Source organism: Anomaloglossus baeobatrachus, chromosome 10, assembly GCF_048569485.1.
Source record: "Anomaloglossus baeobatrachus isolate aAnoBae1 chromosome 10, aAnoBae1.hap1, whole genome shotgun sequence".
NCBI classification, from domain to species: domain Eukaryota; kingdom Metazoa; phylum Chordata; class Amphibia; order Anura; family Aromobatidae; genus Anomaloglossus; species Anomaloglossus baeobatrachus.
In genome coordinates, this window is record NC_134362.1 from 186,208,595 (window position 1) to 186,496,952 (window position 288,358).

The 288,358-nt window shown below is 47.5% G+C and overlaps 2 protein-coding genes across 3 annotated transcripts in view; one reads left to right on the plus strand and one right to left on the minus strand.

Annotated features, from left to right (window-relative positions):
• Positions 1-6,897, plus strand: part of CPNE7 (copine 7) — a 123,868-nt gene extending 116,971 nt beyond the window's left edge. For both annotated transcript variants that reach the window (XM_075325957.1, XM_075325958.1), the window contains 4 exons: positions 201-252; positions 2,613-2,746; positions 2,827-3,063; positions 4,218-6,897. In XM_075325957.1, the coding sequence (XP_075182072.1) occupies positions 201-252; positions 2,613-2,746; positions 2,827-3,063; positions 4,218-4,355 (561 nt within the window). In that variant the 3' untranslated portion in view covers positions 4,356-6,897. The remainder of the gene's footprint in view (positions 1-200; positions 253-2,612; positions 2,747-2,826; positions 3,064-4,217) is intronic.
• A 19,269-nt stretch (positions 6,898-26,166) lies between these two features.
• Positions 26,167-242,553, minus strand: LOC142254391 (serine/threonine-protein kinase Nek11-like). Its single transcript, XM_075325433.1, has 15 exons — positions 242,519-242,553; positions 242,279-242,444; positions 239,823-239,941; positions 230,936-231,000; positions 217,077-217,200; positions 175,230-175,379; positions 136,642-136,720; positions 134,177-134,262; positions 109,010-109,129; positions 88,051-88,126; positions 83,125-83,161; positions 60,590-60,666; positions 59,867-59,927; positions 58,039-58,114; positions 26,167-26,521 (listed from the first exon to the last, which is right to left on the minus strand). Exons 1-15 carry the CDS (start codon positions 242,551-242,553, stop codon positions 26,293-26,295), a joined length of 1,500 nt encoding a protein of 499 aa, XP_075181548.1. The 3' UTR covers positions 26,167-26,292.
• Between the last annotated feature and the right edge of the window lie 45,805 nt (positions 242,554-288,358).

The window sequence follows — 288,358 nt, forward strand, 5'->3', positions numbered from 1 at the left end:
AGATCCCATGGGGAGCGTGAGGTCCTGAGTACTTGGAAGGATTAGGGAAGGGGCGCCACATACACTCATTAAATTCCATGAAGGACACTGGTAGATGGACAAGACATGGGAGAACCTTCTACGTGATTGTTCCCAGCCAATGACGAATGTCCTCACAACATCTTTTGATCTCTGTTCTCATGACGTCTGTTCCTTTACAGGTTTCGCATGATTTCGCTATCAATTTTAACCCTGATGATGATGAATGTGAAGGTAAGGGACATGAAAATTTGTCACAAGTGATCCAATGCCACCATTCTAGCCATGCATCATTAGTTCATTTACAATTTTGCAAAATTAATGATTCAAATACTAATCCATGACCTCTTGAAAAGATTTTGGGAAGGCTTTATATTATGTGTACTTGGTAAATAACATAAAATAAGGTCTTACTTAAACTACTACAGCTGACCCGCCCAATTCTTGTACAGACTAGAAGTCCCCACTGCACAGTCCATAAAGGTCCCTGCGCAGACTGAAACAACCCTCTGTGTGTGACTCTATATAATATATAGGAATAGATCCCTCTGTGTGTAATGACTCTATATAATATATAGGAATAGATCCCTCTGTGTGTAATGACTCTATAGAATATATAGGAATAGATCCCTCTGTGTGTAATGACTCTATATAATGTATAGGAATAGATCCCTCTGTGTGTAATGACTCTATATAATATATAGGAATAGATACGTCTGTGTGTAATGACTCTATAATATATAGAAATAGATCCCTCTGTGTGTAATGACTCTATAAAATATGTAGGAATAGATCCCTCTGTGTGTAATGACTGTATATAATATATGTGTTTCCCTTTTTGTATTGAATTACTGAAATAAATTAGCTTTTTGATGATATTCTAATTTATTGAGATACACTTGTATTATGGGTAATGTCATGTTGACTTTCAGGACTATGAGAAAGAGTTGTAATGTCCCTGGTGGCATATTTATATCTGGATTCAGATAGGAATAGACTTATCCTTGAAAGACAAACAACCGCAAGGTCTATAAAAAATCCTTAAATAGCCTATTCCTGAGCCTCTAAGTAATAGAACTTCAGATCTGACTGGTTTCTTTGTAACCTATGATAACACTTAACTATCACGCACAGGGGCATGGATTGTTGTCATAGGGGTACACTTTGAAAAGTTCTATTTTTACAAAGGGCTTCGTTGTCCACTAGTCTGGGCTGATGCACACATCATATGGAGAATAGCCAGCTATGGGCCCATTTTGTGCCTCCACCTGTCTAGCACTGGCCTTAGGATGATTGGTGTCTTCCAGCTATGGGTCCATTCTGTGCCTCCACCTATCCAGCACTGGCCTTAGGTTGATTTGTGTCTTCCAGCTATGGGCCCATTCTGTACCTCCACCTGTCCAGCACTGGACTTGGGTTCATTGGTGTCTTTCAGCTCTGGTCCCATTCTGTACCTCTACCTGTCCAGCACTGGACTTGGGTTCATTGGTGTCTTCCAGCTCTGGTCCCATTCTGTACCTCCAACTGACCAGCACTGGAATTTCCACCTGTCCAGCACTGGCCTTAGGTTGATTGGTGTCTTCCAGCTATGGGCATATTCTGTGCCTCCACCTGTCCAGCTCTGGCCTTAGGTTGATTGGTGTCTTCCAGCTATGGATCCATTCTGTACCTCCACCTGTCCAGCACTGGCCTTAGGTTGATTGGTGTCTTCCAGCTATGGGTTCATTCTGTGCCTCCACCTATCCAGCTCTGGCCTTAGGTTGATTGGTGTCTTCCAGCTATGGGTTCATTCTGTGCCTCCACCTATCCAGCTCTGGCCTTAGGTTGATTGGTGTCTTCCAGCTATGGGCATATTCTGTACCTCCACCTGTCCAGCTCTGGCCTTAGGTTGATTGGTGTCTTCCAGCTATGGGCATATCTGTGCCTCCACCTGTCCAGCTCTGGCCTTAGGTTGATTGGTGTCTTCCAGCTATGGGCATATTCTGTGCCTCCACCTCTTCCAGCACTAGCCTTGGGTTCATTGATGTCTTCCAGTTATGGGCCCATTCTGTGCCTCCACCTCTTCCAGCACTGGCCTTGGTTTCATTGGTGTCTTCCAGTTATGGGCCCATTCTGTGCCTCCACCTCTTCCAGCACTGGCCTTGGTTTCATTGGTGTCTTCCAGTTTTGGGCCCATTCTGTACCTCCACCTGTCCAGCACTAGCCTTGGGTTCATTGATGTCTTCCAGTTATGGGCCCATTCTGTAACTCCACCTCTCCAGCACTGGATTTAGGTTGATTGGTGTCCATTATTGGTGGGTTCCCATGTAGTACCCAAATAATACAATTTTACAGCACTCAAATAACATTTCCATAGGTCACCACTGCCAGATTATCGCCTAAACCACATTTTCCAATAGTTTTCATTAGTTTTTGGCACAATATGTGGGTTTGCTCGGGTGCGTTAGCCATCTGGGTGAATTGTGACCACTTTCGGTAATCACATGTGATACACCCCTAGGATCTGCCCGGCATGTGCCTCATAACCTTATTGTTTGACATGCATTTTTCATAATGATAAATTTATTAATAATTTTTTATCCCATTATCTATAGGTATTCAAGGCATAGTGGAATCATACCAGAGTTGCCTCCCCAAAATCCAGCTGTATGGCCCAACAAACGTTGCACCAATCATATCCCGGGTGGCACGGTTGGCAGCGGACGAGGAGAGGACTAAGGAGGCCTCGGTGGGTTATAAGTCCTAAATTGTGTGGAACTGATAAGTGAATCCCCTGTGCCATCACCGCTCATCTGTCTCTTGTTTCAGAAATACTATATTCTGCTCATCCTCACTGATGGAGTGGTAACCGATATGGCAGATACTAGAGAGGCTATCGTGCGGGCGTCCTACTTGCCTATGTCCATCATTATCGTGGGTGTTGGAAATGCAGACTTCACTGACATGCAGATTCTTGATGGAGATGATGGGATCCTGAGGGCACCCAAAGGGGAGCCAGTTCTCCGAGATATTGTCCAATTTGTGCCATTCAGAGAATTCAAAAATGTGAGTTTCTCCTATTCTGTAGGATCATTTACACCTTCATCCAATGTCCTTGTTGTCTTCTTTGATGTAGGCATTTGTTTCTGGAGCTCCACTGGAATGCTAGTGATGATTCCCCCTATGATCACATTGGACCTGTTGCCCGTCTGTAACACTTGCCGCCAGAGGTGGTACTGCAGCGAGCACCCCAGGACAACCCCGGGCTTACCCTTTAGTGGTAGGGGCTTGACTAAACACCCACCGCGAGGCAGACGCTAGGTGCTACTCCCAGGGCAGTGACCGGGACTGTGGCAGTTGACCCCCAGGGCAAGGGGAGATACAGAAGTAGACAATTTGAGACTGGTGGCATGGCCGGGGTGGACAGGCACAGTCTCAGGTATAGCAAAGACTCCCTGGGTAGTTGAGGCTGGAGGCATGGCCGGTTTGGACAGGCACAGTCTCTGGTATAGCAAGGACTACCGGGGTAGCTGAGGCAATAGGCCCAGCTGAGGTGGACAGGCACAGTCTCTGTTAAGGCAAGGATCAATGGGGTAGCTGAGGCTGGAGGCACAGTCAGGTTAGACAGATACAGTCTCTGGTATAGCAGAGGCCACCGGGGTAGCTGAGGCTGGGGGCACAGCCAGGTTAGACAGGCACAGTCTCTGGTATAGCAAGAACTACCAGGGTAGCTGAGGCTGAAGGCCCAGCCGGGTTGGACAAGCACAGTATCTGGTATAGCAAGGACTACCACTACCGGGCTAGCTGTGTCTGGAGGCCCAGCCAGGTTGGACAAGAACAGTCTCTGGTATAGCAAGGACTACCAGGGTAGCTAAGGCTGGAGGCTCGGCCAGGTTGGACAGGTACACTCCCGGAGGACCTGTGCACAAGTCCAGGGAGGAGGAAGCAGGGAGCGCACACGTTGAGGAGTGCGAAGATGCCGGGACACATGGTGAGAGACGGCCACAGCGGTGAGTCAGCACGCATCCCTGTGGAGGGGAGAGCGGGGAGCGCAGGGTCAAGGTTGTCAGTGTCATGGTAAGGGGTAATTTTTACATTGACTCAGCACCAATCTGCTATCCATAGTCATCTCCATCATTCCCTGTGTTATTGTAACTAAAACAAAAAAAACTGCCAGGAAATGGTAGCAAAAAATGCCATTTGTTTCTTGTGTATTTTAGGCTTCACCGGCTGCCTTGGCAAAATGTGTCCTGGCTGAAGTGCCGAAACAAGTAGTAGAGTACTACAGCTACAAAGTGTTTCCTCCACGCTGCCCAAAAGTGGATTCCCCAGACTCTGCTCTGAATTCTCCTGAATGAGCCCAGTCCCTTGTTTTCGTAACCAACGTCCCCTCATCCTTCTTTGAAAAGACCATAAAGCTTATATCGCCCAACTTTCCAGCCATTGTCCAATACCAGCCGATGGACCAGCCGGACCGTCAACCATCCAGAAGTCCTCTTTACTTCAGTTCTTGATGGAGTCACCATAGTTTTCCACTTTTTCAACCAGTGCAGGACAATTATTAGTATGGACACAATGCATTGATTGACGTATCTACTGGAGGAACTCGCATCTACCGTCAGATCCTGATTATATTTTGCCAGTGGTCGGCCATTCTCATCATATCTAGTGAAGCTCTGAATGTAAAATACGTTTTAAGGACTAGTGGGAACAGTTCATCATTCTCGGGCTTATAGTCTCTTCACACATTGTATATTTCCATATGTTGTGGTTGTAAGGTCATTCTGTAATGTTTGGTTTTGTGATTGGATCCTCTATTATCCAGAACATATTCTATAGGGACAGAAGTATTGTGTCCCCTCCAGACAGCTCCATGTGGCCGGTCATTTTCTTCCTACCAAACTCCCCCAAACATGTTTTTATGGACCTTGTGTACTAGACAGATTAATAGGGAGCAGAAAAGGGTGTTCCCAAAAAGTTAGAAGCTACAATTGTCCACAATGTCGTCTGCTAAACTATTAATATTTCCCTTAACTGCGGGTAATGTTCTGGAATCACCAAACCCAGACTCGTCCATCAGACGCAGATAGAGCAGTTTGATCAGTCATTGCACAGAAAACATCTCCTCCAGAGTCTAAAACATCTCCTCCAGAGTCTAGTGGTCCTCACTCCTTCCGACGCTCGGCATTGTGCTTGGTGATGTACGGCTCAGCATTGTGCTTGGTGATGTACAGCTCGGCATTGTGCTTGGTGATGTACGGCTCGGCATTGTGCTTGGTGATGTGCGGTTCGGCATTGTGCTTGGTGATGTACAGCTCGGCATTGTGCTTGGTCATGCACGGCTCGGCATTGTGCTTGGTGATGTATGGCTCGGCATTGTGCTTGGGGATGTACGGCTCGGCATTGTGCTTGGGGATGTATGGCTCGGCATTGTGCGTGGTGATTCACTGCTCGGCATTGTGTTTGCTAATAAATGGCTCGGCATTGTGCTTGGTGATGTACAGCTCGGCATTGTGCTTGGTCATGTACGGCTCGGCATTGTGCTTGGTGATGTATGGCTCGGCATTGTGCTTGGGGATGTACGGCTCGGCATTGTGCTTGGGGATGTATGGCTCGGCATTGTGCTTGGTGATTCACTGCTCGGCATTGTGCTTGCTAATATATGGCTCGGCATTGTGCTTGGTGATGTATGGCTCGGCATTGTGCTTGGTAATGTATGGCTCGGCATTGTGCTTGGGGATGTATGGCTCGGCATTGTGCTTGGTGATTCACTGCTCGGCATTGTGCTTGCTAATATATGGCTCGGCATTGTGCTTGGTGATGTACGGCTCGGCATTGTGCTTGGTGATGTACGGCTCGGCATTGTGCTTGGTGATGTACGGCTGCAGATGCTCGGCCATGAAGCTCCCGGCGGGTGCAATGCTTGTGCTGATGTTACTGGAGGAGGTCTGGACTCTGCAGTTATGGGGTCAACAAAGCGGTGGTGACATTTCTGTCCTCTTCTCCTCAGCACTCGGCCCCTGCTCTGTAACGTTAAGGGGTCCCCACTTTGTGGCTGAGTTGCTGCTTTTCCTTCCACTTCTCAGTAATATCAGTCACAGGTGATGGGGAAGATTTAGGAGGAAGAAATGTCATGAATGGACGTGTTACCCCGGTGGCTCCTATTACAGGATGCGCTCCTTACCACCAGCCATTCTGTCAGGTTAATAAAGGCAGAGAGCATGGCGAGGGGACGGATGTTACACACCACGGGCAAGGGGCTGATTATAACACACCAAGGGAGAGGGGCCGGATGTTATACACTGGGGGGTGAAGGGCCGGATGTTATACACTGGAGGCGAGGGGCCGGATGTTATACACCGGGGACGAGGGGCTGGATGTTATACACTGAGGGGTGAGGGGCTGGATGTTATACACCGGGGAGGCAAGGGCCGGATTTTATACACTGGGGGCGTGGGGCTGGATATGATACACCACATGCGAGATGTTATACACCGAGGGAGAGGCCAAATCTTATTCACCAGTGGCGAGGGGCCGGATATAACACACCAAGGGCAAGGGGCCAGATGTGATACACTGGGGGAGAGAGGCCGGTTGTGATACACCGGGAGCAAGGGGCCGAATCTTATACACTGGGGGGTGAGGGGACAGATGTTATAAACTGGGTTTGAGGCATCGGATGTTATACACTGGGGGCGACGGGTCAGATTTTAAACATCGGGGATAATTGGGTGGGATGTTATACACTGGGGTGAGGAGTCAGATGTTATACACCGGGGATAATTGGGTAGGATGTTATACACTGGGGGTGAGGAGCTGGATGTTATACACTGGGGGTGAGGAGCTGGATGTTTTACACTGGGGGAGACGAGCCGGATGTTATACATTGGGGGGTGAGGAGCCGGATGTTATACATTGGGGGGTGGGGGCCGGATGTTATACACTGGGTGTGAGAGGCAGGATGTTATACACTGGGGGTGAGGGGCTGGATGTTATACACCGGGGATAATAGGGTCGGATGTTATACACCGGGGCCGAGGGGTCGGAGGTTACACGCTGGGGGGGGGGCAATGCGACTAAATGGAGACCCGGAATTCAATAATTAAGACTTATGTCCAATACTTCTGTCTATATAGTGTATGTCATTACTGTTCCATCACTTTACTGGATTTGAGGTCAAGCAGTGACTGTTCTCGCTAAATGGTGTTTTTCTTTGGTGGTGAGGCTTTTCTGAGGCACAAATCACAGTGGGATTCTGTTCATCCGGCAAATTTCAATTTTCTTCTTTCCTTCTTATCGGGACAGATCTGATGTAGCCGGCGTATTCCTTTTGAAACCGCAAGTCTTTTATAAGTTCCAGTTAACACTTCATTAGGGCTTCTTTTTTGCTATCGGTGGAGTCCGGGATTGAAGGCCTCGTGGAAATCTGAGTTATCAGCCACATACTTGCTCATTAAAATTATCTACAAAGGGGTCTCTTGGGGTCTCGGCGGCGTGCATGAGCACACAAGTCTGTGTGACTTTACTTTTGATATCTGGAAGATTAACACATCTAATAGCAAAGTCAGAGAAGGAACTGGGGAATCGCGAGGATCTCTGAAGCCATTTGCCGAAGACTCCTCAAGAACATGATGTGAGGTCTGCGAGTGACGAGGAGGCCTCGCTCTGCGCTCCTCACCCACCTTCAGCCTTGACATTTCCGAGGGTCGATGTTAATGACGAGTGAATCTTACTTAACGTTTGGCCAAATCATTTCATTTCCGGTAAATCTGATGGTAACGAGCGAGGAATATCCTATCTACAGAGTGGAACACGTTGTAAAAATGACTTTATAACATTCAGTCCCCTGTTTTATAATGAACCCAACAGAAGATTTGACGTTGCTTTATAATCTGCTGTAAAATCTAAAAATATCTAAAGGCAAGACATGAAAGATCCGAAAGTTATAGCCCAATATATGTGTATTAATGGACATACAGTTAGGTCCAGAAATCTTTGGACAGTGACACAATTTTGGCGAGTTGGGCTCTGCATGCCACCACATTGGATTTGAAATGAAATCTCTACAACAGAATTCAAGTGCAGATTGTAACGTTTAATTTGAAGGTTTGAACAAAAATATCTGATAGAAATTGTAGGAATTGTACACATTTCTTTACAAACACTCCACATTTTAGGAGGTCAAAAGTAATTGGACAAATAAACCAAATCCAAACAAAATATTTTTATTTTCAATATTTTGTTGCGAATCCTTTGGAGGCAATCACTGCCTTAAGTCTGGAACCCATGGACATCACCAAACGCTGGGTTTCCTCCTTCTTAATGCTTTGCCAGGCCTTTACAGCCGCAGCCTTCAGGTCTTGCTTGTTTGTGGGTCTTTCCGTCTTAAGTCTGGATTTGAGCAAGTGAAATGCATGCTCAATTGGGTTAAGATCTGGTGATTGACTTGGCCATTGCAGAATGTTCCACTTTTTAGCACTCATGAACTCCTGGGTAGCTTTGGCTGTATGCTTGGGGTCATTGTCCATCTGTACTATGAAGCGCCGTCCGATCAACTTTGCGGCATTTGGCTGAATATGGGCTGAAAGTATATCCCGGTACACTTCAGAATTCATCCGGCTACTCTTGTCTGCTGTTATGTCATCAATAAACACAAGTGACCCAGTGCCATTGAAAGCCATGCATGCCCATGCCATCACGTTGCCTCCACCATGTTTTACAGAGGATGTGGTGTGCCTTGGATCATGTGCCGTTCCCTTTCTTCTCCAAACTTTTTTCTTCCCATCATTCTGGTACAGGTTGATCTTGGTCTCATCTGTCCATAGAATACTTTTCCAGAACTGAGCTGGCTTCATGAGGGGTTTTTCAGCAAATTTAACTCTGGCCTGTCTATTTTTGGAATTGATGAATGGTTTGCATCTAGATGTGAACCCTTTGTATTTACTTTCATGGAGTCTTTTCTTTACTGTTGACTTAGAGACAGATACACCTACTTCACTGAGAGTGTTCTGGACTTCAGTTGATGTTGTGAACGGGTTCTTCTTCACCAAAGAAAGTATGCGGCGATCATCCACCACTGTTGTCATCCGTGGACGCCCAGGCCTTTTTGACTTCCCAAGCTCACCAGTCAATTCCTTTTTTCTCAGAATGTACCTGACTGTTGATTTTGCTACTCCAAGCATGTCTGCTATCTCTCTGATGGATTTTTTCTTTTTTTTTCAGCCTCAGGATGTTCTGCTTCACCTCAATTGAGAGTTCCTTAGACCGCATGTTGTCTGGTCACAGCAACAGCTTCCAAATGCAAAACCACACACCTGTAATCAACCCCAGACCTTTTAACTACTTCATTGATTACAGGTTAACGAGGGAGACGCCTTCAGAGTTAATTGCAGCCCTTAGAGTCCCTTGTCCAATTACTTTTGGTCCCTTGAAAAAGAGGAGGCTATGCATTACAGAGCTATGATTCCTAAACCCTTTCTCCGATTTGGATGTGAAAACTCTCATATTGCAGCTGGGAGTGTGCACTTTCTGCCCATATTATATATATAATTGTATTTCTGAACATGTTTTTGTAAACAGCTAAAATAACAAAACTTGTGTCACTGTCCAAATATTTCTGGCCCTGACTGTATATGTCTACAGAAATATCTATGTAACCTTTAATTTATATACAAGGCAATTAAAGGGCAATTAAAGGGTTAATCCCATCTCCAAGATCCTAGTAAGTATAATAATAATATTAGCAAATAGCTCCAATCAGAAATGTAGTATAGTTTTCCTGATAGAGCAATGTCTCTTACCTCATGTGCAGGGCATTTCAGGACCTTAGGTATTCATGGTAGTGAAAGTTAGTCGGTTTCATAGAAATGTAGTACAGTTCTCCTGATACAGCAATGTCTGTAACCTCATGTGTAGGGCATTGCAGGACCTTAGGTATCCATGGTTACTTCCACTCATAAAGGGAAAGTTAGTTTCACAGAAATGTAATACAGTTCTCCTGATACAGAAATGTCTCTTACCTCATGTCCAGGGCATTGCAGTACCTTATGTATTCATGGTTATGTCTACTCATATAGTGAAAGTTAAATAGTTTCACAGAAATGTAGTATAGTTCTGATGCAGCAATGTCTCTTACCTCATGTGCAGGGCATTGCAGGACCTTAGGTATCCATAGGTATTTCCCCTCATAGTGGATTTTAGTTTGTCAGTTTCATAGAAATGTAGTACAGTTCTCCTGACACAGAAATGTCTCTTACCTCATCTGCAGGGCATTGCCGGACCATAGGTATCCATGGTTATATCCACTCATATAGTGAAAGTTAGTCAGTTAGTTTCATAGAAGTGTAGTACAGTTCCCCTGAAACAGCAATGTCTCTTACCTCATGTGCAGGGCATTGCAGGAGCTTACGTATCCATGGTTACGTTCACTGATAGTGAAAGTTGGTTAGTTTCTTGTGGTTATAACCATGGATACCTAAGCTGCAATGCCCTGAACTTAAAGTAAAATATATGGCTAATCATACCTAAGGTCCTGCAATGCCCTGTACATGAGGTAAGAGACATTGCTGTATCAGGAGAACTATACTACATTTCTAATTAAAGGTATTTGCTAATATTATTATTATTACACCTACTACATAATGGGATAGGACCTTCCCCTTTAAGGTAGCAGGACTGTCTCTGGCGCTGACTCTTAATACTCATACATATTTTATGTTTTCAATGCATGTACAATGGTCAGATCTCCTGCTCGTGTTGTAGCTGTTAGAAAGGCCCCAATGTACACCGCTATACTACATGTTGGCGCTTTTGTGAGGTCTGCATGCTTCTCGTATTTCTATCCTGGAAGGAAAATGCCCCCAATAAATTCTCTGTTCTACTCTCTTTTACTATTTATATTTTTTGTTGTTGTTTGTATTGTTCTCTAGTTTTGCTGCTTGTAATGGGTTAATATAATTATTTTAAATGGAATGGTCAATAAATGGGTCTTCTGTTTTCGGCAAACCCCCTCTTACTGCCTTACTCCCCCTCCCCAGGTCCAGCTGTGAGTCTCTCACTGTTATGGTCTGCAGCGATGACGTCACAGCAGAGCAGCCAATCAGTGAGCTCTGATCACATTTTGTTGTGTACTTGGGGTGGAGCCACCGAGCTCACTGATTGGCTGCAGCGCTGTCCATGTGATGTCAGAGATTCAAATTGGAACAAGCTGTGAGAGTAGGGAAGAAGATTGAGCTGTGAACCTGGGAAGGGTGAGTAAAGCACAATTTGTTTAGGGATTGTTTGCAGGTGCCCCTTTTCCCACTCATGCCTAGGGGCAAGTCCGCATGCACAAGGCTGCAAGATTCACAGCCCCCATTGCAGACTACCCTGTCTTCCTGTACCAATATATACCAATCATCTTGGACCCTTAGTGTCGTGTGTTCTTTGGGCTTTTAGAATATAGTAACGTTGCTTCAATGGCCACCTGCCATCAATATTATGCACATGTCCTATTAAAGTGAATTTTTCAATTAGTTTTTGCTATGTAATCTGAAAGCAGCATAATGTAGGGGCTGAGACCCTGAATCCAGTGATGTGTCACTTGCTGGACATTTGATAAAATCCCTGTTTTCTCTTCTGCAGAATACTGAGCTGTGTCTGACCCCGCCCACACCACTGATTGGCAGCTTTCTCCGTACACTGTATATTGACAAGCTGCAAATCATTGGTAGGGGCATTGTCCAACCAACAGGCACCAGACACCTAGTCCTGTAGTGATAACCTCCTGCTGGTAAAACGCTGATTTTATTGAAACAACATGCAACCTAGTGAGTGACACCTCGCTGGAATCAGGGTCTCTGCCCCTATACTTCACAGTGCTGACAGATTACATAGGAAAAACCTGCTGACAGATCTTCTGTAATTAAAATTAGAGTGGTTACGATACCTTCCTGCACCTACGAGGGAAAGGCACTGGATAACCCCATCGTGTAATTGCATTGCTCATATAAAGCAGAGGTATGTTCCCTTTCTTAATTCTGCTCATACCAATACACCCCACCATGCAAAGGTAGGAGAGCAGAGATATCTGACCCCCACGTGCACAAGTCTGGATTGCATTTGTTCTGCCATATGTGCCTTCTACTGTACCGCCATATACCACCAATTTGATATGGTGGCATTGGATTTGTATGGAATGAATGGTGGCATGCTCCATTATTGTTCAAATGGCTACTTGCACAGAACATCTCCATAAACCTCTTGTAACGCCAGCTCTCCTAGTATGTCGGCGCTCTTTTGTGTTCTCGCGCAGTGCCCCTGGTCTCCCTCCTTTTCTCCACCCACCTGTGGTGCAGTCCCTGGCTCATCCCCCCAGTGGATGCCCATGTGATTTTCGGTTCTGCTCCCGCCTGGGCCGCAGGGCCCACACATGTTGTGTGGGGTTTCCTGCTCTCCAGCCTAGGGGGCGGGCGCGCGCACACTTCCTATTCTTTTATAGGGAGGTGTGCACACCTTGCTAAGGTGTCCCCAGCCTATCACTGGGAGGCACCAGCTATTTAAGGCTCCCCCCCTGATTGGAGGTGCCAGAGCATCGCCTAACTTTTTTCTTGTGGTTGATCTGTGTGTTTGTGCAGTCTGTGCTGCCGTAACCCGGTGTACTTCCTGAGTCCAATCACCTGACTGAGCCTGCTTACCCAGGGGCTGGCTGGCACATTTTGGCCTGGGGGCAATCATAAGGCAGTGGCCCTCAAGTTGCAGTGGCCCATCTTTGGTCTGTTTATTTCTGGCCGCTGCATTAAAACAGCAGTGATAACAGACTTTATGAACAGACTGGTACATATATATTGGAACAGAACCGCGCTTACTGCTTACATAGATACTGCAACAGAGCCAATATGACTACATAGATATGGGAACTGCAAGGAGCTTACTACAGAGATATGGGAACAGAACCGAGCTTACTACAGAGATAAGGGAGCAAAACCAAGCTTACTACAGAGATAAGGGTGCAGAACCGAGCTTACTACAGAGATAAGGGAGCAGAACCGAGCTTACTACAGAGATATAGGAACAGAACCGAGCTTACTGCAGAGATAAGGGAGCAGAACCAAGCTTACTGCAGAGATAAGGGTGCAAAACCAAGCTTACTACAGAGATATGGGAGCAGAGCCAAGCTTACTACAGAGATATAGAAGCAGAACCAAGCTTACTACAGAGATAAGGGTGCAGAACTGAGCTTACTACAGAGATATGGGAGCAGAACCAAGCTTACTACAGAGATACGAAAGCAGAACCGAGCTTACTACAGAGATACAGGAGCAGAACCGAGCTTACTGTATCCATACAGGAACAAAATTGTACTTGGTTTACAACATAGAAACCGCTACAGAACCAAGCCTCCTCCATTGCTAGGGGAAAAGAACATGCTAACTGCATATACATAGTAACAGAACTAAGCTTACTGTTTAACTATGGTACCATAACTGAGCTTACTGTATTGATATAGGAGCAAAACCACGCTTACTACATAGATACAGTACCATAACCCAGCTAACTACATGTACAACAATACAAAGCTTCTCCTATATTTTCAATGTTAAACTCGTACGGAACACGGAACCACAATACACTATAAGATTGTGCCCACGGTCTGGACATGGTTTGTCCTTGACACATGTCCTCTCCTGCAGGGCTGTGAGTGCTCTCCGCAGGGCCTGTGCCCACAGTCAGGGTTCGGGCCACTGTGGTCTCTCTTCTATTCTTTCTGTGGAGACACATCAATAAATTAACATACCAGGGCTCAGGAAGCCGCAGCACAGGTCAGTTTTCGCTGTGAGCTGTACCGCAGTGGGCAGAGGATTTTTAGAAATCCCATCCACTGTGCTTGTACTGTACAACGCAGCGAAAAGACTCTGAATCCACAATGCTGTGAACCCTGATGGTGGGCACGCAGCCCCACATACAGGCATCTTACACACATACACAACCCCAGAAACACGGACATGTAAACATACAGTACAGAGATGTGAACACATATACACACACATGTACTCCCACACGTCATAGACGTGAACACACAGTATACAGACATATACACATACATATACAGACACCTATACACAGCGTACAGCCATATACACATACATATATATATGCACACGTACACACAGCCGTATACACCTACACACAGCCATATACACATACATATACGCAGACACGTACACACAGCCGTATACATCTACACACAGCGTACAGCCATACACACACGCACAGCCGTATACACACATGCACAGCGTACAGCCATATACACACACGCACAGCCGTATACACACACACAGCCGAATACACACACGCACAGCGTACAGCCGTATACACATACGCACAGCATACAGCTGTATACACACACGCACAGCGTACAGCTATATATACATACATATACAGACACATATACAGATATAGTCACATAGAAGCGTACACATATTTGAAAACATTCACATACAAATAATCAGACACATAGACAGACACAATCCTATACACTCAGACACACATACTGGGGGGCTTTTACTTTTGATGATTGGGGGACACTTCTCTCCTCTTCTTGCCTCCCGTGCGGTCCACAGACTTGTTTGATGGTAAATCCCATGGGCTAAAAGACCTGTGGTGAAGTCTTGCCCATGTGATCAGAAGGGGCGGGGCTTCAGCAACACAGCTGATCCCAGAAAGAAACTCCAGGTGGTCCTGGAGTTGTTTATAATAGAAGCGAGGGTCTGAGGTAAGATCCTCAAATGGGGGCGGGGGCCGCAGAGGGAGAGGGGGATGGGAAGCCTGCATGATTACAGTTTACGGGAGGAAGCATGGCCACGCCCACTAACCAAGCTGGTCACGCCCACTACCCAGGCAGCTCCTTCTAGCCACTGGGATGTAGCCGCAACACTTGTCTGATGCTCTTCAGCTGGACGGAGGCAGCGCGCGCTGCAGGAAGCCATTATAACACACATGGCAGCGCACTGTGAACTGCGCGTGGCCCTGTCTCCTGTACTATGCGGCCGGTCAGCACTGTGTGCACCTGTAATGTCAGTGTGCCCGGCCGCATCACAGTACAGGAGACACGGCCGCGCGCAATTCACTGTGTTATAATGACATTATGCAGCAGGTGGCCAGCCCTCTACAATAGCTGGGAGAGCAGCCCAGACGGCAATTGCCCCCCGGCCCAGCCCAGCCCGCCCCTGTGGTTACCTGTCTGTAGTCCTTTTAACCATGGATATGGCGTATTAAGTCTTAAAGTACCTACCATTGCTGACGACCGGTGCCACCTGATGACCTGTACCAGCTGATGACCCATGCCTGGCGACCGGGGTCACCTGATGGTCTGTGCCAGTTGATGACCCGTGCATGGCGACCAGGGCCGCCTGATGACCTGTGCCAGCCGATGACCTGTGCCTGACGTCCTGGTGTCTTGTGTCTGGAGCCCTCTGTCTGCTGGTGCCTATCCTGCCCGTTCCTCTTCAGGCCTGTGCCCCTTGTGCTGCTCTGAGTAGCTGTTCACCCTGCACCGCTCAGCTGCCACAGTTCCGGTCGCTGCCCTGGGAGCTGCACCTGGCGCTCTACCTCACGGCGGGTGCTTCGTCAAGCCCCTTCCATTAAAAGGTAAGTCTGGGTTCCCCCTGTGGTTCAGTAGGTCCACTCTTAAACCCTTACTCGCCGCCTTTAACCCCGGCGGTGAGCGCGTAACACCTATTCTCTGCTATGTGCCTGATTCCCTGGGGAGAGGGAATTTTCCATCATCCATAGACAATTATTACATACAGGGAAGGGGGTACTCGGTCCCGGGCGGTTGCAAATGGGAATGTCACTCTGGTGGCCGATGCCCGGTCCTGTGCCCTGGGGCTTCTCTTGTAAAAGGGGAATTATTTAAAGTAGGGATAAAAGTTAGTGTACGTGACGCCACCTGCGGGTTGCGGTTAAGGGTGTAGAACCGCCGCTGCTGAATGTGGGTACTCCCAGGGCTGGTGGTAGTTGCAGCAATGATGTTGGGCCCTCCGCAGGTAGAGCCGTGCCTGGGAGATGTGAAGGTCAATAATAAGCAAGGTCAGTCCGTAGATGGTATTAAACAGTCCTTACTCACTGTGAAACCTCGGGCTCTGGTTCCGGTCCAGTATTGCTTGTGCCAGTTGGTGACCTAGGTGCTTTGTCCCCAGCACTCTCAGTGAAGTTGAGACCCCAAGCCTGGAACTTTGGGTGTCTCCCAGCTGTGATACAGCGGTCTGTCCGTTCGGCTGGCAGTGCGGACCCTGTGGGGAGGTAAGTGTCTGAACCCCGATCCTAGTTTACAGCTGATGCCCCCAGGTCTGTAAGGTCAGTGAGGCCCCTGGAGAGCCCTCACCATGCAGGTAATTACCAGGCCGCATGAAACTGACGCCTGACCTAGGGCCCTGTGCCCTGTGCGTGCCCAGGTTCCAGTGGTGCTCCCTCGTACCGTCCCTGGGGTCTTGACTCCGGCCCAGAGGTACTCATTTGCCCTATGCTGGTGTAGCATCCTGGAAAACCAGGTAGTTGAACATGTAGGCCCCCGCATAACACCAATCCCATGAAGGGTTAAATCAGCTGACCTGAAACCCTAGTCACCCCCCCTCAGGGAAGGACGGACACACCAGTGGGCGGGACCATGCAGTTGGGACACGCCCACCTAGGGGTCTGGAGAACCCGGGGCGGAAAAACAGTCAGATAAGGCTAGAGTCAAGTTCAGAGTGGGGTGGACGAGGCAAGCTCAGGCAGTCAAGGCCTGAACTGCAAGCTGACAGGTGCCAGGGTCGGAGCCCTGACACCTTGGCTAGGTGTCAGACTGTAGCTAGAGTCTGCAGGAGATGGGAAGACGGCTGCCGGAGATCCGAGGTGGACCAGGACAGGGTTGGAGCCTGCCGGTACTGACACCGGAGAACCGACCCGGAAACCGTGTGCACAGAGGGGGTACTTGGACCCTGAAGCCAGGACCGGCACCGACGGCCTAGCTAATTAACCAATTGAGAGCAGGATTTTAGGTCCTGTCCCAACCTAAGTCCCGAAAAGTAGACAACCACCCACAGAGAGGGATAGGGCCACCGCCAGGGCCTGTAGATCCCAAGGGTCAGCGTCAGACGGGCACTGCTCCCAACCAAAGGACCGGGAGCGGACTCCTGTGTTTCACACCGGGAAGTCCTACCTACAAAACACTCAGTGCAGAGGAGAGAGACTTTGACTACCAACCTGGGTGTGGGATCAGATACACCCGTCTGCGGCAGCCGGCCACCATCACCTTGGTTTACCACAGGACTTGTGTGCTTTCTTCGACCGTGAGTAACATCTCCGGCCTGGCCGGGTGCGCCGGCCCCTGCACTCACCATCCTCAACATAGAGACACTGGGCCCCGGGACATCCATCCCTACCCACGAAGGGGTTAACATCCAACTGCCATCCCAATGTCCCCGGGAGCCCCGCAACGGCAGTGGTGGTGCTGCATCTCACCATACACCGTGGGTGGCATCACAGACATCTTATAAACAATCCCGTATAAATACGTCCCCCTTTTATTCGGAGTGTCCGCGCGACCCCCAGGTCCGAAGAACCCCTCGAGCCGCACCGTAGATCCGGATCCAAGCAGCACCGGCTACTGGCACGCACGGGGGCGGCACATCGGCAACCTGACTCCCGTGTCCCCGGGTCACCGTTACACAGACCCAGCTAGAGGCATGTCTGCTCCCTTCACTACATTTCTGCAGACTCCATTTCTTCCCTCCCACCAGGCTGCTTAGTTCCTGGTCAGGCTCTGCCCACTGGGTGGCCCTCCCCTTATTTGAATAGCAGTGCCCCCTGGTGTGGTGTGGGAACTGGGAATTTAGGTGTGTGTTGCTGTTGCTGGCACTGGTGTTACAGGACCGAAGGGGTAGGTCCTGCATCCCCGGGAGGATGCAGTTCCCTGTAGTGCCCTGAGTGGCTCAGGGGCGCTACATATATCTATGTGGAGAACACAGAAGCTGGATCTATTGAACTTTGCAATCTTAGAAATTAATATTGACCCTTGCCACATGACTTAAGACATGACACCAAACCGCAATCATCTCCAAAGCTCAAAAAACCCTCCATTTGTAGGCAGCTGTTTCGGGGGTTCTCATCAGGAGATGTTGGCTTCATCCCAAGGCTCCAGTCTATATTGCTGCTATTCATAGCACTGTTAGTCCAAATGGGCTCCTCTCAGGTCATTAGTCGTGTTCATCTTCCCGTTAAATGACCAGTAAACATATGGCTGCCGTTCGGGGGCTGCGTGCGATCCCTACACTGTAACATGTGCAGTTCTGATGAGCACGAAAATCACCATCTCTTTAATGTCCACCCTTCTGGGGCTTAGCATCTGGCAAAATATGACATGCCTAAACTAAATCCCACCATACGTCGTCAACAATCCTGTGTTCTTGCAGTTACTGTCTTAACTAAGCGAAGGTGTCAGCAAATCCAAAGCCTTAACGCAATTTTTTCACCCCCTCCCCAACATGTTGGCGCCGACATGTGGTGTTGTGGACGTCTTCGCCCCGCAGCTAGACTAGTCTACGAGAGATGAATCTGTTTCGCAGTTTGACTGGGTTTGTTTTTCATGCCAAGTTCTTGTCAGCAGTTTCCCTGGGCTCAGATTTCCCCATCGTAGACATCCTGCGCTCCGGTGTCCCTCCTCCTCCTCCTCCATCCACAACCAACAGGGATGTGATTGGGATTCTCCTCCTAGACAGTGGCAGACTTCATACATTAGACTCCTGTGTTTAGACACCTATGCTGTATATTTTATCTACCAAATGTGCAGATCTAAAAATATACCTGTCTGCGCATTGCAACGCGGTAACACCTTACAATCTCCATAGAAGACCAAGCTTTATCATATGCAGAAAGTGCAACGTGAGCAGCGGCACTTCGGTTCTTGCTCTTCATGGTACCCAAATGTCCCACTACCACATAAAACGACTCTAGTGCTGTACATTGCACCAGGATTCTCTTCACCCAAATTGAGGTTCCTACCCCCTAGCCCTTTATCTAAAAACATTGGCCAGGGCAAAAGGGCTTTCCTGGGTCCCCCCAAACTCCCTGGTAGCTCCTTCTAGCTATACCTCACACAGTTGGTGAGGCATCTTGTTCCAGATTTCTGCATTGAGACCCAGATGTTATTTCCTAACATGGCAATAAAAATATATTCCCATAGTTATTCAACAAAACTACACGCCACTGAAGAAGCCAAAATTGTGAGCGAAACCCTGGATTGAAGGAAATCAACCAACACTTGGTGCCAACATAGAACGATCCACTGGTGTTTCCATATCAAGCTCATTTTCCCTGAACCATAAAGCAGTGGTGAGTGGGACACATTCCTAGTTCTAAGGTGTTGAAGGACGGTGGTTGCTGTTGGGACTGAAGAACGTGTCCCTTACATACACCAAACCTTTATTTTTGGAAAGAGATGACAACATGTAATTTATATAATATCATGACGAGAAATATGCTACTCACGTTTTTTTTGGCACTGCCATTTGGAAGATGATATCGTGCTCGCCAGGCCCGACACTGAACAGAAGCTGTAATTTAAAGGGGGGGGGGGATCATCTTGGTGACAGCACAATAGATTGATGTAAGCCAAATCTGACAACTTTTGTAGAAGCGGCATACCTTGTGTGGAGTTGTCCTGACAGCGAATGTCAAGAAAAAGAAGCATAAGGTTGTTGGACTTTAGTGTGTCTCAAGGAAGAAGTGTCTGGCTATGATTTACACCCTTTGTTAATTTTAGAATAGTGCACTCTCAGAAAAAATGAGCATGCATGTGTATGGGGGATCAGAAGGAACAGCTGTGAACAGTATATGGCCAGACTAGCGGTATCCAACAGCTAAAATGGTCCACTTCCATTCAAGGTGATGTGCAGTAATTTGTCACGTGTAAAGACAAGCTCCAGATTAGAGTTCTCTATTAACATCTAAGACCATGCACATTTAAACTCTGTCGCTCTGTTCCTTTGGGCATTTTAGGGTTAACATCTTTTCTGGTGCTTCAGCAGACTTACTCAGCTGCCGGCAGTTGCTAATTTCCGGCCTGTATATAAGCCCTCTGCTTCCTGGAGAGGTTGCTGGATATTCAATTCAGTTTGGAGCTAGCCCAGGAACAGAGAGGCTGTGTCTGTTAATATCTGCTTTGATTGTAGTAAGTCATTTCTAATACCCCCTTTTCTTTGTACCCTTACCTGTGCACCTTTTGTTATCCCCTGGTGCAAGTTTGCGGTGTGTGTAAGTTTTGGTTTACCCTGTCCATTTTGTCCTGTCCATTGGTGGGTTTTTGGGATCTCCGTCTCAATCAGTCCCCTGTGTGGGGAGGACTTAGTCATCAGGGCCAGCATAGGAGACTGGGCCACATTGGAGGCTCCGACCATGACTACCTTCAAGTCTTCTGTGGACGGCACAGGGTCCCCGGGCCTTACGGTCAGCTGTGTCATCCCTGTCTCCCCGTCACATAATTGACCAAAATGGATGTAAAATTGGAGGGGGCAGGAAAATTGGAAAAACCCTTTGTACTGAAACGGGTCCTAGTGTATAGAGCGGCTTTCTAAGTTTTGCTTGGGTGAAAGGTTTTTTTTAACCCTAGCTGATCACCAAAAAGTAATGCAGGAGCGGTCAATGACGCTGGGAAACCTAAGTTCAGCTCCAGTCAACTAAATGAGGTTAAGTTGCCATATCACACAAGGCCAGTAGATTAGTGTAGCTCTGTTTTCGGAGGTAGACATTTTCTAATCCTGACTAACCCCTTTAATTAATATCTTACATTTCCGAGGCTCGTTGGGAGATTTCTGAGTTATCTCGGCTGCTGCCAGCTCAGGTCACATCTTACATTTCTATTCACCTCTTTACTCGATGCTAAAATTTAGTTGTCCCCGAGAGTCTCTTCAGTCGGAGGTCTCCATAACCTCCATTGTGATGATTACATTGCTCGTCTGGGTGAAGCGGGGAGATGATATTGTATTAGCAGATTAGGTTTTTTTATTACTGTGTTGTACGTTCCCGGTCTCTGGCCTCAAAACATTCAGAAGAACCTTAGATTTAATTTAGATCGTGGTACTCGAGCAGTGACGGGAAGTATGTAGCGCGTGGCTGCTTGGAATAGAGCGGGATTAACGGACTTGGGCTCCATAAACCTCGTAATGAGAGGATCTGGCTAAAGACCAGAACACAAGTGATGTGTTGATCTAAGGACCTGAAGACCAGAACAAGAATGTAAAAGAAAAGTGGCAAACAAGTGCCATTCACAGGGGTGTAAGAGTCTACGGGGAAAAGGGCGATTTAGGGCAGTTTATGTAATACAATTTAATGTCTATATTGAGTCCAAGGACTTGGTTCAGACAAATTCCAGTAAATAAGTGGATGAAAATTAGTTTTAAAATGGCTCAGACTGGTATAAACAAAAATTAATACCTACCCTTACCTAGTTGCTGCTCATATCTACTATATATTAAATGCCCCCTGACAAACTTTGGCGAAACAAGCGTTGGGGCACACATTTGGTGGGTAGTATATTATGTGAGTAGTTAGTTACTTGTTCATTTTTTTTCTCTTTGTATCCAGTCTGTGACTACTTGTAATGCCTGATTGGAGCCACAGACTCAGACTGTCTGTTAGGGGAGTCTAGAGAAAAGCCGCTCACAAAGCAGGACCCCAAGAACTCTGCAACCCTTTAACCCCTATACAGGGATTTGGAATTACACAGAGCTCCAGAGATCACTACCTGTGGGAGGCAGTAGTGGGAGAGAAGCTCCGCGTCACTGATGAGTAGGTGCTCAAGGGTAAAAAATATACATATAGAAAAGACAACCCCGGCACACTACAACTCCCAAGAAAAGGCAAAATGCGGTAATAAAGTATGCAAATTTTTATTGATCAGGTTCTTAATGTCTTATAGCGTATATGCATCTGGTCCAAAAAATACTTGACGTTTCGGCCTCCGGCCTTCGTCACAATGGACTATTATCATGCAATATCAAATGTACGTGGACACTCGGTCAAGAGGCTGATAATTACAAAAATGGATGCAGTCTCATATGTGCTTCACTGTGATAGCTTGCATACCATAAGGTAATACGGTATAGTGCATCAAGGGCACTGGTGCAGGCTCAAGGGCTCTATGTTGGATATTATAGTCAAATGCGCTATGGAAACCAGACCCTTGTGTACGGTGCCATATAAGGCCAGCGTATACTCGGTCACATTACCATAAAGAAATAACCATAGGATGGCGCTTATTTTTGGGTCCTAGTTTCACACATAGAAGGAACTGCTGGACGGTGGTGGGATATGTGAGCTGAAACAGCTGGTGAGCAATCCAGCATAAGCTAAGGCAGTAAGGCTATTCTGTGATGTCAGGCACCAGAGGAGGGATGAAGCCGGTATAACCGGAGGGGAATCCTGCCGGGACCAAACCGCCGCTGGACGAGTGTGCTGTGTAAGGTTTCCTGCCTTACTGCCTTAGCTTATGCTGGATTGCTCACCAGCTGTTTCAGCTCACATATCCCACCACCGTCCAGCAGTTCCTTCTATGTGTGAAACTAGGACCCAAAATTAAGCGCCATCCTATGGTTATTTCTTTATGGTAATGTGACCGAGTATACGCTGGCCTTATATGGCACCGTACACAAGGGTCTGGTTTCCATAGCGCATTTGACTATAATATCCAACATAGAGCCCTTGAGCCTGCACCAGTGCCCTTGATGCACTATACCGTATTACCTTATGGTATGCAAGCTATCACAGTGAAGCACATATGAGACTGCATCCATTTTTGTAATTATCAGCCTCTTAACCGAGTGTCCACGTACATTTGATATTGCATGATAATAGTCCATTGTGACGAAGGCCGGAGGCCGAAACGTCAAGTATTTTTTGGACCAGATGCATATACGCTATAAGACATTAAGAACCTGATCAATAAAAATTTGCATACTTTATTACCGCATTTTGCCTTTTCTTGGGAGTTGTAGTGTGCCGGGGTTGTCTTTTCTATATGTGGTAGGCTGTAGTCCGTGGTCGTCAGGCAGGGTCAAAAACCAGGAGATGCAAAACAGGAACCGAATCGGCAGGCAAGGGCGTAGTGAGGAGACAAAGCAGAGGTCAAATCCGGAACTGGCAGCAAGGTACAAAAACGACAGGCAGGAGGGTAGTCAAACAACAAGCAAGGTCAGCGCACAGGAATCAACATACAAACAGCACATGAGCCAGGAGAACAGAACTATCTCTGGCAGTGGTCATGTGACAGGAGGGGGAATAAGAAGGGTGTGGTGTCACATCATTGGCTGCAGGTGAATGTTGGCAACTTCAGCTGGAAGACACACACGCCACCTACAGTCAGCCAGTGGTACTGCAGGTTCCAGGGAAACCCAGCCTTGTGGATGAGCGGAGCCTGTGCTCCGCAGAGCCACGGGCACGACTCCTCTCCCATCACCAGCACTATCCATGGTGGGAACATGGTGTCGTCTGGCGATCGGAGCAGAGATCGCAGGAGCGGGCTCCGGTGGGGACGTGACACTACTAAGTCATATGATAAAATATCCCATGTTACATATAAGCAAAAACCGACTGCATGCCAAGAGTACTTATAGTTATTATTTCTTACATTAAGGAAGGAAGAAAAAGTTCAGCTCACCCAGTCTGATGGAGACCCAATTGGAGGACAGGTGCACGGGAAAGAAAAGCCGGCCAGGCTGTGGATTCCAAGGAGGGAAGAAGGATTCCAGCATCCACATCCAATAGTTATGTAAAAAAATGTTCTTTATTGAAAAAACATTAAAATGAAGATGGAGAATCACATCCTGGGAAATAAAATCCCTATGAGGACAAGGATATGGAGATGGTATGCTCGAAACGCGTACCATCTCCATATCCTTGTCCTCATAGGGATTTTATTTCCCAGGATGTGATTCTCCATCTTCATTTTAATGTTTTTTCAATAAAGAAATTTTTTTTACATAACTATTGGATGTGGATGCTGGAATCCTTCTTCCCTCCTTATTATTTCTGACACTATGAATTGGGTTGTCCGCACAGCTGTGTTTTTAGTTCCCTTTTTAGTGTAACTGTTTTGTATGTATTTTTAATTATGTTTTAATAAAGGTTGTATTATTAAGAGACATTTAGCTCCTTACTTGCCACGCAGTGACTACCATGGTTCCGCCATGTACACGGGAGCCCCCGGTGAGCGCCGCATCACACAGGGTGCACGATACAACAGTGGGCCCTGGCGCTAGGAAAACGGGAGCAGGGTCAACTCCTAAACTCCCCTGAGACTGATCCCTGCACTCCCTAATGTCTTTAAATGGGTTCTTTGACCTCGTTGCCGATCACGTGCCTATCCCTGTCTTTCCCTGGACTCAGCCCTGTTTAGTGCGCAGGGCAGTGGGAATGCTAGTCCCGCTCTAGGTTAAAGACACAGAGAGGGTAAGATAAACAACAATCTTACAAAGCACTCCAAATAACAAGAGGTAATAATGAGGAATGGACCAGAGGGGAAAAACCAAAAAGGGCAAAAGGAAGGGAAAAACTCAACACAGCTTTCAGACAGCAAATGTTCTCTGAATGGCTTCCAGGTCCCCAGCTCACAGGTTCCCTCAAGAGGCAAGCAAAGCAGAAACTATCACCAGCGGTTACCTGGCCTAGGAGCAAAGTCTTTATAGCAGAGCTAATTAGCAATAGAGAACAGCTGGCTATAGCATTCATTCAGAGTTCAGGAGACCATAGGATCTACTTAACCTTAGCAGAGATGGAAAAAGGAGAATCTGCACAGCCTGCAGTATTAACCTGAACAAGTGTGTATGAAGACCTGCACTGTGATCTCCTGACACCAGAAATAGGAGGGACCACTCTTTGTCGTTCGCTGCTTACTCAGCTTCTGCTGGTGTCATCTTGTTTTGCCAGAATTGGATATGAATGCCCTTTCAATCAATCACTGGCTAAGGTGGATCACCTCTGCAGGCAATGATTGGCTGAAAGGGTATTTCCTATTTGTGGAGAAGAGACCAGAAAGTATAAACCAGTAGCGACTTGGTAGGTGTCAGAAAGAGAACTGTGGGCGATTGGTAAGGATGAGAATTGATTTTTTTTATACCAGTCTGAGCCATTTAAAATTGTTTTTCTTCCTTTTGAATGATCTTTTTAATACTGTGATTGGAACATTATAACGTAGGCTCAGCAGGGTCCCAACTATAGCAACAGCAGGGTCCCATCTATAGCAACAGCAGGCTCAGCAAAGTCACAACTATAGCAACAGCAGGCTCAGCAAAGTCACAACTATAGCACCAGCAGGCTCAGCAAGGTAACAACTATAGCACCAGCAGGCTCAGCAGAGTCCCAACTATAGCACCAGCAGGCTCAGCAGAGTCCCAACTATAGCACCAGCAGGCTCAGCAGGGTCACAACTATAGCACCAGCAGGCTCTGCAGGGTCACAACTATAGCACCAGCAGGCTCAGCAGGGTCACAACTATAGCAACAGCAGGCTCAGCAGGGTCACAACTATAGCAACAGCAGGCTCAGCAGGGTCACAACTATAGCAACAGCAGGCTCAGCAGGGTGACAACTATAGCAACAGCAGGCACAGCAGGGTCACAACTAGAGCAACAGCAGGCTCAGCAGGGTCACAACTATAGCCTCAGCAGGGTCACAACTATAGCAACAGTAGTCTCAGCAGGGTCACAACTATAGCAACAGTAGTCTCAGCAGGGTCTCAACTATAGCAACAGTAGTCTCAGCAGGGTCTCAACTATAGCAACAGTAGGCTCAGCAGGGTCTCAACTATAGCAACAGTAGGCTCAGCAGGGTCTCAACTATAGCAACAGCAGGCTCAGCAGGGTCTCAACTATAGCAACAGCAGGCTCAGCAGGGTCCCAACTATAGCAACAGCAGGCTCAGCAGGGTCCCAACTATAGCAACAGCAGGCTCAGCAGGGTCCCAGCTATAGCAACAGTAGTAACAACTATAGCAACAGCAGGCTCAGCAGGGTCACTATATAAGATAATAAATATCATTATTATTATAATAAAATACATGTAATTGTACATGCTAGTACAATATTCATAGTGCCATGGACTCCATAGATGTGAATATGGTGCCAATTATATTATAATGCAGTCTGACATACAGGAGGCATATTAGTAAATCCATCCATGGCCCTTTAATAGCCATTTGGGCAATATTTTATCAGACGGTGGGGCTCTACCACTCCACGGACTGATGAATTCAGGACGGCGGATCCTTTTATGTATTTCTGTCCCCATTACAACCAGGTAAAGGAGGGCTCCGAAGACTCCACTTCTATCCGTTCCTCCAAGAACAGGAGCTGCTGGACTTTGTCGCAGAGCGGAGGATGCAGCTTCATGGCTTCAGGTTCACACAGAGTCCGCTCTTCTATCTCCGCGGTGTCCGGATACTGCTGGTTATAGACTTGTTTCCAATAATTATAAACCTCCATGAATGCATCTTGTCCCAGGAGCCGGACACATTCCCTATATACACAGAAAAGAAAAGTCATTGTTAACATTTACAACAAGAGTCAAACAGGTAGAGACGTAAAAATGGGCTCAATTACTGGACCCCAGGCCAAGATCAATGCCCTTCTTCAGCATGAATGGATGATGTGCCCTGTGTCCTTCTTGATAACCATCAGTCAGTAGTAGGCGGCAAAGTCATAGTTTCGGTTTATAAAGCTGCATATACACACCAGTACAAGGGCATAACTACCGAGGTCGCAGAGGTCGCCATTGCAACCGGGCCCGGCAGGTTAGGGGCCCGCGGTCGCCCTGCATATCAGCAGCCAGCTCCTTTCTGTGAGAGAGTAGCTGCGCTGATCTGTTACAGATCATGCGGCTTCTATGTGACCCGGTGCCGCCGCCACTGACACCGGGCCTCCTCCACCATCATCGCGCACAGCAATGATAAAGAATATAGCAGCCTGTGCTACTTCATGCTTCATCAGCCTCCCCCTGTACCTGCATTGTGACGCCACTCCTGTGCGACTGCTGTACTTAGGCATGCAGAGCGCAGGGTGGGACGACGCTGCGGTGAAACGAGGAGAGGTGAGGACAGAGCAGCGGGGGATGGAGGAGAGAGGTGAGTACTTGTTGTTTTTTTATATAAATTAGTGAGTACACGATGGCCAGAGGCCTGGGGGGGCTGCATTATTATACATGGAGGCCTGGGGGGGCTGCATTATTATACATGGAGGCCTGGGGGGGCTGCATTATTATACATGGAGGTCTGGGGGGGCTGCATTATTATACATGGAGGCCTGGGGAGGCTGGCTGCATAATTATACATGGAGGCCTGGGGAGGCTGGCTGCATTATTATACATATTATACATGGAGGCCTGGGGAAGCTGGCTGCATTATTATACATGGAGGCCTGGGGAGGCTGGCTGCATTATTATACATGGAGGCCTGGGGAGGCTGGCTGCATTATTATACATGGAGGCCTAGGGAGGCTGGCTACATTATTATACATGGAGGCCTGGGGAGGCTGGCTGCATTATTATACATAGAGGCCTGGGAAGGCTAGCTGCATTATTATACATGGAGGCTGGCTGCATTATTATACATGGAGGCCTGCGGAGGCTGGCTGCATTATTATAAATGAAGGCCTGGGGAGGCTGGCTGCATTATTATACATGGAGGCCTGGGGAGGCTGGCTGCATTATACATGGAGGCCTGGGGATGCTGCATTATAAATAGAGGTCTAGGGGGCTGCATTATACATGGAGGTCTATGAGGCTGCATAATAAACATGAAGGACATCTTATACATGGACTATAGGGGTGCATTATACATGGAGGAGTATGGGGCTGCATAATACAATATGGGGTTGCATTATAATACATATAGGACTATGGGGGCTACATTATAATATATGGAGGACTATGGAACCTACCTTATACATGGACTATGGGGGTGCATTATAAAACATGGAGGCCTATGTGGTGCTGTATAATATATGGAGTACAATGGGGTGAATTATAATACATGGAGAACTATGAGAAATTCATTATAATAATTGGGGGGCTGTGAGGGCTACTTTATACATGGAGGATTATGGGGGTGCATTATAATATATGGAGGACTGTGTGGTGCAGTATAATATATGGAGTACTGTGAAGTGAATTACAGTATAATATATGGAGGACTGTGAGAAATGCATTATAATACATGGAGGACTATGGAGGTGCATTATAGTATATGAAGGGTTATGTGGGACCCTTTATACTATATGGATGGCTATGTGGGGCCATTATAGTATTTGGAGAACTATATACAAGGGGGGACAAAGATACAAGCAGGGCATGGGAACGTTTTGTGCTGAGGGAAAAATGCTCTTTCCCTCAGCACCCAGCTTTCCCATGCTCTGCTATACATCTTCTCACAGCACCCAGCTTTCCCATGCTCTGCTATACATCTTCTCTCAGCACCCAGCTTTCCCATGCTCTGCTATACATCTTCTCTCAGCACCCAGCTTTCTCATGCTCTGATATGGGAAAGCTGGGTGCCGAGGGAAAGATGTATAGCAGAGCATGGGGAAGCTGGGTGCCGAGGACAAGATGGATATCAGAACATAGGAAAGCTGGGTGCTGATAGAGGGATTTCAGATCATGGGAAATCTGGGTGCTGTGGGTAAAAGCCAAGTGTTAGCATCATTATCTTGTACGCCGAGTGTCAGTGTCATTATCCTGTACCCCAAGTGTCGGTGTACGTGAAGAGGGGGGGGCAGGTCTGAACTTTGCACCGGGGCCCATCAAACTCTAGTTATGTCACTGAAGACATCCCTAATCACAACTTTTTGCAAAGTTGCTGAGTTGTCTTTACAGCCGAGTACTCTATCATTGCATTTGTGCTTTTTTCTCTCTAGTTTTTCCACTTATTTATTTTTGCATTTGTGCTTTTTTCCTCTAGTTTTTCAACTTATCTATTTTTATATTTGTGCTTTTTTCTCTCTAGTTTTTCACTTATTTATTTTTGTATTTGTGCTTTTTTCTCTCTAGTTTTTCCACTTATTTATTTTTGTATATGTGCTTTTTTCTCTCTAGTTTTTCCACTTATTTATTTTTGTATTTGTGCTTTTTTTCTCTCTAGTTTTTCCACTTATTTATTTTTGTATTTGTGCTCTTTTCTCTCTAGTTTTTCCACTTATTTATTTTTGTATATGTGCTTTTTTCCTGTAGTTTTTCCACTTATACATTTTTGCATTTGTGCTTTTTTCTTTCTAGTTTTTCACTTACCGTATTTATTTTTGCATTTGTGCTTTTTTCTCTCTAGTTTTTCACTTATTTATTTTTGTATTTGTGCTTTTTTCTCTCTAGTTTTTCACTTATTTATTTTTGTATTTGTGCTTTTTTCTCTCTAGTTTTTCACTTATTTATTTTTGCATTTGTGCTTTTTTCTGTCTAGTTTTTCACTTATTTATTTTTGTATTTGTGCTTTTTTTCCCCTCCAGTTTTTAACTTATTTTTGCATTTTATTGCTTTTTTCCTCTTTAGTTTTTCACTTATTTTTGCATTTTTTTTTTTGCACTTTTTTCTCTCTAGTTTTATTGCTTTCACTTATTCAGCGATCAGCTGAGCTGTCACTGTTGGAGGATCCAGCGGTGGCCGCGATTAACCTCAGTGACAGCTCAGCTGATCGCGCTACTCACCTCAGTTGCTGCTTGGAGGTGACCGGAGCGGCGGTGTCTGCTGCAGCTCCTGTCACCTTCATGCTGGAAGCGACGCTGGAGGTCCGTGGATTACGCCGGACATGGAGGGCTTTTTGGGGCTTATTAAATTGGTAATGAGGGAATGTGTTTGTGTTTTTTATTTCTAATAAAGGATTTTTTCATGTGTGTGTGTGTTTATTTACTGTCACTTACAGATTAATCATGGAGGGTGTCTCATAGACGCCTGACATGATTAATCTAGGATTTAGTGGCAGCTATGGGCTGCCATTAACTCCTTATTACCCCTATTTGCCAACGCACCAGGGCAAATTGGGAAGAGCCGGGTACAGTCCCAGAACTGTCGCATATAATGTATGCGGCAATTCTGGGCGGCTGCTGGCTGATATTGTTAGGCTGGGGGGCTCCCCATAACGTGGAGCTCCCCATCCTGAGAATACCAGCCTTCAGCCGTATGGCTTTATCTGGCTGGTATTAAAATTGGGGGGGACCGCACGCCATTTTTTTTAATTATTTATTTCACTGCACAGTATAGACCCGCCCACCGGCTGCTGTGATTGGGTGCAGTGAGACACCTGTCACTCAGCGTGGGGGCGTGTCTCACTGCAACCAATCATAGGCGCCTGTGGGCGGGGAAAGCAGGGAATACGAGATTGTTTAATGAGCGGCCGGCTTTTTCAAAATAGTAAAAGCCGCCGCAGCAGTGAGAAAGCCGTGCAGCGCCGCGCCGGAGATCGGGGAACGGTGAGTATGAGAGAGGAGGGGAAAATGACCGACAGACTGTGAGAGAGGGACAGAGATAGTGACGGACCGACAGAGAGAGAATAGAGACCGAGAGGGAGAGACCGACTGACAGAGAATAGTGATTGACAGACATTGGGAGACATCGCTCGTTTCCAGTGTTTTAGGAAACATGCGAGAAATGTATTTAGAAAATCGGATGTCACTAGGATGGTGTGAGCGCCGTCCCGTGACATCCGATTTTTTACACGCTCCCATAGACTTGCATTGGAGAGACTCGCAGTAGAAACTCGCAAAAAAGCAGCATGCTGCGATTTTTTTCTCAGTCCGGTTCGGACTGAGAAAAAAATCGCAGATGAGAGCTGAATCATTCACTAACATGTGTCCGATTCCAATGCGAGATTTTCTCACATTGCTCTACTGCGAGAAACTCGCAAGTGAGAAGCAGCCCTTAAAGTCTTTGTCATTTGGGATTCCCAGCTGATTCACCAATTGCGACTTTTTAAAAAGTTGCCAAATTTTTGCACAAATCTATTCCAGTCTTTCTCTGGAGTGATATTGTGTACAACTGTAAATGTTGAGCAATTTTTGTATAATTTTAGCATAAAAGATAAAATCGAAAGAAAAAAGAAGTTGACCACTATCCAGGTTGTATAAAAAGCTTATCTTCAATAGTCTATAAAATTTAAAGCTACAGAAGTGGAGGCAGCATCTTAAGCGTTAAGCAGAATTTATGAACTACGGGAGCAATTTTTAAGAATTTGGTGCAAAAACATCAATGTATACCACAAGCCCCCCCAACCCCGCCCCCCCCCTCCCCCAAAAAAAGTGGCTTAAAAAGAATGCAAACAATGAAAGAAGCGCCATGTCTTTCCTTGTAAATTTGTTCTTCTCCTCCTGGACTTCTAGTTTTCATTGCTCGATAGTGTCTTCATTTTTAGGCGGCCCGGCTCATGCACCCCAGCAGTGGTAATAACTTGTTACCTGATTTATTTTGGGAGCACAATGTTATTTTTATGACACCGTATGTCTTATGTGACACATATTATTCATTGTTGTCACCTTTTCTGTTCTGGGTATTCACACTTGTTGTTCACAAGTTGTATTTCAGTGGTCAACTACTTTTCTACCTGACCTTAAAACTAAAAATTGTTCTGTACATACACACTGGTAGGTTTTCCTACTGAAAGAGATTTCCTATGAAATTTAAGGGGTCCCAGAATAAGGCAAGCGTCTATATGAGAGCGTCTGTATGATGTCCTGACTAAGCTGGAGCATTCTTAAATTCAGGCCTACTTGGTTCCTGTGGAGCACGCCTGTTTAATTGTGTGGGATTTACCACTCCTGTCCCTGCCCTTTCCTGGGTGGAGGGAGGGGAGCCACTAGACCAGGGTTGTTTAGGAGCTAGGGCAAGGAAGGCGGCCCAAACCTCATCACATTCAGACGTATCTTTGGGATCAGGGTTAGCGAGGCTTCCCCTATCCTGAGGATCAGTTTAGGCTCCCCTGTTACTAGTGATCCTGTAACAACCTGTGAACCTACAGCTAGATTGTTTCTGTCCTGACTGCACCATCCTGCATCTAGATTGCATCTGTCCTCACTGCACACATCTTGCAACTGAACTGTCCTTCTTCTGACTGCATCATCCTGCAACTAGATTATGAGTTTCCTGATTATGCCATTCAGCAATTAAATTGTATTGGATAAAGATTTTTGAAGTAAGAATCATCACACCACCTTTGTACAACAACTGTCACGCTAGGTACAGGGAATTACCAAGCGAACGGCAAAAGGGAAGGGAAACCCTGTGTCTAGTGAAAGGGAAGATGATGACACCTGACCAAACCTACTGCTGGTCACTGGGGTCCCTCACCGCCCTAGATAGATTCTGCACCTATGCGCCGAGCCGGATACCTGACCCTACCTATCCCTAGTGCTGGTCCCTGGGGTCTCTCACCACCCTAGATAGGTACCGAACCTATCCACCGAGCCGGATACCTGACCCTAGGTATCCCTAGTGCTGGTCCCTCACCACCCTAGATAGGTTCCACACCTATGCGCCGAGCCAGATACCTGACCCTAGATATTCCTAGTGCTGGTCCCTGGGGTCCCTCACCACCCTAGATAGGTACCGCACCTATGCACCGAGCCGGATACCTGACCCTAAGTATCCCTATTGCTGGACACTAAATAGTGGTAGGAATGTAATCAAGGGAAAACGGGTATATGCCGCGCTTAAAAACCACTGATGCAGAATAAATGTAGAAATGTCTTTTTTATTTTAGCATTCCAACGCGTTTCAGAGACAAGGACCGTCTCCTTCTTCAGGGAAAAAGAAATTTCTTTTTCCCTGAAGAAGGAGACGGTCCTTGTCTCTGAAACGCGTTGGAATGCTAAAATAAAAAAGACATTTCTACATTTATTCTGCGTCAGTGGTTTTTAAGCGCAGCATATACCCGTTTTCCCTTGATTACATTCCTACCACGATTTTACGGGGCCGCTGCTTGAACCACGCGGACACTCACATGCGGTTTAAGGAGTTGTGACTGGCACAACCCCATCAGGTGAGTGTACCTATTTCTTTCTCATCACCTCACGTTATACCGGGTAAGACCCTATTGCGCCTTTTGTTTCCCCACTTCTAGGACACTAAGTAGTGAAAGAACGGGATGAGTTCTTCATCAAACCCACTAAACAATATAGAAGACACAAAAATCACACACAGGGAAAAGCATGAACTACTTATCCACAGATGAAACAGGTAGAAGTTCAGTAAAGTTTTCAGCAACGATAATACAGATGAGTACAAGCCACCTGCTTGTAATCTAGGCTTGAAGGAACTGAAAATATCACCAGCACCAGTTCAAAGAAGGAAGGAGTATTTAAGCACCAAGATAATGCTGATGATCAGCAGCTGGGTGGAAGTGAGTACCTGCTGGGTCCAAAAGGGTGAGAGATTAAAATCCAGCAGGAAAGCTACCTATACCAATGAATACTGACAGCAGGAACAATGGAAAGTCAGGGAGCATTTTGTGCAGCCAAGGGTATGTGCGCACGTTGCGTATTTGTGTGCAGTTACGCTGCGTATTGCACTGCAGCGTAACTGCATGCATCCTGCGTCCCCAGCACAATCTATGAAGATTGTGCATAATCCATGCACACATTGCGTTTTAGAACGCAGCATTTCTGCTGCTGCCAAGACGCTGCGTTCTAAAAAGCAACATGTCACTTCTTTTGTGCGTTTTGGTTGCATTTTCCACCCACTCTCTCTTTCTCTGACTGTCAAGGTCAGTCTCTCTGTCTGTCTGTCGGTCTCTCTGTCTCCCTATCGGTCGGTCTCTCTCTCTCTGTCGATCTATCCCTGTTCCCCCTCTCTCATACTCACCGATCACTGACCGATCACCGGCGCGGCGCTGCACAGCTGTCACACTGCGGCGGCTTCTCCTGCTTTTGAAAATGCCTGCCGCTCATTATTCCATTTAGTATTCCCTGCTTCCCCCGCCCACCGGTGCCTATGATTGGTTGCATTCAGACGCGCCCCCATGCTGAGTGACAGCTGTCTCACTGCAACCAATCACAGCCGCCGGTGGGCGGGTCTACGTAGTGCAGTAAAATAAATAAATAATTTTAAAAAAACGGCGTGTGGTCCCCCCCAATTTTGATACCAGCCAAGATAAACCCCCACGGCTGAAGGCTGGTATTCTCAGGATGGGGAGCCCCACGTTATGGGGAGCCCTCCAGCCTAAAAATATCAGCCAGCAGCCGCTCGGTATTGCCGCATTGATTAGATGCGACAGTCCCGGGACTCTACCCAACTCATCCAGAATTGCCCTGGTGCGGTCTCAATCTGGGTAATAAGGAGTTAATGGCAGCCCATAGCTTCCATTAAGGGGTACTTTGCACACTACGACATCGCAGGTGCGATGTCGGTGAGGTCAAATCGAAAGTGGCGCACATCCGGCGTCGCTGTCGACATCGGAGTATGTGAATCGTTTTTACTACGATTAATGAGCGCAAAAGCGTCGAAATCGTATGATCGGTGTAGTGTTGGTCATTTCCATAATTTCGGAAGGACCGATGTTACGATGTTCCTCGTTCCTGCGAAAGCACACATCGCTGTGTGTGAAGCCGCAGGAGCGAGGAACATCGCCTTACCTGCGTCCCGGCTGCAATGAGGAAGGAGGTGAGCGGGATGTTTATGTCCCACTCATCTCCGCCCCCCTGCTTCTATTGGCTGCCTGCCGTGTGACGTCGCTGTGATGCCGCACGACCCGCCCCCTTAGGAAGGAGGCGGTTCGCCGGCCAGAGCGACGTCGCAGGGCAGGTAAGAGTGTGTGAAGCTGCTATAGAGATAATTTTCGCTACGGCAGCTATCACAAGATATCGCAGCTGCGACGGGGGCGGGGACTATCACGCTCGGCATCGCTACAATCGGCTTGCGATGTTGTAGTGTGCAAAGTACTCCTTAGTCCTACGTTAATCATTGCAGGTGTCTACGAGACACCCCCAATGATTACCCTGTAAGTGAAAGTAAATAAACACATACACCCAAAAAATCCTTTATTTGAAATAAAAGACAAAAAAACACCCTCTTTCACCACTTTATTAAAATCCCCAAATACCCCTCCAGGTCCGGCGTAATGCTCACGAGGTCCCACGACGCATCCAGCTCTGCTACTTGAAACTGACAGGTGCGGCCATAGAACACCGCCGCTCCTGTCAGCTCCACGCAGAAACTGAAGTGAGTCGCACTGTCAGCGGAGACGTCACTCAGGTTACCCGCGGCCACAGGTCTCAGGTGGAGGACTCGAGCTGGCCGTGGGTAACCTGAGTGATGGCACCGCTGATCGCTCGGCTCACTTCAGTCACTCAGGGGATTTGCGGTCTCCGGTGAGTCCTTCACCTGTGATCGCAAATCAAGCTGCGGCACACGCACAGAGCCGCGCGATCACAATGAAGTTGGGTGAAGTTCATCCGAGTTCATTCTGATCGCGCGGCTCTGTCTCGCAGCCAGCCATGCTCTTAATGACAGTGCGGTCCCACTCGGCTCTGCTGCAAGTCTATGGGGATGCTGCAGAACCAAGTGGGACCGCACTGTCAAAAATGTGCGTTCTGGATGCTTTTCCCTCTCTGTCTATTGGCAGAGCAAGCATCCAGAACGCATGAATTCTGCAGTAAACAATGCGTCTCAGAACGCAGCTTTTCGGCTGCGTTCTGAGACGCACATGCAGTGACTTACACGTTGCGTAATAGAACGCAACGTGCGTACATAAATACATTTTGCTTCCATGGATTCACATCCAAGCTGGTAATCCACCAGAAAAAAGTTGTCAGATCTAAGGCATAAGGATGTCGGCTGTTTACCTATTCTCTACCCAAACCCTTCAATTAGCAGAGTAACGCAAGTGCCAGAAGTCGGACCTCCGTCAGTCTTTATCCTAAGGATCAGTCAAAAGATAGAAGGTGAAGGACACGTCGAAAGAGTTAAAGAGCACATGTCCAGTGAGAAACACAAACCCACACACGTAATGAGATCCCAAATGTGACAAGGAGAGGAAACACATTGTGTGAAAACAACAGACGGCGCACAGTTTCTGCTCTCGCTGAGCCATCCAGGGTAACATACGGGAGGGATAACAATGGCAGATTTCATCTGACTCATTACACAAGTCACTAGTCTCATAAAAAACACAGGGCTGTGAAACGCGTTAGTGAAATGTGAAAATTGGGGCTTGCATTATCGCACAAAGCCTAAGCAAAGTTCCATAAATGATTTATCCCATTTCTTATATGAAGATCTATTTGTAATAGAGCCACATCAATGTATATAATTTGGGGATTTACTCTGTTTTGGGCTTTGTTAGCTATACTGGTCAGATGTCTGCTTTTACTATTTACAATCCCTTTTAGTTAAAAAAAACTATCACAAAGATTTATGCTGCAGGATCCTTTAAGGAACACAAAAAAACACAAAAAAACTGAGCTGTAACAAATGTTCAATAAACATGCAACATTACAAGCATGTGAATTGCAGCCTCAAGACTAGAAAAAAACCAAGGAGAAAAATTGTAGGAGAAATACCCTGACTATAAATAAATAAATAGCAAGTGCTTAATAACAGGGTACTTAGTATATACATTTTTGCAAAAAGGTAAGAAGCTGTCTCACCTCGTCACGGTGTACCCATCTGAGACAGTCCCTAACCTACTAAAGTTAAAAACATATTCTGTACCTGACTTGTGTCATGTCCAAAACTTCAATATGAATGGTAAAGTGGTCAGCTGGGTCCCAGATTAAATACACAGCAAAAAGTGAGAAGCAGGTAATTGTTCAGCCTCAGTATCAGGAGGGCTGCACCCCCAACTTGCATTAAAGCAAGATAACAGACAAAAAACACAAAAAAACTGAGCTGTAACAAATGTTCAATAAACATGCAACATTACAAGCATGTGAATTGCAGCTTCAAGACTAGAAAAAAACCAAGGAGAAAAATTGTAGGAAAAATACCCTGACTATAAATAAATAAATAGCAAGTGCTTAATAACAGGGTACTTAGTATATACATTTTTGCAAAAAGGTAAGAAGCTGTCTCACCTCGTCACGGTGTACCCATCTGAGACCGTCCCTAACCTACTAAAGTTAAAAACATATTCTGTACCTGACTTGTGTCATGTCCAAAACTTCAATATGAATGGTAAAGTGGTCAGCTGGGTCCCAGATTAAATACACAGCAAAAAGTGAGAAGCAGGTAATTGTTCAGCCTCAGTATCAGGAGGGCTGCACCCCCAACTTGCATTAAAGTAAGATAACAGACAAAAAACACAAAAAAACTGAGCTGTAACAAATGTTCAATAAACATGCAACATTACAAGCATGTGAATTGCAGCCTCAAGACTAGAAAAAAACCAAGGAGAAAAATTGTAGGAAAAATACCCTGACTATAAATAAATAGTGCTTAATAACAGGGTACTTAGTATATACATTTTTGCAAAAAGGTAAGAAGCTGTCTCACCTCGTCACGGTGTACCCATCTGAGACAGTCCCTAACCTACTAAAGTTAAAAACATATTCTGTACCTGACTTGTGTCATGTCCAAAACTTCAATATGAATGGTAAAGTGGTCAGCTGGGTCCCAGATTAAATACACAGCAAAAAGTGAGAAGCAGGTAATTGTTCAGCCTCAGTATCAGGAGGGCTGCACCCCCAACTTGCATTAAAGCAAGATAACAGACAAAAAACACAAAAAAACTGAGCTGTAACAAATGTTCAATAAACATGCAACATTACAAGCATGTGAATTGCAGCCTCAAGACTAGAAAAAAACCAAGGAGAAAAATTGTAGGAAAAATACCCTGACTATAAATAAATAAATAGCAAGTGCTTAATAACAGGGTACTTAGTATATACATTTTTGCAAAAAGGTAAGAAGCTGTCTCACCTCGTCACGGTGTACCCATCTGAGACAGTCCCTAACCTACTAAAGTTAAAAACATATTCTGTACCTGACTTGTGTCATGTCCAAAACTTCAATATGAATGGTAAAGTGGTCAGCTGGGTCCCAGATTGCTTTAATGCAAGTTGGGGGTGCAGCCCTCCTGATACTGAGGCTGAACAATTACCTGCTTCTCACTTTTTGCTGTGTATTTAATCTGGGACCCAGCTGACCACTTTACCATTCATATTGAAGTTTTGGACATGACACAAGTCAGGTACAGAATATGTTTTTAACTTTAGTAGGTTAGGGACTGTCTCAGATGGGTACACCGTGACGAGGTGAGACAGCTTCTTACCTTTTTGCAAAAATGTATATACTAAGTACCCTGTTATTAAGCACTTGCTATTTATTTATTTATAGTCAGGGTATTTTTCCTACAATTTTTCTCCTTGGTTTTTTTCTAGTCTTGAGGCTGCAATTCACATGCTTGTAATGTTGCATGTTTATTGAACATTTGTTACAGCTCAGTTTTTTTGTGTTTTTTGTCTGTTATCTTGCTTTAATGCAAGTTGGGGGTGCAGCCCTCCTGATACTGAGGCTGAACAATTACCTGCGTCTCACTTTTTGCTGTGTATTTAATCTGGGACCCAGCTGACCACTTTACCATTCATATTGAAGTTTTGGACATGACACAAGTCAGGTACAGAATATGTTTTTAACTTTAGTAGGTTAGGGACTGTCTCAGATGGGTACACCGTGACGAGGTGAGACAGCTTCTTACCTTTTTGCAAAAATGTATATACTAAGTACCCTGTTATTAAGCACTTGCTATTTATTTATTTATAGTCAGGGTATTTTTCCTACAATTTTTCTCCTTGGTTTTTTTCAGGATCCTTTAAGGATCAGCCATGATCTGCTGAGGAATTCGGCACTACCTGTTCCGTTTTTCTGCAGTGCCCCCGCAGGAGAAATGAGGCATTACACTGTGCTAATTAAAATCAGTGGACAATCTATGTACAATACTCCAGAATCTTGGAGAAAGGGAGTTATTCTTTGCACCTATTCTGTATAACTGATGTAGGACTGCCCTGTATTATATCAAATTTGGGTATTTAAAATATTTTTTAATAGATATTTATGGGCTTCAGCGTAAGCTATGAAAGCTCATAGTAGCTGACAGTTTTATAAGAAAAGGCTTGGTTGCTGGAGGGAACCTACTTAGATGTCTACACTCCTTTACCCTTTGCAGGTTTCAGTTCAAAATGGCCGACTCTGCTATGGAGGGACACACACCAATTTAGTCCCCCCAACATTCTTCTCCTCCAGTTGCCACCTCTATGGTTTTCTTGGCATCACTGGTGAAGAGCTGGGCAGTGTTTGGACAATACCAGTCACCCATTAGGTTGATTGACTCTTAATTGTTCTCAGACAATTTGATCGTTTGGCTACCAATAAGTTTGCAGCCTTCTCTACCCAGTGCCATTAATTGCATTGTTGGATATTTTTGATGGCCTTTACTACCCTTCTTGATAACTTTTTGATTCCTCCTCTGTTTCTTGACTTTGGACTTATTTTTGACTAATCCTTCTGCCTGGATTTTGACCTGGCTTTCCCCAAACTTTGATCCCATTGGAAGAAGGAAAGGTTGGCACTCAACGGGTATAAAATCAGTCCCTTATTTCATCTTGTTAAAAGTTGGTGGGAAGAAGGATGCGGGGTGCTGGGGACGACGGCGCCTGTTTCGCGCGTGTCTTCGCGCTTCAACACAAACTTTCCCCGAACTTTGACTTTGGACTCTGATTCTATGTTCATCTAAGAACTCCATCTTTTTAGTAACTTTTGCAGCTTGCTTTACTCTGCAACTTTGCAGCCCCTGTGTCATGGTTCTTATCTGTGGTGCGCTGCTCTCCAGCAGAGTGATGTTCTGTTTTTTATTTTGCGACGGTAAATGGGTGGTTCCCGTCCTCGGTTCCTGCACTGGTGTTGGGAGGGGCCTCTCTCCATGTGCCTCATTCTGGGTGATTGATTAGGAAGCAACCTCACCCAGAGCGCTGCCAGTTGAAATTCCTGCTTTCAGTAAGTGCTCTGGCTCCCATATGTGCTTTGATCTTGTCCTCCGACCCCGGACCTGTTGTCCCTGAGTTCGACGGTGTTCCCCAGCTCCTGACCTTCGGCTTATACCCTGGCCTCGGCCTCGCTTTTCCCCAGTATACCTTACTTGACTTCCTGGCTTCTGACCTCCAGTTTGTCACCTGATCTTGGCTCCGCTTTCTCCCAGTGTACCTTACTTGACTCCCTGGCTTCTGACCTCCAGCTTGTCCCCTGACCTTGCCTCTGCTTTCCCCCAGTGTTCCATACATGACCTCCTGGCTCCTGATCTCCAGTTTGTTTGACTTCCCCATCCCTAGTTGCATCTGGTGACACCTAGTGGTAGTTCGTCATACCCTGTAGCAAAGTCCTGGACAAGAGTAAAAACCAGGGAGCTGCTTCAATCATGGAAGCCCTTTTTTGTGTTGATGGCGCCAATACAGGAATACTAAGCAAGCATCCATATTACTGATGAAAATTCAAGTAGTGGTCTGGTATTAATGACTCCTGTCCTGGGTGACGGGAGGGGGGCCACTAAACCAGGGTTGTTCAGGAGCTAGGGCAAGGAAGGAGGCCCAAAAGTCATCACCTTCAGACGTATCTTTGAGATCAGGGTCAGCTAGGGGTCTATTGCAAATGCTCAGCTCTTTTCTTGCACAAGTTTTGATAAATCTCTCCCCATGTCTCACTGCTGGAGGTTCCCAATAACCTAACGTGCAGGTAAGAGCGAGTTTCATCTGTCAACATAAGACTTCTAACTTGTGATAAGACGGCAGCCGTCCCTCGGAGAGCTTACCCAAGGGATCCGCCATCCGATTTTACTTACTGTCCATGCACCCTGGGAGCCCCGGAAAGAAGCAGCCATTATTGGCTGTTTTCATACTCTGCATCCTGCATATTTTGCAGACATCTTCAGGTCAATGATTGCTGTGATTCTTATTTTACTGCTTTATTTTACAACCTGACGACTCCATTGATACAACTTATCGCTTTATTAGCAGCTTGAAGTGAATCATCTATGAACATATGATGGGTCCCACATAGCTCCGCACTGACGCAAATACGGGGAAGTGCTCCGCTGTGTAGACAATAAACAATAGGAAGCTTTTATAATTGCTTTTATAATCTTACAATGGAAGCAGCCATCTTGCAAATAATATATCAACTGTTTCGGCAAAGTATTTTGCATAAATTACCGTTAATCTTACGGTATTAATATGCAAAAGAGGCGGAAATGCAATTTTACAATGAATGCTTTGTATTAATTACAGAATATTTCCTGAAATTGCTCTGGCAGAGGCCAATATTTTTGTGTACATTTTAAAATGACATTCCCATCTCAGTAGTGTCATGACTATAGTGGGACTCCGATGGGGTTAAGTCTTGTGGGAGGGGCTGGCTCGGTGGTGCCTCGTTCCGGGACTCACACCGCTTTATTATGGTGTGGACTCCACCGGAACGCTGCCAGTAATATTTTCGGCTCTGCTGCATGCAACTGTTCCTGTGAGTGTTCACTGTTCTAGTCCTGCTACCCGATACTGTTCCTCCTGCCTGACCTGACCTCCATCCCTCTGCCAGAACTGACCTCCTTCCCTCCTACCTGACCTGACCTCCCTCCCTCTGCCCGACCTGACCTCCTTCCCTCCTGCCTGACCTGACCTCCTTCCCTCCTGCCTGACCTGACCTCCGTCCCCCTGCCTGACCTGACCTCCTTCCCTCATGCCTGACCTGACCTCCATCCCCGCTGCCCAACCTGACCTCCTTCCCTCCTGCCTGACCTGACCTCCATCCCCCTGCCTGACCTGACCTCCTTCTCTCATGCCTGACCTGACCTCCATCCCTGCTGCCCAACCTGACCTCCTTCCCTCCTGCCTGACCTGACCTCCATCTCTCCTGCCCAACCTGACCTCCGTCCCCCCTGCCCTCCTTCCTCCCTGCCTGATTTGACCACCATTCCTCCTGCCTGCCCTGACCTCTGTACCCCCCTGTCCTCCTATCTCTGGTCCTGTTCCGTGTCCTCTCCTTTTACCTATCCAGTGCTTACTTGTCCTCCCGACATCTGACCTCGACTCTGTTATCTGACTTTGGCTTGATTACTCTTCTGTACAGACGTGTCATCTTGGCATAGACTTTGGCTGATCAACTATCCCTGCACTTGTTAGCGACATCTAGTGGGTCTCTGTATTACTGCACTCAGGAGTCTATCTCTACCTGAGTCCCAACGCCCCCTAGTGGTAGCTTGACAAGTAGATGATAAGACCCTTATTCATCTTCAGAATGAAGTTCTTACTGCTCCGGTTCTGCATTGTGCTGGGAACTCATCTTGGGACAGATAAGAGTTCAGACCAGATGTGATCATTAGGTGATAGCATATCTTAGTGATCCCTTAAAGGGTTTGTCCAGTCTAAAATGATGTCTGCAGTCACTCTATGTGACTAGAGACCTATGAATTCTCCCAGTGTATTCACTGTGCGTTGCGAGGACTCGCTGGTTTCTGGGTCAGGAAGGTCGTTCACGTGACCGCAATTGGGCGATATGCACATTCCCGGGCTAGAACCAGATTAGTGGGTACGGCCTCACTGAATACAAGTGTATGGCGTGGGCACATCCAACTAGTAGGTGTGGGCGTCTAGCGGACATGTCCTCATTCAATACAAGTGAATGGAGTGGGCGCGTCCAACAAGTAGGCCCGGCCTTGCACACTTTAGATCGGAAAACCCCTTTAAATGGTTTGTCCACTACTCTCGTATCATGGTGTCACGCTAGTTATAGGGAAGTACTAAGTGAGCGGCGAAAGGAAAGGGAAACCCTGTGTCTAGGGAAGGGACAGATGGTGACTCCTGACCACCGGTGGTAACTGGGGTCCCTCACCGCCCTAGATAGTTTCCGCACCTATGCGCCGAGCTGCATACCTGACCCTAGGTATCCCTAATTCTGGGCCCTAAATAGGGAATGGTTGGGATGAGCTCTTCGTCAACTCCACTAACCACTATAGAGGACACAAGGAGGACACACAGGGGGAAAAACATTAACTACTTATCCACAGATGACTTAGGTAGAAGTTCAGCAACGATACCACAGATGAGTTTAAGCCACCTGCTTGCAAGCAGAGCTTGAAGGAACTGAATAATATCTATGACACAAGTCTGCGGAAGGAAGGAGTATTTAAGTGCAAGGGGAATACTGATAATCAGCAGCTGGATGGAAGGAGAGATCCACTGGGTCTTAAAGAGGAATAGATGCAAACCCAGCAGGAAAGCTACCTATTACAATGAATACTGACAGCAGGAACAATAGAAAGTCAGGGAGCATTTTGTACAGCTGTGACCTTCTATTGCCAGAAACCACATAACTGTGTCACCCGTGACACACATGGAGTCTATATATTGAGAACTAAAAGAGCTTGTAACAACTGATCGATGGGAATGCTGGGTGTCAGACCCTCACCGATTTGATATTGATTTCTATTCCTAAGCAAACTAGTCCAGCTGTTTCAGATGTGATGACGCCTTCTCCAGACTTCATGTTTCAGCTCCTTCCACAGATGTTCAATAGGATTTAGAACAGGGCTCATAGAAGCCACTCAGGATTAGTCCAATACTTTCTATTAGCCGTTCCTGGATGTTTTTAGCTGTGTTTTTTTGGGTCATTATCTTGTTGGAGGACTCATAACTTCCAACTCAATCCAAGCTTTCTTACACTGGGCAGCACATGTGGCTCCAGAATGCCTTGATAGTCTTGAGATTTCATTGTACCCTGCACAGATTCAAGACATCCAGTGCCAGATCCAGCCAAGGTGCAGCTACAAGACATAACCAAGCCTCCCGAATGTCTTATAGGACAAAATGTTCTTTTCTTTGTAGGCCTCATTGTTGCTTCTGTGAACATAGAGCTCATGTGATTTGCCAAAAAGCTCCAGTTTCGTCTTATATGTCAAAGGGACATTCTCCCAGAAGCTTTGTGGCTTGCCAATATTCATTTTGGCAAATTCCAGCCTTGCTTTTGATGACTTGCTTTCAGCAGTGGTTCCCTCCTTGGTCATCTTCCATGAAGTCCCCTTTGGCCAAGACAGTGGTGAATGGTGCGATCTGACACTGATTTATCTTGACCTTGGAGTTCACCTCTAATCTCTGGAAGATGTTCTGGGCTCTTTGGTTACCATTTGGATTATCCGTCAATACAATTTGTAATGAATTAATCTCTTGCGGCCATGTCACTAAAGATTGGCTATATTCCTATACACCGTACGCTTCTGAGCAATATGTGCAACTGTAATAACAGGAACATCAAGCTGTTTGAAGATGTCTTATAGCCTTTATCTTCAACATGTTTGTCTAGAATTTTCTTTCTAGTCTCCTGAGACGACTCTCTCCCTAGCTTTTTTTTTCTCCATATTCAGTGTGGTACACACCATGATACCAAACAGCACAATGACTACATTTCACCCTCCAAATAGAAATATGACTGATTACAAGTTTATAGACACATGTGATGCTTATAGGGCACACCTCAGTTTGACATGTTCCTAGGGTTAAATTAGTTTGAATTTTTCTAGGGATCATTTTTGTCCAAGACATTTTCTTTATTTGTATTGTTTTTTTCAAATTCAAAAACAAGATCTGATTTTCATTATGTGATACTTATTGTGAATTATTTTTGCCAGTTTCAAGTTATCTCAGTCACCATAACTGAAAGGTATTAACAATTTTGTGCATATGTGTCACAGTGAGGTACAGTGAATAGACAGTCCTGTGGTGTCTGGCTGTAGAAGGTCACAGCGTTTGGCTACACAAACTGCTCCCTGACCTATTCTTCCTGCTGTGGTGTAAATGGTATATTATGTAGCTTTTTTCATAGCGTTAATCCCTTTCCTTTTAGGGCCCTGTGGATATCCTCACCTTTCAGCTGCTAATCATCATCACTTCCCCTTGTGTCCTTAAATACTCCTATTTCTCTTTGGTGTGTGCAGGTGATAGAGTTATACAGGCCGTAGATGCAAGCAGTCAACTTGCATTCATCTGAAGAAACATTGTTCTTTGTTGCTAATTCTCAGGGTCAGCTAGGTCCAGGTATCCTGCTCAGCGCATAGGTGCAGAACCTATCTTGGGTGGTGAGGGGAGCCAGGAGACAGCTGCAGGTTTGTCCAGGGGTCCCCAACTCCCTCTTCCCTAGACACAGGGCTTCTTTTCCCTTCCCTGTCTCCGTGCCACGCTTAGTGGGGTTGACTAAGTGCTCATCCCTTCCGTTCCTCACCTTAGGCCCAGTTCAGGGTCAGCCAGGGCCAGGTAACCTGCCCGGCATGTAGGTGCTGAACTTATCTAGGGTGGTTGGGGGAGCCAGGGGCCAACAGAAGGTTTGGTTAGGGGTCACCATCTCCCCCTTCCCTAGACACAGGGTTTCTTTTCCCGTCCCTGTCGCCGTACCACACTTAGTGTGGTTGACTAAGTGCTCATCCCATCCTTTCCTTACCCAGAGCCCAATTTAGGGTCCACCAGGGCCAAATATCCTGCTCGGCGCATTGGTGTGGAACCTTTCTAGGGTGATCAGGGGAGTCAGGGCCAGAGGAAGTTTTGTCAGGGGGTCACAATCTCCCCCTTCCCTAGACACAGGGTTTCTTTCCCTTCTCTGTCGCCATACCACACTTAGTGGGGTTGACTAAGCGCTCATCCCTTCCTTTCCTTACCTAGGGCCCAGTTCAGGGTCAGTCAGGGCCAAGTATCCTGTTCGACGCATTGGTGTGGAACCTTTCTAGGGTGGTCAGGGCCAGCTGAAGTTTTGGTCAGGGGGTTACAACCCTGTGTCTTCTTTAGACTTTATAGCTTAGTGGGGTTGACTAAGCGCTCATCCCATCCATTCCTTACCTAAGTCCCAGTTCATGGTCAGCCAGGGCCAGGTATTCTGCTTGGCGCATAGATGTGGAACCTATTTAGGGTGATCAGGGGAGCCAGGGGATGGTTTGGTCAGGGGTCACCATCTTCCCCTTCCCTAAACATAGGGTTTCCTTTCCCCTCCTTGTCACCGTGGTACTTCGCCATACCTTGCGTGACAATATGTTTATCTCTATCTATCTAACTGCATAATTTACGAATGCGCAACTCTCCAACGAAACCAAATGGGAGTGGGGTGTAGTGTTATGAGGTATGCCTGTGAGAGCTCCAAAACTTGAGGGGGATGGTGTACCGGGAAATAATTACCTACAGTCGGAGATTGGAGTTTTATGAAGTAATTACCTAAAGACGCAAGCTAGGGGCCATATTGTGATGGAATATAATTTCCCAAGACACATACAGCCATAAAAAATCATTTCTACCACTGCAACGTTATACAGAGCTCAGGTTGGCATCAAGAAGACTGAATACTGTGAATTATTATCATCCCTCATTTCGGGCTAGCTGGGACCATATCAACCTTTTCTAATAACTAACTTATTTTCCAAGACCCTACAAGGGAAATCTTCGTGAATAGAGAGGAATCAAGTCATCAGATAGAGAATGACTATGTAAAGCATCTCCCGATCTGGATGGATAAGCAGGTACTTGCATTACTCAATGATTGACAGCTATCTCTGCATGCAGTTCATACAGGGAAGACTGTCAATCACAGACAAGGACCGCCCACTGGACTCTCACATACAAAGTCCAGGGATTTTTAATGAATAACATTCAAGTTTTACTTAAAATGTTCTGTAACATTCGTCAGTTTCCAGGTTTTTACAATTTCCTGAGTAAAAAAAAAATGCAATCCCAGACCGCGGATCCAAAGGGTGGAATCGTTATATTCTCCGCACAATAAGAGCTCGGGGGATGTGTAAAATCACAAAGAGATTTGGCCTTTTAAAATCAGCGTGTGTGCAGGATCAGAAAATGAAACGGCGCCGCTGACACAGATTTTGCTTTATTATGCCGGCTTTTACAAAGAAATCAATGACGGTCGCCGTAGGCGCCTCCATCTTCTAATTAGCGGAAATCAAGGCTGAAGAAACCAATAATCTGTGGGTTTCATTCAGAATTTCTCCTCTATTGTTGTATCTTGTAAAGAAAAACTGCCTTGAGTTTCATGGTGAGCACGACTGATGTAGCTGGATGTATGATGGATATATCTTAAAGGGGTGGTCCGAAGTCCAAAGTGAATTTTATGCTAAATATCTATTTTTTTTAGCCATAATCTAAACTATTTTCTAACATATGTGAATGAAAAAAGTCCTATTCTTCCCTAATGGCACTATTGAACTACTTTTTTTTTCACTTCTGTTTTGATGACGCTTTGTTTGAGAATAGCAGTGCATGCTGGGATACTCAATGAAGCACCATCAGTGGAAGAGGCTGCAATCTCTAAAACCTCTGCCCCTTCCCTGAAACGAAACATCATCAGGGAGGCTGGTTTCAGGGGCTGGGCTTGTCCCTGCGTGATGTACACAATGACAGTGCACTCTGTTGCTGGCTCAGATCAGCATTAATGAGCCAACACAAGAGCAGAGCTCGCTGTCAGTGCGCATTGTAAGAAACTCCTGCGTACAGAGACCAACCCCCCCCCCCACAAGTAACCTCCTTCTCACAATACACACTGATAATGAGCTCTGTTGCCAGCTACGATCAGCAGTAATGAGCAGACATCAGAGCACAGCGTGCTGTCAGTGTGCATCGTTAGAAAATCCGGCATACAGAGACCAGCGACCCCCCACAAATGACTTCATTGAACTCTGCATGTAGTGTGTTCCCACAATACACACTGACAGTGCGCGCTGTTGCTGGCTCACATTAGCAGTAATGAGTCAGTGCCAGAGCAGAAAGCACTGTCAGTGTGCATTGTCAGAATACCCAGCATGCAGATACCAGCACCCCTCACCCACAAGTGACCTCACTGATCTCTGCATGCAGTGTGTTGTAACAGTACACACTGACAATGCACTGTGCTGGCAGCTCAGATCAGCAGTAATGAGCGGCACCAGAGCAGAGTGCACTTTCAGTGTGCATTTGTCAGAAAATCCAGCATACAGAGACCAGAGAATGCCCCACAAGTGACCTCACTGGTTTTTGCATACTGGGTCTTCTGACAATACACGCTGACAGTGCTTTCTGCTCCATTACTGCTGCTCTGAGAGTGCACTGTCATTGTGCACATCGCACATGGACGAGCAAAACCCCTGAAACGAGAATTACTGATGTTATCATTTATAAGTATATGATGGAAGCAATCCTGACATACTGGATATCTTCGACAAAAACAGCAAATTTGCAAAGGATCCACATTTCCCACCCTTGTGCGTGGGCAGAGACTGATTCCACAGCTAAATGTGACTTAAAGGGATTTTCCAGTTTCGGTTGCAATCTTTTAAGAAAAAAAAAAGCGTTATTTGCTCATCTTTGCCGAGTTTCCACTGCTTATTGTTTTAAAGTCGGCAGCGCGGCAGCCAATCATCGAGTTGAGCGCTTCTGCCTGAGCTGACGGCACAAACTGTTTACAGCCACTGAGCTCACTGATTGGCTGCAGCGGTGTCATCTCTGCAGATAATAGCAAACACAATGCTGGAATACGGGACAGTGAGTCAAGCACATATTTTGTAAACTACAGGGTTCTATAATCTGCTCCATCCTTCAGCACCAAGGACAGCTCCACAGTAATGTCCTACTAAAGCTATATATGTATACTGTATTTCAGCACCTTGGACAGCGTTCCATGAGTGATTACATTTTTTGGTATTTATGATGTCTTTCGGGACAAAAATGCCGTTTTTTTACTTAAATCATTGTATTTGAGGTTCAAAATCATCACTTTTTCCAATTGGTTGTCATTAAAAAGTTTGCACCGTGTGGCTTTTACAGGCTCTGTTTTCCAGCACATTCAACTTTGATGTGGTCTGTGATCACAAATCAGCTGAAAAGAGCTAAAAAAAACCCGTTACCAACGATCTCCCCTCTCTGACCACCAGAATTAGCTCACTGACAGATTCTCAGTTAACTCATTCTGCCATACACAGGCTACAGAAGGCAAACGGTGCAAATTTTTTTACTGTAAACTAATTGTGAACATTATTTTTAGGCTAAAATACCTGCATTTAAGTAAAAAAAAAAAGTAACCAGGGTGGAGAAAGGTCATGTTTATAGTGATTCCCTCCATGATTACGGATCTTGTACAGATAAACATTTATTACCTTTTTCCTTATCCTGATATTCAATCTGCTTTGTAAATTTGCTGTTTAATTTCTACAAAATGTTTTTTTTCTTCTGCTACAGAATGACGGGGGCTAAAATGATCGCGGAGGAAGAAGACGAGTGTCTAGGATTACACTGAATTTAGAAAGTGTATATTTAGGGATATTAACCGGCAGCCACTACAGCAAGAAATCAAGCCCGAGAGGTCACCGAATCACTCACAATGCACCAAGGGGCGCGGACACGGATAATATTCTGATTTACCGCACATATTGTATAGATCTGTCTTATCTTCAGAATATCCGGTGACATACTGAAGACATTACACCCGATTATACTACTATATGAGATCCGATCTGTGTCCGGGGGGGAAGGATTTGGTTTTATCATCAGGAAAGGACGGCAAAATACATGAAACATTTACCCAATAGTGACCAAGTAAAAAGAACATATCCCACAGTAGGACAGGATAGGCAACTTTGGTGTGGTCGAGATGTACAGTGTTCCTCGAAAAATAAGCCATACCCTGAAAATAAGCCCCAGCAGGAATTTTAACTATTTTTGGAGTATGCTTAAAATATAAGCCTTAAGCCAAAAATAAGCCCAAGTTGTAGTTCAATAATGAAGTGTCCATGTAGCTAAAAAAAGTTAGACTACAGTTGGATACTTTATTAAAAAAGCAGATAGCAACAAAAGAGAGAAGTAAGCCCTGAAAAGAAAGAAGAGAGACCCAAAAGAGAGAAGACAGCCCCCAAAAGAGAGAAGACAGCCCCCAAAAGAAAGAAGACATACCCAAAAGAGAGAAGACAGACCCAAAAGAGAGAAGAGAGACCCAAAAGAGGGAAGACAGCCCCCAAAGAGAGAAAACAGTCCCAATAGAGAGAAGACAGCCCCAGTAGAGAGAAGACAGCTCCAAAAGAGGGAAGACAGCCCCAAAAGAGAGAAGACAGCCCGAAAAGAGAGAAGACAGCCCCAACAGTGAGAAGACAGCCCCAACAGTGAGAAGACAGCCCCAACAGTGAGAAGACAGCCCCAACAGAGAGAAGACAGCCCCAACAGTGAGAAGACAGCCCCAACAGAGAGAAGACAACCCCAACAGTGAGAAGACAGCCCCAACAGAGAGAAGACAACCCCAACAGTGAGAAGACAGCCCCAACAGAGAGAAGGCAACCCCAAAAGAGAGAAGACAGCCCCAAAAGAGAGAAGACAGCACCAAAAGAGAGAAAACAATCCCAAAAGAGAGAAGACAGCCCCAAAAGAGAGAAGACAGCTTCAAAAGAGAGAAGACAGACCCAAGAGAGAGAATACATACCCAAAAGAGAGAAGACAGACCCAAAAGAGAAAAGACAGCCCTAAAAGAAAGTAGACAGCCCCCCCAAACAATAGCACTCCCCAGACCTCAACAACTACAGCTGGCAAGTGCCATCGGTGAATGGGCTCTCCCACAGAGATATGAGTCACTGTTAAGTTCCTCGCTGTTTCGCTCACACACACAGATCGGGTCTAGGATCCCTCCACTCTCACACACACACACACACACAGCGGGTGATACTGCTTACTGCTTGCGTCCAGCAGGGGGACCTACCTGGTAGTGACTGATGTGAAACGCAGAAGGACGTGGGAATTACAGCTGTGGAACGCAGGAGGACCTGGGAACGACAGCTGTGGAACACAGGAGGACCTGGGAACTACAGCTGTGGAACACAGGAGGACCTGGGTACGACAACTGTGGAACGCAGAAGGACCTGGGAGTGACCACTGTGGAATGCAGAAGGACCAGGGAACAACAGCTGTGGAATGCAGAAGGACCTGGGAGCAACCGCTGTGGAACGCAAGGGGACCTGGGAGTGACTGCTGGGGAATGCAGGAGGGCCTGGGAGCGACGGCTATGGAACGTAGAAAGACCTGGGAGCAACCACTGTGCAACACAGAAGGACCTGGGAGCGACCGTTGTGGAATACAGGAAGACCTGAGAGTGACCGCTGTGGAACACAGAAGGACCTGGAAATGACAGCTTTGGAAAGCAGAAGGACCTGGTAGCGACCGCTATGGAACGCAGAAAGACCTGGGAGCGACCGCTGTGGAGCGCAGAAGGACCTGGCAGCGACCACTGTGGAACTCAGAAGGACCTAGGAATAACAGCTTTGGAATGGAGGAGACCTGGGAGAGCCACTGTGGAATGCAGGAGGACCTGGGAGCAACTGCTATGGAACGCAGGGGGACCTGAAAGTGACGCAGATGTCTGGAGTCTGGTAAGTGCGATTCTCATGGGGGTGTCTGCTTTCATTTGGGGGCAAACTTACTCCCAAGCCGTGTTTCCCCAAAAAATAACACCTACCTTAAAAATAAGCCCTAGCACATTTTTTGGGGGGCAAAATATAATATAAGACAGTGTCTAATTTTTGGGGAAAAAAGGTAAATGAGAACCTGTCAGTGAGTTCATTCTGACGGATCAATGGGAGAGTTCCTTACTCTTTTAGCTGAGCTTTTCTGAGCTCCTCTCAGCTGATTTATGACCTCAGACCACATCAAAGTTGAATGGACAAAGGAAAAAAAAGGGCTGTAAAAACCAAACGGTGCACAATTTTTAATGAAACCAAATTGCAAAAATGATTTTTAACCCCGATTATTTGCATTTAAATTAAAAAAAATCCAAATAATATGGACAAGCCCTTTAATATGTACCTTAAAAATGAGGAACGTTACTACGGATTTGGAAATTTGGAAAGGGGCTTTGCTTTTTTTTTTCTTCTGCCATCTGAAATGTCTGCAGCTTCCGCTTCTGTACAGAACCTGTTGCTTCACAGTTGGGCACCGCTCAGGACCTTTATTTAACCATTCTGCACAGGGAAAAAAAAGCCCGAATGTCTCCATAGTAACCTCCTGCACTTTCCCATCCACTTTCTATAATTGTTCTTTAAGATAAAGCCATGACAGCAGAGCTGGGACTCTGCGCTGTCTGCACTGATATTCCGCAGGGATTTGCAGTAAATTGCGGTCACATTTCAATTGAGCTAAAAAAATAATTAAAAGAACTGCTTCTTAAAGGGGACCGACACCAGATCTAAAGTGTCCATTTTTGGCTCTTATTTTATTCCTACTTCATTCCTGAGTATTCCACTTTTTTCTTTTTTAAAATCCGCCATGTGGTTCCAGAGATATGGGCCTTTTTATTCAGTGTCTTTACAAAGTGGGCGTGGCTCATAAGATATTTATGTAGAGTAGCCTAAAGACACGCCCTAAGAGAATTCTGAAAGCCACGCCCCTTGTAGAGACCTTAAAAAAATAGCACTAGATAAAAAGGTCCATATCTCTGGATCCATATGGCGGATTTATAAAAGAAAAACAGCAGATTACTCAGGATAAAAGCAGGAATAAAATAAGCACAAAAACTGTCCATTTTTGATCCAGTGACTAAAGTACTTTAAAATCATTAAAAAATAAAATAATAACATAATAATAAAATAAATAAATACATAATAATAAAATAAATAAAAAAATAAATTTTAGAGCATCTTTTCACAAAAATGTTGCATTTTTTTTGCTATTTCCTATTTTAATAATAAAATAAATAAAAAAAAAAAAATTTAGAGCATCTTTTCACAAAAACGTTGCATTTTTTTGCTATTCCCTATTTTGCTATTTTGTATGATGGAATCTGACAACTGAGCGCAACCATTCCTAGGTTAATATGTTCTTCACATACATGGTATGACATTCTCAGCTCTGATTGGACAGTGTCGGAGGGAAACGGTTGTCAATTTCCTTATACATTTCCAGGCAAAATAACAGAGGAATACTAAAAGGAAAAATTCTATAAAAGAGTTGCTCCAGAATTGCAATTGGGGGTGCATAAAATCTGTGAAGTTCCTTATTATCTTGGAACAATATTTGTTAAATATTAGAGCTTTTACTCAAAACTAGAAAAGTCGACAGTGACTATATTTAAAGGGTTTGTACATGAAAAAAAAAACATTGCTGCTTTCTGCGCAAAACAGCGCCACTTCTATCCATAGGCTGCATGTGGTATTGCAGCTTAGCTCTTTGCCCTTTATTGGAGCTGAAATGCAATGCCATGCACAACCTGTGGACATGTGTGGGGCTATTTCTGGAAGAAAACAGACAGTCCTTTCTTTTTAGCTGATAGGCTTTCGAGAGTTGTTGATCACCTACGAGGAAAAACAGCATCATCACTTTCGGATTTCTCACTCCTTGACACTTTGGATGGTGATCGGAGAGATCACTGATGGATGTGAGTTGAGGGGCCTGAAACGAATGAATCAAGAACATTACAGTTCAAAATGCGTAGGCCAGTCCCTTCTGACTCTTTTGCCTTTTTATCATCTTTTTAAGGATTTTTCTTCAATTTTTTTCTTTCTTAATGAGTTCTTGGATACTAAATACATTTTTTGAGGTTTCTAGGACTAGACCCCCTAGATGGGTCCTTCCCCCGAGCCCCGTCACATGCCTAGGGCTTTCCTGACCCTGAACTTACCCTGACTAGAGAGTAGGTCAGCGAGACACTAGTCCCACTACTAAAATAAAACAACACAAGGAGAGAAAGACAAACGGGGTGGGGAAAGACACTAAAGATAATACCGATATCTTCCTTTCGCAGGAATCTTCACAGCTGCAACTAAAACCCTAGGCCCCCGCTGAGGAAAGTAAGACAAGCGGGATGGAAAATGACACAAAAGCCCTAGGTTTTTTCTGCAGGAACCTTCACAGCTGTAACTGAAATAACAACTCAGCTACTCTAGAGAAAGACTCTTTCAAAAAGTTACAAGAAGGAAAAAGAGGGGAGATTCAGCTCACCCATTCCAAGTCCATTAATAGTGGTCAGTACATGGGCAAACAACAGGCCGGCTCCTGAGTAGTGGTTCCAACAGAATTCAAGAAAGGGGTTGCCCAGCACCATCCAATTTGACTTTTTAATCCTCGTCAGACTTCTTCATTTCATAAGAAATAACTTTTATTGTGCATATTTAAAATCATGCTTAAAAACACGTCTTGTCTTACGCGTTTCAAGCTCCTGAGAGCTCTTACTCATAGGCTATGAGTAAGAGCTCTTAGGAGCTTGAAACGCGTAAGACAACACATGTGTTTTTAAGCATGATTTTAAATATGCACAATAAAAGTTATTTCTTATGAAATGAAGAAGTCTGACGTGGATTAAAAAGATAAATTGAATGGTGCTGGACAACCCCTTTCTTGAATTCTCTTTCAAAGAGTGCCAGCATAGAGATTCTATCACCGGCATGGAGTAAAGCCAGGAGTGGGTAAGTATAGCGGAAGGGCGTTTTTTCATGTGCTCTTTCTGCAGTCTGAACTCTGCTATTTTTCATTTTGGTTGCTGAGCTGAGATAAGGAAACAAAACCTATTTTTCTACTTTATTGGTTCTTGAAATTAACTTTTCGGCTCTGGTTAGGGACAATATTTTAAACGTCACCTTATGTTTTAGTTAAACCCCATTTTTCATTTCACCAAAACTCTGCAAACAGTTTACTCCATGACTTTCCGGAACGTCTTGCAAGGTCACATATTGCTTTTGCGTTCTCTTGACTTATTTCTTTTTTAAGTTTCGAATCACTTTAATGAAAACAAAAAAAAAATGCTAAAGGCATAAAAGACAACGAGTGCAACTTCCAGGCTTCTTTATAAAACTCCATAATTATTTGCGGCTCCGGAAATATACTGCACACTGGGAAGCCAGCTGCTCATTTCCAGGCACAGAGAGCAATGCCTCACGCTGGCATCTTGTCACATCTCCGTACACCTGTGCGCTCTGTCAGCTCGTTTCAAAAAAAATCACCAGGGACGGATCTTACAGAAAACGAAAGTTTGTCATCCTTTGTTGAACGCTCATCAAACTTTCTGCTACTCAAGAGTGGAATATCACCGGGGTCAGCATGACTTAGAAGAGCGCAGTGCAGACGATGCACTTCTACTAATGATCCCATAGCTGCACCATACTGGAAAAACCTTAAGGGATCATCTCATCGACATTGTCCTAATCCATATGTCTCATGGAGGGGTATGTGGACATGTCATAAATGGAGACTCAACTCTTAGGAAGCCACTAAGAAACAGCTGCTCCTAATCAGCCAAGGATTTTACTTGTATAAAAAATATTAAACTATTGTCTTAAAGGGATTGGACATACACCGCTATTTATCTATTGTCACACTGGGGCGAGGGAACCCCCTACGTGCGATGCAACATACAGGGTAAGATGTAGAGAAAAGCCCTGGCGATAGCAAAAGGGGTCACCTCCTAACATTCACCTGTGACTGATCCATGAGCTCCCTAACGTTGCTAAACAGCTTTTTCCCCCATGCGCCATCACATGTCTTGGCCCTCGCTGACCCTCAACTTACCCTGACTAGTGAGTAGGTCAGCGAGACACTAGTCCCACTACTACTATAAAACAGCACAAGGAAATTAAGACAAATGGGGTGGGAAAAGACACGAAAGTTAAGACTTCTAGTTTTTTTTTTCCACAGGAACTTTCACAGCTGCAACTGAAACCCTAGGCCCTTGTTGACCCTGAACTTATCCTGACTAGCGAGTAGGTCATCAAGACACTAGTCCCACTACTAAAATAAAACACCACAAGAAAAGTAAGACAAACAGAGTGGAGAAAGGCACAAAAGCTAACACTCCTAGGTTTCCTCCACAGACGCCTTCACAGCTGCAACTGAAACACTGGGCCCTCATTGACCTTGAACTTACCCTGACTAGTGAATAGGTCAGCAAGACACTAGTCCCACTTCTAAAATAAAAAAAAAACAAGAAAAATAAGACAAACAGGGTGGAGAAAGGCAAAAAAGCTAACACTCCTAGGTTTCCTCCACAGAAGCCTTCACAGCTGCAACTGAAACCATAGGCCCTCGCTGTCCCTGAACTTACCCTGACTAGTGAGTAGGTCACCAAAACACTAGTCCCACTACTAAAATAAAACAATACAAGAAAAATAAGACAAACAGGGTGGGGCAAAACACAAAAGCTAACACTCCTAGGTTTGTTCCGCAGAAACCTTCATAGCTACAACTGAAACGCTAGGTCCTCACTGACACTGAGCTTACCCTGACTAGTGAGTAAGTTAGCAAGAGACTAGTCCCACTTCTAAAATAAAACAACACAAGAAAAGTAAGACAAACAGGGTGGAGAAAGGCACAAAAGCTAACACTCCTAAGTTTCATCCACAGAAGCCTTCACAGCTGCAACTGAAATGCTAGGCCCTTGTTGACCCTGAACTTATCCTGACTAGTGAGTAGGTTATCAAGACACTAGTCACACTACTACAATAAAACAATACAAGGAAAGTAAGACAAGTGGGGTGGGGAAAGGCTCAACAGGTAACACTCCTAGGTTTCCTCCACAGAAGCCTTCACAGCTGCAACTGAAACGCTAGGCCATTGCTGACCCTCAACTTACCCTGACTAGCGAGTAGGTCATCAAGACACTAGTACCACTACTAAAATAAAACAACACAAAAAAAGTAAGATAAGCAGGGTGGGGAAATACACAAAACCTAACAGTCCTAGGTTTCGTCCGCAGGAACCTTCACAGCTGCAACTGAAAGGACACCTCAGCTACTCCACAGACAGGCTGTGTCATGGGTAACACACAGTCATGTGGTTTCTGACAATAGAAGGTCACAGCGTTTGGCTGCGCAAAATGATCCCTGATTTTCTATTGTTCCTGCTGTTAGTATTCATTGTAATGAGTAGCATTACTGCTGGATTTTTATCTCTCCCTTTTTGACTCAGCAGGAGCTCTCCTTCCACACAGCTGCTGATTATCAGTATTCTCTTGGTGCTTAAATACTCCCTTCTTCCCTGGACTGATGCTGGTGATATTATTCGGTTCATTCTCTCTCTGGTTGTAAGCAGGTGGCTTGCTCTCATTTGTAGTATCGTTGCTGAAGCTTTGCTGAACTTCTGCCTGAGTCATCTGTGGAAAAGTACTTCCTGCATTTTCCCCCTGTGTGTCCTCCTTGTGTCTTCCTTTAGCATTTAGTGGGCTTGACGAAGAGCTCATCCCACTCTTTCTCTATTTAGGGTCCAGCACTAGGGCTATCTAGGGTCAGGTAGCCAGCTCCGTGCATAGGTACAGAACCTATCTAGGGTGGTGAGGGACCCCAGGGACCAGCAGTAACTTTGGTCAGGAGTCACCATTTTCCCCTTGCCTAGATGCAGGGGTCCCCTTCCCTTTCACCACTTGCTTGGTACTTCCCAGTACCTAGCAGGACACAGGTGGCCAGTATAGAGATTCTATCATTGGCACGGAGTAAAGCCAGGAGTGGGTAAATATAGCGGAAGGGGCGTGATCACAAGATGCCTTAGCTGTGATTAAGGCTATAAGTAATCTCAGCCAGAGAGGAAAGCGTCCTTAACCCTTTCAGCATCAAATGACAGTAAATTCACTCCAACAGAAGATGTAACCTGCAGACGCGACACACTTGTGTCATCTATAAAGCCTGCAAAAATCTTTATTATGTGTTTGAATGATTAAATTGCACTAAAAGCACCTGTCACCAGCTCAAAAGTGTCCGTTTTTTACTCTTTTTTTTTATTCTTGCTGATCCTCTGCTTTTTATTTTTAAATTAACCCCTTTATGTTGTGCTTTCAGTAAACGGACATTGTATGCTATATACATAGGATGTTATATACATATACAGTATATGCTATATAGGTGTTATCAGATGCACGGTGGTATTGTCGGTACGTTTGCTTCCTTCGGTTGGCTGCTGACGGTGCGATCTTGTGCCTCTCTGCTGACCCGTCTCCTGCAGGAGGGCGGCTAATCTGCTCCGCACACAGACCCCCGTGGGGTAAATATGTCATTCTTATATTTAATACTTCGTTCCTTTGATTTACTCCTTCCCTTCCACATTGATACTTACTGTCGGAGAAGCGCAATTTCCTGCTCGCTGCAGACAGATACAATTGTGTCCTCGGAGTCTTGAGGAACGGAGTCGGCTGCGGAGAGATGGAGAGACGGAACAGCTCAGATAACAGAATGGAGAGAGGGAATAGGACAGAGACGCCGAAATATATAATATAATGTATAGGACTAAATATAAATGTCAGCGCTTTATGGCAATAATGATTAGCAGTTTTCCAAATGTAATGGAATCCCCTAGTTTCAGTGTTGGGCTCCAAACACACAGAGGCGCTGAATACGTCACCCACTATAATGATGTCCGGCTCTTATTCACATTGATGTCATTTGACACATGCTAAGATAAATTAGGACCATCCCGATGGGGACGTATTGTTGCGCTGGGGAGGCTTTTATGTGTTTTTTATCAAATTAGCATTATCTAAGTTCCACATCTTAATTACATGTACTATTACATTACTGATCCTGTACTGATCCTCAGTTACCTCCTGTATTATACTCCAGAGCTGCGCTCACTATTCTGCTGGTGCAGTCACTGTATACATAAATTACATTACTTATCCTGTACTGATCCTGAGTTACCTCCTGTATTATACTCCAGAGCTGCGCTCACTATTCTGCTGGTGCAGTCACTGTGTACATACTGTACATTACATTACTGATCCTGAGTTACCTCCTGTATTATACTCCAGAGCTGTGCTCACTATTCTGCTGGTGCAGTCACTGTATACATAAATTACATTACTTATCCTGTACTGATCCTGAGTTACATCCTGTATTATACTCCAGAGCTGCACTCATTATTCTGCTTGTGGAGTCACTGTACATACATTACATTACTTATCCTGTTTTATACTTCAGAGCTGCACTCTCTATTTTTCTGGTGCAGTCACTGTGTACATATATTACATTACTTATCCTGTACTGATCCTGAGTTACATCCTGTATTATACTCCAGAGCTGCGCTCACTATTCTGCTGGTGCAGTCACCGTGTACATAAATTACATTACTGATCCTGTACTGATCCTGAGTTACATCCTGTATTATACTCCAGAGCTGCACTCACTATTCTGCTTGTGGAGTCACTGTGTACATACCTTACATTACATATCCTCTATTATACTTCAGAGCTGCACGCACTATTCTGCTGGTGCAGTCACTGTGTACATATATTACATTACTGATCCTGAGTTACCTCCTGTATTATACCCCAGAGCTGCACTCACTATTCTGCTGGTGCAGTCACTGTGTACATACATTACATTACATATCCTATACTACTCCTGAGTTACATCCTGTATTATACTCCAGAGCTGCACTCACTATTCTGCTGGTGAAGTCACTGTGTACTTACATTACATTACTGATCCTGAGTTACATCCTGTATTATACTCCAGAGCTGCACTCACTATTCTGCTGGTGCAGTCACTGTGTACATACATTACATTATATATCCTGTACTACTCCTGAGTTACATCCTGTATTATACTCCAGAGCTGCACTCACTATTCTGTTGGTGCAGTCACTTTATACATACATTACATTACTGATCCTGTGTTACCTCCTGCATTATACTCCAGAGCTGCACTCACTATTCTGCTGGTGCAGTCACTGTGTACATACATTACATTACATTACTTATCCTGTACTGATCCTGAGTTACATCCTGTATTATACTCCAGAGCAGAACTCAGCATTCTGCACACTTCAGAGCTGGAATCTCCTAGCCCCCCCTGCTTTCTTAACGCTGTTAGTTGGCATTCATGTAAGAATTGTCTGTCCTTGGTATTCCATTGCAGAATAGATAGGAATCTCCGCAGATACTCACAGTCAGTGCCGGAGTCCAGGAATCTCTGCAGGCAGCTCTTGTAGGCGCTTAATGTGCTGCTCTGTAACACAATGAGCAGTATAACAGGATGTGACACACAACGTACTGTATGCACCATGCAAAGATGCACATACAGCTAAGGCTGGTTCTATACAATAAGGTCAGGGTATGGGAGGATGTTGCACATTAAATTCTTTTAAAGCTTGTGTGACCCCCAAAATTTTTTGCAGATAATATTAGCATAGTCAGGGGTTAAAAAAAAATAAAAATCCGGATATAGCGCCACCCTCATTCACAGGCTGTGTCTGGTATTGCAGGACATAGCTCAGACCGGGATAGTAATGGCCATAGAAATGTCTCATCATAAACACAATATTGGACGTTCCGTCGTTTCCCTGGTGACAGCGATTTCTCTGAGACCTGCCATCCGCGCCTGTCTTTAGTGACATTTCTAAGGCGGTCTATGACATTTTTCAGCTAAAATTAGGAACATCAGCAGTTTCGCTCGTGACAATCACTGGCCCAAAGGTGCTAAAGGGACAAAACGAGCAGCAAAATATTATATAATATACATTATAATGCACTGATACAATATACAACACCTGTTATAATGAACAGAACTGAGCTGCAATACCTGACACAACCTGCAGGCAAAGGGGGAGCAATTTATCTGGCACCTGGAGTGTCAGGATTAGACTTACATACCTGGGTGCTAACACTCACCTGTTGTTCCGACAAGGGCAAAGAAATTGTGAGCAATGAACCGTTGGTGGACTCTTCGTCTTCTTCACTGCAAATGTCTGTGGGAAACCAAAGAAAACACAGATCATGATCCATGCATATTAAAGGGAATATGTCTGCAGGTTTTTGCTATGTAAGGGCTGAGAGCATGATTCCAGCAATGTGTCACTTACTAGTCTGTGTGTTGCTGTTTTAATAAAATCAGTGTTTTATCAGCAGGAGATTATCACTACTGGACTAGGTTTCTTGTGCCTCCTAGTCCAACCACGCCCACATCTATGATTGGAACCTTTCTGCTCCTCAGTGGTGTGGGTGGGGTCATACATAAATAGTGATTGTATCAAAAGGACACCAAGCAGACCTGCAAGTGACACATCCCTGGAGTTTGGGTGTCAGTCCCTACATAATGCGGTTCTCAGATTACATATCAAACCTGGTGACAGATCCCTTTTAAAGGGGTTGTCCACTACTAGGACAACCCCTTCTGATTCCACGTTTCCCCCAGGTAAAATAATAAAGCCTATACTCACTTCCTGTACCAGCGCAGTTCCACTGGTGCCATGGCTCGCAGTGCTGGGGCTCACGTGGGATTGTGACATCATATGAGCCCCTCATCCAATCAGCGCCGGCTTCCTGTTCCCCGCCTTCGGACCAAACGAGCAATCAACAGAAAGTGAGCACAGCTGTAGAGCTCACTTCCTGTTGATTAACTCATTTGGTCCGAAGGTGGGGAGAGGGAAGCCGGCACTGACTGGACAAAGGGAAGTGATGTCACAACCCCACATGAGCCCTGTCTGGAAAGGCGCGGGTGCAGGAAATAACAGAATTACGAAGACAATCAGAATTCAATGCCAGTGGGTTGGGTTTCTTGTAAATGTGAATTTGTGCAGATCCATGGAACACCAAGTTGTGCATTCGCAGCAGAATGTGAGTTTCAGCCTTGGATCCTGTGTGCGAAATACACTCCTTCTATGCTATTGGACCTCCAAATTAGTTAGATTTGTTTTACAAGAGCTCGGGAAATCAATACAGTGGCGTACTGAAAGTTTCTGCTTTATTACATCAAGTGACCAGTTTATATAGTACCCCAAACAAAGAAATAACGTCTCTGAACTATGCACCAATAAGAGCCGCAGGGGTGTGTAGAAATGTGAAACTTCCCCGCCCATCAGTGTTGGCTGAACCCTATGACATCATTCACTTATAAGAACAAAATGGATTGTACTCTCATAATCCTGTAATAATTATGTGTTAATGAACATAACCTTATTGTCCAGAGCTGAATTCACAAATCTTCTAAGCTTCAGAGCTGCAATCTCCAAGAAATTCTTGCTAGTCAATACCTGGCATAGAGCATAGGTTGTGCTATTGATCTGTAATCTGTAACCTAAGATGTTGCGGATGAATGCGTTGTGTATTGTCAACTGTTTTCAATAACAGACTTGCAGAATTATGAATGCAGCTCTGGAGTATAATATAGTCTGCAGCTATGGATGAGTATAAGATAAGCAATAGAATATATTCATAAGTAGAGATGGGCAAGCCTGCAGATATTTGGGTTCAACGTGTCCAACCAGATTATTTTTCTAAAAATCCGGTTTGGGACTACACTTGAACCCAAACATCTGTCCGGACGCTGATCTTCAGATAAGTCTATGGGCATATGAACATTGTGCTGTAAAATGGTGGTAGAAATGGCTAGGGTGATTAGATTATACTTATCGAGTCTCCCGCATGGCTGTAACACTAATTCTGGGTCTGTTCATTAATCCTCATAAATATTCACTGCTTCCTCCGCCCACCTGCGGTCCCAGCATCCGTGATTGGATGCAGTCAGACCGCTCCCCCACCCTGTGTGACAGCATCTGTGATTAGTTGAAATTACACATACTGTCTGCATATCTATAGTATAAAATTAAATAAGTTGGCGCAGGGTCCCCCTACACTGTGATACCCAGCACAGATAAAGCATACGGCTAGAGGCTGCAGCCCCCAGCCATGTGCTTATCTTGGCTGTGTATCAAAATAAAAGAGACCCCATCGGCATTTAAAAAAAATATTTCAATAAATAATTTTAAAAAATGGAGTGCGGTCCCCTTAGTTTTGATACACAGCCTTGATAAAGCCAAGAGCTGGGGTTGCTATTATCAGTCTGAGGAGACCCAAGCTTATTGGGCTCCCCCCAGCCTAAAAATAGCAGCCTGCAGCTGCCCAGAATTGTTGTATCCATTAGATATCATTACTTTGATGTCCCCTATGTCCGTATACAGACCGCAGATCTCTCCAATATTTAATACAGTAATATATCAGACGCTTGTTGGAACTTATAGAATCTGCATTAAATGTTCTTGTACGATGTCCTTGGAAAGGGTTTATTATTGTCAATATGTTGCTTTGCTAAGAAACCGGAGAACAGATTATTCATTATGGAATAATATGATCTCAATGAGATAACTGTATGAACTGGAAAACATGACAATACTTGGCGTCCAAGTGGATTTTCATTACGACGGTATAAGTCGAAGTGCAAAAAAATGTTACTATAGGAAGCGTGTATGTGGAAAACAGAAAAATGCATTAAATTGTATCTGTCATGGTCGTTCATTTCCTTATCGCATACGCAGATTAATCATCTGTACTTACCTAAGATTAGAAAGTATGAATACTCAGTAATTTCCTCATTAGGCAACATATGGATAATTAATGTGGGTGCATTTAAAGGGAACTTTAGAATACGTAGGCTTAGATTGTGCACCATTTTGCAAAATAAAAGGGCCACAGCACTCTGGCCCCTTCATTGGGTACACATCAGGCAAATTCAGGGCAATAAAGACTAAGTGGCACCACCCCCAAATGCCAGGACTACCTGCTTTAGGGTGGGGTTTGCCCAAGTCCTGTCCTTTTTGCTCTTTGGTTCCCGAGACTCACCCATCCAAAATCTGGACTGTAGGTAGAGGAGCCCCATTTAAACAATAGCCAAACCTTCCAAAAAGTTTTGAAAAGTTGGACATTTTGGTCAGCTGAGATCTGTTTCCACTGAACACCACGACAAATGAGAAGAAGATGGACATGACTAAAGACGGACTCAAGGAATTTAGTCTAATCTTCAGCGCTCACTGTCACACGTGGATGTCCTGATGAAGAAGTGGTGAGACACTTCGAAACGCGTGCAATAAAACCACCTTAATTCTGTTTTCCTGGATTTATGTCATATCTTTAGCAGTGCAGTAACAGTTCCACATCATCTTTGTTTCTGATCTACAGGTCATTTCTGGGAACAATGTTGTCAGAGTATTAAGGCACTTTGACATGCAGTCCCCAACCTATATGTGATAATCAGTACAGGTAAAGTAGACAGCCGAGGTCTGCAGCCCCCAGATGTGTGCTTTATCTTGGCTGGTTATCAAAAACAAAGGCTCCCGTACAATGCTTTTTGTTAAATTATTTAAATAAATAAGAAAAACAACATGGGCTCCTGCCTATTTTTAATAACCAGCGCAGATAAAGCAGACAGCTGGGGACTGGTATTCTCAGGCTGGGAAGGTCCATGGGTAATTGCCCCCCCCCAGCCTAAAAATAGCAGCCCACAGCTATTAGATAAGCAAATTGTGTGCTTAACCCAGCTCATCCTGATTGCCCTGGTGCAATGGCAATTGAGGTAATTTAAGAGATTAATGACAGCAGTAATTTGTCAAAAATCACAGCTGCCATCAAACTCTAATGTAATAATAGGATGTGTCTATGAGACCCCCTCATTACCAACCTGTAAGTAAAAAGAAAAAAACCCAAACACAAAAATTCTTTATTTTAAATAATAAAAATAAAAACACACCCTCTTTCACCAATTTATTAACCCAATAACACCCAAAGTGGTGTAATACCAACAACCATGGACCTCCCCAGCCTGAGAATACCAGTCCCCAGCTCCCAGCTGTCTCCTTTACCTGCTGTGGTTATCACAAATAGTCGGGGTACAGCAAATAATTTTTTTTATCAGTCACAGTAATGCCAGTACTAGTAGCAAGGATGGCTACAACATTACTGTCATTGGCAAACAATTTAAGGGCTGAAAATCAAGAAATCAAGTACCAAACGTGCGGGGAGTGGTCTCACAACTCAAGTGGCGAATACCAAAATACTCAATGAGTAACGGATATTGCGAATACCTTAATATTGTGCGAGTAACAAATAATGCCGAACTTTCTGAAAGTCACTTTGAGTCTGAGCTGCAGTACCAGGCACAGCTACACTCACTAGTGCGGCGCTGTGGAAATGAAGGAAGGGGCTGCAATTCTCACTTTGTGTGGTCCCGACATGTTTCCTACCAGTCAAACAATGATGGTCTGTCCTACAACTCCACCGTTCATGGTAAAATACTTTACATGAATCTATAAGTAGCAAAGAAAAAACATCAGGCACTAACCAGAGCTTGCTTGTGCAGGTTTATGATTTATTCAATCATTAGGGCTTTCATGTGCATAAGGGCTTTTGGGGAGGGAGAGGACGCTGGTACGTCTACCGACGACGGCCGTTTCGCAACCAAAACGGGGTGCGAAACGGCCGTCGTCGGTGGACGTGCCAGCGTCCTCTCCCTCCCCACCAGCCCTTATGCACATGAAAGCCCTAATGATTGAATAAATCATAAACCTGCACAAGCAAGCTCTGGTGAGTGCCTGATGTTTTTTTTTTGCTACTTATATGTCATAATTCTGACTGCACCAGCGGCACCGCAGAGCAAGTTCTTTCAGCCGATACTGAAGGACTCATCATCTTCCTCTATATTTGATGCGGATCAGTGCCCTGGATATCCTTTCTTGCATAACTTTACATGAATCTGTTAGGCCCCCTATTGACTGTTTTGGGGTCCCCGGTTCCCATCTAATTTGCTTCGGGTGCCTACTGGATACCCCTTAACCCTAGAATGCATACCTGGGGCCTCGCGGGCCTGCTAGGTTACTTGTTTTCTACGGTAGATTTCTATGGTTGCGTGTTCTAGGGTTAAACCATAGGGCCTCTGTTTAAGGGATATCTCCTGGGCATCACGTCTTGTCATTGGCCCATAACTGGTCATATAGTATAGGACCTTGTACTCTATACACATGATTGATTTCTCTTTATTACTCTCAACCCCTTAAAACCCTATTGTTTAGGATTAGAAAAAGATAGGAACAGCGCCCCCACCAGGCCTCAGGTTGTACGGGGTATTGCAGCTTGGTAAAAAAACCTTTTTTTTCCATCCATTTTTTGCAATTAATTAGTATGATGCACCGTCTACAATGATTTCTATATCCTTTTTTGTAAATGCACCAAGACGTCTCCTCCTGATCTTGTATATTACCGATAATAAGAAAGTGCAGTTTGCCTCCCTTGGTTCATTTCGTACCGCGGGGCTCCAGGCCATATAATTAGGAGGAGGGAGGGATGTGGCGGCACAGGCGGCAGCTCCACACCGATATAGGGAATTACATTTGTTTTGCTGGATTATTACTTATCAATAATAAATGATGTGCCGTATTGCCCGGGCGTCCCTGTATCCTGTGCAGCTTATAGATGGTAATGCTATATATATAGCATCCAGATACTGACAGCCGGTAAAAGTCGTCTGTCCCTTCCTATCTGATCAGATCTAACTGGCGGAGCTCACACACCCCAAAGGGAAGTACAGGGACTCCAGCGCTCGCTGAGAAATCCTACCCTGCCTGTCAGGAGGAGCTCAGACAGTTATATCTGCAGACAAGGTCAGACGAAGAGGAGAACGCAAGGTGATGACATCCCAGGAGGGAAAAATAATGACTAGAAGTAGAAGAATAAGCTCCAATACACAATGCGTAAGAGGACCACCCATCTACCATGGACCATTCAGAACACCGGGGTCTTTTTAGGCAAAGGGGTCTTTAAATTTATCTCCCAAGGTGGACACATACTAAAGCGCTAAGCCATTTCTCTAACTTCCCAGTGAAGCCCATTAGTGTCCACACACAGTACAATCCCCCTTTTCATGGCCACCACAGGGCCCACCAGATGCAGTGTAATGCCCTCAGTGGGCCCCCTGACACATAGTGCGAATTATCCGCACATACTATGATGTCTCCACTGTGGCCCGTCACACACAGTATGATGCCCCTACATTGCCCCACACATAGTATGATGCACTCAGTGGCCCACCGCACACAGTATGATGCCCCTACATTGCCCCACACATAGTATGATGCACTTAGTGGCCCACCGCACACAGTATGATGCCGCTACATTGCCCCCCACAGTATTATGCCCCTACATTGCCCCCCCACATAGTATGAAACCTCTACATTGCCCCCACACAATATGATATACTCAGTGGACCACCATACACAGTATAATGCCCCTACATTGCTCACCCACAGTATGAGGATCCTACATTGCCCCCACACAGTATGATGCACTCAGTGGCCCACCATACGCAGTATTATGACCCTACATTACCCACCACAGATAAGGATGCCCTTAGTGGACCCTCCACACAAAATGATGCCCCTACATTGCCCCCCACACAGTATGATACACTCAGTGGCCCACCGCACACAGTATGATGCCCCTACATTGCCCCCACACAGTATAATGCACCCAGTGGCCCACCACACATAGTATGATGCCCCTACATTGCCCCCACACAGTATGCTGTCCCTACATCATCCGCCACAGATTAAGAATTAAGATGCCCTCAGAGGACCTTCCACACAGTATGATGCTCTACATTGCCCCCACATGGTATGATGCCCAAATATTGCCCCTCACACAGTATGGTGCACTCAGTGGCCCACCACACACAGTATAATGACACATTACAATGCCCTAAGTGGACCTTCCACACAATATGATGCTCCTACACATACTATGATGCTTCCACAGTGCCCATCAGACACACTATGATTCCCCCACAGTGACCTACCAAACATAGTATGATATCCACCACACAATATAATGCCGCCATCTCCTCAGGTGCCCATGGAACACAGCATGATGCCCCAAAATTGCCTCCTACAGAATACAGTTCTCTCACAGTACATTCCCCCAAACAAAGTATGATGCCCACAATGGCCCAGCACACAGACAGTATGATGCCCCCACATTGCCCATAACTATAGGCATAACTACAATAGGTGCAGGGGTTGTAATCGCAACCAGGCCTTATAGCCTAGGGGACCCCAAAAGTTCCTTTAGCCTATAGAAAACGAGTAATGCAATTAAAGATTTGGAAAAAATTGGGGGTCCTGTTAGAACTTGTACATTGGGGCCCATGAGCTTCAAGCTACGCCACTGCCCATCACATAGTTGAAGTTGGAATAGGCCACTGACCTACCAGGACAGCTTCAGTACTTACTACAACCTATGGTGTAGAAATGAAGGTAGCACAGACAGTCATGCACTTTTCTATAATTGTATGGATGTGTTACCCCAATGGTAGGATGGACAATGCGGGGTGCAAAGGTCACGCTCAGACCAGTCACCAGATAGGATCCAATTGTCCCTCCGCCATTAAAAAAACACCAGAATAGTAAATGGCACATGGTGGTGGAGGGCTATATTTTGCATTGGATCCCAGAAGCTTCACATTGACCTTCTGTATCCAATGCCGGTGGCACTTGTTAGATGGTGGCACTTGAAATTTTCATGTATGTATCACAATGGACCGGAATATGGAGAAGTTGTGTTTTTAGCTTCCTTCTCACCAATTTCATAACCTTTTATGTCAATGTGGAGTTACCGTCTCTCCAATGTTAGTAAAATGTATTACGGTCAATTCCATGTTCTTATTCTTTTTTTAGTTTAGTAATGTGTATGATCGGCATGGCCTCATTACTGAATGATAGAAGCCCAATACGTCAATGTCTCCGCTGTATTAGTAAACCCCCTGACTGTGCTTTTCATGTCTTCCTTAATCCAGTGCTAGATAAAGTATAGCTACTAACTAAACACCATGTAATTGCTATGTTCCTGGTTTGTTTTTCTTCAGTTCTCAGAGGAGACATCAATTACCATTCGCTTAATGAGCCCCTGTAGTGATTTCCCTTCAACGTGTCAGCCTGTTATTACCGGACACCACCGGGAAATGTGCCTGATGCCTGATCTGCTGCTCAAACCGGCAGAGCATTGTGCCACGGCGTAAACTGACTGCCCTAAAACAAGACATCTGTGGTGCCTCTGCCTAACAAAGGAGTCAAATATAAATCCTGGGACACTATAGTATGAAATACTGTATAACATACTGGTAAAGCTAATGTCATGCCAACATATTTTCCATTTACATTTTACTGGGGCTTAAAAGGAGAGAAGACTGCTTTTATATTGGTGCTATCCAATGGGTGGTGTGGACCTAAATTGTCCGGTAATTGTGCAAAATTAGCAAAAAATGTCCTGTCATTTGCTAAGGATATTTATTTTTTACCTAATGTAAATGCTGCTTTCCTTCTGAATCCGGCGATGTTTTTATTTTCTTCCTGCACCTCCCTGTTCCTGAGATACAACCCAATCTTCTATGTATATAAATTTAGTCTTTATAACCAACTGGGCGTGGTCCCTAAGTAGACACCCATGAGGATCAAATCCATTTGATGTTTACCTGGTGTAAATGTCGCTGTTCTCCTGAATCCGCCGCTGTTTTTCTTTTCTTTCTACTCCTCTTCATTCCTGAGACATGGCCTCCTCTTCCCTGTATATAAATTTAGTCTTTATAACCAAGTGGGCGTGGTCCCTAAATAGACACCCATGAAGAGAACTGAGCATCACACCCACTTAATTTTTACATAGTGTAAATGGTTCTGTTCTCCTGAATCCGGTGCTGTTTTCCTTTTCTTCCTGCTCCTCTCCATTCCCGAGATACAGACCAATCTTCTCTGTATATAAATTTAGTCTTTATAATCAACTGGGCGTGGTCCCTAAGTAGACACCCATGAGGAGCACTGAGGATCACACCCACTTAATTTTTACCTAGTGTAAATGGTGCTCTTCTCCTGAATCCAGCAATGTTTATCTTTTCTTCCTGCGCCTCTCCGTTCCTGAGATACAGCCCAACCTTCTCTGTATATGAATTTAGTTTTTATAACCAACTGGGCGTGGTCCCTAAGTACATACCCATGAGGAGAACTTAGGATTACCCCCAATTGATTTTTACCTGGTGTAAATGCTGCTGTATTCCTGAATCCGGCGATGTTTTTCTTTTCTTCCTACGCCTCTCTGTTCCTGAGATACAGCCCAATCTTCTATGTATATAAATTTAGTCTTTATAACCAACTGGGCGTGGTCTCTAAGTAGACACCCATGAGGAGCAATGAGGATCAAATCCACTTGATGTTTACCTGGTGTAAATGTTGCTGTTCTTCTGAATACGCCGTTGTTTTGCTTTTCTTTATACTCCTCTTCGTTCCTGAGACATGGCCTCCTCTTCCCTGTATATAAATTTAGTCTTTATAACCAAGTGGGCGTGGTCCCTAAGTAGACACCCATGAAGAGAACTGAGCATCACACCCACTTAATTTTTACATAGTGTAAATGGTTCTCTTCTTCTGAATCTGGCGCGGTTTTCCTTTTCTTCCTGCTCCTCTCCATTCCTGAGATACAGCCCAATCTTCTCTGTATATGAATTTAGTCTTTATAACCAACTGGGCGTGGTCCCTAAGTAGACACCCGTGAGGAGAACGGAGGATCACACCCACTTGATTTTTACTTGGTTAAATGCCGCTGTTCTCCTGAATCCGGCGCTGTTTTTCTTTTCTTTTTGCTTCTCTCCTTTCTTGAGCTACAGCCCAATCTTCTCTGTATATAAATGTAGCCTTTATAACCAAATGGGTGTGGTCCTTAAGTAGACACCCATGAGGAGCACTGAGGATCACACCCACTTGGCTAACAAGATTAGATTTATATACTGTGAAGAGGAGGCCATATCTCAGGAACAGAGAGGATCACGAACAAAAGAAAAACAGCGCCGTGTTCAAGAGAACAGTGGTCTTTACACCAGATAAAAAAAAATACATATATATGGCAAGTGACTGGCCCTTTTTATATGGACAGCCATGGCCCTGGGTATACAAGCTACATTAATGCCATATAATGGCTGAAGGTCCAGTCATAGATTTTGCATCAGTGTTCATGGTCGTGATGTAACACTAGTACGCAGGCAGATAAGGTCTTCAGACTGGAGAATTATATCCATGATGTCCCATTGAAAGTCTACCTTCTTTATGAACTATTCTAGGTGACAAGAGAACTTGTACCCCATATGCTGTTAAAGTGAGGAAGTCATTGATTTGTTTTACACATACATTTTTACAAACTTCGCCGACTGTCATGATGGCGTTAGGTTCTGTTCAGACTACAGATTCTGACATTCCACCCTATAACGTCTCTGGTCTCTGTGAGCAACACAGGCAGACTTGGGCGCAGACCTGCAGAGTGGTAATTCATAGGCAGGCTAGCAAGAGTTAAATTTCTGCTAGTCTACTTATTAGTCTCCTTTGATCACATGTTGTGGTGAAACCAATCACATCTGCTTCCCTCCTATTTATGCTGGCTATATATTTCCACCTATGCCAGCTATAGGATATCTTAGCTCGTCTGGTGAGATGTTGTTATCCATAATGTATGGTGTGATACCTGTTGCTGAGTTCAGTTGTGGAGTTAACACTTGTTGCCACCTTCCTGCTCTTGCTTTATTCCTGAGTCTTTCATTGTCATGTGTGTGTGCAGTATGTCCGAGTTTTGGGTTTCCCTTGTCTATGATTATCTGTTTTCCATCACACTGTTGAGGAGGGCCTTTCCAACAAATACTTGATTAACCTCTTGACATAGGGGATTGTGGGAAGCATGTCCAATGAAATCGATTTGCCTTATATAAGCCAGCATCAGCATCACCGTAGATCCGCCGCCCCGATTACATCATAGACCCGCCCATCAGCATCACCGCAGATCCACCCTGATGACATCATAGACCCACCCATCAGCATCAGCGCAGATTCGCCCCAATGACATCATAGACCCGGCCCTCAGCATAACCGCAGATCCACCCCGATTACATCATAGACCTGCCCATCAGCATCACCGCAGATCCGCCCTGATGACATCATAGACCCACCCATCAGCATCACTGCAGATCCGCCCTCATGACATCATAGACCTGCCCATCAGCATCACTGCAGATCCGCCCTGATGACATCATAGACCCACCCATCAGCATCACTGCAGATCCGCCCTGATGACATTATAGACCTGCCCATCAGCATCACAGCATATCCGCCCCGGTTACATCATAGACCTGCCCATCAGCATCACTGCAGATCTGCCCTGATGACATCATAGACCCGCCCATCAGCATCACCGCAGATCCGCCCTGATGATATCATAGATCCACCCATCAGCATCACCGCAGATCCGCCCCGATTACATCATAGACCTGCCCATCAGCATCACTGTAGATCCGCCCTGATGATATCATAGATCCGCCCATCAGCATCACCGCAGATCCGCCCCGATGACATCATAGACCCGCCCATCATCATCACCACAGATCTGCCCTGATGACATCATAGACCCGTCCATCAGCATCACCACAGATCCGCCCATTGGTTAACCCATGGACTGTCCCACTGACCAATAGGCACATCCCAACATACCTCCCCCCCTAGCCTATATAAGATAGAGTATAACAAATAAAAGGTCTCTCGGTGCCATTTTGCTCTGGTCAAGAAGAGAATTCACATCTGACCCTTTGTCCGGTGTTAATTTTTTTGAGCAGGCACTTGCTCCTCATTAATTAGGTCAGGCAGCAGGCAACTTGGGAACCTTTGTAAGAGTTCACCTAAACAACACTACTTCACCCTTCCTTATTGGGAGGGGAGTATCAGAGTAGTGCTAGTCGGGAGCATAGCCAGGAATGGGACTGAGGCATCTCCACCATCAGGAGTAACCATGAGAATAGGGATAGCCTAGTGTCACCTAGCTTGAGGAACAGCATAAGAGACCCTGTCCCTCGCTATTCTTGTGACAATTTGCTACCCACAACTGAATCCCGATAGTGGATATACTGGTACACAGTGTGTTCCCCTACCAAGATCCAAGGCTGTGCAAGCAGATCTGCCGTAGACTGACATATGTGGTGTGATTATCAGCCCAATCTGGGATCCTAAATAAAACCAATGACTCCCGCATTAAGCATATCCTTTCTATTTTGTTCCATTTCATGCTCCAGTAGAAGGCGATTCCTTCCATTTAAGACCATTTATTTATTTCGAGGTGACCCTCTCTCACTTTAAGCCGTGGGTTCAGGTCATTGCTATTATGTGGTGCGACTCGAAAGGGGAGAAAATTGTAGCATATAAATGACAAGTGAAATGAAAGCCTTACTGATATATCCAGTATACATAATATATCCAGCCCTGTCAATATTGAATGCGTTTTATCAAGCATAATGCTTATTCATCATCGCGTCCCATCACCTGTTACATATTTATACTATCGGAAGATCATTTATCATCGGGCGCTTTACTGAGGATAACGATGAGGACTGACGGTAGGATTCCTACATGAATGACAGCTGAAATGAAGAAGATATCCGTGGTTTTCCAATATTGCTTTACACATACATGTAATCTACAATGACACATCTGGCCCCTAAATTATAAATCATCAGCTTGAACGGTGTTAAAGAGGATATGTCACCAAGTCTTGCCAATTTTAGAGACTTTAATATTTAAAGGGAGTCTCTCAAGTGTCCAGTTTTAATCCATATTGTATTACTGCTGCTCCCCTTAGCATAATATTTTTTATTTTGTTAAAATCCGTCATACCGTTCCGGAGATATGGACCTTTTCATTTAGTGATAATTTTTATAGTCTTTGCCAAGAGGGTGTGGCTTATGGGATTCTCTAGAGGCGTGTCTTCAGGATGCACTGCATTGTGACCCTGTGAGCACTGCCCACTTGTAAAAAAAAAAGTTAAAATTGGAAGTGAATAAAAAGGCCCATATTTAAACCCCCCCCCCCAAAAAAAACATCGTATTGAGGCGAGCAGTGAGAATAAAATAAGCAGAAACACTGAACATCTTCAAAGGACTTGTAATGTAGGAATCATAAGATGCTGGGCTGCTTGTTAGTCTCCTTTGATCACATGCTGTGGTGGAGCCAATCACATTCACTCCCCTCCTATATATGCTGGTTGGACTATTCCATTAATGCCAGCTATAGCTTTTCTATACTGGTCTGGTGAGGTGATCCAGAATTACTGGTTGTTGTACTTTATTTTTACTTAGAACATCATACAAAAAATTGTGCAAACCAACATAAAATAATTAAAATTTTTATTAACAATGATATATAAACAAAAATTATTATTGGTGAATAATATTTTTTGTTTATATATCATTGATAATAAAAATTTGAATTATTTTATGTCGGTTTGCGAAATTTTTTTGTATGATGTTCTAATGGTTAGCGCTGACACAGGGTCAAATACTGTGTCTAGGCTTAACAGCCTTCATTGACCTTCTTTAATAAGCAAGTGTTTGATTTATTTTTACTTAACTTACTATATTCAGTAGTTTATTGTTGTGAGCAGTTAAATTGTTACTCCTTGTTGTCCCTTTTGTTACTGCCTTACCTCTCTTGCTTTTCTCCTTAGTCTCTTACTGTTTGTTCCAGTGATTTTGCAGTGTGTTGGAGTTTTGTTTTTTTTTCCCTGTCTGTCTTTATCTATGTTGCCATCACACTCCTGCCCCTTCCTTCCCCGGGGGGGGGGGGAGAAACAATTTATTACTGGTCAGGAGAATAGCCAGGCATGAGACTCTGGCATCTCCACTATTAGGGGTAATCCGGTGGTGACGGATAGCCTAGGGTCCCCTAGCATAAGGGCCAGTATAGGAGCCGCTGTCTCTCGCTATCCTACAGTCAGATCGTGACACGTTAACATTAAAAGTAGTGAGAAAGCCCAGGACTTTCTGATTCCACAAAAAGTTTTTGGGGAAGCAACTTAAACAGCTGCCTAATGTAAAATAAATAATACATTTTACCAAAAAAACAACTTTGAGGGATGAAGAACCTGACTTTTGCTTGCCATTGTCTGCAATGATATGATGGATGTAATGAAAAGTGGGCAAAGGTTGTAAATAGAGCAGCATGGTGTGGTGCATGCACACAAACCACGTGACTGATCTCCAGAGAATCACTAAGATAAGAATAGGGGACGCAAATTCTCCAATCTGTCAATTAGTGGGAGTCATAATGATCTAACATTTTGTCACAATGACTATGGGATTGCGGGGAGAGGGGGTTCCTAAGCTGTCCCTCAAGCTAGGGGGTTCTATGCTATCCCTAATCTTCGGGATACTCCTGATGGTGGAGAAGCCTGAGTCTCCTTCCTGGTCCTGCTCCTGACCAGTTCTGATATGATTCCCCCTTCCTTCAGGGAGGGACGGGACAGAAGTTTGATGAAACCTCACTAATAAAGACAGACAAGGGAAAACCAAAACTCTGTCACACTGCAGGCTCACACAAAGGTAAAGACAATAAGAGATTCAGGAGGAAAAACAAGAGCAGGAAGGAAGCTACAAAACTATAGGGGTAAACTCCACAACTGCACCAAGGAAAGAGTACAAGTTTCATCAGTAAGTCTGGGACACCACAACTCACTGACCAACATAGAATAAACTATAGCTGGCATGGGTGGAAGGTTTCAACCAGCATAAATAAGAGGGGAGAAGATGTTACAGGTTTCCCCACAACATGTAACCAAAGGAGCAAGTAGCAAGATTAACTCTTGCTAGCCTTCTTATGAATCATCACACAGCAGGTTGATATCTATCAGGCCGAGGGTCAGAATCTATAGTCTGAACGGAGCCCAAAGCCATCAGGATTATCTGTGAAGTTTGTGCAAAACGCCATGTCACAGTCCTGCTGTGTAATGTACTGTGCTACATAGCTGGCATGGGTGGAAGGTTTCAACCAGCATAAATAAAAGGGAAGCAGATGTGATAGGCCTCCCTACAACATGTGACCAAAGGAGCAAGCAGAGTAGCAGAGATTAACTCTTGCTAGCCTGCCTATGAATCAGCACACAGCAGGTTGACGCCCGAGGCTGCCTGTGTTGATCCCAGCCAATAGAGAAACCAAGTCCTAAAAAGTCACTCTCGTAATGGAGGACCCCCCTCTATGATGGACATTTTGTCTAATATGGGCAGGGGGCCGACCACATGAGACGACCCATTTAAGCCTTGAGTCCCTTACGTTAATACTCATGAATGATTCACGTCGCCCGTGACATAAGATGGCCTATTTGTAACCTAATCGGGAATACCGTACATTCAAATGCACTTTGCTTAAGACAAGACATGAAAATTTAGCATGACTTAAAAATGTATCTCATGTGATAAATTTAGGTCAAATATGCTTAGTAGAGCAAATTAATGTGAAGCCGCGGCTGTCTGATGAATTATGTGTCGCACTCCCGGGCACTTTGTTTTAGCACTTTCAGGAGAAAAAAACAAAACACTAAAACAGCTCCTGTGACCACAGTCATTAGAAGACAGGATTTACAGAGCAGTAAATAGACCAATTTGTAAGAAACCTTAGAAATGTCTTCAGAGCCATCCCCGGAATAACCACAAGAATGACTAAGATCCTAAAGACTTCATGATTTAGCCCGCACCGGCAACAATTCACCACTCACTATTTGAAGCTGTTGGGACCCATAAATATAAAGAAATGCACCCATGATTAGAAACATTAGATGATGCTGGCTTTTAGTCCATTTATCTATGAAGTAGGTTTAGGCATAAAAAGGGGCAGGGTGCTGATGCTAGTGCTAGAACACAACAGTCTGGGGATCATTATCTCACCTCCCATTAATTTGAAACATGGGAAGGACTCGGCCCTTGGGGTGATCTTCACTAATCACTACCATACAAAGGTAGCCTTGAGTACTTATGGATAAAAGGGATGAGTAACCTATGGGAGGGGAAGGGGTTACACATATGTCACATATACTTATGTGATCCTGCGTTATCTTCTGTATTATACTGCAGAGCAGCACTCACTATTCTGCTGGTACAGTCACTTTGTACATATATTACATTACTGATCATGAGTTACATCCTGTATTATACTCCAGAGCTGCACTCACTATTCTGCTGGTGCAGTCACTGTGTACATACATTACATTACTGATCCTGAGTTACATCCTGTATTATATTCCAGAGCTGCACTCACTATTCTGCTGGTGCAGTCACTTTGTACATATATTACATTACTGATCCTGTACTGATCCTGAGTTAACTCCTGTATTAAACTCCAGAGCTGTACTTACTACTCTGCTGGTGCAGTCACTGTGTACATACATTACATTATTGATCCTGAGTTACATCCTGTATCATACTCCAGAGCTGCACTCACTAGTCTGCTGGTGCAGTCACTGTGTACATACATTACTGATCCTGAGTTACATCCTGTATTATACCCCAGAGCTGCACTTACTATTCTGTGGTGCAGTCACTGTGTACATACATTACATTACTGATCCTGAGTTATCTCCTGTATTATACTCCAGAGCTGCACTCACTATTCTGCTGGTGCAGTCACTGTGTACATACATTACATTACTGATCCTGTACTGATCCTGAGTTACATCCTGTATTATACCCCAGAGCTGCACTCACTATTCTGCTGGTGCAGTCACTGTGTACATACATTACATTACTGATCCTGAGTTGCATCCTGTATTATACCCCAGAGCTGCACTTACTATTCTGCTGGTGCAGTCACTGTATACATACATTACATTACTGATCCTGAGTTATCTCCTGTATTATACTCCAGAGCTGCACTCACTATTCTGCTGGTGCAGTCACTGTATACATACATTACATTACTGATCCTGAGTTATCTCCTGTATTATACTCCAGAGCTGCACTCACTACTCTGCTGGTGCAGTCACTCTGTACATACATTACTGATCCTGAGTTATCTCCTGTATTATACTCCAGAGCTGCACTCACTATTCTGCTGGTGCAGTCACTTTGTACATATATTACATTACTGATCCTGCACTGATCCTGAGTTACCTCCTGTATTATACTCCAGAGCTGCACTCCCTATTCTGCTGGTGCAGTCACTGTGTACATATATTACATCCTGTATTGTAACTTGTACAGATGACTTTGAGTAGAAATATATTTAATAAATGGTATATGGGAAATACCATCACATATCAACTGCACAGTTCTGACTACAAATTACTAATAATGCCAATCTTAACTGACAACAGTGCACAGTGCACACAGCATCGCAATAACCTATTCCTGGCTTAGGCAAATCATCTTCCAATACAGCAATTAAGTCATGAAAGATTATTAAATGTGACTCTGGAGTCATATAATTAGTGGATGGGCACTGAATATTGCTCCTTAACTGAATGCCCCTTATGACTCGTCTTAATTTATTTCTCCCTTTAACCTCAGTCTGCTTCCTATTGAAACCTCTTTCTGGCAGAGGGTTGATATGATCAGTTGTAATTATCTTTAATTGGTTATGTTGTTCCGATTAGACCAGTTTCTAATTAACTCCAGAGCTAGACATAACAGCGGGGCCCAGCGCTGATCCCGATACAATGGAGCCGATTGCTCTGGAGGGGCACCAGCCGGCAGGAGACTTGTGGTATCTATTGTTGAGCTCCGTCACATAGGACGTTGTATATTAAGTCGCTCTCGAGGGTTTCTTTTATCAACAGTGTCAGAAAATGGCACAATTAATTTCAACAATGAACGGTAATGAAACCAGAACTATAAAACTGCTGCGCTGACACAATACAAATCCGTCACTAATTCAGAAATACACGAACGGTATCTTATATCAAATTTTGGCTTCACTTAATTGTGACAAGCACAGGAGGAAAATACACGTGCAGAACATGATAAGTGGTTTTATGTGACAAAGTTGCACAGTCAATTTATATTACAGTATATCTTAACCAGGCTGCAACATAATGGCCAAATATTGTGGGCTTGAGCGGTGCCATTATTTCTCCCATCGCCGTTCCACAGTTTCTGAAACCATTGAACGCCTCTTTTTCCTCATCGTCTATAGTGGTTAAAGTCAGAAAGATGAACTAATCATCTGGATACCAATGTGTCCAACAAAACAGGAATCCATAATGATTTTTGTTTACTTAACCAATCTGCAATATAAAGGCAATCATGGCCAAATATTGTGGCCTTGAGCGGTGCCATTATTTGTCCCATCGCCGTTCCATAGTTTCTAAAATCCATTGAATGCCTCTTTTCCCTCATTGTCTATAGTGGTTAAAGTCAGAAAGATGAACTAATCATCTTGGTACCAATGTGTCCATCAAAACAGTAATCCATAAATATTTTGGTTTACTTAACCAGTCTGTAATATAAAGGCATTTATGGCGAAATATTGTGGCCTTGAGTGGTGCCATTATTTGTCCCATCGCCGTTCCATAGTTTCTGAAATCCATTAAACACGTCTTTCTCCTCATCGTCTATACATGAACTAATCATCTGGGTACCAAGGTGTCCATCAAAACAGGAATCCATCAATATTTAGGCATATTTAACCAGTCTGCAATATAAAGGCAATTATGGCTAAATATTGTGGCCTTGAGCGGGGCCATTATTTGTCCCATTGCCATTCCATAGTTTCCTACATCCATTGAACACTTCTTTCTCCTCATCGTCTGTATATGAACTAATCATCTGGGTTCCAAGGTGTCCATCAAAACAGGAATCCATAAATATTTGGGCTTACTTTCTTCACTCATGTTTACCACATGGCTGTAAAGTGATAGATATGATTCTGCTTTTAAGTCCAAATTGAGATCTATACTTGATTTCCTTTCTAATGTGACCCTTGGGTTTTAGAAGGAAAGGGCCAACACGACCACTTATTATGTGATGCTTCCAAGAAGTTATATTACTGCTCCATTGGATAAGGCTATACATTATATAGTCCCATTTTGTTTGTATTTTATCTTAAAGGGGTTGTCTACAACTTTTGAATTGAGGGTCTATCCTTAGGATAGGTCATAATGTCTGATCGGCTGGTTTAACACTTGACACCTCTGCTGATCAGCTGTTCTTGTTGCCAGAGGCAGGAGCAGGGGGGAACAAAAATGCTCCATTTTGGAGCTGCCCCGTCTTCAGACAGCGGCCGCGGCTGGATACTGCACATCTGACTCTAATTTAAATCAATAGGAGGCGGATGTGCAGTATGTACAGTACCCGGCCGCGGCTGCAATCAGAAGATGGGACAGTTCCGGAACTGAGAATTTCCTTCTGCCAACACCGAGAACAGTTGATCGGCAGGGGGTGCCGGGTGTTGGACTCCAGCTGATCAGACAATTGATGACCTATCCAAACAATAGGTCATCAATGTAAAAGTAGTGGACAACCTCTTTAAGTGTAATCTTGAGTGTCTTTCATATATCTTCTGCTTGATGTTCTCTCCTCTATCGTTGCCACTTATCTCCTAGCTTTGGGCACTCTACTCTTGGGCTACATACATGAGTGTTTTCTGTTCTCTTATGGCCACTCACTTGTTCCAAAGCTATGGTACACTGGAGGAGCACTCCCCCAGTCCTTTAGAGCTGAGAAACCTGGTCCATTTAGTACTAGGCATTTTGTGCTAGTTTCACCTGTCTTATTAATTTGACCACGTCTTCTTGTCTTCTACCCGTCCAGACCTCTACATGTCTACCATTTGCAATTAAACTCTCTATGCCAAGACCTGTTCCCTCAGACTACAAATCTTGCTCTCTAATTCAGTACCACAAATTGTCATCTTCTGTCCATCAACACACTAGCTGTTGTGAACAGAGACTTCTCCAAGGTGTAGCACTCTGGAGGTTTCCTTCAAGATAGTCCAAACCCAAGGGTTAAGAGTAAAAGACCTAAGAATTAAGATCTTTTAGAATCTCAGTGGGTTGACACCAACTGTAGTTAATTCATTATACCAAAAAGTCATTAGTACCTATCTATATGTGACACACAGAGTTTTGCACAAACTTCACCGACTGTCATGGTGGCATTGGGTTCTTTTCAGATTGCAGATTCTGACACTCCACTCGATGGTTTCTCTGGTGTCTGGGATCAAAACAGGCAGACTCAGGTTTCAACCTGCTGTGTGTTGATTCGTAGGCAAGTTAGCAAGAGTTAATCTCTGCTGGTCTGCTTGCTACTTAGGTCACATGTTGTGGGAAGACCTATCACATCTGGTCCCCTCCTATTTATGCTGGTTGAAACCTTCACCCCATGGCAGCAATAGTTTATTCTATGTTGGTCTGTGAAGTGTGGTGTCCCAGACTTACTGGTAAAAGTTGTACTTATTGCTTGGTGCAGTTGTAGAGTTTACCTCTGTTGTTTTGTAGCTTCCTTCCTACTCTTGTTTTTCCTCCTGCATCTCTTATTGTGTTTACCTTTGTGTGTGACAGAGTTTTGGTTTTCCCTTGTCTGCCTTTATCTGTCAGGTTTCATCACACTACTGTACTGTCCCTCCATTGGGGGAGGGGGAATCAGATCAGGACTGGTCAGGAGCAGGGCCAGGAAGGAGACTCAAAACTCTCCACCATCAGGAGTAACCCTGAGAATAGGGATAGCATAGGGCCCCCTAACTTTATGGGCAGCTTAGGAGCCCCGATTCCCCGCTATTCCATAGTCATATTGACACTATATGCATATACCTATGTGAAAAGGGCACCAAAATGGTTATAATATAATGGCTGTAGGTATTTTATCAGCAAAAACCTCCCATCGACGAGATCCAGATATCCATTCAATGATGGGTTCTATCTATAAAATAAGAAATTGCCTAATGTAAAGGTGATGTATTTCTTATTATCTACTAGCGGTCCACAGCTTGACTACAAGGGTGTACTTATTATTGAATCTGCCTAACAGATTAGCTGGAAATAACACTGTCGCCTTAGACGAGACACTGCTCCATTTAATATATGGTTCATAGATGGATTCTTGTCTGTATACAATTTCTTAAGGTTGGTGATATATATTAGAGCAAGAATGGCCAAGGCTCCGCTATTTATCTCATGATTCCCCGTCAGCTGTTAGTTGGCGGAGCGCAGAGGAGCAAACTGATGCCAGCAATGGTCAAGGCTGGCCAAGTGTCATGGGAGATATAGATCAATGCCAGTTGGTTTGCCGTCTGGTTGAGTATCATGGGAGCCATATATAATCATAATATAATCCGCAGTGGTAGACTAGCTTTGCGGCTGAGGATCTTGGGAGACATAGATCAGCATCTTGTGAGAGGTGGAAACTTATATTACAAATAGGATGTAAATTAGAAAAAAACAGAAGCCCTAAAATAGTAATAATTACTAATCATAATGATCAGAAAACAAAGGATTTACAGGATATCAAAGCTGTGGATGTGTTGACGTAGGGTCAGAACGATAGCAGTCGCAGGAATCGCAACTGTAACCGGGCATGTAGGTGCAGGGGGCCCGCTGGCCTGAGCACCTGCTACAGCTGGATGTGCGTCCGAAACTGCAGAGACTCATCGGATCTCTGCACTGCGATACACACAGCAGGCCAAACAGTGGCCGGCTGGCAGCTAACATCGGGGTCCCCGTGACTGAGGCGGCACATGACAATGACGTCATGTGTTGCCATAGCACGAACACTGATGAAAGCTGCCTGCCACTGCGGGCCGGCTATAGAGGAGGACGCCACGTGATGTGGGAGTCGGGGAAAGTGAGTAAATTCTATACCAGGAAGGGGACAGTAACTACCAGGAGGGACCCAGGAGAGGAACATACAGGGGGACAGTATATACCAGGAAGAGCCCAGGAGAGGAACATACAGTATATACCAGGAGTGGGACAGTATGTAGCAGGAGGGGCCCAGGAAAGGAATATATATACCAGGAGGGGGACAGTATATACCAGAAGGGGCTTAGGAGAAGAACATATATACTAGGCGAGGGACAGTATATACCAGGAGGGGCCCAAGAGAGGAACATATATACCAGAGGGGAACAGTATATACCAGGATGGTCCCAGGAGGCAGACAGTATATACCAGGAGGGGGACAGTATATACCAGGATAGGGGACAGTATATACCAGGATGGGTGACATATTTACTAGGATGGTGGACATACCAGGATGGGGGGCACATATACCAGGATGGGTGACATATTTACCAGGATGAGGTAGATTAGAACAGGATGGGGGACATTACTACATAATGGGGGGGTAGCTTGTATGTCTTTATACGATTTAGAACACTAAATGTATACATACATAGACATACATCTTACCAAAATATGGGGATGGGGAGGCACAGGTCCAAATTTTGCACTGGGGCCCTACCAATACTAGTTACGCCACTGTGTTGAAAAGCAATGCATAAAAAAAAATAACTGTGGTCTACGAATATAAAATGGTGAAGAACATCTCTGAGATCATGGCAATAAAATCTTTGATATTGGAGATCAGAAACCTCAACCTATATCAGTCTGCTCACCTTCCTCCTTTGTAGCTCTGTCTTCTACCCACTGGACCTGTAGAAAAGGGGAAGATGAAGACCACTTGGACTATTAACTCTATTAAGTTCTAGTGACCATTTGTGGTCAAAGGTGAACCAAATAAAATCCAATAAACTTGGAGAAATCTGCAATAAAACCTTACTGATGATGAAAGTTGAGTCCCATTGTATGAAAATTAATTTTAAAGGATACAAAAACTTGTAAATGTAAGAATATTCACATGATATACCATAAATGTTTGTTAGATGAGGGTCCCACTGTTGGGACTCATATCTTTCTTGAGATGGGTGCTCTGTTGTCTACAGCCGTGAGTGGAGATCCTGTGTAGGGTGACTCGGACATCAACTCATAGACCTGTAGGTAATAGGCAGGCTAAGAAGAGTTAATCTCTGCTGGACTGCTTGTTAATTTTCCTTAGTCGCATGCTATGGAAGAGCCAGTCATATTCACTAACCACATATATATGCTGGCTGGATTCTTGCATTAATGCCAGCTATAGCTTGACTATACCGGCCTGGATAGGTAGATTTATTCAGGCTTACTGGTGGCTGTTGTGTGCGGTTGTGGTGTTATCCCTTGTTGTCATTTTGTTGCTGGCTGAACTATTCCATTAATGCCAGCTATAGCTTCTCTATACTGGTCTGGTGAGGTGCTGTGATCCAGACTTACTGGTGGTTGTCATACTTTATTGCTGTGAATGGTGGTGATGTTAATCCGTGTTGTCCCTTTTGTGGCTGCATTACTTCACTTGTTTTTCTCTTTACTTTCCTACTGTTTATTCCGGTGAGTTTGCAGTGTGTCAACGTTTTGGCTTTCCCTTGTCTGTCTTTTTTTGTGTTTCCATCTCACTCCTGCCCCTTCCTTCCCTGGTGGGAGGGGGAATCAGACTGACTTGCTTTTCACTTTAGTTTTTTACTGCTTATTCCTGAGTGGGTGCAGTGTGACTGAGTTTCTGTTATCCCTGTCTGTCTTATCTGTGTTTCCATCAAACTCCTGCCCCTTCCTTCCATGGGGGAGAGTGGAACAGATTAGCTTTTCTTAGGCATATAGTAAGGCATGGGACTCTGGCACCTCCACCATTGGGAGTAATCCAGAGGTCAGGGATAGAATAGTGTCTCCTAGCATGAGGGACAGCCTAGGACCCCATTGTTCCTTGCCATCCAATTGCGGGAACATTTTTCAGCTGAACGGTGGAGGTGCTGGGTGTCAGATCCTCACCGATTTTATCAAGGATGGGTCATGTATGGTTCTGTCCTGTCTTGAAAGATGGACACGGACAATGCAACTGAAGGGAAAGCTTATAATAAGGATCTAAGTAATCTTGGGCTGGGATTGGAGTTTCCAGTAACAGAAGAGAATCCTCATAGTAAGAAGGTGATATATTTGTTATGACTGATCGCGTACCCTTTAGTCTTGGCATTAGTCAATGGCATCCAGCACTGGCCTAGCATGAAGCTCTAGTATGACAGCGATATATTTGTTATGACTGAACGCATACCCTTGACTCTTGGCATGAGTCACTGGCATCCAGCACTCGCCTGGCATGAAGCTCTAGTATGACGGTGCCATATTTGCTATGACTGGTTGAGTACCCTTGAGTCTTGGTATGGGTTAATGGCATCCAGTACTGGCCTAGCATGAAGCTCTAGTATGACGGTGCTATATTTGCTATGGCTGATCGTGTACCCTTGAGTCTTGGCATGAGTCAATGGCATCCAGCACTGGCCTGGCATAAAGCTCTAGTATGATGGTGATATATTTGCTATGACTGGTTGCGTACCCTTGACTCTTGGCATGAGTCAATGGCATCCAGCACTGGCCTAGTATGAAGCTCTAGTATGATGGTAATAAATTTGCTATGACTAGTGGCGTACCCTTGACTCTTGCCATGAGTCAATGGTATCCAGCACTCGCCTAGCATGAAGCTCTAGTATGACAGTGATGTATTTGCTATGACTGGTCGTGTACCCTTGAGTCTTGGTATGGGTCAATGGCATCCAGCACTAGCCTAGAATGAAGCTCTAGTATGACAGTGATGTATTTGCTATGACTAGTCATGTACCATTGAGTCTTGGCATGAGTCAATGGCATCCAGCACTCGTCTAGCATGAAGCTCTAGTATAATGGTGATATATTTGCTATGACTGGTGGCGTACCCTTGAGTCTTGGGATGGGTCAATGGCATCCAGCACTCGCCTAGCATGAAACTCTAGTATGACAGTGATGTATTTGCTATGACTGGTGGCATACCCTTGAGTCTTGGGATGGGTCAATGGCATCCAGCACTGGCCTCGAATGAAGCTCTAGTATGACAGTGATGTATTTGCTATGACTGGTGGCATACCCTTGAGTCTTGGGATGAGTCAATGGCATCCAGCACTGGCCTCGAATGAAGCTCTAGTATGACAGTGATGTATTTGCTATGACTGGTGGCATACCCTTGAGTCTTGGGATGAGTCAATGGCATCCAGCACTGGCCTCGAATGAAGCTCTAGTATGACAGTGATGTATTTGCTATGACTGGTCGCGTACCCTTGAGTCTTGGCATGAGTGAATGGCATCCAGCACTGGCCTCGAATGAGGCTCTATTATGACGGTGATTTAATCACTATGACTGGTCGCGTACCCTTGAGTCTTGGTATGGGTCAATGGCATCCAGCACTGGCCTAGCATGAAGCTCTAGTATGACGGTGATATATTTGCTATGACTGGTCGCGTACCCTTAAGTCTTGGTATGGCTCAATGGCAATGCTCAATCTGTCGGCCAAACCGACCATGTACCATTTATGATACTTTTGCCTTCCAATAAGGCAAACAAGCCATGCCAAAACCTGACTGCTACTTCTGCCCCCCACCAAATTTAATGAGCAAAACGAATCTACATGTGGTTGCAAGTCCTCCAATGTCTTTATCCTGCTGCCGTAAAACATTTTAGGTTGCAATCCACTAATGTTATCCATTTTCACATAACGCAGCACTGGGGGGGGGGTTATATAAATGAGTTGGGTATTGTGGAGTATTAAATTAATATATCTTACAGGGAAGCCGCGTCAGTGTGACATTATGTAGCAGTCAGGGTTATTTCTCATTAGGGTGTTTAATATGACACGACACAGTTGTATATACCTGGGGGACATAGTAAATGGTTATTTGTCATGGTGTATATCAGCTGGATAGATATGCTTTATTCCCCTGCCGGACAATTACATATTAATCTGTGTCATAATGAAAATGGAAATTTGTGGATATAAATGGATTTAATGTGTTTTTCCTACCTAATGTGTATGATGAATATTGCTGAGCTAAATGTTAGTGCCAGAATCATTTGCTGTATGGGGGGGGAGGGGAGGATTCTACATAAAGAGTAATTATCTAATAGGATCACATAAAATATGCAGGTGGTTTCTTAAAACCATTAAAGATTAAGAACCATAGAAAATGCAAAGCCCCAAAAGTCAGATTTGTGATGCTAGTCACTGCTCATTGGCTGGGTAGTTAAGAGGTCCGGGGTCAGATACCAGGAGGGCACGTAATAACAAAAAGGGGTAGGACAAAGGCGTATTCTGGACAAGGTGCAACATCAGAATACCAAGAATGTAGCAGATCAAGGTAAAGGGGCTAGGCAAATGGATAGTCAGATGCAAGGTCTGAGGTCAGGCAACAACAGATAAAGAGATTGAGACACCACTGAGCTAAAAGCTAAAACTGGCAGTGATCTGACCAGTGCCAACCAGCTAAATAGCCAGCTGACACCTGGAGGAAGCCCAGCAGTCCCAGCCCTTAATATGGCTGCAGTCACACACAGTTTAGCACAAACTTCGCTGACCGTCTTGGTGGCGTCGGGCTCTGTTCACATTGCAGGTTCTGACACTCCCGCCAATGGTTACTGTAGTGTCTGGGATCAACACAAGCAGACTCGGGTATCAACCTGCTGTGTGCTAATTCTTAGGCAGCCTAGCAGGGGTTAATCTCTGCTAGTCTGCTTGTTAGGTTCCTTTAATCATATGTGGTTGGGAAGCCAATCACATCTGTTCCCCTCCTATTTTTGCTGGATGAAATGTTCTACCTATGCCAGCTATAGTATATTTTGTGTTGGTCTGTGATCTTTGGTATCCTAGATTTTCTGGTGAAAGTGTTGCTTTTTGCTTGGACCGGTTGTCTAGTTTACCCTTGTTGTCTTGTTGCTTCCTTCCTGTTCTTGTTTTCCTCCTAAAATATCATTGTATTATACATCTATGTGTGCTGAGTGACAGAATTTTGGTTTCCCCTTTCTGTCTATTTTTGTGGATTTGATCTCACTCCTGTACCATCACTCCCTGGACAAGGGGGTATCAGGTCATGAGGAAGGAGACTTAGGCATCTCCACCATCAGGAGTATCCCTAAGATTAGGAATAGCATAGGGCCCCCTAGCTTGATGGTCAGCATAGGAGCAATGGTTTCCTGCTATCCTATAGTCATTGTGACAGCTGCAAAGCAATCCTCAGCTTGTATAGGAATGGCCCAGACCGCTCCAGTCCCAGATCAGGTAGCTTTGCTGTCATTCTGAATCTTGACAGCCCAGCACGCTCCTGCCATCTATAGGGCAGCCGAGCTGTCACTCAGAATGAGTGGCTGATTAGAGACAAGAAGAAAGCACTCTGCTTCCTCAAGTGATCCCCAGGCTGTATAGCAGCTTACTGGCATCTTCAAGCTGGTAACACATACTGACTAATCAATGGTTCCACCCTGGTCCACCATCCACAGTAGTGGTGTGAGAACCTTCCTTTATGATTCCTTCCACTGGTTGGTATGTCTAATACTCAATGTAGTAAATCAAAGAACTAATTGGGAACCTCAGGAAAGGTACTGAGCGTTATCACCTCTACCCCCAGGTGATGCGCCGTATATTCTAGTATAGACTTACATCGTCGTCAGCTTGGTGTCTCCTGTTCTGCTCCATCCGCTGGTGATTTTCTTCGTAAACCCTTTGAACTGCTCTTCTGGAAAACAAAGCCATAAAAATAAAGGGTTTTTATACGATGTTCATCACAGACCAAGCTTAGTGCACGTATTCTTTATTGTTAGCAAAATACTGCGTGGTTGTCCTTCAATATAGTGAAGCTACTGGTATCAGGGAGTGACCTATTGTTTAAATTAGTTTTTTGTGTCAATTGTTTTTTTCCAGTGCATTATCTGTATTAAAAATTGCAGTTTCCAGTGGTCACGTTTTAGACTCTAACTTACTGTTTCAAGAAACAACCCATGTACATTAGTGGCAATAGATTGACTTTCACAATAGCAAAAACCTTTATGAAATCCCCCTGTTCAGAGAGTGATAGATAGCAGAATGGGGTCAAACCAAGGAAACAAAAATCCTAAAACATAACATTTATTAAATATGCAGATAAAAGGTGGACTGCCACCATAAAAGAATAAAACGTTTGTCAAGGGCTGCAGAATGTATAATGCCAGCCTCCAAACAAATCATGCAAGGCACACACTGCAGGAGGTATGAATACAAGTCATACTCAAACCTGCATTGATAATGACAGCTAGGATGGTCGCTTCATCAGGATCAAACAATTGTTCGCAACCATTAAAGCAGAAAAAACGGCCTTACCGTATTTTCAAAGGGCATATGATGATATGGCTCAAAGTCAGGTGACCTCATATAGGTCTAGCACAAATACCTTCACTTTGCTCGAACCATACCACAGTACCTCCCGACGCGTTTCAAAGAATAATCATCAGGGGAGTCTTCTCAGGGTACAAGTCGTCTTATCAGTAAACATCACCAGACTGATATATAGTCAAAATTGCCCCATGGACGGACCCAAATAAAGTCCAGCAAGGAAGAACGCCAAGCTGCAGGTGCCGCGTCGGGAGGTACTGTGGTATGGTTCGAGCAAAGTGAAGGTATTTGTGCTAGACCTATATGAGGTCACCTGACTTTGAGCCATATCATCATATGCCCTTTGAAAATACGGTAAGGCCGTTTTTTCTGCTTTAATGGTTGCGAACAATTGTTTGATCCTGATGAAGCGACCATCCTAGCTGTCATTATCAATGCAGGTTTGAGTATGACTTGTATTCATACCTCCTGCAGTGTGTGCCTTGCATGATTTGTTTGGAGGCTGGCATTATACATTCTGCAGCCCTTGACAAACGTTTTATTCTTTTATGGTGGCAGTCCACCTTTTATCTGCATATTTAATAAATGTTATGTTTTAGGATTTTTGTTTCCTTGGTTTGACCCCATTCTGCTATCTATCAATAGATTGACTTTGACCCTATGATTTGTATTGAAGCACCTGTAACGCCCACAGCGGCGTCTCCACATGGTCCTGCCCCCGTCCCCCGGATGGCTCATCATCTGTCCCTCCTGCGGTGGCCGCTCCGTTCCAGTCCCATGCTGCTGTACTCCAGAGGCTGCGTTCTCATCGCAGGTTTCCTGCTTCTGCTCTAGGAACTCGCGCGTGGTCACGCCCTCTTTCTTAAAGGACCAGCGCATCCTTAACCGGGAAGTGCCTCTAAGGTCAGCTGAGTGGCTGTAGGTATTTAGGGTACTTTCTCCCTTTAGGAAGTGCATGGGCAATGAGTCTAATACATTGCTCATTCTCAGGTCCCCTAAAGGCTTCTTTACACGCTGCGACATCGCTCAGCGAACTCGTTGGGGTCACGGAATTTGTGACGCACATCCGGTCGCTTTAGCGATGTTGTTGCGTGTGACACCTTTGAGCGATTTTGCATCGTTGCAAAAACGTGCAAAATCGCTCATCGGTGACATGGGGGTCCATTCTCTAATATCGTTGCTGCAGCAGTAACAAAGTTGTTCCTCGTTCCTGTGGCAGCACACATCGGTACGTGTGACACCGCAGGAACGAGGAACCTCTCCTTACCTGCCTCCCGCCCGCAATGCGGAATGAAGGAGGTGGGCGGGATGTTACATCCCGCTCATCTCCGCCCCTCCGCTTCTATTGGGCGGCGGATCAGTGACGCAGCTGTGATGTCGCTGTGACGCTGAACGAACCGCCCCCTTAGAAAGGATGCGGTTCGCCAGTCACAGCGACGTCGCTAGGCAGGTAAGTATGTGTGACGGGTCTGGGCGATGTTGTGCACCACGGGCAGTGATTTGCCCGTGTCGCACAATCGATGGGGGCAGGTACCCACACGTACCGTGTAAAGTGGCCTTAACACTGTACTGCTGCTTCTGCCGCTGACATATGTTTGTGTTTTAGTGTGCTGCTGCCGTTATCCCTAACCTGCCGATGCTGCTGCAAGGTTCCACATTGGCTGCCAACCACGATACCCAGCTGCTGCTGTCGTATCCATCCATCCATCCAGGTCAAAACCTCACCACCCCCTGCCGCTGTTACCTATCTCCAGAAACTATGGCTCCCGTACCCCTGGGGCCAGCCGTCGCAGCACCAGTCTTCCCGAGTTCCACCCGGCCTCACACCTGTAGCGTAACACCCTCCCTATTAGAGGCTCTGGTGAAAACCAGGTGTGATTCCGCAGTCAAGCCCCCTGTGTGCTGTGGCTCAGTGGGTTTGCTAAAATCCCTGCTCGATCGCCGAGCATAACAGCATTTAATAAGTGTGTGCAAAGGTTCTTTGGAGCTTGTAGATCCTGTTTTATCATCTGTGTATAGAAGTATTACTTGACTTTGTAATCTGGCTGCCTGTGCTGATAATGAGATTGCTGGCAACTCTTCCTGAAAGGACAAAGTATGACATTAAAATAGTCCCAGTGGCTAGTGTGAAAATTCCAAGATAACTAATTGTGTTTTTTAATATGGATCGGATAACTCTATCTGTACTTCTATACATCTGTGTATTGGGTGTTTTCCAGTTTCGACCCATTCCGGAGAGCTTGGAGGGTACCTCACCCTTGCCGGCCATTATCCTTGATTTGACCACATTATGACATGTACAGAGCAGGATGGTATATCAAATCCACAATTAAAAATAGGCCAGGGTCACCCTGAGCCCAACTGAGATGGAAGTGAGTGATATTGGATATATACAGAATATATACTCACTCAGGGACAGATAGTAATTATTATATGACCTGACGATACCTAAGAATAATTACTTAGGTTTAATGCTGGAATTATTTCTGGTAAAGACTAGCAGATTTCTTGTGGCCCCACAACAGTACCTTTTTTGTATCGGATAATTTTTGGACAACTTAAATGTTTTAGATAAAAGGGCAATTGAGATTCCTTTTTGGTAGAGGCCCGAAAAATAATTGGTTCCTAAGAATTTGATTTTTTTTTTTATCTCTAGGTGCATTAAAATATTCCCATCTTCTTAGACATACACTGGGGAATTAGCACCAGCCATAGCGGTCCCTGTGTCAGAAAAAAAAAAAAATGGGGAGCAGTCACATGATCCAAAAGAGGATCTGGAAACCAAGCAAGACAGTAAGGGGTTTAAACCACCAAGGCTACAATGCATACAAATTTGGAGAGGATTAGAGGGTATAAACTTGCTACAAATGCATCTATTACTTGAACTATTGATTTCTGGGAAAAAAATGACAGATACTAAACACATGCCCCAAAGCATGATGTTGCCACCTCCATGCTTCACAGTAGGTATGGTGTTCTTTGGATGCAACTTAGCATTCTATCTCCTCCAAACATGACGAGTTGTTTTTCTACCAAACAGTTCTACTTTCTTTTCATCAGACCATATGACATTCTCCCAATACTCTTCTGCTTAATCCAAATGCTGTCTAGCAAACTTCAGACGGACCTGGAGATGTACTGGCTTAAGCACGTCTAGCACTGGAGGATCTGAGTCCCTGGCAGCATTGTGTGTTACTGATGGTAGCCTTTGTTACGGTGGTCCCAGCTCTATGCAGATCATTCACTAGGTCCCACCATGTGGTTCTGTTATTTTTGCTCACCGTTCTTGTGATTTTGACACCACGGGGTGAGATCTTGTATGGAGCCCCAGATCGAGTGAGATTATCAGTGGTCTTGTATGTCTTCCATTTTCTTATTATTGCTTCCACAGTTGATTTCATCACACCAAGCTGCTTACCTATTGCAGATTCAGTCTTCCCAGCCTGGTGCAGGCTACAATTTTGTTTCTGGTGTCTTTCAACATCTCATTGGTCTTCACCATAGTGGAGTTTGGAGTGTGACTGTTTGAGGTTGTGTACAGGTGTCTTTTATACTGATAAAAAGTTCAAACAGGTGCCATTACTACAGGTAATGAGTGGAGGACAGAGGAGCCTCTTAAATAAAAAGTTTCAGGTCTGTGAGAGCTAGAAATCTTGCATGTTTTTAGGTGACCAAATACTTATTTTCCACCATAATTTTCAAAAAAAATCTTGCCAAATCAGTCAAGGTGATTTTCTGGCTTTGTTTTCTTATTTTGTTTCTCATAGTTGTGGTCACCTATGATGTCAATTACAGGCCTCTCTCGTCTTTATAAGTGGGAGAACTTGCAAAATTGGTGGCTGACTAAATACTTTTTTCCCCCACTGTACTAGACACATTCCCCATAGATGCCTGTTTTCTTTAGTTTTTAGTGGGGTTGATGAAGAGTTCATCCCATCTGATCCCTATTTAGGGTACAGAACTAGGGATATCTAGGGTCAGGTATCTAGCTCGGCGCATAGGTGCGGAACTTATCTAGGGTGGTGAGGGACCCTGGAGACCAGCACTAGGAATACCTAGGGTCAGGTATCCAGCTCGGCGCATAGGTGCAGAACCTATCTAGGGTGGTAAAGGACCCCAGGGACCAGCACTAGGGATACCTAGGGTCAGGTATCCAGCTCGGCACATAGGTGCAGAACCTATCTAGGGCAGTGAGGGACCCCAGGGACCAGCAGCAGGGATACCTAGGGTCAGGTATCTGGCTCAGCGCATAGGTGCGGAACCTATTTAGGGTGGTGAGGCACCCCAGAGACCAGCACTAGGAATACCTAGGGTCAGGTATCCAGCTCAGTGCATAGGTGCAGAACCTATCTACAGTGGTGAGGGACCCCAGGGACGAGCACTAGGGATACCTAGGGGTCAGGTATCCAGCTCGGGGCATAGGTGCAGAACCTATCTAGGGTGGTGAAGGACCCCAGGGACCAGCACTAGGAATACCTAGGGTTAGGTATCCAGCTAGTGCATAGGTGCAGAACCTATCTAGGGTGGTGAGGGACCCCAGGGACCAGCACTAGGGATACCTAGGGTCAGGTATCCAGCTCAGTGCATAGGTGCAGAACCTACCTAGGGTGGTGAGGGACCCCAGGGACCAGCAGTAGGGATACCTAGGGTCAGGTATCCAGCTCCGTGCATAGGTGCAGAACCTATCTGAAGTGGTGAGAGACCCCAGGGACCAGCACTACGGATACCTAGGGTCAGGTAACCAGCTCGGGGCATAGGTGCAGAACCTATCTAGGGTGGTGAGGGACCCCAGGGACCAGCACTAGGGATACCTAGGGTCAGGTATTCAGCTCGGGGCATAGGTGCAGAACCTATCTAGGGTGGTGAGGGACCCCAGGGACCAGCACTAGGGATACCTAGGGTCAGGTATTCAGCTCGGGGCATAGGTGCAGAACCTATCTGAAGTGGTGAGGCACCCCAGGGACCAGCAGTATGTTTGGTCAGAGGTCACCATCTCCCCCTTCCCTATATATGCCATATAGATACCAGCCACATACTATACACATGCCACATAGATGCCAGAAATGTTTCCCCATATTCTGAGCAAACCCCTTTGATATTTGGGAATCAATCTGCTGTAAAGCTCGTCCTGACACCAGACTGGAGAAAGAAGAGTTAACAGCGCGGAGCAGTTACTGTGTTCTCTAATGTCAGCAATTGAGGGCAGGGGGTGTAGTATCAGTAGAATGTGCAAGTCGGGGGGCACATGAAAAAGAAACAAATCTAGGGCGATTAGACGGAGCTGAGAGAAGAAAATAATTATCCTGAGATAGAGAGAAGCAAACCGGACTTATAATGAGGTTTCGCTGATCGACACGAGAGAGGGAGAGAGGGAGAGAGGGAGAGCTGCAGGAAAGAAAAAAAAAAGATAATTGCTTGATAGATTCTATTACTTTTTTAGAAACAGAGATGGCAAATGATGGCTAAGTGTATTTAATTAGAGTGGGGGTGTCTGCTGGCTGCCAGCGATTCTCAGAAGCCGGCAGAGTGCAGGTGTGAGGGAGTACGGGCACGGAGCGGGCGGCTGTGACTGTGCCAGGGGTTGGCAGGGTGGGGAGTGGGTGATTCTAGATAATAGTCTGATGACTCTTCTTCCAATCTTATCTTCTTCTATACAGATGCCAAATGTGTATGACGTCACATAGTGGACGGGCGGAGGCGCGGAGTAAAGCTCCCGGCTCGGGGGCACCATCTGTACCAGGCTTACCCCTCCTAAACCAATATATGATATGATGTCCCATTGTTTAAAATCTATATACAGTGGGGGAAAAAAAGTATTTAGTCAGATACCAATTGTGCAAGTTCTCCCACTTAAAAAGATGAGATTTGCCTGTAATTGACATCATAGGGGACCACAACTATAAGAGGCAAAATTATAAAAAAAAAATCCAGACTATCACCTTTTTACAAATTATGATGGAAAATAAGTATTTAGTCACCTAAAAACATGCACGATTTCTGGCTCTCACAGACCTGTAACTTCTTCTTTAACAGGCTCCTCTGTCCTCCACTCATTACCTGTAGTAATGGCACCTGTTTGAACTTGTGATCAATATAAAAGACACCTGTCCACAACCTCAAACAGTTACACTCCAAACTCCACTATGGTGAAGACCAAAGAGCTGTCGAAGGACACCAGAAACAAAATTGTAGCCCTGCACAAGGCTGGGAATCTGCAATAGGCAAGCAGCTTGGTGTGATGAAATCAACTGTGGGAGCAATAATAAGAAAATGGAAGACATTCAAGGCCACTGATAATCTCCCTTGATCTGAGGTTCCACGCAAGATGTCATGCCGTGGAGTCAAAATTATCACAAGAACGGTGAGCAAAAATCCCAGAACCAGACTGGGGGACCTAGTGAATGACATGCATAGGGCTGAGACCACCGTAATAAAGGCTACCATCAGTAACACATTACGCCACCAGGGACTCAGATCCTGCAGTACCAGACGTGTTCCCCTGCCCAAGCCAGTACATGTCTGGGCCAGTCTGAAGTCTGCTAGAGAGCATTTGGATAGTGATGGGCAATCCCCCCCAATGGTCGGGATCGGGAGCCTCGCCAGATCGGCTTGTAAAAATCGGGATTGAGATAAAGCGACCTTGCGTCCAATTACCGATCTCGGGCTTTACAGTTATGGGATGGGGCGGGGGGGGGGCTGTAAAATAAAGAAATACGTAATTACTTACCGGTAATGTGTTTTTTCTGAACCCATGACGGCACCACGAGAGAATGTAAGGGTGCCGTCATGGGTGCTGGAAAAATACGTAATTACTTACCGGTAATGTGTTTTTTCTGAACCCATGACAGCACCCTTACATTCTCTCGTGGTGCCGTCATGGGTGCTGGAAAAAATAGTTAATAATAAACATTGTCATTATACTTACTTAGGTCCCGCAACGCATCCTGCGGACTCTGTCTCCTGGCCGCTTCTGCTTCCGAGTCCGATCATTGCTGTGCCCCCAGGTTAAAGGACCTTCAATGACGTCATGGCCATGTGACCAGTCAGGTGTGAATGTTGTATTACCTCGTTGGTTACAGACTGGTCACATGACTGACGTCATCAAAGGTCCTGTTAACTTCCTGTTAACTGAACGTTGTTTGTCACTGTGCGAGTGTCACATCGCATCACGACGCACAAACTCCCGACAGGAGCGGTCAGTTGCATGTATTTCCATGCAGCTGAGGCGCTGCTGTCCTGACAGCTTCAGGCCGTGCGGGGTGATGCAATGCGAGATGCAAATGCAATCATACCCTCACTGTCAGCCTGCTTCTCACTCTGTACAGAGCGATGTAGCAGAGCTGACATGGCTCTCTCTGCTTCTCACTTTGTATAGACTGTATAGATTCAAGCGCAGTGTCCTGTATATATAATAAAAAAATAGCCTGTATCTCTAGAAAAAACATAGAAATTGTGATCACTCAGGCACCAGCTGCTAAAAGCACAAACAAAAGAATACAGCAGCACTCTGTATAGACAGTATATATTGTTGTTGTTTGTTTTGGAGCAATCGGTGGGGGATTTTAGGACCTAGACCCCCACCAGTCTACAGAACATTAGGAAATATAAAGCGATAAGTGCCCTTTAGTGATTGCACATCTGTATGCGGCACATGCCACTTACTAGATAAGTGAGTCCTATAAATGGAGGACGGATAGTGGTGCAAAAGAATAGGCAGAGGTATTCTGTTTCAGTGCCGACTACCAAGAAATAGCAATAAATTCTTTATTTTTCTTGCCGTTAACATTCACCGATTCCAATTATCTTGCTTTTCTTTATACGCACTGTACAAAATGACCAGAAAACAAAGAAAAATGAAACGTTGTCCTTCGTGGTCATAAAATAGGATTACGGTCCCTTAGGGAGGGATCATGAGACAGTGGAAAAACTAATAATCTGACTGACACAATTAGATTTTTCTTGATGGAGCTCTCAGGTAACATTACGGGTGATAAGCAGCCACTTCTTTGGATGACAATAAAGTGAGACAATAATATAACCTTGTTAGTGGATTACCGACACAGACGACTTATAGATGAAATGAATGAGATACGAGGGGATCTTAACCCTCGTCTGGTACCATGAAAAAAAAACATCACTAGTTGTACCAATCTGCATGGGGGTCACATTGACCCCATCGTACTAGACAAGGGTTAATATACAATCTTAAATTACAAAATTGGAAAAAAAACACTTATAATAATTCACTAAAAGGTGCACTTACACTGACTGGACTCTCTGTCACCAGTGACTACCGCGGTTTCGCCAGGTATACAGGAACCCCCGGTGAGCGCCGCAACACACAGGATACATGTTACAATGGTGGGCCCTGGTGCTAGGGAAAGGGGAGCAGGGTCACTTCCTAAACTCAGCTGAGACTGATCCCTGCACTCCCTAACGTCCCTATACGAGTCCTTCCCCTTGTCGCCGCCGATCATATGCCTAGGTCCTCGCTTGCCCTAAACTCACCCTGGCTAGTGAGAAGGCTGGCGAGAGCACAAGGTTCTTTCACCCTATTTACGATCACGTGCCTATTCCTGTCTTTCCCTAGACTCGGTCCTGTATAGTGAGCGGGGTAGTGGGAACTTTAGTCCCGCTCTAGGTTAAAGACACAGAGGATTAGACAGACGGGGTAAAATAAACAGCTATCATACAAAGCACTCCAAACAACAATAGGTAATAATTAGCAACAGACCAGATGAGGAATACCAAAGAGGTGTGATGACTGTCACAAGCTGGAACTAGACCCTACTTGCATGCAGTAAATGGAGAGGTAGTCAGACAGGCTGAGATCATAAACCAGGAGAGCACGAAAGTACACGGGGGTCAGACAGAGACTAGGTCAAGTTACAAGGCCAAGGTCAGGGTTCCAGGAGAGCATGTACAAAATACAGGGAGCAGGCGGGGATGTGGTCCGGAGAAAGTCCGAGGTCAGAAGCCGGGAAGTCACAATAGAAACAGGGGAGGACAGGCAGAGATGGGTAAACAAAAGTCCGAAGTCAAAAGACCAAGAACTGAACACTGAGCACCACGGGAGCCAACAGCACAACTGTAAACAGGAAGTATGACTGGTGGCGTCCTGAGCTAACACGCTCCCTAATGAAGTAGAGCAATCACTGGGAATGAGAAACATCCGCGAGAGCACCTCCCAGGACCAGCGTGAAACCAAGTGCTGTGAAACAACGTGCAGAGCATTCATCCTGCAAAAAGCTCTGCACCGTAAGCAACACATGCCGGCTCCACAGGAGAGCATAGCAGAACAACACAGAATGTTCTGCACATAGGAATCATGACAAGAGGACTAAGGAGGACAGAAAATGTTCTCTGAAAGTCTTCCTGGTTCTCATCTCACAGGTTCCCTCTAGAGGCAAGTAAAGCAGAAACTATCACCAGCGGTTACCTGGACTAGGAGGGAAGTCTATATAGCAGAGCTAATTACCAATAGAGAACAGCTGACTATTGCTTACACTCAGAGTTTCAGGAGACCAGAGGATCTGCTTAACCCTAACAGCACTGGATAAAGTATAATCTGCACAGTCAACAGTATTAACCTGAGTAAGTGTGTATGAAACCCTGCGCTGTGATCTCCTGACATCAGAAATAGGAGGGACTACTCTCCGTCGTGGTACTCTTGTGATACACTCAAAGCCAATTATTGGCCTAACTAAACTGACCACCAATTAATCGTTCAAAATATTTTTTAAGCTTGCTAATAATAATAATAATAATAATATAAAAATAATAAAAAATAATAAACTTCAGATGAAGCTCTTGGCGAAACGTGCACCAATCATGCATTGGTACGTGAACTTTTCTATTCCACTTTATATTGGCTTTAGTATTTTATTATATATTGTGTTCAGGTATTTTTTTTGTCCTCTTCTTGTATTTTGCATATTATAAGATTTTTTGTAGAGAAAGGACGATTTTCCGTCTTTGCTTTTTTATGTTTAATGTTGCACTTGTACCCCGCCTCGTTTCTTGGCTTCTGAGATTTTCACAGATAATTATATTCTTTCAAATGTCTTCCTACAAGGTGTGAAGTGTCAACTATCTTGCCAGTTTCATCCGCACCGTGTCATCCCTGTTTGTGTAGTTGTTTTTCAGTTTATTGAAATAAAATCTGAAAAGGTCTGATTCAATTATCATTGTCTAGGCTTTTCACATTATTTGTGAGTCATGCATATTGTTATTGTAAGAATTTGCCGATTCTGGCGTGTGCGGGATGCATTTGTTTCATGTCGCTGAAGCTACTGGTTGTGTTTGTTTTTTTTGCTTAAAAATCATTGTTCTCAGCAGCACATCACCCTGGGTACACTGGACATGTGCTGCCGAGAACATGTAATCCTATACAAGAAGAACTGCAAAGGGTTGTAGTTCTGGAACAGCTAGGAAGCCAATATGATAGCTGGAGATCTGAATGCTGCAATTCTCGCACTATCCTCTAGAGTTGCTCTTTTCCAAGGCTGTAGAGAATCAAATAGTGGGCCCTCTCTACACTCTACACCTTATGGAGTATCACATATGTCGCGGGCGGCGGGGCGCTGCGCTCACCATGCTCGGGTCCGGTGCTGCTGCTGCCGCTCGGTGGCTCGAGCGTTGGGCCGGATCCGGGGACTCGAGCGGCGCTCCACGCCCGTGAGTGGAAGGAGTGGTTGGTTGGTGTTTGGGATGTCTGTTTGTGACGCCACCCACGGTGTGTGGTGAGGTAGGGGCACCACCGCTGCTCTGTACGGGGATCCCGGGAGCGATGGCAGGGAGCAGCTGAGATGTTTTCTCTCCCCTCCGTGGGTAGGGGGTTTTGGTGGTCCCGGGGCCCGGTGGTGGAGGTCGGAAGGTGGGTTGCGGGGGCCTGGCCGGGTGCAGGGTCGCGGGGCAGCTCAGTGCCAGACGGCACGGTAGTACTCACTCAGCCAGTAACACACACGGAGTCTCTGGTCAAACAAACGGCTGGATGGACGAGTCCTACAGACGGCTGCGACGGTCACTCCTGGTAGGTTGGCGGTAACTGTCTCTCCCTGCACCGGTGTTCTGTTCTCGGCCCCAATGGCTTCCCACTGGTAACCCGCTCCCCAGCGGTTGGTTGGCTAAGGGAGCCCCTGTTTGCCCGCAGGCTCTGGCCCTGGGAGCTCTTGCTCTGGCGGTAGCTTTCTCTCCCTCACGGTTTGGACGGTTGCCTTCAGTCGGGTCTTTACTGCTGGGAAACCCCGGAGGTTCCTGTCGCTGACGGATTTGACCGGTTTAACGGCGACTCCTAGCCTGGTCAGGGTCCGTAGGCCCTGCCGAATGGTGCTGGCTTCTCTTCGCTCCCCGGTTCGGTACCAGCGGGCCACCGCCCGTCCCCGGTCCTTACGGTTGTGCGTCAATCGGCCTCTCCTGCAGACGGTCACCACCGTCTGCCAACCTTGCTGTTCCTGTGCCCGGGCCACGTACCCGGACACGGCCAGTCAGTTCCTCCACTACCACCTCCCTGATGCTCACTCTCTATGCTCTAAACTGATCTATCTTCCTTTTCCCGCCTCCAGGACTGTGAACTCCTCAGTGGTTGGGACCAACCGCCTGGCTCCACCCCACCTGGTGTGGACATCAGCCCCTGGAGGGAGGCAACAAGGATTTGTGTGTGCGGCTGATGTGCCTAACCGGGGTGTGGGGTGTGTTGTTGCAGTACCTGTGACGTCCTGGCTTGTCCAGGGCGTCACACATACTTGCCAGTTCTCCTAAAATGGTGGTGAAAGAAAAAGAAAAAAAAGGGAGCTGTCACAAACCACCGGGGGGGTCACTCAGAAATCCCCCGCGCTGGCTACCAGTACGTCACAATCGGGGGGGTAACAAGTGGGGGTCACCCCTCCTTTATACCTCCCGACCGACAGACAGAGCACGTGACGCGCTCTCTAGCGCCCCTCTTATAGTCAGGCCAATTATGGAATTGCCCGACCATAAGCAAGGAGGCCGCTATACTACTTATGCCGATTATTGAAGGGTCCCCGGTGAGAGTAAGGTATATATTCCCCCGACCTCCGCGGGCGGAATATATAAAATCTCCCCGAATCTCACTGGCCTCCCCACAATAATCCTTGGCACAATTCGCTGCCACCAACCGCTTCACGGTAACTATTAGCCGAACACACAGACGTGGGATTCAAGATCGAGATAACAGAACAGCCCAAGATTAATTATATAATTTAATCAGCCTAAAGCACACTAGAAACTACAATATATACAATAGGGAATCTACAGAATATACATATGTCAGAGTACAGTTACAATCAAAGCATGGGTTACAAACAGGCATACACAGTTCCAGCAGTTACCTTGTTGCGTCTGGCCACAGGGGGGCGCTGTACCCAGGTTTCTAGGATCCTTCCCACAGATGTTTCCTACACGTGCCCCCAGCGAAAAGAACCCTGGAAAATGGCCGAAGTAGGGTTATCAACCTGGGCAAATCCAGGTCCCCTCCTACCTTAGTGACCTCAGAGGGAGCACTGCTCCACCCCTGGCTTGAGTTATGGACAATCCACAACATGGAATATGGGCCATAACTTTGCCTGGGAGCGTCGTAGGCGGACGCCAATGCTCTCATTGTGACAGTTATGAATTTAGCTACAGAACGAGGGGACTCATGACCTGCCTGCCAGTTCCCCATTGGCTGATATCACGCCTGGGGCATTTCCCAATGTCCTGCTCCCATAAAAAGGGTGTGCCGGCATCGTCCGCATGCGGAGACACCATTTTTATGGTTGCCGTATTTATCGGAAATATGGCTTGCGAGATATGAACCATTTTTTACTGGAGTCGTTCTGTCTAGCTAGTTCCATAGCCTTGCTAATGAGATACAACTCTTGTTACAGGGTGACGGCAGGGAGTCATCCTGTGTCCATTGTTCCCACACCACCTCATCTCCATATCACAGGAGATGGCCATGGGATTTGTTGCTAAACCAGTTGTGTGAAGGAAAGGGGGGGTGACACCAGGAGAGGGCTTCCTGACATACTTGAATATCATGATTTATCGTCATATCTCCGGATTTACCTCACACCTCCCCCCTTTTGAGGGCGCTAGGGGGCAGCACACTCCGGTGTTCCCCCGTGCGCCCGTCCGCGACCTCTCCTTGTCGGGACAGCCCGTCTGCGTTACCGTGGTCACGGCCCCTTTTGTGGCGAATGGTGAAGTTGTATTGCTGGAGCGCAAGGCTCCATCGCAACAATCGCCCATTCGTCCCAGAGACGGTGTGCAACCAGCTGAGGGGATTGTGGTCCGTCTCCACGATGAAGTGGCGCCCGTATAGATAGGGTTGCAGACGCTGCAGGGCCCACACTATGGCCAGGCAATCCTTCTCCATCGTGGAATAGGCAACTTCCCTTGGTAACAGCTTCCTGCTCAGGTACAAGACTGGGTGCTCTTGGCTCGCAGAGTCCACCTGGCTGAGCACCGCACCGAGGCCGAAGTCACTGGCGTCGGTCTGTACTACAAACGGCCGCGTGAAGTCGGCTGCCTGTAGCACGGGCGGGCTGGACAGGGCGTCCTTTAGGGCCCGGAAGGCTGTCTCGCAGTCCATTGTCCAATCGACTGCAGAGGGCAGCTTCTTCTTGGTGAGGTCCGTCAAGGGCTTTGCCAGGCTACTATAGCATGGAACAAACCTCCTATAGTACCCAGCGGTCCCCAAGAAGGACATCACCTGCTTCTTGGTCCTGGGGGTGGGCCAGGATGCGATGGCTTCCACTTTCTCAGGCTCGGGCTTCAGTGTTCTCCCACCTACCCGGTGACCGAGGTACTGGACCTCGCTCATGGCCAGCTGACACTTTCCCGGCTTGATGGTCAAACCTGCCCGGTGGATCCGCCTGAGCACCTGTGCTAGATGCTCTAGGTGGTCCTCCCAGGTGGGACTGAAGACGGCAATGTCATCCAGGTACGCGGCCGCGTACCCTTCAAGTCCCTTGAGCAGGGTGTTGACCATCCGCTGGAAAGTGGCAGGGGCATTCCTCATCCCGAATGGCATCACCGTGGACTCGTACAGTCCAAATGGGGTAATAAAGGCAGAGCGTTCCCTGGCCTTGCGAGTCAGGGGGATCTGCCAATATCCCCGGCTCAGATCCATGATGGTCAGGTACTGAGCCCCGGCCAACTGATCGAGCAGGTCATCGATGCGTGGCATTGGGTACGCATCGGCGACCGTGACCGCATTGAGCCCCCTGTAGTCCACGCAGAACCGAGTGGTTCGGTCCTTCTTAGGGACGAGGACTACAGGCGAGGCCCAAGCGCTGTTGGATGCCTGGATCACCCCCAGCTTCAGCATCTCGTCAATCTCCTGGCGCATGTGTTGCTGCACCTCCAGGGAGACCCGATATGCTGAACGCCGGATCGGGGGATGATCCCCAGTGTCCACGTGATGGACAGCCAAGTCAGTCCTTCCGGGCTGGTTGGTAAACAACCCCCGGAAGGGGAGGAGGGTGGCCCACAGCTGGGACCGTTGGTCTTCCAAGAGCTGGTGGCCAACCTCCACATCCTCAATGGATCCGCCTGCCCTAACCTGGGCTAGCATATCCAAGAGGGTTTCCGCTTCTCCCTCCTCGGGCAGGTTGCACACGGGGAGCGCACATGCCTCCCGCTCATGATGTGCCTTCATCATGTTCACATGGAAGGGCTTCCGCCTTCCACGGGCAGGGTCCAGGGTGACCAGGTACGTTACAGGGTTGAGCTGCTGGTACACGAGGTATGGGCCTTCCCAGGCTGCCTGAAGCTTGTCCTGTGGTACGGGGACCAGTACCCACACCTTTTGACCCACTTGGTAGGTCCTCTCACAAGCGTTCTGGTCGTACCAACGCTTCTGATCGGCCTGGGCTTGAGCCATATTGTCGTGTACCAGTTGCGTCAAGGCCTGCATTTTGTCCCGGAAGCGCATGACATACTCGATAACCGACACTCCAGGGGTGGCCAAATCCCCTTCCCAAGCCTCTTTCACCAGAGCCAGGGGGCCCCGCACACGTCGCCCGTACAGGAGCTCAAACGGTGAGAATCCTGTTGAGGCCTGTGGAACCTCCCGGTAAGCAAATAACAGGTGTGGGAGATACCGCTCCCAGTCACGCCCATGGGAGTCGACCAACATCTTAAGCATCTGCTTTAAGGTGCCATTGAACCGCTCGCACAGGCCATTAGTCTGTGGATGGTACGGGCTGGCCACCAGATGTCGCACCTGGACTTGCTTACAGAGGGCCTCCATCAGCTGGGACATGAATTGGGTCCCCCGGTCAGTGAGCATTTCCTGGGGAAAACCCACTCGGGAGAAAATCTCCAGCAATGCGGTGGCCACCTTGTCAGCCCGAATGGACGACAAGGCCACTGCTTCTGGGTACCGGGTGGCATAGTCCACTACCGTCAGTATGAAGCGTTTCCCGGAGCTGCTGGGGATGGCCAGCGGGCCGACCAGATCCACAGCCACCCTCCTGAAAGGCTCATCGATGATTGGCAGAGATACCAGTGGGGCTTTGGGGCGTGGCCCCGCCTTCCCCACTCTCTGACAGGTTTCACACGAACGGCAGTAGGCAGCCACATCGGCCCCCATTTTTGGCCAGTAGAAATGCTGGTTTAACCTGGCCTTGGTCTTAGCGATCCCTAGGTGTCCGGCCATCGGAATCTCATGTGCGATCCGCAACAACTCCGTCCGGAACGGATAGGGTACCACCAACTGTCGGTCCCTGGGCCACGCCTCCGGTGAACCCTGCTGGACCGTGGCCCGGTACAGCCGTCCTTGGTCCCAGACCACTCGCTCCGGGTCCGAGTCCGAGGGAGGCTGTGCCGCCTGCTCCTTAAGAGCTTTCAGGCTGTCGTCAGCTTCTAACGCTGCCTGAAACCCCTGACTAGATGTGGCCAGAATCGACGAGACTGTCACATCTTCAGTCAGTACCCCGGGACCTGTGTCCTGGCCTCCACCTGACTCGGCTGCCACTTGGTCAGAAGGGGAAGAGCTATCGGACCTCCGGGAGGCCCCTTGGCTTCCAGCACTCCCACTGCGGGTGACAGCGGCCATAGCCGCTGCGACCGTGGGTCGTGCCTGCTCCTCCTCCGTTCCTGACCAAGTCGCCGGTTCAGGCAGACCTACCTGGCTTCCTGACACCCCGGTTGTGGGGGAACCATGCACCGAGATCTTACCTGGGAGCACTTCCGCTCCTGGACCGGCCCCAATCTCACCTGCCTGTTCCCCTCCTGCAGCAACAGAACCCCGCTGTGAAATCTCTGGGGACCCCACATTTGCTGTGGTAGCCCCCACCCCACACACTGGTCCTCCCCCTGCAGCACCCTGCTCTCTGCTTATCCCTGCAGAGGGCAACAGATCCCAGCTCACAGGCTGGTTACTTGTAGAGGCATTGTCACACCTTTCTCTGACCCCCTCCCCTCCTGTCACAGCTGCAGCTGCGTGTGTGTCTATGGTGTCTGTGCAAGCAGAAATATCAGAGTTCACTCCCTCCTCCCTTACATCATTCATAGATAACACATTAACATTGTCAGGAGTCATGTCAGTACTGGCTGAAGGTTCAGCCCTTGGGGGGGGCCCAAACTGGGAGGTTATCTGCCCCAAATCTGTCCCAAGTAGCACGTTTGCAGGGATCCGATCAGTTACCCCCACCTCCCTCACCCCCCGCCCTGCGCCCCAGTCCACATAAATGTCAGCAACAGGCAGCGCCGGGTCAGTGCCTCCAATCCCGGAGACAGCGAGGGTTTTTCCAGGGATCAAGTCTTGGGGGGACACCATCTCAGGCCGCACCAGAGTCACCTCCGAGGCGCTGTCTCGCAGTCCTATGGTCACAGACCGGCCGACGGTGACAGGTTGGAAGCTGTCCAGGGACCTACCACCACCCCCACCCACACAATACACCTTGGGCGGCCCTTGGGACGGGGACGGAGCCGGGGCCTTGGGACGCTGAGGGCACATGGCCTTGAAGTGTCCAGGTAGGTTGCACTGGTGGCACCGTCTTGGTTCCGCCACGGGCCTGGAGAGGGGAGTTGAGGGGGACACCCCCTGCAGTCTAGGGGCAGGTGGGGCAGTCGCAGAATTCATCTTACCCCCTCTCCAGGTGCTGCTGGTGGCCGCTCTCCTGGCCTCAGGGGCCCGGTTGTTGGTGTAGTCATCGGCAAGGGCAGCTGTAGCCGTGGACCCCTTTGGCTTCTGGTCTCGGATGAACTGGCGGAGATCCTCAGGGCAGTTCCACAAGAGTTGCTCCGTGATGAACAAGTCCAGGATCTCCGGTCCGGTGGAAAGCTGCAGGCCTTGGGTCCAGTGGTCGGCAGCTCGGGCAAGTGCCCGCCGGTGGTCAGCCCAGGAGTCCTTTGGTCCCTTCTGTAGGCTCCGGAACTTCTTGCGGTAGGACTCTGGAGTGAGGTTGTACTGTTGGATCAGGGCCCGCTTGATGGTGTTGTAGCCCTGATCTGCCTCAGCAGGCAAGTCCCCAAGGATATCCAGGGCCTTACCCCTTAAACGGGGGGTCAGGTATTTGGCCCACTGGTCCTTGTCCAGATGGTGCTGCAAGCAAGTCCGTTCAAAAGCAGTCAAGAAAGAGTCCAAGTCTCCATCCTTCTCCAGCACTGGGAAGTCCTCAACACGGACCTTTGGAAGTTTGGTGTCTCGAAGGTCACATGTGGCTGATGAGGGCCGGAGCTGAGCTAGCTGCAGCTGGTAGTCACGGTCTGCCTGTCGCTCTCGCTCTTCACGCGCTGCCTGCCGCTCTCGCTCCGCAGCCTCACGCTCTGCGTGCCGCTCCGCAGCCTCAGCGTCACGCGCTGCCTGCCGCTCTGCTCTGCGCTCTGCCAGGAGTTCCTTGTAGCCCTTCTGGTCTCCAGCCTGGAGAAGGGCCATAGCCATTTGAAGAAGGCTATCCGAGCCTCCCAGGCTCGGTGGAATGGCACGTGGTGATCTGCGGCACGCTGCAGAGCTAGGCGATTCACTGTCCCTTTCAGAGCGGAGGGCTGGCATCTGGCTCGTTGAGGAACCTTGGGTGAGCTCCTCCTCATCTTGTCCAGCAGTGCCAGGTTGCGCAATGTCCTCGGCAGAACGGTTTTCTGGCGTCGAGCTCCTGGAGGACTCGTGGGCAACCTCCTCATTGCTGTCCACAGCACCGTCCTCCCTCTCTTCGGCTCCTGCCTTAGCATTGGCCAGTTGCATAGCTCTGCTCCTGGTGCCATCAGCCATTCTTGCAGACTTTTGGTCACTGACACAGAACTGACACCTGATGCCTCCACACACCTTACAGTATCTGCACTCTGACACTCTAGTGTTGAGCTAGTCTGAAGACCCCAGCAGCCACAGCTGCTGCAGGCAGTCTTTAGTGTCTGGGAGTATGGGTCTCACACTCACACACACTATTATCTCGATCCCACCGCTATGCCACCAATATGTCACAAACCACCGGGGGGGTCACTCAGAAATCCCCCGCGCTGGCTACCAGTACGTCACAATCGGGGGGGTAACAAGTGGGGGTCACCCCTCCTTTATACCTCCCGACCGACAGACAGAGCACGTGACGCGCTCTCTAGCGCCCCTCTTATAGTCAGGCCAATTATGGAATTGCCCGACCATAAGCAAGGAGGCCGCTATACTACTTATGCCGATTATTGAAGGGTCCCCGGTGAGAGTAAGGTATATATTCCCCCGACCTCCGCGGGCGGAATATATAAAATCTCCCCGAATCTCACTGGCCTCCCCACAATAATCCTTGGCACAATTCGCTGCCACCAACCGCTTCACGGTAACTATTAGCCGAACACACAGACGTGGGATTCAAGATCGAGATAACAGAACAGCCCAAGATTAATTATATAATTTAATCAGCCTAAAGCACACTAGAAACTACAATATATACAATAGGGAATCTACAGAATATACATATGTCAGAGTACAGTTACAATCAAAGCATGGGTTACAAACAGGCATACACAGTTCCAGCAGTTACCTTGTTGCGTCTGGCCACAGGGGGGCGCTGTACCCAGGTTTCTAGGATCCTTCCCACAGATGTTTCCTACACGTGCCCCCAGCGAAAAGAACCCTGGAAAATGGCCGAAGTAGGGTTATCAACCTGGGCAAATCCAGGTCCCCTCCTACCTTAGTGACCTCAGAGGGAGCACTGCTCCACCCCTGGCTTGAGTTATGGACAATCCACAACATGGAATATGGGCCATAACTTTGCCTGGGAGCGTCGTAGGCGGACGCCAATGCTCTCATTGTGACAGTTATGAATTTAGCTACAGAACGAGGGGACTCATGACCTGCCTGCCAGTTCCCCATTGGCTGATATCACGCCTGGGGCATTTCCCAATGTCCTGCTCCCATAAAAAGGGTGTGCCGGCATCGTCCGCATGCGGAGACACCATTTTTATGGTTGCCGTATTTATCGGAAATATGGCTTGCGAGATATGAACCATTTTTTACTGGAGTCGTTCTGTCTAGCTAGTTCCATAGCCTTGCTAATGAGATACAACTCTTGTTACAGGGTGACGGCAGGGAGTCATCCTGTGTCCATTGTTCCCACACCACCTCATCTCCATATCACAGGAGATGGCCATGGGATTTGTTGCTAAACCAGTTGTGTGAAGGAAAGGGGGGGTGACACCAGGAGAGGGCTTCCTGACATACTTGAATATCATGATTTATCGTCATATCTCCGGATTTACCTCACAGGAGCCCTTCTGAACTCCCGAAAGAGTTGGCAAACATACTGGGCACTTACCAAAGCTTTTCAGAAAGCAGAGCTTCTGGAAAGTTTCTTACATATGACAGAGTTGTTCTTTGACTAATGAGAGATCCTCAGACATGAAAATATTCAGAGGGCACATAAGTGGCATGGAGGGGTTTGTTAAAAGCATGGGAGGGGGGATGGAAAAGGGTTGTAGTTTTGCAACCGATAGAGGGCCAATATTGTAGTTGGAGGTCTGAATGCTGCAATTCCCACACTATCCTCTAGAGTTGCTCTTTTCCGAGACTGTAGAGAATCAAATAGTGGGCCCTCTCTACACCTTATGGAGTAGGACATACTTGTCAGTGCTCCCAAAAATTCAGTGAAAGTCAAAGAAGAAAAGGCAGACCTTCTGGACTCCTAGAAGATTTGGCAAACATTCCGGGCACATGCCAAAGCTTTTCAGATATCAGAATTTCTGGAAAATTTCTTGTACAAATCCCAAAAAGTGGACAAAGGCAATAAGTCCATCAGTATACTCGTATACTTACTTCAACTTCTTCATATGAGTCTCTTGCTCTTCTTCTTGACGGATTCTCCTCCGTTGACGAGGGGCCATCTCCTGCACCACCCGCATGGCCTGTAGACTGTCTAGGTGGAGCTTTTCTTGCCTGTGAGACATAATCACAGGACAATAAAGACCATATAGTGACCATATGAGTGGCATCTCATGTTTATGGGACCCTTTAAGAGGGATCAAAATGTTCAATTTTGAAAAGGTCGATCCTTTGTTCTTGCGGGAGACAATCAGCTGCTGAGGATGTCTGGCAGCATCTTATTCCACTTTCCCCAGAGACAGAGCTGTTAGCCATAATCTTTGCAGGATCTCAAGAGCCGTTCAATAAGCCTACACATTATTTTACATAAGACTGCAGCAAAGCTTACAGATTATATATAAAAGGTAGCTGAGGCACCTTCATATACTATTATATCAAGGTTCTCATATACTTCTATTGCAACTGCAGTGATCAGAGAAAACTCAGATCCTGGCTGTTAACACTTTCAGTGCTACGGTTAGGCTTAATCAAGGTCTGGCCCGATGAGGCTGGTGTACTTACTTTGAAAATCAAGATTAAAATAGCTGTATAATTCTCAAATTAAAGTGTACAGGGAGGGAAACTTTCACAAAGGATTATACAGCCATTCTTTTGTAAAACCCGTATGGGATTGTTTGATGTCTTTTGACCCATAGACTTCTACGTTTGTGCCTACAATCAGTACATAAGTATGCAAATATTGAATGTAGGATTTTGTAAATGTATTACCGCTAAGGAAATAAAATAAAAAAATGTGATACTTAGAGCAAAAAAAAGCCAGTTTTATGTGAGCCCAACAGCCAGCGTCAAGGCGTATCTCTTATGCTGGGTCCCTACCTAAATGCCACTCAATCTGAACAGCCTACAATTTTATGGGCAGGAACCTGCTGATAGAAGATTAAAAATCGCCTTAAGCTGATGGAAATGAGTGCTGAGTCAGAAGGCATGACCCTGAAATCTAAACTGAGAAAACGGACAGCACTTCCTTTACCCTGAAATGTAAACTGAGAAAATTGACAGCACTTCCTTGACCCTGAAATCAAAACTGACGGCACTTCCTTGACCCTGAAATCTAAACTGAGAAATCTGACGGCACTTCCTTGACCTTGAAATCTAAACTGAGAAAACTGACGGCACTTCCTTGACCTTGAAATCTCAACTGAGAATACTGATGGCACTTCCTTGACCCTGAAATCAAAACTGAGAAAACTGAAGGAACTTCCTTGACCCTGAAGTCAAGACTAAACTTGACCCTGAAGTCAAGACTAAACTGAGAAAACTGACGGCACTTCCTTGACCCTGAAATCAAAACTGAGAAAACTGAAGGAACTTCCTTGACCCTGAAATCTAAACTAAGAAAACTGACAGCACTTCCTAGACCCTGAAATCTATACTGAGAAAACTGACGGCACTTCCTTGACCCTGAAATGTAAACTGATTAAACTGACGGCACTTCCTTGACCCTGAAATCTAAACTGAGAAAGCTGCCGGCATTTCCAAACAGACAAGTGTGAACAGGTGCAAACTGAACATGAAAAACACTCTAAAAAATATACAGCTGTACTTTTTTATGTGCTAAGTGTCTCAATTTTTACATTTATTTCCTCAGCAGTAATGCATGTCCAAATTTCTATATTCAATGTTTGCATGCCTTGGTACCTCAGAGTGCAGCTATTTGTTAGAGTATAGTTCATGTTCCGTTTGCCCCTGTTCACATTTGTCTGTTAGGAAGTGCTGTTAGTTTTCTCAATTTGCAATCGGCACATGGATCCAGTGGTAGACACAGACAGAAAAGGGTCCCTGTGCAAGAACAGTAATGCATGTCCAAATTCTTATATTCAATGTTTGCATACATTGGTGCCTCAGAGTGCAGCTAATTGTTAGACTATATTTCATGTTTTCACCTGTTCACATTTGTCTGTTAAGAAGTGCCGTTAGTTTTCTCAGTTCAGATGCATTCTGTCTGAGCACTCCTTTCCATCAGCTTAAGAAGATTTTTCATATTCTATCAGGAGGTTCCTGTATGCCCATAAAATTGTAAGATGTACAGCCAGGTAGAGGCATTTAGATAGGGACCAAGCATAAGAGATATGCCTTCATGCTGGCTGTTGGGCTCATATAAAACTGGCCTTTTTATTTTTTTATGCGTTAAGTGTCTCACTCTTTACATATATTTCCTTAGCAGTAATACATGTCCAAATTCGATATTCAATGTTTCTATACCTTGGTGCCTCAAAATGCAGCTATTTGTTAGACTATATTTCATGTTTCATTTGCACCTGTTCACATTTGTCTATTAGGAAATGCTGTCAGTTTTCTCAATTTGCAATCGGCACATGGACCCAGTGGTAGACAAAGACAGAAAAGGGCCCCTGTGCAAGAATGGTATATGGGCCCTTTGCAGTCCGATAGTTTTGTCTATGAAAGAAGCTGATTGCTGATTTGGAGGTGGTAGAGGCCCCCTTACCTCTTTGTCTATGAAAGAAGCTGATTGCTGATTTGGAGGTGGTAGAGGCCTTCTTTCTGTGCTGTCTTGTGTAGGTCCCTGCTGCTTAAAGCTATGCTGTGGCCCTCTTCCTGGTGTTTGTACTGTTTCTCACTTGTATGCCAGGCAGTGCGAGCCTTTTTACAGGTGCTGCTCCTCTGGTAGCTGCTCAGGGCTCTCATATGCTGCTGTGCCGCCAGGTGTTCTTGTGTCGCCCTGGGCAAGCCAGGGGACACAGATGACAACACACACGCACCCCACATTCCCTGCAGGTACACCAGCTAACCCACAAATCCTTGTTGCCTTCCTCCAGAGGCTGATGATTCACACCAGGGGGTGGAGCCAGGCGGTTGGTGTCCGCCCACCAAGGAGATCACAGCTCTGGAGGCAGGAAGTTCCAGGCAGATTAGCCCAGGCAGGGCTTGTGTGAGGTGAACAGAGTGTAGCTCAGGAGGGAGCTAGAGCAAAGTGAAACAGCAGTGGAAGTGACAGAAAGCCTGAAATTGGTCTGTGGCTGTGTGCCCAGACGGAGCCAGCAAGGTCAGCAGACGGTGGTGAAGGTCTGCAGTGGGACTGTCTGGAGGTTGCTGGAAGGACCACGGAGGCTGTGTGTACCCGGGGGTCTGGAGCAGTATACAAAGGGCAGTCAGCACCAGAGCAGGGGCTTTTCGGATCCCAGCAAGGCTTGGAGTTGCTGTAAATTGCTAAATCCGTTAGTGAAGGGGACGTGGATCCCCCAACAAGCAAGTCCTGATTGACGGCAAAGGTCCAACCACAACGGGGAAACACCGCCACCGCCAAGGCACCAGTTTCCCAGGGCCGGCGCCTGCGGGCAAAGTGTGGAGCTCCTCCGGCACAGATTGCAGTCGGGGAGCGGGTAACCGGTGGGAATCCACCGCTACCAAACAGACATTTCAAAGGTGCAGGGAAGAGACCATCACCGCTAACTGCAGGGAACCGCAGCACCGTGAACCGTCCGAGGGACCCGTCCAACCAGCCGTTTGTTTACCGAGAACTGTGTCGTGTTTACTGGCTGAGTGAGTACCTCAGTGCCGCAAGGCACAGCGCTGCCCCTGCGCCCCTGCACCCCACTGGGCCCCGGGATCACCAACCCCTACCCACGGAGGGGCAACACAACAACTGGCTGCTCCGCATCACCATCCCCGGGATCCCCATATTGAGCAGCGGTGGTGAAATCACCACAACCGTGGGTGGCGTCACGGACAATAAACAATCTCCCAACCAAAATACCCCTTTTCACTCACGGGCGAGGAGTGTCGCTCGAGAAACCCCGGGATCCGGCCCACGGCTCGAGCCACCAATGAGCAGCTGCCGGACCCGAGCAGAAGGGGTGAGCGCGGTGTGCTGACACCCTCCTCCCCGCCCACGACAACTTGGCGTCACGAACAGGATCTTACCGCTCTGCCGTCAGGTAGAGGTGTGCCTTGTTACCGCCGGAGGTATCCGGCAGAAAAATTTCAGAAGCCGCCATCTTTGGCGCGAAAAGTTCCCGCTCGAGCGTCTTCTCGAGCAGTAGAGGCGCGAAGGCCAAAACCCCGCCCCGAGAGAGGAGGGGCCGGAAAGAGCTAAGGGGGACGCGATGGCGGCTGGACGCATGTAGCTGCAGCTATAAAAGCAGGGACGCCAGGACCCTGCGAACATACCGTTCCTGGAAGAAAGAGAGAAAGACACCATGTGGATGCCGTCCCGAAACACCGTGGCCCCCCGCACCGGGAACCGCAGCGTGGGTGGAAATCCGGACCGCGCAGCTCCATCTAAGGCTGCAGGTCAAAATGCAGCTCCTCTTGGAGGAGTGGGAGACCGACATGACGGACGTTATAGCCACCGTGCGGAGACGCGAGGAGGAAGCGGAGGAAGGGAGGGTGAGTGACCCACGCCCCTATGTCCCGGAGGGACCGGTCGCTGCGGCTGAGGGACCCGGTCCAAGCCCTCTCCCCCCGTTGCCTCCCTCGCCACCCGTCTCGGGGGCTGTGACCCCGCCACTAGGCCCGCTACCACCGCAACCGGTAGCGATACCCAGCCCGTCCGCCCCAGCGGACCGACCTGTAGCCGGAGCCCGTAGCAAACCGGAGGTGTTGCCATGGAAGGCCCCGAAGATTGTGCCAGAGACAGTTCCCGAGCAGTTTCCCGAGCCGGAGCTGATGGCCCGCTCCGAGCCGAAGGCCCAGCAGCGGAAAGCCCCTATGCCCATTCCCCACACCTCGGCTGAGGTGGCGCCGGGTTGTTGCTGCAAGGCAGCGCCCAAGGCCATGACACCGCGAGATACGCCGCCCACCTTCCTGACAGTGGGTAACGTTCTGGATGTCCCGCGGGGCCCGACCCGTGCGCCTGCGCTGGCAGCAGCGCCATATTGGGATAGGGAGCCGACCAAGCTGGGCCTGGAGATCGCGGAGAGGGAGAGAAGGAAAGCCGAGCTGGTGGCCCGAGCCATTCGGGAGAAGGAAAATCTTCGGCAGGCGACCTTCCGTGTCCGGGGCCCGTTGTATGAAGGGCAGGTGCGGCGGTTTGATGTCCGCCGGGGCTACGGGTTTATATATGAACCGGGCCTGGAGGCCGAAGTGTTTGTAGCCCGGCGGGATGTGAATGCCCACCTGCCCGAGGAGCATCCTGGCCGTAACCTCATGCCGGGGGACATGGTGCGGTATACCCGACACTGCGGAGAGAGGGGGTGGTTTGCCCTGGATGTGAAGCTCAGGGGCAGCAATGAGAGCAGGGTGAGCTCTGCACCCCCTCCCTCGGATGAAGCAGCAGAAGGACCGGAGTAGGGCAGCGGATGCCCGTTGCACCGTCCCCGTTGGGACCACCACTTTGTTGTTGTTAAAAGTTCTGCAAATGATAAAGAAAATGAAAATTACCGAAGTTTTACCTGATTTGCACCGTGATTTGGAACCGGCACCGTTGTCCCCGTGGGGACCGTTTAAGTTTTGCATGGGAACTATCCATGGACAAGCCCGTGAACTTGCAGGGCACCACAAACGTTAAGTGGCTTGTAAATATGTTGGTTACTGTTACCGTTTCCGCAATGCCGCCTCCGGGGAGGCAGGTTGGAGGGAGGGCCCTGAGCAGAGCAGGCTAGGGCCCAGCCACCAAAGGAACCGGTGGCTACCCTCTGGAGGGCAAGGACAGATCCCGCTCGGGTGACTTGTGCTGGACTGTGGGTCAAGGGGTGCTGCCTGGGTTTTAGGGGCAGCATCAGGGCCAGGTTGCTTGGGTGGGAGAGAGCGGAAACCGTGACCGTAAACCGTTGCAACGTTTAAGAAATGTGCCTCCCGTCTTGGGAAGAGTTATGATTAAAAATGTACATAGATTACCGTTATGATGTTATACCTTTTTGCATTACAGAAAACAAAAGGAAAATAAAACCGGTGTTGGACGGGCAGCCCGAGGACGGTCTGCGTTTTGCTAAGGGGGAATGTGTCGCCCTGGGCAAGCCAGGGGACACAGATGACAACACACACGCACCCCACATTCCCTGCAGGTACACCAGCTAACCCACAAATCCTTGTTGCCTTCCTCCAGAGGCTGATGATTCACACCAGGGGGTGGAGCCAGGCGGTTGGTGTCCGCCCACCAAGGAGATCACAGCTCTGGAGGCAGGAAGTTCCAGGCAGATTAGCCCAGGCAGGGCTTGTGTGAGGTGAACAGAGTGTAGCTCAGGAGGGAGCTAGAGCAAAGTGAAACAGCAGTGGAAGTGACAGAAAGCCTGAAGTTGGTCTGTGGCTGTGTGCCCAGACGGAGCCAGCAAGGTCAGCAGACAGTGGTGAAGATCTGCAGTGGGACTGTCTGGAGGTTGCTGGAAGGGCCACGGAGGCTGTGTGTATCCGGGGGTCTGGAGCAGTATACAAAGGGCAGTCAGCACCAGAGCAGGGGCTTTTCGGATCCCAGCAAGGCTTGGAGTCGCTGTAAATTGCTAAATCCGTTAGTGAAGGGGACGTAGATCCCCCAACAAGCAAGTCCTGATTGACGGCAAAGGTCCAACCACAACGGGGAAACACCGCCACCGCCAAGGCACCAGTTTCCCAGGGCCGGCGCCTGCGGGCAAAGTGTGGAGCTCCTCCGGCACAGATTGCAGTCGGGGAGCGGGTAACCGGTGGGAATCCACCGCTACCAAACAGACATTTCAAAGGTGCAGGGAAGAGACCGTCACCGCTAACTGCAGGGAACCGCAGCACCGTGAACCGTCCGAGGGACCCGTCCAACCAGCCGTTTGTTTACCGAGAACTGTGTCGTGTTTACTGGCTGAGTGAGTACCTCAGTGCCGCAAGGCACAGCGCTGCCCCTGCGCCCCTGCACCCCACTGGGCCCCGGGATCACCAACCACTACCCACGGAGGGGCAACACAACAACTGGCTGCTCCGCATCACCATCCCCGGGATCCCCATATTGAGCAGCGGTGGTGAAATCACCACAACCGTGGGTGGCGCCACGGACAATAAACAATCTCCCAACCAAAATACCCCTTTTCACTCACGGGCGAGGAGTGTCGCTCGAGAAACCCCGGGATCCGGCCCACGGCTCGAGCCACCACTGAGCAGCTGCCGGACCCGAGCAGAAGGGGTGAGCGCGGTGTGCTGACACCCTCCTCCCCGCCCGCGACATTCTGTCTGGCAGTGGCAGTCTCCTGCCCTTCGGATTCAGCTGCCAGGCCTTTAGTACCTGAGCAACCTAGGACTCCGGTGTCCTGTGTCTCTGCGCTCTGCTCTGGGGAGAGGTCTGTCTCTGCTGCTCTGTTCTCCAGGCTCTTTCTCTATACTGTATGCTTGATTCTTCTCTGCTCTTCCCTTTCAGCTGACCCCTCCCCCAGGCCAGAATGCATAGGGAAGCTCCCCATGAACTGGGTTTTAGAGCTCCCCCTTCTGGTATGGAGTCAGAAAAACATGTGCTGCTGGTGCTACCTAGCGTGGGGGACCCCTTTCTTGCTTCCAGGCATAAAGTCACCCCCTGTGAGGAGGGCAACGTTACTGTGGCAACCGGACCACTGGGGTGCCACATGTCCACTTCTTCATGGACTAATTATATGCTAGTCTACATGTTCCCTAAAGTATATACTTTTTATCCTGGACGTGGAGGTCAGTGGCGGACATATCACTGGTGCAGCTGGAGCAGCCGCACAGGGTGCCAAGAAGTAAGGGGGCCACATCCAAATCAGTTGGAATTTTGCATGATGATGAGCTATTTGGCTGCAAAGGGCCCATATATTGTTCTAGCACAGGGTCCCTTTTCTGTCCGTGTCAACCAGTGCTAGAGGTTAATGAAAGGTAGAGTTTACATAGCAGGCTATTATTAGTGATGCTTCTTTATGGCTATGTTGTTGCCTGAAATGTAATATTTCTGTGCTCTCGTAATCCTGCGGTCTGCACTTTGGAGGAGCAATATGTGTGTCTTGAGGACAATATCTCGGTGATATTTTCTGAGACGTTGTTTGCTTCATATCAAGAAAGTGCTGACAGGCAGCTAAGGTCGGCTAATAAAAAATGTCTTGGCTGCTTGTTACCCTTCCTTAGGACAAGCGGGCACATAAGCTTGTTATGGATCGTTGAGAACCGGAAGATCATGTGTGTAATGCAATGCGGGAACGTCTACTCTTAAAGTGGTGGCCGAGATTGTGAAAGACAAGGTCACGTAGCCCTTGTGAACGCCTCGACTGTCACCCGGTGTTAAGCCTGTCCTTTATATGAGTGCTTCTCGCTGCGTTCTTTGGGAAGTGCCGGATTCCGAATTGGGCAAAAGTGGGAAGTCGATAGCAAATGGACGAAGCCTATCTCCTCCTGTGCTGCTAATTGATTCCTGCCAGCTCTCCCCCAAGGGCCCCAAGACCGTTCAACAGAGACTCGGCTCAGCTTCCCGACTCCACAGCAAACCACAGCATCAATTAAAGATCAGCAGAGAGCTACTTAGCGTAACCCGTCCCCTACCGGCCAAAAAACAAGAACCCTTCACTTACTCCGATGGAGTCGAAAAATGACGCACCGCGGTAATCAAATGATATTGCAAGATTAATGTGTTGTCGGTGGATTTTAAAATTTATAAAAATAGTTCATAAGGGCGGGCTAAGAAATTCCACTTACTTTACAAAATATAAGTCGTCACCAGGATGGGCACCAGAGACCTGACCTCTAACGGGTTCATTCCTTATGACCAAATTGTGTAAATTAGCAAAGAAAAATCCAATTTTGGCAAAATTCTATTGTATTTTTACTTTAGAGGTTAGAGCTCCTTTAGGGTTAAATATCAGACAAAATCTTATATCCTATACAATATTAATGTTTTCTGTATTTCTGCCTAATTATGTATGTATTTAATTATAATAATGCATACATCAAGCTCTAGATCACTACAATAAGGACTGATATCGCAGGAGCAATGCTGAGCTATATTCGGCGACAAGCAACCATTATTGTATAATAATTAATTATTATGTATGTATTCTACAGTTAGGTCCAGAAATATTTGGACAGTGACACAATTTTCGCGAGTTGGGCTCTGCATGCCACCACATTGGATTTGAAATGAAACCTCTACAACAGAATTCAAGTGCAGATTGTAACGTTTAATTTGAAGGTTTGAACAAAAATATCTGATAGAAATTGTAGGAATTGTACACATTTCTTTACAAACACTCCACATTTTAGGAGGTCAAAAGTAATTGGACAGATAAACCAAACCCAAACAAAATATTTTTATTTTCAATATTTTGTTGCGAATCCTTTGGAGGCAATCACTGCCCTAAGTCTGGAACCCATGGACATCACCAAACGCTGGGTTTCCTCCTTCTTAATGCTTTGCCAGGCCTTTACAGCCGCAGCCTTCAGGTCTTGCTTGTTTATGGGTCTTTCCGTCTTAAGTCTGGATTTGAGCAAGTGAAATGCATGCTCAATTGGGTTAAGATCTGGTGATTGACTTGGCCATTGCAGAATGTTCCACTTTTTTGCACTCATGAACTCCTGGGTAGCTTTGGCTGTATGCTTGGGGTCATTGTCCAGCTGTACTATAAAGCGCCGTCCGATCAACTTTGCGGCATTTGGCTGAATCTGGGCTGAAAGTATATCCCGGTACACTTCAGAATTCATCCGGCTACTGTTGTCTGCTGTTATGTCATCAATAAACACAAGTGACCCAGTGCCATTGAAAGCCATGCATGCCCATGCCATGACGTTGCCTCCACCATGTTTTACAGAGGATGTGGTGTGCCTTGGATCATGTGCCGTTCCCTTTCTTCTCCAAACTTTTTTCGTCCCATCATTCTGGTACAGGTTGATCTTTGTCTCATCTGTCCATAGAATACTTTTCCAGAACTGAGCTGGCTTCATGAGGTGTTTTTCAGCAAATTTAACTCTGGCCTGTCTATTTTTGGAATTGATGAATGGTTTGCATCTAGATGTGAACCCTTTGTATTTACTTTCATGGAGTCTTCTCTTTACTGTTGACTTAGAGACAGATACACCTACTTCACTGAGAGTGTTCTGGACTTCAGTTGATGTTGTGAACGGGTTCTTCTTCACCAAAGAAAGTATGCGGCGATCATCCACCACTGTTGTCATCCGTGGACGCCCAGGCCTTTTTGAGTTCCCAAGTTCACCAGTCAATTCCTTTTTTCTCAGAATGTACCCGACTGTTGATTTTGCTACTCCAAGCATGTCTGCTATCTCTCTGATGGATTTTTTCTTTTTTTTCAGGATGTTCTGCTTCACCTCAATTGAGAGTTCCTTAGACCGCATGTTGTCTGGTCACAGCAACAGCTTCCAAATGCAAAACCACACACCTGTAATCAACCCCAGACCTTTTAACTACTTCATTGATTACAGGTTAACGAGGGAGATGCCTTCAAAGTTAATTGCAGCCCTTAGAGTCCCTTGTCCAATTACTTTTGGTCCCTTGAAAAAGAGGAGGCTATGCATTACAGAGCTATGATTCCTAAACCCTTTCTCCGATTTGGATGTGAAAACTCTCATATTGCAGCTGGGAGTGTGCACTTTCAGCCCATATTATATATAGAATTGTATTTCTGAACATGTTTTTGTAAACAGCTAAAATAACAAAACTTGTGTCACTGTCCAAATATTTCTGGCCCTGACTGTATGTATTTCTGCCTAATTATTTGTTTATAATATGCTTTTATATGGATACATTCTCTCTTGTTTTTTTCATTATTTTTTATCTTTACGGTGTTCTCCAGTCCTGGTTAGATTACTAGTCATTGTGTGGCAGGACAGGGGCAGGACATGTAACAGTCTAAACCGTGGTTGAGGGTGAACTCCGAAACGCATAGGTCCATTGTGTTTTTCTTCCTAATTTGGGCCATGTACATTCCGATGGAGTTTTTTTTTTTTTAATTAAAACTTTAAATTAAAAGTGAAGTTTTAATCACAGAAAGTTTTCTTTTGCTATACCTGTCACGAGTGTGTCATGGCCTGATGTTTTTTCCAGGGGATCTGGGATCTGAAGGTCACAGCGCATTCTGGATCGCTTGTCGGGTACCCTAAATTGGAGATTATTTAATTCCATCCAGTACTGAAGGAATTAAGGTTCATTTCTATCCTGCAGTGATCTAACAGGTAGCTGTAACCTCAGCTGCAGCCACTGCCCTCTGGTATAAATATCTGCTCCTCACTCCTCCTTGTGCCGGCTGTAGCTCATACCTATGTTGTCCACTTTGAAGGAGCCAGTCTCTTTAGGAGCTGAGGTGTCATTTCTGTTGCAGCTGAGAAGGTCTTGCTGGAGATGCTGTAGAGTTGTTGCGATTATTCTGGGATAGCAGAGAACTGGGGCTCCTAAGCTTACCCTCACTCCTCCCTATGCCAGCTGTAGCTCATACCTATGCTGTCCACTTTGATAGAGTCTCTTTAGGAGTAGGAGCTGAGGTGTTGCTTCTGTTGCAGCTGAGAAGTTCTTGCTGGAGATGCTGTGGAGTTGTCGCGATGACTCTGGTATAGCAGGGAACCAGAGCTCCTAAGCTGACCCTCACGCTAGGGGGCCCTATGCTATCCCTAACCTCAGGGATACTCCTAATGGTGGAGAGGCTCGAGTCTCCTTCCTGCTCCTGACCAGTTCTGACCTTAATCCTTCTCCTCAGGGAGGGACAGGACAGGAGATGCTGTGGAGTTACAAAACACATACCGCAAATGCTAACAATGTATAAGTTCCCTTATTCATTGTTGGCATTTTAGCGTGCAGCTGTATGTGTTTTGTAGTTATAATTTGTTTTCAGCTAGCACTTGTTCACGCCTGTTGGATGTGCGGGTCAGTATTTTTCATAAATTTGTGATGCTGTGGAGTTGTCATGATGACTCTTGGATAGCAGGAAACTGGGACCCCAAAGCTGTCCCTCAAGGTAGGGGGCCCTATGCTATCACTATTATCAGGGATACTCCTGATAGTGGAGAGGCCTGAGTCTCCTTCCTGGCCTTGCTCCTGACCAGTCATGATCTGATTTACCCTCCCCTAGGGAGGGATTGGACAGGACTGTAATGAAAATCACAGATATAGACAGACAAGGGAAAAAACAAAACGCTGTCACATAGCACGCACACATAACGGTAAAGGCAATAAGAGATTTAGGAGGAAAATCAAGAGCAGGAAGGAAGCTACAAAACAACAGGGGTAAACTCCACAACCGCATCAAACAAATAGGCACAACTAATACCAGAGAGTCTGAGACACCAGACCTCACAGACCAACATAGAATAAACTATAGCTGGCATAGGTAGAAGGATTCCACCAACATAAATTGGAGGGGAGGGGAGTAAATGTGATAATGCTCTCCACAACATGTGATTAAAGAAGCAAGCAGACCATCACAGATTAACTCTTGCCAGCCTGCCTATGAATCAGCACACAACAGGTTGATGCCCGAGTCTATCTATGTTGATCCCAGACACCAAAGAAAACATCGGGTGGAGGGTCAGAATCTGCAATCTGAACAGAGTCCAATGACACCATAACAGTCGGCGAAGTTTGTGCAAAACCCTGTGTGACACTAGAGGCCGACACTATCATTCTGCTGCAAGTTCCATAGAACTTTATGAGCACCAACTGTCATCTCTTATCTCAAATAAATAAAAATAGGAAAGTCTGAAGATATTTTTTACCTGTGAATTGAGAATATTCAGTCTTGAAGGAGAAAGAAGTGGATGTCTCTGATAAGATATATTACAGAGTTTCTTATTTTCATCTGTAAATATTGATTTAGTTAAAAAAAAAAAAAAGCCCGACACTTTCTCTAAGGATGAAGATGCAGGAGGAAGGGAACGTTATATTACAGGAATTTGTTCTTTTTTTTTACAGAGTAGATATATACGAGCCTGACCACAAGAAGCGCTTAGATTCATTTCAATGTTCAAACTTTGCTCCCGTTTACTATCATTTCTTAAAATCAATCTGTCTGCAGAAGAAATAATCCTTCAATGTAGAAGCTGATGCTACATAAGAAATGTTACTACCGTATGATAACAATCCTATATGTTACTTATCGGAATGGGGATTTATTGTCTGTAGCACTTGTATTTCGGTAGAAATTACTAGTAAAGTATATGGACAGCTCTTTGGCCATTTTCTTTTTAAATTTTTGCCATTCAGTTTCCTTAAAAATTTGTCACATGGACTTTTGCACAAACTTTGCCAACTGTAATGGCGACATCGGGCTCTGTTCAGACTACAGATTCTGAAACGCCATCCGATTGTTTCTCTTTTGTCTGGGATCAACACAGGCAAACTCGGGTGTTGACCTGCTGTGTGCTGATTCATAGACAGGCTAGCAAGAGTTAATGTCTGCTGATCTGTTTGCGCCTTTGGTCACATGTTGTGGGGAGGCCTATCACATCTGCTCCCCTCCTATTTATGCTGGTTGAAACCTTCCAACCATGCCAGCTATAGTTTATTCTATAACAATTAAAGAGATTCAGGTGACCGTGTAAATCAGTCTCTCACCCTCGGGAGCTCGGACAAGGTGCTGCCACGCCTGACGCAAAATCCAATTGAAAAAAAGTCCAGCTTCAACAGAGAGATGCGTTATTTTTCTTTTTATCTTTTCATACGGTACAAGTATATTGGCACATTGCAGTCAAGATGACATGACCGGTGTCAACGATGCATTTCAAGTGACACAGGATGGACTTTTTTTCAATAGTTTATTCTATGTTGGTCTGTGAGGTGTGGTGTCTCAGACTTAAGGGGGTGTTACACGCACCGATATCGCTGGTGAAAGCACCCGCCCCCGCCGTTTGTGCGTCACGGGCAAATCGCTGCCCGTGGCGCACAATATCGTTAGGAGCCGTCACACATACTTACCTGCCTAGCGACGTCGCTGTGTCCAGCAAACCGCCTCCTTTCTAAGGCGTTGGATCGTGCGGCGTCACAGCGGCCTCACTAAGCGGCCGCCCAATAGAAGCAGAGGGGCGGAGATGAGCGGCCGTAACATCCCGCCCACCTCCTTCCTTCCGCATCGCCGGTGGCCGCAGGTAAGCTGTAGTTCGTCGTTCCCGGGGTGTCACACGTAGCGTTGTGTGCTGCCTCGGGAACGACGAACAACCTGCGTCCTCAACAATCAACGATATTTTGAAAAGGAACGACGTGTCAACGATTGGCGATAAGGTGAGTATTTTCCATCGTTAATGGTCATTCCTTGCTGTCACACGCAACGACGTCGCTAACGATACCGGATGTGCGTCACGGAATCCGTAATCCCGGCGATATATTGTTAGATTCGTCGTTGCGTGTAATGCTGCCTTTGCTGGTGAAAGTTGTGCTCATTGCTTGGAATGCTTGTGGAGTTTACCCCTGTTGGTTTTTTTTTATTCAACTTTTTATTTTTGAAAAAGGTTTTTTTAACATGTTGTACACCAGAAAAGAAAAGAATAACACACTGACATGCAGTTACATGAATAGCTGTACCATTTCACAAGTATGCTTACAGATGGACTATATCGTTAACACTCTAATTGTCAAATAGAAGGTGGAAGGTGCCCCCCGAAACCAGTCTAAGTCCCGAGTATCAGACATTCCAATCCTATATCCAACCCTACACCTGACAGGTGTCCACAAGGGCATCCCAGAGAGACCATGTCACTGTGAACTTATCCATTGTATTATGGAGGTGGGCTGTGAGCTTTTCCATACTCCTGACATCTTTTATTCTGGCATATAGATCTGAGACTGAGGGCGGGGCTACCCTTCTCCAGAACAGTGAAATTAGACACTTGGCCGCAGTAAGGACATGGAGTAAAAGCTTTAGTTCAGGTTTGCTTAGAGACGATGGAAGGGCATTCAGCAAATAGACTACCGGATCTCTGGTCACGCTACCACCCACCAATCTGCCAATCAGGGACTCCACCTCCTCCCAGAAGCCTTCAATGATCGGGCATGTCCAGAATATATGGTATTGGGATGCTCCCCCAAGGCCACATCTCCAACACACGTCTGGATAGGTACGGTTAAATTTGTGAAGGAGTTCTGGTGTGTGGTACCATGTCATGAGGATCTTTACTTGATTTTCCTTATAAAGAGTGCTAATTGAGGACCTAAATGTCCTAGCCCATATTACCGACCAGAGTGCATCTGAAAGGGGGCGTCCAACCCATACCTCCCATCTCTTCATGTATGAATGCCTCAGTGGCTCCAGTGAGTCCCCGATTATCAGAATGTTATAAATGGCCGAGATCAGTCCCCTGGTGGTGGTCCTGCCAGAACAAAGGGTTTCAAATGCTGTGGGACGACGCACCCCCACCTGTCCCATAATGTCTGTGAAAAAATGTGATATCTGTTGATATGAGGAATATAGATGGAGGGGTAGGTTGTATTGATATCGTAAATCCGAAAATGGCTTCAATTTCAGCGTAACCGGGTTAACCACGTCCCGAAAACAGTAGAGGCCCGCCTTCGCCCACTGCCCCGTCACTCCCGGATTCATGCCCTTTGTCAAGTGTGGTGTGAACAAGAAAGGGGTCAACAAGGAAGACTGTGAGGCCAGCTGGAACTTCATTCTACACTGTCGCCACACCTCTCTTGTAAATGCCATCGGGCCCAGGAGGTCTCTGGAGGGGGTTTCACTAGGGCGTCCCCATATTAGCGAGCTAGGGTGGAAAGGTGCCATCCAAAGCTTCTCTATCTCCGTCCACTTGTTAAAAGCCGGCAGAGTCGTCCATGACGCCAGGCTGCGCAGGTGTGCGGCATAGTAATAAAGCTTAAGATTCGGACACGACAAGCCCCCCTCTGTACGTGGTGTATATAGTACTGAATCTGGGATGCGATGCCTTCCTGAGTGCCATATAAATTGCAGGAGTTTTGATTGGACTTTTTTCAATACCCCCAGGGGAACCCGCACCGGGAGTGTTTCAAACAGATACAGAAATTTAGGGACAACTGACATTTTAATTGTAGCAATTTTACCCAAAAAAGAGATCTGTAATGATGACCATTTTTTCAGACTATTTTCCACTTCGCGTATCAGGGGCGGGAAATTGGCTTGGTATAATGTTTTATAACTGGGGGTTATTTTGACTCCTAAATATCGTAGGGAATCTGAATGCCAGGAGTACTTAAAATTTTGTTTGAGGGTCTGTAATTTAGTTTCTGGGATGTTGAGCGGCGAGGCCTCTGTTTTGTCGGAGTTAAGTTTATAACCCGAGAGTCTAGCACAGGGGTGGGGAACCTTTTTAATGCCGAGGGCCATTTGGAATTTTCTACCAACCTTCGGGGGCCGCACAAAACTATCAACTTAAAATTACCCTGCTATACTTAGTCAAACAATTAACTCATCGTGGCGGCTGAAGCTTCTTGTTTTTGGTGCGGCTATATTATTCAATATTGATCTTATTGCTTCTCACAACTGTTTTTCCACGTTTGTGTCAGCTGGGACTGCTGTAAATACATCACAGGAGATGCTGAGGGCATATACATCACTGGGGAGGGCTGGAAGGACTAGACATCACTGGGGAGGGCTGGGAGGACTAGACATCACTGGGGAGGGCTGGGAGGACTAGACATCACTGGGGAGGGCTGGGAGGACTAGACATCACTGGGGAGGGCTGGGAGGACTAGACATCACTGGGGAGGGATGGGAGGACTAGACATCACTGGGGAGGGCTGGGAGGACTAGACATCACTGGGGAGGGCTGGGAGGACTAGACATCACTGGGGAGGGCTGGGAGGACTAGACATCACTGGGGAGGGCTGGGAGGACTAGACATCACTGGGGAGGGCTGGGAGGACTAGACATCACTGGGGAGGGCTGGGAGGACTAGACATCACTGGGGAGGGCTGGGAGGACTAGACATCACTGGGGAGGGCTGGGAGGACTAGACATCACTGGGGAGGGCTGGGAGGACTAGACATCACTGGGGAGGGCTGGGAGGACTAGACATCACTGGGGAGGGCTGGGAGGACTAGACATCACTGGGGAGGGCTGGGAGGACTAGACATCACTGGGGAGGGCTGGGAGGACTAGACATCACTGGGGAGGGCTGGGAGGACTAGACATCACTGGGGAGGGCTGGGAGGACTAGACATCACTGGGGAGGGCTGGGAGGACTAGACATCACTGGGGAGGGCTGGGAGGACTAGACATCACTAGGGAGGATTATATATCACTTGGGAGGGCTGGGAGAAATTTAAGGACATTGCTAGGGGTTCTGACATACCAGGGGGGCACAGGCAGCAGTGTGAAGGCCGCAGGGGCACAGGCTGCCGTGGGGAGGCCACAGGGGCACAGGCTGCCGTGGGGAGGCCACAGGGGCACAGGCTGCCGTGGGGAGGCCACAGGGGCACAGGCTGCCGTGGGGAGGCCACAGGGGCACAGGCTGCCGTGGGGGAGAGTGAGGAGCACAGGCTGCCGTGGGGGAGAGTGAGGAGCACAGGCTGCCGTGGGAATGCACGAGGAGGACGGGACACTGCACGGAGAACAGGCTGCAGTGGGAATGCGCAAGGTGGATGGGACGCTGCACGGAGCACAGGCTGCAGTGGGGATGTGCAGGGGCACACACAGGCATGGGAGCACAAACACACCTGTCGGACGCTGAGGTAGTAGCTTCTCTTCTGTGGAAAAAGAGCGAGTTGAGCGCTAACTCCACCCACAAAGTACGTCCTCACGCTAGCATGAGGACGTAAGCCATACAGGGTTTAAAGGGCCAGCAGCAAGCAAGACGCTGCTGCCTCCCGAGCTCTGTGGACTGTGCAATGTGCCCGGGGGCCGCAGAAAAGGTCAATGCGGGCCGCATACGGCCCGCGGGCCGGAGGTTCCCCACCCCTGGTCTAGCATATTGAGTAAGTACTGCGTGTAAGTTTGGTAGGGAAATGACGGGATTAGTCAGGGACAACAGGACGTCGTCTGCAAATAGGGCCACTTTAAAGGATTTATCCCGCACCTTGACCCCCATAATGTCCGGATTGAGTCGAATATGTGCTGCTAGTGGTTCAATGCTTAGGACATATAGCAAAGGGGACAGAGGACAGCCCTGCCTAGTTCCATTTCGGATGGGCAGGGGATTGGAGTGCGCATGAGGGAGGCGAATTGTCGCCGCAGGGAGAGAATACAAGCCCCGCAGTGCTGAGAGAAATGGTCCCGACAAGCCAAAGTGGCCCAACACAGAAAACATGAAGGACCAATCCAGCCTATCGAAAGCCTTCTCCGCGTCTAGTCCCAGAAGAAGTGCTTCCACTCCTTCCCTATTCACCACCTCTACCAGATCTAAGATCCTTCGGGTGTTGTCCCCCGCCTGTCTATAGCGAACGAAACCTACTTGGTCTTTATGGACCAGCAGTGGAAGCCAATTATTTAGGTGCTCCGCCAACAGTTTGGTGAATATTTTAAGATCAGAATTTAAAAGGCTGATAGGGCGATAGCTCGCACATTCCATGGGGTCCCTGCCCGCTTTAGGGATGACAGTTATGTAAGAGTGTAAAAAAGTATTTGGGATGTCCTCACCCTTCATAAAAAGGTTGAAAAGATGTGTCAAATGAGGTGACAGTTCTCCCAGGAAGGTTTTATAATATAGGTAAGTAAACCCATCCGGGCCCGGAGCTTTGTGGTTTGGGAGGTCTTTAATGGTCTGATGGATCTCATCCGGGACTATTTCTCGGTTAAGATCCTCCAGAGCCTCCTGGGACAGTTTTGGAAGGTGACAGTCAGTCAAATAATCATTCAATATTGCTGTTCTATCTGGGTGGGACATTGATAATGACGGAGGGATAGAGTACAAGGATGTATAGTATGCGTGGAAGAGTTGTGCGATTTTTGTGGGATCATAATGAGGGGTGCCCAAAGTATCCTTTATGGCGCAGGGGGCGGAAGTTATCGTTTGGTCCCGAAGCCTTCTGGCCAGCATCGTATGTGGTTTATTGCCATACTCATAATACTTCTGGCGTGAGTAACGTAGGAGCTTTTCTATTTTCCCGTGTGATATCTCTTTTAATTTAGTTCTAAGGTCTATTACCACTTTTAGGCGAATCATAGAGGGGTGGGTGTGAAGGCGTTCCTCCGCTAATCGGAGGTCTATTTCACATTGACGATAAAGTTGCTGTGAGTCCTTTTTGAGCTTGGAAGAAATGGCTATGCACTCCCCTCTAATAACCGCCTTGTGGGCTTCCCATATCACTGGGAAAGATGGAGGGGTCTGAGAATTCTCCTCAAAGTAATTCTGTATGGCCTTACGGATAGATTCTCGAGAAGTAGGGTTGGCGAGTAGGGATTCATTTAGTCTCCAGTGGGTTCTTTTTGAGGGAACATTTGTTAAATTAAGGTGTAGTAGTAAAGGGGCATGGTCTGACCACGTGATACTGCCTATTTGTGCTTGTCGGAGTGTTCTAAGAGTGAGAACATTACCAAACAAATAATCGATTCGGCTGTGGGAATTATGAGGGTGTGAGAAGAAGGTGTATTGTCTCGCTGTCGGATTATCAATTCTCCACAGATCAAATAGTTGATATTTATGGATCAATTTGCGAAATCCCGTAGACAGATTAGATGACTTACATGGGCTTGTGGAGTGTGAAGGTGCTAGCATTTTATCAGCTCTGTGTGAGAACACCATATTAAAGTCCCCCCCTATAATGTGAATGACCCCCCGGTCTGACGGGAGGCGTGAAAGGACCGAAGAAACAAATCTAATCTGATTAGAGTTTGGGGCATAGAGGTTACATAGGATTAATTTCATCCCATTCAGCGTGTCCTGGATGATCAGGTACCGACCTGAGGGATCTGCTTCCCACTTACCCACTTGAAGCGGGCAAGTGCGAGAAATTAGTATAGCCACCCCAGCTTTCTTTTTTGTGTTTGTAGCCGAAAAGGATTGAGGAAACCAATGGCGGGCAAAGTTAAAAGAGCTTTTTTCCGTAAAGTGTGTCTCTTGCAGAAACACCACATCCGCCAGTGATTTTCGCATCTCCTGGAGAACCAGCCTCCTTTTAACATCGGAATTCAACCCCTTCACGTTAAGGCTCATCAACGTAGCCATCCCGGTGTCTTAATGTAAGCTAGTGTAAGGACTAGTGTTTGAGACTGTCGCTTGATGTGTATGGTAGATATACTCCCTGAGCCCTTCTGAAACCTAGCGTCTCTACTATAGTAAGTTGCATATCTGTGAGTACAACCAGAACAATAAAGAATAAACCAAAACATATCTATGCTCTACCAAAAAATAGAAACTCTTCAATTATACAATAAGGGTATGGAATCAACCCCGACCGTCCACTACCCCACCAGCAGAGTCGACTTACTTTTATACAAAGTTAAGGGTATTTCACTATATATAACCTGCACTATAAACCAAAGTGCGAATCAATTGGTACGACTCTGCCAAAGGGTGAGTGGCGGAACCTCACAAACCGGACTGGGGATCCAAACCCCTCCCCCCCGGGATTTTTCTTAAGAGGGAGAAAGTCCCAGGAAAAAGGGAAGCAATATAAGCAGACCATTTGACCCCCTGGAATTCCCATATGAGATAAAAAAATGACTGTAAAATCACGGGAAAAAACAATCAGGTAGGTCCTTCCGCTCTTGGGCCTCTAGGTTGCCGTTTACGTGCTGCTGTGGCTGGCTGCCAGGTCTTAGGAAGCTGCTGTATCTGTTGGGGCAGAGTCCAATCTGGGAGATCCGGGACAGAAAGGTCAAATGCCCGGCAAAAGGACTCCAAGTCTGCAGGGGTCCGAAGGTTGGCCGACGTCTCCCCTCGCTGTGCAGATAGGCTGAATGGGAACCCCCATCTATAGAGGATATTATTGGCCTTTAGGGATGACAGTAATGAGGGGAGGGCCCTCCGCTGCTGTAGTGTCAACCATGAGAGATCCTGAAACAGTTGAATCTTAGCATCTTGGTACATCGCTTGTTTTGGCGGTCGTGCTCTGAACATTATTTCCTCTTTAAGTTGGAAGTCCACGATATGACAAATAATGTCTCTCGGGTTCCCTGTCAAATTTTTGGGGCGCAAAGCCCTGTGTGCTCTGTCCATAGGAATTGGACTATCAGGAGGACGCTGGAGGAGGGAGTTAAATATGGTCTGCAGGATTTTTGTAACGTCCTCCTTTATTTGGGACTCAGGAACACCTCTTATATTGTGGCGCCTGCCTCTGTTATCGAGATCTTCAATATGACGTTGTAACTCTCTTATGGCGTCGGCTTGGGAGGAGGTATGGGACTGGAGGTGGCGAATGGTTGTTCTAGCATCATTATGGTCGGTCTCCAGCTGATTTATTCTTTTGGAGATAGAGACTACATCCCGTCGGACCGCCGCTATTTCAGACCTGCAGGTGTCTTTTACTTCAGAAATAAGTTCTTGGAAGTCCTTTTTTGTAGGAAGCTGACGGACAAATTCCCACCAATCCGCTGGGGGACATGGAGGCTGTGTGGGTGCAGCAATCAGGGTCCCCGGAGCTCCCTTCCTGGAAGCTTCTCTAGCAGGCGAGCTCAGGGGGGTCCTGGAGGTCCCTTTAAGCTGTGCCACAGGGGCTGGGCTCCCTGACCCTGTATTTCCAGATACAGTCTGGCTTCTTTGGGGCCTGGGAGTGAGAGATTCATTTTGCAAGATTGGTGGTCCCAGTGGGGAGGACAGGGGGGCATCTTTAGGAGATTCAGGGTCATCCCACACAGGCTGGGGAACTATAGCAGGCAGAAGGGCCTCACTCCTGGCCTCTCGATCCTCTTTCTGTGCCTCTCCCCAGTCCCCCCCACCACCATCCACCATCCTACAGTCGGGGCTCCCCCACTCCCCACTCCCGCCGCACCAGGCCATGGCACCGGACTCCCCCTGCGGGTGTTCCACAGGAGCCGACGGGCTCCAACCGCCGCCGCTCTCCAGTATCTCCAGAGGGGGGAGGGGCGGCATCCCCACCATCTCCGTGTGGCCGCCGGAGCTCGTGTCTAGGGAGAGCATGTACCTCCTGTCCGGCCCCGCAGTCTCCAGGCTCACGCTCCCGGCTGGCTCGCTGCAGTCCCGTTCCCGCCCGCAGTCAGGTGAGTCACCTCGCGTCTTCTCCGCCGCCGCCGCCATCTTGACCGCGAGGCTGGCTCCCCCTCTGCCGGCGTCCGCGGGATCTCCGGCTCTTCCTCCATCTGTGCCGTCGGATTCTTCGGGCTCTTCACCCCTCCCTCCGTCTGCAACGTGGCCCGGCTCTCCCCGTCCGCTGCCTCCCACACCTCCTGGTGCTGCCGCCGTCTGTGTAAGCAGATGATGTGGCGCTCCAGCCATCCGGGCGTCCTCCTGGTCCTGCTCCCCTGGCAGCTCTTTCGTTAAGAAGGAGTCCATAGTAAGCGGTGCTGGGGCTCCTGGGTCTCTGGTGGTCTTAGGGGGCTTCTTTTTCCCCATCCTGGGCGCTCTAAGCTTATATAAATGGGCTTATTTTTCACCCGGGGAGAGGAGCTCAACCCTCAGGCGTCCTACTCCATGAAGCTCCGGCCACGCCCCCCACCCCTGCTGGTTTTAGCTTCCTTCCTGCTGTTATTTTTCCTAGGCAGGCTAGCAGGAGTTAATCTCTGCTAGTCTGCTTGTTAGGCTCCTTTGATCACATGTGGTTGTGAGGCCAATCACATCTGCACCCTTCTTATTTATGCTGGATGAAATCTTCTACCCATGCCAGCTATAGGTGATTGTGTGTTGATCGGTGAACTTTGGTGTCATAGACATTCTGGCGAAAGTGTTGCTTTTTATTTGGAGTGGTTGTGTAGTTTGCCCCTGTTGTTTTGTAGCTTCCTTCTTGTTCTTGTTTTTCCTCCTGAACCTGTTATGTGTGTGTCCTTTTTGTGTGCGTGCTGTGTGACAGAGTTTTAGTTTTCCTTTTTCTGTGGGTTTATCACACTCTTGTCATGTCCTTCCCTTGGGGGAGGGGGAATCAGATCAGGACTGGTCAGGAACAGGGCCAAGAAGAAGACTCAGGCCTCTCCACCATCAAGAGTATCCCTGAGGATAGGGCTTCCTAGCAGGAGGGACAGCTTAGGAGCCCTTGTTCCCCACTATCCCATGGTCACCGTTTGGCTTTTAAAGGATCTTTATTGCCCCTGTGCATTTTTGGCTGCAGAATGAGGTAACTAAGAATCCATCAGTGAGTGTGTTCTGTCAACTTCTAACTCATTTATCTGTCTTATTCTGAACTCCCCGCTGCTGATTTCTGACCACAGAACTCATATAAGTTGGGCCGGGCTTTGAAGTGGTTATAAATCAGCACAGAAGAGTTCACAAATAGATGGAAAAAAGAGTAGCAATTTTTTTGCCAGAAGGAACTCGCTGGTGGATTCTCAGTTCACTCATTCTGCAGCCAAAAAAAAGAGTATGTAAAATCCAAACGGTGCAAATTTTTTAATGAAACAGAATTGCTAAAATTAATTTTAGCCCGAAATATATGCATTTAGGAAATAATATGTCCCGGAAAGTGTCCATATCCTTTAAGTTACCTTAAATTATTGTCGAGATCAGTTGCTATTGGTTTGACACTTAATTGATGAAGATAATTAAGATAATTATCTGGCTGGTTGAGGTCACTTTGAACTTAAAAGATTAATTCTGAGGGTTTCTAATAATATTACAGCCTAGAAAGTGCTATAGGAAGCCTAAATGATGATTAATTGTGTTCAGAGTCACAATGGGTCTTTGGAGTATCGCCAGCTCCGTAGATGCCACACATTTGCACCATAGGCTTTTTTCACTCAAAGAGACTCAAGGAGCCCCATTATTATGATTAGTGGAGGGCGTAGTAGAGAGATCCCAGAAATCAGACAAAATGTCACAACGTGACTGTAGGAAAGTGAAGGATAGGGGCTCCTATGCTGACCCTCATGCTAGGGGTCTCTAGGCTATCTCTAACTTCAGGGTTACCCCTAATGGGGCAGATGCCTGAGTCACGTGCCTTGCAATTCCCCTGACCATAGCTAATCTGATTCCCCCCTCTCACCAAGGAAAGGACGAGACAGTAGTGAGATGGAAACACAGATAAAGACACGGCAAAACCAAAACTCTGACACACTGCAAACACACAGGAACAAACAGACTGAGGAGAAAAACAAGAGCAGGAAGGTAGCAACAAAAAAAGACAACAACTGCACACAGCAACAAGTACTACAACCAACAGTTAGGCGGGCTTTGCACACTACGACATCGCAGGTGCGATGTCGGTGGGGTCAAATCGAAAGTGATGCACATCCGGTGTCGCAGTCGATATCATAGTGTGCAAATCCTTTTTGATACGATTAACGAACACAAAAGCTTCGTTATCGTATCATCGGTGTAGGGTCCGACATTTCCATAATGCCGGTGCAGCGACAGGTACGATGTAGTTCCTCTTTCCTGCGGCAGCACACATCGCTGTGTATGAAGCCGCAGGAGCGAGGAACATCTCCTTACCTGCGTCCCGGCTGCAATGCGGAAGGAAGGAGGTGGGCGGGATGTTTACATCCTGCTCATCTCCGCCCCTCCGCTGCTATTGGCCGCCTGCCGTGTGACGTCACTGTGACGCCGCACGACCCGCCCCCTTAGGAAGGAGGCGGGTCGCCGGCCAGAGCAACGTCGCAGGACAGGTGAGTGCATGTGAAGCAGCCGTAGCGATAATGTTCGCTACGCCAGCAATCACAAGAGATCGTTGCTGCAACGGGGGCGGGGACTATCGCGCTCGACATCGCAGCATCGGCTTGCGATGTTGCAGCGTGCAAAGTACCCCTTAGTCTGGATCATAACACCCCACCAGATCAGTTTAGATAATCTATAACTGGCATAGAAGGAAGGATTTAGCCAGCATATATAGGAGGGGAGCAGATGTGATTGGCTCCCCCACAACATGTGATCAAAGGAGACTCACAAGCAGAGCAGCAGAGATTAACTCTTGCTAGCCTGCCTATGAACTCTCAATCTGTTGGCAGATGCCCGCGTCTGCCTGCGCTGATCACAGACATTAGAGACGTTGTCAGAATCTGTAGTCTGAAGAGATCCCAACACCGCCAGGACAGTGGGTGAAGCACTCACATTTCAGCTCATAGTGAGAAGGTGAAAATAGTCTGAAATTACCATATTAAGAGTTGCGTTATGCAGATGCTTTAGTGCTTGACCTAAATGTCAGGTACATCTCAGAAGAGCGTCTAATTAGCTGGATTCTTGAACATAACATTTGATGATATTGATTAGCACAAGTACAAGTGCTGTACGTACATAGCCGCTGTGATCCTGGCGACGTCTTCATCCACAGAATCTTTTCTGTCTTGCCGAATCACCTCCTGCAGCCATTGGGAGAGAACCTGTAATTGACGAGAACGAAGACTAAGGCACAGGCGGACATAAAGTACCCCAAAACTACAGCATGCGGGCCCCATTCTCTCTTTATAGCATGCAAATGACTTATTTGCAGCATGTCCATCTGTTGCCTTTGGAAGAAAACATTAAAGAGAAGCTTCACTTGGTGAGGATAAAATTTCCTATGATTGACGCGTTTCAGACGCTGGGTCTTTAGTCATAATCAAGATTATTATCCTTATCCTTTTATTATTATCCTTATCCTTTAGTCCTTATCAAGATTATGACTAAAGACCCAGCGTCTGAAACGCGTCAATCATAGGAAATTTTATCCTCACCATGTATTTTATCTAATAGGAATTAAAGATGTTTTTTTAATCTTCAACAATTTTTGTCTGCATGGACGTTTTGTGTCGGAGTACCTCCTCACTTTGATTGACCTGTCGTATGCCAGTGATAGTTCATTATATGCTGACTTGTTATATGCCAGTGATAGTTCATTATATACTGACTTGTCATATGCCAGTGATAGTTCATTATATGCTGACTTGTCATATGCCAATGATAGTTCATTATATGCTGACTTGTCATATGCCAGTGATAGTTCATTCCATACTGACCTGTCGTGTGCCAGTGATAGTTCATTCTATACTGACCTGTCATATGCCAGTGATAGTTCATTATATGCTGACTTGTCATATGCCAGTGATAGTTCATTATATGCTGACTTGTCATATACCAGTGATAGTTCATTATATGCTGACCTGTCATATACCAGTGATAGTTCATTATATGCTGACTTGTCATATGCCAGTGATAGTTCATTATATGCTGACTTGTCATATGCCAGTGATAGTTCATTATATGCTGACCTGTCATATACCAGTGATAGTTCATTCCATACTGACCTGTCATATGCCAGTGATAGTTCATTCTATGCTGACATGTTATATGCCAGTCATAGTTCATTCTATGCTGACCTGTCATATGCCAGTGATAGTTCATTCTATGCTGACCTGTCATATGCCAGTGATAGTTCATTCCATACTGACCTGTCGTGTGCCAGTGAAAGTTTATTCTATGTTGACCTGTCATATGCCAGTGATAGTTCATTCTATGCTGACCTGTCATATACCAGTGATAGATTATTCTATGCTGATCTGTCATATGCCAGTGATAGTTCATTCTATGCTGACCTGGGAAGAAGACGTCTCTGGATAAAGCTGTGGTTAGCGTTCCAGTGGATGTGGCGGAGTTCCCTCTCTGGAGAAGATTTGGAGTTCTATTGTTGTATCTGTCTCCCTGTTTGTCTCCCCTTCCTCGTGTTTTCTTTACATTAGTAGTAAGACTCATGTCCTGCTGGCCTGCTCACTAGTCAGGGCTAGCCCAAAGTCAACCAGGGACTCAGCATGGGGTGGAATGTACATACCTTTATACTATATCTTCTGCATCCTGCAGTTATTGGGTGGTAGGAAATAAGACCTAAGTCTATCTGATAGCTTTATTTAAAACATAAAAAATATTGGATTTATTCCTTAACATTACAAATCTACAGAAAAGTCTACAGAGGCAGATCTGCACAAAATCTTCTGCTCCAAGCAATGTTTTCACATCTGTCACCAGTTTGCACCAGGACCAACATGGGAATCTTGCTAATGGTGCAAAATTTTTGGTATAGATATTGCGCAAAAACTATTTCAGGAGTTTTGGAGAGTTTCTGCTCAATTTCCATCCAGTTTCTGCTTCAAAACCTCCTAGAAGAACTCTGCGTGTGTATAGAGAACGTGATGTAGGAATATCATCACAATTGCATATTTCATATAAAGTGCCAAACATCAGGATTTCCTCTATCGTTTCTCTGCTACGCGCCAACACCCAACTTCACTCAGAAGAAGCTCCACTGACGGTGGTACCCAAAGCTTTGAACAGAACAATGGACGGAAGCTTTCTACAAGTTTGCAGCTTCGGCCCCCCACCGAGTCTGTTCTCTCACTGAAACTTTCCTGGATTCCTTTGTCTTCCTCTGTGTCATTCTTTACCCATCACATCAAAACTTGACGGAAGAGAGAAGAATGCCAGCAGCAATTAAATCCTGAAGCAAGAACCCAACACATGCTCTCAAAGAGACGGAATATTTTTCCTAATTGCAAACGTGTAGTGGTTCATATAGAGTACAGAAATGACGGTCTTTAACCCTATGTATAATTGCCACTGGATCCAACTCATGAATGCTTTAATTGGGCATAAAGCAATGTGGTGTACATTTATATATACAGAATATATATATATATATATATATATATATATATATATATATATATATAAGTAATCTTGAGATCTGAGCTAAATATGCATGCAAAATACACAAAAATATCCATACATACCTGCCCTCTATGAGTTACATAAGGAAACTGCAAAATTTCGTTGGCACTTGGACGAAGAGCTGGCTCCTTCCTCAGCATTCTGTAAGTATAACAGAGAGAATATCACGATGACTATGGGATAGCGGGCAACAGGGCTTCCTAAACTGCCTCACACTCCTCCCTATGCCGGCTGTAGCTCATACCTATCCTGTCCACTTTGATGGAGTCTCTTAAGGAGCTGAGGTGTTGCTTCTGTTGCAGCTGAGAAGTTCTTGCTGGAGAGGCTGTGGAGTTGTCGCAATGAATCTGGGATAGCAGGGAACCAGAAGTCCTAAGCTGACCATCAAGCTAGGGGGCCCTATGTAATCCCTAACCTCAGGGATACTCTTGATGGTGGAGAGGCCTGAGTCTCCTTCCTGCTCCTGAGCAGTCCTGATCTTATTCACTCTCCACCTCCTCCAAGGGAGGGACTGGACAGGAGTGTGTTAAAATTTACAGAAATAGACAGTCAGGGGACTTAGCATGCACACAAAGAGGTAGCAGACAATAAGAAATTAGGAGGAAAACAAAAAGCAGGAAAGAAGTACAAAACAACAGAGGTAAACTCCCCAACCGGGCCCTAAACTATCCCTAATCTCACGGATACTCCTAATGGTGGAGAGGCCTGAGTCTCCTTCTGGCTCTTGAGCAGTTCTGATCTTATTCCCTCTTCCCCTCCGCTCAGGGAGGGACTGGACAGGAGTGTGTTAAAAATTACAGAAACAGACAGTCAGGGGAAACCAGATCTCTTTTATTTAGCACGCATACATAGAGGTATAAGACAATAAGAGATTAGGAGGAAAACAAGAGCAGGAAAGAAGTACAATACAATAGGGGTAAATTCCACAACCAGGCCCTAAGCTATCTCTAATCTCAGGGATACTCCTGATGGTGGAAATGCCTGAGCTTCCTTCCTGGCCCTGCTCATGACCAGTCCTGATCTGATACCCCCTTCCTCAGGGAGGGACTGGACAGGAGTGTGTTGAAAATCACAGAAACAGACAGTCAGGAGAAACCAAATTTCTGTTATTCAGCACACATACACAGAGGTATAAGACAATAAAAGATTAGGAAGAAAACAAGAGCAGGAAAGAAGTACAATACAACAGGGTTAAACCCCACAACCAGGCTCTAAGCTACCCTTAATCTCAGGGATCCTCCTGATGGTGGAGATACCTGAGTTTCCTTCCTGGCCCTGCTCATGACCAGACCTGATCTGATACCCCCTTCCTCAGGGAGGGACAGGACAGGAGTGTGTTGAAAACACCAGAAACAGACAGAAAAGGGAAACAAAATCTGTGTTACTCAGCACGCATACACAGAGGTATAAGACAATAAAAAATTAGGAGGAAAACAAGATCAGAAAAGAAGTACAAAACAACAGAGGTAAACTTCACAACCGCACCAAGCAAAAGCAACACTATTACCAGAAAGACTGGGACACAAAAGCTCACAGACCAACACAAGATAACCTATAGCTGGCATTGGTAGATTTCATCCAGCATAAATAGGAGGGAAGCAAATGTGATTGGCCTCCTCACAACATGTGATCACAGGAACCTCACAAGGAGACTAGCAGAGATTAACCCTTGCTACCCTATCTATGAATCAGCACACAGCTGGTTGACGCCTATGTCTACTTGTTTTGTACTCTGACACAAGAGAAACCATCAGACGGAGTGTCAGAATATGGAATGTGAACTGAGCCTGATGCCGCCATGACAATTGCCGAAGTTTGTTCAAAATTCTGTGGGACAGATAAGTATAGAAACCGAAAGGTGACGTGGAGAAACTTTAAGAGAAAGAACTTGTGTGAGTGTATCTTTTACGAGTTTTTCCTTTAAAGTAAGAACCAACCTTTTGGAAACTATCACTTTAAGAGGTGCAATGTGCTTCTTAGTTCCAACTCAGAGAAGGCACAGAATCTTCTTGGTTTTAAGACAGATATTAATGTGGCGCCCTGGACTAGCCAGGTCGTCACAGGTACTACAACACAACACCCCCACCCCGAGATAGGCACATCAGTCAGACACAAATCCTTGTTGCCTCCCTCCAGGGGCTGATGTCCACACCAGGTGGGGTGGAGCCCGGGGGTTGGCCCCACCCACTGAGGAGTTCACAGGCCTGGAGGCGGGAAAGGAAGTCAGTGAAGTGAGGGAAGGGAAAGAGTGAGGAGTAAAGTGGTAGGAGAGGAGCAAACTGACTGTGTCCAGGTACGTGGCCCGGGCCACCGAGAGCAAGGTTGGCAGACGGTGGTGGCCGTCTGCAGGAGAGGCAGATCAACGCGGAACCGTAGGACCGGGGACGGGCGGTGGCCCGCCGGTACCGAACCGGGGAGCGAAGTGAAGCCAGCACAAACCAGCAAGGCCTGCGGACCCCGACCAGGCTTGGAGTCGCCGTTAATAAGGTCAAATCCGTTAGTGACCGGAACCCCAGGGGTTTCCAAACAGCGAAGACCCGATTGAAGGCAACCGTCCAAACAGCACAAGGGAAATACAGCTACCGCCACAGCTAGAGTTCCAAGGGCCAGAGCCTGCAGGCAAAAGGGCTCCTCCGGCCCATATACATGCTGGGGAGCGGGTTACCGGTGGGAAGCCATCGGGACCGAAGATACACAACAGGTGCAGGGAAAGGCAGCCACCACCAACCGTCCGGGAGAAACCACAGCAGCCGGCTGTGGGACCTGTCCATCCAGCCGTTTGTTTTACCAGAGACAGTGCCTCCATTTGTGGCTGAGTGAGTACTACTGTGCCGTCCGGCACCGCGCTGCGCAGTCCAAGCGGCCCCCTGTACCTTGCCAACCCTGCTTCCCAGTCACCTCACCGGGCCCCGGGACCACCAACCCCCTACCCACGGAGGGGGAAACAACATCCCAGCTGCTCCCTGCCATCGCTCCCGGGATCCCCGTCAACAGCAGAGGTGGTGTCCAACCTCACCACAACCCGTGGGTGGCGTCACGGACCAAATCCCCAAACCAAATCACCCATTTCACTCATGGGCGAGGAGCGCCGCTCGAGTCCCCGGATCCGGCCCACCGCCGGACCCGAGCCCCAGCGAGAGCGCAGCAGCGACGGCTCCCTCCCCGCCCGCGACATTAACACTTAAAGGAGTTTTCCAAGGACATAGAACATGGTTTGTTTCCTATATGTAAAATAATAAATTAATTATGAAATCTGCACTCATATTTCGATTACGAAAAACTTTTTGCAATCCATGGAGCTCTACTGCTGCATCTATTATGCTGCATTAAGAGAGCTCCTTCCCCCTATATGTGTGGGTGATGTTGTAAGGGGTGGGGAGACCCCTTACAAGGAGGTTCAGTTTCCCCCTGAAGATACCTCACTCTGGGGTAGTTACTGTTGATGTTATTAATAAACATGTTTTTACTGTGCAGTGGGTTTTCCCCTAGAGCCCGGGTGGGACGGCTGTCCCCATAGAAACAGGGCAGGAGAGAGGAGGAGCCGGCAGCTTAGAGAGAGAAGTGTGTGTGTGTTGAAGTCAGTTGATTCCGGGACGGGGGAGAAGGAACAGCCAGGGGCAGAGTGTGGAGCTGAGTGGGCAGAAAGAAAGAAAGAAAGAAGGGAAGAAGAGAAGGCGGAACCTCAAGTGTGAAGCAGTACTGGTGTGGGTCTGGTCTGTGGGAGCCAGGTGAAGTAGATTAGCCGGGCACATCCCCACTGGAGGAGACGTCAGGATCAGGTTTTTCCCCTCAGCCAAGAAGTGTGAAGTTATCTGAAGTGGTGTGCCTCTGTGAAGTGTGTAATAAAATGCCTGCTGGTTCAATTGATCCATGTCTGCAGAGTCTCTGTACAACCGACGACGGCGTCTGCACCACCACACTCTGCCCCACCAAGTCATCTCCTGTCCCGATAGTGACGGCGGAGCCAGGGGTAAGCCTGAGAGAAAAAGGGGCCATGACTACAACCCCTGAGGCCCCCCTGGCACCCCGTTACATGTGGCGTAGTCGGCAGGATCCGGATTATATGCAAGGGGTCCCGATCCAAGAAGATGGAGACCAAGTGGTGCCTAAGGCGTTGGACCAGGCACAAGACGGCGGTAAGATGGCCACCGTCTTCACGAGTACAGCGAGCGCGCGAAGAATTGGCGCCAAACGAAAGACCCTGAGTTGGCCGGCGAAGAAAAAGAAGTACAGAGTATGCCGTCCAAAGAGGGGAGGTGCTGGCCCTAAGATGTTACTGAAAACATGTGGAGAGGGTGGCAGTACAGAGAAAAAGAAGAGTCGCCTATGCTGGGTCGATTTAATGTGTGAGACTGGGGGTGGAGCGTATACAAGAGCGGGAAAAGAAGGCCCGCCTCCACCTTCCCCAGCATCTCCACCGTTCCCGGCGCCATTACAGGAAGGTCTGCAAGAGATCGGATGGGAAGAGTGTCAGTACCGGAGACGTACACAGCAGAGACTGGCTGAGATTTCCCGGCCGAGAAACACGCTGGCGGTGTCGCCAGAAGTCATGACAGGACTGAGTGCTGACCCAGACAAGGGGACACCGGCGGTGTTAGCGATCCACCAGAGTATGGTCACACACCCGGTGATCGTCGTGGGTAGTCCCCGTCCGTCCCGTTCAGCGACCCCGTCACCCCCATCGGGGGTTGAAGAGGCAAAATCGGAGACAGAGGCACCAGAACCACCAGTCAACTACGAACCGTTCCGGAGGCTGCGCCGCTTGCCAGGTCAGTCTCTTTCCGATTATGTGAGGGCTCAGCGGGCCGAATGGCAGCGCGCTTACCATCCCGAGTGACCCGTAACGACCGGAGGTGATGGACATGTTCATGTTGAAGACCGGTGTTGTTAAAGAGCCGGAAAAGTTCCACAGTTTGCAACCATGTTTAAGTTACCGAGCCCGGAAGGAGCCTGATGCTGGACTGAGCCAGGGGCTCCCTCCGTGATGTTAAGGAAGACTTTATTGTTTGTCCTTCTATCTACTAAGACCGGGAGTGCTGTAAAAGCCTCCGGGCAGAAGACCAGCAAAGACCGGGAGTGCCTGCTGAAGGCCTCCGGGCACACTGCCTACAAAGACCGGGAGCTCCCAGGAGGGACTCCGGGCGCAGAACTTGGGCGCTCAGTGGTTGACTTTGTTTATGAAGGTATTAAAGTTTTATCCAAAGTTTGCCTTGCTGCTAAATTGTGTTTTACAGGTTCGAGCCTTGCCGGGAGGCTTAGGCTTAAAGAGGGGAGGAATGTAAGGGGTGGGGAGACCCCTTACAAGGAGGTGCAGTTTCCCCCTGAAGATACCTCACTCTGGGGTAGTTACTGTTGATGTTATTAATAAACATGTTTTTACTGTGCAGTGGGTTTTCCCCTAGAGCCCGGGAGGGATGGCTGTCCCCATAGAAACAGGGCAGGAGAGAGGAGGAGCCGGCAGCTTAGAGAGAGAAGTGTGTGTGTGTTGAAGTCAGTTGATTCCGGGACGGGGGAGAAGGAACAGCCAGGGGCAGAGTGTGGAGCTGAGTGGGCAGAAAGAAAGAAAGAAAGAAGGGAAGAAGAGAAGGCGGAACCTCAAGTGTGAAGCAGTACTGGTGTGGGTCTGGTCTGTGTGTAGCCGTAGTGGGAGCCAGGTGAAGTAGATTAGCCGGGCACATCCCCACTGGAGGAGACGTCAGGATCAGGTTTTTCCCCTCAGCCAAGAAGTGTGAAGTTATCTGAAGTGGTGTGCCTCTGTGAAGAAGAAGTGTGTAATAAAATGCCTGCTGGTTCAATTGATCCATGTCTGCAGAGTCTCTGTACAACCGACGCCGGCGTCTGCACCACCACACTCTGCCCCACCAAGTCATCTCCTGTCCCGATAGTGACAGCGGAGCCAGGGGTAAGCCTGAGAGAAAAAGGGGCCATGACTACAACCCCTGAGGCCCCCCTGGCACCCCGTTACAATGTGATGAAGGGGGCTGGCTGTCTGGCTCAGTTTATTAACGAAAGCACAGTGTTGGTGTCACGATTACTCCGTTCAGTGCACCTAAGACACCATGAGTGATTGTCAGCTGAGTCGTCCAGTCTGATTCTGGGAGGCACTGGTGGTTCAGGTGTTCCATGTTCCCAGGGATTGCCCAGTTACTTAGCTGAGCAGTCTCTCCCAGAACTCATAGCATTCCGTTAGAGTGGTCTACATTCCTATGCTCTACTTGTTCTGATTTTTCTATCTGACCCTGGACCATTGCCTGACTAGTCCTCTGTTTGCTCTCTGAAACCACGTGTTCTCCTGGTATCCTGACTCCGGACCGTTACCTGACTATGTTTCAGTTTACTTCTTGCATCCATGACGAGCTCTCCTAGTATCTGACCCCAGACCATTACCTAGCTACATCTTAGGTTACTCCTTGTAGCCATGACAAGCTCTCCTGGTCTCCTTACCCCAGACCATTACCTAGCTACATCTTATGTTACTCCTTGTAGCCATGATGAGCTCTCCTGGTATCTGACCCCAGACCATTACCTAGCTACAGTGCCTACAAGTAGTATTCAACCCCCTGCAGATTTAGCAGGTTTACACATTCGGAATTAACTTGGCATTGTGACATTTGGACTGTAGATCAGCCTGGAAGTGTGAAATGCAGCAAAAAAGAATGTTATTTCTTTTTTTATTTTTTTTTTTTTAAATTGTGAAAAGTTTATTCAGAGGGTCATTTATTATTCAACCCCTCAAACCACCAGAATTCTGTTTGGTTCCCCTAAAGTATTAAGAAGTATTTCAGGCACAAAGAACAATGAGCTTCACATGTTTGGATTAATTATCTCTTTTTCCAGCCTTTTCTGACTAATTAAGACCCTCCCCAAACTTGTGAACAGCACTCATACTTGGTCAACATGGGAAAGACAAAAGGAGCATTCCAAGGCCATCAGAGACAAGATTGTGGAGGGTCACAAGGCTGGCAAGGGGTACAAAACCCATTCCAAGGAGTTGGGCCTACCTGTCTCCACTGTTGGGAGCATCATCCGGAAGTGAAAGGCTTATGGACCTACTATTAGCCTTCCACGGCCTGGACTGCCTTTGAAAGTTTCCACCCGTGCCGAGGCCAGGCTTGTCCGAAGAGTCAAGGCTAACCCAAGGACAACAAGGAAGGAGCTCCGGGAAGATCTCATGGCAGTGGGGACATTGGTTTCAGTCAATACCATAAGTAACGTACTCCACCGCAATGGTCTCCGTTCCAGACGAGCCTGTAAGGTACCTTTACTTTCAAAGTGTCATGTCAAGGCTCGTCTACAGTTTGCTTATGATCACTTGGAGGACTCTGAGACAGACTGGTTCAAGGTTCTCTGGTCTGATGAGACCAAGATCGAGATCTTTGGTGCCAACCACACACGTGACGTTTGGAGACTGGATGGCACTGCATACGACCCCAAGAATACCATCCCTACAGTCAAGCATGGTGGTGGCAGCATCATGCTGTGGGGCTGTTTCTCAGCCAAGGGGCCTGGCCATCTGGTCCGCATCCATGGGAAGATGGATAGCAGTGCCTACCTGGAGATTTTGGCCAAGAACCTCCGCTCCTCCATCAAGGATCTTAAGATGGGTCGTCATTTCATCTTCCAACAAGACAACGACCCAAAGCACACAGCCAAGAAAACCAAGGCCTGGTTCAAGAGGGAAAAAATCAAGGTGTTGCAGTGGCCTAGTCAGTCTCCTGACCTTAACCCAATTGAAAACTTGTGGAAGGAGCTCAAGATTAAAGTCCACATGAGACACCCACAGAACCTAGATAACTTGGAGAAGATCTGCATGGAGGAGTGGGCCAAGATAACTCCAGAGACCTGTTCCGGCCTGATCAGGTCTTATAAAAGACGATTATTAGCTGTAATTGCAAACAAGGGTTATTCCACAAAATATTAAACCTAGGGGTTGAATAATAATTGACCCACACTTTTATGTTGAAAAGTTATTAAAATTTAACTGAGCAACATAACTTGTTGGTTTGTAAGATTTATGCATCTGTTAATAAATCCTGCTCTTGTTTGAAGTTTGCAGGCTCTAACTTATTTGCATCTTATCAAACCTGCTAAATCTGCAGGGGGTTGAAGACTATTTGTAGGCACTGTACATCTTAGTTTACTCCTTGTAGCCATGACGAGCTCTCCTGGTGTCTGACCCCAGACCATTACCTAACTCTATATCAAATTTTGGCCCAATTTCGAGCATTTAAGAGTCTAACATGACCCAATCAGTACTGTTTCCATTGACTAGCACAAGGGTAAAAATGTTTGTTACTTACTTTCAGGCTCAATATCTCACCATCTACTACAGCTTCGAAAGTGAGATTACTTCATTTTATGAATGTCTCTTCTACACGTTCCCAGTGTTGGTGTATACTGGTCGTCTCTCTTGGGGATGTATACAGCTTTTTCTTCACCTCTACCCACAAGTGTTGTATTGGGTTAAGGTCTGGGGACTGTGGGGACAATCAAGATACTCTACTTCATTGTCATTACACCATTCTTCACCAATCTCGCCGTATGCTTCGGGTCGTTGTCCTGCTGGAACACTATGTCATCATTTTCATAACCATAGTACTCGAGTGTACTTGTCTTGTAGGATACTCACATGTAGCTCAGCATTCAGATCATCAACGATCCTGGTCAAGTATCCAACGCCTTTGACTGTGAAACACCCCCATATCATTAGGTTACCTCCACCAAACTTGACAGTTCCTTCAATTTCTCTTCTGTTAGCTCCTTTTTCCCTTGCTTCTTGCAGACCCATTTGCCCCATCAGAGCAGTCTATTGACTTTCATGTCATTGCTCCAAATTGCCGCTGTTGTGAATATCATGAGAGATGGTGCTGTTCCCGAGAGTGTTTCTTGGCTTCCTCTGGTAGCTAGTGTTGGTAGTGAGTCTAATTCTGCACCTGTCACTCAGACAAGTGTTGGAGATGATTGCTGCTTCAGGGAGCCTATGAAGTCCAGCCTGGGGGGATATAGGAAGGCAGTTTTTTTCTAACCTTTGCCGGTGATAATTGTTTCTGATCCATGTGAAGATGTCCTGAAGTTTGTCCTCCAGCCTTTAGGCTTTTTGCCTTTCCCTGAGGTTCTGTTTTTGATTTTTTTCTGCTCCTTTTGGATTCTCCAGGAATGATTTCTACAGCGGCGTTTTCGTTCTTGTTGCATCAGTTTTGTCTCCTTGTAATTCTGAGTCTGCAGCTATGTCTGAGGCCTGAAACACACATCCGTTCAACACGTGCGTGTTTGTTCCGTTTTCGTATATACCGGAGACACGGATAAACATGCACCAATGTTAATTTATGTTTGAGGTCACACGTGCGTTATTTGATAATGTCCGTGTGTCCGTGATCCATATGTGTTTCCGTTTTGCACGGAAGCATGTCCGTTTTCTGCAAGGAACACGCACACACGGACACCATGAAAGTCAATGGTTATGTGCGCACAAGTACGTGACACGGATGTATCTCTGTATGCTCCGTGTACGTTTTGTGCTTTTTTCTAGCGATGTCGGTCATTCTTTCTTTTGCTGTGTATGTCGGTCAATCTCCCTCAGTCCGTCCGTCGGTCTCTCTCTGTCTGTCTGTCTCTCTCTCTCTGTCTTGTCTATCCCTCTCTCTGTCTGTCGGTCAGTCTCTCCCCTCTCTCATACTTACCGATCCCCGATCACCAGCGTGGCACTGCACGGCGTTCACACTGCTCCGGCGGCTTTTACTATTTTGAAAAAGCCGGCCGCTCATTATTCAATCTTGTATTCCCTGCTTTCCCCTGCCCACCGGCGCCTATGATTGGTTGCAGTGAGACACGCCCCCACGCTGAGTGACAGCTGTCTCGCTGCAACTAATCACAGCCGCCGGTGGGCGGGTCTATAATGTGCATTAAAAAAAAAAAAAAATTAATTAAAAAAAACGACGTGCAGTCCCCCCCCCATTTTGATACCAGGTAGGGTAAAGTCACACGGCTGAAGGCTGGTATTCTCAGGATGGGGAGCTCCACATTATGGGGAGCCCCCCAGCCTAACAATATCAGCCAGCAGCCACAGAAATGTCACATCCATTAGATGCGACAGTTCTGGGACTCTACCTGGCTCTTCCCGAATTGCCCTGGTGCGTTGGCACTCGGGGTAATAAGAGGTTAATGGCAGCCTATAGCTGCCAATAAGTCCTAGATTAATCATGGCAGGCGTCTCCCCGAGATACCTTCCATGATTAATCTGTATGTTACAGTAAATAAACACACACAACGAAAAATCCTTTATTTACAATAAAAAACAATTACAAATACTCTTGTTCACCAATTTATTAAGCCCCAAATACCCATCCATGTCCGACGTAATCCATGGAGGTCCCGTGTCGCTTCCAGCTCTGCTACATGAAGGTGACAGGAGCTGCAGAAGAACACCGCCGCTCCTGACAGCTCCACGCAGCAACTGAGGTGAGCCGTGCGATCAGCGATGATGTCACTGAGGTTACTCGCGGCCACCGCTGGATCCTCCAACTGTGACAGCAAGTCGCCCGAGTGACAGCGATGAAGTCACAGGTGAGTTGCGGTCACGGGGGGAGGGTCCAGCTAGCATGGGTAACCTGAGTGACGGCAGCGCTAATCGAGCTGCTCACTGCAGTCACTCAGGGGATTAGCGGTCACCGGTGAGTCCTTCACAGGTGACCACTAATCAGTACGCGACACAGACAGAGCCGCGGTATGACAATGAAGTCGAGTGAAGTTCACCCGAGTTCATTCTCAGCGCACGACTGTCTGCTGTCAGCGGGTATGTATCAACGACATTTTACATCACACACACGGACATTTCACACGGAAAACACTCAACTCACACGTCAGTTACAAATCTCACGCACACACGGGCATTACACATGCACACACAGCTAGCATACGCCGTTCACACAGATGCCACACGGACCATAAAAACGGGACACGGACCCGAAAAACGGACCGTAACACACGTGCGTGCATTTTCACGGATGTGTGTTTCAGGTCTCATAAGTATTTTGCTCTCTTAGTGTGGCCTTGTTTGAAGGCTGAATATGCACTGAAGGTGCATTTCTGCTTGATCTTTGTCTTTTTCTAGGTCAATATTTGAGAATATTCCCTTTTGTTTCTTGCAAGTGAATAAATGCTCTTTCTGTACTATTTTTAGAGGGCGATTTGTTCCTAGTAAGAAAGGGAGTTATTACTGCCTGTTTTGCTCAGGAGTTTTTGTATTTTTGTATCTCCTGTGTTTTTATAGTTAAGATCTTTCCCATTATATTTGCTTATTCTATTTAAATGTATTTACACAAGAGTTCCTGATATAGTTGGTGGAAGATCGTGTGGTCTTTAAGGGAATTTTTTGATTATCAGGTGTTGTCATTCTTTTCAGGGTTTTTACTGGCTGCAACCAGCAATCTATCCTATACTTTTGTATCTAGCTAGCAGGGCCTCACTTTGCTTAATTCTATATCTACCATCTGTGTGTTGTTTTTTCTTACATCACTGTCGTTATATGTTGGGGGCATTTGGCTTTCCTTTTGGGGCTGCTCTGAGGCAAGTCAGGATTTCTCATTTAATCTTTGAGGTTAGTTAGTTCTCCGGCGGTGACGAGGCGTCTAGGTTGGTTAGGAACACTCCACCGCTACTTCTAGTTGTGTTTGTGTAGTTAGTGGGTTGCAGCCAGCTAAGTGTCCAACTACTCTTGTGCATTATCTCCTATCATTTTTCATAGGATTTTTGCAAGATCTTTTGCAGTCTCCTGACCATAACACGCCGGTTTCCAATCTTCTGGTCACTTTTCACACTTTTTTACAAAGTAGAGATGACGCTTCTTATGATGATATTGCAGTTGAGGCTTCTTCACCTTTTTTTGAACCACCATTCCAGACTTGTGTAACGTGCATTGCATGGATATCTGTGATCTCATTATTATGAAGCAGACGAGCCGCCTCCACTGCCGGGTTTGTCGCTCCGGAACTGATAGACCTTGTGATGAGCCGACTTATTGACTATAATATTTTGCCTGGATGCCACCTCTTGGCTTTGAATGGACGGACATCATTTCGTATCCTCCAACTGTCATGGCCTCACATTATGCAGCTTGTCAATTTTCTTGGCTAAGAAACCGCTATCGATGAGCTGAAGGATGCTGTTTCTCTTTTCTTGGGAAATCTTCTTCATAGCTGCTCCTCAATTTGAACCAGTGACCTTGCGCTTGGGAATCAACCTAATAACACACTAAGCTATTAGGGAATGTGAGAACAGGTTGTAATTTGTAAGATACAGGAAGCAAAACAGTAACAATGCAGTGACCTGAGAAAAATCTGCATAACTAATCATATGCTAAATACTTGCAAGTCAAATTTATGTATGAGAATGGCACGATGATTGTCTATAATATGAAGGTCATCTCACTCTCAAAGCTGTAGTGGATGGTGAGATATGGAGCCTGAAAGTCACAAGTTCCAAACATTGTTACCCTTTTGCTCATCAGTGTACACTTAACACTAAACATGATCTATAACTGATTCGGACCCAATTTCAAGCATCTAAGAGACTAAACATGACCAGATTACAACTGTATGCCTATTGTTGACTCAATGTTGAACAACTGAAAAACTAAACATTACTTGAACAGTACTGTATATATACATTATGCATTTGGCCTAATTTTGAGCATCTAAGAGACTAAACATGACCAATTATTTATCTAAGCTAGGATTTTGATCTGGATCTGCATTTTACAGTACTTTTTCCAGAATCTCCTAAATCACATACATGATATATCTACTTAGCTGCAATGCTTGATCACCAATGAAATTTGCACAGACGTCACATCCCTAATCTAGAACTTTCTGCTCCCCTGTTCCTGTACTGTCTGGCTCCTTCATGGTTCAGTAGACCTTGCATTGGTCAATGTCAGTTGTTGCAAATGAGATGTCGACCCTATCAGAGATGTGTTTTTTAGGGCGTCCGGTAATGCAATTAAACGCAACGTAATTGTTCCGCTCAGTAGAGTGATTGTGGGAGATGTAACAATTATGCGCAGTCAGCGGCGCAAATCTAAGTCCTCATTATCGTAGTCTGGCAGGCACATTTTTGACTGGGGGGTAAATTATTTTTAGTGACCCAGATATAAGTAGCTGTCTAACTTAGGTAGGGGCAAGACTGGTGCAAACATTGGCAAAATACTGTCTGCAACCAATTGCCCAAGGCCTTGAAAGTTTAGGAAATGCCAGTCATCCAGTGCTTCATACTCCATGTGAAGAGACTACTGTGCGTCTGTGCCTGGCGTTTCCTCCTTCTCTCTCTTTGTGAATATATATATATATAAGTATTGAACACTCATGTCACCAATTTTCTAAGTAGATATATTTCAAAATTTCTCACCAGATGTCGGTAACAAATCAGGCAGACAGGTCACATTCCCCTCCTATATATGGTGGCTGGACTATTCAATTAGTTCCAGCTATAGGTTCTCTATACTGGTCTGGTGAAGTGTTGTGATCCAGACTTACCAGTGGTTGTTGTGCATTATTGCTGTGAGCAGTTGTGGTGTTAAACCTTGTTTTTTTGTTGCTGCCTTACTTCTCTTGCTTTTCTCCAGTTTCTTACTGTGAGTTTGCAGTGTGTCTAAGTTTCTCTTTTTCCCTGTCTGTCTAAATCTGTGTTTCCATCACACTCATGCCCCTTCCTTTCCTGAGGGTGGGGGACAGATTAGCTTTGCTTATTGCTGTGAGCAGTTATGGTGTTAACCCTTGTTCCCTTTTTGTTGTTGCCTTCCTGCCCTTGTTTTTATCGTTTGTCTATTACTATTTATTCCTGTGAGTATGCAGTGTGCCTGAGTTTTTCTTTTCCCCTGTCTGTCTAAATCTGTGTTTCCATCTACAACATTGCAGGTAAACAAAATCAGAGTTTGTGATAAGAGACTCAGGGCTGAATTTTCTGCTTTAACTCTTACAGCATGATGCCTTCAAATTACATTGCAAGAACCTACTGACAGATTCCCTTAAAATATGAAAAACAGGACACAGGCATGAGAATTTATGCTCTAAGATTTTGGGATCTGGGCCAAGTCTTGGTGTATAGAACAGGGAGGGTTACAAAATGCTGTCCAAAATAAGAGTCCAGGCAGCGATTAAGTCACTAACTGGAGCTCACGACATGCACCAACATGGCGGGAGAGCAATTCTTAACTAGGGCAATGTGCCACAGCTATTTTTGCAATAATTTATTTTTTTTAAATAAAGGATGTGGGTTCATTCCCTCCATGAAGATTAGCCATGGCAATAATATCATGTATATTATATGTATTTATTTTAATAGCTGTAGTACCTGACGTTGCCCGAGATAGTAACTAATTGTCTCTCTGTCTCCCTCTGTCAATTCAATTCAATTCAAAACAGCTTTATTAGATGTTATGAATGTGGAGGAGAGACGGTGGATGACAGGAAGGGAAGTGCTCGATAAATATGACCTCAATAACATTCACATTATCCCAGTATGAGCAATTGAAGTTTGGAGTAATCAGAAATCTTGGCGAGATTGGAAGGGAACTGAACAAAAGTCCGATTGATGAGCTCCTGGAATGTGAGGTTACAAATGAAAAATGTATCCCAAATTTACCGAACACTTAGGCTATGTGCCCACGCTGCGGAAAATGCGCGGATTTTGCCGCGGATTTCTCGCGGAAAAGCCGCGGATTTTCCAGAAATCTACAGCACAGCTACTCCCCAGCCATTTCTATGGCATTTGGGAAATGCCGTGCCCACGCTGCGGATTTTTCCGCAGCGGAAATCGTGCGGATTTTCGTGCGGAAAAATCTGCAGCATGTCGATTATTGTTGCGGATTTCTCCGCAGGGTCCCATATACTTACCTGCCTCACCGGAGTCACTTTCTCTGTCCGGTGTACAGGAGCGCGGTGAAGCCAGGTACAGGAAGGAAGAGGTGGGCGGAGCCTTCTCGAGCTCCGGTCATGTGACAGCCGGAGCTAGTTCAGGCCCGCCCACCTTCTTCTGCAGACGCTGAGAGAGTGACCCGGCTGCCGGAAAGCGAGGTGCTGCGTGATGGAGGTGAGTATGAACTCCCCCGATCACTGCAGCACTTGTTCTGCATTGAGGATGCAGTGCCGAAGCCATGGTACTGTATCCTCAATGCAGAATGCCCGCACCATATCCGCACGACATTCCGCAGCATGGAAACAGACAAAAGTTGTGGTGCTGTTTTCTGGGAGCTCCTGCGGAATGTCCTGCGGATATATCCGCAGGACACTGTCTCTGTGGGCACATAGCCTTAGGGAGCTATTAATATCTCGGGAGGATAGTCATACCTTATTAGCATGGGAGAAACAACTGAAAGGTCAAGAAGTGGTGGGAAATATATTGAAAGGGTGGGTCCAAATGCGGAAACATATCACCAACGAGGGTTGGAGAGACACTCAGTTTAGGATTTTACATAGGGCTATTGTAGGTTTCAATATTCCGGATAGAGATCCACGTTGTCCAAAATGTCAAGCAGAGAAAACAGATATGCTACATGGACTCTGGGAATGTAAGGAAGGGCAGAGGTTCTGGAATCGAGTAAGAATGTTGGCCCAAACAACATGGGGGATATATTGCAGACCAGAATTAATGGTGTGGATTTTCCATTTCTTTGAGGGTGGAGTCAAATACTCGGGATAAAAGGACATTTGCAATCATACATGACTTGGCCATGATAGCTAAAAGGTGTATCTTAAGACACTGGATACAGGGGGAGGGTCCATCTACAAAGGAGGTTACTGGGGAATTGCATGCTCTTCTGAAGTTGGAAAAATTGGAAGCGGAAAGGGATAAGGATCAAAAGACAGCCATGTTTTTTGGGAGATGGAAAAATTTTATTGAACACGGGTAGAAATAAATAACTTGGTGACACCTTTCATACACACGGAGTGGTATCTCCTGAATGAAATCCAGGATAGCTTGGGCAACCTGAGGCTCACTTAGCGGGGGCTCGAGAGGAAGGAGGAGGCGAGACGTCAAGGAAGTAAGACACATCATTGATTTTGGAACTACTAGAGAATGACACAGGGGTTTAAGGGACTATATTACGTGTGGTTTATTTTGACTTTCTAGTTCGGTTTCATTATATGTCATTTTTTATGGAAGAATAATCTGGACTAGCAAGAGGGGGTTGTACCCCTTTTTTTTTTCTTCTTCTATACCATACTCTGTCAATTGATTGTCCTTCCCTTTAATCATACTCATTTTGTTATGGTTTTTATAAAATTTGGAAAATCAATAAAAATGTTTGGAAAAAAACCAAACAGCTTTATTAACAGGACCAAGTACATGTTGGCATTGCCAAAGCAAGTGGTAAAAATGGGGATGGGGATAGAAGCTCATCCATGGTCTATCCCTGCCTGTCTCTCTGTCTCTCTCTCTCTCTCTGTCTCTCTCTGTCTCTGTCTCTCTCTGTCTCTCTCTGTCTCTCTCTGTCTCTCTCTGTCTCTGTCTCTCTCTGTCTCTCTCTGTCTCTCTCTGTCTCTGTCTCTCTCTGTCTCTCTCTGTCTCTCTCTGTCTCTCTCTCCCTGTGTGTCTCTCTGTCTCTCCCTGTGTGTCTCTCTCTGTCTCTCTGTCTCTCTCTCTGTCTCTCTGTCTCTCTCTCTCTCTGTCTCTCTCTGTCTCTGTCTCTCTCTGTCTCTCTCTCCCTGTGTGTCTCTCTGTCTCTCTCTCCCTGTGTGTCTCTCTCTGTCTCTCTCTGTTTCTCTCTGTCTCTCTCTGTCTCTCTCTGTCTCTCTCTGTCTCTCTTTGTCTCTCTCTGTCTCTCTTTGTCTCTCTCTGTCTCTCTCTGTCTCTGTCTCTCTCTGTCTCTCTCTGTCTCTCTCTGTCTCTCTCTGTCTCTCTCTCCCTGTTTGCCTCTCTGTGTCTCTCTGTCTCACTCTCTTCCCATCTCTCTCCCCCCGTCTCTCTGTTTCCCCTGTCTTTCTTTCTCACTTTACCTCTCTCTCCCCATCCCCCCTCCACATACCCTTCTCTCCCTGTACCCCTCCCTCCCTCTCTCTCTCTCTGTCCCTCTCTCTCTTCTTGTCCCTCTGACTCTCCCTCTCCATCGCTCCTTCTTCGTCTCCCTCTTCGTCTATCTCTGTCCGTCTCTCTCCGTATCTCTTTCTCTCCCTGTCTCTCACTCCCTGTCTCTCTCTCTACCTTTCCCTCTCTCTCTCCTCGTCCCCCTCTCTCCACATACTCTTCTCTCCCTGTACCACTCTCTCTGTCTCTCTTTCTCTTTGCCTCTCATTCTCTGTCCTTCTGTATCTGTCCCTCCATCTCTGTCTCTCCGACTCTCCCTTTCCGTCTCTCCCTCTCTGTCTCCCTCTTCATCTCTCTCTGTCTCTCTGTCGCTCCCAGCTCCATTGACTTTCATGTAAGCATGTTTTTTTGGCGAGTAACTAAAGCGCGGGGTTAAATTTTCCCCTCAAAACATAGTCTATGACGTTCCCTGAGTCACATGAGGCGGCTGTGCAAAATTTCGTGATTGTAGATGCAATGGTACAGATTCTTTTAGCGGAGATGCATACATACACTCACATATACATACACACACATACATACACACTCACATACACACACACATACACACTCACATACACACTCAAATACATACACACATACACAAATACATACACATACATACACATACATACACACTCACATACACATATACACACACATACACACACACACACACACACACACACATATACAAATACATACATACACACACACACACACGCACAAATACATACACATACATACACACATACTGTCACGCTCCCCGGGTCCCCTGCTCTGCTCCCCGGCTCACCTGCCACGCTCCCCGGCTTCCCTGCGTCGCTCCCCGGCTCCTCTGTCCGGCGTCCGCCGCTCCCCGGTCTCCAGCCTCCATTGCCTGCGGTCCCCAGGCGTCCTGGTCCCCGCTCCCGGCGCCCGTCGGCTACTCAGCCCCAGCCCGGCTCTCCTGCTTCCTGCTCACCGCTCCCTGCCCTGGCTTCTGGCACCCGGGCCTCGCGCATGCGCATTAGGGCGCGCGCGGTCATTGACCCTCTCTTAAAGGGCCAGAGTCCACTGACAGGAAATTGAACACACAGGTACAGGGTATAAAGGGGTTTAGTGTCCAAGTGGGCGGGGCCTGTTCTTCGTGTTTCCTAAGCTAGGAGTCAGGTCTCCTTGTGTCTCTGTGATATACTCACCTATCTCTCTTCTAGAGCTGCTCCTGCCTCGCCATCCGGTCCTGCCGACTCCCGAACCCCGAACGCTGACTATCTGCCATCCCGTCAGTCCGTTCCATCTCTGATCCCTGTGGTGACCCGTCCTCTCGCTCCATCGGTTCCGGACTCTGCCTGACAACTCCTCGGCCTCCGAACCTGAGCTCCGTCACCCGGACTACCATCAGTGACTCCGTGGTCCCAGGGACTTCTCCATTCTACTCTGTTGCACGGACTGTCCTGCTACCTGTAGTGCTCCGGCTACCGGACTCCTTGCCATCAGGAAGGTGTTCGGCCCAGTGGATCCACCTCCTGGGTCTGCCCGTCCATCTGGCCCTAACACATACACACACACTCACATACACATATACACACACATACAGTACACACTCAAATACATACACACACACACACACACACACACATACAAATACATACACACAAATACATGTACTCAAATGCATACACACACACACACACACACACACATATACATACACGCATACACAGCTTTATATATTAGATATATATTATATATTAATACTACTAATTATTTAGTATATTTTATTTCAGAATATAATATACATTATATTATTAAATCAATTATCGTAAATATTTCTGTCTTAAAAGTATATCTATATCACATCATATGCACTTTAAAGCCCCTATATAAAATCTTTACACATTTTTTAGGCGTATTTTTCATGTATTACAATTCATTTTGAAGTAGGTGAAACTAGAGGAACACATTATGTTCATTATCGTAGATTCTCTTTTTTCCGCCGTTCTCCATATGATCATTGTGCCTTTCTACTTCCAAATATATAAAAATATGCAGAAAAAAAATGGATCCTACAATGGGCCAGTAATGAAATATCTGTTCTCTTCATTATACCATGTCACATCGCAGCTTCTACAAAGAACCGTCATTGTATGTGTATTTGACGGCTTAAATGGAGAGCGGTGTCACTCTGAAAAGCGGCACAATATAAAAGTGGGCCACGATATATACTAATCAGCAGCCGGCTCTCAGGCGCGAACATAAAAAAAAAAAGACTTGAAAGGGATAAAGCAGATGTCACAATTATAAAAAGTACAGATCCTCCAGGTGCTGATTATAGAAATGAGAAAACCCGGAGAGGACAAATCAGCTATAAATATTACACAATGGCGAGGATTATTGAATCGGTGTCTGTTACCATTTACTTTTACATCGCTGCAGATGACTTTTTTTTCCCACTACAAATAGGATACCATTAACTATAGAGAGGAAAGTAGAGACGAGCTTCACACTACAGAGGTGGGCGGCCAGCAATGAAGTCTTTTTACCTCTGGGTCAAAGGCGTCCATGGGCACCAGGGACAATTATCAATGCAGAATTCTTTGTCCAGGTGACTTCATTGTTGTTTTCCCCCCGTCTGTCTTCCTTCCCTTGTGTGTTTTTCTAGTGCAGTGGTGGGGCTAGCATCCCTTACCTGCCCACTCCCTAGCCAGGGAATATTTTAGTGTTTTTTCAGGGATTTAGGTTCCTGCTCGGCAACAGGTCAGGAACGCAGGGTACAGTGGCAGGTAAGTGAGGAAGTGTCCATCTTCCCTCTCACTAGCCCTAGCACCTTCCGTTGTTAAAGTGTCCCCGGTGTACCCCTTGTTTGTCCTGGTGTAATCTCTGCTGTGTGTTTTTGGCTCAGACTGTCCATAGTCCGCAGCATGACAAAAGCTCACAATTTACTACACTACCTGCTGTCCTACCTATCTTGATCCCTTAACCAACCATTCTTTTGACCTCCAAAGAGTTTATCTCTTATTATCCTTCCTAGTTCTAATCTGGCAACCTGACCATTCCTGCCACACAGCTCCACCGGCCAGCAGCTTCTCCAAGGACTCAACCCAGGGTCACTATCTCTGTACAGGGATTTAAGAGTGAAGGCCAGGTCTCCCATAGGAGTCATTGGCGGATCTAGATAGATGCAAGTATACCACCCCGGTGTTGGTCGGGTTCCTCGGATCCGGGATCGTGGTGGCTCAAGGGGCCCGGACCCGGCTCGGCGGACACTTGGATCCGTGAAATGGGGGGTATTTACAGGGGATAAGTTTGTGACGCCACCTGTGGGTTGCGGTAATAGGAGTACCGCCGCTGCTGTAGGGAGTATCGGGGCAGATGGAGTAAAGCAGCCTGATGTTAGTCCCTCCACAGGAAGGGATGGCCCCGGGATCACAGGTGTTGGTGATTCATTGAAAGCGCAGGGTGCAGGTGTGTCGCCCTGGGCAAGCCAGGGGACACAGGTCACACACCATCACACCTTACATCCCAGGTAGGAACACCACAGCTAACCAAAAATCCTTGTTGCCTTCCTCCAGAGGCTGATGATGCACACCAGGGGGTGGGCCAGGCAGTTGGCTCCGCCCACCGAGGAGTTCACAGCTCTGGAGGCGGGAGAAACCAGGCAGATAGAGTTTGGAGGAGGAAGTGAGAGGAGTGGAAAGATTAGCCCAGGCAGGGCTTGGATGCGGATAGCTCAGGGAGGAGCAGGAGTGAGGAGCTAAGTAGAGGAGTTAAGAAAGTGAAAGTGAGAGTAGAAAAGTGGAAAAGGAGGAAAGCAAGTGAGGTGACAAGAAAGAAGGAAAGCCTGAAGGGTCCAGCTTTGTGTAGGACCAGGTCAGCAAGGTCAGCAACGGCGGTGACTGTCTGGAGGGGGACCGTTTGGAAGTTCCTGGAAGGACCCCGTTGGCTGTGTGCCCGGCGGTCTGGAGCAGTGTTCCGAAGGACAGTCAGCACCAGGGCAGGGGCCTCTCGGACCCCGGCAAGGCTAGGAGTCGCCAAATTTGCCAAATCCGTCAGTGAAGGGGACGTAGATCCCCCAACAACAAAGTCCCGATTGAAGGCAACAGCCCAGCCAGAGTAGAAGAGACACCGCCACCGCCAAGGCACCGTTTCTTAGGGCCAGCGCCTGCGGGCAAAGAGTAGAGCTCCCCTGGTCCAGCTTGAAGCCGGGGAGCGGGTTACCGGTGGGGACCCATCGCAACCAACAAGTACATCAAGGTGCAAGGAAAAGGGACATCACCGTCACCTACTGGGAGAGCAAGTGCAGCCGTTCGTGGGACCGTCTATCCAGCCGTTTGGTTTACCGTAAAAACTGTGTCACGTCTCAGGCTGAGTGAGTACCACAGTGCCGCAAGGCACAGCGCTGCCCCCGCGTCCCTGCGCCCACCAGGACCTGCACCCCCCTCACCATCACCGGGCCCCGGGATCACCAACCCCTACCCACGGAGGGGCAACACAACACCTGGCTGCTCCGCATCACCATCCCCGGGAGCCCCGTATAGAGCAGCGGTGGTGAAATCACCACAACCGTGGGTGGCGTCACGGACAATAATCATCCCCACACCCAACAACCGCCTTTCACTCACGGGCGAGGAGTGCCGCTCGAGAAACCCCCGGAATCCGGCCCACCGCTCGAGCCACCACTGAGCAGCAGCCGCCGGACCCAAGCAGAAGGGGGTGAGCGTAGTGTGCTGACACCCTCCTCCCCGCCCGCGACACAGGCGGACCGAGGTACTCACTGTGGGTTGTCGTGGTGCAGGATGAGGATTAAAAATTAGACACATACACTGCAGATAAACCAAGTTCCCTGTACATCACAGTTGCTATGGGGGAGCCCCCGTCCAGGTGTCTGCTCCCACCGGTGTCACTTGATGGTCCCGGAGCCCACCTCCGTGCACAATTTTAGTGTCTGTCTGTGGCCCCTCGGCTTGAAGCGGTTAGGGCCCCGCTACCCTTGTAAAGTGTAGCTGTGCTCTTGGGAGCTGGCACTTGGGACTGCAGTGGGCTGCTTTTGGCTGGAAAACCCTGTCCCCCCGCGTTGTGCTGATGCCCCCAATCTCTGAGATCTGTGGAAAGGTCCCTGAAGGTCTCCTTTCTCTGCAGGTTGCCAGGACGTTGAATCGGCTCCTGACCTAGGGTCCTGTACCCTGTCGTGCTCGGTACCGGTCATTTTGTTTTGGGATTGCTGGTGCCAACAATCCTCCTAGACTATGTCCGTCGCACCCTTTCCAATGTCACTGCCACCGGGCCCCGACTCCTCTGGTCCCAGACCACCGTCTGCGACCCAACCACGGTCTAGCTCTCCTCGAGGGCTCTCTCTCGCCTCCTCTCTCTTCTCTGTGCTCTACTGAACTCACTTCCCTGCCACCAGTATGCCTGACCCCCTAGGTGGGTGGCCCTTTTCCAGCTAGACCAACCCACTGGTGTGTCTGACAGGTCATGATGTCAGGTATTGATTGGGATTTGTGGTGCTGTTGGTAGTGACACTGGTTTTCTTAAGGACCTGGAACCATGGGGGGGGTGTAGGCCCTGCACCCTGGGTAAGAACGCAGTACCCTGTGGCACCCTGACTTACTCAGGGGCGCCACACAAGAACAATATATGGGCCATTTTCAGCCCAAATGCTCATCAAAATGCACAATTCCACCTTTGTTTTGGAGGTGGTAATGGACCCTCTTACCTCTTGAGCCTCTGTGCAGCGGCACAGGCACCACCAATGATGTGTCCGGCCCTGGTCGGAGTAGCTAACAAACCCTGTTCAAGAAATCCTTGAATTCAAAGGTGCCAGGTTACCATGGACAAAGCCACCTAGCATTTACAAAGGCACTTTGCTTGGTATTTTAAGGATCACAATCCCAAGCACTCTTTATCAAATTATATTTTTCTACACATCATACCCATATTTATAAGCCGATATTTATGGACCTATTGACCTTGAGTGGATAGTTTTCATTGAGCTATCAGGTCTAAGGGTTAAAGTTTCTCCTTGTGGCAGGGCTAAGCTGGCATATGCAGACTTGTCAAGTCCTGGAAAAATGATTTAAAAGTAGCATTTTTAGAAAGGATAAGGACAGGATCCCTAGCGCCGCCTATTGGAATCTATGATGCATTACATTTATAGTGCAGGGTAGAGGGTCCATTGGGTCTCAAGAGGAACCAGGCTTAGGTGCTACTGGAACGTCTGCACAACATTGCACTGCGCAGAGCATCTTGCACACTAGAGATGCTCTGCTGTGTTTTTCTGGACTACTGAGCTGGCAGTGTCATGATTCCTCTGTGCAGAGCATCTTGCACACTAGGAGTTGCTCTGCTGTGATTTTCTGGACTGCTGATCTGGCAGTGTCACGATTCCTCTGTGCAGAGCATCTTGCACACTAGGAGTTGCTCTGCTGTGTTTTTCTGGACTGCTGATCTGGCAGTGTCACGATTCCTCTGTGCAGAGCATCTTGCACACTAGGAGATGCTCTGCTGTGTTTTTCTGGACTACTGAGCTGGCAGTGCCACAGTTCCTCTGCGCAGAGCATCTTGCACACTAGGAGATGCTCTGCTGTGTTTTTCTGGACTGCTGAGCTGGCAGTGTCATGATTCCTCTGTGCAGAGCATCTTGCACACTAGGAGATGCTCTGCTGTGTTTTTCTGGACTACTGAGCTGACAGTGCCACAGTTCCTCTGCGCAGAGCATCTTGCACACTAAGAGATGCTCTGCTGTGTTTTCCTGTGCTACTAAGCTGGCAATGCCATGATTCCTCTGTGCAGAACATCTTGCATACTAGGAGATGCTCTGCTATGTTTTTCTTGACTACTGAGCTGACAGTGCCACAATTCCTCTGTGCAGAGCATCTTGCACACTAGGAGATGCTCTGCTGTCTTTTTCTGGACTACTGAGATGGCAGTGTCCCGATTCCTCTGTGCAGAGCATCTTGCACACTAGGAGTGCTCTGCTGTGTTTTTCTGGACTACTGAGCTGGCAGTGTTTCAATTCCTCTGTGCAGAGCCTCTTGCACAATAGGAGATGCTCTGCTGTGTTTTCCTAGGCTACTGAGGGTGATTGATTGTTCAGGTGTTTCCTCTTACTGGTAATTGATCTGCTTCTTTACTGAGCATGCGCCCACAGAACCTGCCAGTTGTACATTCTGGTTCTGTTGTTGTGCTGTTGGCCTGTGTTTCTGCTAGTGTTCTGATCTTTTTTTTTTTTACCACGGACTGTTGTTTGACTCCTCTCTGCCCGCTCCCTGTTCCTGTCGTGACCTCCTGGCTTTAGACCTCGTACCGTTACCTGACCACGTCTCAGTTTACTACCTGAATCTATTACATGCCTTCCTGGAATTCTGACCCATGGATTGTGACCTGACTTCTCCTCTGTGAACTCCCTGTATCCATATGTGTCTTCCTATTACCAGACTTTCCTGACTACTCTTCTGTTTGTACAGTAAGTAGTGACTGCATTACAGCTGGGCTTTGGTGCCGTGATCACTAAGAGTAAAGAATTACCATTTTTCCAATGGGGCCATTCTCCTTCGAATGTTATAATACAAAATTAGTGTTGAAGCCCAGAAGTCATTTTCGATTCTGTATGTTCTCATGTTGCTTTTCAGCCCACGTGCTCTTTTGGACTTCCCCGGCAAATAACGAGTTCTTAACCAATTCCTCTGCCTCTCCACCTCCGCATATCACCTGAAGCTTCTTATCATTTTCTTGGAGATTTTCAAGACTTCACTCCGACCTAGTTTCCTTCTGAGAAAGTGAGAATTGTGTCCCTTTGCCCAGTCTTTAAATTAGCAATGCAGTGACCCTCCCCCTTGTTTTACGTTCCTTTGCATGCTCTTAAGAAGACTATAGCGCTGGCAGTCGGTGCTTTTGGGCTTGGTAATGAGGCTGGCACTGCCCGTCTCTTCTTGCCATTCATGAGCGGAGCGGAAATGCCTGCTGGTTTGATCCTCAGATGTTCTAAGAGAGATGTAAGGCTCTGGGGAACCTTAGAGAACTACTGTAGACACAGCACTAACAGGCTGCGGGGAGGTCCCCGAGGCAAAGCTCTCAGCGCTCAGTCTCTCTGCACTCAACCTCAAGAAAATAGAGCAGGGAGGCCAGCAAAGCAGGGGACGTATGGCAAGATACTGCCTAAAGATGAAATAATGCAAGAACTAAACTAATAATAATAAAAAAATCATCTTCCTAAAAAATATAATTCCCTGTAATTTGTATACACTCGCTTCCTCGCTCATACCGTAAATCCCAAGCTTACTCTTACATATACAACCCCTGCCAAAAATTATGGAATCACTCAATTATGAGGGAAAAAATGATGGAATCATGAAAAACAAACAAACAAAAAAACCATCCAATACATCACTGGTATTTTGTTGCACCACCTCTGGCTTTTATAACAGCTTGCAGTCTCTGAGGCATGGACTTAATGAGTGACAAACAGTGCTCTTCATCAATCTGGCTCCTACTTTCTCTGATTGCTGTTGCCAGATCCGCTTTGCAGGTTGGAGCCTTGTCATGGACCATTTTCTTCAACTTCCACCAAAGATTTTCAATTGGATTGAGATCTGGCCTATTTGCAGGCTACGTCATTGACCTTATGTGTCTTCTTTCAAGGAATGTTTTCACAGTTTTTGCTCTATGGCAGGATGCATTATCATCTTGATAAATTATTTCATCATCCCCAAACATCCTTTCAATTGATGGGATAAGAAAAGTGTCCAAAATTTCAATGTAAACCTGGGCATTTATTGAAGATGTAATGACAGCCATCTCCCCAGTGCCTTTACCTGACATGCAGCCCCATATCATCAATGACTGTGGAAAATGTACATGTTTTCTTCAAGCAGTCATCTTTATAAATCTCATTGGAATGACACCAAACAATAGTTCCAGCATCATCACCTTGCCCAATGCAGATTCACAATTCATCACTAAATATGACTTTCATCCAGTTATCCACAGTCCACGATTGCTTTTCCTTAGCCCATCGTAACCTTGTTTTTTTCTGTTTAGGTGTTAATGATGGCTGTTGTTTAGCTTTTCTGTATGTAAATCCCATTTCCTTTAGGCGGTTTCTTACAGTTCGGCCACAGACATTAACTCCAGTTTACTCCCATTCGTTCCTCATCTGTTTTGTTGTGCATTTCCTGTGTTGGAGACCTATTGCTTTAAGTTTCCTGTCTTGACGCTTTGATGTCTTCCTTGGTCTACCAGTATGTTTGGCTTTAACAACCTTCCCATGTTGTTTGTATTTGGTCCAGATTTTAGACACAGCTGACTGTGAACTACCAACATCTTTTGCAACATTGCGTGATGATTTACCCTCTTTTAAGTGTTTGATAATCCTCTCCTTTGTTTCAATTGACATCTCTCGTGTGGAAGCCATGATTCATGTCAATCCACTTGGTGCAACAGCTCTCCAAGGTGTGATCACTCCTTTTTAGATGCAGACTAACGAGCAAATCTTATTTGATGCAGGTGTTAGTTTTGGGAATGAAAATTTACAGGGTGATTCCATAATTTTTTCTCATAATTGAGTGATTCCATAATTTTTCCCCCTGTTTGGTCTTGAAAAGTAACCGTTACTGGCTGCACATTGTGTTTTCATGATTTTTTTTTAGTGTTTCTTAAAGCCAGAAAGTTGCCATTAAAATGACTTTAATTTTGTGCCGTCTGTTATCTGCTCTTTTTAAACAAAAGTACACAACTGAATGAATATCCTCAGAACCAGGTGAGTCGAGAATTTTTGCCAGGGGTTGTATTTTTTAACATTTTTTAGCTTTTTTTTCATATCACGATCTTTATTTGAAAAAAAAAAAAAAAAATAGTAAATTTGCATTTTTCACAATTAGGCGCTTTTTTTTTTTAGACAGGTTGTCTTTCAGGGAGAGATGTATGTAAGACCTTGGGTGTCGGGTGAAGCAACGAAGAGCTAGTGAGCTAAATGGTAGCCAGTGGCAAGAAAAAGCCCCCTTGTGTGCCATGAGTTTCTGTCTTCTAGGCAACCTGCCTAGTAAACAACATCTTGCATCATTTTAACAATATTTATAGTTTTTTTTATATATTTTTATTACATATATCCCGTAGGCTTCTCTATAGTACGTGAACTATACCAGAAAAAAAGAGAATACTTTGTAAAAATGTATCATAATTAGAAATGCCAGCAAAATGTTCTGCAAAAATGGCATTTAAAAAACTGGTGAACAAATCGTGTGCACGATGCCTAACAATGGCAGGAAATAATGCTCTGTAATACTGAAAAATGAATTAAATTAAAATACAGAAAAAAAAATGTATAGATAAAATTCATAGTATCATAGTTTTCATAGTTTTTAAGGTTGAAGGGAGACTCTAAAGCGGGCTTTACACGCTACGACATCGCTAATGCGGAGTCGTTGGGGTCACGGAATTCGTGACGCACATCCGGCCGCATTAGCGATGCCGTTGCGTGTGACATCGATTAGCGATTTTGCATCGTTGCAAAACAGTGAAAAATCGCTAATCGGCGACACGGGGGTCCATTCCCAATTATCGTTACTTCAGCAGTAACGAGGTTGTTCCTCGTTCCTGCGGCATCACACATCGCTGCGTGTGACGCCGCAGGAGCGAGGAACGTCTCCCTACCTGCCTCCCGGCCGCTATGCGGAAGGAAGGAGGTGGGCGGGATGTTACGTCCCGCTCATCTCCGCCCCTCCGCTGCGATTGGGCGGCGGTTAAGTGACGTCGCTGTGACGCCGCACGGACCGCCCCCTTAGAAAGGAGGCGGTTCGCCGGTCACAGCGACGTCGCCGGACAGGTAAGTATGTGTGACGGCTCTGGGCGATGTTGTGCGCCACGGGCAGCGATATGCCCGTGTCGCGCAACAGATGGGGGCGGGTACGCACACTAGCGATATCGGGACCGATATCGCAGTGTGTAAAGTAGCCTTAAGTCCATCTAGTTCAACCCGTAGCCTAACATGTTGATCCAGAGGAAGGCAAAAAAAAACCCAATGTGGCAAACAAGTTCCAATGGGGAAAAAAATTGGTATATCTTTAGATACCATTGTCCTCATCCTAAGTTACAAAGTTAAATCCTGTATTATACTACAGAGCTGCACTCACTATTCTGCTGGTGCAGTCACTGTGTACATATATTACATTACTGATCCTGAGTTACACCTTGTATTAAACTCCAGAGCTGCACTCACTGTTCTGCTGGTGTAGTCACTGTGTACTGTGAGGTAGCACGGTCGGCTGCGCAGCAGAAGACACGGGATCCAGGCATCAAGGTTCACAGCACACGGTTTTAATGTCCAAAACAAAAGTCCATAACACAATACAGGTGCCTCTCCAGCAGAAAACTCAGGGAGTTCTGTTCACTTCCCCACACCCGGCACACCTGCCCTTGTTCCTGATTCTATTTAACCCTTCCTTCAGTCTGTAGGGAAACAGCATTAACCCTATAGTGGGTTCACTTTCTATCATGGAGTGAGCACAACCTGGGTGAGACATACCGGCCGTCATAGATAACCCCGGTCACAGTCTCACATACCCCCCCCCTCAGTTCAAGCGCGCGGGGTTGAACTCCAGCCATCAAACACGGCCCGCGGGACAAGGCATCGGCGTTGCCCTGCAACCTACCGGCCCGGTGTTCAACCGTAAACCGGAAGTTCTGCAGAGAAAGGAACCACCGGGTAACCCGGGCATTCCGTTCCTTGGCGGACCTCATCCAGACCAGTGGAGAGTGATCCGTCACCAAGCGAAACTGCCGTCCCAGCAGGTAATAGCGTAGGGACTCCAAGGCCCACTTGATCGCCAGGCACTCCTTCTCCACTACGCTATAATTCCGCTCGGGAGGGGTGAGCTTCCTACTCAAGAAGGTGACGGGGTGTTCCTCCCCCTGAACCACCTGAGACAGTACTGCCCCCAGGCCGACCTCCGAGGCGTCAGTCTGTACAATGAACTCCTTCCGGAAATCAGGGTGTACCAGAACGGGCTGTCCGCACAGGGCCTCCTTCAGGGCCCGGAAGGAGTCCTCGGCCTGCGGAGTCCAGCGCACCATGACGGACTTCTTGCCTTTGAGAAGGTCCGTCAAGGGGGCTGATAGTCCCGCAAAATCCTTTACAAACCTCCTGTAGTACCCCACGATACCCAGGAAGGCCCTAACCTGCTTCGTGGTCAGGGGTCTAGGCCACTTCTGGATCGCCTCAACCTTGTTAATTTGGGGCTTAATCACTCCTTGGCCTATCACGTAGCCCAAGTAGCGGGCTTCCGTGAGTCCCAATGCACATTTCTTGGGATTGGCTGTCAGTCCGGCTGTTCGAAGCACGTCCACCACCGCTTGTACCTGTTCCAAGTGGGTCTGCCACTCGGAGCTGTAAATAATGATGTCATCAAGGTACGCTGATGCATACGCCTGGTGGGGTTCCAGCACTAAGTCCATCAACCTCTGGAACGTGGCTGGAGCGCCATGTAACCCAAAAGGCAAGACAACATAGTGGAAGAGACCCTCCGGCGTAACAAAAGCGGTTTTCTCCTTGGCGGACTCCGTCAGTGGCACCTGCCAGTACCCCTTGGTCAGGTCGAGCGTGGTAAAATACCGCGCCTGTCCCAGCCTATCAATCAGCTCATCCACTCTGGGCATGGGGTAGAGATCGAACTTGGATATTTCGTTCAATCTCCTAAAGTCATTGCAGAACCTTAAGGAGCCATCGGGTTTTGGTATTAGGACGATCGGACTAGCCCATTCACTCCGGGATTTTTCGATGACCCCCAGGCGTAACATTGTCTTTACTTCCTCCGATATGGCTTGTCGTCGAGCCTCCGGTACCCGGTATGACTTCAGGCGTACCTTCAGGTGGGGCTCGGTGACAATATCATGTCGTATCAGACTGGTCCTACCGGGCAGTTCGGAGAAGACATCGGGGTTCTGCTGAACCAACCGTCTGGCCTCTCGCCTCTGAGTCTTGGTGAGGGCTTCTCCAATCCTTACTTCCGGTTCGTCCTCTCCGGAGGTCGCTGGAGCCGGAGGTGAAGGACCCGAAGGGGAGGGAGATGGGGAAAAAACAGCCATCAGGCTTTCCCGTTCCTGCCAGGGTTTTAATAGGTTGACATGGTATATTTGTTCAGGTTTCCGCCTACCGGGCTGCAATACTTTATAGTTAACCACCCCGACTCTTTCCTTTATCTCGTAGGGGCCTTGCCACTGAGCCAGGAATTTACTCTCCGCCGTGGGGATTAATACCAACACCCGATCCCCGGGTTTAAAGGTCCGCACGGTGGCTTGTCTATTGTAGCGGCCGCTTTGCGCGGCCTGAGCCTCCTGTAAATGCTCCTTCACAATTGGCATGACTGCGCTTATGCGGTTCTGCATACCCAAAATGTGTTCAATCACACTTTTATGGGGGGTGGGCTCTTGCTCCCATGTTTCCTTTGCCAGGTCCAACAATCCCCGGGGATGTCGCCCGTATAACAACTCAAAAGGCGAAAACCCCGTGGATGCCTGTGGCACCTCACGGATGGCAAACATCAAATAGGGAAGCATCATATCCCAGTCTTTCCCGTCTTTTGAAATCACCCTTTTTAGCATGGTTTTCAGGGTTTTATTGAAACGCTCCACTAAACCGTCCGTTTGAGGATGGTACACAGACGTACGCAACTGCTTGATCTGGAGTAGCCGGCATAGCTCTTTGGTCACTTTAGACATGAATGGGGTCCCCTGATCCGTAAGGATCTCCTTGGGCAACCCCACCCGGCAGAACACAGCAAACAACTCCCGAGCTATAAGCTTTGCTGCAGTATGTCTGAGAGGTATCGCCTCGGGATACCGGGTGGCATAGTCAACGATCACTAGGATGTGTTGGTGCCCTCGAGCGGACTTTACGAGGGGCCCCACCAGATCCATCCCTATCCGTTCAAAAGGGACTTCTATAATGGGTAACGGTACCAACGGACTGCGAAAATGGGTCAGGGGTGCGGTAAGCTGACACTCCGGGCAGGTTTCGCAGAACCGTTTTACCTCCCCAAAGACTCCGGGCCAATAGAACCTTTGCAATATTCGCTCCTGCGTTTTCTTGACCCCCAGGTGGCCACTCATCAGGTGTTTATGAGCCAAGTCGAGGACCCGCCGACGATGCGGCTGGGGCACCACCAACTGCTCTACCCCCACGCCCCGTATTTCATCTACCCGGTAGAGTAAATCCTGCTTAAGAGCGAAATGGGGGTACCTTACCTGGGCACCGGGCAGCTGTGCCACCCCGTCAATTACTGTCACCTGACTCCGGGCATGTATTAATGTAGGGTCCTGGAGTTGGGCAGTCCCAAACGTATCCGGGGACGCCTCCAACTCCGGGATGGGTTCGACCGTCTCAGCCTCTCCTGCCAATACCTCTAGGGGCGACCTATCGGGTTCACATTCTGTCCCTATCATGGGGACCCCTACGGCAGGTGTCCCGGATTCAGGATTGTAGGGCTCAGGTCCCGGACTGACCAATATCTGAGGAGACTTAGGGGGTCCCTTCCATAAAGTCCAAAAATAGGGCAGATCCCTTCCTAGGATCACGTCATAAGGAAGAGTGTTAAGAAGTCCCACCTCATGTTGCACCTGACCGCAAGGTGCTGTGATGGTGACAATCCCCGTGGGATAGTCTCGGCGGTCCCCATGTATGCAAACCACCCCCACGGTACGTCCTGTGGCCTTTACTTTAGCCCTCAAGGTGGATCGCACAAGGGTCACTATGCTTCCGGAATCCAACAATCCTGTAACCGGACATCCATTCACCTGTATTTGGCACAAGTGGGGCTCCGTCTCTGGGGAGACCAGGTCAGCGGTACACACCACCTGAGCATACATTGAACCCCGCCGGGTAACCCCACAATCCATGGGCTCCGTGGTGAGTGGACACTGGGCTTCCATATGTCCCACCCGCTGGCACCGCCAACATCTAAGGGGGACGGAAACCCCCTTGACGGGTTGTCGTTTAGGGTACAGAACCTTCCGGACCTCAGGATTGGCGGCCGCGGCCTCAGGCGGGACGGTAGGGGACTCCTGCACCGTTGTCGGCGGTGGGTCCTTGGCCCTAGGCTTGGAGGGGCCGGACCGACGGGCGGTACGCAAAGTCTCAGTGTCCCGTATCAAGTCCTGCGTAGCCACATGCCGCTCTACCAGGGACACTAACTGGTCCAGGGTACTGGGGTCACCCTGTCCTACCCACCGTTGAACGGTGACGGGTAAAGTGCGCACAAAACGATCCACTACTACCCTTTCCACCATCTGCGCCGGGCTCAGAGTGTCAGGCTGCAACCATTTTTTTACAAGATGCAACAAGTCATAGGCCTGGGAGCGTACGGGTTTGGCTTCCTCATAGAACCACTGATTTACCCGCTGAGCCCGTACATAGGTATTCACCCCCAACCGTGCCAGTATTTCGGCTTTTAGGGTCACATAGTCAATGGCGTCCTCGGTACCGAGGTCCAGGTACGCTTTTTGGGGTTCCCCCGTCAGATAGGGTGACAATACCTCAGCCCACTGGGGGGTCGGCAGCTTTTCCCGCTCGGCCACCCGCTCAAACACCGCCAGGAACGCTTCCACATCGTCCCCCGGGGTCATCTTTTGCAACGCTTGTCTCACCGCTTTCCGGACGCTGCCGTCATCACCCGGTCCCGGGGTTGTTGCTGCCGGTCCGGCACGGATCGACTTGGCCAGGAGAACCATCTGTTCTTGGTGCCTTTTTTCCTGCAATTGCAAGGCTTGCTGCTGACGTGCATTGGCCTGCTCCATCTGTTCTTGGTGCCTTTTGTCCTGCACTTGCAAGGATTGCTGCTGACGTGCATTGGCCTGATCCATCTGTTCTTGGAATTTTTTTTCCTGCACTTGCAAGGATTGGAGCAGGTGTGCATTGGTCTGTTGTTGATGTGCATTAGCCTGTTGTTGCTGTGCATTAGCCTGAGCCAAATGCTTTAGTATGTCCTCCATGGCGTCGCCTGGTTTGGGCTGTAGTATAGCCGCTCGAATCCAGGACATGCGCTGCTGGGTCACCAGGGATGGATGCTACACCTCACCGGCTGTGATGCCCGCCGATTCTCCACCATATGTGAGGTAGCACGGTCGGCTGCGCAGCAGAAGACACGGGATCCAGGCATCAAGGTTCACAGCACACGGTTTTAATGTCCAAAACAAAAGTCCATAACACAATACAGGTGCCTCTCCAGCAGAAAACTCAGGGAGTTCTGTTCACTTCCCCACACCCGGCACACCTGCCCTTGTTCCTGATTCTATTTAACCCTTCCTTCAGTCTGTAGGGAAACAGCATTAACCCTATAGTGGGTTCACTTTCTATCATGGAGTGAGCACAACCTGGGTGAGACATACCGGCCGTCATAGATAACCCCGGTCACAGTCTCACAGTACATACATTACATTACTGATCCTTAGTTACACTCTGTATTATACTCCAGAGCTGCACTCACTATTCTGCTGGTGCAGTCACTGTGTACATATATTACATTACTGATCCTTAGTTACACTCTGTATTAGGCTGCTTTCACACATCCGGCTTGAGCTCTGCGGCTCAATCCGGCTGTGCAAGCTATGCAACGGATGCGGTGAAAACACCGCATCCTTTGCATAAGTTTAGAAAGCCACGGACCCACTTGGGGGGGAGGGGCGACATGACCAAGGGGGAGGTAGGGAGTGATGGGGTTAATAGGGACAGTGGTGTGTATGCCTAATATGGCATTGGGGATGGTCTTAGCCGGGGAGGAAGAGGAGGAGCAGGGAAAGGGTTAGTCTGGGAGAGGAAGGAGTTACCTCCTCTTCTGTTTCCGGACGCCGAACGATCCCCGCCCACCCTCCCTTTGTGTTGTCATGTGGGGGATGTTTTTGGGTAGTTGGGATACCCTTTGTCACAGCAGCGGTGGGGGTAGGTCTGGTCCAGAGGTTTGGAAGTGATTGGTGGCTGGACCGGGAGTCATTGTCTTGGTATGGTGGCTCTCGGTTTCCGGGATGTGGCAGGCACGGGGTTCTGCCAAAGTGTGGGGGTCAATCCGTGGGTGATTGGCACCTCGTCTCTGGGTCGGTGTGTTGCGGCCGGGGACAGGGGGAGTAGTAGTTAGTGGACTGGGCCTACCCCGGGGGGTATTGTAAATGTTATTGTCTATTGTTATCGTTATGTGGTTGTTTTGGGTCGCCCGTTGGACGGCGTCCCTAAGGTGCTAGTCTGTAAAACAATAGGCAATAAAAGGCTGCTGTGGCCAATTTGAACCAAGTCGCATGCAGTCCGTGTGTTTATTCTTAGAGGATAAGGGGGTTTGGTTACACAGACATCACGACCGGAGAATCCTCCCTCAGCTGGTCATTCCTTTGCGGCCAGTCCGGTTTTTGCCGCTTGCGGCATGCTACTGAGCATGCGCAGTGGCAGAAACCGCATGCGGTGGCCGGATGCGGTTATTGCCGCATCCGGCCGCCATAGGCATACATTGAAAAATGCGCCGCATCGGCCGAATGCGGCGCGATGCGTTTTTTTTTGCCGCACGAAAAAACGTGCCAGGCAACGTTCCAAACGGCCGCCGCATCGGCTAAATCTGCCGCATGCGGCAAAAACCGGAAGGAACGCAAGGCCTTGCGGCACAATGCGGCACTAATTAAAGTCTATGCAGAAAAAACGCAACCGGCAGCAAAAAAAACGGTTGCGATTTTCCTGCAAAGTGCCGGATTATGTTGCATTGCAGAAACCGGAGGTGTGAAAGCAGCCTTATACTCCAGAGCTGCACTCACTATTCTGCTGGTGCAGTCACTGTGTACATATATTACATTACTGATCCTGTACTGATCCTGATTTACACCCTCTATTATACTCCAGAGCTGTGCTCACTATTCTGCTGGTGCAGTCACTGTGTACATACATTACATTACTGATCCTGTACTGATTCTGAGTTACCTCCTGTATAATACTTCAGAGCTGCACTCACTATTCTGCTGGTGGACTCACTATGTACATACATTACATTACTGATCCTAAGTTACACCCTCTATTATACTCCAGAGCTGCACTCACTATTCTTCTGGTGCTGTCGCTGTGTACATACATTACTTATCCAGTATTATACTCCAGAGCTGCACTACACAGTATATAGTATACACTACACAAGTCAGGAGTGATAGCTGTGCTCTCTGCTGTCATTCTCCCCGTGGGCTCGGTGGCACCAGTCCAGTAACCACATCCGTAAGAAAAAAGTGATTTGTCAGTTCTTTTCTTGACTGTGCGCGGATCCTCCCTGCGGGACGGGGGCTTCTCTTATTCATGTAATTGCACACTCCATTACCGCGAGCTTAAAAAAAAACATGGAAAAGTCAGAAATCAAAAGGTGGAGCCTGCGATGTGTCAGATCCCCCGGTGCGGCTGTCACACATCGGCATTATTGTGCACCTACACAGGCAGGTACCGGCGGGGAAAGATGGAGGTGAGCGTCACTTATGACTGCAGGGGGGCAATAAAGCATCTCCAAAACGGGCTGTCACTCCGCTTCCAATGCCTAATTGTGCAGTGACGCATTACTTCATGGCCGCACTCAGGGGATATTTGTCCTCTGCAGATTTCACCATATACAGTGTTACATGTAGATTCTTTGTTTCTTTGTGGCTTTTCTGCAGATGTTACCCTCCACGGGGTGAAACACTGATTTTTGCGTCAGTCATTATATTCCTGCATTAATAGGCTGATCTGATGCCTTGGAGTGTTATGCTCTGTTCACATCATGCATCTTTTTCCCCAATTTTTGCAAAATCACTGTAAAAATAGGATGATTATATCGCAATGTTGGGGAAAAAAGTAGCAAAATTGCATCAAGGGAACAAGTAGTGTAATATGGAGAGTAAGTGAAGGCAGAAGTAATAGGCAGGAGGAAGTAAAGGTGACCAGGACTGGATTGCAGCCTAAGGGGTGCTTCACACACAGCGAGCTCGCTGCCGAGATCGCTGCTGAGTCACGCTTTTTGTGACGCAGCAGTGACCTCATTAGCGATCTCGCTGTGTGTGACACTGAGCAGCGATCTGGCCCCTGCTGCGAGATCGCTGCTCGTTACACACAGCCCTGGTTCGTTTTCTTCAAAGCCGCTCTCCTGCTGTGACGCACAGATCGCTGTGTGTGACAGCAAGAGAGCGACAAATGAAGCGAGCAGGGAGCAGGAGCCGGCGTCTGACAGCTGAGGTAAGCTGTATCCAAGATAAACATCGGGTAACCAAGGTGGTTACCCGATATTTACCTTAGTTACCAGCCTCCGCAGCTCTCACGCTGCCTGTGCTGCCGGCTCCGGCTCTCTGCACATGTAGCTGCTGTACACATCGGGTTAATTAACCCGATGTGTACAGCAGCTAGGAGAGCAAGGAGTCAGCGCTCAGTGTGCGAGGCTCCCTGCTCTCTGCACATGTAGCTGCATTACACATCGGGTTAATTAACCCGATGTGTACTGTAGCTAGGAGAGCAAGGAGCCAGCGCTTAGTGTGCGCGGCTCCCTGCTCCCTGCTCACACTGGTAACTAATGTAAACATCGGGTAACCATACCCGATGTTTACCTTAGTTACCAGTCTCCGCAGCTTCCAGACGGCGGCTCCGTGCAAGCGCAACGTCGCTTGCACGTCGCTGCTGGCTGGGGGCTGTTCACTGGTCGCTGGTGAGATCTGCCTGTTTGACAGCTCACCAGCGACCATGTAGCGATGCAGCAGCGATCCTGACCAGGTCAGATCGCTGGTCGGATCGCTGCTGCATCGCTAAGTGTGAAGGTACCCTTAGTGTCACGCTAGGTACCGGTAAGTACCAAGCGAACGGCAAAAGGGAAGGGAAACTCTGAGTCTAGGGAAAGGGAAGATGGTGACCCCTGACCAACCCTACTGCTGGTCCCTGGGGTCCCTCACTAACATAGATAGGTTCCAAACCTATGCGCCGAGCCGAATACCTGACCCTAGGATGACCCTAGAGCTGGGATCTAAATAGGGAACAGGTAGGATGAGCTCAGCAGCTAAAGGGAAGAGAAGGGAAGCCCTGAGTCTAGGGAAGGGGGAGATGGTGACCCATGAACCTACTGCTGGCCCCTGGGGTCCTTAACCACCCTAGATAGGTTCCGCACCTATGCGCCAAGCTGCATACCTGACCCTAGAGCTGGACCCTAGACAGAGAACGTGAGGGATGAACTTTTCGTCAACCCCACTAAACACTAAAGAAGAGAGAGGGAAATTGTCAAGGAAGGTGTGTAACGGGTGTCCAGTGAAGACAGGGTAACCTATGCAGACCCTAATCCTGGGGTCCCTGAGCTCACTCTCAGACCAGGAGGTACCCTTGAAGGTAGGGAGGTCCGGGCCCCCAACCTGACCCTGACTTTTGTCCTGGCTCTGATGACAAGTCCCCACCACATCCATCACCCAGGGGACTGGCCAGGACAGAGATCCCCAAAACCCCTACAACAAAGAAATACAGACAGGGGTAAACTGAAAATTCATGCACACCTAAATCCTACACCAGGGAACAACAAAAGATGAACGGGTATGGGTAACAAAGGAAAGGAGGTAGAAACAACAACTGCCAACTATAACAAACCATGGCAGACAGCAAGCAACAGCAGAAAATACGTCCTCTCTGCTCCAGGCTAACTACAAAGTGAATTGAATAACCAGCACCAAGTCCAGGAAGCAGAGGGCTTAAATACCGGCCGGAAGATGATTAACTGCTGCCAGCTGAGTAAATCTGCTTCTGCACCAAAGAAGGAATTAACCCTTAATGTGCTCAACTGAAAAACTGCGTTTAAAGTGGATGGTACTAGATGAGCCTGTCCCTATACACATAACAGAAATGCATACATGGGAAAAGTGCATAAACTACTTATCTCCAGATGCCTCAGAAAGAAGTTCAGCAAAGAGTAGCCACGATTCTACAGATGAGTGCAAGTCGCCTACTTGCATCCAAAGCTTGTGAAGGAACTGAAGATCACCAGCACAAGTCCAGGGAAAATAAGAGTAATTAAACCCAAGGGGAAATACAGATGATTAGCAGCTAAAGGGAGAAGGAGCTGCGCTGGGTCCTAAAGGGAAAATGATCAAAACCCAGCAGGAGATACCCAGTACACTGAATACTAACAGCAGGAATAATAGAAACTCAGCTAGCATTTTGTGCAGCCAAAAGCTGTGACCTTCTATTGCCAGACACCACAAGACTTTCTCTCACCAGTGACACATCTGTGACATTACGTTCCATGGAGGGATTGAGCGCCCCCCCATCATAGAGGTTAGTGTAAACAGTGTAAACAGTGGCAGGTCAGTGTTGACTGATGGTCAATGATACTGGGAGAATCGACTCAAATGCGGAACTGCACAGTGTGAACTAGACATTGAGAAGCTGGCTCCGTTTCTGGAAGGTAAAACTCCCACACACTCAAATCCCCTTGTCTGTAGCATGCCGGGGCGAGCGAAGCAGTGAAGCCCTCACCCATGACTACTACCCCTGGCCACGGTACAGCCGTAAAAGAAGAAATAGATATGGCAGCATTAGTGTAAACATTTTTCCTATAGACCATGGAAATACTACAATCCTGTCTGATACTGATTATCCTCTCACCTTTGCAGGATGTCATTAAGTGCTGCAGAGTATTTCAAGGGAAGGGTAGGACTGGGACCATTCACAATCAGCGAGACGAGTTTGATCCACTTCGGACAGTCGAAGGCGCGAGTAAGGGAGCACATCTCATAGAGTATACAGCCCAGAGACCTGCAAATAAGAGGACAATCAATATCCCAAGAAAAGGAGATCATCCATCATGTACAGTATGGTGCAATAGTACAGAGAGAAGTGCATCTGACTAATTATAGCTGCAGATGTAGCAGAGCTGAAGCAGTTGTTGGAATGATACCAACTATTTGGTGCAAAACATATGAAATTGTCACTTGACTTTATTAATATCACATGTAGAGACCTGTTAGCAAGCAAAAAGTGGTCAGTTTTTATTCCCATTTTATTTCCTTTGATTGCAGGATCCTCTGGGGCGTGTCTTTTACTGATTTGCATTATTACGCTGTGAGAGATGATACTGTCACACTAGGTACAGGGAAGTACCAAGCGAACGGGAAGGGAAACCCTGTGTCCGGGAAAGGGGAAGATGGTGACCCCTGACCTAACCTACTGCTGGTCCCTGGGGTCCCTCACCACCCTAGATTGGTTCCACACCTATGCACCAAGTCAGATACCTGACCCTAGGTATCACTAGTCCTGGGCCCTGAGGTTCCTCACCACCCTAGATAGGTCCACACCTATGCACCGAGTCAGATACCTGACCCTAGGTGTCCCTAGTGCTGGTCCCTGGGGTCCCTTACCGCCCTAGATAGGTTCCACACCTATGCACCGAGTCAGATACCTGACCCTAGGTATCCCTAATCCTGGGCCCTGAGGTTCCTCACCACCCTAGATAGGTCCACACCTATGCAACAAGTCGGATACCAGACCCTAGGTATCCCTAGAGCTGGTCCCTGAGGTCCCTCACCATCCTAGATTGGTTCCACACCTATGCACCAAGTCAGATACCTGACCCTAGGTATCACTAGTCCTGGGCCCTGAGGTTCCTCACCACCCTAGATAGGTCCACACCTATGCACCGAGTCAGATACCTGACCCTAGGTGTCCCTAGTGCTGGTCCCTGGGGTCCCTTACCGCCCTAGATAGGTTCCACACCTATGCACCGAGTCAGATACCTGACCCTAGGTATCCCTAATCCTGGGCCCTGAGGTTCCTCACCACCCTAGATAGGTCCACACCTATGCAACAAGTCGGATACCAGACCCTAGGTATCCCTAGAGCTGGTCCCTGAGGTCCCTCACCATCCTAGATTGGTTCCACACCTATGCACCGAGTCAGATACCTGACCCTAGGTAGCAATAGTGCTGGTTCCTGGGGTTCCTCACCACCATAGATTGGTTCCGCACCTATGTGCCAAGTCGGATACCTGACCCTAGGTATCCCTAGTGCTGGCCCTAAATAGGGAATGGATGGGATGAGCTCTTCATCAACCCCACTAAACACTATAAAAGACACAAGGAGGACACACGGGGAAAAATATATGAACTATTATCAATAGATGACTCAGGTAGAAGTTCAGCAAAATTTTCAGCAACAATACGACAGAGGAGTACAAGCCACCTACTTGCAACCAGGGCTTGAATGAACTGAATGATATCACCAGCACCAGTCCAAGAAAGGAGGGGATATTTAAACACCAAGAGAATACTGAAGATCAACAACTAGGTGGAAGTCGAGCTCCTGCTGGGTCCAAAAGAGAAAGAGAGATGAATCCAGCAGGAAAGCTACCTATGCCAATGAATACTGACAGCCGGAACAATGGAAAGTCAGGGAGCATTCTGCGGAGCCAAACACTGTGACCTTCTATTGCCAGAAACCACATGACTGACTCACCTGTGAAACACCCATGACAGCTACCTTGGTAAAGACCATAAAAATTAGCACAATATATAAAGGCCTCCGTCTTGGCCCTCTTATCAAGGCCCCCAACCCAGCTCCTTCAGTTAGGTTGCCAAACCCAACCCCCATAGATAAAGCTTTGGACCTTACCACTTTAAACAAGGCCCCCACTGATCTGACATTTAGGAACAATGCTAAGGATATGCTACTTCAAAGTCCAAGGAGAGCCCTTTTAATGGGGTTTTCTTGGACTTTATCATTGATTAGTTGCCCTCAAGGTAGGTCATCCATTGCGGACTGGCAAAAAATGTCCCCAGCATAAATTTAGGAGTTGCAAATTTGAGATTTGCTCCATTTTAATGTATTCTGCAGATGTAGGTGTGAGTTTCACCCTTTACAGTACCGTGTTTTTTTTTATACCTGCCATGGGCCACCCCTTCTAGATACATTGATGATCTTCCATCCTCCGCCTGACTCCAGCTTCTTCAGTAAATCCAGACCATGAACCCTCCATAACATTGTGCTGGCATTTTAGAGCAAGATCTTTGCCAGTCTATCAGGAGGAGGAATAAAGAAATCAATGGAAAGTCCGGTTATTGCTTAATGTGACAGAATATATATATATATATACTGCCGTGCCGGGAAATTCCTGCTGTAGGGAACTCTAATTACTGAGACTAAAGATCATGGAGGACAAACCCAAAGAATAACATGGTGGAAGGCTCCTCTCCGGTACCCAGAGGGTAAATTTGAACTGCGGATACAATATTTTGAGAGGGGTCACCATGATAGTATTATGGGGAGATAAGGTATGCACACCAGTGACTATGTAAGGGGAATACATGGAATAGCAGAAACTGCTGTGTGAATACTGACTTGAAAAATCCAATAGCTACATGTAAGAGTGAAAATGTGAAAAATGGAATCTGCATTACTGCCATGAACATATGAATCAAGAGAAATTTAGCTACTGAATTGATCAATGCAATAGAGCCCCAACACTACGCCAAAGTATTTCTCTACGTTGGGGTCCCTAGCTTGTGTGTGTCCTCTCATGCAGTTAAAAAACTTACCGTGTATGGGAAGCTCAGACCCAGGCTATTTATGCGTATTATATGGATTGGCAATAGGTGTGGTGGGGAGGGTTCACAAACGAAAAACTACTAACAATAACGAATAACGTTTGGAACACCATTCTAAGTCCGTTTTTTTAGGTTTTTTGCACCCAGTTCGGACTTAGAATGGTGTTCCAAACGTTATTCGTTATTGTTAGTAGTTTTTCGTTTGTGAACCCTCCCCACCACACCTATTGCCAATCCACATCGTATATATAGCCTGGGTCTCAGCTTCCCATACACGGTAAGTTTTTTAACTGCATGAGAGGACACACACAAGCTAGGGACCCCAACGTAGAGAAATACTTTGGCGTAGTGTTGGGCCTCTATTGCATTGATCAATTCAGTAGCTAAATTTCTCTTTATTCATATATTCATGGCAGTAATGCAGATTCCATTTTTCACATTTTCACTCTTACATGTAGCTATTGGATTTTTCAAGTCAGTATTCACACAGCAGTTTCTGCTATTCCATGTATTCCCCTTACATAGTCACTGGTGTGCATACCTTATCTCCCCATAGTGATGTTTTTTTAGTTTTTTTGCACCCAGTTCGGACCATGATAGTATTGACCCCAGGTCCTCCTGCCTTTACTTATAATTGGACCAGGTGTCCACACCACCATGCGAGACCTGGGCCTTTCTAATTATCCTCACACTGGCAGCCGACTGACAGACTCATTTCCCTGCTCTGTCAGCCGCATGTTTGCTTATATCCCACCGTGACAATCGCCTTCTAAAAATATTTTTCGGCCTTTTCTAATGCCCTCTACCTAATGGCTATGACTGTACACAGACGAGTCAGATTCAATCATAAGGTATCAGCGAGGGATGAAAACGTTGCAAGATGCAACAGATGCAAATGGTGACACAGCAAGGTCCAAAGGGCAGACAGTGATCAACACATGCAGGTTAACATGTGCACAGAAGTATTCCATTGCCCTAGTGTATAACATCCATCCCCTCGCCCTCGGTGTATAACATCCATCCCCTCGCCCTCGGTGTATAACATCCATCCCCTCACCCTCGGTGTATAACATCCATCCCCTCGCCCTCGGTGTATAACATCCATCCCCTCACCCTCGGTGTATAACATCCGTCCCCTCGCCCTCGGTGTATAACATCCATCCCCTCGCCCTCGGTGTATAACATCCATCCCCTCACCCTCGGTGTATAACATCCATCCCCTCGCCCTCGGTGTATAACATCCATCCCCTCGGTGTATAACATCCGTCCCCTCGCCCTCGGTGTATAACATCCGTCCCCTCGCCCTCGGTGAACAACATCCATCCCCTCGCCCTCGGTGTATAACATCCATCCCCTCGGTGTATAACATCCGTCCCCTCGCCCTTGGTGTATAACATCCATCCCCTCGCCCTCGGTGTATAACATCCATCCCCTCGCCCTCGGTGTATATGTGACGCCCTGGGCAAGCCAGGGGTCACAGGTCATCACACCACCACACCCTACACCCCAGTTAGGAACATCCAAGCTACCAAAATCCTTGTTGCCTTCCTCCAGGAGCTGGTGTCCACACTAGGGGGTGGGCCAGGCGGTTGGCTCCGCCCACCGAGGAGTTCACAGCCCTGGAGGCGGGAAGAACCAGGCAGTTGAGTTTAGGGAGAGGAAGAGCTAGAGTGAGGAGTAAACAGTGAAGTGTAAAGAAAGTGAAAAGTGACAGAAGTAAAGCCTGAAGTGAGTCCGGCTGTGTGCCCGGACAGTGACAGCAAGGTCAGCAGACGGCGGTGATTGTCTGGAGGGGTGACTGCTCGGAAGTTTCTGGAAGGACCGCGGACGGGTAGTGGCCCGGCGGTCTGGAGCAGTATACAAAGGACAGTCAGCACCAGGGCAGGGGCCGTTCGGATCCCGGCAAGGCTAGGAGTCGCCATAATTTGCCAAATCCGTCAGTGAAGGGGACGACTGTCTCCCAACAACCAAGTCCCGATAGAAGGCAACAGTCCAACCGTAACGGAGAGACACCGCCACCGCCACCGCCACCAGTTTCTCAGGGCCAGCGCCTGCGGGCAAAGTAGGGCTCCTCCGGCCCATATCCAAGCCGGGGAGCGGGTTACCGGTGGGAACCCATCACAACCAACATCAACTTAGGTGCAGGACAGAGGGACCGTCACCTACTGGGGAAAGCAAGTGCAGCCGTCCGTGGGAACCGTCTTTCCAGCCGTGTGTTTTACCGAGAACTGTGTCAACGTCTCAGGCTGAATGAGTACCACAGTGCCGCAAGGCACAGCGCTGCCCCCGCGTCCCTGCGCCCACCAAGCCCTGCATCTTCCCCCTCATCACTGGGCCCCGGGATCACCAACCCCTACCCACGGAGGGGAAACACAACAACTGGCTGCTCCCTACCATCATTCCCGGGATCCTCATACAGAGCAGCGGTGGTGCCAACAAATCACCACAACCGTGGGTGGCGTCACGGACAATAACCAATCCCCACACCCAAAATCCCCTTTCACTCACGGGCGAGGAGCGCCGCTAGAGTCCCCGGGATCCGGCCCATCGCTCGAGCCACCGAGCAGCAGCAGGCCGCAGCAGCCGCGGCAGCCGGACCCGAGCAGCAGTGGGAGAGCGCGGCGTCCCCTCCTCCGCCCGCGACATATAACATCCGTCCCCTCGCCCTTGGTGTATAACATCCATCCCCTCGCCCTCGGTGTATAACATCCGTCCCCTCGCCCTCGGTGTATAACATCCATCCCCTCGCCCTCGGTGTATAACATCCGGCCCCTCTCCCCCCCTTCCCGATGTATAATATAATGTGACGCCCTGGCCTATCAGGTCATCACAGGGTATTGTGCAATCTGCCCTTCTGCACAGTATCCACCCTCGTTGGTTAGGGGTCCCAGTCCTTTGGTGTTGCTAACAGCTTAGCCAATCAAAACCCTAGGAACACTTTTTACTTTATCTACCAGACACACCATTGGGGGGCCTGAAGGGAATAGGGCCGCCCATATGGGTGGTTGGTAAGGGCAAAGTGAAGAAAGTGACAGTTGAGCAAGGGGAGTAGAGGAGAGAAGTGAAGTGGGAGCAGCGCTCCTGTTGAATACTAGGTGGCAGACGTTGGTCTGGGCCTGGTAGGAGCTGGAACCCCAGTCGCAGGGGATAGTGTCAGGGGGCACGGATTGCCGAGGAGGGCGGCCGGCGGCCTTGAGCTATCACTGGGCAGGGACCAGGGCACTAAGGGGTACGTGGACCCTAGGCCGGGAAGTAGCTTCATGCATCCTGGTAATTTACCTGACGGGGGTGAAGACTTCAAGTGTCATCCCCAACCCGCTCCAAAATCAGGGTACTAGCGCACCGATGGGATAGGACTTTCCCAATACAGTTCAAAGAAATCTTACGCGTGAACCCTGAGACCAAGCTCACTCCGATAGCCACACGGCTGAGCGGGACCCGAAAAGTTTCAGACTTGAGGGTCCAAAGAGGAAAGCACAGGTGCCAAGGAAAGTGTCACAGACCAACAGCAACACCAAGGACACGGACCCAAGCGTACTGCCTCCCAACTGCAGTGGTGCTCTGAATTCTGGTTTACAAGCTGTCGGTGTGGTTATTTCTGGACTGAGTACACTGAAAAACCCTTCTCCTACCCCAACGGCACCCCTACACCAACCATCACCGAGGGGTTAAACACCTTGCTGCTACACCATCGCCACCGGGCTACCCCACCAACAGCAGTGGTGGTACACCATCTTACCACGCACCGTGTGTGGCGTCACGAACTTTCCTAATCCCGTGTATATACTCCCCCACTCCTTTTTAATTCGAGTGTTCGCGCGGACCCCCCGGGTCTGGAGACCCCTTGAGCCACCGCGGCTCCGGATCCGAGCGGCTCGGCTGCTGCTACGGGGGCGGTACAATAACACTAGGCTTCTTGCCCCCCCAGTGTATAACATTCGTTCCCCCTCGGTGTACAACATTCGGCCCCTCAGCTACCCAGTGTGTAACATCTGGCCCCTCGCCCCACCACCGGTGTATAATATCTGGCCCCCAGCCATGGCTGTATAGTCTCCAACTTCCCATGCAGTTTGCCTTTACTAACATGTGACAGATCGACAGGAGGTGCAGAGCTCACTGATACCAGCGCATCCTGTAATAGGAGCCACCGGGGTAATACGTCCGTTCATAACATTTCATTCCTCCTAAATCTTCCCCCATCACCTGTGAGTTAAAGAACTGCAGCAACTCAGCCATGAAAAGGAGACCCAGTAACTTTACAGAGCGGGAGGCCGAGTGCTGAGGAGCAGAGGGCAGAAAAGTCACTACCGCTCTTCTGACCCCATAACGACAGAGTCCAGACCTGCTCTGATAATATCAGCACAAATACTGCGCCCACCGGGTCCTCATAGTGGAGCAGCTGCAGCCGTACATCACCAAGCACAATGCCGAGCCGTACATCACTAAGCACAATGCCGAGCCGTACATCACCAAGCACAATGCCGAGCCGTACATCACCAAGCACAATGCCAGACAGTACATCACCAAGCACAGTGCCGAGACGTACATCACCAAGCACAATGCCGAGCCATACATCACCAAGCACAATGCTGAGCCATACATCACCAAGCACAATGCCGAGCCATACATCAACAAGCACAATGCCGAGCCATACATCACCAAGCACAATGCCGAGCCATACATCACCAAGCACAATGCCGAGCCGTACATCACCAAGCTCAATGCCGAGCCGTACATCACCAATCACAATGCCGAGCCGGTACATCACCAAGCACAATGCTGAGCCGTACATCACCAAGCACAATGCTGAACCGCACATCACCAAGCACAATTCTGAGCGTCAGATGAAGCAGTGTAAAGCCGCTACCACTGGGCTCTGAAGGAGACATGTTCTGTGCAGTGACAGATCACACTTCTCTATCTGCGTCTGATGGATGAGTCTGAGTTTGGTGATTCCAGGAGAACATTACCCCCCTGACTGCATTGTGTTCACTGTTTGGTGGAGCAGGGTAATGCTATGGGCTTGGTTTTGGGTCCATCTCTGTCACCCAGGGTTATGGGGTACTCTGTTCCGGGCAGTGTATATCTGGGGAATGTCACTTTGGTGGCCGTTGCCCGGTCCCATGCCCTGGGTGCTTTTTTTTAAAAATACAGGGGATTAGAATAATGTTCACACGTGACGCCACTTGCGGTGTTGCGGCTATGTTATTATTATTATTATTATTATTATTATTTATTTATAGAGCACCATTAATTCCATGGTGCTGTACATGAGAAGGGGGTTACATACAAAATACGTATACAAGTTACAGTAGACAGACTAGTACAGAGGGAAGAGGGCCCTACCCTTGCGGGCTTACATTCTATAGGATTATGGGGAGGAGACAATAGGTGGGGTGTAGGTGAGGCGGCGGCTCCGCACGGTGGTCGGGCGGCAGCTCCGCACGGTGGTCGGGCGGCAGCTCCGCACGGTGGTCGGGCGGCAGCTCCGCACGGTGGTCGGGCGGCAGCGAGTTCATTGTAGATTGTAGGCATTTCTGAACAGATGAGTTTTCAGGTTCCGTTTGAAGTTTGCAAGGGTAGGGGATAGTCTGACGTGTTGAGGCAGCGAGTTCCAGGAGACTGGGGATGCTCGGGAGAAGTCTTGGAGTCGGTTGCGTGAGGAGCGAATGAGAGAGGAGGAGAGGAGGAGATCTTGGGAGGACCGGAGGTGACGTGTTGGAGTGTAGTGGGAGAGTAGTTCGGAGATGTACGGAGGGGAAAGATTATGCACAGCTTTGTAGGTCAGTGTTAGAAGTTTGAATTGGATACGGTGGAAGATTGGAAGCCAGTGGAGGGACATGCAGAGGGGAGAAGCGGGGTGGTATTGAGGAGAGAGGTGGATAAGTCGGGCAGCAGAGTTAAGGATGGACTGGAGAGGGGCGAGCGTGTTGGCAGGGAGGCCACAGAGGAGGATGTTACAGTAGTCGAGGCGGGAGATTATGAGGGCATGCACTAGCATTTTAGTAGATTGCAAATTGAGGAAAGGGCGGATTCTGGAAATATTTTTGAGTTGAAGACGGCAGGAGGTGGTGAGGGACTGGATGTGTGGTATGAAGGATAAGGCAGAGTCAAAGGTCACTCCGAGGCAGCGAACTTTGGGTACTGGCGAGAGCGTGGTGTTATTTATTGTAATAGATAGATCAGGTGGAGAGTGTAGGTGAGACGGAGGAAAGATGATTAGTTCAGTTTTGGCCACATTGAGCTTTAGGAAGCGAGAGGAGAAGAAGGAGGATATAGCAGATAGACATTTCGGGATTTTGGACAGCAGAGATGTGGCATCTGGGCCAGAGAGGTAGATCTGGGTGTCGTCGGCATATAGGTGGTATTGGAAGCCATGGGACTTTATGAGTTGTCCTAGGCCAAATGTGTAGATAGAGAAAAGTAGGGGTCCTAGGACAGAGCCTTGAGGGACGCCAACAGAGAGATGGTGGGATGAAGAGGTTGTGTGAGAGTGGGAGACACTGAAAGTGCGATTTGAGAGGTATGAAGAGATCCAAGAGAGGGCAAGATCTCTGACACCAAGGGAAGAGAGGGTCTGTAATAGGAGGGAGTGGTCAACGGTATCGAAGGCTGAGGACAGGTCTAGGAGTAGGAGTATAGAGAAGTGCTTGTTCGCTTTGGCAGTAAGCAAGTCATTTGTGATTTTAGTCAGGGCAGTTTCGGTAGAGTGATGTGGACGGAAGCCGGACTGTAGGTTGTCAAAGAGAGCGTTAGAGGAGAGGTGGGAGGAAAGTTCAGCATGGACATGCTGTTCCAGGAGTTTTGAGGCAAGTGGGAGTAGTGATATGGGGCGATAGCTGGTAGTAGAGGTTGGATCGAGGGAAGGTTTCTTTAGGATAGGTGTGACTGTTGCATGTTTAAAGGCAGAGGGGAAGGTTCCAGTCGTTAAAGATAGGTTGAAGAGGTGGGTTAAGGCTGGAGTAAGGATGGTGGTGAGGTTGGGAAGGAGGTGGGATGGCATGGGGTCAAGTGCGCAGGTGGTGAGGTGCGCTTTTGAGAGAAGACGTGCAAGCTCTCCTTCGGTGATGGTGGGGAGGAAGTTTATGGGAGAGGGGCAGTGGTCAGCTACATGAAGGGGTTGTGGTGGCTGAGCAGAGAAGACTTGCCTTATTAGGTCGATTTTTTCTTGGAAATAGGTGGCAAAGTCTTCTGCAGAAATGAGGGAGGTTGGAGGGGGCAGTGGTGGGCGAAGGAGGGAGTTGAAAGTGTTGAATAACTGTTTGGGGTTGTGTGTTAGAGAGGATATGAGGTTTCTGAAGTAATCGTGTTTAGCGGAGGTGAGGACTGAGCGAAATGTGTGAATTGCACTTTTGAATGTGGTGAAGTCTTCCTGGGAGTGCGTTTTCTTCCACCGCCGCTCTGCAGCCCTAGACCTTTGCCGAAGTTTTTTAGTGAGGCTGTTGTGCCAGGGCTGTCTATTGATTCGTCTCACTCTGCCATGCACAAGGGGAGCGACTGAATCAATAGCTGATGTGAGGGTGGTGTTGTAGAAAGTGGTGGCGCTGTCTGTGTCGTGGAGGGACGATATGGAGGACAGTGGGAGGATAGAGTCGGCGAGGGTGTGCATGTTGAGGTGTGCAAGGTTTCTGCGGGGATGTGCTAGGTGCTGGACAGGGGGGGTAGGTGAGGAGGACAGGGCTGAAAAGGTCAGAAGATGGTGGTCAGATAGGGGGAGGGGGGAAGTTGTGAAGTCAGAAAGGGGACAGAGGCGGGTGAAGATAAGGTCTAGTGTGTGTCCATCTTTGTGGGTGGCAGAGGTGGACCACTGAGTTAAGCCAAACGACGAAGCAAGGGAGAGGAGTTTGGAAGCAGCTTGTTGGCGAGTGTCAGTGGGGATGTTGAAGTCACCCATGATGATGGTGGGAATGTCAGCAGAGAGAAAGTGTAGAAGCCAGGCAGAAAAGTGGTCGAGGAAGGCAGTGGTGGCGCCTGGGGGTCTGTATATGACAGCCACTTGGAGGTTGGAGGGAGAATAGATTCGGACAGAGTGCACTTCAAAGGAAGGCAGGTCGAGGGAGGGTAGAGGTGGGATTGGATTAAAGCTGCAGTTGTTAGAAAGAAGGAGGCCCACTCCTCCACCTTGTCTATTGCCAGGGCGAGGAGTGTGGGAGAAGTGCAGGCCACCGTAGCATAGTGCAGCTGGGGAGGCAGAGTTGGATGGTGTCAGCCATGTTTCGGTGATGCCCAGAAAGGATAGATTGCTGGAGGTAAAGAGATCATGAATGATGTGCAGTTTATTACACACTGAACGGGCATTCCAGAGCGCTCCTGAGAGAGGGGGCGGCGGAGTCGGTGAGAGGGGAATAGTTTTTATGTTGGATAGATTGCGGTAGTTACTATTATGTGGAGAGTGGTGGGTGGGTGATAAAGAGGGGTGTACCATCCATGGGGGGCCAGGATTGGGGGCTATGTCACCAGCAGTGAGAAGGAGTAGAGAAAGGGAGAGCAGGTGGGAGAAGGAGAGTGGACGGCATGGTCTGCGCGATATTAGGAGCGATCTGAGGTTGAGGAATAGGTCAGCAGATGAGGACAGATGAGAAGGCAGGAGGGACGGGGAGATGAATATTTGCTTAGAGGGTGCTGGGGTGTGGGGATAGCGAAGGAGAGTGAGGAGGAGAGGGGCAAAGACTGTGAGGGCATAGGTGAACATGGTGGGGGTAGTGTGGTAAGTATATGATTTAACAAGTAAGTTGTGTCAGTGGGAAGCTTGGTTAGAAAGAGCTGAAGTTTACCTTCTGGTCATGTCTGGTTCATTTCTGGTATATTTCTGACACTTATGAGGCACTTCTCCAGAGGCACGCACACAGACCACGGTCATAGACCTAGTTCAGTACTTATATGCATGTCTCATTGACCCAGATGAACATCAGCTGACCAGCAGGGGTGAGGCACATGAAAGAATTACAAACAGGTAGGAAGCACTCAAAGAAGAGAAAAAAAAAAAAAAAAAATACAGACAGGATTTAACTAATTATACAACATGAAAACAGCAGGTTAGCATACCAAAAGCAAAGGGACTTTAAATGTATATGCAGGTGAGGAGATTAAAGTCAAAGCAGGAAATTCAGATGCATAGAACAACTGGACGGTCATACCTTGCTGAGATATTCAGGTATTGCACTCAGTAGTATTACCGATTTGTGTAGACAGCAGATGGTACAGAAGGTTGTCGGTTGCTAGTTTAAAAAGAGATAGTGAGAAAATGATCTACTGAGCTAAGAAAGACGACTCCCGCCACACAATGCGAGTGCAGAGTGCGGCGCTGAGAATAAAACAAAGACTAATAGCAGCGTTGGGAAGTGCTCTTGTGTAGCTGTTGAGTAGGCACAAACTTCTTGTTTCAGATCAAGTGTTGTGTCTTCAGCGCAAGTTCTCTTCTTTGGTCTTGTAGGTTACTATTGTAGCGGATGTTCCTTGACTGATCTGAACTTGAAGCAGCAGTTTCAGGTGGTAGTTTCTGTTCTGTTACACTTCATACCCAACAGCTCACAGCACTATCACCAGCGCCGCCATAAGCAGCACGGCACGGCTATGTAGAGGGAGCCGCCGCTGCACAATGTTCACTATTGGGGCTGGTCTTAATGGCAGCCTGGATGGTAGGCCCTCCACAAGCAGGGCCAGGCCACAAAGGGTAGGTGATGTGACGGGTGTCGGAAGAAGGTAGTCCACACAAGGGTTTCAGAGCAACTTATTCTTTACTCACTTTCTGGTGGTAACTGGTCACCCGAGGCCGGCTAGTTTTACCTTTAGGTCCCCTTTGTTCCAGTGCCGGTTTAGCAACCTGGTGGCTTCTTCCCCTGCACCTGTCTTTTGGTTGGTGGGTCCCTGTGGGGTAGAGCAGCTGGGGGTCCCCTCCTGGTGGTTTTCTACTGCAGTCCGTATGACGGTAGCGTGAATGTGGGGTTGGAGTCTCTGGTCCTATCCCCGGTTCTCCCTTTGCTACTGAGTCCCGAACTTCAAGGTCAGTGAGGTCCTGGATGGTCCCCTCACTGTGTAGATTTTATCAGGTCTGCCTGGAGCCTCTGCCTGACCTAGGGTCCTGTACCCCATTGGTGTATAGTTCTGGGAGTACTCCACCATACTCCACCGGCAAGTCACCGCCTGGGCCCTCAGGTTACTGTTCACTCCGGTCAGTGCATCTGCTCACTTTCACAGTCACTGCTCACTCCTCACTCTCCACTGTCTGACTGTCCACAGTCTGCCCCTCCCACCTGGTCAACTAGTGGACTCGACTGGCTCCACCTCTAGGCGGCCATCCATTGGTCCAACACTAGCCTGGTACCATTGGATTGTTGGGGAAAACTGGGATTTCCTGGAGTGTTTGTGAGTTACCGACACTGGTCTTCTGGGTCCCTAGGGGGTAGGCCCTGCATCCTGGTGAGGAATGCAGTGCCTTGTAGCTCCCTGATGGCTTCAGGGGCGCTACACATCTTTTATTTCTAGTGAAGAGACATCCTAATTCTTCAGCACAAGACATTTTGAACAAATGTAAATGCCAGCTTTGTAGGAGCAGTTTGGGGAGGGCCCTTTTCGGTTCCTAATGAATGAAAAAGGAATACTAGTCTGTACAGGAGCCAGTAGGATGTAGGTGCGGCAGTAGTGAGATATTTTCGCTTTACCCATGTTGCAACATTCATAATATCCCCTTTGTCCAGCACCTGTGGACCTATTACTATTTATTATACTTTGCTTATATAACGCGGTCATATTCCGTTTTACAGCCATCATCATCACTGTCCCCATTGGGGCTCCCAATCTACATTCCCTACCAGTATATCTTTGGAGTACGGGAGGAAATGTGTCGCCCTGGGCAAGCCAGGGGACACAGGTCACACACCACCACACCTTACATCCCAGGTAGGAACACCACAGCTAACCAGAAATCCTTGTTGCCTTCCTCCAGAGGCTGATGATTCACACCAGGGGGTGGGCCAGGCGGTTGGCTCCGCCCACCGAGGAGGTCACGGCTCTGGAGGCGGGAGAAACCAGGCAGTTCAGTTAGGGGAGTGAAGGAGTAAACAACTAAGTGAAAGTAGTGAAAGTAGAAAAGTGGAAAAGGAGGAAAGCAAGTGAGGTGACAAGAAGGAAGGAAAGCCTGAAGGGTCCAGCTTTGTGTAGGGCCAGGTCAGCAAGGTCAGCAACGGCGGTGACTGTCTGGAGGGGGACCGTTTGGAAGTTCCTGGAAGGACCCCGTTGGCTGTGTGCCCGGCGGTCTGGAGCAGTGTTCCGAAGGACAGTCAGCACCAGGGTAGGGGCCTCTCGGACCCCGGCAAGGCTAGGAGTCGCCAAATTTGCCGAATCCATCAGTGAAGGGGACGTAGATCCCCCAACAACCAAGTCCCGATTGAAGGCAACAGCCCAGCCAGTGTAGAAGAGACACCGCCACCGCCAAGGCACCCGTTTCTTAGGGCCAGCGCCTGCGGGCAAAGAGTAGAGCTCCCCCGGTCCAGCTTGAAGCCGGGGAGCGGGTTACCGGTGGGGACCCATCGCAACCAACAAGTACATCAAGGTGCAAGGAAAAGGGACATCACCGTCACCTACCGGGAGAGCAAGCGCAGCCGTCCGTGGGACCGTCTATCCAGCCGTTTGGTTTACCGTAAAAACTGTGTCACGTCTCAGGCTGAGTGAGTACCACAGTGCCGCAAGGCACAGCGCTGCCCCCGCGTCCCTGCGCCCACCAGGCCCTGCACCTCCCAAACCATCACCGGGCCCCGGGATCACCAACCCCTACCCACGGAGGGGCAACACAACACCTGGCTGATCCGCATCACCATCCCCGGGACCCCTGTACTGAGCAGCGGTGGTGAAATCACCACAACCGTGGGTGGCGTCACGGACAATAATCATTCCCACACCCAACAAATCCCCTTTCACTCACGGGCGAGGAGTGCCGCTCGAGAAGCCCCCGGGATCCGGCCCACCGCTCGAGCCACCACTGAGCAGCAGCCGCCGGACCCGAGCAGAAGGGGTGAGCGTAGTGTGCTGACACCCTCCTCCCCGCCCGCGACAGAAACAGGAGAACCCCAGGCAAATACGGGGAGAATAGAGCATACATTCCTGTACTTGTCTCTTCAGCAACTGTTTTTCTGGGTTTTTTTGCAGTTTGGCTACATTATGACCAAGAAAATCATAGTGTTGGCCATCAATATCTGATCATGAATGGTTCCACTCCCAGCACTCTGTGATCGGCTGACTGAAGAAGCCATGGTACTCTAATAAGTTTGGCCTCCATAGTTTTCTAGGCACTGCTTGGTTTTTGGTAGTAGTTGCCGCTTTTGTGGCACCCCGAGGCTTCAGTCGCCACAGTGGTACTGCATCTCAGCCAGAGGTGGGGTGCTCAATCCTGGGTACAGAAGAGGTCATCCACAGGTATGCACACAAAACACACAACACCTCAAGTAGCAGCTCTCTACTGGGTCAGGGTTAGTGCTTGGTGCCATTAATGCTATGTATAGCCACCACTGGTGATGGCACATCTAGTATCGAAGCCAAACCAGCACAAGAATCCACTGGAAGGTGACCACATAAGGCCAAGGGATCGAGCTTCAAGCCACTTGACAGGGTCCACGGACACCGGCTCAGGGCACTATGTGCTTAGGCGCGGGACAGGCGGGAGAGAAGTCAGCGCATGAAGACGACCAGGGAAGGTACGTAAGAAAGGTGCACCGGTTTTGACCTCCGAACTAGCCGGGATCGACTGGAGCCCATCACTGTGAAACCCAGCACTCCAAAGGCAATCACTGACCAGTCGTGTTACCTTAGAACCTGCTACAGTGAGTAAATGTGACGCTCCTGGACTAGTCAGGGCATCACAGAGGACTGCATGCTCTTTATTCCTAGTGCAGGACTCAACCCCTCTTGCTTCTGGGTTCCCAACCTGCAGCACTGCCTCCATCAGCATCCAAAAATCCCAATCCCATCTCACACCACACCGTGTCAGGCAAACCAGTGGGCTGCTAAGCTGGAATAGGGCCACCCACCTAGGGGTCAGGCAGGGAGGTGGAGGTGACAAGTGGAGTTGAGTGGTAGCCCGCGAGCAGTGAGGAGCTAGGAGGGAGTGTGTGGCTCCCGGGGAAGAGAAGATTGGGTAGCAGACGGTGGCCTGAACTCGGAGGAGGGATATTGGGACTGGGTGCCTGGCTTAGTCTCAGAGGACGGTCAGCATCAAGTGCAATAGCCGGTTTGGGCCTGAAAGCACGACGGGGTACTGGACCCTAGGTTGGGGAGAGGCTTCAAGCAACCCAGCAATTAACCTGTGGAGGATAGGGCCTTTATGGACTGTCCCCACGAAGCTCAGAAATCGGGAGCACTAGCGCAACAAGGGGGATAGGGCTTTCCAACCAAGGCAGCCCACTGAAATCCCAAGCGTGAGCTCCTGAGAGCACAGCTCCTTCACACAAAAAGTGGGGAGTGGGGCCCGGACAGCTTCAAGCTTACGGGCCACTTGAACACTACTAAAATTTGTGCACGGAGGCAGGCTCTGGACCATCAGGCAGTACTGCAGGGGATGGGGACCCGGACGAGCTCCCCCAAGAGGGCAGCGGCACCCAGAGACTTGGTTTACTACGTTGTCAGCGTTTACTTTCCTTTTGAGTCACCCCCTGCTCCAGCAAACCTGCATTCCCCTGCAATCCCACCATCCAGAGTCCCGGGGGCTTCCCTACCCGTGGAGGGTGACGTCATCTGGCTGCCCCCAGTCCATCACCCCGAGTACTTATACCGGCAGCTGCGGTACTCCCCGTTACCGCACACCACGAGTGGCGTCACAAGATATCTGATCCCCTGTAAATAATCCCCCCATTAAATTTTAGAGTGACCCTGAGCCCCCGGGTCCGGAGACTCTCGAGCCACGAGTAGTGACACCCGGATCCGAGCGGTTCGACTGCTGCAGGGGCGTTACATAAACACCTTGAGACTGCATGCCTGTGTCACTCCGTTATGCGCCTGCACCCTTGCCATCACCTACTACTATCCCCATACGCCTTGGGACTCAGCTCTACCTGTGGAGAGCTATACCAACCAAGCTGTGTCATCATCTGCCCCAGAGGTCCCATCTCGCAGCGTCAGCAGCGTCACAAACTATCACCCCCATCATTATCATCTCTTCATTGACTGACACTGCCGGGGTGAGGGAACCGGGCCTTGCCACCGCGGCATCCCAGAAACAGAACCGCGGCCCGGTAATGGGTGCCCTACGGCCCCAGTCCGAGCGTGTCACTTTTAAGGAACCGAACTCAACTACCTAAAATTACATTGTATTTTTCATCCATTCTTTTCCTTGAAATGATTTGACCAAGATCCATCTTCCGAGATCTAATCTAGTCGAGCTTAGAGATAGTCTTATCTAAAGCATGTAAGGAAACATAAGCCTTAGCGCCAATCTCCCCCAGACAATACAATAAATGACAATTGTCTCCAGTGAAGAATAAGCGTGGATCGGTGTCACTTTGATTAACGTCACAAATTGACAACACAACTGGGACACCAAAAGCGACCACTGATTAATCCCCTTACGTCTTATTACTGAGGTGCACAAACCGAGACCGGCCTGGCATGGATCATCCCCAGCTTAGTGTCATTGGGAATATTTGTGCTGAGGATGGAGATTCAGTGACGGGGGCACTTTGTAAGGAACAATTCACACATCAAAAAGTGGACAGCTGGGGAGAGGGTGGAAACGAGGGATTCAGAAGATGGTATTTGTACTATTCTAAAGCTAATTATTTTTAGGTTTGTGCCAGGCAAAGCCAAAAAACTAAATCAAGTGCATGCACTCGTAAGATGGATCTCATCTCTTGTGCAAGCACTTTATCGCTCTAGAAGCTGGTTCATTCCACCCCACCATCAACTCTTGCAAAGATAGAAGTCTGGGTCTCAAGAGGGTGGTCCTAGATGTAAGGCATGAGAGCCTATACCACATCTTCTTAATGGCTGCTCCTCAATTTAAACCAGTCACCTTTCACTTGTGAATCAACCTAATAACACACTGAGCTATTAGGGAATGTGAGAAGAAGTTGTAATTTGTAGTATACAGGAAGAAAAATATTATTCCACCACCAGGAGCAAAACAGTAACAATGCAGTTACATGACAAGAATCAACATAACTAATCATATGCTAAATAGTTACAAGTCAAATTTATGTATGAGATAGCCAAGATGATTGTCTATAAAATGAAGGTCATCTCACACTAATAGCTGTAGTGGATGGTGAGATATGGATGTGACGGGGGTGTTCAACAGAGCAAAGGATGGACGAGGCCGAGGAACGATCCAACAGGTTTACTAACAGGAATACAGGAACAGCACACGACAAGTCCAAATAAAACAGATTCGGGGGCACCTCCCGATAATCCAAAGTGCCAGATCACAACGTAATAGTCCTTTTCAGAGTCCCAGAGAGTTCCACACAATCCCACGGGCCGCCACACAGGCCTAGCTCCGTCCGTGTCCAAAGCCACCCAGGCTGGGGCTCCTGCTCTCTTCAAGTTTCAGCTCACTCTGAAGTTACAAAAAGGGAAATGCATTGTCTGTGCTGCTTGACCAGCCCACCATGTTTGTTCAGGGGGTAGGGGTCACACATCCTATCATCAATGGTTTGGTCCATCACAGGGCTCCAATATGTCTGCCAGCCACAGTAGATGAAGGGATCCCCTGCTGTAAAGAACAATGACTATTCCTTCACTGGCCAATGCAATTACAGATTAGATACACAACTCTGGAAAGATGAGGACAGGCTATTTACATAATCACATTAGATGCCAAGACTACAATTGTATGAGAGAGACACATTGAGACCAGTAGCTCCCCCAAGAAAATACATGAATTACAACTAATACAACCAGGGAAATATACATATCATGACATAGTATCACAGCATATACAGTGAGAGGGTAAATTACATCTTCACAATCCCTCCCCCTCCCAACTTGTGTACGTACTAGGGACCTCTACAGGTCACTGGTTAAGTACACACAGGCAGAGCGTTACTTACATGTGGCTTCATGCAGCCACGAATTGGCATCGTAGCTCTCCCACATCATTGCCCAGGAGAACAGCTGCAGGCAGACCACCCATCACCCCAACCACACATCGCCTGACCCCAAAACCAAAGTTCAGATCCACAGTGGCTGTGGGAATAGTCCTCCATTGTCCACCAGCCAGTTCAATAACAATCCCAGGTCCTCTATGGATTGCCTCAGGCCGAACCACTCGGGGATCAGCCAGTGTGAGGAAAGCACCCGAGTCACAAAATCCAACAAGTCTCTGTCCATCCAGCACAACCTCCTGCAAGTGCTTACCTCGATGAGCAGAAGTCGTCATAACTGCGGGTCGCACCCCGTAAACTCCTGGTGGTGCAACATGGGGGGCTGAGTCACTAGGCCAGTCCTCACATAACGGTGCCACATCTTCCTCCATGGCACTGGGCTGTAAATAATTAACAATCCGATTGGGTGCAGGATCAGTCCTCATTTGAACAGCTGGGCAGGAGACTTGCCGATGCCCTGGCTGTCCACATTGATAGCATCTGAGCTGGGTCTCCCTCCATCCAAGGCGTCCTCTTGGGTAAGGGGTAGGGGAACTTGGAGGCCGGCTCCCACCTGAAGGTGCTGTAGGGGTTTGAGGATGATTCCTCCATGGCCTGGCTGGGCATGAGGCCTGCAAATGCCCGGGATGCCTACAAACATAACACCTGCGCTCTGTTACTTCCTCTCCCCGGCGTATTCCAGAAAGTGCAGTAGAAGCAACTGGAGGCACATTAACACGGGTATCAACATGTGGTGGCTTAGAGGAACGGGGAACAATGGGGACAGAATAACTGGGGGCATCCGGTGTTGTGGAGCTGTTAGGCGTCTCTCCATCCTCCAACAGAACCCTCCACTGAGGCTTGATGGTGAGAGCCTCATCAGCGAGAGCAGCAGCTTCCTCCACTGTCGCTGGTTTTCTCTCACGCACCCATTCCCGGATCTCAGCGGGGCACTGGGCAAAGAATTGTTCTTTTAGGATGACCTGCAGGAAGGTCTCCCAAGATAAGGCCTCCTCTGCCTCCAGCCAGCGATTACATATTTGTTTGAGTCTATGAGCATATATCTTAAAAGACACTTCCCCATCACAGGCTAAAGCACGGAACTGAGTCCTGTAAGTGTCTGGGGTCACAGCATAATGTTCTAGAATAGTCTGTTTAATATCCGCATACTCACAGTTCCACCGAGGGTCCATAGCTCTATAGGCTTCAGCAGCTCCCCCCTCTAGGAGCCCAACCAGATGCCGGACACGCTCCCTGTCCGGGACTTCCATTAATCGACACTGATGCTCAAAGTCCTGGAAGAAGCCCTCAATGTCGCCTGCAGCCTCATTAAATGGCTTAAAGTCTTTGCGGGACACCCTGGGAAGTTCCCTCATGATGGGTGCTGGGGTTACAGTCTGTCTGGAACCTCTCGCGGCTTCCACAGCGAGCTCCTTATCCAGCAGTGCCATCTCCTCCATCCTGCGCTCCTTCTCTTTAGCTCCACGCATGGCCTCCCTCTTATCGTCTATGGTGGCCTCATCTCCAAGCAGTGCCATCTCCTCCTTGTACCACACAACCCATTGACTTTTTTGGGTATTCACCTCCGGCTGCCGTCTTTCTTCCGTTTGCTGTGAGGATCCTTCCTCCACGTCATTTTGCGAACAGACTCCTTCTAGCGCCTCAATCAGCTGCTCCTTGGAGAGTCCTTTGAAACGAACTCCTACTTCACGGGCCTTTGATTGCACGCTCCCCAAAGTCCAGGTCTTGTACTCTGCAGTGCTGGTTCCTGATGTTGAGCCATTGTCCTCCATTCCTTCTGCTCTGATCCCAGCGCTGCCAACCAGTTTGTGACGGGGGTGTTCAACAGAGCAAAGGATGGACGAGGCCGAGGAACGATCCAACAGGTTTACTAACAGGAATACAGGAACAGCACACGACAAGTCCAAATAAAAGAGATTCGGGGGCACCTCCCGATAATCCAAAGTGCCAGATCACAACGTAATAGTCCTTTTCAGAGTCCCAGAGAGTTCCACACAATCCCACGGGCCGCCACACAGGCCTAGCTCCGTCCGTGTCCACAGCCACCCAGGCTGGGGCTCCTGCTCTCTTCAAGTTTCAGCTCACTCTGAAGTTACAAAAAGGGAAATGCATTGTCTGTGCTGCTTGACCAGCCCACCATGTTTGTTCAGGGGGTAGGGGTCACACATCCTATCATCAATGGTTTGGTCCATCACAGGGCTCCAATATGTCTGCCAGCCACAGTAGATGAAGGGATCCCCTGCTGTAAAGAACAATGACTATTCCTTCACTGGCCAATGCAATTACAGATTAGATACACAACTCTGGAAAGAAGAGGACAGGCTATTTACATAATCACATTAGATGCCAAGACTACAATTGTATGAGAGAGACACATTGAGACCAGTAGCTCCCCCAAGAAAATACATGAATTACAACTAATACAACCAGGGAAATATACATATCATGACATAGTATCACAGCATATACAGTGAGAGGGTAAATTACATCTTCACAATGGAGCCTGAAAGTCAAAAGTTCAAGACATTGTTACCTTTTGCTTATCCGTGTATAGGACCACCCTGGGCAGTAGACCATCTGGAGATACACTCCTTAGCACAGGTTCACACTGCCTACATCTTGGACCACCCTGGGCTCCACACCTCCCGCAGCTACACTCCTTAGCACAGGTTCACACTGCCTACATCTTGGACCACCCTGGGCTCCACACCTCCTGGAGCTACACTCCTTGGTACAGGCTCTCACTACTTACATCTAGGACTACTCTGGGGTCCACACCTCCTGGAGCTACACTTCTTGGTACTGGCTCTCACTACTTACATCTAACGCAGGACCACCCTGGGCTCCACACCTCCCGGAGCTACACTCCTTGGTGCAGGTTCTCACTACTTACATCTAACGTAGGAACACCCTGGGCTCCACACCTCCTGGAGCTATACTCTTTGGTGCAGGCTCTCACTACTTACATCTAGGACCACCCTGGGCTCCACACCTCCTGGAGGTACACTCTTTGGGGCAGGCTCTTACTAATACATCTAGGACCATCCTGGGCTCCACACCTCCTGGAGGTACACTCCTTGGTGAAGGCTCTCACTACTTACATCTAGGACCACCCTGGGCTCCACACCTCTTGGAGCTACACTCCTTGGTGCAGGCTCTCACTACTTACATCTAGGAGCACCCTGGTCTCCACACCTCCAGGAGTTACACTCCTTGGTGCAGGCTCTCACTACTTACATCTAACGTAGGAACACCCTGGGCTCCACACCTACTGGAGCTACACTCATTGGTGCAGGCTTTCACTACTTACATTTAGAACCACCCTGGGCTTCATACCTCCTGGAGGTACACTTGTTAGTGCAGGCTCTCACTACTTACATCTAGGACCACCCTGGGCTCCAGACCTCCTGGAGGTACACTCATTGGTGCAGACCACCCTCAGTCTCCTTCTTTACTTCACACACGTCTTATTCCCGTGTCTGGCACTGGAGATGTTACAGGGGCAGCTGTAGCTCCTCCACAAGTCTTTGAAACTGTTCCACGTTGCGAGAAGAGTCTTGTGTTATAAATCAAAGATTATTTGATATAGCAGGACCTAAAATTCAGCTCCAACGCACACATGACACAGAGGAAAAATCCACAGCAGAGAACAAACATTTCATTTCTGGAGCGGAGAATATTTTTATATCACGTTGCTCTTTTTTCTCTAGTTCTAAAAATATAGATTTAAGATTTTACAAGAAAGTCTATGACAGCCTTATAATGAGGTTATCCACTGATGCAAAAATAAAGATGATATATTTATTCACTTAACTAATACACGTTTATTGATTCTGTTCAGAAAAGTTATTGTCACTCACTTTGGCCAATTTATCCTGTGAGCAGACAACGTGGCATGCAACGTGGCACTGAGGGAAAATGGTCTCTGAACTTGGGTTGCTGAAATTAACCTTTTTGTTATGGAATTTACCCATTTATTTCATTGGGGACCCTAAATTTGTAACTTAAACGCTAGCCTTGCATTGTTTTGTACTTTTTTTCTGTGTATTCCACAAAAACAAACATAAGAATGCATTAATAAGGGAAGAAAATATACATGGATTTTAGTTGCAGAACGTCGGCAGATTTCAGTTTGGAAATCTGTGCACCAAATAACCTAACCTAAAATATTTATAGGTAAGAGGCTTGATTAACCTCTTCTCGACGATGCTAATTCCCATTTTTGTACTTTTTTTTTTTACTCCACTTTTTTTAGATTTCTGTCCACAAAGATGTATGTGGGCTTGTTTTTGGTGGGACAAGCTGTGACTAATTGGACAGCATCACACCCTACTTAAACTCCAAGTATTCTTCTGAAAGTTGACAGTTATAGTTGATACTTCTTGTGGTTCCTGAACTCCTGTTCATCCTGTTTGTTTCCATTTCTGACCTTGTCCCATGTTTAGACTATCCTTCTACCTAATGATTCTGTTCTTAAATCCTCACCTCCTGGCATTGACGCAACTTTCTGAACATTCGTCCACCAGTCAACAGCTACTCTGTGGACCAAACCTAGGATCCCCTGTGTAAAACCTTTACAGCCGTTAAACAGCAAAGGCCTGGGCACTCCCTGGGATGTGGTAAATGGAGTATCTATTGCTAAATCTGTCTGTGGAAGCCCTACTAAGAGCTGCCAGGCTGTAGTGTCCTCATGACACTTCTATAGACATCAAATAAGGGAGTCATTCATGAGACGCCCCCTTCCACTGTCAAAAACAGGAGAAATAGGGCAGCTCATTCTTGCGAAAGGTGCAGGCCCCATGTTTAGACTATCCTTTTGCCTAACGATTCTGTTCCTCACCTCCTGACATTGACGCAACTTTCTGAATGTCCCTCCACCAGTCAGCAGCTACTCTGTGGACCAAACCTAGTGGCCCTTGTGTTATACCTGTACAGCAGTTAAATATGGAAGGCCTGGGCACCCCTTGTGATTTGGTAAATGGAGTATCTATTGCTAAATCTGTCTGTGGAAGCCCTACTAAGAGCTGGCAGACAACTATGCAGAGTGCCCTCATGACACATCTATAGACATCAAATAGGGAGTCATTCATGGGGAAAATAGGGCAGCTCATTCTTACGATAGGTGCAGGTCCCATGTTTAGACTATCCTTCTGCCTAACAATTCTGTTCCTCACCTCCTGACATTGACGCAACTTTCTGAATGTCCCTCCACCAGTCAGCAGCTACTCTGTGGACCAAATCTAGTGGCCCTTGTGTTATACCTGTACAGCAGTTAAATATGGAAGGCCTGGGCACCCCTTGTGATTTGATAAATGGAGTATCTATTGCTAAATCTGTCTGTGGAAGCCCTACTAAGAGCTGGCAGACAACTATGCAGGGTGCCCTCATGACACTTCTATAGACATCAAATAGGGAGTCATTCATGGAGGAAATAGGGCATCTCATTCTTACGATAGGTGCAGGTCCCATGTTTAGACTATCCTTCTGCCTAACGATTCTGTTCCTCACCTCCTGACAATGACGCAACTTTCTGAATGTCCCTCCACCAGTCAGCAGCTACTCTGTGGACCAAACCTAGGGGCCCCTGCATAATACCTGTACAGCAGTTAAAGCGGGAAGGACTGGGTACCCCTTGTGATGTGGTAAATGGAGAATCTATTGCTAAATCTGTCTGTGGAAGCCCTACTAAGAGCTGGCAGGCAACCACGCAGAGTGCCCTCATGACACTTCTATAGACATCAAATAAGGGAGTCCTTCATTGGAGGCCCCCTTCCACTGTCAAAAACGGGAGAAATAGGGCGGCTCATTCTTGTGATAGGTGCAGGTCCCATGTTTAGACTATCCTTCTGCCTAACAATTCTGTTCCTCCCCTCTTGACATTGACGCAACTTTCTGAATGTCCCTCCACTAGGCAGCAGCTACTCTGTGGACCAAACCTAGGGGCCCATGTGTCTTCTGTAGACATCAAATAAGTGAGTCATTAATGGAAGCCCTTCTACTGGTGAAAACGGGAGAAATAGGGCAGCGCATTCTTGAGATAGGTGCACGTCCAAGAGCTGGGACTCGCATCTATTACAGTAGACATTTATGAAATGTCCATAAATATATAATACATCTATCAATTTAGGTCATAGATTTACCTTGTCATTTTGCCCTGGCTGACAACTTCTTTCGTTGCTGCTGTCAAGTACTCATAATCCAGTCTCACATACAACTGTGCCGTGATAATTCGGAACTTACTCTGTCTTACAAGCAGACAATAATTCTCAGAACAGTTTCTCTTTTAAGACAATGATATAAGAATGCAAAAAAATTGCTTCCCTGTAATATCTAATTTGTTGCACTGGGTCCAATCGCGAAGGATAAAAAAACTGGGATTCAGTGGTATCTCTTGAAAGAACAGGATAATTATGTCTGGGAAACAAACACAACTTATTTTTAGCTAACTTTAAACATCCCTCGTTGGCACTCGGCCATGCGTCGTGCTTCATGGTGGTGATCAGTCCAGCTATCAGAAAGGATTAGCCAGCCGGAGGGATGGATATCGCAAGCTGCGGGGAATGTCTCTGTTTTTTTGTAAAGTTTTGCTGATCATAAAAGAAAAACATCCCCTGAAATAAAAAAAGAAGGAACACAGAAATGAAAAAAGTAATTCCAGGGAGGGTCAGTTGGACAAAGCAAATTTTCTCCCGTGCTTCGCGTGATGCCCGGGATGAGCCAGAACAGGAGAGAACTGTGACATTGGTTGGCAGCGGCTGCCAGGTTTCTTGTTTGGTTTTGTTCCAAGCTCCTGTGATATTTTCTCTTTCATTCAGTTGCACTTTGTGAGTGAGAGAGAGTGGGTGGAAGACAAGAGAAAGGACGAAAAAAAGGGATGTTGATGCCAATTGGGTTTTGTGACTCACGGTAACTTAACAAATCATGAAAAGTTGGAAGCGGAAAACGGGCTGCATGTCCTTCAAAGTGGGAGTCACCGCAGAGCTTTCGATGAGCGGATGTTTTGGCACTCATCATATATCATTGTCCATTAGGATCTTAGCTAATAACTAACTGAAAGGACTAGAGCCTCGCTAGCTGTTCGTTTAGGTGTCTTGAAGGGAAATGACCTACAGTATTGTTTAAGGCTCAGGCTGATCCTGGCACTCCCTAATGTCACTATACGGGTCCTTCACCCGGTTGCCAATCTTGTCCCTAGGCCCCTGCTTGCCTTGAACTCACCCTGGCTAGTGAGAAAGCTGGAAAGAGTGCTAGTCATACTACTGGGAAGGGAGGTAGACAAGTGGAAAATAGACACAAAAAGTAAAACATTCCAAGGTATTCCAATAGAGCTAAACACCATTGCTGCAATTTTCACGACTCCTCAGCTTCTTCCAGAGCATAAGAATGATGAGATTCTAGAACCACCATCAGATGGTAAGACATGTGACTATTTAACGCAAAGGGGAGTGATCACAAACTACAAAAGTAGCCAAATTTATAGTAAACTGCAATCAGAAGTTTAATGGCTATCAGAAGACAGGGGACAGAAGTAGGCGCTGAAGCTTCAAAATCAACCATGTCATGCAGCCAGATGATGGAGGATAGAAGGGGGTTGTCATGAGATCTTTCTCCGAAATCACACAATCAGGAGAGCGAGAGATGACTGAACAATCCAAAGAACATTTATTCCAAGCAAGCCAGAAGGTCCATCAAATAATCCACCACACAGAGGGTAAAGTAGTCCAGTAATGGGATAAATGTCCCAAAGATCAGTCACAATCCTCCAGCAGTTCTTTTCTAGGGAAATCGGGGTTTCTTAACGGCTCTCTGGGGTGCAGCCTGTAGCCGCAGCTTCTCCCCCAGAGGATGAATCCTCCTGCTTGTATTTTGTCCTTCCCACCCTGATTAAATAATTTCCCAGGTAAACAGAGAGTTTAGGTGGATCCGAGACCCCTCCCCCAGACTTAGGGACAAAAGCCCAGCAGGGGGCGATTAACCTAACTTAACAGGACAATGTACACAGAATGGACAGAGCACCATACCTAAAATACGAACCTACACAAAATTATACACAACCCCCCCATATTCCACCATCATAGGGGTGCTGAAGCTTCAAAGTCAACCATGTCATGTAGCCAGATGATGGAGTATAGAAGGAGTAGGAGGAGGTGCTGAAGCTTCAAAATCAACCATGTCATGCAGCCAGATGATAGAGGATAGAAGGAGTAGAAGGAGGTGCTGAAACTTCAAAGTCAACCATGTCATGTAGCCAGATGATGGAGGATAGAAGTAGTAGGAGGAGGTGCTGAATCTTCAAAGTCAACCATGTCATGTAGCCAGATGATGGAGGATAGAAGGAGTAGAAGGAGGTGCTGAAGCTTCAAAATCAATGATTGTATGAAGCCAGATGATGGAGGATAGAAGGAGTAGAAGGAGATGCTGAAGCTTCAAAGTCAACCATGTCATGTAGCCAGATGATGGAGGATAGAAGGAGTAGAAGGAGGTGCTGAAGCTTCAAAGTCAACCATGTCATGTAGCCAGATGATGGAGGATAGAAGGAGTAGGAGGAGGTGCTGAAGCTTCAAAATCAACCATGTCATGCAGCCAGATGATGAAGGATAGCAGGAGTAGAAAGAGGTGCTGAAGCTTCAAAATCAACGATTGTATGAAGCCAGATGATGGAGGATAGAAGGAGTAGAAGGAGGTGCTGAAGCTTCAAAGTCAACCATGTCATGCAGCCAGATGATGGAGGATAGAAGAAGTAGAAGGAGGTGCTGAAGCTTCAAAGTCAACCATGTCATGCAGCCAGATGATGAAGGATAGAAGGAGTAGAAGGAGGTGCTGAAGCTTCAAAGTCAACCATGTCATGTAGCCAGATGATGGAGGATAGAAGGAGTAGAAGGAGGTGGTGAAGCTTCAAAGTCAACCATGTCATGTAGCCAGATGATGGAGGATAGAAGGAGTAGAAGGAGGTGCTGAAGGTTCAAAGTCAACCATGTCATGTAGCCAGATGATGTAGTATAGAAGGAGTAGGAGGAGGTGCTGAAGCTTCAAAATCAACGATTGTATGAAGCCAGATGATGGAGGATAGAAGGAGTAGAAGGAGGTGCTGAAGCTTCAAAGTCAACCATGTCATGTAGCCAGATGATGGAGGATAAAAGGAGTAGGAGGAGGTGCTGAAGCTTCAAAGTCAACCATGTCATGTAGCCAGATGATGGAGGATAGAAGTAGTAGGAGGAGGTGCTGAATCTTCAAAGTCAACCATGTCATGTAGCCAGATGATGGAGGATAGAAGGAGTAGAAGGAGGTGCTGAAGCTTCAAAATCAATGATTGTATGAAGCCAGATGATGGAGGATAGAAGGAGTAGAAGGAGATGCTGAAGCTTCAAAGTCAACCATGTCATGTAGCCAGATGATGGAGGATAGAAGGAGTAGAAGGAGGTGCTGAAGCTTCAAAGTCAACCATGTCATGTAGCCAGATGATGGAGGATAGAAGGAGTAGGAGGAGGTGCTGAAGCTTCAAAATCAACCATGTCATGCAGCCAGATGATGAAGGATAGCAGGAGTAGAAAGAGGTGCTGAAGCTTCAAAATCAACGATTGTATGAAGCCAGATGATGGAGGATAGAAGGAGTAGAAGGAGGTGCTGAAGCTTCAAAGTCAACCATGTCATGCAGCCAGATGATGGAGGATAGAAGGAGTAGAAGGAGGTGCTGAAGCTTCAAAGTCAACCATGTCATGCAGCCAGATGATGAAGGATAGAAGGAGTAGAAGGAGGTGCTGAAGCTTCAAAGTCAACCATGTCATGTAGCCAGATGATGGAGGATAGAAGGAGTAGAAGGAGGTGGTGAAGCTTCAAAGTCAACCATGTCATGTAGCCAGATGATGGAGGATAGAAGGAGTAGAAGGAGGTGCTGAAGGTTCAAAGTCAACCATGTCATGTAGCCAGATGATGTAGTATAGAAGGAGTAGGAGGAGGTGCTGAAGCTTCAAAATCAACGATTGTATGAAGCCAGATGATGGAGGATAGAAGGAGTAGAAGGAGGTGCTGAAGCTTCAAAGTCAACCATGTCATGTAGCCAGATGATGGAGGATAAAAGGAGTAGGAGGAGGTGCTGAAGCTTCAAAGTCAACCATGTCATGTAGCCAGATGATGGAGGATAGAAGGAGTAGGAAGAGGTGCTGAAGCATCAAAATCAACTATGTTATGCAGACAGATGATGGATAGAAGGAGTAGAAGGAGGTGCTGAAGCTTCAAAATCAATGATTGTATGAAGCCAGATGATGGAGGATAGAAGGAGTAGAAGGAGGTGCTGAAGCTTCAAAGTCAACCATGTCATGTAGCCAGATAATGGAGGATAGAAGGAGTAGGAGGAGGTGCTGAAGCTTCAAAGTCAACCATGTCATGTAGCCAGATGATGGAGGATAGAAGGAGTAGAAGGAGGTGCTGAAGCTTCAAAATCAACCATGTCATGCAGCCAGATGATGAAGGATAGAAGGAGTAGAAGGAGGTGCTGAAGCTTCAAAATCAACGATTGTATGAAGCCAGATGATGGAGGATAGAAGGAGTAGAAGGAGGTGCTGAAGCTTCAAAGTCAACCATGTCATGTAGCCAGATGATGGAGGATAGAAGGAGTAGAAGGAGGTGCTGAAGCTTCAAAGTCAACCATGTCATGTAGCCAGATGATGGAGTATAGAAGGAGTAGGAGGAGGTGCTGAAGCTTCAAAGTCAACCATGTCATGTAGCCAGATGATGGAGTATAGAAGGAGTAGAAGGAGGTGCTGAAGCTTCAAAATCAACCATGTCATGCAGCCAGATGATGAAGGATAGAAGGAGTAGAAGGAGGTGCTGAAGCTTCAAAATCAACGATTGTATGAAACCAGATGATGGAGGATAGAAGGAGTAGAAGGAGGTGCTGAAGCTTCAAAGTCAACCATGTCATGCAGCCAGATGATGGAGGATAGAAGGAGTAGAAGGAGGTGCTGAAGCTTCAAAGTCAACCATGTCATGTAGCCAGATGATGGAGTATAGAAGGAGTAGAAGGAGGTGCTGAAGCTTCAAAATCAACCATGTCATGCAGCCAGATGATGAAGGATAGAAGGAGTAGAAGGAGGTGCTGAAGCTTCAAAATCAACGATTGTATGAAGCCAGATGATGGAGGATAGAAGGAGTAGAAGGAGGTGCTGAAGCTTCAAAGTCAACCATGTCATGCAGCCAGATGATGGAGGATAGAAGGAGTAGAAGGAGGTGCTGAAGCTTCAAAGTCAACCATGTCATGTAGCCAGATGATGGAGGATAGAAGGAGTAGGAGGAGGTGCTGAAGCTTCAAAATCAACCATGTCATGCAGCCAGATGATGAAGGATAGAAGGAGTTACTGAAGCTTGAAAATCAACAATGTCATGTAGCTCTATTTCTGACATTGTAGGACATGGATGGGGGATGGGGCACTGTCCAGGAGCAATATCTGTATTTTAGGGAGGGGCGGTATCTCTCGAGAATAATTCTGAACAAGGGCAGTGTTTTAATTTGCTCCTGGCGGCAAAATCATCAATTTGCTAAATTGTGCAGCAAACATCTGAACCTATTGCACAATTTGCATGGATTGCATGCATGTTACTAAACTCCTTATTTTCAGGCTTTTTATTCCCAAAAGAAATAAAGTCTCAGTATGTCAGCAATTCATGCCTGTGTCATTTCAGCCATCTAGCCTAAGAGAAGGATCATCCCTTAACCAGTTCTTCAAGGACCTCCCTACACCTCGTTGCATCCTCAGATGCCCCTACAGAATCTGACTTGTCCAAAAATTAACAATGAACATGTCAGCCGTAGAGGGTGCACAGAGCCGAGCTTTAGCCGCAGCTGCGAGGGGATTTCTCCAATTCCATATTTAATTCCTGGAAATCTACAGATGGTTGAACTGAAGCATGAAATATCCTGAGAGTTTCGAGCTCTCTTACCGTTGAATGCCATCATATGGGAATAGAGCAGTCGCACTCAGCGCACAGATGTGAGCCTGTGGCTTAGTTGTGCCAGTTCTGTCACTGGTCCTCATGAAATATCCTCTCATTAAAGCCAACAATGCGCAGCATTTCTACAGCCACAATGTTTTCTTCCAGATCATTGAAAATTTCATTACTGGGTACCCAGGCGGACGTAGGATGTAGGACTATTGTCTGCTGCAAAAAGTTCTTACAAATTTACAGATTACGTGAGCGTAAGGGGCAAGTATCAATTATCCTGCTCCAGAAAAAGGTGCTGGTTCTGCTCACACCTCCATCGGTGCCTCTGCGTGGAGTTTCATTTTTCCAACTCAAATCGAAGAACCTCAGTATGAGTCAACATTGCCATTCAGGCACCAATATTACGCAAATTGTGATGGATCCAGCCAAGCGTTATGGTTTCAGTTATGTCTATGTCACATTAAGCTAGTGCAACAGTGAGAATACAAAATATTTTTCTATATGCTTTTCTACTGTGAGAGCGTCAAGGTTAAGAATTTTGGGGAAACCACAAATGGGGTTTCTCAGGGTCACAGAGATGGATTTCAAATCAATCTGCGCAGATATATGTATGAGGAAAAATGCCCACACAGAGACGTGTCTCTCCGGGAGAAGCTCAATGTTCTTCTAACGCGTATATTGTAAAACAATCACAGTTATACAATTCAACATTTGACCTTGAGACGGGAACAAGGAGTAAAGATAAAGCCAGAGTTTCACATCCCAGCTGGTGAGAACCAAAATGTTATGAATACAATCAGTGTGTTATGAATACTTTTTTGTTCATTGTACATTTTAGCTTATCCATCTTAGTTAACACATTCCTTAGTGCACATCTTAAAATCATATTATGGTGTCTATGCGATTGTCATACAGACATACAGATAATTATGCAACGACATCTATGCTTTAATTATATACACACACACAGATTATCTTATTATATTTGGACAAACGGCCTACAGCCCAGGTCTTACACTCACAAGAGTATAATATATATATTTTGCTATATGCTTTTCTATAACTAAACTTTCTTTTTTTATGAGTAAGAAGAGAGAGCCTGTTTTCTGATTACTGCTGCATATCAGGAAAGCAAGTACAGTATGTGTACACCAAGGTCAGCAGCTGACGTCATGAGACAAGGGCCCCTCAAACTATAGTGGATGGAAGATAAGGCACCCCGGACCTATGTGACTATGGCGCCGTGAGCAAAGGAAGGGACGGAGAGGGGAAATTCCAAAAATGGACATATATCATAGGCTTTTTGCATATGCTTTTAATATAGCCAATGACATACTTAGGAATTTTACTAAGAGATTAACCCATTACTGTTCGATAAAAGGCTTGTAAAAATAAAGCACGTCACATGTGCACTGAGAAGGAATTCATACTAGATATATGTGTGGTGTGAATATCTCAGTCGGCTCTCAGTGTCCTTCAATTCAAGATTACAGCAGACATTCATTGTTAAGAAGGAGATTTCCCCAAACTATTGAATTTCTCCTTGACACAACTGAAATCTTGACAAATGACAGTCAATGACTATGTGACGGTTCTAGAAATCAAAAGAGGTGCCGGAGATTCCAGCAGATACAAGGTGGTTTTGAGAGCATCTATCCAGAAGCCATGAACCAGTGACATGGACCAGGGTCGTTGTCACGCACGGTCTAGGAAACATCCACATGTACCGCGTGACATACACATTTAAACCGATGGGTGTCTGACGCACTATAAAAACACCACAAACAAAAGGTGGGACAGCAGGGACATGGGGGTCATGATACAACAGAGGTCTTGCCACTAGGGAGAGAGGTGAGGGGACACCCCCTGAACTGACCTCAAGTTGACTCCTGAGCTCCCTATTGTCCCTACAAAGGTTCTTTCAACCAATTGGCGAGCAGGATACCTTGGACCTTGGCTGGCCCTAAACTCCCCCTGCCTAGTGAGTAGGCCGATGAGTTCATGTGACGCCCTGGCCTATCAGGTCGTCACAGGGTATTGTGCAATATGCCCTTCTGCACAGTATCCACATCCTCCTTGGTTTCGGGTCCCTGACCTTTGGTGTTGCTAAGAACAAGCTAATCAAAAGCCTAGGAACAGTCTGCACCACACCCACCAGACACACCAATTGGTAGCCTGAAGGGAATAGGGCCGCCCACTTGGGGGGTTGGTTAGGGAGGGTCAGGAGTGTCAGGAGCAGTCAGTTGAGAGAGGTCTAGCGTTAGAGGAGTTTGGGAGCAGGGCTCCTTGTTACTACTAGGTGGCAGACGTTGGTCTGGGCCTTGTAGGAGCTAGAACCCCGGTTGCAGGGGGATCGTGACAAAGGGCATGGAACTGCCAAGGAGGGCAGCCGGCGGCCTTGTGCCATCTCCGGGCAGGGGCCAGGGCACGACAGGGTACGTGGAATCTAAGCCGGGAAGTAGCTTCAAGCATCCTGGTAATTCACCTGAGGAGGACCGAGCCTTCAAGATTCGTTCTCCACCCGCTCCAAAATCGGGGTACTAGCGCAACGAGGGGGATAGGACTTTCCCAATACACAGTCCAGAAAATCCCAAGCGTGAACCCTGAGAGCAAGCTCACTCCGTTAGCCATACGGGTGAGCGGGACCCAACTAGTTCTACACTACAGGGGCCAATCAGTAGAAAGGTGCCAAGGCAAAGGTCACAGGCTAACAAGCAACACCAACGGGCATGGGATCCAGGCGTGCTTCCTCCCTGCTGCAGCGGTGCTCAGAACTTTGGTTTACAAGTTGTCGGTGTCAGCGTCATTGGACTGAGTGAGTACGCAGTGACCCTTAAACCCCCAACAGTATCCCTTTGTCAGCATCACCGTGCCACCGGGTGCTCCCAACGGCAGCGGTGGTACTCCACCTTACCACACACCGTGGGTGGCGTCACTAACTTTAAACACACAACCCCCTGTAAATACCCCCCTTTTATTTCGAGTGGCCGCACGGTCCCTCCCGGGTCCGGAGACCCCTCAAGCCACCATGGATCTGGATCCGAGCAGTTCTGGCTGCTGACATGGGGGCGGTACATTCACTAGACTCGCCACTACACTAATAAACACAGAAGGAAAGGAGAGACAGACAGGGGGATAAACAGAAGGATACAAAACACCAAATTTCACAGCAGCAGACAGACTCCAAAGTAGCGGATAGATGGGCACAGGACAAGTCCTCAGAAGCTCCTTCCACCTATGGTCAATTGTTTAAAAACCTGATTGGACCATGGACAATGGACCATCTTACCATGACGACATTTTCCTTTTCTGATAGGAGACCTAATTTGTCGACAGGGATCAAAAAACATATGGGTGTAATTTTCCCAGTTGATGCCGCTAGTACAAACAGTAACTGTAACACTAGATACGGGGAAGTACCAAGCCAACGGCGAAGGTAAGAAAAGGGAAACCCTTTGTCAAGAGAAGAGGGAGATGGTGACCCTTGACCAAACCTATCGCTAGCCCCTGACTTCCCTCACCACCCTAGATAGGATCTGCACTTATGCACTGAGCAGAATACCTGACCCTCGCTAACCATGAGCTGGGCCCTTGGTAGGGAATGGATGGGACTTTTGTTAACCCCACTAAGTTATAAACAATACACAGGGTGTACACAAAGGGGAAAGTATACGAATAACTTATCTCCAGATGACTCAGGGAGAGGAACTGCAATAACAAAGTTTCTTCAGATAAATACAAGCCAACTGAACTGCTTGGGACTAAAGAAAGTAGTATCGGAAAAAAGGGACTAACAAAATAAAGCCCCTTACTCAATAAAATAACCCTTGCTTCTATGGAGGAATTAAAGGGATTAAGTAGAGTATCATAATCAGAGCCATTAAATCAGAGGAGGTGGACTGACAGGGGATGGGGAATGAAAGTATTTAAAGACATAAAGATAAGTGCCGATGATTAACAGCAGAAAGGTGAGGACATTGGCAGGGTCCTAAAGAGAAAGGGATTAACCTCAAGCTTGGAAAAGGGGAAAGTCAGGGAGCAGTTTGTGTAGCCAAACACTGCGGCCTTCTACAGCCGGACACAACAGAACTGTCTGTCAAGAGTTGCACACTCGAGTCGTGACTTTAACAAGCCCCCTGTTTAATTGTCAGATCGATAGCCTAAAATCATTTCTATCCTCTATGACAGAGGTACAACTCATAGAACCCCTCATATCTTCACCAGGGGGTGCAGGATGCTCTAAAAGAACTATCTGAACTATGTTAAAAGTTTTACTTTAAAAGTTTGGTTTGAGTCTTTATATTGAGTTTATCTATATATTTTATTTTTTTTTTAAAAGATCTTCCCGTCTCTTGATTTTCGCCCTTTTTGAACCTGCTGTGCTTCTATCCTTCTCTGCAGCTTTCGGCATTAAATCCCTTTTTGAGCTTTACCGAATTTGTGAATTCTTTGGTTCATCTGATGTTTATACTCCTTTATACGTCTCTTTTTATCTATGTTTTTATTCCATTGACTTTAGTTCTACAAATAAAAAGGTCGAACTGAGACTGCTGTGAAAAGGTAGGTAATACCGCTTTACAGTATCCTCTATGGGTTGTTTTCAGTACAGGAAGCCAAAAATAAAATACTTCTTGAAAAAATGTATTTCATACGATTTATTTTAAGAACAGATTGAATTAGATGAGAAGAGTGATGCACAAATTGCATTAGCTTTTGACTTGTTTTTTATCTTGAGGCAGAGAGGAAAAATTTTTGCTGCCATTGAAAAATTGACAATTTCCATTACCAAGGACTGTGTTTTCTATTTATGCTCCTGAGCCCTAGGAGCCTTTTATAACAGCTATGTAGAGTTTTCTATTTATGCTCCTGAGTCCTAGGCGTATTTTTTAACAGCTAAGTACGGGTCTATCCTTTAGTCAAAGAATTATTCCAGCCCCCGAAAAATACATAAATCCTGCTCTCTTTTTTTCTTTATCTCTCACTCTTTGACTCCAATAGAAAGCAATGAGAAAGAGCAAAAATGCTGCAAATTTAGCAAACAAGTACTGAAAACAAATGCCATGTATAAGCCGCATCAAAAAGTTCAACAAAATGCACAAAAAAAGTAATAAAACCTGCTTTTGTAAGCTACTTATCTACTGCCAAGAGAGCAGGTTTTTATGCCAAACTAAAAGCAGCAATGTGTGAACATAGTCCAAAATTCTTCTCCCATCACATTGGAACATTTTTGAAGTATACACGGTAGATCTGTGGTCAGTTCTCCAAGATGTTTGGAACAACCACTCTTCCGAGTTCCTTCAAAAACTGTGTGTCACGATTCCGTTGTACAGAACATTCTGCATCGTTCTGCCATGCTCTCTTGCAGAAACGGTATATGTTGCTTATGGTGCAGAGCGTTTTGCAGGATGAATGCTCTGCTGGTTGTTTCACAAGCACTGGGTCTCACGCTGGTCCTGGGAGGTGCTCTCGCAGATGCTTCTCATTCCTGGTGATTGCTCTGCTTCATTAGGGAGCATGTTGGCTCAGGACGCCGCCAGTCATACTTCCTGTTTATAGTGGTGCTCAGTGTTCAGATCTTGGTTTCTCGACTTCGGACAGCTGTTTACCCATCTCTGCCTGTCCTCCCCTGTTTCTGCTGTGACGTCCCGACTTCTGACCTTGGAATTCCTCCTGACCACATACCCGTCTGCTCCCTGTATTCTGTACGTATTCTTCCTGGAACTCTGACCTTTGGCTTGTATACTGACCTCGTCTCTGTCTGTCCCCAGTGTACTGTTGTGCCCTCCTGGCTTGTTCTCAGTCTGTCTGACTACCTCTACATTTACTGCATACATATAATTCAAGGAGAAAAAAGGCGAGTTTTTAAGGTGCAAAAATCAAATACATTTATTAGACAACAAGTGATGAGGATCCATAAAATCATCAATTCAGTAATTAAAAGATGTTACAAATTCACTGGACGGCAGGTGACATGGTATAGGGTTAATGATGATCCTTGCAGAGTGCCACCATGGTATATTAGCACAAATTTCAGAGACATAGTGTACACTTACATATGTTGCAGCACAGAATCTAGGAAACTGCATAAACACCCATAACTGGGGCTGATGACATAGAACAATAGCTTTTTACACTGTCAATGAACATACATGGACCAGCCCGTAATTCCCATGCACACACCACCAACCAGGAAATGATACCTCAGAAACGCCCCCTGTTTCTGCTGTGACGTCCCGGCTTCTGACCTTCGACTTCCTCCTGACCACGTCCCCGTCTGCTCCCTGTATTCTGTTCGTATTCTTCCTGGAACCCTGACCTTTGGGTTGTATCCTGACCTCGTTTCTGTCTGTGCTCCGTGTACTGTTGTGATATCCTGGTTTCTTCTCAGTCTGCCTGACTACCTCTACTTTTACTGCATACAAGCAGTGTCTAGCGCCCCCTTGTGACAGAAGACCTGATGGAGGCAAAGGGTGGTCACCAAATATTGATCTGATTAAGATTTCTATTTTGTTCATTCACTTTACTTTTTTTTCATTTGATGAAAAGAAACTATTAACATTGGTATATTTTAAAGCATTCTTACTTTGCAGCATTTTTTCCGCACCTTTTGTACAATACAGTAAATGCAAAAGATAGGTTCCAAATATGATCAGAGCTGTTTTGACAAGAACATGACTGCCTTATGCACCGGTTTCCCCTGCATTGCCTTGTATCAAATGAATTCCAGTTGCCATCCTCCTATACCATCAATAAATCCTTTTCTCGCTCTTTCCTCGAGTGTCTTGCAGCTTTGTAAAGGCTTTAGATGTGATGCATAAAATACAAGCGAAGAACACACACTGAGCCATGTAACATCCCTCCCGCAGATGTCAGGTTATTATTAAGCAATTCACGGGGTACGGAGCGGTAACACGCAGTAGTTGTCGGGGCTGATGGCTGTCGTTAGTTTTCAAGTCACTCCGTCGATGATAAATAAAACTTTTTAAATAGAAATAATGGAAATCTGCATCTTGTCACATTCGTACTTGACATTTTTATGTTTTCTGTCTCTTTTTAAAGACCGAACATAGAAGGAACGGCAGATTAAAGGGTCTCTGCATTTCACTAAGTGAGAAGTAAGCGAGGCGACGGCTGGAAAGATGCAATATCTGTACAATTAGAGATAGCGGCTCAAAGGGAAGATGGCACCATGGGGGCAGGACTGGACGCGCTGTGCGGTAGATCATAGATGCCTCCAGTTTATTGTGTTGACCTATTGAGTGCAGATGATTTACGGAGCATTACTCTCTAGAAATATCATAATCGGAGCCATTAAATTGGAGGAGGTGGACTGACAGTAGTATGGGAAGAAAAGGGACTAAAGAATATAAACCCCCTTACTCACTAAATGAACCCATGCTTCTACGGAGGAATTAAAGGGGTTAAGTAGAGTATCATAATCATAGCAATTAAATCAGAGAAGGTGGACTGACAGTAGTATTGGAAGAAAGGGACTAAAGAAAGTAGTATGAGAAGAAAGGGAATAACAAAATAAAGCCCCTTACTCACTAAATGAACCCATGCTTCTAAGAAGGAATTAAAGGGGTTGAGTAGAGTATCATAATCGGAGCCATTAAATTGGAGGAGGTGGACTGACAGTAGTATGGTAAGGGGACTAAAGAAAATAAAGCCCCTTACTCACTGAATTAGGCCATGCTTCTACAGAGTTATTAAAGGGGTTGAATAGAGTATCATAATCAGAGGAGATGGACTGACAGTAGTATGGGAAGAAAGGAGACTAGAGAAAATAAATCCCCTTACTCACTAAATTAACCCATGCTTCTACGGAGGAATTAAAGGGGTTGAGTAATTGGAGGCATTAAATCAGAGGAGGTAGACTGACAGTAGTATGGGAACAAGGGGACTAAAGAAAATAAAGCCCCTTACTCACTGAATTAGCCCATGCTTCTACGGAGGAATTAAAGGGGTTGAATAGAGTATCATAATCAAAGGAGGTGGACTGACAGTAGTATGGGAAGAAAGGGGAATAAGGAAATTAAAGCCCCTTACTCACTAAATTTACCCATGCTTCTACGAAGGAATTAAAGGGGTGAGAATAGAGTCCAATTTGTATGAATCAGCTCACCGTATAAGGCTCAATCCCAATTCCGTCCTGGAGCACGGACAGGCACTGCCACATCCTAATGAAATGCAGAAAAAAGAGGATGTCCAGCTCTTCAGGCAAAGAATCACGTCTTTATTTCATCATGCAGACACAGAGAATGACATGACCAGCACTACGCGTTTCTGGTGAAAACACTCACCCTTAATCATGATGCTGGAGAGACGGCGCTACAGAGTTTATATGCAAATGCTGATTAGCAGAACAGATGTTTAAATCACTTAAGCACTTTACATATTCGAAAATAAAGTTACCATGAAAGTTATTACATGTAAAATAAAATACAAATACAAATACAATATAGGTATCAATAGTTTTCTGGACTAAGTTAGGAATGTATATAAATTCTGACATATTAATTGTGGTGCACAAATATACATATGCAGATATGACATCTACAAGTAAGTGCACATAAAATATATGCAAATGCATGTGAGAATAGAGTACTATAATCAGAGCCATTAAATCAGAGGAGGTGGACTGACAGTAGTATTGGAAGAAAGGGACTAAAGAAAGTAGTATGGGAAGAAAGGGACTAATAAAGCCAGTTGCTCAAAAAATGAACCCTTGCTTCTATGGAGGAATTAAAGGGTTAAGTAGAGTATCATAATCAGAGCCATTAAATCGGAGGAGGTGGACAGACAGTAGTATGGGAAGAAAAGGGACTAAAGAAAATAAGCCCCTTACTCACTAAATTAACCCATGCTTCTACGGAGGAATTAAAAGGGTTGAGTAGAGTATTATAATCGGAGCCATTAAATCGGAGGAGGTGGTCTGACAGTAGTATGGGAAGGAGACTAAAGAAAATAAAACCCCTTACTCTTTAAATTAACCCATGCTTCTAAGAAGGAATTAAAGAGGTTGAGTAGAGCAGAGGTTCCCAACTCCAGTCCTCAAGGCACACCAACAGTGCATGTTTTCAGGATTTCTTTAGCATTGCATGGGTGTTGGATTCAGCACCTTTGCAGGTGATTAAATTATCACCTGTGCAATACTAAGGAAATCCTGAAAACATGCACTGTTGGTGTGCCTTGAGAACTGGAGTTGGGAACCTCTGGAGTAGAGTATCATAAGTCAGAGCCATTAAATCGGAGGAGGTGGACTGACAGTAGTATGGGAAAAAAAGGGACTAAAGAAAATAAAGCCCCTTTCTAAATTAACCCATGCTTCTACGGAGGAATTAAAGGGGTTGAGCAGAGTATCATAATCGGAGCCATTAAATGGAGGCAAACTGATAGTGGTATGGGAAGAAAAGCCCCTTACTCACTAAATAAACCCATGCTTCTATGGAGGAATTAAAGGGGTTAAGTAGAGTATCATAATCATAGCAATTAAATAAGAGGAGGTAGACTGACAGTAGTATTGGAAGAAAGGGACTAAAGAAAGTAGTATGGGAAGAAGGGGACTAACAAAATAAAGCCCCTTACTCACTAAGTTAACCCATGCTTCTATGGAGGAATTAAAGGGGTTGAGTAGAGTATCATAAATCAGAGCCATTAAATTGGAGGAGGTGGACTGACAGTAGTATGGTAAAAGGGGACTATAGAAAATAAAGCCCCATACTCACTAAATTAACCCATGCTTCTATAGAGAAATTAAAGGGTTTGAGTAGAGTATAATAATCGGAGCCATTAAATCGGAGGAGGTGGACGACAGTAGTATAGGAAGAAAGGGATTAAAGAAATGAAAGCCTGTTACTTACTAAATTAACCCCTGCTTCTAAGAAGGAATTAAAGGGGTTGAGTAGAGTTGATAACTCACTGTTTGGATGAGGTCGGACCACTGGGATCAGCAGAAAGGATGGACGACCACTGCTTCATTCTTTCTCTATAGGACTGCTGATAAAAGGTGAGTGCAGCCCCATGGAGAGGAGCAACACTCATCCTCTGTGCAGATCGGTGCCTATCCGAGCGGTTACACACCCACCGATCAACAAGTAATCACCGCACAACCCTTTTAATACGGCAACCAACAAGACTGGAAAAACTCTGCATTACTCAAAAAAAATCGAGGAAGATTAGGACCCCATAGACTTCTGATTATACACATTACAGTCCGTATATATACGAGCTTTATGAAGTCGTAAAATAGTTGTGTGTACAAGGCCTAATTTTCATGACCAAGATACTATCGGTGCTCCGGCCATACTTTTTTTTTTTAAGTATTAATGACCTTATGTCTTAATGACCAGATAGTGACAACCACATGACCATCATATTGGTTGTATATGTAAAAATGTGAGTGCAGCTTGGGAGTATAATACAGGATGTAACTCAGGATCAGTACAGGATCAGTAATGTAATGTATGTACACAGTGACTGCACTAGCAGAATAGTGAGTGCAGCTCTGAGGTATAATACAGGATGTAACTCAGGATCAGTACAGGATCAGTAATGTATGTACACAGTGACTGCACCAGCAGAATAGTGAGTGCAGCTCTGGAGTATAATGCAGGATGTAACTCAGGATCAGTACAGGATCAGTAATGTATGTACACAGTGACTGCACCAGCAGAATAGTGAGTGCAGCTCTGAGGTATAATACAGGATGTAACTCAGGATCAGTACAGGATCAGTAATGTAATGTATGTACACAGTGACTGCACCAGCAGAATAGTGAGTGCAGCCCTTGGGAATATTACAGGCTGTTACTTAGTATTAGTATAAGATATGTTATTCATTTTATGTAGATTCCTTCTTTATAAAACATGCAATTTGTGACTCACCAGATATCGCACTTAGTGTTGTATCCAGTATTAGAAAACAGCTCAGGGCTCATGTAGGAAGCCGTCCCTGTTATAGTAGTGGCCATATCAGATGGAACAAGGATCCGTGACACACCAAAGTCACCTAAGAGGCAAACCAAGATCATTTCATTAGATTTTGCGGTAAACTTAATTTCCTGCTTGATAATGCCGATATCTGCCTAATAGCTGCACTTTGTGTGCAAATACATATTAGCGGAATGTTATTAAACTCACTGTTATTTTCTACCTTTTACAGCATAACTAGAAATACTGTACATCATATATAAAAGGTATCATACTACAGGTTATTACTTTTAGAAATTTTAGATTGAAATACGATTTCTTCATTTTATTTTATCCCTAAAATACAGGTATATAGAGATGTATGTTTTATGTACCAGTACAATATGACCGTAAAGAAGAATAGTACTATTGATATCTTGATATCTTTAGACAGAAAACATTCTTCCTTTACTTAGTTTTTCCCGTAAGAATAAGACAATGTCTTTTATTATTTTTTTGCCTTGAAAAATGTGCTAGAGCTTATTTTTGGGGTAGGGATTAATTTTGTGGAAGCTCAGGTTGGGGGTTGCATTCCATTCCACTGCAGGTCCACGATTCGTTCCACCGCAGGTCCTAGCGTTCCACTGAGTCCCAGTTCCCTGGTGCAGTACGGTATCACCTAATGTGTGTGTGTCCGCGTTTCATTGTAGGTCCTCAATGCAATGCACCGCATGTCGTCACGTTCCATAGCATCCTGTTCGCGGTCTCGTGAGTATGATTGCTGGGTCTGTCTTCTCTCTTTTGGGCCTGTCTTCCCTCTTTTGGGGCTGTCTTCCCTCTTTTGGGGCTGTCTTCCCTCTTTTGGGGCTGTCTTCTCTCTTTTGGGGCTGTCTTCTCTCTTTTGGGGCTGTCTTCTCTCTTTTGGGGCTGTCTTCTCTCTTATGGGGCTGTCTTCCCTCTTTTGGGGCTGTCTTCCCTCTTTTGGGGCTGTCTTCTCTCTTTTGGGTCTGTCTTCTCTCTTTTGGGGCTGTCTTCTCTCTTTTGGGGCTGTCTTCTCTCTTTTTGCTGAGTCTGCTTTCTTTAATTAATGAAGTGTTTTGCAGTATTCTTTAACTTTTTTAGTTGCATGGACACTTCATTATTGAAGGCAGACACCCCCCAAGAGAATCATAGCGACTAGATCCCGGACATGTGTGGTACTCCCAGATCGTCCTGCGATCCACAGCGGGTGCTCCCAGCAAATCCTTGTGTGCTCCACAGTGGTCCTCCCCTGCATCCGGCCGGCACTCACACACACACATAAGATTGCAGGAACATCATACACACTTACACACACAGACACATCTGGTAATACAGTACTACAGTACTGCTTCCGGCAAGCAGTGCTGTGGAACGCGAGGACCTGTGGGGGAACACATCGATGCATTCCACTGCAGGTCGCCGATTAGTTCCACCGCAGGTCCTAGCGTTCCACTGAGTCCCAGTTCCCCGGTGTAGTACGGTATCACTGAATGTGTGTGTGTCCGCGTTTCATTGCAGGTCCTCGATGCGATGCACTGCATGTCCTCGTGTTCCATAGCATCCTGTTCGCGGTCTGGAGAGTATGATTGCTGAGTCTGTCTTCTCTCTTTTGTGGCTTTGTTCTCTCTTTTGTGGCTGTCTTCTCTCTTTTGTGGCTATCTTCTCTCTTTTGGGGGAGTCTGCTTTCTTTAATGAAGTTTTTTGCAGTATTCTTTAACTTTTTTAGTTGCATGGACACTTCATTATTGAAGGCAGACACCCCCCAAGAGAATCATAGCGACTAGATCCCGGACATGTGTGGTACTCCCAGATCGTCCTGCGATCCACAGCGGGTGCTCCCAGCAAATCCTTGTGTGCTCCACAGTGGTCCTCCCCTGCATCCGGCCGGCACTCACACACACACATAAGATTGCAGGAACATCATACACACTTACACACACAGACACATCTGGTAATACAGTACTACAGTACTGCTTCCGGCAAGCAGTGCTGTGGAACGCGAGGACCTGTGGGGGAACACATCGATGCATTCCACTGCAGGTCGCCGATTAGTTCCACCGCAGGTCCTAGCGTTCCACTGAGTCCCAGTTCCCCGGTGTAGTACGGTATCACTGAATGTGTGTGTGTCCGCGTTTCATTGCAGGTCCTCGATGCGATGCACTGCATGTCCTCGTGTTCCATAGCATCCTGTTCGCGGTCTGGAGAGTATGATTGCTGAGTCTGTCTTCTCTCTTTTGTGGCTTTGTTCTCTCTTTTGTGGCTGTCTTCTCTCTTTTGTGGCTATCTTCTCTCTTTTGGGGGAGTCTGCTTTCTTTAATGAAGTTTTTTGCAGTATTCTTTAACTTTTTTAGTTGCATGGACACTTCATTATTGAACCACAACTAGGGATTATTTTCAGGGTAGGTGTGATGACTGTCACAAGGAGGCGCTAGACTCTACTAGTATGCAAAAAATGGAGAGGTAGTCAGACAAGCCGAGATCATAAACCAGGACAGCATGACAGTGCACAGGGGGCAGACAGAGACGAGGTCGAGAAACAAGCCAAAGGTCAGGGTTCCAGGAGAGTACATACAGAATACAGGGAGCAGGTGAGGACATGGTCAGGAGGAAGTCCGAGGTCAGAAGCCGGGAAGTCACAACAGAAACAGGGGAGGACAGGCAGAAATGGGTAAACAGCAGTCCGGAGTCGAGAGACCAAGATCTGAACACTTAGCACCACGTGAGCCAACAGCACAACTGTAAACAGGAAGTGTGACTGGCGGCGTCCTGAGCTAACACGCTCCCTAAAGGAGCAGAGCAATCGCCGGGAACGAGAAGCACCTCCCAGGACAGCGTAAATCCCAGTGCTGTGAAACAACCAGCAGAGCATTCATCCTGCAAAATGCTCTGCACCAAGGCAACATATACCGGCTCTGCAGAAGACCATGGCCGAACAATACAGAATGTTATGCCCAACGGAATCGTGCAAAAAGGGCTCATATTTAAGCCTTGCTCCGGAAAGGAAAAAAATTCATGCTACGGTTTAATTTCAGGATAGGGCTTATTTTCGGTGAAACTCGGTAGCTGTGCAGTTTGTGGTTCATTGCGAAAGTTTTTGACTGCCATGCTACAGGTTGAGTTGGGATCCCAAGGATTGGAAGACTATGGTTTAAGAAAAGCAAATAATTAACTGTTCTAGAGCACACAGACAATGCTGGTGCCATTGCTCCCAACGTCAAGTCAAAGAACGGTCACATCAATGATATGACTGAGAAACGTGCAGTCAACTGGACCTCATTAACCATGGGTCTCTATGCATTCTCCATTCTGCATTCGTATTGTCCCAGGTTTGCAACAATTCTCACACTTGCCTCAGTAGAATATTAAAAAGCCACCCCGATGCTTGTTTCTCAAACAAAACTTCGGTCAAGCAAAAGAGTGGATCATTCCACACTAGCAGGTGAAATAAATATTTATCACTCCACAAACTTTCTAAGTAAATATATTTCTAAAGGTGATATTGAGTTGAATTTCTCACTAGATGTAGATAACAACCCATCCAATCTACGGAGGCAAAGAATTAAACAATAGATGTTCATAAATTAAGGTATGTGTAATAATGAGAAATGACACGGGGAAAGAGTATTGAACATGCTTACTCAAATTTAATACTTCGTACAAAAACCTTTGTTGGTGATGAAGCTTCCAGAAGCCTCCTGAATGGAGAAACTAGTTGCCTGCATTGTTCAGGTGGGATTTTGGGCCATTCTTACACACAAACACTCCTCATATCCTGAAGGCTCCTTCTATGAACTCTGAGCTTTAGTTCCTTCCATAAATTTTCTATTGGATTCAGTTCCAGTGGTCGGCTCGGCCATTCTAGGAGTTTTATTTTCTTTCTTTGAAATCAATTGAGATTCCTTGGCTGTGTGTTTGGGATCATTGTCTTATCGAAATGTCCATCATTGTTTCATCTTCATCAATCTTGTAGATGACAACAGAGTTTTATCAAGAATATCTTAGTACATTTGTCCATTCAGCCTTCCATCGATTATATGAAGGTTGACAATTTTGTATGCTGAAAAACAGTCCAAGCTTCACTGTTGTTGGTGTTTTGGAGTGATTTGTCTCTTGGCTTCCAAAGCTGGTGTATATAATGGCATCCAAAGAGTTCAATTTTGGTCCCATCTGACCAGACTTTATTCTCCCAGTATTTCATAGGCTTGTCTAAATGTTGTTGAGCAAATTTTAAACGAGCTTGAACCTGCTTTTTGTTCCATGACGGAGTCTTGCGTGGTGAGTGTGCATACAGACCATGGAAGGGGAGGGTATTACTGATTGTTTTCTTTGAAGCAATTGTACCTGCTTATTCCAGATCTTTATGTAGCTCTCCACAGATAGTCCTCGGCTCTTGGACAACCCTTCTGATAATGCTTTTCACTCCTCTGTCTGAAATCTTGCAGGTTGCACCTGGTCATGGCCGGTTTATGGTGAAATTATGTTCCTTCTGGATTGTCCCCAACAGGGCTCAGTGGAGCCTTCAGTAGTTTAGATATTCTTCTGTAATAATGCCATCAGTATGATTGGGCAAATCAAATGAGAAAGTGCACACACCTGATTAGAAGTGAAACAGGAAGGCAGAGAACCGGAAAGAAATATAAGAGGTCCTTCAGCAGTTGAGTCAACACAAACAGGCGATGGTGCCACCAAGAGGGAAATTGACCAACAACCAGAAATCAACATTTCGAACCCCAGAGTGGAGCCAAGACAGCTCCATGTCACAGCCAGGGACAGAAGCTATACCAGCCATATAGGACAACAAAAAGAAAGGGTAAAGGAATGCCCTATCGCTAGGGAACGGGGTAAGTGGTAACCCCTGACAACAACCTGCAGCTCACTCTCACTGCCCTCACCAGCCCTATACAGGTTCCGCACCTGTTGCCAAGAAGGGATACCTCAACCATAGGCAAACTCAGACCTGGACCCTAAGTAAGAATGGAGGGTATGAGCTCTTCATCAACACCACTAACACTAAGGTACACAAAAGGAAACAATACAAGGGAAACACAACAGCAATCACCAGAGCCCTGGTAGGTAGCAAGGACAACACTTATCTGAGCTGCAAAAACCACAGAAGTCTGGAGCAACAAAAGACAACCTTTACAGAACTCAGTAAGGAACAAACTATAAACCGCACCCAAATCGCCCAAGGGTGAGGTTTATAAAGGAAGTCACAGGCTGGCAACTGAGAGGAAAAACTGTCAGTTTCGCAGTGTCCTACAGTCCACTGCTACAGAAACAGGGAACTGTCAGACAACAACAAGTGCTTACAATCTCTGGGATTTTCTAACACTTGTCATCCGGCAGTGACACATCTGTGACAGGCCGTGACACATTTGTGACCCTCCATCCTTAGCTGGTTCTCCAGTGTCTATCTTGAGACACATGTGCCTCTGTATGGAAGAAAGCTGGAGTTCCCCCTTACTAAATCTTCCTTTGTTATTATGTATGATGTGTAATGTTGTACAATTCAATATAGAATGTAGAAAAAATAAACCAGAAAATCCAAAATAAATAGATTTTTAATCCTCATCCCGGAGGCACAAATATATCAACAATCACTACTCCCCGTCTTCCATGGCTCCGTGCGTCATCAACTAAGGTTGACATTCTGTGTTGTTTGCATAGATCGACGGTGACTGCTCCCCTCATCTGTGTGAACAGGTGGGTACCTCTCCGTACTCCCTCTTGGTTTGCTGATAATTTACAGGTTCCATGCAGAATGTTGTAATCATTTTAGCAATGTAACACCGGGAAGGATCAATTTCTTTTTTGTTCTGACACAGGAAATTACATTTTTATGACTTTCTGCAGAATAAATAATTGCAACATATACTTGTTTCGTACTTGAATGAGATCACCTCAATCAACTGATTGCATTAAAATGATGATTGGATATTTCTATGCCCAAATAAATTGCCTAAAATTATCATTTTTAGCGAGTTGAAGGGGCCTAACCATGGTTGGTGCCATACCTCTTGCAAGAACGCAGGATTCCCCTCTGTGTTCGTCTATATATACCAGTATGGATTAATAGTAGTCCTGTAGGGGAAGTGTCTGATTTATCGGTAAGGACTGTAAGAGCTTCTTTACGGATTATAGCTGGCATTTTTCATCTGCATTTAATAACATGCCAGGTCACAGCGTAATTGATTTTGATTACACAATTATTGGGGACGTGATTACATTTGGAGCACATGCACTGACAGGAGAACCATTCTTCAAACTGAGAATCATGCCAAAATAATGCCGGCGTGCTGTAATACTCACGGCACGTTTTAGGGCAGCGAGTGGGGTTAGTGGAGCCACTGGACCACAGGGGGGACAGGAATGGTGGGTGCGGCAGGGATAGGCAGGTATGGGAAAGCAGACTCAGGTGACAGAGACGGGGATAACGGAACCTGACAATCTGCCAACTAGCTAGATGACTGGGATAATGACTAACTGAATGGGTTGCACAGACACCTCCCCTAATGGGAGGGTGCCTTTAATACACAATGCCATTCAGCCATAGGTTGAGAGGCATATTCCCAGAAAATGGCACACCAGGTCTTTAAGAGGAGGGTCGGTGTGTGCACATGCATCTTAGGTGCACTCCCGGGAACCCTGTGCAGCATGTACAGGTACCAGGAGGAGCTGGAGGCAGCATGAATGGCCAGGGAAGTTCGGGAGAGGACGCAATCCAGCCAGAGTGGTGAGTAAGTTGGTGTCTCTGTGTAGACGCTGGTGCTACAGTGATCTTCTGCCTTTAGGTTACTTCAGGGAATCTCTTTTGTAGCACTTTTCCAGGGTTTATATTTAGGTCAGATTTTTCCTCCACTCTGACAAGGTTTCCACAATGGGAGTCATCGGAACCTGTGGACTGTAAGGACAAACTCTGGTGTGGCTTGAGCTTTCATGTCCTGAGAAGCTGTGGTGTAATGCTACATCCCTGCCTCTCCCCTCTTGCAGGGATGTGCACTGACTCACTGACTTGGCTGGCTCCCTTGCTGCCCAGCGTGCCTGCTCGCTGGAGTCTGTGTGCGTGTCACAGGTCCTCCGGGAGCCCTCATATGGAGTGCATGCACGTTGCTGTTTCTCTCTTAAAGGGCCAGTGTGTCGCTCCCAGGAAGTGCCTCTCAACCTATCGCTGAGAAGCGCTGGGTATTTAAGGCATTCTCCCACTTGGGGAGGTGCCTGTTCAACAGCATAGATTCTGTTAGTCAGTTTGTACTGTCTAGTCAGTTGTCAGGTCATCTGTCCCATCTGGTTCTGTCCTGTTCCTGCCCATCCTGTCCTGATCCTGCCCGTACCAGGTTCCCAGCCCATCCTGCCTGTTTGCACCTGGGTGCAGCCTGTCCTGCCCGTACCTAGCTACCAGCTCATCCTGCTGTTGGCACCTGGTTCCAACCTGTTCTGCCTGTATCTGGTTCCCAGCCTGTCCTGCCTGTTGGCACCTGGGTCCAGCCTGTCCTGCCTGTACCTGGCTACGAGCCTGTCCTGCATGTTGCACCTGGTTCCATTCCTGTCCTGCCTGTACATGGCTTCCAGCCTGTCCCTCCTGTTGGCATATAGGTCCAGTGTCTCCTTCCCGTTCCTGTTTCCCAGCCCATCCTGCCTGTTGGCACCTAGGTCCAGCCTGTTCTGTCGTACCTAGCTACCAGCCCGTTTTGCCTGTTGGCACCTGGTTCCAGTCCCATCCTGCTTTTAACTTGGACTCTGCCTGCCCTGTTGTTATTAGAGACTCTGTCTGCCCGTCCTGCCCTAGCCGTGCCATGTTCCATGTTAGTGACTTTTCCTGCCCGTTTTGCCCTGTTGGTTCTATAGACTTTGCCTGTCCATCCTGCTTGTGCTACCTACCTTGAGCCACCCTGGTGGTTCTCAGTCCTGTCTGCTCCTGTGGCTGCCCCTGTCCTGGGGGTCAGCTGCCACAGTCCCGGTCCTCCACCCCACGTTAGGGTAGACCCAGAGTTTCCCTTTGGTCCAGTGGGTTCACTTCAGCTCTCCGCAGTACCATCACACGGCAGTGAGTGTGACATGTGGCCAACACCGGAAGCCTTGCATAGAGCGAGAGTGTGGCTCCAGGACCAACTGTGTTGTGATAGTTGTCTGGAATCCAAATTGCCATACTGATTGAGTTTGGGGAAAACCACTTGCCAGTATTGTGAAAAAATACTAGTATAGTAATTCTAAAACCACTAAGTTCTGTGCATCTTAACAGTGCAACTTCCAAGACACTGTGTCTGTTAGAGTAGGATAACCACCAAGCTGTGTGTCTCCTGATAGAGGCATTAAGCTTTGTGGTTATACTAAGCAGTGCAACCGCCAATCTTAGTAGTAGAACCACAAAGCTCTGTGCCCCTTAGCGGTACACCCACTAAACTCTGGGCATTTTAGTAGTATATTGACCGAGCTCTGTTCCTCCCAGTGGGATAAGGACCAAGATCTGTGTCTCCAAGTAGTGTAACCTCCAAACTCTGTGAATAAAGGTAACCCTGACATATGTCTGTCCATCCCTCTGCAATCTTCAATCCTCGAGCTATGTCTGGAGTCTAAGCATCATGCACAAGTTTTGACCCCCTTACAAATCTTGCCGATATCTGGCTGTAATCTTCGCTTCCGTTGACACTGATTATATCTAGAGGCCAATATAATATTACAGTTTTGTAATGAAAGAGCTTATAGCAAAATGGAACTTCATTCTAGGACTGTCATCCATATAATATATCTAAACCCCGAGTTCTCGGACAAGTGAATTGGTTTCTAGGGATTTTTTTTGGTATGCTTGAACTGTGGATGATAAGCGTTATGTCTGCAACAACGGAAAAGTTAGAACTTGATATGAATTGAGGATACATCAAATAAATCAAATTTAGGAAAACTAATCAATATGTTATAGAGATATAAAAAAAAATCAACAAGGTTGAAGGTGAGGAATGGTGCCAGTTCAGAAGGTACACTGATGAGCAAAAGGGTAACAATGGTTTGATCTTTTCACTTTCAGGCTCCATATTTCACCATCCACTACAGCGTTGAGCGTCAGATAACCTTCATTTTATAATCATCTTGGCTATCTCAAACATAAATTTGACTTGCAGCTATTTATCATATGATTAGTTATGCAGATTCTTGTCATCTCACTGCATTGTTACTGTTTTGCTTCTAAAAATCTAAATCAATCTAAATTTTAGTTTGTATTATTTTGCTAGTATTTTGTAAATCCACCTTTGGCTTTCGCTGCCTGAATCCTTCTGGGCTCTCGATCAGATTCAAGAATGTCTCAACTGAAATCTGATCCCAGGTCTCTCCTACACGTTCCCAATATTGGTGTATACTGGTCGCTTCACTTGGGGATGTATATGTGACGCCCTGGGCAAGCCAGGGGTCACAGGTCACAACACTACCACACCCTACACCCCAGTTAGGAACACCAAGGCTAACCTAAAATCCTTGTTGCCTTCCTCCAGGGGCTGATGTCCACACCAGGGGGGTGGGCCAGGCGGTTGGCTCCGCCCACCGAGGAGTTCACAGCCCTGGAGGCGGGGAAACCAGGCAGTCAAGCTAAGGAGGAGGAAGTAGAAGGAAGTGAAGTGGTAGAGGAGCTTGAGAGAGGAGTTAAAGTGGAAGACTAAGTGAGAGTAGTGACAGAAGAGTGACAGTTTGTAAAGCCTGAAGCTGGTCCGGGTGTGTGCCCCGGACTGAGACAGCAAGGTCAGCAGACGACGGTGACTGTCCACAGGAGCGGCTGACCGGAGGTTGCCGAAAGGACCGCGGACGGGTGGTGGCCCGGCGGTACCGGAGCGGTATACAAAGTGAAGCCAGCACCAGTGGCAGGGGCCTTTCGGATCCCGGCAAGGCTAGGAGTCGCCGTGAATTTGCCAAATCCATTAGTGAAGGGGACCTCTGGTTCTCCCAACAACCAAGTCCCGAGTGAAGGCAACAGTCCAACCGTTGGAGAGAGACACCGCCACCGCCAGGGCACCAGTTTCTCAGGGCCAGTGCCTGCGGGCAAAGTAGGGCTCCTCCGGCCCATATCCAAGCCGGGGAGCGGGTTACCGGTGGGAACCCATCGTTACCATCATCATCTCAGGTGCAGGAAAAGGGACCGTTACCGTCAACTACTGGGGAACAGCAAGTGCAGCCGTCCGTGGGAACCGTCTTTCCAGCCGTGTGTTTTACCGAGAACTGTGTCCCTGTCTCAGGCTGAGTGAGTACCACAGTGCCGCAAGGCACAGCGCTGCCCCCGCGTTCCTGCACCCCGTCCAGCCCTGCACCGGCCCCACCATCCCTCATCACCCACCTCATCAGCGGGCCCCGGGACAACTACCCCCTACCCACCTACCCACGGAGGGGAGAACCAACAACTTTGCTGCTCCCTGTCATCGCTCCCGGGATCCCCATACAGAGCAGCGGTGGTGTCCACACAATCACCACAACCGTGGGTGGCGTCACGGACAATAAACAATCCCAAAAACCAATCCCCTTTCACTCACGGGCGAGGAGCGCCGCTCGAGTCCCCGGGATCCGGCCCATCGCTTGAGCCACCGAGCAGCAGCAGGCCGCGGCAGCAGCGGCAGCCGGACCCGAGCAGTGGGAGAGCGCGGCGTCCCCTCCTCCGCCCGCGACATATACAGCTTTTTATTATAGTTTACCCACAAGTGTTGGATTGGGTTGCGGTCTGGGGACTGTGGGGACAATCCAGCTCCTCTACTTCATTGCCACTGAACCTTTTATTCACCAATCTCAACGTATGCTTTTGGTCGTCCTGCTGGAACAGTACTTTGTTCTTCTCATACCTATAGTGTATGAAGTAACTCATCTTGTAGGATCCTCACATATAGATCAGCACTGAGACCATCATCAATCCTGGTCAAATATTCAATGAGTTTGGCTATGAAACACCCCAATATCATCAGGTTTCTTCCACCAAACTTGACAGTTCCTTCAATTTCTCGAACCACTTTCTTCTTTTTCCCTTATGTCTTACAGACCCATTTGCCCCATCAGAGCCGTCTATTGACTTTCGTCTCATCACGCCAAATCACCAGTTTCCAATTTTCTATTGTCCACTTTTAGTACTTTTTTGCAAACTCGAGCCAACGCTTCTTATGATAATATTGAAGTCGAGGTTTGTTCACCTTTTTTCGGGCCACCATTCCAGACTTGTGTAACATGTGCCGCATGGACGTCTGTGATCTCACTATTATGAAGCACACGAGCCGCCTCCACTCTCAGGTTTGTCGCTCCAGAACTGATAGACCTTGTGATGAGCCGACTTGTCGACTACGATATCTTGCCTGGACGCCACCTCTTGGCTTTTTAATGGATTGACGGACTTAATTTCTTATTCTACCAACTGTCATGGTCTCACATGATGCATTTTGGCAATTTTCTTGGCCTACACGCCGCTATCGATGAGCTGGATGATGCTGTTTCTCTTGTCTTGGTAAATCTTCTTCATGGCTGCTCCTCAATTTGAACCAGTGACCTTTTACTTGGGAATCAACCTAATAACACAGTGAGCTAATAGGAAATCTGAGAACAGGTTGTAATTTGTAGTATACAGCTGTAGTGGATAAGTGAGATATGGAGCCTGAGAGTCAAAATATCAAAACATTGTTACCCTTTTGCTCTACAGTGTAAGTATGCTTTTTTTTATTTTATGGCTCATTAGAGACATTGAAAAGATTGTTGTCCAGTTGTAGACAATCAATTCAAGGGATTCTGCTTTGGGCAACCTATAATGGCTACTAGACAAGTCCTGACTATACATTCTTTTTTTTTTCGTTGCTTTCATGTTAGCACTTTGTATGGTTCGTTGCTCATACAAAGGGAAAATGTGAGATCAAGGTACAGTAGATCAGTTGAGGAAAACAGCCATGGTGAAAGCAAAAGCGTCCTTCAGATTCCCTAATGATGCATGCACAGCACAGAGCGATGACTTTGTATGGCTGCCTAGTAACAGGCAGAGGTGAGGACCCTGGATTTGCATTCTTTTCCATTGTGATCCTCTCTGGTGGAATTTCAAAGTGTCATCTGCACTTTATGTAATGCACAACATGCAGGTCCCCAATCCCCAGGGAAGATTCACTTAGGTTGATAGTAGGGGACTACAAGCCGGAAGGCACGACGTCTAACCTAATTACACAATGGATAATGTACTAGAGAGGATACCCATGTGGCTACTAGGGGAGGGTTGTTTTATCTCACATTACTATTCTGGAATGTCTGGAAGGCTTCTGGATAACGTGGAGGTTTCAAGATCTTTTGGAGGAGTTAGCAAATGTCTTGGATGCTGCCAAATTCTCTGGAGAAATCCAAGAAACTTGCCCTGCCTTTATTAAAGGTATACTGTGCAAAATGCTTCATCTTTAGGCGTAACCCAGGTGTAATGCTCTCCGCTGATGAGGTGGAGAGTGGGAGTTGACCCACTGGACCACAACGGGTAGCCAAGCTAACCCTGACATGGGAGGGGATCGACTAAGAAACTACAGGGCAGATACCAGGCGTGACTCTCAGGGCAGTGTTCGGGACTGAGGCAGCTGACCTCCAGGGCAGGAATGGCTGAAATATGGACAGACAGAGTCTCTAGTGCTGATAGGTGCAGGAAAAGACAGAATGGCAGATGTGAGCAGGTACAGATTGCATGGCAGATACAGATAAGTATGGGATACAGGACCTGACAACTATCTAGCTAGAGGGCATTAGCTGTCTAACTGACCATGTTGCTCAGGTACCTCCCCAAGTGGGAGGATGCCTTAAGCGCCTAGTGTCTCTTAACCATAGGCTAAGAGGCACTTCCGGAAATAGGTGCTCTGACCCTGTAAAAGAGCGAATGTGTGTGTGCGCACCATAAGCACACTCCTGGAGGACCTGAGCGGTGTGCACAGACCCCAGGAGTAGGAGGCAGGGGAGACACACTTGGGGGACCATGAGGCAGGGCGTAGTCCAGCCGCAGGGGTGAGTCAGCATCAATGCTGGGGAGAGGTAGAGCAGTGCAAGGACAATGACACTACACCAGGAGTCCAGGTGCACATTTAGACGGCATGTGAGAATGTCGTATAAAAAAAGGGTTGTCATGCAGAAAAAAAACAAATTCAGCATGGTGGATTACACAATCTCCTGCATATCCACTTCCAAAAGTTGTAAATTATGGTTAACCATTGTCTCAATCCACCGATTGTGGTGGGACTGCCAAATCATCTAATGGTTATGGAAGTGTCCCAGTTCTTCAACAATGGCAGATGTTGGGTTTGGAGGAGAATTGGACATGTTGAGCTTCAACACATCCAATCCTTAGTTCTCATGAGAGATAGTCTGCCATCACATTGGCCTCAGCCTAGCTATAGTATTGAGAAGGAATGGACATATAATTGGTGCAACATGTGCACTCGCACAGGGGCCAAAGAGCTAAGGAGGCCCATATAGACCCAAGAGCAGGTGTAATTGTGCAGTTTAATAAGCTATTGGACTGCTAAGAGCCCATATGCTGTTCTCGCTTAAAAGACCTAGTCTCTTTATGTCCGCCAGTGGTATTAAGTGTGGGGAAGATGAGCATGGATCTCCTCTCTGCAAAACCTGAAATGTGTGTGAGGATTTAACACAAGGAACCTTGAAAGACCATGGTTGGGAGTTGTATCAGTGTTGAGCAGTCAATGGGAGGCCCCAATTTAAGCTCAGTTATGGGGTCCCATCACTGGTATGACCAGTGATGATCACCAGTATCAGCTAAGTCTACAAACATGGCTTTCTCCTCTGAGATTAGGCGGTGAGCTGAGTGGAATAACAAACATTACCAATTTTCAGGATCCCGTCCTTCAAGAAAATGTTTTTCGTCTTCAGATCTCTGTGCATCACCAACCTGAAAGAGAAAAGTTAAGAAATTAAATTATGGTCTCCTAAAACTGCTGCCACATGGTCAAAGCGATCTGTGAAGGCCACAGTTTAGGACCTCCGCTATCAATTAGCTATCAATGTTTTCAAATGTTGTACCCCTTAAATGATGAAGGTTATCCATTGTTCTATTAACCAAAGAAATTGGTATGGGTTTGCCAGGTAGCAAATAGTTATGCCAATGTTATGTCTATCATTGCTTTGCTGGTATCACCGGGTTGTCACGCTTGACAGACAGTCCTGTAGTGTCCGGATGTAGAAGGTCGCAGCGTTTGGCTTCACAAGTTGCTCTCTGACTTTCCCTTTTTCCCTTCTTGGGGGTTATCCCTTTCTCCTAAGGACCCTGCGGAGTTCCTCAGCCTTTCAGCTGTTTTGCATCAGCACTGTCTTTATATTCCCACATTTCCCCTCACTCTGTGCTAGTGACAGGTCTAATACCCTTAACAAGTCTTCAGTGCAAGCAGTCGGCTTGCATACATCTGGAGAAACCTTGTTGTTGTTGCAGTTCCTCTCCCCGAGTTATCTGGAGATTAGATATTTGTTCACTTTTCCCTTTGTGTATTCCCGGTGTCCTCTTTAGAGCTCAGTGGGGTTGACTAAGTGCTCATCCCATCCACTCCTTAGTTAGGGCCTATTTCAGGGTCAGCCAGGGTCAGGTATCTTGCTTGGCGCATAGGTGCGGAACCTGTCTAGGGTGGTGAGGGAAACCAGGGGCCAGCAGTAGGCTTGATCAGGGATCACCATTTCCCCTTCTCTAGACACAAGGTTTCCCTTCCCTGTCGCTGTACGCGTGGTTCTTCCCTGGTATGGATGGTGTTTCTGTTGACTTGGTTTGGCTTTCCTCTAAGAATATTTCCATGACAGTGTCTTTTCCTAAATTTCGAGGAAAGCCAAACCAAGTCAACAGAAACATCATCCATAACAGTTCCCCATACCTAGTGTGAAAATATGTTTATTTCTATCTTTCTAACTGCACAATCTACAGATTAAGGGGTTGACTATGCGCTCATACCATCCATCCCTTACCTAGGGCCTATTTCAGGGTCAGCAAGGGTCAGGTATCCGATTTGGCGCATAGATACGGAACCTATTTAGGGCAGTGAGGGACGCCAGGGCCCAGTAGTAGGTTTGGTCAGGGGTCACCATCTCCCTCTTCCCTAGACACAGGGTTTCCCTTCCCTTTCGCCCTTTGCTTGGTACTTTCCCATACCTAGCGTGATAGCTGTTGACTGTATTGGATCTCGTTACTTCTATGGAGGCCATAACAATTTGGCATGTAAAATGTAGTACAATTGAATATGATTGTATTAAATCCTTTCATTGCAAGTTTTTATTTCCTTATCTTTTGACAAATCAGTCCCGGTCCCTGCTTAACACTGGAAGGTTTTACATGTCCTGTCTGACAAATGTCGGTGTGACTTAGCAAATGACAGCTCTGCCTTACTCCAAATTGTCTGAAATTGAATCCTGTTAGACAATGTCATTGACATCACCCAAAATATTGTCCCACTTGATTAGAATGTGTAACTCTTAATTTTTTTGTGGTGCTGCAAGCAAATGGATCACTTACTGACTGATGTCCCTAGAGATTACATCTGATTTTCTGTAGGTAATAAGAGGACACTTCATGACTTGTCTATTAAGGGGGCATCCTAGAAAATAGGGTCCTATCTAAAGCTGATGAATGGGGATATCACTTCACAATGTACTGTCTGTTCACTCTAAAGGTACCGTCACACTAAGCAACTTACCAGCGATCCCAACAACGATAGGGATCGCTGGTAAGTTGCTAGGAGGTTGCTGGTGAGCTGTCACACTGCGACGCTCCAGCGATCCCACCAGCAACCTGACCTGGCAGGGATCGCTGGAGCGTGGCTACACGAGTTGCTGGTGAGCTCACAAGCAACCAGTGACCAGCTACACGTGCAGAGAGCAGGGAGCAGCGCACACTGAGCGCTGGCTCCTTCCTCTCCTAGCTACAGCACACATGGGGTTAATTACCTGATGTGTGCTGCAGCTAAATGTGCACAGAGCAGGGAGCAGTGCACACTGCTTAGCGCTGGCTCCCTGCTCTCCTACTTACAGCACACATCAAGTTAATTAACCCGATGTGTCCTGCAGCTAGCTACATGTGCACAGAGCAGGAGCCGGCAGCACAGGCAGTGAGAGCGGGGGAGGCTGGTATCAAAGGTAAATATCGGGTAACCAAGGACAGGGCTTCTTGGTTACCCGATGTTTACATTAGTTACCAGCCTCTGCAGAAGCCGGCTCCTGCTGCCTGCACATTTAGTTGTTGCTGTCTCGCTGTCACACACAGCGATCTGTGCTTCACAGCGGGACAGCAACAACTAAAAAATGGCCCAGGACATTCAGCAACAACCAACGACCTCACAGAAGGGGGCAGGTTGTTGCTGGATGTCACACACAGCAACATCGCTAGCAACGTCACAAAAGTTGTTCGTTAGCAGCGATGTTGCTAGCGATGTTGCTTAGTGTGACGGGGCCTTAAGAAGACAATATATATTCATTCACAGTGACAGTAATAACCATAATATAGGGTATCTTATTGCTTAATACAGTTGCAATCAAAATTATGCAATCCCTATTGCGAAAACAGTTTATTAACATTTAGAAAATGTGATGCTAGTCACTACTTGTGATAGAGTAGTCAGGAAAGCCAGGGTCTGGTAACAGGAGGACAAGTATGGTCCCATGGAGTACACAAAGGAAAAGTTAGGTCACGATTCGAGGGTCAGAATCCCAGGAAAGCACGTAATGGATTCAGGGAGTAAACTGAGACGTAGTCAGGTAATAGTCCGAGGTCAAAAGCCAGGAGGTCATGACAGGAACAGGGGATGAGCAGAGAGGAGTCAAACAACAGTCTGGGGTCAGGAAATCAAGATCAGAACACAAGCAGGCACTCAGGCCAACAGCACAACTACAGAACCAGAATGTACAACTGGCAAGGTTTTGGGAGAATGCTCACTAAGAAGCAGAGCAATTACCCAAAAAATGGAGCACCTGAGCAATCAGCACCTCCCAGAACCAGCATGGAAGTCAGTGATGTCAATAAACCTGCCATACAGAAGCCCAGGAAAAGACAGCAGAGCATCTACTAATGTGCAAGCTGCACTGCACAGAGGAATCGTGACAGAAACTTTCTGCCTTTTGCAATAAACTAATAATAAAACAAGAACAATTTAAATATTTCAACCCGACCTACTACAAACTTGATGTAAAGCCAGACACCACCTTCTGGCAGTGTTCCTGAGGAATTTTAGACCATGGTCAACTGTGGGGATTATTTTCTTGTTGAAATGACACCCAAACTTCAGCTTCCTCATGGAAGACATGACTTTTTCTCCAAGGGTTGGACACTTGATTGAAATCATCTTGCCCTAAATTCGCTGCAGGGTTACAGATCTAGAGGAAGCAAAACAGCTCCAGAGCATCAATAAGACACCGTCATGCTTCACTGTAGGCATGATTTAGCCATGGCCATGCTTAATGGGGTTGTCCCTTCTAAATCCACAAGTCTGCAGTCACTCAATGTGACTACGGCACTCGTGAATCCTCACATCACACGTACTGTGTGCTTTGAGGTTTCGCCAGTTTCAGAGTCCAAAACGGAGATCACGTGGCAGCGAGTATGCAATATGCATACTCCTGACCAAATTCTGACTAGATGGATGTGGCCTTGCTCAGTGCAAGTGTATTGAACAAGGCTACTCCCATCTAGTCCAAATTTGGCCAGGAGTATGCATATTGCATACTCGCAGCCACATGACCGCCAATCCTAGCTCTCCCACCGCTGAACCCTCACAACACACAGTGCATGTGATGTGAGGATTCACAAATCTGCATGCACATTGAGTGACATTGAGTGACTGCAGACTTGTGAATTTAAACCCAGCAACCCCTTTAACTGTGGGCATCACTGAGCACTGCCATGCTTAACTGTACTCATCACTGTAGGCATCACTGAGCTTCCTCCATACTTCCCTGTAGGCATCACTAAAACCCCACCTTGCTTCACTGTAGGAATTACTGAGTCACCACCACGCTTCACTGTAACAATACCTGAGCCACCACCATGCTTCACTATCACTGAGTGACCACCATGCTTCACTATCACTGAGCCACCACAATGCTTCACTGTAAGAATCACAGAGCCACCACCATGCTTCACTGTATGAATTACTGAGCTACCACTATGCTTCACTGTAAGAATCACAGAGCCACCAGCATGCTTCACTGTAGGAATTACTGGGCTACCACTATGCTTCACTGTAAGAATCACAGAGCCACCACCTTGCTTCACTGTTAAAATCACAGAGCTACCGGCATGCTTCATTGAAAAAAATCACAGAGTCACTGGCATGCTTCACTGTAAGAATCTCTGAGCCACCACCATGCATCACTGAAAGAGTCACAGAGCGACCACCATGCTTCACTGTAATAATCACTGAGCCACCGCCATGCTTCACTGTAGGAATTACTTAACCACCGCCATGCCTTACTGCAAGAATCACTGAGCCACTGCTATACTTCACTGTTATCAATGTGATCTTTTCAGCTAAATGTCTCGTAGACTGATCCATATGCCTCTAAAGTTCTACATTTATTTCATTAGTCCACAAACCAAAATGCTTTATTTATATGGTTTTGACTCTACCAACCAGTCCATATACCCAAAACTATCAATACTGGCAGAACTTACCACTAGGGTGGTAGGTCCCAATGCCACACACACGATGTACTCTCTGCCTGCAAGCCACAAACAGGTCACATTTACATCCTACCACTTAGTCTTTACAGTGATATTTAGGTTCTTTAATAGATTTGCCTTATTATTTAGGCTTTAAACAAAAACAAAAGGTACTGTGCTTAAAAAGAATCTGTAAGGTGATTTTCTAATACAATAAAAATGTTATCTTTAAATATGGCTTAAGAAAACCTTTTCGGATCAGTAAAAGTCCAGTCACACTAAGCAACTTACCAGCGATCCCAACAACGATAGGGATCGCTGGTAAGTTGCTAGGAGGTTGCTGGTGAGATGTCACACTGCGACGCTCCAGCGATCCCACCAACAACCTGACCTGGCAGGGATCGCTGGAGCGTCGCTACACGAGTTGCTGGTGAGCTCACCAGCAACCAGTGACCAGCCACACGTGCAGAGAGCAGGGAGCAGCGCACACTGAGCGCTGGCTCCCTGCTCTCCTAGGACAGCACACATCGGGTTAATTACCCGATGTGTGCTGCAGCTAAATGTGCACAGAGAAGGGAGCAGCGCACAATGCTTAGCGCTGGCTCCTTGCTCTCATAGCTACAGCACACATCGGGTTAATTAACCCGATGTGTCCTGCAGCTACATGTGCACAGAGCAGGAGCCGGCACTGACAGTGAGAGCGGCTGAGGCTGGTAACAAAGGTAAATATCGGGTAACCAAGGACAGGGCTTCTTGGTTACCCGATGTTTACATTGGTTACCAGCCTCCGCAGAAGCCGGCTCCTGCTGCCTGCACATTTAGTTGTTGCTGTCTCGCTGTCACACACAGCGATCTGTGCTTCACAGCGGGACAGCAACAACTAAAAATGGCCCAGGACATTCAGCAACAACCAACGACCTCACAGCAGGGGCCAGGTTGTTGCTGGATGTCACACACAGCAACATCGCTAGCAACGTCACAAAAGTTGTTCGTTAGCAGCGATGTTGCTTAGTGTGACGGGGCCTTAAGTCTTATTGCTCTAAGTTATCCTGTTATGTTGTTGTAAGCTCCAGAGAATTCAGTGTGAAGTAGTAAGAAGTCAAGTGTAGGTAAATACAAACTGCATAAGCGCTGCTCCACCCTCCCACCTCTCAGTGCTTTTAGTGCTGAATTTGCACTGCTGCCCCCACCTATACTCCCTCCCACCTCTTAGCAGTGATATTGAATGCACTAGTAGGTGGTTGGGGAGAGGGGTGAATATGCTAATTGTATTTATATAAGTTTGACTAGTGTGTACAGACACCAAATTCTATAGACCATACAACAAGATAACAGGATAAGGTACAAAAATAAAACTTCCTGATCCTGAAATATCTCCTTAAGCTCTATTTAAAGATAACAGGAGAAGGTAGAGCAATAAAACAGACTGATCCTGAAAGGTCCCCTTAAGCCCTATTCAAAGATAACAGAAGAAGGTAGAGCAATAAAACTGACTGATCATGAAAGGTCTCCTTAAGCCCTATTTAAACATAAATGGAGAAGGTAGTGCATTAAAACTGACTGATCATGAAAGGTCTCCTTAAGCCCTATTTAAAGATAATAGGAGAAAGTAGAGCAATAAAACTGACTGATCCTGAAAGGTCTCCTTAAAGGCCCAGTCACACACAACGACTTACCTGCGATCCCGAAAACGATGCGACCTGATAGGGATCGCAGGTAAGTCGCTGGGAGGTTGCAGGTGAGATGTCACACAGTCAGATCTTACCAACGATGCAGAACAATACTGGTCGCAGTAGCGACCTGTATAACGATCTCAGCAGTCACTGTGACCCTGTCACACAGTGTCAAACACAGCGATGTGTCCTGCCCAGCAGGACATCACCTTTGAAGAAAATGGCCTGGACCATTCTGCAACGACTAGAGATCTCACAGCAGGGGCCTGATCGCTGGTAAGTGTCACACATAACGAGATCGCTAACGGGATCACAACTGCGTCACCAAACGGACTCAGCTGCGATCTCGCTAGCGATCTCGTTATGTGTGACGGTACCTTAAGCCCTATTTAAAGATAACAGGAGAAGGTAGAGCAATAAAACTGACTGGTCATGAAAGGTCCCCATCAGCCCTATTTAAAGATAACAGGAGAAGGTAAAGCAATAAAACTAACTGATCCTGAAAGGTCTACTTAAGCCCTATTTAAAGATAACAGGAGAAGCTAAAGCAATAAAACTGACTGATCCTGAAAGGTCTACTTAAGCTCTATTTAAAGATAACAGAAGAAGGTAGTGCATTAAAACTGACTGATCATGAAAGGTCTCCTTAAGCCCTATTTAAAGATAACAGGAGAAAGTAGAGTAATAAAACTGACTGATCCTGAAAGGTCTCCTTAGGCCCTATTTAAAGATAACAGGTGAAGGTAGAGCAATAAAACTGACTGATCATGAAAGGTCTCCATCAGCCCTATTTAAAGATAACAGAAGAAGGTAGAGCAATAAAACTTACTGATCCTGAAAGGTCTTCCCTAAAGGCCCTGTCACACTAAGCAACATCGCTAGCAACATCGCTGCTAACGAACAACTTTTGTGACGTTGCTAGCGATGTTGATGTGTGTGACATCCAGCAACAACCTGGCCCCTGCTGTGAGGTCGTTGGTTGTTGCTGAATGTCCTGGGCCATTTTTTAGTTGTTGTTGTCCCGCTGTGAAGCACAGATCGCTGTGTGTGACAGCGAGACAGCAACAACTAAATGTGCAGGCAGCAGGAGCCGGCTTCTGTAGAGGCTGGTAACCAATGTAAACATCGGGTAACCAAGAAGCCCTGTCCTTGGTTACCCGATATTTACCTTTGATACCAGCCTCCTCCGCTCTCACTGTCAGTGCCGGCTCCTGCTCTGTGCACATGTAGCTGCAGCACACATCGGGTTAATTAACCCCATGTGTGCTGTAACTAGGAGAGCAAGGAGCCAGCACTAAGCAGTGTGCGCTGCTCCCTGCTCTGTGCACATTTAGCTGCAGCACACATCGGGTTAATTAACCCGATGTGTGCTGTAACTAGGAGAGCAAGGAGCCAGTGCTAAGCATTGTGCGCTGCTCCCTGCTCTGTGCACATTTAGCTGCAGCACACATCGGGTTAATTAACCCGATGTGTGCTGTAACTAGGAGAGCAAGGAGCCAGCGCTCAGTGTGCGCTGCTCCCTGCTCTCTGCACGTGTAGCTCTGTGCAGTGGTAACCAAGGTAAATATCGGGTTGGTTTCCCGATATTTACCTTAGTTACCAAGCGCAGCATCTTCCACGCTGCGCTGGGGGCTTGTCACTGGTTGATGGTGAGCTCACCAGCAACTCGTGTAGCCACGCTCCAGCGATCCCTGCCAGGTCAGGTTGCTGGTGGGATCGCTGGAGCGTCGCTTAGTGTGACATCTCACCAGCAACCTCCTAGCAACTTACCAGCGATCCCTATCGTTGGTGGGATCGCTGGTAAGTTGCTTAGTGTGACGGTACCTTAAGCCCTATTTAAAGATAACAGGAGAAGGTAGTGCATTAAAACTGACTGATCATGAAAGGTCTCCTTAATCTCTATTTAAAGATAACAGGAGAAGGTAGAGCAATAAAACTGACTGATCATGAAAGGTCTCCATCAGCCCTATTTAAAGATAACTTTACCATTCTACATCAAAATCACCTGACAGATATATTTAATATAAAACTAAATAAGGAAATAACAAACAAACAAACATAAAATGTGCAGAAACTGTATAAAAAAATTGAAAAAGGAAAACATTCTATACTTTACAGTCCTTTGTAAGAAAGTCCTTTGTAAATCTGCACTCTTATGGGGGATTTTATTTAGGGGGTTGAATAATTCTGAGACCGTAGTGGTCAGTAAAAGTGGCATTTTATGCTGAATTTGAAGGAATCACCTGGGGTTTTTTTTAGTTGTGTTTAACTTTTTGCATTGTCCTTGTTTGATTGGTTTATTGGACAGAGTAGAAACTTTGTGACTTTCGTTAATAAACCTAATTTGCAATGGGAGTTGAATCGTTTTGATTTCCTCTATATACTGCTGTAATTGTAGACGTGCCTCACCTCTCGTGAAGATAGTTGACTCCAAGAAGTAGCTGGATGAACCACTCCATGACGTGTCCTTCTGTTAGGTCCTCTCCTTCGTCTTTTTGTCGCTGGATATAACAGTCAAGATCTCCACCCTGAGAAGTCATAAAAAATCATAAAATATTTTACTTCTTCTATAACAGTCCCTAAAGGTATACTCAAAAGTAATATATCTGTACATAACAAGCATGACAAACACCCCCACATCACCGGAGGCGAAACACTGCAAAATCCACAAGATGAAATTAAAAAGCAATAAATGCACTTAATACGTATTATTTTACTTTGTCTTTGAAGTGGGAAAGAAGAGTTTTAATAAAATGTCGTTATGATCCTAAATAAATCTCTGCTGCTTGGAAGGCTTTTCTTTTTTTTTCTTTTCAATCCATACTTGTTAAAGGGGTTACTTTAAAATAAGCTGATGCCTCCTCTTTTTGGCAAATCTGGCAGCAAGTGTATAATTTTCATGCAGCGCCACCACCACTGTGGCGTAACTAGAGTTTGATGGGCCCTGATGCAAAATTTGGACCTGGGACCCCCCTTCCCCGCATATTGGTCAGATGTATTTATATGTATGTACACATTAAGCGTTTTAAATCCTATAAAAATAGACAAGTCCCCCTCCATTATGTAGTACTGTCCCCATCCTGTTCTAATGTCCCCCATCCTGGCCTCCTTCCTGGTAAATATGTCCCCCATCCTGGTATATATGTCCCCCATCCTGGGCTCCTTCCTGGGAAATATGTCCCTCATCCTGGTAAATGTGCCACATCCTGGGCTACTTCCTGGTAAATATGTCCCCAATCCTGGTATATATGTTTCCCATCCTAGTATGTCCTCCATCCTGGTGTATATGCCACCCGGCCTAGTAAATATGTCCCCCATCCTGGTATATACATCCCTCATCCTGGTATATACTGTCCCCCATCCTGGTATATACTGTCCCCCTACTGCCATATATGTGTCTCCCCTGGGCCCCACACTGATATATATGTCCCCATCCTGGGTCCTTACTGATATGTATGTCCCCCTCAGTGTGTATATGTCCCCTCCTGGATCCTTCCTGGTATATATGTCCAGTTCCTAACATATATGTCCTCCTTATATATATATGTTCCTATCCTAGTTTATTTGTCCCCTTCTTAGCATATATGTCCCAATCCTGGGCCCCTCCTGCTATGTACATCCCCCTCCTGGGCACATTCTGGTATATATGTCCCCATCTGGTTTCTGTCTCCTTCCTGGTATATGTGTCCTCCTCCTGGTATATATGTCCCCATCCTGGTTTATTTGTCCACTTCCTAGTATATATGTTCAAATCCTAGACCCTTCCTTGTATGTATATCCCCCTACTGGGCACATTCTGGTATATATATCCCCATACTGGTTTTGTCCCTTTACTGATAGATACGTCCTCCTCCTTGTGTCTATGTCCACCTCCTGGTAAATTTGTTTGTTGCAAAAAGAAAAAACAAAAATATTTACTCACCCTCCCTGGCTCCCACGTCGTATGGCGTTCTCTCTGAACCGCGATGCATTTCAGCTGGATGTGCGCTCACCAGATCTTTTATTATAAATTAAAAGAGGCGTTACCAATGTGAGACAAGTATATCAGGAGAGGAGACTGTCAGTCATTGCATGTCTCATACTGGTAATGCCCTCTTTCATTTCAAAGTTAAATGGGTACAGCACCACCTTTTATGCAGCATTTCTTTAATAACGAACCACCACCAGCTTATTCATGCATTCAAAAAGTGTGGATTAGTCTAGGCAAGCCACAGATACAAAAGATCCTGTTGATTGATCCTGGGTTTTATTTTTAGAAATCAACATGGGGGCGATTACTGGAAGTTAAAACCTTGTTGAGCTCCCAGTTGTGTCATGTGTGACCAGATTTAAAGGCCCCGTTACACGCTACGATTTATCTGACGATATGTCGTCGGGGTCACGGTTTTCGTGACGCACTTCTGTAATCGTTAGCGACGTTGTTGCATGTGACACCTACGAGCGACTCTGAACGATCGCGAAAATCGTTGATCGTCGAAACGTCGTTCATTTTTAACATCTCGTTCGTCGTTTTGAATGCAACAGACATATTGGTACGTTTCACATCCTGCCAACGACCAACAACATCCACACGACCGCCTTGGTCAAACAATATATCGCTGAACGATGTTGTGTCGTTTATGAGATGTGTACGTGTGACCGCTACAAAACGACCTATGTGCGATCTCGGCAAATCGTTTCAACGATCTGGGTGCGTCACATCGCTAGTGAGACCGTCAGATAAATCGTAGCGTGTAACGGGGCCTTTAGTCTAGGTATCTGATTAATTGATTGTACAAAGTACGTTTGGAGGACATCCCAATGTTCATTTTAACATTTCATATACACCATATAGCCATTGGCCATTCCTAGTGTTAGCGTTATACCTCACAATATTCGGTAACGATGCAGAAATCTTTTTTTTCTAGGAAACTTGTGAAGAACTGGACAATGAATGGGTGCCTGAGGTTGCCTAGTAGTTTGGCCTCTCGAGCGGAAGGAAGCGTGGCGTCTTCTCTCATGTTACTGCATGGAATTCTCTTGATGACTTTCCTGTAAAACAATTATAACATAAGCTGGTATTGGACAAGAACATGTATGCAAAGAATAAGTCTCCTATGACTGACCATAGAACAGGGGTTTTATTTAGGATTGTCCTCATCCCCTTCCTCCTGTGCCCAAGGGTTATACTACCGTGTTGACCCCAAAATAAGGCAGGGTCTTATATTATTTTCTACTCTAGGGCTTATTTTCAGGGGATGTCTGGGATTTTCCCATGAACAACAATCCACATTTATTCTTAAACCAAAAAATCAACATTTATTCAAAACTAATCATCACATTCTAGATCTAGAACATCAAAATTTTGTGTTAATCCGATGCGTCAGATACACATTTTCTTATCTGATTTGTTATTCTCATGGTGCATACCCGTCCTATAGTGGTGGGTACAGACCATATTTACAAAGGTTTAAATTATCTGCTTAAATGTATTATTCCTCATGTACTGCTAAGTTCATACCCAAAATAAAGCAGATACCCCCTAAAAGAATCGCGCATACCAGACCCCAAACAATTAGTGTTGGCAAATGAATGGTCTCTCACATACAAATCTGCATCACCATCAAGTCCTCCTGTGTTAATGGCAAGGGACCTGACAGTGACGCAGATCTTTGTAAGAGAGCCCATCCACCATCTGCACTGGCCAAATGTAAATGTATATTTGGTCTGGCGAGTGCATTGGTTTTTTTTTTAGGGTGTGTCTGAGTGGCGCCTCCAAGGCTTCAGTCACCACAGAGTACTGCACCTGATTTAAAGTGTAGTGCTTAACCTGGATCCGGAGGAGGTCAGTACTGGTTTCACCACTTACACACTCAAATACACCACCAAGTTGCCCTCCCCACTGGGGACTGGGCTAGAGTAGGGTCTTAAGGTAGGCCTCAAACATGGGGGACACCACCCACTAGTGACAGGGACCCGGGGAAGGAGCAACCACCAGGGGGAGTCAGGAGCCAACACAACAGTTAGGAGTTCTCCAGCAGGAGAGGAAGGGAGCAGACGTGTCTTACCGGTGCTCCGGTGGAACACAGGAGTTTTTCTTGCGGTTGCCGAGGTGTGAGCTTAGTCGCTCCCTCGGAACCGGCGACACGCAGGGTGCAGGACCCTGGGGAAGATCCCACTTCAAGTTGGTTTTCCAGAATCAGCCGGGACAGGGAGGTTTCAAGCTTCCCTGGCCACAAAGAGCCCGAAAGCACAGTGCCAGATAGGATTCGGGCTCTTGGACAGCACCAGGCCCCATTGCGGAGCCGCGGTACCTGCAAGTAGGGACAAGAGTACTACTCGAGATGGTCTGGGGTCCCCAAGTAGCTTTAAGCCACGGGGATCCAACACACAAGGCGCTAGGAGGAGGGGGCTCACCAAGCATCACACTGGATGGACCTCCAAAGGAATCCATGTTCGACGGGGCACATCACAGCAAGTGACCGGTACTACCTGAGCGAGCGGCAGACACCTGGAACCACAGCATTTGACTCAGACTCTTATTATCGGCGCCGCAGCCCCGCGCCACGGCGCCAAAGGCCTTTGCCATCACTACTCCCCTCATTATCCTCCCTGGGCCCGCTCCACCTGTGGGGAGTGATACCATCTCTGCTGCTATTACCATCTGCCCCGGAGAACAGCAGCGGCGGCCAATCCCTGGCCGCGTACCACAGGTGGCGTCACAACAATCTTCCTACTACAACACCCATCATCCTCCTTTCCTTTTATTGTACACCTCAAGGCACGAAGCTGGGCAGGCCACCGTGACATCCCAGACTACCACACCAGACCGGTGACAAGTAACTCAGGTACGAGACCCCGAGCCTGATTCCGCCCTTCCCCCTGGGTGCTACATCTGCTTTGTTTTGGGGGTGTCTGCTTTGTCTTGGGGGTGTCTGCTTTGTTTTGGAGGTGTCTGCTTTGTTTTGGAGGTGTCTGCTTTGTTTTGGGGTTGTCTGCTTTGTTTTGGGTGTGTCTGCTGTGTCTTGGGGTGGTCCGCTTTGTTTTGGGGTTGTCTGCTTTGTCTTGGGGGTATCTGCTTTGTTTTGGGGGTGTCGCCTTGGTTTTGGGGTGTCTGCTTTCTTTGATGAAGAAATAGAGGAATTATGCTAGGCTCAACCACTGTTAGTCTGGTGTTCAGGAGAAAAAAGTCAATACAAACTAGAGAAGAACCCTGGCACACAGTTCAGGAAAAAATTGAAAGAGTCAATGGGTTTGTGGTATGCTCGTGATTTATTCAAGGTTGTCAAAGTGATAATACACATGAACGGTTCTGTCCGATGCTTCGGCTCATAAATGAGCCTTCATCAGGGACAAAATGATACTAGATAAAACAGGATATAACAAAAAGAGAATGCAAATCTCAATATGACATCACATAGGATATACAGAAAAACATACAAAAACATTTTTCACAAAATTGACCTGTGAAAGATATATAAAAAAGGGGCGATATCTATGCATGAGCAATGTGTGTGGAAATAAAAGAGTGACACTAATGCTGCATGGTGATGTGTCCATGAATCGGAAAAAGAGGAATAACGTAAGAAAAAAGGGGGGGTGAGAGAGGAAGAAAGAGGATGAGAGCAAGAGAACAAGAAAGAGAGAAAAAAAAGGAGAAGAAGGAAGAAAAGAAAGAAAAAAAGAGGGAAGAAAAAAGGAAGAACAGGAAATAAGAGGAAAAAGGGAAAAAAGGAAGAGTCCTGATGTATTCTTTAACATTTTTAGCTGCTTGATCACACCTTTAAGGGCTTATTTTTCGAGCAGGGCTTATATTTGAAGCATGCTCAAAAAAGCGCCAAAAGTCCTACTAGGGCTTATTTTTTGGGGGAAACAGGGCACCTTTTTTGGATTCATAGGGGAAAAAAATACCAAGATGAGTTAACGAATGGCATGTGCCCAGGGCTGTATTTTGCCTTCGTGCTGCCCTAGGCACTTTAAGTGGTCGCGCCCCTTAGTGACAACGTAACACTGAGTTTTCGCACACGACATCTGTTTAAGGCAGATCTACTCTGTAAAACACTTGAAAAAGTATCAATGAGAAACGAAGGGCACTAACCCCCCCCCCCCATGGGGATCACCACAGGCACATCAAAACATAGCATGAGTATAAAATATTCCCACCACACCGTCCCCACTTATATACTGTGACTGTCACACTGCCCCTAATAAACTACACACTGCCCTCCCTTATAAATTATATCCACCACACCTTCCTCAATTATGAAATATGATCTGCACATTGTCCTCACATCATGCTGCCCCCTCCTCACAATGTCCCATGCATGCTGCCCCCTCCTAACAATGTACCATGCTTGCTGCCCCCTCCTCACAATGTCCCATGCATGCTGCCCCCTCCTCACAATGTCCCATGCATGCTGCCCCCTCCTCACAATGTCCCATGCATGCTGCCCCCTCCTCACAATGTCCCATGCATGCTTCCCCCTCCTCACAATGTCCCATGCATGCTGCCCCCTCCTCCCAATGTCCCATGCATGCTGCCCCCTCCTCCCAATGTCCCATGCATGCTGCCCCCTCCTCACAATGTCCCATGCATGCTGCCCCCTCCTCACAATGTCCCATGCATGCTGCCCCCTCCTCACAATGTCCCTTGCATTCTGCCCCCTCCTCAGTGTCCCATGCATGCTGCCCCCTCCTCACAGTGTCCCATGCATGCTGCTCCCTCCTCACAATGTCCCATGCATGCTGCTCCCTCCTCACAATGTCCCAATCATGCTGTCCCCCCTCCCAATGTCCCATGCATGCTGCCCCCTCCTCACAATGTCCCATGCGTGCTGCCCCCTCCTCACAATGTCCCATGCGTGCTGCCCCCTCCTCACAATGTCCCATGCGTGCTGCCCCCTCCTCACAATGTCCCATGCATGCTTCCTCCTCCTCACAATGTCCCATGCATGCTTCCCCATCCTCACAATGTCCCATGCATGCTGCTCCCTCCTCAGTTTCCCATGCATGCTGTTCCCTCCTCACAATGTCCCATGCATGCTGACACTCTCCATGAGCTCCTAATGCTGCCTTCCTCTTTTTCATAATGACACCTCCATGCTGCCCCATTCATCATACTAAGACCATCACACTAACGCTTATGCTGAGACACCCCTCCCACACACACACACACACACACACACACACACACACACACACACACACTACCCCACTCTTGATATTGACTCCCCTACATTGCTCCACTCCATACTGAGCCCACACATGCTGCCCCTTCTCCATAATGAGCTCCCAATGCTGCCCCCCTCTCATTCTGAGTCCTTACACTCCCCCGCCATCGATTTTGTCATTGCACTATCCCTCAACCCTTGTCCTCTGTCTCTAGGATTGGCCCCTCTCTCCCATTCCCCCAGCAGCAGCCGCTCTCCCCCGCCTTCACCAGCAGCCTCTCCCCCAGCATCAGCCTCTCTCCCCCCAGACCCCCCAGCATCAACCTCTCTCCCCCCAGCGTCCCCCAGCTTCAGCCTCTCTCCCCCAGCCTCCCCCAGCATTAGCCTCTCTCCCCCAGCTTCCCCCAGCATCAGCCTCTCTCCCCCAGCATCAGCCTCTCTCCCCCAGCTTCCCCCAGCATCAGCCTCTCTCCCCCAGCTTCCCCCAGCATCAGCCTCTCTCCCCCAACTTCCCCCAGCATCAGCCTCTCTCCCCCAACTTCCCCCAGCATCAGCCTCTCTCCCCCAGCTTCCCCCAGCATCAGCCTCTCTGCCCCCAGCATCAGCCTCTCTTCTCCCAGCCTCCCCCAGCATCAGCCTCACTCCTCCCAGCCTCCCCCAGCATCAGCCCCCCCAGCATCAGCCTCCACCCTCCCAGCCTCCCCCAGCATCAGCCTCTCTCCTCCCAGCCTCCCCCAGCATCAGCCTCCCCCTCCCAGCCTCCCCCAGCATCAGCCTCTCTCCTCCCAGCCTCCCCAAGCATCAGCCTCCCCCATCATCAGCCTCCCTCCCCCAGCAAAAGCCTCCCCCCTCCTAGCCTCCCCCAGCATCAGCCTCTCTCTTCCCAGCCTCCCACAGCATCAGCCTCCCTCAGCATCAGCCTCTCTCCTCCGAGCCTCCTGCAGCATCAGCCTCTCCCAGCATCAGCCTCCCTCAACATCAGCCTCTTTCCTCCCAGCCTCCCCCAGCATCAGCCTCTCTCCTCCCAGCCTCCCCCAGCATCAGCCTCCCTCAGCATCAGCCTCCCTCCTCCCAGCCTCCCCCAGCATCAGCCTCTCTCCTCCCAGCCTCCCCCCTCCCAGCCTCCCTCAGCATCAGCCCCCTCCTCAGTGTCCCATGCATGTTGCCCCCTCCTCACAGTGTCCCATGCATGCTGCTCCCTCCTCACAATGTCCCATGCATGCTGCTCCCTCCTCACAATGTCCCAATCATGCTGTCCCCCCTCCCAATGTCCCATGCATGCTGCCCCCTCCTCACAATGTCCCATGCGTGCTGCCCCCTCCTCACAATGTCCCATGCGTGCTGCCCCCTCCTCACAATGTCCCATGCGTGCTGCCCCCTCCTCACAATGTCCCATGCATGCTTCCTCCTCCTCACAATGTCCCATGCATGCTTCCCCATCCTCACAATGTCCCATGCATGCTGCCCCCTCCTCACAATGTCCCATGCATGCTGCTCCCTCCTCACAATGTCCCAATCATGCTGTCCCCCCTCCCAATGTCCCATGCATGCTGCCCCCTCCTCACAATGTCCCATGCGTGCTGCCCCCTCCTCACAATGTCCCATGCGTGCTGCCCCCTCCTCACAATGTCCCATGCGTGCTGCCCCCTCCTCACAATGTCCCATGCATGCTTCCTCCTCCTCACAATGTCCCATGCATGCTTCCCCATCCTCACAATGTCCCATGCATGCTGCTCCCTCCTCAGTTTCCCATGCATGCTGTTCCCTCCTCACAATGTCCCATGCATGCTGACACTCTCCATGAGCTCCTAATGCTGCCTTCCTCTTTTTCATAATGACACCTCCATGCTGCCCCATTCATCATACTAAGACCATCACACTAACGCTTATGCTGAGACACCCCTCCCACACACACACACACACACACACACACACACACACACACACACACACACACACTACCCCACTCTTGATATTGACTCCCCTACATTGCTCCACTCCATACTGAGCCCACACATGCTGCCCCTTCTCCATAATGAGCTCCCAATGCTGCCCCCCTCTCATTCTGAGTCCTTACACTCCCCCGCCATCGATTTTGTCATTGCACTATCCCTCAACCCTTGTCCTCTGTCTCTAGGATTGGCCCCTCTCTCCCATTCCCCCAGCAGCAGCCGCTCTCCCCCGCCTTCACCAGCAGCCTCTCCCCCAGCATCAGCCTCTCTCCCCCCAGACCCCCCAGCATCAACCTCTCTCCCCCCAGCGTCCCCCAGCTTCAGCCTCTCTCCCCCAGCCTCCCCCAGCATTAGCCTCTCTCCCCCAGCTTCCCCCAGCATCAGCCTCTCTCCCCCAGCATCAGCCTCTCTCCCCCAGCTTCCCCCAGCATCAGCCTCTCTCCCCCAGCTTCCCCCAGCATCAGCCTCTCTCCCCCAACTTCCCCCAGCATCAGCCTCTCTCCCCCAGCTTCCCCCAGCATCAGCCTCTCTCCCCCAGCTTCCCCCAGCATCAGCCTCTCTGCCCCCAGCATCAGCCTCTCTGCCCCCAGCATCAGCCTCTCTGCCCCCAGCCTCCCCCAGCATCAGCCTCACTCCTCCCAGCCTCCCCCAGCATCAGCCCCCCCAGCATCAGCCTCCACCCTCCCAGCCTCCCCCAGCATCAGCCTCCCCCAGCATCAGCCTCTCTCCTCCCAGCCTCCCCCAGCATCAGCCTCCCCCTCCCAGCCTCCCCCAGCATCAGCCTCTCTCCTCCCAGCCTCCCCAAGCATCAGCCTCCCCCATCATCAGCCTCCCTCCCCCAGCAAAAGCCTCCCCCCTCCTAGCCTCCCTCAGCATCAGCCTCTCTCCTCCGAGCCTCCTGCAGCATCAGCCTCTCCCAGCATCAGCCTCCCTCAACATCAGCCTCTTTCCTCCCAGCCTCCCCCAGCATCAGCCTCTCTCCTCCCAGCCTCCCCCAGCATCAGCCTCCCTCAGCATCAGCCTCCCTCCTCCCAGCCTCCCCCAGCATCAGCCTCTCTCCTCCCAGCCTCCCCCCTCCCAGCCTCCCTCAGCATCAGCCCCCTCCTCAGTGTCCCATGCATGCTGCCCCCTCCTCACAGTGTCCCATGCATGCTGCTCCCTCCTCACAATGTCCCATGCATGCTGCTCCCTCCTCACAATGTCCCAATCATGCTGTCCCCCCTCCCAATGTCCCATGCATGCTGCCCCCTCCTCACAATGTCCCATGCGTGCTGCCCCCTCCTCACAATGTCCCATGCATGCTGCCCCCTCCTCACAATGTCCCATGCGTGCTGCCCCCTCCTCACAATGTCCCATGCATGCTTCCTCCTCCTCACAATGTCCCATGCATGCTTCCCCATCCTCACAATGTCCCATGCATGCTGCCCCCTCCTCACAATGTCCCATGCATGCTGCTCCCTCCTCAGTTTCCCATGCATGCTGTTCCCTCCTCACAATGTCCCATGCATGCTGACCCTCTCCATGAGCTCCTAATGCTGCCTTCCTCTTTTTCATAATGACACCTCCATGCTGCCCCATTCATCATACTAACACCATCACACTAACGCTTATGCTGAGACACCCCTCCCACACACACACACACACACACACACACACACACACACACACACACACTACCCCACTCTTGATATTGACTCCCCTACATTGCTCCACTCCATACTGAGCCCACACATGCTGCCCCTTCTCCATAATGAGCTCCCAATGCTGCCCCCCTCTCATTCTGAGTCCTTACACTCCCCCGCCATCGATTTTGTCATTGCACTATCCCTCAACCCTTGTCCTCTGTCTCTAGGATTGGCCCCTCTCTCCCATTCCCCCAGCAGCAGCCGCTCTCCCCCGCCTTCACCAGCAGCCTCTCCCCCAGCATCAGCCTCTCTCCCCCCAGACCCCCCAGCATCAACCTCTCTCCCCCCAGCGTCCCCCAGCTTCAGCCTCTCTCCCCCCAGCCTCCCCCAGCATTAGCCTCTCTCCCCCAGCTTCCCCCAGCATCAGCCTCTCTCCCCCAGCTTCCCCCAGCATCAGCCTCTCTCCCCCAGCTTCCCCCAGCATCAGCCTCTCTCCCCCAACTTCCCCCAGCATCAGCCTCTCTCCCCCAGCTTCCCCTAGCATCAGCCTCTCTCCCCCAGCTTCCCCCAGCATCAGCCTCTCTCCCCCAGCTTCCCCCAGCATCAGCCTCTCTGCCCCCAGCATCAGCCTCTCTTTTCCCAGCCTCCCCCAGCATCAGCCTCACTCCTCCCAGCCTCCCCCAGCATCAGCCCCCCCAGCATCAGCCTCCACCCTCCCAGCCTCCCCCAGCATCAGCCTCCCCCAGCATCAGCCTCCCCCAGCATCAGCCTCTTTCCTCCCAGCCTCCCCCAGCATCAGCCTCCCCCTCCCAGCCTCCCCCAGCATCAGCCTCTCTCCTCCCAGCCTCCCCAAGCATCAGCCTCCCCCATCATCAGCCTCCCTCCCCCAGCAAAAGCCTCCCCCCTCCTAGCCTCCCCCAGCATCAGCCTCTCTCTTCCCAGCCTCCCACAGCATCAGCCTCCCTCAGCATCAGCCTCTCTCCTCCGAGCCTCCTGCAGCATCAGCCTCTCCCAGCATCAGCCTCCCTCAACATCAGCCTCTTTCCTCCCAGCCTCCCCCAGCATCAGCCTCTCTCCTCCCAGCCTCCCCCAGCATCAGCCTCTCTCCTCCGAGCCTCCTGCAGCATCAGCCTCTCCCAGCATCAGCCTCCCTCAACATCAGCCTCTTTCCTCCCAGCCTCCCCCAGCATCAGTCTCTCTCCTCCCAGCCTCCCCCAGCATCAGCCTCTCTCCTCCCAGCCTCCCCCAGCATCAGCCTCTCTCCTCCCAGCCTCCCCCAGCATCAGCCTCCCCCATCATCAGCCTCCCTCCCTCAGCAAAAGCCTCCCCCCTCCTAGCCTCCCCCAGCATCAGCCTCTCTCTTCCCAGCCTCCCACAGCATCAGCCTCCCTCAGCATCAGCCTCTCTCCTCCTAGCCTCCCCCAGCATCAGCCTCTCTCCTCCCAGTCTCCCCCAGCATCAGCCTCCCGAAGCATCAGCCTCTCCCAGCATCAGCCTCCCTCAGCATCAGCCTCTTTCCTCCTAGCCTCCCCCAGCATCAGCCTCTCTCCTCCCAGCCTCCCCCCTCCCAGACTCCCTCAGCATCAGCCTCCCTCCTCCCAGCCTCTCCCAGCATCAGCCTCCCTCCTCCCAGCCTCCCCCAGCATCAGCCTCCCCCAGAACCAGCCTCCCCCAGCATCAGCCTCTCTCCTCCCAGCCTCCCCCAGCATCAGCCTCCCTCAGCATCAGCCTCCCTCCTCCCAGCCTCCCCCAGCATCAGCCTCCCCCCATCCCAGCCTCCCCCAGCATCAGCCTCCCTCAGCATCAGCCTCCCTCAGCATCAGCCTCCCCCAGCATCAGCCTCCCCCCATCCCAGCCTTCCGCAACATCAGCCCCTCCCCCCTCCAAGCCTCCCCCAGCATCAGACTCTCTCCTCCCAGCCTCCCCCAGTATCCGCTTCTCTTCCCCCAAGTCTCCCCCAGTATCAGCCTCTCTCCTCCCACCCCATACGCAGATCTCCAGTCTGCATTTGAGACACCCCCACGCTCCTTATGAATCTTCAGCTCTGCGAGCACTTACCTGCTCCAGGGCCCGCCGTCATCTTCCTGGCTCACGTGAGTATCCTCTTCTGACACCGGCTTCCATCGCGGCGTCCTCTGCGGCGTCCTGTTGTGAGCTCTGCATGTGAAATCCACACAGCATTGGAAGCAGGACAGAGGAAGGAGCTGATTGGCCCGCCTGTGACCCCGGAAGTGCAGGTGCCGGCAGTTCCGGGGTCAATCAGCTCTTGGTGCCCGGCCGCCGCAGTTTGTCTGCATTCGCGTCTTAATTGACGCGGATACAAATAAATAAAGGTGCGCCTCTCCCCCCTCCGAAAATACAGCAGATTTAATGAATGTGTAAAAAAAAAAAAAATTTTTTTTTTTTTTTTTTTACTGCTAGAAGGTGCCGCCCCCTCCATCCTGCCGCCCTAGGCACGGGACCATGGTTGCCTAATGGTAAATACGGCCCTGTGTGCCCAGTTCGGCATTTTGAATTTTTCAATTATAGCCCTTCTCCTCTAAGTAATGTCAAGATGTGGGAAGAACACAATAGGCAAGTATGAGATACAGTATATGGTATACTATTAATCAAAGAAGGGAGAGTGAGGTTTTGGAGGTAACTCTGGTGGAAATGAAGTAGTAAGAATTCAAGATACACATTACATGGATGAATGGACTGTCAAATATGTGAAGGGTTAATAAACGAGTAGTAATATCCAATTCTCTGCCAAGAGATCTCATATTAATTATTTCATGTCCTGCAAGAAAGGTAATTAAAAGAGCCTACGAGTTCCAGGATGGAGAAGTAATTGATTTTGACAAGTCTTCATAATCTATAAAACGAAACATTAAAGTCATCATTTTGCAGGTTGCTAAAATCCTGACGACGTGTCACTATTACTGGAGAGCAGTGCCTAGCGAGTCTGGCATGAAAGGCTTTTCACATGGAGAAATGTCACCTTTCACATTAAACATTCTTGCTGATGCAGAATGGATCCATTTTTCGGCTACACAGCTCCAAAGCCACTGCATGGAGTGAAATGAGAAAGTTTTGGTTTCTTTCAGCCATCACTAGAGGGAGCTGTTGTGCTTAATGCATACTGATAATAGTCAGCTCCTAAGCTCCACCTAGTGGTGAATAGAGGATATGTCTGTGCAGAAGAATTGGTGCTCTGTATCAGAAAATATATATATTTTCCTTTGAAGAACATTATTATTTATCCCCTTTCTTCAATAATAAGGGAACTAGAGAGGAAAACGAATAATTACCCAGAACGTAGAGGCCGCGACCCTGCTTCCCTTGTGGCTTATACTGCTTGACTCTTATCAGACCTCATTCATCAGAACTGTCTCTATTACCTATGAGTTCAGCTTCCATTTTTACCAAACCAGTATAAAAAATGAATGAGGCCCATCGTCTCCTTCCTGCCAGTCAAGTGTCCCCCTGCGGAGGGCAGTAGCATCTACCATGCCGTCTTGTGATGGTTGAAGTCTATTTACACACAGACTTACATCAAGAAGAAAAAAAAAACAGCAACCAAGGGGAATACCACATTAAAAAAAGTATATATTTTTTTAAAAAAGGAAAAATGTATTAATCTATTTAAAATATTGGACTAAAAACTAAAACAGTACAGACACTTATGGTACCAGCTGACGCGTTTCGGACTCACAAAATATAGTTCATATTCTCCGGAATGAGTCCGGAATGCGTCAGAAGCACCATGAGTGTCTGTACTGTTTTTGTTTTCAATATAGTATTTTAAATGAATTAATTAATTAATATAAATGGATAATAAATTAATCAATATTAATAAATAATAAATTAATATTAAATTAACAGATTAATAAATTATTTTTTTCTGTGCGGTATTTACCATGGTTGCTGTTTTTTCCTTTTCTTCTTAGTGTTACCTTGCAGATACACTGATGTGGTCGATATCTGTGCACTGCCTCTCTACAGGATACTAGGCATTATGGTAGGCTTAAGATATCTCTCTCTCCATATATATATATATACTGTATAGATATATCTATATACAGTTAGGTCCAGAAATATTTGGACAGTGACACAAGTTTTGTTATTTTAGCTGTTTACAAAAACATGTTCAGAAATACAAGTATATATATAATATGGGCTGAAAGTGCACACTCCCAGCTGCAATATGAGAGTTTTCACATCCAAATCGGAGAAAGGGTTTAGGAATCATAGCTCTGTAATGCATAGCCTCCTCTTTTTCAAGGGACCAAAAGTTATTGGACAAGGGACTCTAAGGGCTGCAATTAACTCTGAAGGCGTCTCCTTCGTTAACCTGTAATCAATGAAGTAGTTAAAAGGTCTGGGGTTGATTACAGGTGTGTGGTTTTGCATTTGGAAGCTGTTGCTGTGACCAGACAACATGCGGTCTAAGGAACTCTCAATTGAGGTGAAGCAGAACATCCTGAGGCTGAAAAAAAAAAGAAAAAAATCCATCAGAGAGATAGCAGACATGCTTGGAGTAGCAAAATCAACAGTCGGGTACATTCTGCGAAAAAAGGAATTGACTGGTGAGCTTGGGAACTCAAAAAGGCCTGGGCGTCCACGGATGACAACAGTGGTGGATGATCGCCGCATACTTTCTTTGGTGAAGAAGAACCCGTTCACAACATCAACTGAAGTCCAGAACACTCTCAGTGAAGTAGGTGTATCTGTCTCTAAGTCAACAGTAAAGAGAAGACTCCATGAAAGTAAATACAAAGGGTTCACATCTAGATGCAAACCATTCATCAATTCCAAAAATAGACAGGCCAGAGTTAAATTTGCTGAAAAACAACTCATGAAGCCAGCTCAGTTCTGGAAAAGTATTCTATGGACAGATGAGACCAAGATCAACCTGTACCAGAATGATGGGAAGAAAAAAGTTTGGAGAAGAAAGGGAACGGCACATGATCCAAGGCACACCACATCCTCTGTAAAACATGGTGGAGGCAACGTGATGGCATGGGCATGCATGGCTTTCAATGGCATTGGGTCACTTGTGTTTATTGATGACATAACAGCAGACAAGAGTAGCCGGATGAATTCTGAAGTGTACCGGGATATACTTTCAGCCCAGATTCAGCCAAATGCCGCAAAGTTGATCGGACGGCGCTTCATAGTACAGATGGACAATGACACCAAGCATACAGCCAAAGCTACCCAGGAGTTCATGAGTGCAAAAAAGTGGAACATTCTGCAATGGCCAAGTCAATCACCAGATCTTAACCCAATTGAGCATGCATTTCACTTGCTCAAATCCAGACTTAAGACGGAAAGACCCACAAACAAGCAAGACCTGAAGGCTGCGGCTGTAAAGGCCTGGCAAAGCATTAAGAAGGAGGAAACCCAGCGTTTGGTGATTTCCATGGGTTCCAGACTTAAGGCAGTGATTGCCTCCAAAGGATTCGCAACAAAATATTGAAAATAAAATTTTTTTTTGGGTTTGGTTTATTTGTCCAATTACTTTTGACCTCCTAAAATGTGGAGTGTTTGTAAAGAAATGTGTACAATTCCTACAATTTCTATCAGATTTTTTTGTTCAAACCTTCAAATTAAACGTTACAATCTGCACTTGAATTCTGTTGTAGAGGTTTCATTTCAAATCCAATGTGGTGACATGCAGAGCCCAACTCGCGAAAATTGTGTCACTGTCCAAATATTTCTGGACCTAACTGTATATAATTGCCTTATTCTGTCTGTCTGTCTTGCTCCAAAATTGTGTCACCGTGACAGTGTCGTTAGAGTGACAACTGTCGGATTGGCCGCTGGGCTCGGCCTGGCCCCACCCCCCCCCCCGCATGGATTGGCCGCTCGCCCCGACCCTCCGCACGCATCGACCGCTCGGCCACGCCCCTTCCCCCGAATTCAAACAAAGCCCCGACTCCCCCAGCCCAGACATAACCTTGCGATGCTGGGATCGTGACGGAGCCGGTGTACGCTGGTAACCATGATAAACATCGGGTAACTAAAGGAAGCGCTTCGTATCATGGTTACCAGCGTACACCGGTGCGGTCAATAATGAAGTGTCATGCAGCGGTGAAAGAGTTAAAGACACCGCAAGACACTTCATTATAGGCAGCGGGCACCCCCAGAAGAGAGAAGAAAGAAGACCCCGCAGTCATACTCACCAGACGCCGACCGGAAGCAGGTGAGCGCATCAAGGTCCTGCAGCGGCGGAACACGCACACACATAAGAACAGACACACACACATCAGATCACACTCACTCACTCACTCTCACACACACATCAGATAGCATCCACACACTCACAACATCCAGTGATATCGCTTACTTCTCGGTGGCGATACTGTGCGTGCAGTGACCTTCCAGGACCTGCCGGAGGATCAAATGGCCGGAAGCATGTGGTATCTCCGGATGTTGTGAGTGCGTATGTGCGATATCGTCAGTGTGCGTGTATGCGATCGGATGTGTGCGTGTATGCGATCGGATGTGTGCATGTCGGCAGAAGGCAGAGGAGTGCAGCACTGCTGCTGGGACCGCCCACCGGAGGGCACAGGGAGAAGTGGGGTGTGAGTGTATGCGATCAGATGTGTGCGTGTATACTGTCTGATGTGTGACTGTGGAGCACGATGGGGAGTGCGCAGCATGGGAGATGGAGCACGATGGGGGGGTGCGCAGCATGGGGGATGGAGCACGATGGGGGGTGCGCAGCATGGGGGATGGAGCACGATGGGGGGTGCGCAGCATAGGGGGTGCGCAGCATGGGGGATGGAGCACGATGGGGGGTGCGCAGCATGGGGGGATGGAGCACGATGGGGGGTGTGCAGCATGGGGGATGGAGCATGATGGGGGGTGCGCAGCATGGGGGATGGAGCACAATGGGGGGTGCGCAGCATGGGGGATGGAGCACAATGGGGGGTGCGCAGCATGGGGGATGGAGCACAATGGGGGGTGCGCAGCATGGGGGATGGAGCACAATGGGGGGTGCGCAGCATGGGGGATGGAGCACAATGGGGGGTGCGCAGCATGGGGGATGGAGCACGATGGGGGTTGCGCAGCATGGGGGATGGAGCACGATGGGGGTTGCACAGCATCGGGGATGGAGCACGATGGGGAGTGTGCAGCATCGGGGATGGAGCACGATGGGGGGTGCGCAGCATGGGGGAAGGAGCACGATGGGGGGTGCGCAGCATGGGGGAAGGAGCACGATGGGAGTGCGCAGCATGGGGGATGGAGCACGATGGGAGTGCGCAGCATGAGGGATGGAGCACGATGGGAGTGCGCAGCATGGGGGATGGAGCACGATGGGAGTGCGCAGCATGGGGGATGGAGCATGATGGGGGGTGCGCAACATGGGGGATGGAGCACGATGGGGGTGCGCAGAATGGGGGATGGAGCACAATGGGGGTGCGCAGCATGGGGATGGAGCACGATGGGGGGTGCGCAGCATGGGGGATGGAGCACGATGGGGGTGCACACCTCCCCCCAAAACACACACACAGCGCCACACGCGCACAACACACCACACACACACACTGGGAACCACAAACACCGCCCTACACAGACACCCACACACAGACAACGCCGCACACACACACACAACACCCAACACACAAACACCGCGGCATACACAAATATACGCACATACCGCGCAACACACACACACACTGCACAAAACATACCTCCCCCAAAACACACACACACCCACACAAACCGCTCAACACACACAGCACCACACACAGACAACACTGCAGACACACAGCACTCAACAAACAATGCAACACACACAACGCAACACACATACAACACCGCTCTCACACACCCCCACACACCTAGACAACACCCAGAACATTTACAGTGCCCTACACAAACACTGGCAACTACACACAACAACATCGATATATATAACAAAAAACATACATTAACTACACAATAAATTCTAGAATACCCGATGCGTTAGGATCGGGCCACCTTCTAGTAGATATACAAAAGTATAAAGTTTGGACACACCTTCTCATCTCTAGAACAACTATTAAGAGGAGACTTTGTGCAGCAGCCTTCATGGTAAAATAGCTGCTAGGAAACCACTGCTAAGGACAGGCAACAAGCAGAAAGACTTGTTTGGGCTAAAGAACACAAGGAATGGACATTAGACCAGTGGAAATCTGTGCTTTGGTCTGATGAGTCCAAATTTGAGATCTTTGGATCCAACCACCGTGTCTTTGTAGAAAAGGTGAACGGATGGACTCTACATGCCTGGTTCCCACCGTGAAGCATGGAGGAGGAGGTGTGATGGTGTGGGGGGGCTTTGCTGGTGACACTGTTGGGGATTTATTCAGAATTGAAGGCATACAGAACCAGCATGGCTACCACAGCATCTTGCAGCGGCGTGCTATTCCATCCGGTTTGCGTTTAGTTGGACCATCATTTATTTTTCAACAGGACAATGACCCAAAACACCTCCAGGCTGTGTAAGGGCTATGTGACTAAGAAGGAGAGTGATGGGTGCTACACCAGATGACCTGGTCTCCACAGTCACCAGACCTGAACCCAATCAAGATGGTTTCGGGTCCTCTCTCTCCCCTCCCTTTTCTTATCTTCCTTTCTTACTCTCTGGTTCTGGTTGTTTGGATCCCTCATTTTGAGGATTAAAGAGTAAATTGGTAGGTTGACTCTATACGTATTGGGTATTGATTAACCTAAAAAAGTTGCAACTTGCATCAGACATGATTGGTGGTGGTGTGACAGGAAATGTGAATCATAATCAAAGAGGATACTACCACATGTTACAGCGTTGTCCTCTTTGTGTATTATTGCCAATGATACCTGAATTTCTCCTTTTTGTAATGTAACTTCCTACAATAAAAAATTGATTGGATTAAAAAAAAAAAAAAAAAAAAAGATGGTTTGGGGTGAGCTGGACCGCAGCGTGAAGGCAAAAGGGCCAACAAGTTCTATGCATCTCTGGGAACTCCTTCAAGACTGTTGGAAAACCATTTCCGGTGACTACCTCTTGAAGCTCATCAAGAGAATGCCAAGAGTGTGCAAAGCAGTAATCAAAGCAAAAGGTGGCTACTTTGAAGAACCTAGAATAGAAGACATATTTTCAGTTGTTTCACACTTTTTTGTTAAGTATTTCATTCCACATGTGATAACTCATAGTTTTGATGCCTTCAATGTGAATCTACAATTTTCAGAGTCCTGAAAATAAAGAAAACTCTTTGAATGAGAAGGTGTGTTTAAACTTTTGGTCTGTACTGTGTGCGTGTGCATATATATATATATATATATATATATATATATATATATATATATATATATATATATATATATATATATATATATATATTATATGTATATATAAAAAAAATTCTAATTCTTTACTTACTTATTTCAAGGGGGTTTTCTTATTTACACATTAGTTTCTGGATTTCTGGTCAGTTTTCCCTCTAAAAAAAGTAATATTTATTGTTTGATACAGAAGTAACATAATAATACAGGATCTAGGGCTGATGGCCACAAACATAGTTTTTACAGACGCCCAGGAGAGGATTATGAGAAGCCAGAGAAAATCAATGAGAAAATGATCCCAGCAGGGGCCCGTCAGCAGAATATCATGTCACCATGTACTAAAAGCCATCAAGTGTCATTAGAGCACGGAACAGGGGCAGACATATAAAAAATTGGTGCAACCTGTGTAGCTGCACGGGGGCCCAAGAAGTCAGGGGGCCCATTTCTACTTCCAATGCAGGTAGAATTGTACATTTTAATGAGCTCTTGGGCTCCAAAGGACACAGGAGCCCTTTTTGGTCTGTGTCCACCAGTGGCAAGCAGTAAAATAAGGGGATAAACTTGGGTATTGAAATTTGTTATTGGATGTGACTTTCAATATATCTTGTAATGGGTAAATACTTTATTCTTCCATCATCCTATACAAACTACATAGGGGAGTGTGTAGTAAGAGAATGAAGATATCCTAAAAAAAAACAACAAAAAAAATTCTGAACCCCTATACTGTATTTATGAGCTCAGCACTCTGTCCCTGACACCATTATTTACAGGCACTGTGTATACAGAGACAGAATACTAGCATAACAGCTTTGATAAATTGATCCCTATTTGTTTTAACCCCTCTACGACCAAGGACGTATATATACGTCCTTGGTCGTGTCTGGCTTTAATGCGGGCTCGCATGGCAAGCCCACATTATTCCCTGCACATGTTGGCTAATCTGATAAGCAGACATCGAGATCCACCTGAGCCTGTTAATCTCTTAGATAATGTGTCGCCCTGGGCAAGCCAGGGGACACAGGTCACACCACCACCACACCCCACACTCCAGGTAGGCACATCAATGCTAACCAGAAATCCTTGTTGCCTTCCTCCAGGAGTCTGATGATGCACACCAGGGGGTGGGCCAGGCGGTTGGCTCCGCCCACCGAGGAGCTCACAACTCTGGAGGCGGGAAAATCAGGCAGTTGAAGTCTAGCTGAGGGCTAGCGAGGAGTCAGCTCAGGGAGCAGCAGGAGTGAGGAGCTAAGAGAGAGAGAAAACAAGTGAAGTGAGAGTAAAGAAAGAAAGCCTGAAGGGTCCAGCTTTGTGGAGGGCCAGATCAGCAAGGTCATTGACGGCAGTGACTGTGTGGAGGGGGACAGTTTGGAAGTTCCTGGAAGGACCCCCTTGGCTGTGTGCCCGGTGGTCTGGAGCAGTGTTCCGAAGGACAGTCAGCACCAGGGCAGGGGCCTCTCGGACCCCGGCAAGGCTAGGAGTCGCCAAATTTGCTGAATCCGTCAGTGACGGGGACGCAGATCCCCCAACAACCAAGTCCCGATTGAAGGCAACAGCCCAACCTGAAGCAGAGAGACACCGCCACCGCCACGGCACCAGTTTCTCAGGGCCAGCGCCTGCGGGCAAAGTGTAGAGCTCCTCTGGCCCAGATTGCAGTCGGGGAGCGGGTAACCGGAGGGAATCCACCGCTACCACAAGTCAAACAAAGGTGCAAGGAAGAGGGACATCACCGTCACCTACCGGGAGTGCAGGTGCAGCCGTCTGTGGGACCGTCCTACCAGCCGTTTGGTTTACCGTACAAACTGTGTCCGTGTCTCAGGCTGAGTGAGTACCACAGTGCCGCAAGGCACAGCGCTGCCCCCGCGTCCCTGCGCCCAACAGGCCCCGCACCTACGGCTCCATCACCTGGCCCCGGGATCACCAACCCCTACCCACGGAGGGGCAACATAACAACTGGCTGCTCCGCATCACCATCCCCGGGATCCCCATATTGAGCAGCGGTGGTGAAATCACCACAACCGTGGGTGGCGTCACGAACTATAACAATCCCCACACCCAACCACAATCCCCCCTTTCACTCACGGGCGAGGAGTGTCGCTCGAGAAACCCCGGGATCCGGCCCACAGCTCGAGCCACCACTGAGCAGCTGCCGGACCCGAGCAGAAGGGGTGAGCGCGGTGTGCCGACACCCTCCTCCCCGCCCGCGACAACTTGGCGTCACGAACAGGATCTTACCGCTCTGCCGTCAGGTAGAGGTGCGCCTTGTTACCGCCGGAGGCGGCAGGAAAATTTCAGAAGCCGCCATCTTTGGCGTGAAAAGTTCCCGCTCGAGCGTCTTCTCGAGCAGTAGAGGCGCGAAGGCCAAAACTCCGCCCCGAGAGAGGAGGGGCCGGAAAGAGCTAAGGGGGACGCGATGGCGGCTGGACGCATGTAGCTGCGGCTATAAAAGCAGGGACGCCAGGACTCTGCAAACATACCGTTCCTGGAAGAGAAAGCCATGATGTGGATGCCGTCCCGCGACACCGTAGCCCCCGAGCCTGGAACCGCGGCGTGGGTGGAGATCCGAACCGCGCAGCTCTACCAAAGGCTGCAGGTCAGGATGCAGCTCCTCATGGAGGAGTGGGAGGCCGACATGGCGGACGTTGTAGCCACCGTGCGGAGACGCGAGGAGGAGGCGGAGAAAAGGAGGGTGAGTGACCCACGTCCCGATGCCCTTGAAGGGCCGGTCATCGCGGCTGTGGGGCCCGGTCCAAGCCCTCTCCCCCCGTTGCCTCCCTCGCCACCCGTCCCGGAGGCCGTGACCCCGCCACTAGGCCTGCTACCACCGCAACCGGTAGCAGTACCCAGCGTCCCCGCCCAGGCGGGCCGACCTGTAACCGGAGCCCGCGGCACACCGGAGGTGTTACCGTGGAAGACGCCGAAAGTAGAACCGGAGGCATCCCTTGAAAAACTCCCCGAGCCGGAGCCGATGACCCGTTCCGGGCCCAAGGCCCGGCAGCGGAAAGCCCCTATGCCCATCCCCCACACCTCGGCTGAGGTGGCGCCGGGTTGTTGCTGCAAGGCAGCGCCCAAGGCCATGACACCGCGGGATACGCCGCCCACCTTCCTGACAGTGGGTAACGTTCTGGATGTCCCGCGGGGCCCGACCCGTGCGCCGGCGCTGGCGGCAGCGCCATACTGGGATAGGGAGCCGGTACCGCTGGGCCTGGAGATCGCCGAGAGGGAGCAGAAAAAGGCCGAACTGGTGGCCAGAGCGATCCGAGAGAAGGAGCACCTCCGGCGGGCAACCTCCCGTGCCCGAGGACCGTTGTACGTGGGGCAGGTAAGGCGGTTTGATGTCCGCCGGGGCTACGGGTTCATCTACGAGCCGGGCCTGGAGGCCGAAGTTTTTGTAGCCCGGCGGGATGTGAATGCCCACCTGCCCGAGGAGCATCCTGGCCGTAATCTGATGCCGGGTGATATTGTCCAGTACACTCGGTTCTTTGGGGAGCGAGGGTGGTTTGCGCTGGACGCTAGATTGAAGGGCAGCCCAGAGGCCCTCGCAAGCGCCGCGCCCCCTCCCTTGGAAGGAGCACTGGAGCCTGGAGGACCGGAGTAGGGCAGCGGATGCCCGCCGCAGCAGTCCCCGTTGGGACCACCACTGAAGTTGTTGTTTGTTTGAAAAGTTGAAAATGATAAGAAAAATGATACCGAAGTTTAACCTGATTTGCCTTTGTGATTCAACCGGCAGGAGCCGGCACCGTTGTCCCCGTGGGGACTGTTTAAAGTTTTGCATGGGAACTATCCATGGACAAGCCCGTGAACTTGCAGGGCACCACAAACGTTAAGTGGCTTGTAAATATGTTGGTTACCGTTACCGTTTCCGCCATACCGCCTCCGGAGAGGCAGGTTGGAGGGAGGGCCCTGAGCAGAGCAGGCTAGGGCCCAGCCACCAAAGGAACCGGTGGCCACCCTCTGGAGGGGAAGGACAGATCCCGCTCGGGTAACTTGTGCTGGACTGTGGGTCAAGGGGTGCTGCCTGGGTTTTAGGGGCAGCATCAGGGCCAGGTTGCTTGGGTGGGAGAGAGCGGAAACCGTGACCGTAAACCGTTGCAACGTTTAAGTAAATGTGCCTCCCGTCTTGGGAAGAGTTTTGATTAAAAATGTTATTTATGTTTTCTTAACCCTGTTACCCCCTTTTACAGAAAGATAAAACCGGTGTAGGACGGCAGCCCGCGGACGGTCTGCATTTTGCTAAGGGGGAATGTGTCGCCCTGGGCAAGCCAGGGGACACAGGTCACACCACCACCACACCCCACACTCCAGGTAGGCACATCAATGCTAACCAGAAATCCTTGTTGCCTTCCTCCAGGAGTCTGATGATGCACACCAGGGGGTGGGCCAGGCGGTTGGCTCCGCCCACCGAGGTGCTCACAACTCTGGAGGCGGGAAAATCAGGCAGTTGAAGTCTAGCTGAGGGCTAGCGAGGAGTCAGCTCAGGGAGGAGCAGGAGTGAGGAGCTAAGAGAGAGAGAAAACAAGTGAAGTGAGAGTAAAGAAAGAAAGCAAGCCTGAAGGGTCCAGCTTTGTGGAGGGCCAGATCAGCAAGGTCAGCGACGGCAGTGACTGTCTGGAGGGGGACCATTTGGAAGTTCCTGGAAGGACCCCGTTGGCTGTGTGCCCGGTGGTCTGGAGCAGTGTTCCGAAGGACAGTCAGCACCAGGGCAGGGGCCTCTCGGACCCCGGCAAGGCTAGGAGTCGCCAAATTTGCCGAATCCGTCAGTGACGGGGACGCAGATCCCCCAACAACCAAGTCCCGATTGAAGGCAACAGCCCAACCTGAAGCAGAGAGACACCGCCACCGCCACGGCACCAGTTTCTCAGGGCCAGCGCCTGCGGGCAAAGTGTAGAGCTCCTCCGGCCCAGATTGCAGTCGGGGAGCGGGTAACCGGAGGGAATCCACCGCTACCACAAGTCAAACAAAGGTGCAAGGAAGAGGGACATCACCGTCACCTACTGGGAGTGCAGGTGCAGCCGTCTGTGGGACCGTCCTACCAGCCGTTTGGTTTACCGTACAAACTGTGTCCGTGTCTCAGGCTGAGTGAGTACCACAGTGCCGCAAGGCACAGCGCTGCCCCCGCGTCCCTGCGCCCAACAGGCCCCGCACCTACGGCTCCATCACCTGGCCCCGGGATCACCAACCCCTACCCACGGAGGGGCAACATAACAACTGGCTGCTCCGCATCACCATCCCCGGGATCCCCATATTGAGCAGCGGTGGTGAAATCACCACAACCGTGGGTGGCGTCACGAACTATAACAATCCCCACACCCAACCACAATCCCCCCTTTCACTCACGGGCGAGGAGTGTCGCTCGAGAAACCCCGGGATCCGGCCCACAGCTCGAGCCACCACTGAGCAGCTGCCGGACCCGAGCAGAAGGGGTGAGCGCGGTGTGCCGACACCCTCCTCCCCGCCCGCGACAATAGCACTGTTAAACTTTGATAGCACGATCTAACGCACTCCGACTTGAATCGCGCTGTTCCCCGCCACCATCAGCGGTCTGTTACACGATCACGGGGCGCCAATGGGCTGCCATGACAGCATGGTGTGAGTTAATGATGACCCCTGTCGCTATTATGACATGTTTCCTGGAATGCCGACACACAGTGCGCTGCCATTCACAGTAACACAGCATTTCTCCTGATCAGAGCCAGGCTGAAGCATAGCTCTGACCAGGAGAATCGATTGGACACCGCAGGCAGTAAAATCATTAAAAATGTAAAAAAAAAAAAAAAGGTTTTAAAAAATATGAAAAAAGCAAACAAAAAACTAAAAGTTCAAATCACCCTTCTTTGAAAATTAAACTATATAAAAAAATACACATATTTAGTATTGCCGCATTCAGAAATACCCAATCTATCAAAATATAAAATAAATTAATCTGATCAGTAAAGGGCGTAGAGAGAAAAAAAGTCAAAAAGCCAGGATTGTTTTTTTGGTCACCGCAACATTGCATTAAGATGCAATTAAAGGCAATCAAATCATCCCATCCACCCAGAAATGGTATAAATAAAAATGTCAGCTCAAGACACAAAAAATAAGCCATCAGTGAGTCCCAGATCCTGAAAAATGAGAATGTCACGAGTCTTGCAAAATGGTGACAAAAGCGCATTTTTTTAAAAAATTTTTTTACAAACTTATGATTTTTTTCACCTTTTAGATAAAATTAAAACTATACATGTTTGGTGTCTACGAACTCGTACCGACATTAGGAATCATAATGCCAAGTCAGGTTTACTATATAGTGAACATGGTAAATAAAAAAAAAACAAAACAATTGTGCAATTGCACTTTTTTTTTTGCAATTTCACCGCACTTGGAATTTGTTACCCATTTTCGAGTACAATATGGGGCAGAGTGAATGGCGTCATTCAAAAGTACAACTCGTCCCGCAAAAAGAAATCCCTCATATGGCTATATTGATGGAAAGACAAAAAAGTTATGGAAAAAGGGAAGGAAAAAAAACGAAAAATGGAAAATCGCCTGGGGTGAAGGGGTTAAGGGGTCACTATTTGTTTTTAGGGGGCATAATTACCGTAGGGAGTGCAATATTTGCTCCAGGTGCTGCTAACCCACACAATGTCACAGGCGCCAGCTCCTCCATTTATGATAAAGTCTTTGGGGTAAGTGGCCTAAAGAAATGGCCACAAGGTGTATGCGGAGGAGCACGGACATCCAAAGGCACCACATGAGGGGTCATGGGTGTGGTATAAGGAGTGTCACCAGTGCAGGGAGGACATGATCTCTTCCCCTCCTGCTCACTTTTAGGACTGCAGCACCCATGATGCACCTGCTAAGATGCCTCCACCAAGATGGCTGTGCTACAACTACAGAACAGCAATGACTGAAGTTTGTGAGGTAAAAAAAAAAACCCTGTTGATACGGATATAATGTGCACATACGCTGTTGAGTGTGTTTAGGCATAGTGTCTAGGCTGTGTACGCAGTGGGGCCCATTTATTAAGTGTTCAAAAGAAATTCTTTCTTTGTTGCTTATGGCAACCAATCAGAGCTCAGCTTCCATTTTTGAAACAGCTTTGGTAAAATTAAAGCTGAGCTGTGATTGGTTGCCATGGACAGCATCAATAGCTTTTCTCTGAGGCGTTTTTAATAAATCTGCTCCAGTGCTTAGTGTCAGAGGTAAAAGAAAAGTTACTGTAGATAGTTTGTGTGTACGTGGAGTGTACTGTACATATGGTGGGATTTATCTGCACAGAAACAGCAATTCTATAACTGCCTGTATAATAAGAGGGCCAAATGTGACCCCTCTGTATGTATATGGCCATGTGTGACCCCTGCGTATGACGCCATGTGTGACCCCTGCATATGACGCCATGTGTGACCCCTGCATATGACGCCATGTGTGACCCCCTGCATATAAGGCTATGTACAACCACTGCATATGACGCCATATATAACCCCTGCATATGAGTCTATGTACAACCCCTGCATATGACGCCATATATGACCCCTGCATATGAGGCTAAGTACAACCCCTACATATGACCCCATGTGTGTGTGAAGCCCCACAGGTGTTGTGTCGGTGCATTACCTTCAGGGACTCCACTCGGCTGGATCTGGTCACAGGTAGGAGATCTTCTATTTGTCGTGACGCCACTCTCAGTATTGCGGTCAGTGGGGACCGCCACTGCAGGTTAAGGGATGCCTGGGGCTGATGGTGAGTGCAGTTAGTTGGAATAGCCTCCTGAGAGTGAGGCAAGCCCCAGGGCCCTGTGTAGGTGCGTAGTACCACAAGGCGCAGAATAACTCCACACAGGCAGGATGTCTTTCAGGGTTTTTACTCACTTCAGGTGGCAGGGTGAGTAACCCGGGCGTAGCTGGGATGAACCAGGCGGGAATCAGGTATCCTTCAGGCTGACTTCTGATGGTGACTACCAACTCGCCTTCCTTAGCCCTTGGTGGTTTGGGGTAACCCCGACTTTTAGTCCCTATGGGGGTCACCCAGGGAAGTTGCTGAAGCCTCTCTCCCCTTCGTTTGCCGTGTGCTTGTTGCCTGGGCCAGATCACTCCAGCTTCTTGCCTCCTGTGAACTGTGGGCCCTAACTGTGGCTACGTGGCTGCGGCTTTTAGGTGTTGTGGTGTGGGCTTTGAGGGCCCCACACCGACAGGTTTAGCAGGGAAAGGTAGATCTATCCCCGCTCCGGGATCTGCCGCCCGTTTGGGCCTGGTACTCCCTAGCAGTCTCCTTACTTCCCACTCCGTGCTCTTCTCTCTAGCTGAGATGGGTTTCGGGTAGCACTCCTAGTTGACCGTTCTCCCCCGTCGGTAGTCACTGCGCGGACGCTGTCAGACTACAGCAGCCCAGGGGAAGGGGTCAGCTCTCCTCGGAGCTCCCTGGACTCTGCTCTGAACCGGCTCACATCTGGGACCTTCACTGCTGCTCCTGTCAGAGCTTCACTTTCCTGCTCCTCACTCCTCCACACTCTGCTGCAGACTCCAGACTGTTTACTCCTCCTTCTCTTTTCCCTTTTGTGCCTGCCTACTCCACCTAGCAACCAGATTCTCTTACCACACCCCTTGAGAGGAGATGGAGGCTTTTGGCCCCCTCCACTATTCCAGTGAAGGTGAAGGCTTTTCCCCCTCCTGGGATCCCCAGGGGTCCTCTCATGGGTACATGTGTGAGACCTGATCACTATGCGCCTGTGTACCACACCCCGGTCAGCCTTCTGGATTACCTGTATTGTACTGTCCCCAGCATGGGTGCAGTACTCAGTGGTGCCTGACCAGGTCAGGGGCGCCACATGTGACCCCTGCATGTGACGCTATGTACAACCCCTACATATGACGCCATATATGACCCCTGCATATGAGTCTATGTACAACCCCTACATATGACGCCATATATGACCCCTGCATATGAGGCTAAGTACAACCCCCTACATATGACGCCATATATGACCCCTGCGTATGAGGCCAGGTGTGACCCCTGCGTATGAGGCCAGGTGTGACCCCTGTGTATGAGGCCAGGTGTGACCCCTGCATATGAAGCCATGTGTGACCCCTGTATGAGGCCAGGTGTGACCCCTGTGTATGAGGCCAGGTGTGACCCCTGTGTATGAGGCCAGGTGTGACCCCTGCGTATGAGGCCAGGTGTGACCCCTGCGTATGAGGCCAGGTGTGACCCCTGTGTATGAGGCCAGGTGTGACCCCTGTGTATGAGGCCAGGTGTGACCCCTGTGTATGAGGCCAGGTGTGACCCCTGTGTATGAGGCCAGGTGTGACCCCTGCATATGAAGCCATGTGTGACCCCTGTATGAGGCCAGGTGTGACCCCTGTGTATGAGGCCAGGTGTGACCCCTGTGTATGAGGCCAGGTGTGACCCCTGTGTATGAGGCCAGGTGTGACCCCTGTGTATGAGGCCAGGTGTGACCGCTGTGTATGCGGCCATGTACAGCCCCTGCGTATGAAGCCATGTGTGACCCCTGTGTATGAGGCCATGTACGACCCCTGCCTATGAGGCCATATGTGACACCTGTGTATGAGGCCACGTGTGAACCTTGTGTATTCGGCCACATGCAACCCCTGCATATGAGGCCACGTGTGACACCTGCGTATGAGGCCATGTGTGACCCCTGTGTATGAGACCATTTGTGAACCCTGTGTACGCGGCCACATGCAACCTCTGTGAATGCGGCCATGTACAACCCCTACTTATGAGGCCATGTGTCACCCCTGAATATGAGCCCACATGCAACCCCTGCGAGTGAGGCCACGTATGACCCCTGTGTATGTGTACAGCCATTTGCATTCTGACTTTTGTCACATTTGGCAAAGTGGAAAAAATCACGATGTACAGGCTACGCTCATGGAAAGGAGGAGATCGAGAGAGTCAAAGCAAGGTTTTCTTTTTTTATCAGTCCAACGCATTTCAGACACCGGACTGGTGCCTTTCTCAAAGTAAAAAACCAATGACATTTGGTTTATACCTTCATAAAGACAACGTTCTGGTGCCGAAACGCGTTGTTGGTATTAAACGAAACCTTGCTTTGACTTTCCGGATATTCTCCTTTTCATGAGTGTAGCCTGTACATGGTAATCTCTGCTATCTGTATGATATTATCCTCCAGCTAAGGGCATGCAGATACGGCATATCAGGCTGTTACAGATGTTGCACCTAGAGGTGAGCGCTACCATATTCTTTTCGGTACTACCCTATTTGTGCACCTTTGTGTGACGCCCTGGACTAGGCAGGTAGTCACAGATAGCGCCCCGCACAACACCAGTCCCACACTAGGTAACATTAGCCAAACCACATAAACCCTAGTCACCTCCCTCAGAGCTTAATAGACACACCAGGGGGGCGGAGCCAGGCAGTTGACCACGCCCACCGAGGAGTTCAGAGAGCCTGAGGCAGGAAACAGTTCAGAGAGTTGTCAGTCGAGGAGTGAAGTGGAAGCAGGCCTCTGTAGCAGGTCTGCAGCAGTCTGACAGGTGCCAGGGTCGTAGCCCTGGTGCCTTGGCTAGGAGGCAGGTGGTGGCCTAGCCTGCAGGAGTTGGGAAGATGGCTCGGTGGAACCACGGTGGACCGGGACAGGGTAGTGGCCCGCCGGTACGGACCCGGGGAACCGACTGGAAACCGGAGCACACAGGGGGATACTCAGACCCTGAAACGAGGTCCATAAGCCACTGGACTGAGTTAATTAACTGATTGAGTTCTGGACTATAGGTCCTTTCCCACCCAAGTCCCGACTGAGGACAACAGCCCACCAAGGGGGATAGAAAGCCACCGCACAGGCAGAGAGATCCCACGGGCCAGCGTCTGCGGGCAAACGGACTTTCCCGACATACATACAGCCGGGGAGCAGACTCCCGTCGCTGAAGCGCAGGCAGTCTACACATACACTACACGGTGCAGGAAAAAGGCAAAGACCACCGAACCGGGTGGGGGACCAGACGCAGCCGGCTGGCTGCGGGCACCGACCACCATCAACTTTGTTTACTAGAGACTTGTGTGTGTCAAAAACAGTGAGAACAACAGTGCCATCCGGCCGCGCATCGCCCTGCACCGCCCAGCTACTTCTCCCCAACGGGTCCCGGGGCCATCAACCCTGCCCACGGAGGGGTTAACATTTTGCTGCATCACCATCTGCCCCGGGTGCCCCGTAACTGCAACGGTGGTGTCTACACCTTCACCACGTCCCGTGGGTGGCATCATGAACTCAAACACGGCTCCGGCCGTACTCCTACCTACCACCCCCCTATGTAGCACCAGCATCCTTGCAGAGCGAAGTGACCCCGGGTCCGGAGGCGCTAGAGCCACCCACCAACAAGCCCGGATCCGAGCGGCTCGGCTGCAGCCGAGTGCGGGGCGGTACATTTGTACCATCCAGATCTTCCCAACTTGGTTGCTAATCAGTGTTCTTAATTACAGCTACAACTAAAAACATCATAGAAGTTAGTGATGTTCAGAATATTAGATGCTAAAGCTATGTAGGATAAATTCCTGATGTGTGAGCACTTCATGCATAAATGATAAAAATTATAACATCAATCACTGTATACATCATCCCGACTGGCCGACCTGACACAAGTCAGAGACATCACTTTGTACGCCGGGTCCTGCCGGGCTCCGGCATAGTGTTCCCTTCCATAATTATATGCCCCATCTCCGCCGCTCAGTCACATCACATTTGTCTGAGACAAAAAGGATTTACAGGACAATTCGTGTTCAATTTATTCCTCTGTTCTGTAAAATGTCTTCAATAAGGAGTAACAAATTAGCATGTGCATTATGGGAGAAAATAAAAGGCATGAGACGAGCGGAGGAGGGCGAGGGGGAGCGCGGCGGAATGGCTGCACGGAGGAATTGTGAGTGTCAGCTGAACAATGAGAGATTGGAGGAAGGCACACAATCAGAAATAAATAACTGTGTTTAGAAGAGAGATAGGAAAAAATTATGGGTATTGTGCATATTGGTAACGAACGGGCAACTATTCACCACCAAGAATCGAAATATCATTTTTTATTATTTATACAGATGAATAGTTTAAGGCGATTTAACCCAAAATCTTACAAGATAGGTGGGTCTGTATGATCTGGAGATCTGTTTAGTTGTCCATTTCATTTGGGTATTCCAGTCTACAAAAATAATTGTTCAATCAACCCCCAATCGATCACCAGAAAGGGGCAAAATCAGTCAAAAGGAGTTGTCACAATTCCTCTGTGCAGAGCATCTTGCACACAGGTGATGCTCTGCTGTGCCGTCCTGAACTTCAGAGCTGGCAGTGACATGTTTCCTTTGTACAGAGCACCTTGCATTTGGAGATGCTCTGCTGTGTTTCTTTGCGCACTAGCTGACAGGTTGTTTGACAACACAGGATCCCATGCAGGTTCTGGTTCCCCTTCCTGGTAATTGCTGTTTCATTACTGAGCATGCTCTCCCAGAACCTCACCAGTCGTACTCTCTGGTTCTGCAGTTGTGCTCTTGGTTTGTGTTTGCGCTTGTGTTCCGTTCTAAGTTTCTTGACCCCGGACCATTCATTGACTCCTCTCTGCCCGCTCCCTGTTCTTGTCGTTACCTCCTGGCTTCTGACCTTGGACCGTTACCTGACCACGTCTCTGCCTGCTCCCTGTTCTTGTCATTACCTCCTCGCTTCTGACCCCAGACAATTCATTGACTCCTATCTGCCAGCTCTCTGTTCTTGTCATTACCTCCTGGCGTCTGACCTTGGAACTCTTCCTGAGCACGTCTCTCTCTGCTCCCTGAATCTATACGTACTCTCCTGGAATTCTGACCATCGGCCTGTGACTTGACTGTGTTTCTGCTTACTCCTTGTGTCCTGTCGTGTCCTCCTGTTTCCTGACCCCGGGTTTGTCTAACTACCCTTCCATCCACACTATCCGTAAGTAGTGACTAGCATCACAGGAGTTCAGTAGAGCAGTTTTCCAACTTAAATCCTGCTGTCAATCTCTAACATGGGTATTTAAACTAATTTGATCTTGTAGAGATGGGGAGGGGGATGCGTGTTCTTGCTCATTTTCCTCTCCCCTGTTCCCTACAAGCTGATTAGCTGCCATGGCAGCTGGGGGCCTGCTGAAGGTCCCTATTAGAATCATCTTAGTAGTCTTAAGAAGCCCACTGAAAATCTGTAAACTGATAATACACTTTAATACTAAGGTCAGTACTAAAATGAAGTAATTGAAGTTTCAAGTCCCCTAATGAGGGCTATAAAATTGAGAACAAACATTATAAGAATTTCAAAAACCTAAACGTTCAAACCAATCTGAAATAAAGGGGTTGTCCAGGCTTGGGGCTAAAGTCTGAAGTCACTCTTTGTGTCCACAGACGTAGCCAGTAGAGATGAGCGGTTCCGCGGAGGTTCGGTTCACCAGCACCAACGGGCTGAACCTCCACTGGTTTGAGGTTGACCCAAACACGAAGCAAGCCACTGATTGGCAGTTTGAGTCTCTGCCCAAATACAGCTAGCCATAAGCAGATCACTTCCGGGAAAGGGCGAGAAGGCTTTTTCAAAAACAATTTAGCAGTTGCATGCTACATGTAATCATGCTGATGTTACCTTCAGTGCGAGCCGTTCAAACACTGCAAGTCTGAGGTTACCCGTCACTGGGCTACGGTTCTTCTCCTGGGTCGCCGCGGTGGCCTTGCCCGGTTCCGTGACCCCAGCTGTGTCAATAAAGATGAAGGGATATGGACAATTTGAATAGTTGTCCGTGACGCCAACTGTGGTCTGCGGCTAATATAGGAGCCGCCGCTGCGGAGGGTCTCTCTCTTCTGGGGCAGATGGTAACGCAGCTCGGGTGTTGCTGCTCTCCACAGGTAGAGCTAGGCCTCAGGGAGGATGATAGGAGTGGTAGTCGCCTATGGCGAAGGGGCACGATGTTGGAAGTGTACCGCCCCCGTGTCAGCGGCCGAGCCGCTCGGATCCAGAACCGCGGTGGCTCGAGGGGTTCCCGGACCCGGGAGGGGGGTCGCGCGGACACTCGAAGTGAAGAGGGGGAATATGTACAGGGGATTTGGACGTTCGTGACGCCACCCACGGTGCGTGGTAAGATGGAGTACCACCGCTGCTGTTGGGGAGCCCGGTGGCGGTTTTATGGCAGCAAGGTGTCTAGCCCTTCCATGGGTAGGGGGTTGTGCCCCGGGGCCCGGTGATGGTAGCGAAGGGGGTGCCGTTGGGAAAGGAAAGGGTTTCTGCGTACTCACTCAGTCCAAGAATACTGACACCGACAGCTTGTAAACCAGAATTCTGAGCACCGCTGCAGCAAGGAGGGAGCACGCTTGGATCCGTACCCTTGGTGTTGCTTGTTAGCCTGTGGCCTTTTCCATGGCACCTTGTTCACTGTTTGGACCCTATAGTGTGGAACTAATCGGGTCCCACTCACCCATATGGCTAACGGAGTGAGCTTTCTCTCAGGGTTCACGCTTGGGATTTGATGGACTGTGTTTTGTGAAAAATCCTATCCCCTCGTTGCGCTAGTACCCCGATTTTTGGAGCGGGTTGGGGATGAATCTTGAAGTCTTCACCCCCGTTGAATAAATTACCAGGACGCTTGAAGCTATTTCCCGGCCTAGGGTCCGTGTACCCCGTCGTGCCCTGGCCCCTGCCTGGAGATGGCTCAAGGCCGCCGGCTGCCCCCTCGGCAATCCTTGCCCCTTGACATGATCCCCTGCAACCGGGGTTCCAGCTCCTACCAGGCCCAGACCAACGTCTGCCACCTAGTAGTCTTCAGGAGCCCTGCTCCCAAACCTGTGACCTCTCCCTCTGAGAGTCACCACTCCACACTCCTACTCCTTCCACTCCTTTTTCACTTCTCCTGTCACTTTTCACTTTGCCCTATTCCCTTCAGGCCCCCCAATAGTGTGTCTGGTGGGTGTGGTGCAAAGTGTTCCAAGGGTTTCGACTGGCTCTGATCTTAGCAACACCAAAGAACAGGGATCCATAACCAAGGAGGATGCGGATACTGTGCAGAAGGGCAGATTGCATAATACCCTCTGACGACCTGATAGGCCAGGGGGCGTCACAGAAGCGCCGGCAGTAACGGGATGACACAAAGGATGCAGTTCAAGTTCTTTACACACTGGAAGCACACCGCCGTTAGAGCACTGAGCTACGCTGTGATGGGTCTCAGCCGATCCCAGATACTTCGGAGGTTGGGCCGGTGTTTCCTTCTGTGCATCTCCTTTCGTTGGTTTCTCTCCACCCCCAGCTCCTGGGATCCCCCGTCTTTCCTAAGAACCCGGGTCGATCCTCCAGCTCCAGACCACGAGCCCCGAATGGTCTGTGTCTCTGCTAATCTCCTCGTGCGTGCGACCTGGCGCTTGCTGCACCCAGAGCAGACTGACTACTGTGTGAGATGGCTCCTAAATCCCCTGTTGGTGCCCCGTCGTTCTTGAACCAGTGAGCAAGAGGTCCCATACCTCATGATAGCCACCCCAACACCTACCCTAGCCCCAGTCCCAGTGGAAGAGCTCCTGTGTTATGTGTTGGATGAGTGTGTTTGGTGGTGGTTACCGATGATGACCTCCTCCGTATCCGAGATGAATACTACACCTCGGGTGAGGTGCAGTACCCTGTAGCACCTAAAGCCGCAGGGGGGCCACACAAGCGGCTCGCACAGCGCTGAGCACCAAGGGTACCCGAGCCCAGCGTTGCTCACGCGAGTGAAGTTCACATGTAAAGCAGAAGTCCGAAGCCAAACCTTGATTGTTTAAGTTGGTGTTCGGTTCGAAAACCGAACCTTAGGTTTGCTCGTCTCTAGTAGCCAGCACCCCTCATTTGTAACATGTTGCTAAATGTAATTCTTTCAATCTTGATACTTTTGTATCAAATCTTCAGCTATAAAACAATTCTGAAAATATCTTTTTTACGATCATTACGATCCGGTGGGATGCCCGACTGTCATATTTCGAGCCTGCGCTACATGTTTTTTTTTTTTCAAAGACATTCTTCGTGAACTCCTGTCCATTATAGTTGATACTAACGAAGAAGAAAAGAAAGGGCACCGGGAGGGAGGATTATTGGTTAAGACGACGTAAGAAAAAAAAACCCCCACAGATGAAGGCTCGGCTTTCTTTATATGTTCCGATGGCTGTGTGCACGGAGCGGATTCACTTAATGAGTTTATCGGGCTCGGAGTTTCTCAGCGCAGTGTCAAGTGGCTTCGCTTTTTGCCCTGTTTAACCAGGACAGAAAATCCATCTTGCAATGTCAGCTCTGAGAAGTCTTTAATTCAGACGTATTGCAGTAGGATTAGCAGCTAATAAATTGCTTCTATATATTTGCACCCGGCTTATTGAACTCTTTATCAGTTTGTTCTCTTAAATTGTATAGTTTGCGGAGTTCACAAACTCCAACGTATCCTTCCCTAAAGCAAATAAAAGCAATAGTGGAAAAACTACCGTAAGTACAGTAAATAACAAAAGTGAGTACACCCCTCGCATTTTTGTAAATATTTTATTATATATTTTCATGGAACAGCACTGAAGATCTGACCCTTTGATACAATGTACAGTGTCAGTGCGCAGCTTGTATAACAGTGTAAATTTGGTGTCCTCTAAATAACTCAACACACAGCCATTAATGTCTAAACTGCTGGCGAGAAAAGTGAGTACACACCTAAGGGTGGCTTTACACACTGCGATATTTGTCCCGATATCGCTAGCATGCAACCCGCCCCCATTGTTTGTGCGAAACGGGCATATCGCTGCCCGTCGCGCACAAAATCGCGCACCCCCGTCACACATACTTACCTGCTTAGCGACGTCGCTGTGACCGACGTACCGCCTCCTTTCTAAGGGGGCGGTCCACTCGGCGTCACAGCGACGTCACTGAGCGGATGCCCAATGAAAGTGGAGGGGCGGAGATGAGCGGGACGAACATCCCGCCCACCTCCTTCCTTCCGCATTATGGCCGGCGGCAGGTAGGAGATGTTCCTCGTTCCTACGGGGGTCACACACAGCGATGTGCACTGCCGCAGGAACGAGGAACAACAACGGGAAAGCGATAATTGGGTGCGGACCCCCATGTCAACGAGGAGCGATTTTGGACGTTTTTGCAACGATCCAAAATCGCTCCTTGGAGTCACACACTACGAGATTGCTACAGCGGCCGGATGTGGGTCACAAAATCCGTGACCCCAACGAGATCGCTGTAGCAAAATCGTAGCGTGTAAAGCCCGCTTAAGAGAAAATGGCCAAATTGTGAATATTTTGTATGGCCACCATTATTTTCCAGGATTGCCTTAACTCTCTTGGGCATGGAGGTCACTAGGGCTTCACAGGAGCCGCTGGATCCTCTTCCATCCTCCATGAAGACATCATGGAGCTGGTGGATGTTACAGACCTTGCACTCCTCCATCTTCCGTTTGAGGAGGCCCCACAGATGCTCCATAGGGTTTATGTCTGGAGACGCTTGACCAGTCCAACACCTTTACACTGAGTTTCTTTAACGAGGCAGTGGTCGTCTTGGAACTGTTTGGGGTCATTATCATGTTGGAATATTAAAGGAAGGGATCATGCTCTATGTCAGTATGAAGCTTGGATAAAGCTAAAACTTTAAGTCCATAAGTGCACGTTCCATGACGAAGCAGGATCAGATAGAAGACAACAGTTATTTCATGTCAGCAGAAGCTACGCGTTTCAGACACGATCTGGCCAACGTGACACAAATGATGCAGACTGAGCCTAAGTTTCCAAACACATTTATGAGACAGAGACTGGCGATTTAAAAGGCAGCAGAATATGCCTTGCGTCATTGGGGACGATATCGAAAGTGTGGGTGCCCTGTGGGCCTGAGATGTGGCTACTGCTGGTCCCTGGAGTCCCTCACCAGCCTAGAAAGCTTCTGCATCTATGCGCCGAGCTGTATACCTGACTCTAGTTTGTCCCTCGTGCTGGACCTAAATAAGGAACGCATGAGATGAGCTCTTTATCAACCCACCAAAGACAACACAAGGAGTCCACACGGGGAAAATGCATGAACCACTTATCCATGGATTACTCAGATAGAAGTTGAGCAATGATACTGTGACACCCCTGGACTAGTCAGGGCGTCACAGGGTACTGCCCTTTTTATTCTTTCGTGCAGGGCTCAACCACCCCATGGTTCTGGGTTTCCTGGGTATGTTACTGCCTCCATCCACATCCAAATCCCAACCACACCTCACACCACACCCTATCAGACACACCAGTGGGCTGCTGAGCTGGAATAGAGCCGCCCACCTAGGGGTCAGGCAGACTGGTGGGAGGGAAGTAGGTAGTTGAGTGGTAGCCCTCGAGTAGTGAGGAGCTGGGGAAGTGTGTGGCTCCCTGGGTGTTAGAGGTTGGGTTGCAGATGGTGGTCTGGGCCCAGAGGAGTCGGAGACCCGGTCACAGGGTATTGAGGCTGGGTGCCTAGACCTGGTCTTGGAGGACGGTCAGCAGCTTGAGTCTAATAACCGGTCCAGGACCGAAAGTACGGCGGGGTGCTGGACTCTAGATCGGGGAGTAGCTTCAGTTAACCTGGCAATTAACCTGCGGAGGATAGTGACTTTATGGACTGTCCCCTAGAAGCTCAGAGATCAGGGGCATTAGCGCAACAAGGGGGATAGGGCTTTCCAACCTACACAGCCCACAGAAATCCCAAGCGTGAGCCCTTGAGAGCGCAGCTCCACTACCAACAAGTAGGGATCGGGGCCTGGACAGCTTTACACCAACGGGCCACCAGAACACTTCTAATTTGTGCATGGAGGCAGGCTCTGGACCACCGGCAGTACTACAGGGGACGAATACCCGGACGGGCTCCCCCAAGAGGGCAGCGGCACCCAAAGACTTGGTTTACTTTGTTGTCAAAGTCTGCTTTGTGGTTGCATCATAACTAATACTGCCTGAGTGAGTACATGGTCCTTCCCTGCTTCCAATCCGCACCACACTCCCCAACACCACCATCATCCAGAGTCCCGGGGCCTCCCCTACCCGTGGAGGGAACGTCATCTGGCTGCCCTGCTCCATCTCCCCCGGGTACTCACAGCGGCAGTACTCCCCTTACCGCGAACCATGGGTGGTGTCACGAACTCTTATCCCCTTTACATAGTCCCCTTTACATTCGAGTGGCCACAAGCTCCCGGGTCCGGAGTCCCTCAAACCACAGCAGACCCCCCCGGATCCGAGCGTTTCGACCGCTGCAAGAGTGGCACAATACCACAGAGGAGTACAAGCCACCTGCTTGCACCCAGGGCTTGAATAAACTGAAGAATATAACCAGCTCCAGTCCAAAGGGAGGAAGGGGTATATAAACAACAAGAGAATGCTGATGATCAGCAGCTGGGTGGAAGGCGAGCTCCTGCTGGGTCCAAAAGGGGAGAGATTAATCCAACAAGAAAGCTACCTATACCAATGAATACTGACAGCAAAAACAATGGAAAGTCAGGGAGCATTCTGCGAAGCCAAACGCTGTGACCTTCTATGGCCTGAAACCAGATGCCTTTCTATCACCAGTGACACACCGATGTCAACTATGGGACTGGGGAGGGCCCTTAGAGAAACCTGATCCAGTATAATAATGCAGTAATTATGACTTATCCTTCGTGCTTTGTGTAATATTTTGATCACAGCAATAAGCATGATGGATTCTCCCACTGCTGTCCAATATGTGCTTAAAATACGTTCCTATACATGCCCCCCATTATGCATACGTATGATCTACAGTGCCAAGGGGCATGCTGGATTAAAGTGATCGCACTCCAGACTGAAATGCTCATTAATCCCTTTTTATCTTCTCCGCCAGCACTCCATGGCCACAGACACTTCAGCAAAATCTCTGGCTCAGGAACTGCTGAAGTCAAAGTCAGGTTAATGACCTTATGTTGGCAATGTTAACTATTATATAGGCTGAGAGGGCTGAGGCTTACAATGCTGCAATAGACGGGGGTCCTAAATCCTGCGCGGGTCAATAAAAATAAACTGAGTTCTGTATATTGTAGTCTAGAGATAAAACTGGGGCAAGGTACAAAAATTCAACACCATGTATACATTTACCCTATACACATCCCAAAATATTAATTGGCGGCAGAGGCAAACATACCGCCTATGCAATTGGTGCGGCTACTACGGGGCCCGAAGGTGGAGGGGACGGTGCTATACCTAACAAGAGAGAACACTATATAATAAGGGACGGGTCTAGACATAAAAAGAAAGGATGCTATATAATAAGAGATGATGCTATACATAACAATAGAAGACGTTATATAATAACGGATGGTACTATACATAACAAGAGAAGACGCTATATAATAAGGGACGGTTCTAGACATAAAAAGAAAGGATGCTATATAATAAGAGATGATGCTATACATAACAATAGAAGACGTTATATAATAACGAATGGTACTATACATAACAAGAGATGACGCTATATAATAAGGGACAGTGCTATACATAACAAGAGAGGTCACTATATATAATAAGGGACGGTGCTATACATAACAAGAGAGGACTCTATATAATAAGGGACGGTGCTATACATAACAAGAGAAGACTCTATATAATAAGGGACGGTTCTAGACATAAAAAGAAAGGATGCTATATAATAAGAGATGATGCTATACATAACAATAGAAGACGTTATATAATAACGAATGGTACTATACATAACAAGAGATGACGCTATATAATAAGGGACAGTGCTATACATAACAAGAGAGGTCACTATATATAATAAGGGACGGTGCTATACATAACAAGAGAGGACTCTATATAATAAGGGACGGTGCTATACATAACAAGAGAAGACGCTATATAATAAGGGACAGTGCTATACATAACAAGAGAGGGCGCTATATATAATAAGGAACGGTGCTATACATAACAAGAGAGGACGCTATATAATAAGGGACAGTGCCATACATAACCAGAGGGAATGCTAATAATAGAGTGTTATACATAGTAAAAGGAAAGAGAACTATGTAATTAAGGATGGCATTATACACAATGAGCGAGTTGACTAAATACTAATGGACTGTGCTACATGGTTAACCCGGAGTTTCGGGTTACAAACTACAGGCCAGATTAACTACCCAACATGGCACATATAGTGTCTTCTCTTGTTATGTATAGCACCATCCCTTATTATATAGTGTCCTCTCTTGTTATGTATAGCACCGTCCCTTATATATAGCATCCTCTCTTGTTATGTATAGCACCGTCCCTTATTATATATAGCAACAGCAAAGACGTAAAGGTATGGACCCAGCACCAATTCCGGTAAAATGTAAAAAATATCCTTTATTGAAACATTAAAAGTTCACGAGGAAAACCGCAAGCTGAGAAAACAAATCATGGGTAACTTTGACGCGTTTCGGACTGATAGATAAAAGCAAAAAGTCCTTAATCATAAGTAACCTATGTGTTCCAAGAGACGAGGTTTATATACCAAGCAAATACATGGATCCAAAAAATTGGAGGGTGTGACCACTACTCAAGCCGGCAAACAGATGTGTGCGAGGTTTCTCTGATTGAATGGAATGGAACCGAAAGAAGTGAGATCTCATAAAATTATTATATAGCGTCTTCTCTTGTTATGTATAGTGCCATCCCTTATTATATAGCATCCTTTCTTTTTATGTATAGCACCGTCCCTTATTATATAATGTCCTCTCTTGTTAGGTATAGCACCATCCCTTATTATATAGTGTCCTCTCTTGTTATACATGGCGCTGTCCCTTATTATATAGTGTCCTCTCTTGTTAGGTATAGCACCATCCCTTATTATATAGTGTCCTCTCTTGTTATACATGGCGCTGTCCCTTATTATATAGTGTCCTCTCTTGTTAGGTATAGCACCATCCCTTATTATATAGTGTCCTCTCTTGTTATACATGGCGCTGTCCCTTATTATATAGTGTCCTCTCTTTTTATGTATAGCACCGTCCCTTATTATATAGCGTCCTGTCTTCTTATGTATAGCACCATCAGTTAATATATAGCTTCCTCTCTTGTTAGGGTTACCACCGTCTCTTACATAGCGTATTCTCATTATTTTTGTTATTCACAGTGCCCTCTCTTTATTATATAATACTGTCTTGTTAGCTATAAAATAACTACTTACATATCTGTCAGAAATGTTGTATATTTACACTATTTTTGTTTCCTAGATGAAAATGCCAAAGGCATCTCCACCCCCAGAGGAGACGGCTCACCATTCAGGTGAGAACATGATTTGTTACTGGTCAACTGATCATTTTAATGGAACTGTTTTCAGGCAACCGGGGTTGTGGTCAATCCTTCAGTTTGGGTGTCTACAATTGAGACCTGCTGCATATAAAGGCTCAACATCTGTGTTTCACGGTCCATGTATACATTGGCGGACACATCCAGAAAAATGCCCCTGTGTAAGAACAGTACATGAGCTCTTTTAAGTCCAATAGCTCATTAAAATGCACAATTCCACCTGCATTGGTGTTATGGATGTGTCACGGCCTATCACGGAGGTATTACGGCCAGCTGACAATCCAGTGGCAGCTAGTGTTAGATAATCCCAGAGATTCACAGCATGTGTTGTCATATGACAGTTCCTTGTTTCTGCAGCAGCAGACTCTAGGACAATGGAAACTGACAGTTTTTCCTCTCAGTTGCCAGCCTTTGACTTCCTTTATAAACCTCACTATGGGGTGATTAGGGTGCAGCTTACAGTTCTTCCTGGCTGTGGTCTCCTCTTGTTGTTCCAGAGACTTCTGTTGTAGCTACTCCTAAGATAAGTGTTTTACTTTTTCTATCTACTTGGACTCAGGTGGTAGCATTTGTGTTTCCCTTGTATTTGTTTCCTTTTGTCTCCCTTAGCGTTAGTGGTGTTGACGAAGAGCTCATACCCGCCATCCTTACTCAGGGCCCAGATCAGGGTTTGCCTAGGGTGTGGTATTGCAGTCCGGCGACAGGTGCGGAACCTGTATAGGGTTGGTGAGGGCGAGAGGCAGGTTATTGTTAATGGTCACCAATTCCCCCTTTCCCTAGCAATAGGGCATTCCTTTCCCCTTCCCTTTGTATTGTACTATACGGCCAGTATAGCTTCTATCTCTGTGACAGTTGGAGGTAGAAATGGGCCTCCTGAGCTCTTGGGCCCTTGTGTGGCTGCACCAATAATATGTCTGCCCCTGCATGTACAGACGGCATTTTTCAGACTGGCCGCAGTTCGCAAGATCTGAGCTCCATGACTTCATAGGCATATATGAGGCTGTTGAGTTTGGGTCGGTCTGGAAATGGCGATTCATATACGAATGGTGAAATACGAGTGAAACCAGCCTTAGATTGGGACATATCGTCACACCTGTCCACGTAGCCTGTCTAGTTTTGCTATTTAGCCCCTTCGACGTCAGATGTGGCACTGTTGTATTCGCAATCTAAGATCTATTTAAGATTCAGAGCAGCAGTAAAGATCATAATAAGGTAAAATATGACTTCACTTTGCCCGATATGAATGCCTTTATTAAAGTCTACGGAGAAAACAAGGCACAGACAACCGAGTCCCTTTAATGATTTTGCTATCAATTAACCTGGGGCGCTGTAACTAAAAATCACAGGATTGAAAGCAAGAGCATCGCCACAGGTAAGGGAAGTGAATACATCAGTGAGATGAACGCGGCGTGGGGATATTCTGTATTCTTCTGATAAAGGTACAATAAATAGGCCGTGCGTAGAATCCCATACAAGGCTGGGTATAATGTAAGGGACGCTGGAGTGCGCGCCTAATGACGCATGACAGTCTCTTCATTGTCATTTCTGTGTTACCTAATATCCCATTATGCAGACGACGAGCGCAGTCGCACACTGACACTCACTCAGCTAGAGGGATTCTCGCTCGGGTCATCAGCTGTCCTTCCGTACAGTCACCATACAAAGGCCTGATTAGCCGCGATGACTGTATTTTCCGTTCCCTCTAGAGAGCCGCAGAGTTTTGTGCTGCTCGGGGGATTACAGACAAGTCCGTTTTCCATTGTCTTCTATACGTGCTCCACTTTCCTCTGTGTCCTCTGCTCTGATGCTTTCTCAGAAACCAGAGAGAGGATTACTTGAGGGGTGTGCAAGTGTCAAGCAACATAAAAGACATTAAGACCATATTAACTCCTTCCGCTCCAGATCTCAGTCCCATATTACAAGTTCACATATTGCATTTCGCTGCAAATTTTGCACCACTTACGGTGATTTGTTGTTCATTTTGTGGCCACGTGTTTTGTCTATATACACGATTTTACATTTTATGTCAGTGGCTTTTTACTAATTTTTTTTTTTTTTTTTTTTACATTAGCATGCTCAGGGTATGGCATTTTTCTCATATGCTTCTCTATGGGACTGCAATAATGCCAGGAAAAAAATGTAACAAAATGAAAGACGGCATTGATGGAAAATACCCCAGTGCGCAACCGACGTGCCGGCGCGACGCGGCTTTCAACTGATCATAAATTGAAGTATAAATTGCTTGCTTTTGAGCCAACCTCGTCTTCTGACTCTACCCCCTACTAGTATTCCTATATATGATGGTTAACAGGATTTGGCACAAACTGAAATGGAAGTTTAAGAACTACTATTTGTACTGCTAAAAACCAGGGCAGCTAGGAAGGTATGGACACATATATCCAAACATAGATGGTATGGACCCATGTAGCTAAACATGGAAGGTATAGACATATGTAGCCAAACATGGAAGGTATAGACATATGTAGTTTAAACATGGATGGTATGGACACATGTATCCAAACATAGATGGTATGGACCCATGTAGCTAAACATGGAAGGTATAGACATATGTAGCCAAACATGGAAGGTATAGACATATGTAGTTAAACATGGATGGTATGGACACATGTAGCTAAACATGGAAGGTATAGACATATGTAGCCAAACATGGAAGGTATAGAGATATGTAGCCAAACATGGAAGGTATGGACATATGTATCCAAACATGGAAGGTACAGACATATGTAGCCAAACATGGAAGATATGGACACATGTAGCCAAACATGGACGGTATGGACACACGTAGCCAAACATGGAAAGTATAGATATATGTAGCCAAACATAGAAGGTATGGACACATGTAGCCAAACATGGACGGTATGGACACACGTAGCCAAACATGGAAAGTATAGATATATGTAGCCAAACATAGAAGGTATGGACACATGTAGCTAAACATGTAAGGTATGGACACATGTAGCTGAACATGGAAGGTATGGACACATGTAGCTGAACATGGAAGGTATGGACACATGTAGCTAAACATGGAAGGTATGGACACATGTTGCCAAACATGGAAGGTATGGACACATGTAGCCAAACATGGAAGGTATAGACATATGTAGCTAAACATGGCAGGTATAGGCACTTGTAGCCAAACATGGATGTTATGGACACATGTAGCCAAACATGGAAGGTATGGACAAATGTGGCCAAACATGGAAGGTATGGACACACGTAGCCAAACATGGAAGGTATGGACACATGTAGCCAAACATGGAAGGTATGGACACATGTAGCCAAACATGGAAGGTATGGACACATGTAGCCAAACATGGAAGGTATGGACACATGTAGCCAAACATGGAAGGTATAGACAAATGTGGCCAAACATGGAAGGTATGGATACATGTAGTCAAACATGGAAGGAATGGATACATGGAAGGTATGCATGCATGTAGCTAAACATGGAAGGTATAGTCAAATGTGGCCAAACATGGAAGGTATAGACATATGTAGCTGAACATGGAAGGTATAGACACATGTAGCCAAACATGGAAGGTATAGATAAATGTAGCCAAACATGGAAGGTATGGACACATGTAGCTGAACATGGAAGGTATAGACACATGTAGCCAAACATGGAAGGTATAGATAAATGTAGCCAAACATGGAAGGTATGGACACACGTAGCGTGCAATGGGTGAACGAGTTGGTGTTGCAATGCGGTCAAAACCTACAGAGTCGTACAATTGTTCAACAAAAATGCTGTATACCTTCAAAACCACTCAGGCATAAACATTAAGACTGCGCCAAACTACAAGTCTAGACAATTTTCAGCCCAACTGTAGCCATTGCCAGGCCTTTCAATGTGTATTAAGGTTGAATTTTTGACGCTGCGTATACACATCAACTTACAGTTAGTTCCAGAAAAGTGTATAAGATCTAGAGAAATCTTATGCCCCCCGTGCTATTTTTATTTTTTCTTACATAGTGTAAGTTGACCTGCGGTGGTAGAAGACGCTCCATACTTACAATACAAGCCTGCGAGAAGGCTCAATAGACAAAAAAATGCTTACAAATACGCCAATGAGATGTTGGCAATAGAAAGCATAACTATTGATCGACCTTTCAGGCAGAAGATGGAGAAGCTACAAGGATTAAGTACAGTCCTCTCACCGGCTCGCACTTACATGCCCAGTTAAAGATATATTAGTTCTCATGTTTTATGATTAGGTTTACTGATACTTTAGGTTTCACAATATAGTAAAGGAGCGCCCTCTATGGCAGGTAAATATACTGCAGCCTAGTCATTTGAATGTAAAGTGTTCCGAACCACCTGCAAAACCAATTTTACTTCAATTGTCCGTCAAGCTTCTTTTGGTGTTTCATTAACACGAGTGCACTCAATTTCGCTCAACTTCAGGGAGCCTAAGAGGACTCGGAGGTTAAAGAACTAGGAAAAACTATTTACTTGATTGAAAAAAAAAAAAAGCAAGACGAGTTCTGACTGTAGAATTAAAGGGAATAGTGTTAGACACAGAGATGAAAGGAATCTGTACCTGGGGCTTAGGAGAGATAGAAGACGTAACAGTTGTACAGTCATGCTTATCAATTTCTGCCTACGTATTCACAGATAATCCGAGCATCAAAGGAAAAGCTCAAGTATCAAAAAAGACAAAAAAAAACTCCCAAAATTCAGCAAACAAAAAAGGCGACTTTAATCTCTGCCGCTCGGCAAATGGTAAACAATGATGATCGTTGCCCGAGTGCTCAGGAAATGATGTTATCCGTCGGTGACTATGTACAAGTATCAATCCCTCCTACAGGTTAGAAGATTTTACCGGTCAGAAAGGCAAAAAAGAAGCAGTGAAATAACTTTCAACCAATAGTAATTAGAGAACAAGATCTTTTAAAAGTCTTCACCCCTTACGAATCAAGGTGAATTTGGTCTGAGATGAGACACTCAGTCTTAGGTCCCATTCGATTGTCCATGTTTCCGGTCTCCGGTACGTGTGACGTCTGTTTCCACATGTACCGGAGACACGGACACTCATAGACCGATTTAAATCAGTGGGTTTGCTCACACATAAGTTTTTTGACACGGACCGCCTGTCCATGTGCTCCACATGGCTTCATGTCTGTTTGGGCCAGCAGTACTGGTGTCACAAGGACCGCACACTGATGTGAGCCATGTGACATGTCCCGGAGGACACCCATTTACTGAAATTAAATGGATTTTTATGCATACCTGTCTCCGGCACTGCTGTCTCCAATGATGCTGTTGCTTCCTGTCCTGCTCATTATGCCTCATGAATATTCACTGCACTGATTGCGGACCCAGAAGCAAGTGTGACAGCAGCGCTGAAGACAGGTAAGTATACAAGCAGGGGTGTACATGAAAATCATGGGGCCCCATAGCAAAAGTCTGAATGGGTTTCTCTTCCCCCCCGATAAAAAAAAATACAATAAAATATTAACATGTTACTGGGAACCGACATACTAGTTATTATTAGGGGTCAGTGGGGGGGGGGCATACTCATTACTAGGGGCAGCATAGACGTTACTGGGGGGGGCCAATGGGGGAGGGGGGCATACAAGTTACTGGGGCTATGGATCCTTGTCGGTCTACAGTAAGTGGGGGCAGTTCTTTGACACTCTATAGTAAGTGGGGGTGGGTCTTGTCACTCTACAGTAAGTGGACATGGTCTTTGTCACTGTACAGTAAGTGGGGGTGGTCTTTGTCACTGTACAGTAAGTGGGGGTGGGTCTTTGTCATTCTGCAATAACTGGGGGTGGGTTTTTCTTATTCTACAGTAAGTGGGGGCAGGTCTTTGTCATTTTACACTAAGTAGGGGGGTCCTTGTCACTACAGTAAGTGGATGTGGTCTTTGTTACTCTACAGTAAGTGGGGGCTAGTCTTTGTCACTCTACAGTAAGTGGGGGCAGGTCTTTGTTACGCTACAGTAAGTGGGGGCAGGTCTTTGTTACGCTACAGTAAGTGGGGGTGGGTCTTTGTCGTTCTACAGTAAGTGGGGGCAGGTCTTTGTCACTCTACAGTAAGTGGGGGCAGGTCTTTGTCACGCTACAGTAAGTGGGGGCAGGTCTTTGTCACTCTACAGGAAGTGGGGGCAGGTCTTTATCGTTCTACTGTGGGTGGGTCTTTGTCACTCTACAGGAAGAGGGGGCAGGTCTTTGTTGTTCTACAGTAAGTGGGAGTGGGTCTTTGTCATTTTACACTAAGAGGGGGCAGGTCTTTGTCATTTTATACTAAGTGGGGGTGGGTCTTTGTGATTTTATACTAACTGGGGGCGGGTCTCTGTTATTTTATACTAAGTGGGGCGGGTCTTTGTCTATTTGACCTCACTCTCCAGTCTGTCAAACTACATTGAGTCATAACAGATGAGCAGGCCTTCAGTTCAGGGCACGCAAGCCTTTAGACAATAGTGGGCTAAATGCATGCTTGGAATGAGGATAGGAAGTTCCTGTAGTCGCATTGTTACTACAATGAAATTTGTGTCACCTGCAAAAGGAGTGGATGGTGACTTACAGACTAATATGCCAGGAGCTGTGTTGATTCTCATAGACACTGTAAATATTATTACAGCTCAACATACTGTAGCCGAATAGTATGTAATATCGTAGAGACATAGAAAATGCTGGTGTCCCGCATCGAAGCTGCAAGCAAGGCCTCCTGGGTGTTT

Bases quoted from the DNA above. Each gene is read 5' to 3' on its own strand.
- LOC142254391 (XM_075325433.1), bottom strand. From the start codon at position 242,553: ATGAGGACAATCCTAAATAAAACCCCTGTTCTATG. The intron at 231,001-239,822 runs GTGAGGCACGTC...TTTCTCTTTCAG, and splicing joins GTCAACTATCTTCACGAGAG to GTTGGTGATGCACAGAGATC. The intron at 88,127-109,009 runs GTAAGTATACGA...TTTGTTTTCCAG, and splicing joins ACTCATATGAAGAAGTTGAA to AAGAGCAGTTCAAAGGGTTT.